Source organism: Nilaparvata lugens, chromosome 5 (genome assembly GCF_014356525.2).
Source record: "Nilaparvata lugens isolate BPH chromosome 5, ASM1435652v1, whole genome shotgun sequence".
Lineage (NCBI taxonomy): Eukaryota > Metazoa > Arthropoda > Insecta > Hemiptera > Delphacidae > Nilaparvata > Nilaparvata lugens.
Genome location: NC_052508.1, coordinates 64,465,417 through 64,747,916, shown reverse-complemented (window position 1 = coordinate 64,747,916; position 282,500 = coordinate 64,465,417). Strand labels below are relative to the sequence as shown.

General features: G+C 34.3%; 5 protein-coding genes and 1 long non-coding RNA gene across 8 annotated transcripts in view; 4 read left to right on the top strand and 2 right to left on the bottom strand.

The window, feature by feature from the left end:
• Window positions 1-80,185, top strand: part of LOC111054651 — a 96,292-nt gene extending 16,107 nt beyond the window's left edge. The window contains exons 2-8 of the mRNA XM_039429028.1: window positions 33,177-33,371; window positions 63,699-63,899; window positions 65,050-65,215; window positions 66,337-66,492; window positions 67,923-68,043; window positions 77,921-78,069; window positions 79,440-80,185. Coding sequence (XP_039284962.1) covers window positions 63,761-63,899; window positions 65,050-65,215; window positions 66,337-66,492; window positions 67,923-68,043; window positions 77,921-78,069; window positions 79,440-79,632 — 924 coding nt within the window. The 5' untranslated portion in view covers window positions 33,177-33,371; window positions 63,699-63,760 and the 3' untranslated portion in view covers window positions 79,633-80,185. The remainder of the gene's footprint in view (window positions 1-33,176; window positions 33,372-63,698; window positions 63,900-65,049; window positions 65,216-66,336; window positions 66,493-67,922; window positions 68,044-77,920; window positions 78,070-79,439) is intronic.
• Window positions 80,186-85,943: 5,758 nt separating this feature from the next.
• Window positions 85,944-98,930, top strand: LOC111054645 (coiled-coil domain-containing protein 22 homolog). Its single transcript, XM_039429578.1, has 10 exons — window positions 85,944-86,156; window positions 86,568-86,742; window positions 88,286-88,418; window positions 89,827-89,991; window positions 91,194-91,444; window positions 92,204-92,401; window positions 93,712-93,948; window positions 95,231-95,373; window positions 97,553-97,718; window positions 98,769-98,930. Exons 1-10 carry the CDS (start codon window positions 86,107-86,109, stop codon window positions 98,928-98,930), a joined length of 1,680 nt encoding a protein of 559 aa, XP_039285512.1. The 5' UTR covers window positions 85,944-86,106.
• A 9,529-nt stretch (window positions 98,931-108,459) lies between these two features.
• On the top strand, window positions 108,460-117,210 carry LOC111054643 (galactose mutarotase). 2 transcript variants are annotated; one of them, XM_022341704.2, is made up of 8 exons: window positions 108,460-108,583; window positions 109,373-109,662; window positions 110,548-110,705; window positions 111,402-111,629; window positions 113,807-113,894; window positions 115,152-115,305; window positions 115,975-116,146; window positions 117,009-117,210. In XM_022341704.2, exons 2-8 carry the CDS (start codon window positions 109,377-109,379, stop codon window positions 117,096-117,098), a joined length of 1,176 nt encoding a protein of 391 aa, XP_022197396.2. In that variant the 5' UTR covers window positions 108,460-108,583; window positions 109,373-109,376; the 3' UTR covers window positions 117,099-117,210. The 2 variants fall into 2 exon arrangements, with proteins under 2 accessions (XP_022197396.2, XP_022197395.2); XM_022341703.2 differs by having other exon boundaries at window positions 108,491-108,664.
• A 29,308-nt stretch (window positions 117,211-146,518) lies between these two features.
• Window positions 146,519-240,817, top strand: LOC111052211 (allatotropins). The gene is made up of 4 exons (XM_039429027.1): window positions 146,519-146,696; window positions 174,402-174,433; window positions 230,056-230,350; window positions 237,550-240,817. Exons 3-4 carry the CDS (start codon window positions 230,145-230,147, stop codon window positions 237,689-237,691), a joined length of 348 nt encoding a protein of 115 aa, XP_039284961.1. The 5' UTR covers window positions 146,519-146,696; window positions 174,402-174,433; window positions 230,056-230,144; the 3' UTR covers window positions 237,692-240,817.
• A 29,100-nt stretch (window positions 240,818-269,917) lies between these two features.
• LOC120351477 lies at window positions 269,918-270,358 on the bottom strand. Its single transcript, XR_005571421.1, has 2 exons — window positions 270,150-270,358; window positions 269,918-270,049 (listed from the first exon to the last, which is right to left on the bottom strand). It is a non-coding gene; the product is annotated as an uncharacterized LOC120351477 (long non-coding RNA).
• Window positions 270,359-276,231: 5,873 nt separating this feature from the next.
• LOC111052285 lies at window positions 276,232-281,340 on the bottom strand. Of its 2 annotated transcripts, none has more exons than XM_022338921.2 (3): window positions 280,974-281,205; window positions 278,228-278,541; window positions 276,232-277,011 (listed from the first exon to the last, which is right to left on the bottom strand). In XM_022338921.2, exons 1-3 carry the CDS (start codon window positions 281,088-281,090, stop codon window positions 276,663-276,665), a joined length of 780 nt encoding a protein of 259 aa, XP_022194613.2. In that variant the 5' UTR covers window positions 281,091-281,205; the 3' UTR covers window positions 276,232-276,662. The 2 variants fall into 2 exon arrangements, with proteins under 2 accessions (XP_022194613.2, XP_022194621.2); XM_022338929.2 differs by having other exon boundaries at window positions 276,233-277,011; window positions 281,185-281,340.
• Between the last annotated feature and the right edge of the window lie 1,160 nt (window positions 281,341-282,500).

Genomic DNA, 282,500 nt, shown 5'->3' with positions numbered 1-282,500 from the left:
AATACATGAATAAGATGATGAAATGAGAAAAATAATGAGAGATAAAAAAAGAGAATTACTCACTTTGTTTGAGTTATCTTCAAGTATTTTTAATTAAGAATGTATAATTCAGATTTAGAATGTCTACTTAAACTTTGAGAAGTGAACTGAAAAGTGGAGATGAACGTTCATTTCGCAATTCAAACTGTAAGTAAGATGTGCAGTATCAAACTGTATAGGAGAATGAGAATCAACTAATTACATTTTTTCAATTCACAGTCATTCAAGGTTGATGTTCCTCAATCATACTTGTATACAGTATTTTACTACATATCATTTCATTAAAAAAATACTATTATTATAATTATTATAACTATAACTCTTATTAATATTATTATAACTGTTGCAGTATAGAAGCGAGGATCTTAGAAATCAAGCCATAAATGAAAAACAAAATAAAATAATCAGTAACTTACCTACCGGTGAAATCTACCTGCAGATTTCTATGGTGAGATTCACTTGTCACTCTCAGCATTATTTATAATAAAAATACTTATAAAAAGTATAAAACTATAATTATATAAAAATCAATGTTTCCTATTAAATCAATGCTGGCAGACCAAAGCGAGTCTGTCTCTAGACACAGAACTAGGTTGGTACTTCTTCTGGAACTACTAGGCTATTTGAAGTCTTCAACCCGTACATGGCGTACATCCATTAACAGTCCTTCTTGGAGAAATTCAATTCAGAATATCTGCAAAACTATAAAAAACCAGATTAGAAATGGATGATATTCATTAGCTGCCGTATTTCTTCTAAAAAAATAATTTACTATCTTCTATGGTGGCATATACTTCAAACTTTGATTAAATGTGAAGCACTTCGAAGATATTTGTAAGGAATGCCGGCGGTTCGGAGTGAATATCACTACATAAAAACCACAGAAAACAGCAGAAGTTTTCTCTGTTAAAACTCTGTTTGCTATTCAGACAGATGGTGGAATGTAGGTCATGATATAGCATAGCCTACGTAACTGACGAATAATTATTGTTGTAGAATTAAATTATATAGATATATCTTAATTAATGTACGAAAATTAATGCTGGCTTCTTTTAATTAACTACTGTCTGCTCTGGGGGGCTCTGCAGTATGCGCTCTTTTTAAAGAATGAGGAAAACCTGTAAAAAGAAAGAAAGAGATAATGTAGTGAAATTCTCATCAACCTGTCAGCATTCCTCATAAATATCATTAATGCTTCCTATTCAAACAATGCTGACAGTTTAAAGTGAATCATACTGTAGATGTGTTCATCAAGCTGAATAATTAAGTAGATTTATGTAACAAATTGAATAACTTCTGTTGAGAGCATATTTCTCGTGGAGTGGATTAGTTGGCCTAAAACAGTACGGTAATTTGGTACCTTCAACGGTATTAATATTCGAATGTATGTTTCATCGTGGAGTAAGATACCGTTCAATAATCTAGATACCTAGATTATTTGTGGTCTCTGGTTTTATGTTCCCATATAAGTTACATCAGAGACAAATAGTCTAGGTATCTTCACTCTATGGTTACATGTTCACATACAATTTACATGTTCCCAAACAAGCTACATATTCTCTTTGAAAATAACATGTTCCCATTCATGCTAGATGTTCCTATAAGTATTCTTTACTACATGTTCTATGTAAAAAAAATCTAAAAAACAAATTAAATATGCTAAGATATTATGTTGATATAGTGGCCATTACGAAAGGTAATATAGTAACACCTATAAACTTTATATGATTCAATCTACGCACTACGCCTAAATTATTGAAAAGAACTAAAAAGTAAATGCTCCCTACTGCTTCCACATATATTTATTTATTCATCTCATTGACAATCATAAATCATTTTCATAACATATTAGTACATTGCTCTCAAGGTAGGCTAAGAGAATAAAAATGTAATATCTTGATCAAATAATGTCTAATATTGAAGAATGGGAGAAATCCCTTCAACTAACGGCACTATAGTACTATCAAAAATATAATGTAAAACGACAAGACTCAGCTAAATTAATAGACGTCATTGTAACCGGGAATTTGTTTCTGAAAAAACTACCTAATGAATCCCAACTCACATTCCTCTCCATAGGTGAATGATTCGAGAAAGAGAACCAGTTATAAAGATGAACGGTAAATTAGGATTCCCATTCCTTACGCATGACATTGACTGCAACAGCTACGCCTATTATTCAATTCAATATCACGAAATCACGATTAGCTGGCAAATTAGCAAGATACGGAGAAGGCTGATCTAAGACACTGATAGATCATCACTCGTTCTATTCGCGCGTTGGAGAACTTAGAACGTGTTTTTGGAGAACTTGAGAATTTCTTCTCTCCTCTTTTTTCCTCGCCTTTTCAACTTCTCACGCCTTTTCTCCATCTCCTATTTTTCTTCTTTAGTTCAAAGATTTTTTTTCTATTTGTCTGTCTCCTCTTTCTTTTCTTTTTCCAATTGGGTGTTGAAACTGTAGTCGGGTGAAACGGTTGAGTGTTAATGCGAAGGTTGTATTACATTATGTCCTTTTACAAGAATGGATGATTACATTTTCTTACTTTATAATTTTAGGTGTGTAAAATAGCCTACAGTAACCTCCACATATAAGTTGAAAAACTACTTACTTTGTTATGTTCCATTGAGTAATTTTTGAGCTAGAACCTGAACTGAAATGTTTTGTAATTCACATGAAGTCTAAATGATCATTACAACAGTGTGATAAATATACAGTAAACTTGATTAAAGTATTCCAAGTTTGGAACATAATTTGAACATATTACATCATATGAATGTAATTATTATTATTCTTGCTGTATATTATTAAATAAATCATCATTTTGAAATCATCTTTCTCACTCACCCTACCTTAAGGTGGGTGGAACATGAGCAATTCACTTTTAATCAGCTGATTATATCTGTATATTTACAGAAACGGTAAGATATAGATATAAAAAGCTTGGCATCATCTGATTAAAAGTGAATTGCTCATGTTCGCGGCGCGTAAATCTGTACGCACCTTTACAAACCTCAATTCAACTCAACATTCCCAGTCTTCGTTCCACTCTACGACGGTTTTTCTGAACCTGTATCTATTCAATTAACCTTGAATGTCCTCCTCTATTCTATTTCTCTAACCTACCATAGGACGATTCTCTTATTGAGAATTCAGTCAACGTAGAGAGAGACCTCTAGCGAGATCGGTACATTTATTCAAACTGTCAGGGTTGTTTACATGGTAAGCGTTGATCCTATTTGTAACAAAACGCTGACAGTTCACAGTGAATCTTCCTCACAGTTTAAAGTGAATCTTTTTCAAAAACTTGAGATTCAGTTCAAACGGTTGACAGTATTCTTCATAAGTAACACCGATACTCCACTATCAACTAATGCTGACAGTTGAAAGTGAATTTTTCTCACAGCTCATAGTGAATCTTTTCCAGAGAACTTGAGATACAGATCAAACGGTTGACAGTATTCTTCATAAGTAACACCGATACTCCACTATCAACTAATGCTGACAGTTGAAAGTGAATTTTTCTCACAGCTCATAGTGAATCTTTTCCAGAGAACTTGAGATTCAGATCAAACGGTTGACAGTATTCCTCATAAGTAACACCAATACTTCACGATTAACTAATTCTGACAGTTTAAAGTGAATCTCAGTGCTTAGAACAGCACAGACAGATATGGAAGTAAGAACAAGAAGCGCAGAGTGCACTTTCCCTTTTATGAAAGACAAAGTTGATGCGGCGGCTGCGGCCGAACTGTGAACCGCTGGACGTGTTAGGTAATACAAAACAAAACGGTCAACTCGTTGCAGACTGTTCTGGTTGCCGGTTGGTGTTAAGAAGCAGGTCTGCAGCTCTGTCTACACACACAAAAATAGAACCGGTCTCCTGAGTTTGATATTTATTTGTTGGAATTAGTTGTCCGACGACAGTTGTTGTCCATAATTGTTTGTAACCGATTTTGTGTCTGCAATCAAGTTGTAAAAAAATTGTCGTTTGTTTGCCTAAGATTTGTTTCCTGTGTTTGATATTTATTTGTTGGAATTAGTTGTCCGACGACAGTTGTTGTCCAAAATTCTTTGTAACCGATTTTGTGTCTGCAATCAAGTTGTAAAAAAAATGTCGTTTGTTTTGCTTAACATTTGTCGTTAGCTCTCATAATATTTCATAAATGTTCCGTTAATATTTATCACCACCTAATCAAATCTTTTTCCTACCAGTCCTTTTTTATGTGCACTATCTCGTACAATATGGTTTTACTAACAATATACCGATATTATTCTCCTTTGTATCTCTTCTCTCATGTACAGGACCTGGAGAAACTTCTTCTTGTAATTACACTTCTCTTGCTTCAGGCAGGGGTGCTCAAAGGATGGAGGAGGGGGTTTGGACGCAGAAAACATCATTAAAATTCTTGTCGGGGGGGGGGGGGGGGTTTACTCACAATCAATTCTTGGGGGGGAGCAGTGTTTAGATTGACTACTGAAGACTTTTTGAAGAAGAAGAAGAAGAAGGAAAAGAAGAAGAGGGAGGAGGAGAAGAAGAAGAAGAGAAGAAAAAGGAGAAAAAGTCTTCAATATCGGTTTTATTCCATCAAAAGTTTATTGTACTCCAAGTCACTATGATATGTGACCAAATTTATGGTACCCACTTACTAATACTAACTTTACTGTTATGATGCATCAATAATTGATTACATGAATAATAATAATTAATGGTTATTGATAATTTCTTCGAAAGGAAATTGGATTTTTCTTACAAATCCAATATTTCTGTTAGTTGAATAAACTAAGGGAGAAGTTCTATTATTATGATTAAATATGAAAATAAATTAGATAAAACATATTTCATTGTTAGATCTTGTGATAAATAGTACTCTGAATTTTGAATATTTTCATTATTTCAAAAAAAATCACCCTCCCAAGAAACATCATGGTACCAAATTTTTGACCCAATTTGCAAATTGATTTCTCTTCAACTTATATTGTTCCACGCCCTCAGGAAAGGAACAAAAATAGCATCTAATCTCTCTCTCGTGGTGACTGGCATGATAATGCCCTACATAGACATAAATGCCTTCACATCTCTCATACCTATACATCCACTGCAGCTATACATAACTTCCATTGTTATGAGTACATTATAACAGACTGACATTCAAGCTTAAATGGAGTGAACCACAGTTATTATTACAGGTCCATTACAGATCCCACAGCCTTGCCATTTCTAACTGTAACAAAATGATCTCACATCGGTTCAAAAAAATATTTGCACCCATTTTTCAACGGTTAATGATTCATAGCTACAGCTTAGCTCCAATCATTCCCCAGTTATATTTACAGTATTTAGCGTCAAACTTAAGTTCCATTTATCCTATCGTAATTGCTTAAATGATTCTTCGGTCTCTGAAAAATGATTTGGCTTCAACCATCTTACAGTTACAGATACAGTGATACAGTCGAATCTCCCTATTACCTTCCTTCACATTCCAAAAATACTTTTGATAACGAATGTCCACCATGTCCCATGACACTTATCACCAATTTTCAATTCTCATTCATTTCTTTGTAAAGAACTTTTGAGTTAACGACAACAAAGAAATTTCCTCTTCTTTGCTACTTAAGAAATTTAGTGCCGTCTGTATGAGAAGCTTACAAAATCATTCCAATCCAAGGAATTCATTATTCTCAGAAAGGTCAATGAAACCAAAAATATCCAGAGAATCAGGTGACTCGCATTTGATGCAGTCCACTGAAATCGGAAAATAATATTTTAAGAACTCGTCATTCATAGAGCATTTTATTTCCAATCCTTGGACTTTCCCATCCTTCCACCATTTGTTTTTTTCACAAATTTCAATATTCTCAAAGCTTGGCATATTATATAGATAACCTACAGATACAATAATATTTATGGTAAAAGCTCCCTACATTATTCCCTACTTATTTAACAGACTTCCTCCAAATATTCGTGACTACTCTAAGAAGGATGTAATGTTGTATCTCAATAATAACAGCACAATCAATTTATAGAACTAATGATATTATAAACGTACACATAATTCAAGAAACGTCAAGTTAAATAAATGACAGCATGCTTACATTATTGGAATTTTTCAATATTTGCTGGCTGAAGCTTTAAAAACATTTCTTTTTATTGTCACTGCCGCCTGCCTCAACGATAAAAATGTATTATTACTGTTTTGTAAAACAATTTTTCCGCTTTCCTTTTTATTTCATTCCTTTCTAATAAATTTTCGTTATTTTCCCTTTTTTTATTAATTCCCTATCAAAATCTGATGTATATTTCATATTTTCTTTTTGCAATTTGTATTCGTTTTCTTTCATCTTATACTTTTTAAATCTTTAAAGTGTAATATTTATTTTGTTCAAGTTTATTTATCTTTGTAACTCTTATTTTTTTGTAACTGGGCACCCGCCGAAAAACCTTCGGGTTTGGCAGGACCCTCAATTGTGAATAGAAAATTTGATTTGATATTGATTTGATTGATACAGTTCTACTTGTCTAAATTGTTAGATTACAAGAGACTATAAGCATCACCACCTTCAGTCTGCTAGCGCTGCCTTGTCGTTGGTTCGAGTCCCGCCCGTTGGCATGGACATTTGATCTCTCATTACCCACGCACAAGCAACAAGCTTATGTAGGAAGAAAGAAACAAGAATTCGCCAAGTTAAGGTGCGTACAGATATACGCGCCGCGAACATCAGCAATTCACTTTTAATCAGCTGATGCCAAGCTTTTTATATCTGTATCTTACCGTTTCTGTAAAAATACAGGTATAGTCAGCTGATTAAAAGTGAATTGCTCATGTTTACGGCGCGTATATCTGTACGCATCTTTAGGTGATCAAGATTAGAGCGTGAGCTTGCCACATGTTCCTTCGTTGTCGGCGGGAGCTTGACCAGTTCGATGCACGCAAACCGACCTCGCGCGACCTGCGATTATCTTGCGTACTGCTCGCGTTTCGTTTGTGTGATGCGCAGCGCGTAAATCTGTACGCAGCTTGACAATAAACTTTGTTACGCAGAGATTCACCTGTAAGCCTGAAGCTTTAAAAAATAAGTCATAACATTAAGAATATTTTAGTTCGAGGTAGATTATTTCGTCTGCTCAGAATCTGTTCAGAAACCTATCATTAGCGCGAATTCGGCATTGTCTTTGTGTTAGATAACCGCGGTCAGTTCCATTCTAATGTGTTGCGAAAAACGATAGTCTGTTAACGACAGCTCCAATGACTGTTTCCTGTCTTTCATAGCATTGCGTGCCTTTTTCTAATCGCTGACTAAAAATAGTGCTCAGGCCATGTCCTGTAATTAGTATTATTTCTTTGGTAGCAACTAAAATTCCATTACTTCACTCGACTGAATTGAACGTGTTCGGGATCACTTTTGCTTTCACTGCTGGGCTGCTGGCTACCGCACCATACTGCTCTCACAACGCATTCACATTCTAAAGGTTGAACCGATAAGGTTGAGATGGTTTTTGTCGTGACATACAGTAGAACAGCTTTCCTAGTCTAGTTCTACTACATAGGTTGACAAGAGTCTGTAAGCTTTGCTTCCAAAGAAGTATGTGATCTGCTGGGCAAAGAAAGAATGCCCAAATTTGAATCTATGGGAATCGTCTTCTTCTTCTTCTTCTTCTTCTTCTTCTTCTTCTTCTCTTCTTCTTCTTTCTTCTTCTTCTTCTTCTCTTCTTCTTCTTCTTCTTCTTCTTCTTTTCTTCTTCTTCTTCTTCTTCTTCTTCTTCTTCTTCTTCTTCTTCTTCTTCTTCTTCTTCTTCTTCTTCTTCTTCTTCTTCTTTTACTTCTTCTCCCCACATTCCACTTTATTGGGCAAAGAAAGAATGCCCAAATTTGAATCTATGGGAATCTTCTTCTTCTTCCTCTTCTTCTCTTCTTCTTCTTCTTCTTCTTCTTCTTCTTCTTCTTCTTCTTCTTCTTCTTCTCCTCCTTCTTCCCCACATTCCACTTTATTTCTGATCTCCCGTTAGACTTCTTCACAGGGTTTCTTATCATTATTAGGTATTACTGTATCCTCATCTCTTCTCCTATCCTCTCTTGATTAATTTGCTCTCTTTTCCTAAATTATTCTCTTCTCAATCTCCTTTGTCTTATTCTTCCTTCTCCTTCCATGACCTCAAGTTTTTCCTCTCTCCTCTTCCATCTTTTTCATCTTCCTCAACTGTCTCATCTTTCATTCTCTTTTTTCTCGCTTTCCATCTCTCCTCATTTTCGCTTTTTTCCTCTTCTCCTCTCCAGGTATACCGCTCCTCCATGTCACGGATCAAAGTATCTGAGAGAATGCCTAGTGATCTGTGACTGCCTGATTATTGCTAGCACTTGTCACAAGCTGTTAGCATTGATTACGAATAGCTCCAACGCTTCCCATTCAACCAAAAAGCTGACAGTTTGCAGTGAATCTCACTGTACCGGTGTCCTCCATTGTTTTCCTCAGTTCCTTCCCAATTATTTGGGTCGAAAGCGTACATTAACCCAGTCGCATTACTGTTTTTAGTCACTTTGTACTGCATTTAGTATCAGTATACTGTTTCAGTTACTAGGAACACGGAATAAGCATAAAGTGTGTTTATGTAGTGTTTCTTTCCTCTGTGCTAGGGTAGTCTTGTATGCTGCTGTTGGTCGTTTTATCTCTCAAGTATACGGTTTTAGGCGTATATCATCTCTAGTATGCTATTGATGTTATACTCTGTACAAATTAACTTCTGACTTGGGAGGGACATGCGCAGCAGAGAAGGGCATACAGAGATAGGGATACAACGGCTGCGTAGTTGCCGTTGTGTATCGGCCAGCATTCCTAAGTATCCAAGCGCTCATGTTAAACTTATGAAGTTTCCTGTTTGGAATCCTTCAGTCGACCGACTCTAATCGACAAATTGGCAACTGCGCTTCTACCTTTGACTGTATTCATCCCTGCAATTGGCTGATCTCCCTCCATTTCTCTGCGCCGCAAATTCATCAAAGTCAGAAGTTAATTTGTACAGAGTTTAGTCGTATAGCATCTTAAATATTTTTTGCTTCTTTCATGATTGTTAATATAATAATATACGTATTAGCTTGGTATCCGCAATACCAGTAATCATTCTATATCCCTCATGTTTACTGCTTTAGTCCCATAACATACCAAGTAACCTTCTTTAAATGAAATCAGAGAATAGCCATAGATTGGTTATTCTATGATAAAATTGTATCACCTGTCCTGCTTTTAATCATGTAATAGGAATAGCCAGCTTTGTAAACCAAAGGTCCCGGGTTCAAATCTCGGCCAGGCAAGATATTTTTCTCCCGTGTTTCGTATGGACACTTCAAGTCGTCTCGGCTGCCTCTGAAGCAGTCTCGTCAGAGGCCCTGAAATTGATAGATCCGACCTGAAAGCTCTGATATCTGAAAAATCTGGTCCATGGAGTTCAAAACCAGGGAGCGCTGGGAAACCCCTCTCTCTGATGGGATGGACTTCAAGTGGTGATCCGTTGTCCAACTTGAAGCTCGAATTAAACTCAACCGAGGATGCCATTGATGTCTGTGTGACAAATGGTCGGAGCTAGTATGTGGTGGAGAAGGAGAAAAATATAAAAGCCAGAGGAAAGTCATATACTGTTAATTTTGCTTGGAGCAAATGCTCTAGGGTTTCAAGCAAGTGAATAATATACCAAACTCTGTATAATATATTCTAGAATAATAAATCATTCTCCAATATAAAATTTATCCTACTTCAATAAAAAACTGTCATATACTAATGTGCGACTAAATTGTTGATATTATTTATGTGGTCATTTTCAAAATACAAATCCAACTGAACTGATACCAGACTTGAGCCAGCCAGGCCACTCGATATTTATCTTAAAGCCAGCTTATACTGTATTTATACCGTATAAGAATAAGATGGTCGATATAGCTATTTAGAATGATAATTATTGTTTTTGTCTAACTGTGACAACTTTGTGTTTTTTTGTGAAATAAATTCAATTGAATTGAAACAATAAATTCCTGATCCTGTACTCGGTGATTTCAGTAGTACAGCACTACAAGATTTCAATTATTCAATTGATGATTTGGATTAAATTTAATTTGGAAGGTCAAAAAGACAAAATCTTGATCGGTTTGACACAAGCCCTTATGATAGATTCAATTTTGAAAACTATTGTTCTGAACTCCTTTGATCTCTAAACTGTAGACTTTCAACGCTGGAGCATGCCTTAGAATACTTTTGAAGTGTAGCCTACCAGACTCAATCTCGCACTACTCAATAAATCGCAAGAATTTCTATTGAAGTGTTCTCCCTCTCTCTCACTCACTCAGCGTAGTAAACCGCCAGAGATGAGTCCATTATAAGAGATAGTACTCAAGTGCCGAAAGCTATTAACATTCTTGCGCCAAATGAAAGGAAGCTCCACAATACAATGGCGAAGGATGAAGGAGAAGAACAAGAAGATGATGAGGAAAATGATGGCGAACAGACAAAAGATGTCTTGGGAGAAAAGAGAAAGAGATAGGAAAGGGTGTGAGGAGGAACGACAAGGGGAAGCGATAGAAGGAATGCAAAAGAAAATTTCGAAGCAACAGGAACAGGAGGTAGAGAAATAAGGATAAGACAGACTTGAATGAAATGTGATGAAAATGAGGTAGGTATTAGAAGTAAAGTAGCTTGAAGACATGAGGGAGGCACAATATCAAGAACATGAAATAGAAGAAAAAGGAAATAAAGTAGGAGAAGAATCAATAAGGAAGAAAAATAATACAGTTGTGAGATAGTGTATCATAAGAAGCAGAAATCGAGGAGGAAGGACGAAGAAGAAATGAAGGAATAAAAAACGAAGAGACAAGAAAAAATAGATAGAAGGTTAGGGAGTAAAGAGGATGGATAAGTATGAAGAAAAATGAATAATGAAGATAGAAGGAAGCATGAAGAGCAAGGAGAGAGATAAGAGTGACATTAAAACAAGAAGAAGAGGAAAAAAGCCTGAAGAAGAGAAGAAAATCCAAAAGAAGAGGAAGAAAACAAGAAGAATATAAAGAAAATCTTGCATCTTGAATTGCAACAGCAGTTATATCCTCCTCTGGTACCACCACAGGATGCATCATTGTCTTCTTCTATCTTCATCTCTCCTTCCTTATTTTCTTCCTTTTCCATTCTCTCTCGTTTAACGTTCAACATGAGGAAAGTGGAATGAGCATCTGAGAGGTCTTTGTTATGATTGCCATAATTTTTGTTTACAGTAAAGTTATTATTCATTGTACTGCCTTCAAAATACGATCAAACGTAAAGAAGTAAGGTGGAGAAAGATAATTGAAAAGGTTATAGAAGATGAAGAGATGGTAAATGAAGGAAATGTACATTGAAATGAATTCTGACAATTTCTAGCTTTTTTTTATGTTATTACATTGATCGATGTCATCATTCCGATATTTTATCCTCAATAAAAGTACAACTGCAAAATTTTCAAGTAATGTGTTTGAGAAGTTGAATTCAGATCCAATTATACATGTAATAGTATATTTTGCACCTAGAGCAGAAAATGAGATTTTTCCGGCTCGAAATCGGTTTTCAAGTCCGAGGCCGTAGGCCGAGGACTAGAAAAGACTGAGAGCTGGAAAAACATTTTTGCCTGTGGTGCAAACTATATTTTTCGCCACACTACAGGTATTACTGACAAAATAAATAGATAATACAAAATAAAGAATATTCGTTATTGTACCTATCTCTTGATTTTAGTGGTAGAAGATTTGCAGTCAGGATTTCTGATTCTTTTATAATTTCACTTGGAATATCACGGGCATCGTCATCTTCAAGCATTTTTGAAAATTCGGAATGTGCTAATCAACAATAAATAATTGAATAAAAATGGTTGCGAAGCGAATGCTGAATTAGTTTGATTCGAAATTCGAACTGAAATAATGGAGACTTCAGATGAAGAAAGTTGACACTCGCCCGATCTAGCGGATGACTTATTATCTACGGACTTCCATGTTAGCGGCGGCTGGAAAGAGTACTCTTTCTGGCCTAGGACGGAAAAGAAACCTTTTTCTTACGTCAGACGAGAGTCGTCTGCAAACAAGGTCTTTCAGATCTACGTAGGGACTGGAAAACAGCTGCTTTCTGTGCAGTGTGGCGAAAAATAATTTTATAATAATTTTGACCAATCAAACATAGCACATTACCACAGAGGAGACCAACTAGCTTCTTTGTATCTTCATATTACTAACCAATATAGTCCAAATAGAATTGTCTAAATTGACTAGTTTTCAATCAAAACTCTGAATTCAATAGGGAATGGAATAAGGGCTATGAGCCTGTTTTTCATTCCTAATCGTTTTATGATTATTATTATTTTCAGGAACATTTTTTATTATCATTATTGTTTTATGTATATTTATCATTGTTGAATAAATAAATAAATAAGATAACTTCTAATCAGCATAGAAATAACATAGTATACTCCAATAATATTTTCTAGAAAGAGAAGCTAATCTTGAATAACAACCGAATAGTTTGATAACATAAAGAAAAATTTGACGACGTCTAATATTTTCTCAGGTATCATCCAACCCATCAGCAAGGCGAGGTTTATGATAACAGAGATTCATTGCAGCGTTGCTTATATATATCATCAATGCTTCCCATTCATTCAATGCTGATAGTTTAAAGTGAATCTCTCTAAAGAGATTGCTAATTTGCCTACTAGTATGCCTGACTGATTGACCTTCAAACAAGAGAAGCCATCCATTTACAAGCCAGCTAGTAGGTGGTCTTGTCAGTGCTCAGTGCTCTCGGTGAATTGCACTGAGCACTGACAAGACCACCTACTAGCTGGCTTGTAAATGGATGGCTTCTCTTGTTTGAAGGTCAAATCAGTCAGGCATACTAGTAGGCAAATTAGCAAATCTCTTTAGAGAGATTCACTTTAAACTATCAGCATTGAATGAATGGGAAGCATTGATGATATATATAAGCAACGCTGCAATGAATCTCTGTTATCATAAACCTCGCCTTGCTGATGGGTTGGATGATACCTGAGAAAATATTAGACGTCGTCAAATTTTTCTTTATGTTATCAAACTATTCGGTTGTTATTCAAGATTAGCTTCTCTTTCTAGAAAATATTATTGGAGTATACTATGTTATTTCTATGCTGATTAGAAGTTATCTTATTTATTTATTTATTCAACAATGATAAATATACATAAAACAATAATGATAATAAAAAATGTTCCTGAAAAATAATAATAATCATAAAACGATTAGGAATGAAAAACAGGCTCATAGCCCTTATTCCATTCCCTATTGAATTCAGAGTTTTGATTGAAAACTAGTCAATTTAGACAATTCTATTTGGACTATATTGGTTAGTAATATGAAGATACAAAGAAGCTAGTTGGTCTCCTCTGTGGTAATGTGCTATGTTTGATTGGTCAAAATTATTATAAAATTATTTTTCGCCACACTGCACAGAAAGCAGCTGTTTTCCAGTCCCTACGTAGATCTGAAAGACCTTGTTTGCAGACGACTCTCGTCTGACGTAAGAAAAAGGTTTCTTTTCCGTCCTAGGCCAGAAAGAGTACTCTTTCCAGCCGCCGCTAACATGGAAGTCCGTAGATAATAAGTCATCCGCTAGATCGGGCGAGTGTCAACTTTCTTCATCTGAAGTCTCCATTATTTCAGTTCGAATTTCGAATCAAACTAATTCAGCATTCGCTTCGCAACCATTTTTATTCAATTATTTATTGTTGATTAGCACATTCCGAATTTTCAAAAATGCTTGAAGATGACGATGCCCGTGATATTCCAAGTGAAATTATAAAAGAATCAGAAATCCTGACTGCAAATCTTCTACCACTAAAATCAAGAGATAGGTACAATAACGAATATTCTTTATTTTGTATTATCTATTTATTTTGTCAGTAATACCTGTAGTGTGGCGAAAAATATAGTTTGCACCACAGGCAAAAATGTTTTTCCAGCTCTCAGTCTTTTCTAGTCCTCGGCCTACGGCCTCGGACTTGAAAACCGATTTCGAGCCGGAAAAATCTCATTTTCTGCTCTAGGTGCAAAATATACTATTACATGTATAATTGGATCTGAATTCAACTTCTCAAACACATTACTTGAAAATTTTGCAGTTGTACTTTTATTGAGGATAAAATATCGGAATGATGACATCGATCAATGTAATAACATAAAAAAAAGCTAGAAATTGTCAGAATTCATTTCTATGTTCATTGTAGACTCCCAAGTATCTTTCTTGAATCTATCTTCTCAGCCATTATTTCAGAAACAAGCAAGTTTAACAACTTCAGGAATATTTTTTGCTTAGGATGATTCCCACATGAGCTCCAGGCTTGTGCATTTGTGATGAAATGATGATGATGATGATGAGAAATGAGTGGAACAACAGCTTTTCAACAAGGGGACATAATATTATTATGATATCATAATTCAAAATCTATATTCGGTTATATTTGGTATGCAAGAAGTGGATATTTAGGGATTTGACATTATTGTTGAACTAGAGATTCGTTTGCTTTTACCACAGAGTAAAGCTACAATAAAACGAACACGCTGATCCCATTTTCTGTGCTTATACTCTCTCTCTCTGATAGAAATCGAGCAGATAATTTATTACATGAAAAATAATTATTGAAGCTCTGTACATTTACACTACCTCTCCAACTACTCTACTAAACAAACTTCTACAACCAAAACTATTCTCCACCTTTTTTCTCAATAAACTATTCACATTCCTTCTACATCTATACAGCCAAACTCCAAACGATAAACGAAGGTCGTATCAAGTCAAATGAGAAGATCTGTGATCTGTAACGGGCACCTTCCAAAGAGAGTGTGAGAGATATATAGAAAGAGAGAGAGAGAGAGTGAGAATGATAGAGAGGATGGGTGAGTTTGAGGGTGCGAGAGAATAATTGGAAGTGTTTGAGAGTGGAATAATAATTTAGTTTGAGTTTTGAGAGTGAGCTTAATAGAGAATATAGCCTAAGAGAGTGTAACCTAGAGTAAAGTTGAGTCTACCCTATAGCTAGTATAGATAGAGTATACTTTAGGCTATATAGTATAATGGAGTGGAGTTAGATTCAAGCTCAAATAAGAGAGACATGATTGAAAAGGAAGATATTCTGTTAATATTTTAAAATAACAAACTATATTATTCCATTTCCAATCTTGCTAGATATTTTGCTGTGAATGATAATACTGATAATCTCAAAGAATATTAAGCCATTGATTCATGAAAAATAAACCAATGAAAGGACAAAAGAGGTTTCCTGATCAACAGATAAGCATTTCTCAGATCTCGAATTATAAAATTTGAAGCTCTATTGATGATCTTTTCTTTCAGCTTATCACATACCATAACCTAAATAGTGCTTCATTTGAATCAGTATTATAATGAGATTCTGTTCAAACTGTTAGCATTTCCGAAATCAATGCTTTTCATTCAAGATATGTTGGCAGTTTGTAGTGAATCTCGCTAAGGTTCAATAGCCAAAGAGGAAAATTGGAAACTCTTGATCACTCAATGTAAGTGAACACCTGTTAATAGTTTATTCATAGTCAGGGAAAATAGGGAATTATTTTCCTGGTTAGTATTGAGGAATATGCTTTCAGTTTCCTGCTTAGTTAAGTTAGATTCAGGATCAAATAAAAGAGAAATTATTAAAAAGGAAGATTCTGTTAGTTAATAGTTGAAGATAGCAAACTAGATTAACCCATTTCCAATCTAGCTTGATGTTTGTTGTGAATGATAGATAATACTGAAAAATCTCAAAAAGCATTAAGTCATTGACACATGACCAATAAACCAATAACTAATGGTGCGAACCGAACGAGTAAGTCGCGGTGAAGATCGATGCCACTAAACAGCTGTGCAATGATAATAGCATTGTGGGTCATTGATATAGATAAAATTGTTATAGATATAGGGGGTCGATAGCGAGCTGAATCTACTCTACATATCAACCTGACCGTTCTGTATGTACCCTTGGTATGAAGATAATGCATTGAAGTGAGAAGGCCCGTTAAATTTAACTGCGATTGAATGATGTCGTCTAACCCATCAAATGCCACGAGAAACAATGAAGAAGCCGAAGACATGATTAATAAGCAGTTGATCACGGTTAAATCTAATAAATGTACAGTTCATAATCGTATGTGTGTTTTGCTGGTTTCTAAGCATCTCAATTATTATGAAATTTTACTACTACATAATGAAAAAAAATCTCGAAGATTAGGATAAATTTGAAATACAATTGATCATTGTTAACAAGAATCGGAAAGTAGCACGGAATAACTGAATAACAGAATAATTTGCACGGAATAATTTGAAACAGAGATATCTAATATGGAAGGCGGTGTAAATGGAAATGTGGCAGCAATGCTTCCCTATCATTCTTAATAGCGTGTATCTCTCTATAGAACCATTTAATCTTCAACCTAGAATCCATTCTTCGAAATTCAACTTATAGGGTATTGCAAATCTCTGGGTCCCGTTGCAAAGTTGCAGTAACCAAGATGAGATCACAACATATTTTTGGTGTGCAGTTAACAGCTCTTTGCTATGCTGCATTATAAAGAACAGGACACGTCATCTCCCTTCTTCAGCATGTGAAAAAACAAAGAACGTGGGTAGAGGAAGTGGAAGATGGTGGGCAGAAGAAGATAAAGCAAAAGGAGAAGCCAGAGAAAGAAAACGTGAGAACAAAGAAGAATATTTAATGATGAGGAGATGTAGTTATGAAGATTGAGATAATGATGAAGATGAAGGAGAAACGAAGGAAGAACGAAAAGGGGAAGGGAAAGCAAATGAAGAGAAAGAGGAGGAAGAAGAAAGGTAAGAGACGGAGAAGAATAAGTAGTGGAACAATGAAACCAATTGTGTTGAGGTGAATTTAAAGAAGAAGAAGGATTGGAAAGAGGAAGAGCAGAGAAAGAATGAAAAAGTGAACAATAAGATGTAGATGAGGAAGAAGAACCGGAATAGAAGAGGAGAAGAAGTAGAAGAAGATGATGAAGAAGAAGAAGATACAGAAGTAAAAAAAGAGAAGGAGAGTGAAGAATAAGTAGGAGAAGAAGTAGACGTTGAACAAGAGGAATGAAAAAACAAGAAGCAGAATACGAACTAGAAGGACACGGAGAAGAAGAGCTCGAAGAAGGAGATTAAGAAGATTGGAAGAAAGAGGGAAGAATAAAAAGGTGAGAACAGTACAAGAAACGTGGGCATTACCTCAAGATTGGTGGGCTGGACCACTTTTATTCTTCTTATTGCATCTTCCACGCCTTTTTATGCATTCGCCAACAATTGAAAGAGACAGTTAACTGAAAAACATAGAGAGAGAAAGGAAGAAAAACTGGGATAGTTCGTGAAGGAAGAAGAGCGACAGAGAGAAAACTGCTGATAGAGCAGAGGAAGTGATTTTTCATGACATCCCACGCATATCTTTGCATTCGGCGATCCGGTTAACGTTTAGAGTTTTTCAATAGAAAACCGCTATAGTGACAACCACTTCCAACTGTCATCATTGGCTGAGTGGGGAGCATTGATGTCATTTATGAGGCATGCTGCCAGTTTAAAGTGAATCTCACTGTAGTTACAGTTTAGGACCCGTCTTATTGTATTCAGGTAACTGAATACATTCACGTAGATTCACGAGTCACTTCTTGTTACATGTCAAAATCTAAAATGTTTCGGAAGATAATTTGATTGATTTCACGCCATCTTCCCGGTACAACTTATATCTAACTAGATTATTTTATTCATGGGATAAATCTTGGTTTACGTACAGTGAAATACTTGGCATAAATAATGTAAACTCACAAACTGATATGTATTATGAACGCTCTCTACCCAAAGCAAAGGATACAGCAGAATAAATTGAAACAACAGTAAGTAGAAAAAAATCTGGTGTGGTACACTCACACAACTTTCCTTGCTCATTGAACTGTAAGCCCCATTCTTAAACGAGAATAATTCAGGGGAATAACATAATGACGATTGGCGGCAACATATTTGAAACTACGATCAGACTTCTGTATATGTGTATATATAATTGTTTTCAGAGTACTTTTTCCTTTGTGTAAATTGTGAAATTCGATGATTTTTTAAAAGTCGTCAAAACAGCTGTTCTACAGATGAAATATCTCGTCTATGTGTTCTTTTTATGAACTGCTCTACCTACCTAGCTCATGCACGAGAAGGAGGTTACAAAGTCCATTTCTCAAGGATGGGGTGGACCCCCCATTAGTTTCCCAGAAAGGAGACTCATGCCAGTTGATAGAGCTGATAAATAGCTGTACAGGGTATGAATTTGAAAAAAAAATCGGTCAAGTCATTTTTGAGAAAATCGTGAAAAACATGTTTTTTAGTAATCATCCGCCATTTTTCTCAAGAATATTACGGAGCTCCTGTAATTTTCCCAGAGTTGAGACTCATGTCAGTTGATAGGGCTTATAAATAGCTGCTATACATGGTATAAATTTGAAGAAAATCGTTAGAGCCGTTTTCGAGAAAACCGTGAAAAACATGGTTTTTTAGTAATTATCCGCCATTTTTTCCGCCATTTTGAATTCAATTTCATTGAATTTCTTATTGTCGAATCCTCATGGTATTAGGACCTTACGTTTAGAATTTCAAGTCAATCGGTTGATTAGGAATGGAGTTATCGTGTTCACAGACATACACACATACACACACACACACACATACATACATACACACACACACACACACACACACACACACACACACACACACACACACACACACACACACACACACACAACACACACACACACACACACACACACACACACCCAAAAACCACTTATTTGGACTCAGGGGACCTTGAAACGTATAGAAAACTTGAAATTAGGGTACCTTAATTTTTTTTTGGAAAGCAATACTTTCCTTACCTATGGTAATAGGGCAAGGAAAGTAATAATAAAGCTGGACTCCCACATATATCAGTACCCGTGTCCGGTTCAGTGAAAATATTCTTTCAATGATAAGCTCTGAAAGGACGATTTCTACTCGCTCAGCCGGGCTGAGTGGCAAGGGTCTCATTAGAACCCATGGGGAGAATATTATTTCACTCTACCGGACATGATCATTGATACTGTTAAGTGGAAATCTTGCTTAATTCTCTAATTATAAACTTCTGCTCATTTTATTCTGCTACTATTGTTATATACTGCTGTATCCTCTGTTTTGGGTCACATAATGCATATCAGATGGTTGGTTTACATTAATTTATACCATGAATCATGTAAGATTCATAAGATTCAAAAAAATGTAATTTCTGAACAAAACGATTCAAAATTTTGATTGAGTGGATGAAAATAATTGGAAAATTTTAATCTTTTTACAGGGAATTATTGAATGGGAACTAAAAATCAATGATACTTTATCAAAAGTATGATTTCACAGCAGAATTGCACAATTTCTAACCTTTCTACCTACATATAGGCCTAATTTGAACCTCTGTAGAAACTTGAAGATACTTTAAGCCTCACAGCTGAAAATCTTTGGCCAATCTATAAATGGATTCTAAGATTTCTAGGATGCAATGATACTCTTCGATTATAATATAAATCATTATAGTCTTTTTTCTTTAGGGCTACTTTTAATATAACTAAAACATAAATCTCAGTACCCTTTTGAATTATTTTATCACAACATGTTTCGGACATCAATGCCATTTTCACCTGAAAATTTTCAATTGTGTAGCTCACCTTCGAAAAATAATTTAAAAGGGTACTGACATTTATGTTTTATTTATAATATTCACTCTTCTTTTATATTCAGTGTTTTAAATCATTGTGATATATAAAACCTTCTATAGCAACAATTCCACTACTGAATAGTGTAACTAAAGCATACTATTGTAACTATAACTACTGTATATTGCACTTAATCCGTGGTTATGTGATGTCTCGCCCATTTCCCATTACCGAAGAATTCACATTTCCAGAGCTATTGCAAAGGTATGCATTGTGTGTTAAGAATAGCCTGTCTTCTCTATTGGCTCTATTGGTTATGTATTCGATGGAAGTCACACTGGCTATCGATTCGATATGTTTGCTTCGGATTTTTTTTATTTCCTACAAATATTCTAGTAGAAGAAGGTTGACAAACTCAGATACTGTCACGATTAAACCACATAGTATAGCTATTTTTAGACTGGGATATAGTATAATATCGTCACAGGGTCTACGCTTGTATGTTTATTTGAAGTATATACATTAGAAGTATAGTTAAAGCCAATAATACACCTGTCAAATTCTTATCTTCTCTTACGTCTTCTCAACTTCTTGTTTGATTTTCCTCTCGTTGATTTTCTCCTTATTATTTTTCTTCTTCTTCTTCTTCTTCTTCTTCACCATCTTCTATTTCTTATTCTTCATTTTTCTTCTTCTTCTTTTCATTCTTCTTCTGTAATTTCTTTTCATTCTCCGCCTCATCCTTCGTATTTTTCTCACGATCCTGACAATGAATTCTGTGTCAATGCATTTCGTGCTTCCAATATTCTTGTCTTTTGAGGCTTTGAGTGCTGAAGATCGACTGAAAAGGAGGCAAAAAATATGTTGAAAGAGACACAATATGTCTGTCATACTTACATGTGTGCTATCTGACAGAGTGTGGCGTTTTTGTCTGACGGATTAATGCGGAAAGAATAGTGTCTGGGAAAAAGGAAGTCTATAAAGTAGTTTGAACCACTATATTCTTCTCCTTTTACTCTCACTTTGACTTTTCAGTCACTCTGACTGACGAGTGACAAAATTACTCCGACTTTAAATGTTGGCATAAGATTCTATATATTTTTCTCAGTATTATACTGTAGCTCTGTGGCTATAATAGGGTGACTTCCATTTCAATTTGATGACGTTTGACTAAAAGATTATGGAATTTCAACGTAGTTCCTTGATTTTCAATGAATGATAGACTTTTCTTTCATTGGGGAATATTTTTGAGAATAATATTGCTGAAAATACAACTATGATTATCATCAATATAATCATAGATGAAGGATAAGCGTAAGCTATCTTCTTGTTCGAACAATTCGAACAATTCGAACAATTATCAACCTGAAAATAACCTGTGATGATTGCAATTGTAGTTCAAATCTGTGTCATTCATTCAAATATAAGCTACCAAAATATAAAAAAGTGGAATAGAAATAAAAATATAGAACAAAAATTATTAGCCTCCGAAAAACCTGTAGTTTATAATCTGTTATAGTTTGAAATCGTGTCATTTATCAACACCAACTATCAAATTTGAAAACGTGGAATAGAAAATTGTAGATCGGTGGAATGTTGAAGACGTGAATAATTTCTCATCTTTGAATTAATGCATAATTTCATTTTGCCATGGAGACTTGACAGCAGCGTGCTTTTTTGATAAGATAAGCTATACTTCTTGTCTGTGATATAATGTTGTAAAATAACGTTAATCACAAAATAGGCATTATTCAGGAAGTTTGTTGTAGAATTTGGAACTATATAAATATTATTTAATTTAATTGATGATGTAGAGATGATCTAGTGAACGATCTCACGAAACCTATCTCAATAGATATATTAAGTTGATAGATTGATGGATATAGAATAAATCGAATAGATAATAATTATTATTAATAAATAATACATTACAAGAAAGCCAGAACTATAATCCAAAACACTGATTACTAGTGTAACGTAGGGAATATCGTGTAACGTTTTATCTATTTTATTTGTATAGTTCATAGTTCTTTCTCGACAATGATTTTCGAGAAAATAACATCACTTTAGGCTAGCGTGTAACTTCACATGTCCAGAAATCAAATGCTGAAAGCTATCAATGAAAATTACATACTACAAGACAGTACAAGGACTGGCTCACTTTACTATTGTAGGTTACAAATACTAAACTCAGTCAAGTGGAATGGGGGATTCAGATTTCGTCATTCTACAATGACATCATTCTCAATGAGTAATCATCGAGTTACTATCAAACATCATTGGTATTTAGGTACTTCTTCAATCCTCTACTCGGTTGATCAAAATGATTCGAATTGTTACAAACATTCATTAAAAAATTGAGAAAAATATCTCTTCACTATCTGATTAGTTGAAATCAATTCCATTATTCCAAGGTAAAATTAAAAAAAAAAAGACAATTAGAGTATCTGGAATCCCCTTAGTCGTCTGTGTAGATCTCTTGTACTCATTATATCTTTAGTAAAAATTTGAATAAAATTTGCTTTTGAAGAATTAAAATACACTCTTACTGCTAGTTAACTATGCTGAGCTAAATTAGTGAAAATATTTATAAAATTTGGTTATGAAGAATAAAATACACTCTTCCTGATAGTTAACTATGCTAAGCTCAATTTCTTGAACTCTTTAACTCACTCTCGCTCTGTCTCTGTGAAGTTATTTCTTCGACAAAACCATCCATGAATTCAATTCTGAATTCAATTTCGATTGCAGTACAATACTTATCAACTTATTTCCCATTCAAATCACTTGCCGTCTATGCAACCCCACGTTTCTGCTTCGATCTCAAGCCTGGGAAAAACAAGATTCTTCCAACTTGATTTCTATTGATTCGGTTACATCGATTGTTGCATAACACAGATTATATTTCCTTGGACTGCGAAAAAAACGCTAGATAATGTTTCATAAGTCACAGTTTATCATTATTTCAAAAAAAATTGTGCGCAGATTTCATAAGGCTCACTGTTTTGATTTCTTTGAAGACCCCTCAGGAGAAAATGGATTGTGATGTTGTTGCTAGTTTACCTGATCCTGAGGAAGCTATTGCGATTGTAAAACATCATTTTTCTCTCCTTTCTTTTTGTTTCCTTCCTTGTCTACCCTATGTTCGCAGCTCGTAAAAATCCTCGTCCATTCAGCTTCGTTATCTTTTTATCTCTCTCTCTCTCTTTTTTGTCTGTTGTTGTTTCCTTCCTTGTTTGCAGTTCATAAACATTTTCGATCATTCCGTTTCGTCACTCTGCCAATTGCCAAGAATTATAGTTATTTCATCGCCACTAAAGCAGCTACTAACAAAAGCTATGCTTTATCGTAGCAACATCGACAGGCTGGGTTCAAAGTTCAAAATATTCTCGTAAACGTTTTCGCTGAAGCACGTTTCCAAGTATTTTTTTTTCGTCATAGTCGGTTTTGTTCCGAAGCAAACTACTATAATTATCAGCGAAATTTGGGCATGAACTCGCACTGGTGAACTACTGAAATAACTATTTTCAAGGATAGTTTCACTTTCGAAAAAGTTCAACTGCCTACTTTTCTGACTGAGCGAAATACCGTATGTACTTGTTTCTATAAGTTAATACAAATAAGAATAACTGATTGACTGATTGATAAAGAATTTATTTTTCCATAGAAATCTAGATTCATGTAGAATTCGAAATTATCTCAAACCAAATAATATATACTTCCGGTAGTTTTGATAATCATAAAGGTCCCTGTACTATGCAAAGCATCTCATACAACACACAATACAGTGGAATATCATTCAATGATTTCCATACTCTTATGGATCTGACACCTGAATTCAATAAAAATGTCCTATCTCCGTAAAAAAATATTTACATAACCTAAGTCCTCACGAATATGTTCCGGTATTTGATATAAAATACGTACTTCAAGTACAAACTGTTGGATTTTCCCAGTAAGATTCTAGTCAATTCAATGAGGGACCAATATCTGATTAATGATGATGATTAATAATGATTCATGGAATGGACGGAGTTGCATCAAATCAATGTTTACAGAATGAAAACAATCAGTTGAACGAAATTCGAACTGAATTCTATTGAATCCTCTGGAGACCTCTGTATCTAGCAAGTATTAAACATCAGAGGAAAATCAATCCCATTATCATTAATCAAAGAACGATGAATGAAAAACCTGCCGCAAGCTGCACCATTCATAAACCTAGAAACGTATCGAATGAGGTAGTATTGGAAACAGCATGAATCGAAGAAACGTGATCGCGGACCGACGAATGAAACTGAATTATTAGCCACGAGTTGCTTGTTTCTGTGGCCGAAGAACAAATCAAACTACAAAATTTATGGAATGATGTCATATCATAGTGCTTGTTTTCATTGTTGCGGCCTCCAGGTCTTATTGCTACCCACTCACTACTATAGTACGATTCAAGTTTAACTGTCAGCATTAATTGGATGAGAAACATTGGTTTTATCCATAAGGTATGCTGACAGTCCACTATGGGCTACCTCTACTAAAGTTGTGTCTAGTAGGCTATATAGGTATAATAGTATGATACTAGACTCAACTCCACCAAGGATTGTCTCAAGTATACAGGTATAGTTGGACGATAAAGTATTTGTAGAGTCCTAATATCAAGTACCTGTTACCGAAATGACCTTCGCAAATGAAATACTTGAGAATGTTGGAGAAGGAAAGGTAGCACTTGTACTGAGGGTGTGTTCCGATAATGCGAGAAAACCTGTGAAGACAGATTTACTTAAACGTTGCACCATCGGCTGGATGAGAAGCATTGATAAAAATGCTAAGAGTTTGAAATGATCATCATTCACACACTAAGGCCTGGTAGCACAAAAGCCGGTTAAATTTTAACCATGATTAATTTCACGTGATCCGTGGTCTAGTGGATAGAGTGCTTGCACAGCAGCATAGAGATCCCGGGTTCAAACCCTCTACCAAAAGTTTTTTAACCAGATCACTCCCGTGTTATCGGATGGGCATGTTAAACTGTCGGCCCCGGCTGAACTATGACAGTCGTAAGGCACATTGACGGCTTAAATTATATATTCAGGCGGTGGGACCTTCCCGCAAGGGACTCACAACCAACAAAAGCCGTACGAATTTACTTTTATTTTATTTCACGAGAAGCAATCAGAGAAGGCCTTTTTGATAAGAGCTTCTCTGATTGGTTCTCGTGGAATTAATCACGATTAAAATTTAACTGCCTTTTATGCAACCGACACTAAGTGCCGTTTGCACAGTGCCAGTTTAAACTAAATTTCATTTTAACCTTCCGGGACGCGCGCCTATTTTTGTAACACGAGGACGCGCGCGTTTTACTTTATACATCACTTGGTTCCTTCATTAAAATAGCTACTATATCAATCTATATGTGCAACTTTTACCATTATTTTCATTACAAGACTATTTTTGAATGTTAGTATGATATTTTTAGTATGTTTTAGATTTTTAATAACTATTAGAGGGAACTAAAAAAATAATGGTTATGTTAAAAAACGTTGAATACACATAGTAAAAACTCCGTACAGAAACATACTATTCATTCAATGTTTGAAGCTCTTTTTCATTTCTCAATTTTTGTTTGTTCAGGCCACTTTAGTTCCATTCGATTGTGAACAATCTCGCTCTCTTTTGAATTGAGGTGCTAAAGATACAATATGCTGGTTAGTGCGATATAAAATCTCATCAATCATATCAAGGCTGATAACTGATAAAAATGCTTCAACTTCAATTTTTATAATATTTTTATTCTTAGTCTTGCTGGTTGTTGCTACTTCAGACATACACCAGATCGTTCCACCATCCTTCCCAAGAATAAACTGAATATCATCATGGTCGGGAGAATTTTCATCAACGAAATTACTGGTTTCTCATTCACTTCCAATGCCACCATCTACTTCACTATCATCCGAAAATTCGTTGTATTCTATCACTTTCTTACTGTCATCTGAAAAGTCAATGTTTTGCTCATCTTCTGAACTACTTTCATTGAGGAGTCGGTCTATTTCACTTGTTCTTAGAACATCTGACATCATGAAAGTTGTCAAAACTGTTTATAATTGAAAAAAAAAATAATAACCCATCTGAACCTAACGGTACAATCACACTCACTTTCGAAAAATGGACCACTAGACTTCAAACTTTACACTAAGCTAGGACGCGCGCGATGTAAAAAGTACAACATTTCTGACACCTGTCTCTTCAACACTGAATAGGGTATGACCAGTGATTGATAGTAATGCAATATCTTGTCTATGGGCGGAGCTAGATGTCGCGGAGGAATACTTAAAGGTTACCAACCTCACGGATGTGAATTTCTCAATTAAAACAAAAAACTTTCTGACTGTTGTACTTCTTACAAAGGCGCGCGTCCCGGAAGGTTAAACTGGATCAAATCCATATTAAGTCTCATTTGTTATAATGTGGTTCATTCTAGTTTAAAAGCCACCAGCTGGTTCTATTCAGTTTGAGCTTAGTGGGTGGCCATTAGAAAAGTGAACATTGGCGTAGAAAGCACCTAAGCTTTGGGGGGACAGCTTGTGGTGTGTGAGGGGTATGGACCATGGAATACTCCTCAGTGATGGTGGGAGGGGGGGGGGGAAGAAAGCTCTCCTGAGGCTCCCTTTTTTACGTGGATTGTATTTACATATGAATAAATAAATTGAAAGGCTCAGCCCTGGAACATTTTGATAAAATACCTCTTATTTGATTCTACTAGTATTTTAGTCTACTAGACTAAAGTATTCTCAAAATATTGAGATTCATTGAGATTTCACATTACGCTCTTGATACATAAATAGCTATTTACGATGGAACTGTGAAGATAAAACGAATTAGACAAAACTAGGGGAAAGTTGAATGTAGTATGGATTTAAAGCATTCAAATGAGAGTTACCAAATAAACTTGAGAATACTTCTATGATTTATACTAGTATTTTATAGAGTTCAATTTCAACCTCCAGCGAACAACATGCATGGTTTTAGTGAAAAATACATCTAAAATCTATTTCATGCTCGAGAGATCTTCATGAATAATTATCACGTTCAATTATAGTGGCGCAATTAGAGTGCAAAGTAAGTGATGTATGCACTAGTGTTCGATTCACTTGAAACTGTCAGCATTGGTTGAATGAAAATTAGTGATGTTATTCACATGGAATGCTGTTAGTGCAAAGTAAATAATAGAACAACTGAGATAGCAAATCCGCACAACGCTTTCTTCACGCTAATGAGATTCACTTCAAAGTGTCAGCATTAATGGAATGGGAAGCATTGATGTTGCTTATGATAAATGCTGACAGTTTGAAGTGAATCTCACTTTAGAAACAAATTCCAAACAGACTTTCACGTTTGTGACTTATTATTCGTAGATTTATGAGGGAACACTTTCGTTTTTCTGGAAGAGGAAGACAGACGAGACGTTTCTCTTTCACTCGTTCACTGGAGAAGATGATTGCTACATCAAATTATAATCTGCCACATCAGTGATTGCAATCTCCAAAACATTCGTTTGTCAAATAGTTTCTGTCATCCCAGATGGGAAATGATTATTGCTTGGATTGAATCTTCCTCAATAATAGCCTACAGGAACAAGACTGATGCTCAAAATCTAGATTGCCTAACTCTTTTCAAATTTCTGAGACTTGAAAATAAATCTAGTCTGAAAAATCTTGCTTTTTATTGCAAAGTGATTGATGAGAATGGACTTTACTCAAATACAGGAAATTCAATGAGATTGTCAGTTTGGTGTAAGGGTAAGCATTCCTGACTATAGTGAGGTCCACGTTATAATGGCAATGGTATCGCTAACCTTGTCTATCATTCAACAAAGCGGATAGCGTTATCTCTTTCTCGCTTTGCTCTGTTGCCAGTTCGTCTTTTAACAATGTAGAATTTTCAAAATAATTATTATTAAACGAAAGTCCCAACTAAATGCTGTAAATCACCCCGAAACTTAAGAATTTAGTTGGGACTTTCGTTTAATAATAATTATTCATTGATTAGCATTTGAAAAAATGCAACTTCAATTTATTTCCAAATGTAGAATTAATGATTAATTGAAAAAAAATTGTCTTTATTATGTTAATTCATTATGAAATTATTGAAAAATATAATTTCTTGCTTAATAAAATATAATTTAGTATTACATCAATAATCCTGTATCAGCTACCGTCTATAGAAAGAATTTACAAGACAGAGGATCGGCAACATTGCTCTCCTATCTTCCTCCACTGCCATTATAACGAGGACCTCACTATTAATAGGAGGAGGGATTAGGAGGGACCAGGTTCGATTCCCGGGTTGGCAAATAATTTTTGGATAGTAGCTCTCATCAAATTTCCATCCAGCTGTTAACCCTGTTGTCAATATTTGCAGTAGAAGTCTTCGGGGTGATTTAAAGCATTTAATTTGATTTTTCGTTTAATAATTAATAATTCATTAGCATTTGAATGAATGCAATTTCTTATTAATTTCCATCTTTACTCTTATAAAATTTTTGAAATTTCGAAAAGAGTCTTTGTTGTAAAAATTGCTGTTACAGCACTGAGTTCATCACACTCGTAGATTTAACAGCCCTAGTGGTTGAATGCAATTTCTTATTAATTTCCATCACTGTAGCCTACTCTTATAAAATTTTTGAAATTTCGAAAAGAAGTCTCAAGTTGAGAAAAATAAATTTATCTTAGTTGAGAAATCCGCTGTTACAGAACTGAGCTCATCACACTCGTAGATCTGACAGCCCTCGTGGTTGTTGTTAGATATAAAACACGATTTTCTATCCTCTCAAAATGCTCCTCTCATCATGAAAACAATAATGAAAATCGAGACGCATCTCTGTTACCAACTGCTATTACAGCAAATCCAATCCTAAAATAATGTGAAATTACATTCAAACAAACAGGCTGCTAGAGTGGGATTCACTTTAAATTGTCAACATTGATTGAATGGAAAGCTCTGACGTTATTTTATGAGGAATGCTGACAGTTAGTAGATGAGGCAACGCTCAGAGGAAAACCGAAACAAAACCTACGTTAACTTAAACCGACGTTATTATTTAACTTTCGTAATAGTTGTCAGCAACCGCAAACGACAAAATCATCCTTATTTTAACAGTGGTGTTCACTTTAAATTGTCAGCATTAGTCATAGATAACATCACAGCTTCCCATTCGAACAGCGCTGACAGCTTACAGCTGCGATTTGCGTCGTGTCGTGTCGTATTCTGAAGCAACCAATGTTGGTTGACATTTCAACAACGCCGACGCCGCGTTGATAATGATGTATGTCAATGTACGCTGAAAATGAAAACGGTTACCATCATCATTCGCATTTTAAGTTTTTCTTCATTTTTTTCTTTTTATCTTCTTCTTTGTTTCTTTCTTCTATTCTTCTGTTCTTCTCTCCTACTCCTTTTGAACCGCATGATATCTTTTTCTCTACCCCCCTTTCCACTATCATTTGTTCACTATCTTCTTGTTTCTATTATATTCTCTCCTATTAATATCCTTATCTCCCTTCCTTATCAGTCTACTGCTACTCCTTCTCTTCCTCTTTTTCATCGACGTCCTTATCCTTCTCTCACTCCCCCTCCTCCTCTTACCATACTAGTTCAACCTCCCTCTTCTCCTCTTCCTGTCTCCATCCTCTCCATCGCATCCTCGATCTTTTCCTTTTCTTTTTTCATTATTCTTCTACTTTCTCTTATGTTTCTTCTACGTTTTCTTCTCCTTCTTCATCTTCATCTTCTTTTTCTTCTTCTTTGTCTTCTTCCTCTTCTTCTTCTTCTTCTTTGTCTTCTTCCTCTTCTTCTTCTTCTTCTTCTTCTTCTTCTTCTTCTTCTTCTTCTTCTTCTCTTCTTCTTCTTCTTCTCTTCTTCTTCTTCTTCTTCTTCTTCTTCTTCTTCTTCTTCTTCTTCTTCTTCTCTTCTTCTCTTCTTCTTCTTCTCTTCTTCTTCTTCTCTTCTTCTTCTTCTTCTCTCTTCTTCTTCTTCTTCTTCTTCTTCTTCTTCTTCTTCTTCTTCTTCTTCTTCTTCTTCTTCTTCTTCTTTCTTCTCTTCTCTTCTTCTTCTTCTTCTTCTTCTTCTTCTTCTTCTCTTCTTCTTCTTCTTCTTCTTTCTTCTTCTTCTTCTTCTTCTTCTTCTTCTTCTTCTTCTTCTTCTTCTTCTTCTTCTTCTTCTTCTTCTTCTTCTTCTTCTTCTTCTTCTTCTTCTTCTTCTTCTGCAACTTTTTATCATCTTTTCCTCTTTCTTCTCCTTCTCATTCTTCTCCTTCTTCGTCACCTCTTCTCTCACTCTTTTCCCGTCACACTCCTCCTCCCACTCCTACTCAGATTGCACCTCTTCTTCTTTATTTGTGTTTCTTATTTCACCTGTTTCTCTTATTCTATCACTATTTTCACATCTACTCATCTTTTATCCAACTTTTCAACTTCTCTTTTCTATTCCCTGCTTTCTCACCATCCTCCACTCATATTTTCTTTTCTTACACCTGTCTGTACTCCTTCATCGACTCCTAATTCTCATTCCATCCTCTTCCTCCTATTTTCCTCTCTCTACCACTTCCAATACTTTTCTCTCTCTCTCTCATTTTGGTAGAGAGTTAGTGGGGAGGATATTTTTAATATTCTTTCCGAAGAATGGACATTGATATGTCCAAAGCTCCGCCAATTTATGTAGATGCATAACAATATGATTATTATCTATAGTTATTATATTACAAATTGCTTTTTCATATCATATACAGTTCAATAATTATTTTCTTAGTCTATATTATGTAAATTCATCTATAATTTTGCTGTATTGTAAGCTATTGTATATAAGTGTATAAGCCAGTATATATTGTAATCTACATAAATAAAGTACTCAATCAATCAATCAAAATCATCTCCTCCACTCATCATTTTATCACCATCTGGACGACAATAACACTTGATGGTATTAGATATGTTCTCTGCTTGTCTTTGTCTTTTATATATTGTATTTTTATCTTTGTCTACCAGCACACCTATTTATGTATCATAGTTCACTTCAAACTTCCAGCATTCCTTATCATTAACAACACTTTCCACCATTTAATATGAGCTGACAGTATGAAGAGAATCTCATTACAGTGCATATAATATATTTGTATTTTTATGTACTAGTGTCTTGAAAATTATGTTTATGCAGATAATATCATATCTATACAATAATTGTATGTATATACTGTATGTGTTTGTTGTACTGTACAGTATATAGTGTAGTAAAGTATATATAGGCTGTAGGATGGGCCGGCCAGCACTCTTCAATTTCTATGAAGTCATTTCTTGAATAAAATTACTCCATTCGACACCAAGGTTGTTGGTTGGAAGTTTGGAGTGGCTGCACTGAGATTCACTTTAAACTGTCAGCATCGTTTGAACGGGAAGCATTGATGTTATTTAAAAGGAATACTGACTGTCAAAAGTAAATCTCACTATAGAGGTGACACAAGATCACAACTGAGAGCAAGTTACAGGTGGGAGTGGCGCTTCTCTCTCTGTCACTCTCTCCTACTCACCTCTTCTCACTCTATTTTTAGTGTGTTCTCTCTTTGATTTGAGTTGTGTGCAGTAGAGAAAGTGTCTTTACACGTACTGAGATCATTCCATCTGTAGATATACCATTCAAAACTGAATGAGTCCGTACTCACTTTATACTCACGATTCAAATTCTTGAATGTTTCTAAATCCTTGAGTATTTATATGAAAAGACTTTGCAAAATCATAATGCTACTATTATATTGCCCACTGGGACTTCAATATAAGATAACTTTTCAAGCGGTTTGGTCCAAAACGAAGGTTGGCGTTTCTATAAGTGCAGACTTTTTTCAAATGTCGAGATAAAAATTACGTTATTTGTTTTAAATTGTAAAATTTGAAGTGGAGATTTGATTGTTGGTGGACTTTGGTTTGAACTGTTTGAACTGAAGTGCTTAAGACGGCAGATTTCAGTCAAGTTTCTATAAATGCAAACTTTTATTCAAATGTCGTGATAAAAATCACGTTATTTGTTTTGAATTGTGAAATTTGAAGTGGAGATTTGATTGTTGATGGACTTTGGTTTGAACTGTTTGAACTGAAGTGCTTAAGACGGCAGATTTCAGTCAAGTTTCTATAAGTGCAGACTTTTATTCAAATGTGGTGATAAAAATTACGTTATTTGTTTTAAATTGTGAAATTTGAAGTGGAGATTTGATTGTTGATGGACTTTGGTTTGAACTGTTTGAACTGAAGTGCTCAAGACGGCAGATTTCATTCAAGTTTCTATAAGTGCAGACTTTTATTCAAATGTCGTGATAAAAATTACGTTATTTGCTCTAAATTGTGAAATTTGAAGTGGAGATTTGATTGTTGATGGACTTTGGTTTGAACTGAAGTGCTTAAGACGGCAGATTTCAGTCAAGTTTCTATAATTGCAGACTTTTATTCAAATGTCGTGATAAAAATTACGTTATTTGTTTTAAATTTTGAAATTTGAAGTGGAGATTTGATTGTTGATGAACTTTGGTTTGAACTGTTTGAACTGAAGTGCTTAAGACGGCAGATTTCAGTCAAGTTTCTATAAGTGCAGACTTTTATTCAAATGTCGTGATAAAAATTACGTTATTTGTTTTAAATTGTGAAATTTGAAGTGGAGATTTGATTGTTGATGGACTTTGGTTTGAACTGTTTGAACCGAAGTGCTCAAGACGGCAGATTTCAGTCAAGTTTCTATAAGTGCAGACTCTTATTCAAATGTCGTGATAAAAATTACGTTATTTGTTTTCAATTCTGAAAATTGAAGTGGAGATTTGATTGTTGATGGACTTTGGTTTGAACTGTTTGAACTGAAGTGCTTAAGACGGCAGATTTCAGTCAAGTTTCTATAAGTGCAGACTTTTATTCAAATGTCGTGATAAAAATTACGTTATTTGTTTTAAATTGTGAAATTTGAAGTGGATATTTGATTGTTGATGGACTTTGGTTTGAACTGTTTTGACTGAAGTGCTTAAGACGGCCGATTTCAGTCAAAACAATCGACACTGTGGAGTATTCAGAGTGTAGAATATGTAATAACATTCTATATTCTCTGGGAGTATTATTTAATTAGTTCAACCGCATAATGTGTTGGAAATGGAACACTTCAATAATTCAATTTAAGTTATATACAACTGAAACCAATTTGATATTGTACTTGTTACTTTTTTCAACAATATTGAGTCTTTATAAAAGCTATTCATCTCAAGACATTTCTCTCACTCGTCTTCCAATAACATGATTATGTAGCCTGAATACAGTATTTGGGAAATTAAATACATTTTTCTTTTTGTTTGTTACAGGTACATACATTGAAGCCAAATCCTGTTCTGGACATAGTTTAACAAGAAAGCTTTCATTCATGGTGACTTAAAAGTTGACTAGTTTTCATTTCGTAGTGATTAGTAGTGACAGTGGATTAGATTTTACCAGATGATGTCGACAACGAGAAAATTTCTACCGGTTACAACATTGGAAACGGATATTTTCAGTACTGGGTAAGTCAAAATTCAATGTCTCATTTGTTATAAGGTGGTTCATTTTGAGTGGTTCATTCACCAGCTGGATCAATTCAGTTTAAGCTTTCACTGTGCATACGGCCTTTAAAGAATAATAACTTCAGTTACAGTATAAGTTAGCATTAATAAAAAAAAGATTCCATCTAGTATCGTATCCTCCCTGGTAATATTATCAGTGAACAAAAATTTCAAAGTTGTTTCCGGAGTGCAGAAGGTATAGGTTCCAATCTGGCAAGAATTGAAACGGCAAAAGTATTTTGTTGCAGCAAAAGCAAGAAGGCAAGTTAGTAAAGGTTGATTGATTGGCTGACTCTTCTGCCCAAGTCCAAGGTCCCGATCGAGTCACGTTCTGCATCTCATCTCCTCGTAGCCAACCAAGAAGAAGAAGAAGGTGAAGAAGATGGAGGACAACAACAACAAGAGGATGAAGAAGATGGAGAAATACAAGAGGATGAGGTAGAAAAAGAAGAAGGAGAAGAAAAAGAAGAAGAACCAGATGAAGAGGGTTGAAGAGGAAGGAGGAGGAGATGTCGGGGAAAAGGAAGAAGAAGAAGAGGATGAAGAAGAAGAAAAGAAGGAGAAGAAGAAAAACAACAACAACAAGAGGATGAAGAAGATGGAGGAAAACAAGAAGATGAGGAAGAAAAAGAAGAGAAGGAAGAGGAACCTGATGACGAGAGTTGAAGAGGAAGGAGGGGAAGATGTCGGGGAAGAAAAAGAAGAAGTGGAAGAAGAGAAAGAAAAGAGAAAATGAGAAGAGAGAAAGAGGAAAAATCGAAAGAAGAAGAGAAAGAAAAAAAGAGGAACCATATGAAGACGATTGAAGAGGAAAGAGGAGAAGGTGACTGGAGAAGATGACGGGAAGAAGAAGAAAATTAAGGAGAAGAAGAAGAAGACGAAAAGGAGGATGATGATGAAGAAAAAGAATCAGCAAATGTTTCGGGTCAAAGCACACGGCTGGGGTTGAAAAGTGAACAGTTTCAGTGAGCCTGCCTCTTGTAATGCATGATGGATCGACGCCAACTTGGAAATCATTATTTTCACAGTGATTTACTTAATCAGTCATCTCTCTTTTTCCAGTGCCAACACTCTGAAAATAATATTTTTTCTGGCTATAGTTCGTCTTGACCATGAACTAATTCTTGAAGATTATGTTCATCGTAGAACGCTTTTTGCATCACATACGTTTCTTGATAGAAACGTGATGCAGAATACGTTTTAGCATTAATAACTTCAAACTACCAACATTGTATGAATGAGCAGTATTGGAGTTATTTGTAAGGAAATCTTACAGTTCGGAGATCTCACTTGAGTAACATAGAATTTGTACCATCGCGTGGTTATTATGGAGATCCCAAAAAACAAGATAAATTTATCTCTTTTCACCCAAGGTGTAAATAAGTGAAATTTGCTTGTTTATAGTAAAATTTACTTTGAACTGTAAGCATTCTTTCATTAAAGACAACAACGTTTCCAAATCAATAATGTAAGTAATACCAGTGAGTATGGAATACTATAGCCTACTATTTCTATACTCACTGTGTAATACAGTCTGAAGTAATTCTAGATGAAGTTATAACTTGCATTATGGTTTGTGAATAATCATTCTGCTGTACTAACACTTAATTGGAAAACATTTCCTTTAGGCCAGTTTCACACGGCAGAGACCTCGCTCCTGGAATATCATATTACGGAAGATCATATTTCATATTTTGCAGCTCTCCTGTACTTTCACATGGGGATCTTACGAATAGGCCGACAGATCTAACAACTATGCCGACGTTTGCTCAAACCTATGACTCATCACTTTTTCTCAAAGTCTAACTTCCTTAAAAATATAGATAGAAGATTTCTGATTTCGGATTTGGATTCAGCGACCCCAAATTCTTTAAAGCGTAAGTCCCATTTTCAAAAATACCTGAAAACAAGGGAGTTATAGCTGTTTTTAATATAGCTTTCCATTATCATATGATTATATAGTACATACTAAGATAATAATACTCCTGCCTCACAGGGACAGGCAAAGGTTTTAAGAAGTTTTTGAACACCTGAAAAGTTTATACATAAACATTTTTAACTTTTAAAAGTTCTAGTTTTCCAAAAAAATATTGAACTATGGAAAGATGAATCCAAATATGAAATCATAAATCATCTCCACTCATCACCCAATAAAATGGGAAACCCAATAATAGGAGGAAAAGGAATGTTGTACAGTAAAATTCACTGAATTTCAATTGTCATTCAACAATCCAATTTATCAGGTTCAAATCGTTGAATATCACTTTAAATCCCCAGCAATTATTGACTATTTCTTTTTACAATCGGAAAAATCTATTATGAACATACAGTATAAACATTGTGCTGATCTGAATCGATCTATGGTAATAATAGGAATTGAAAGAATAGAAAATGTCATGGCATTCCAAGTAGTGATATCTGTGTATTAGAACTGCTGAGTTGATAATGCATACTGAAAAAAAGTCATGAATAGCTCAGACCAGCCTGGCGACTTTGATGCTTTTGAAACCGGAATCTTGTTTTATTTTTATTAAAGAATGATACGGAATGAAAACCATGTATCATAGTACAAAGCTTTGTATCATGAGTAAGATTGACAATCATGGCTTGTCGATTTTAGTTGCTGACCTAAATCCTCATTCCTCAGTCATAGAACTATGGACCAAGCGCGAGCATTTGCCTTTTATGTGATATACCGTCGACACAAACTTATGAAATTTATGAAAAGCTTGATAGCTTGAATAGTGATCTGATATTTGTTACACGTTTTTATTCTAAGACATAATATGTCTTAGACTAATTTTTAATGTTTCTTCAATCGGCAGGAAAACTTTGGTTTTTCAAAGTTATCTTACTTCCTTATTTTGGGGTATTTTCAGAAATCAAGATAAATAACCTACCAAATTTCCTACACGAATACAGTGTAAGTTGTATTATAATAGCTAGAGTACTTACGTACTGTATAGTACAGTACCTGTTCGTTTTTACCGTATAATTATATGATAATAGAAAGCTTTATTAAAAACAGCCATAACTTCCTTGTTTTCGGATATTTTCGAAAACGGGACTTACGCTTTAAAGAATTTGGGGTCGCTGAATCCAAATCCGAAATCAGAAATCTTCTATCTATATTTTTAAGAAAGTTAGACTTTGAGAAAAAAGTGATGAGTCATACTTTGTGGAACCGTCGGCATAGTTGTTAGATCTTGCCTCTGCTTGCCTCGAGGGGAAAAGACGTGACAAAACGAGGTTCCTGGATAGGAGTCACCATGTGAAAGACACGATTTGACTCAATGTACTTCGACAAAAAAACGAGAACACTGTTCAGTGTTCAAGTTGCACGTCTCCTATCGTGTGAAAGAGGCCTTATAGAAGCTAGTTTCTATCGATCAGTTTCTAGGTGAGGAGTAGTCGATTATTCTACAATATTTGTGTATATTTCTACATTGTTTTCAATAATAATGACTCTTCAGAATACACTTCCATTCATTCATAGCTCAAATTTGAAGTTCAAGGTGTACAATTCCTTCGGTGATATCCTAAATATATTAAAATCCTCTCAAGGAATTATAATGTCAACAAAAACACCAACTTGTCACTTTGTCTCAACCATTAAAGGTCGCTTCTAAACGTTTTCAGAACCTTCACATTCTCAGGAACTTCTGCATTTACATTGAGTTTATCTATTTTACATTTTCGAAATTTGCATTTCAAACGGTAAACGGAATCGTGTTTATCTTGATATTGGTGGTTGGGGCGAACTCCCCAATACACGTCACGTTGAGTCCTACATGTTTTATATCTTCAGTAATTGACATGTATTGAAAATGATGCTTGAAGCTCAATGCATCGTTGTCCAGTTTCAATAATAATTGGATAAAAGACTTGTAGCTTTTGTGAGATTCACTTAAAACTGTCTGCATTTCTCATGAATTATATCAATGCTTCCTATTCAACCAATAATGATGGAAGTTTGAAGTGAGTCTCACTATAGAATCCTGTTAGAACTTCAAGAAAATTCCTCCACTTGTCAATTATTTAGATTGTATCCTCAGATCTCCTACACGTTAACATTACGTTGAAGTTTCAATACATAGGTTATTCATTTTTTATCATTTCTATTGCCCATTTTCCGTTCCTCTTTTAAGTAACTTTCCTTGTTTATTTTATGGTTTGGATGCACCTCCTTCCTTCTGTAATAAGCGTTGAGTGATGCATTTCTATTACAATTTCACGCTTTTTCTCTCTTAAAATGTAGATTTAAGTGAGAAGGTGACCTGTAGGTACTCTGTAGAAAAATAGAACTCTGTGAGAAGTGGGATAATTGGGGAGACACTGTCAGGATGTCAGTGTAATGATGTATAATGTTCGCTGTATAACTAACGGAAATCATACGACATCTCAACTTAAGTTATTATAAAAATTGAATGTTCAATAACTTTTCTTACTGTGAAATCATTCCAAAATAATAAAAAAACAATTAGCTTAACTTTCAGCATTTATTGGATGGGTAGCGTTAGTCTTAATTATATGGAGTATGCAGCCTGTTTAAAATGAAACGCACTGTGTAGTGATCTTATTTAGACATTACTCAATCTTATACTCGAAAACTCTTGTGAACCATTCATTACAAAATTGACGACTAGACAAAATAACAGTATTTTCCAAAGCAAAGTTCAAGACCAGCTTTTCAATGGATTTCTGTCCTGCTGTGAAGAAGGGGAAACCATCGCTTTGTATGAGAGATCACACAAGTAATCTTCATTCTGCCATTGTTTGAACATTCCCATAAAAACCAATAATACTATCTGTTGGTCAGCAGAGCATGAAATCGTTTGAAAGCTGGGCTTGAACGGCACAGGTGCATGTGAGTTCAGGCTCAGGTCCATTTTTAAGTCCAGGTCCAGGTTGAGGTCCAGAACAAGGTTCAGGTTCAAGTTCTGGTTCAGGTCCAGGTTCAGGTTCAGGTTCAGGTCCAAGTCCAAATCCAGGGCTCAGTACCCGGTTCAGGTTTACGTATATGGTGGATTTGAATATACTTATACTTTCAAGGAGAGATTGATTTCTCATTTTTACCAGAATCTCGCGGATTCACATAATTATAATATTGCACCGACGTCGGCCTACTCTCTGCTACCCCAGTTCAAATGTGACGCCATGACTTCTTAAAATTAAGGTCCATCTGTCTCTTGTCATCTACAATGTATAATCTACGCACTTTCTAAGGGCTCAGCAGAGGCAAAGTATCGCTAGATTAGCTGACTATTGTTATAACATTTGACTCTAACAGCCAGTATTAGTTTAATGTGGAGAGATGATATTTAAGATCCACATTAAACTGTCATAATTCCTTATGAATGAAACTCATCATGTCCAAAGCTCCGCCAATTTATGTAGATGCATAACAATATAATTATCTATTGTTATTATATTACAAATTACTTTTTCATATCATATACTTTCAATAATTATTTTCTTAGTCTATATTATGTAAATTCATCTATAATTTTTCTGTATTGTAAGCTATTGTATATAAGTGTATAAGCCAGTATATATTGTAATCTACATAAATAAAGTTCTCAATCAATCAATCAATCAATCAATCACAATGCTTACAGTAAGAAGCTTACAATTTTGGCGCCATTATTCACTAATAAGATCAATGCTTCTCATTCAAACAATGCTGTCAGTTTATAGTGAGCCGCACTGTAGGTGAAAGGAGCCGAACAGAACACAGATTATTTGATGTTTTTTGGCATTTGGGTCGTGAAATGTGGAGCAGTCAATAGATGCTAAGTAAACAGACTGGAATGACTCAGTCATGACTGACTTACCCTGACTGAGTGACTGCCCAATAGTTCATCAATCGGTTCACGGATGAATCCGATGAATTCGTATTTCGAAGACAATGGACCAGTTTCACGCATCATTTATGATACAAGCGGCGTGAAATTTTTATTGTTGTCTTGGCTTTGTTCGGAGAGCTTACATTGTAGAGGATTGTTTGGCAAACGGCAAACTGACGTTCCTCTCCTTCCTGGATTGTTGGAAGAATGCGCAGGGCAGGATAAGAATGTGCTTGAATTTTAACTATGAATTTTGAATATGCATGTCTCAAGAAAAAATATGAAGTGTAGTCCATTTTCTATCTTTAATTTACAGCATAAGAATGTGGAGTTTAATCTATTAATCCTTAATATTGAATTGAATAGAATCTGCATGTTATAAAATGTTGATAAAAATTCATTTGAAATGTATGAATTCAGGGCTACTTTCTTGTATTTATAAAATAGAATTACTAAACAAGAATACAAATTGTAACATTTTTTAATATTTTATTAATTTTAAAGGGTACTATAATTCTATTTTATAAATAAAAAATTCACTTATTTATCGGTTAGAGTAAACAATACACTAGTCGGAAAAGAAAAACAGGCTATTGCCCAAAACTTCTAATTTTGTCTTAAATTGTCCAAATATTATATAGGTTTTTCATAAATTGAATAATTTAATAATGCATATGAGTATACTTGAAGGGGACATTAAACCACTTATCCACTCATCTCTTTACAAATTTGTATTTGAAAATGATCACCTTAATTTCGTCGTCTTCTTCATCTTTCACTATAATCTCCCACAACAGGCCTTGGAAAAATGCTGTTACACCAATAGGAGGAAACACTTATCATTTCCGACATTCCTGCTCTAACTCTGGCGGCTTCCCTAGACAGCCGTTGCAAAACGCTTTTACCGTTCAACTACCGAAATAACTGGAAATAATATCGATATCACTGATAAATCGATACCGTCAACATCGAGATACAGTATTACTGGAAAAATACTATCGAAGATACCAGCGGTTTACGATTTTCACACCTTGTTTTTCGCACTACGCTTCTTCTGAATATTTCTTGACTTTTTCCTTTCCTTTTTTTTCAGACACCTTTTTATTTTCCTCCTTCTCCCACTGTCATCCTGTCCTCTCACTCTTCTTCCTCTGTCTTCCTTCATCATCTTTTCCTCTTGCTCCTTCATTTATTTACTAGTAGCTATGTGAACAGTAGACCTCGCGCAGTTATAAACCACAGCCTCCTCTTATACTGTCCATCAGAGTAAATACTGTCTGTATGTCCTGTTGAGGACATATCGGTGTGAAAACGGCTAATGGCTGATGGGGTTGGTGTATCAAAAATGCAAACATCAAAAGCTAACCTCCTTCAAGACATACTGGTCAGCCCGAGTTCAAAGCAAAGAAAGGTCGAGAGACAATACTATGTTATTTTAGTTATTAATTGCATGCGCTATTGCATGCAATCAATAGTTCATTTAATAGTGCATAAAAATTGCATTCAATGAGGCATGTAATTAATAGTCCACACAGCAGCTGATTTTTACCAAGTTACATTGAGATATTGAATTGCATGCGTCATGGCATGCGATTTATAATTTATTCACTGGACAGCTGATTTATGATGAATGATCTGATTTTTACTCTAATATTGGCGTATGAAGGAGGCTCCTTTTCCTTTTATATTAACCTTGAAATTCAAAATTTCCAAAAACCTTGTATATACGTCGACGCGCAATTTAAAAAGGAGCATAGCCTACCTGTCAAATTTCATGAAAATCTATTGCTGCGTTTCGCCGTAAATGCGGAACATATAAACATTTAAATATAAAGAGAAATGCAAAACCGTTGACTTGAATCTTAGACCTCACTTCGCTCGGTTAATAAGAGCAAACAATACAATAGTAGGAAAAGAAAAAACAGACTATTGCCCAAAACTTCTTCAATTTCCTGATTTTGTCTTAAATTGTTCAAATATTATGTAGGTTATGTTCATTTCAATTTATACACCAAATCATCAATCTGAATATAGAAATCAGAATTAAATAAACAATTTCAAATTTAGATAGATTGATAATGAAACTTCCGTAAAAACATGAAACAAACTACAAAATACTTCTTATAATAAAATATAATTCTATAATAATAAAACAGCACTTTATTTCTCCCTTTTTCATCTTCATTATCAAAGAGTATTGAAGAGCGTAAATTGTATATGAAAAGTGAGAGTGACATAAGCAACTTTTTGATTTGGACAGTATATAGTATAAATTAGAAATGGGAAAGTTTTGGGCATGAGCCTGTTGTGCCTTTCCTCATGTTAAGTATGTGTACACAATGTGATAAATAAATAAATAAATTATTCTTCCATATTTGTAATTTCTCTTCCAATGAATTCTTTTTTATAAATTTCCTAATTTTCTCCAAATTAAACATTACGATACCTGATTTTCAACCGTCTTGATAAGCTGAGAAAAACGTATATCACGAGCTGTGATATTTGATTTGATAATATTAGGTCGCTTTCCAAAATATTTCGGTCTTTTTAGTTTTGACCATTGAGGGGTTCTTTCATGTCCTCCTCCACTTGAGAATATCGAAATTTTTGAGTTAGAAGCTGATCCTTATTGAACACAAAAACTCATAAATCTGTAAGAAATCTCAATGTAAGTTCAGAGATGTTTGACCACGTTAGTGATGGTTGAAGGTAAGAAAATGTTTTTTCCGAAATTTAAGTGAAAAGTGTAAATTTAAAGTATTGTGCTCACTATAACCTTAGTGTCCGTTTTCCCATTAGGGAACTTTGGACTATATACGGCGAGGTGGAACTACCCTTGGGTCTCCCCACCATTCAAAGCCATACGCTAATAATAATATCAAGGAATTTAAGGGAATTTGTAATCAAGTGTATCTGAAAATATATATTGAAATAGAGAGATCTGAGAGCTTCATTTCTGCTTGTAAACGAAAATAAAACTCCCCAGAGGATTTTCCACTAGTAACAGTCGAAGATATAGTTGATCAAAACCTGAAAATCCTCAAAATTTGGGGGAAAAGAAGAGTGCAATGCTGCTGTTAGTACCCAGTCGTCTCTAAGAATTGAATCCGCCCCTGCATCTTCTACTTCATCTCTCTTCTTCTTTCCTCAAGGAGGAATTTCTCTCCTTTGCCAACACCATTCCCGAAGCAGTGGACCGTGTTCCGCTCTCCACTCACTATTGTTGTGCATTTGTACTACAATGCTGTACTAGCACAATGTTGCAGACGTAGTACAGTTGTATTGTTGATTTTACAGTTGATAAACGGTATGAAGTGCTATTTTTACAGCGCGGGAAAGTTCGGCTTCCGGAATCATTTCTGAAGGATTGCAGTATGGAAAAACGTTTCTATTCAAATTAGTCTACGGGAAATGCGTTGGTAGATTTCAGATTTCACCATGAAAAATGTACTGAGAGATTGTATATTATCTGATTTCAATGCAGCACTCCATGAAAAGATGATGTACGTCAAGATAATATCAGCTGTGCTAATAGTGAAGTTGTGTTTCTTCTCTATCAAAATTTTGCAAAATTACTCAAAAATTTCTAATTTTTAGAGATTCGAGTGAAATATTTTTGTTTTTAATCAGTTTTTAAATATCAAAATTTTTAGTTTAGTCATTAGTTTTGAAGTGGAAATTGGACTTTTTGGAGTGAAAGTGAAATCTTAACCTTTCTTTTTTGAAACATTTATTTGTAAAAATTGGGAGAAGACAGTTTTGGGTTATGCCTGTTGTCTTCTCCCAATCATATTATATTTATTATAATTATGATCTGTAGTTGCCAATGAAATAAATAAATAATCTTGTAGAAAACAGACTATCATGTATGGAAAATAATATTTTCCTATTTTCTATTTGCTACCGGAAATACTTTGAAGAATTTCACACTCATACATTGCACTTAATTTCTCAAATAAAGCTTCTCTGATGATCGATTATTTGATTTGACCGGTGTATTTCGAATAAATTGATTGTATGGGAGGACATGATGCGGTATTTCTCCATGATAAAAATACATGATAGTATATAAATGTATATAGTATATACATGATATATATAAAATACATACATCTATATAGTGAATACCACTGTATATATTCTACTTTTTACATGATTAGTAACCAGGTTTCACGGCAAAATCCACCACATGCTCAGGTGCAGGTACGCATTGTTATTGTATTTTTATTGCAAGGCAATAACTATTAGTACATAGTACAGGCAATAACCTGGGTGCTGATCATGTAAAGTGAAATATAGTTGTATTTACAATATTAATGTATTTTTCGTTTAATAATAGTATATTTTAAGCGTTCTAATATTTGATTACTGCTCCAATTTTTCATTTGAATCAGTCCAAAATATGAATTAATTACTACCTCAACAGTCTTGAAGTCACCCATAGCTAACAGCGCGGATTTAACTATTTAAGAGGCCTATTTCGTTGCAGAGACGTTCTGTTAGGTATTGCCCCGCCAATAGATAACAGCGCGCAGTAGTGGGGTTTTGAGAGAGCTGCCTATCCAATAGAAATCGAGGGGTGTGGCCTCCCCCCTCCACCCCCCCAGCCCCAGTCGGCCATTTTGGCCCCGCCCCCAGCCAATAGGAATGAAGGGGCGTGGCCACGCCCCCCTCCACCCCCCCTGCCCTAGTCAGCCATTCCCCCTCCACCCCCCCTGCCCTAGTCAGCCATTTTGGTACTGCCCCCTCCACCCCCCCAGCCCCAGTCGGCCATTTTGGCCCCGCCCCCAGCCAATAGGAAGCAAGGGCGTGTTCAAAATGGCGTCGTGCCCCCACCACCCCAACCAATAGGAAGAGGCCATTGTAGCAGGTGTCCATCTCCCCTACCCCAGCATGGGTGTGTTCAAAATGGCGTCCCCCTTCCATAGTGCCCCCACCAATAGGAAGCAGGTGTCCCCAACGGTTCCCCAGCGGCGGCCATCTTTGTTGTAGCAGGTGTTAACTGACATCTGCTGCCCCAGTTAACACCTGCTTAATTTGCATATTAAAAATATCCCCACATTTAAAATCTTTAAAATCTCTCAAACTATTACTAATCTATTTCCCAGTCATATTTTTTTCTTTTTTTTCCTGCATCACTTGGTCGCCTATCACTGAACATTCTTTTCAAAAACAACTCTTGCACCTGATCAGAATTCAAATTATGTTGTACAGCTTCACTCATGTCAAAGATGTACCTCTTTTTTACATATTGTGCAATCAAATAGTATGAAATGAGGAGAAGGAGGAGAAGGAGGAGAAGTAGGAGAAAAAGGAGAAGGAAGTGAAGGTGAGAGGGAGGAGGAGGATAGAAAGGTTTAAGGAAGTAGAATGAAAGAAAGTAAGATTAGAGGTAAATGATAGATGGAATAAATAAATAAATAGATTTGTAAGCTGAAAGGAACGGTTGCAAAGAGATGCTGTACAGTAGTAGGTGCTGGAGCATAACCTAGCCTAGGTGTTCTTCAGATGCTAGCAGCATGCCTATGCCGGCTCAATAACGGTGCCACTGTCTTTTTACGAGGCAAAACCGTGGCTGCTGACAGAGTTCGTCTCACAACTCGGACTCATTTCATCAGGGCTATGCCCTCCCTCTAAACATGAGATTCACTTCAGACTGTTAGCATTTATTTATTTATTTTTAAATTAGATTTATTCATTTATTGAAGCTTCAATTTCATCTTTAGTGTATAACTTCAGGTACAAAAGTAAGTAAAAAACGGAAGCATTTGCATGATCAAGTCCGGCCTACAGCAGATCAAGTTCAACAGAAAAAGAAATTGGAAGCTTGAGGAACTTAGTTATGTGAATGGGAAGCGTCGCTGTTATTTAAAAGGAATGCTGAAATTTTGAGTTGAATTACATCAAACATCAAAGAAATAATCTTACTTACTTATAATATAAAAATAAATAATAATACAGTCGATCCTCTCTATAACGAACCTCCACTTAACGAAATCCTCTACACAACGAATTTTTTCCTTGTCTCATGACATTTTAGAGTTTTTGCTGCTTATTTACCTCTATTTAACGAATTTCGGACCTCTCAACAACAAAGTTTTCTCTTGACTTCAACATACAAAGTGTAGTGTGTATAGGAGCACATTTATGCAGGCAGACCCCGATCTGCTATGACTGTTGAGTTAGAAGAACAAGTTCTTAATGAAATTTATGAACATCCAGAGAAGAGCACAAGAGAATTGTCAGTGCAGTTTAATGTCCATCAATCTATATTTGGAGGAAACTAAAATAGCAACAATTACATCCATACCACCTCCAGAAAGTTCATACTCTATTGCCACGAGACTGAATTCCCTGTGCTGGTATTTGCCGATGGTTTTTAGTGAAACTTGTTTACCCAAACTTTTTAACAACCGTTTTATTTACCGACGAGGCACACTCTCCAAGAACAGCTATCGTTAACGTCAACAACCAACATATTTGGGCAACTGAGAATCCTCATTCCATCAATCCTAATCTTCCACAACATCAGTTTTCAGTAAACATTTGGGCAGGAATCATAGGAGATCATCTACTTCTGTTCGAGCTTCCTCCCAGGCTTAATGGCATAATCTACTAGTTTTTTGGTATAAGTTTAATGTCATTTAGATATGCTACTTTCATATAAAAAAACTTTTCATAAAAAACCGAATATTCTATTTGCAATCAGCTACAACTTATGAGTTATTAGTTCTCTCCTCATAAAACAGCAAATTTTTGTGGTGTAATGTACTACATAAGAATACATTTTATTCAACTTTCATTTAAATTTAGTTTACACAGCTTACATAATTCTTTTCAGAATTAAATTTTCTACAAGTTTTATTGCGAAAAATTATTTGTTTACTGGTCATTAAAGAAAGTTATTGGGCATCAAACGTAGAAGTCTGTGTTTTTCTACTTAGATTTTTTGCATATTTCAACTTTTTTCTCAAAAACTACTCACACTACAGCTTCCAGACTAGTTTTATTCAATTTTTCAGATATTTTTCCATACGAATCCAGCATAAGTTTTTAAAAAACTACTCCCCAAACAATTCAGCATCGGTGTATTTCACCAGAGGAACTGAATTCCGGGCGAAATCTTTCACCCTGTATAGCTCGCTAATGAAGCGTTTATGGATATATGTTTATATTAACTTTTTTTCTTATTTTTACCTCTACTATCACGTATTGAAATATTTTACCATAATTATGAATCACTCTGTATATAAAAGCGAAATGGCACTCACTCACTGATTGACTCACTCACTGACTCGCAGAACTAAAAATCTACCTGACCAAAAACGTTCAAATTTGGTAGGTATGTTCAGTTGGCCCTTTAGAGGTGCACTAAGAAATCTTTTGGCGATATTTTAACTCTAAGGGTGGTTTTTAAGGGTTTAAAGTTCTTTTTGTATATTCTTTTTATTCCAATACCTTAAAATTATAATTGAAATGTCCATACCATATGTTAATATAGAATTATAATCTAGAGAGAGTACCTCTTCGAAACAGTTGTTCTGGTAACTAAATTAAAAATTTTGTCAAGTTGGCACTAAGTTGAGTTGACTTTGTTAGGTTGGCACCAAGTTGAAGATTGAAATGCATTTATCCAGTACCTCCTAAATACCAATTTATCCAGTTAGCCAAAATTAGCGTTTTCTCAGCTTTTCTGCGTTTCCTCACCTTTTTCAAAAATTGATGGAAATATATTTAAAAAAATTCAGTACACAGGTTTAGCTGAGGTGGAAGAATTTTGTTCGCCAAAGATACGCCGATATAGTAACAGGTGTTTTTCGAGATCAAATTGACATAATACGTTCAAATTCGGTACAGAGGTCCCGCTGAGGTCTACATGCAGGCGAGTGAAGCGAGCCCGCTGATCTCATTTTTGGACAATCTAGTCGGGGGTCCAGAATTCGGTACAGAGGATCCGCTGAGGTCTACATGCAGGCGAACGAAGCGAGCCCGCTGATCTCATTTTTGGACGATCCAGTCGGGGGTCCAGCGAGCGAAGCGAGCCTGACGGCTAGTATAATGTATGTATATTCGCGTGACTCTAAACTTATTCTGCGTGCTGATATCACACATCGTCTTCCAATGAACTCTTGCTTATTCATCACACATGTATCAGCCAGCTCTAGGAATGTCGAACTGCCACCATTCGTTATAGCCTATATATATGCGTCCCATTGCACCAATGTTGACAGAGTTGGGTGGTACTAGCTGTAGGATATTGAAGCTTTTCTCGTATAACCAACTGGTCGTGATCTGCAATCATATTATGCATGCATTGAGAGCTGATGAAGGAGAAAAATTAGAGGAGGAGCAAATCAGGAATGGGAGTTTATGAAGGAATGATGCACGAGAAGAATAAAAGGAGCAGGAGGAGTGGGAATGAGAAGAATAGAAAGAGGCAAAACAGTAGAAGGATGGAAGAAAAAAGGAGACGAAGAAGAAGAAGGAGAAGAAGAGTACAGCGAAGAAGAAGAAGAAGAAGAATAAGAGGTAGAAAAAGATGAAGAAAAAGGAGAAGAAGAAGAAGAAGAAGAAGACAGTGAAAAGGACAACCAGAGGATGAAGAAAAAGAAAGAGGTGAAGAAGAAAAAGGAGGAGGAGAAGAAGAAGATGAAGAAGAAGAAGAAGAAGAAGAAGAAGAAGAAGAAGAAGAAGTAGAAGAAGACAGTGAAAAGGACAACCAGAGGATGAAGAAAAAGAAAGAGGTGAAGAAGAAAAAAGAGGAGGAGGAGGAGAAGAAGAAGAAGAAGAAGAAGAAGAGAAGAAGAAGAAGAAGAAGAAGAAGAGAAGAAGAAGAAGAAGAAGAAGACAGTGAAAAGGACAACCAGAGGATGAATAAAAAGAAAGAGGTGAAGAAGAAAAAGGAGGAGAAGAAGAAGAAGAAGGAGAAGAAGAAGAAGACAGTGAAAAGGACAACCAGAGGATGAAGAAAAAGAAAGAGGTGAAGAAGAAAAAGGAGAAGAAGAAGAAGAAGAAGAAGAAGAAGAAGAAGAAGAAGAAGAAGAAGAAGAAGAAGAAGAAGAGAAGAAGAAGAAGAAGAAGAAGAAGAAGAAGAGAAGAAGAAGAAGAGAAGAAGAAGAAGAAGAAGAATAACATTGGCAACAACAGAAGCAACAAGAATAACAAGAAGAAGAATGAGAAGAAGAAGAAGAGAAGAAGAAGAAGAAGAAGAAGAGAAACACAGACTTGTTGGAGAAAATTGCTGCCCTGAGTCCAACATTACACGATGAAAACCCCAACGGTCATCACGCTCTACGGAGAGTGAAAGAAAATAAAAGAAGAAGAAGATGAAGAAGAAGAAAGAGAAGGTGGTAGGGGAAAAGAACGCTGCAGTTGATAGTGAACACTTAGAATCAAGTGGAGATAGAAAAGGATGTACAAGACGAATGAAATCGAGGAGCAGAGAAAAAGAAATAGTTAGATAGATGAATACCTTTCAGACAAAAACTTGATACGGTAGTAGGATATAAGATTTGCTCGTCTAAATTGGGTGGGTACTCATTTTCCAATGAGAAAAAATATTATTCCAAATAAATACTGTTGTCTTCAGTTATGTCGTGCAGTGATGGATGTGTGGATGAGTAAAACTACTCTAATCAGTGAATAGAAAAGAAATTGAAGACCAAGAAGGATGAAAGGAAATTAAATTATGGTTGTCTAGGTGCAGCAATTTGTGTAGTAGACGGGAAAAATACAGAAAATGGGAATAGGAAAAGAAAAAATAATTCGAAGGAAAAAGACAGAGAAGATGAAGAATACAAGAAGAAGACATGAAAGTGAAGAAGAAGAAGATAAAGCAGGAGAAGACGATGGAGGAGACAAGAAAGTGTAGAAGGAGAAGATGAGACAGAAGAAGGTGAATAATACAAAAAAGTAGAGAAGGAGAGGATAAAGCTGGAGAAGACGGTGAAGAAGACAAGAAAGTCAAGGAGGAGACTATTAGACCGCAGGAGGAGGTGAAGAAGAAGAAGCTAAAGCAAGAAAAGACGATGAAGAAGACAAGAAAGTGTAGAAGGAGAAGATGAGACAGAAGAAGGCGAAGAATACCAAAAAGTGAAGAAGAAGGAGAGGATAAAGCTGCAGAAGACGGTGAAGAAGACAAGAAAGTCAAGTAGGAGAAAATTAGACCGAAGGAGGAGGTGGAGAAGAAGAAGAAGATAAAGCAGGAAAAGACAATGAAGAAGACAAGAATGTGTAGAAGGAGAAGATGAGACAGAATAAGGCGAAGAATACCAAACAGTGAAGAAGAAGGAGAGGATAAAGCTGCAGAAGACGGTGAAGAAGACAAGAAAGTCAAGTAGGAGAAAATAAGACCTAAGGAGGAGGTGAAGAAGAAGATAAAGCAGGAAAACACGATGGAGAGGACAAGAATGTGTGGAAGGAGAAGATGAGACAGAAGAAGACGAATAATACAAAAAAGTAAAGAAGAAGGAGAGGATAAAGCTGCAGAAGACGGTGAAGAAGACAAGAAAGTCAAGTAGGAGAAAATTAGACCGAAGGAGGAGGTGGAGAAGAAGAAGAAGAAGATAAAGCAGGAAAAGACGATGAAGAAGACAAGAATGTGTAGAAGGAGAAGATGAGACAGAATAAGGCGAAGAATACCAAACAGTGAAGAAGAAGGAGAGGATAAAGCTGCAGAAGACGGTGAAGAAGACAAGAAAGTCGAGTAGGAGAAAATTAGACCTAAGGAGAAGGTGAAGAAGAAGAAGATAAAGCAGGAAAACACGATGAAGAAGACAAGAATGTGTTGAAGGAGAAGATGAGACAGAATAAGGCGAAGAATACCAAAAAGTGAAGAAGAAGGAGAGGATAAAGCTGGAGAAGACGGTGAAGAAGACAGGAAAGTCAAGTAGGAGAAAACTAGACCGAAGGAGGAGGTGAAGAAGAAGAAGAAGAAGAAGAAAAAGAAGAAGAAAAAGAGGAGAATAGAAAGATGTCGACGAAGTCAAGTGCAAGAGAATATGAAGTACAAGAATGAAAACACAAGTGATAAGGATAATAAGGATAAAAATGATAAGAAGAAGGGGACAAAGATAGGGGACAGTAAATAGAATAAGAACAATGAGAAATAATGTGAAGTAGAAGAAGAAGAAGAAGAAGAAGAAAAAGAAAAAGAAAAAGAAAAAGAAAAAGAAGAGAATAGAAAGATGTCGACGAAGTCAAGTGCAAGAGAATATGAAGTACAAGAATGAATACACAAGTGATAAGGATAAAAATGATAAGAAGAAGGGGACAAAGATAGGGGACAAAAATAGGGGGCAAAGATAGGGGACAATAAATAAAATAAGAACAATGAGAAATAATTTGAAGAAGAAGAAGAAGAAGGAGAAAAAGAAGAGGAAAAGAATATGTCGACGAGAGAAGGAATGTGAGAGGTAGACGAAGTAAAAGTAAAAGAAGAGAAGAATAAAGGTGAAGAGCAAGAGAATACAAACAAAAATAAAAGTGACAAGGATACAAATAACAAGAACAAGAGGACGAAGATGGATGACAATGAATGAAAATAAGAACAATGAGAAATAATATGAATATAACCAAGATGATCGCAGACTGTACCTAGACCTACCTGCTCCTTAACGATCAATCATTGCATTAGCAGCAACCATCCCACTGTAAGATTCACTTTAAACTATCAGCTTTCCTCATAAATAACAGAACTGCTCCCCATCTAACCAATGCTGACAGTTCAAAGTTCATCTTACAATAATTTCTCATTTGACGAGCGCTTTTTGAGAAGCCGAAACATGTTTTTCATTGTACTCTATTGGGATGCTGCTCAAGTTCAAGCATTTTATGCACTAATGACTACCGCCATCACTCATCCACCAATCACAATGCACTATTTCCGACTGCCTCCTATTTCTAGTGAGACTCATTCCAAACTGTGTGCAGTGGGAAGCAATTATGAGCACAGTGCCGACCGTTTGAAGTAAGTCTCACTTTATAGCAACTCAGCTTACGAACCTCAAATTTAAACTCAATTAAACATGCGGGATATTGTGACGAGCTATGAAATACACAGTAATTGAGCAGCGTCTGTCTCTCTCCGACTATTATTTTAGCACCTATTGTTCTTTGGGAAAGATCATGTCGGATATATCGTTTTGTGGAGAAGATGAAGAGTCAAAAATGAAGAAAAATGTTCAAGTAGAAAGTTTACTTTCTTAATGCTGAATATTTTTGACTTTTATGTTTAGTTCCTGTTCTTCAAAGATGGATTAGATGATTATTTTCAAAAATGAAGAAGAGTGTCGAATAAGATAGCCTACTTTCTTGATTCTGAATATTTTTGACTTTTATTTATGTTTGGTTCCTGTTCTTCAAAGATGGATTAGATGATTATTTTCAAAAATGAAGAAAAATTTCATAGATGATAGCCTACTTTCTTGATGCTAAATATTTTTGACTTCTAGGTTTAGTTCTTGTTCTTCACATGGATTGAATGATTATTTCCAAAAATGAAGAGAAGTGTTAAAGAAAATAGCCCACTTTCTTGATGCTGAATATTTTTGACTTTTATTTATGTTAGGATCTTGTTCATCGAAGATGGATCAGATGATTATCCGAAGATGGATTCCATTAGTGAATTGGTAAATTTTCTTTACATGGACTAGGTGGGAAGTAAGAAGGATGGATGCTGGAACCATGGATTTGTGAAGATTAAAGGAATTTCATTTATTCATCACATTGTATACAGATACTTGACATGAGGAAAGGCTCAACGGGCTCATGCCCAAAACGGTTCCATTTCCAATTTATACTATGTACTTTCCGAACCAAAATGTAGGAAATTTCGATTTTCTTTGAAGGTTAACACTCTCATTGGCTGTTGTTGCTGCTGACATTGGCTGTTATCTCATTGACAAAGGAATTGCTGCTCTCTTATTGGTTTAGCTTGTGATTGGTTAGCTCCAGTTCCACTCAACTCTTATTGGCTAATGCTGTTATTACGATGTAATTGCTTCTCTATTATTGGTTGTACTCTCACTCACTCAACTCCTATTGGCTAGTGACATGACTAAGAAACACTGCTCTTTCTTTCATTGGTTAGCTTGTGATTGGTTACATTCTTTCTTGCTCAACTCTCATTGGCTGTCATTTCAACAGACAGAAATTGATGATTTCTTATTGGTTAGCTTGTGATTGGTTGAATTTTATCTCATTCAACCGATGTTTTATTTCAATTAAACCGCTTGTAAAGTAACACAATATTGCTGCTTCAGTGGCTTTTCAGCCATCAGCTTTTGCAAAAGTATTTAAATACATCGGATTATATAGGTAAAATGAATAAAATCAATTACGACTGTGTGAAAAAACTTTCATGACTATAAAGAAGGCTTTAAATTCAATCCCTCATAGCCAGTAACTGAATTTTCCTTGAGTATTTTTGATTCAAATATAGACCATTATTATTTTGATACAAATAATGAACACTTTCTACAATATCATCATCATCATCATCCATCATGGACTAGTCTTGTAAAGCCTGTTCCGGTGTCCACTGCTTCCTCGGTCTTCCGACATCTCTTTTCCCATTCAACTGCAACTTCCAAGCTTGTAGTGGAAGACGAGTTGGTGGCATACGGCGCAGGTGATTTGTCCACTTCAATCTGTATTTTTTAATGAATTCTGTTAGTGGTTGCACATTGCACTCACTTCGAATTGTTTCATTTCTAACGTGGTCTCGTCTTGAGTATCCTTGAATGCTGCGCAGAAACCTCTTAAAGCAAACCTATTGCTTTCAACAATATTTATGATTTAATTATAGAACATAATTATTATTCTGATACAAATAATGAGTACTCTCTACAGCATTTCTTATTTTAATATATAGAACATCATTATCAAAATACAAAAACACGAATAAGTTAGCGCAAATAATGAATACTTTCCAGCAAATGGGTGGGTGGTGAACATAACAGTCGCATGACCTAGACCAGAGAGATTTCAATTGTTTGGCAGAAATTGTGTCATTGTCGTGACACATCCCAGCCTGACTCATCAGGGGACACTAATGTCGCCTTAATGGCGTCCTCAATGTGACACCATATCTACGGTGCAATTCACTCCATTGTCAGCATTGACATATTCAGTTGCATGAGGAGCATTGTAAGGATTACTGACAGATTAAAGTGAAACTAACTATGGTGGGAAATTGTCAGCATTTCTGGAATGAGAAGCAATAATGTTGTTTATTAGAAATGCTGACATATTGAAGTGAAACAGACAACCGGGTCATCCCGAAATCCGTTTCCATAATGCATCATCTATCTTTGTTGGGGACAATCACAGAATCATCTCAATCTTAATTCATTCACAGTAAAGGCCATGATAGTACATGATCATGAAAACAATGTACGACAGATGCGTATAGCAGTCAGGAGGGGATATTGAGATGTACAATATTATAAAATTTAGTCGAAAACTATTTCATATTGAACGATAATATTATCATAATATTCATACAATCCGGAAGAGGAGGAAAACTTATTTTTGTTTAAATATTCAGAATAGTTTTGAAAATTTATTGAAATTCACCTTAGGCCTATCTACTGTATAATCATAGATAATATATTTTTATAGAGAAAAGATAGCTTAAGGCCACACACACACACACACACATCGATTTTTGTTCGTACGGTATTTTGCCGTCCTTATGAATTCTACTAAATTAAACAGATGATGTTTGTCAAGTTTTGTTTAATCTGTTAGAATTCATAAGGACGGAAAATATCTTACGAACAAAAATCGATGTGTGTATGCGGGGCTAAGGGGCTAGACTACAGTAACATAGCCTACTATTATCTAAAGTAAGCCGTGACAGTAACTATATTTCCCATAGCTACTGTAATATAGCTATATGTAGGTTAGACTATTGTATCAGAACAGAAAGACTACTTGGATCAGTTGTATCTGCTATAACGATTGATGGATTCGTAAGTTAATAAAATATAAGTGCATATTTACTATGTATCACTTGTCATCATGATACCTGAAAGTTTTGAAAGGCGAAATTTGTAGATTGTAAGTACGGTATCTAAGCAGCCAATGGTAGTTAACTTCAGTGCAGCATTGATTTGTTCTAGAGTGTGACACATTCTTGAAATCTTGTCAATCAATCATTAATTTATGGAGGAGTATCTTTCTTCCATAGAAAAGAGTTTAGTAAGTGTTTTTACAGATGTTTACAGTGTTTTGGCATTATTCTAATTCCAATTTATGAGTAATAATTATTATTCATTAAAATCCAAATTGAATGATGTAAATCACCCCGAAATTGTAAGTGATACTCGAAAGTCAATTCATCCTATCACCAGCTAACCGATAAGAATACAGTAGTAATTTGGTCCTCATGCCATATACCAGTAACCAATAAAACCAATATAATAATGTAACCAATATTGCATAATATAACCAATATAACAATAGCCAATGAATGTTGAGTAAGAACGGATAAAATCAATGTCAATTAAACCAAGCTAATGAATCCTCATTTAATAAACAATTATAGTTGAGAGTGAACCCCTTTAAATTTCATGAACTCATCTGTAATAAATTTCCGAAAAATTTCAACTAGAAGCTCTCATTTATCTCAAGAAGTAAAAGACTAATATTGTTAAAAAATTCACAGAAATCTATTCTACTTTTATAACTTGATACTGGGCTATTCAAATCAAACACTTTGAAAAATTTCATTATGGAGGGGATCTCAAAATCCTATTGGACAGCCTCAGCATATGGTGTATCGGAGCTCTTCAATGTTAATATATTATTATACTAGCAGGTAACCCGTGCTCCGCAAGGGTCGAATAAAACACTTCATTAACTGAAAACTTGATCAACCATACTGTAATCTTGAAGAATTGAAATAGGCCTATAACCATCCTCGGTAACAATTATTGCAGAATTTAGTGGTAAAATTTTTGCTAATCAATATGCAAAATTTCAAGTTGATCAGTCCAGTAGTTCAGACGTGTAGATGTGTCATTCGTGAATTCCCTATCTTGTACGTGTATAAGCCAGTTTTCCCTTCATTATATTATAGAAATAATATATTTATTACTTTATTCTATAATATTGTCTCAAATGTTACGATGGTTTTCCGCGAAGGTCCACGAATTGAGATGCTCTGGTCCGCTCGTTCCAATTAATGTTTCATTCCATAACGGTTGCGTCACACCTGCGAGCTGCGATCGGCTTAATTGCATAATACGAGGGCACATTAGTTATTTAATTGAGATGCTTTTACCATATCTAATTGTACGTTTCGGCGTGTTTCATTACGAACAAAGAGATTAGTTCTATGATTAACACACAATAACTATTATTGTGAAGTTAAAAATGAAATATCAATTGTGTTTCATCTGGAGATCAGAAGATAGATTGTTGTTCGCTTTTTGAATTTGAAAGCTATTAATTATTATCATTGGGTATCCGTAATAATTGTTGTCTAATTTTATTTGTTATTTCAAAGTAATTTGTTGAATCTTGATAGTACCCTGTTGCGAGTCTATAGATGAATAGCAAAGTAATTACATATTTTTATCTCATCTTAAAATGATGGTCAAATGAATTATGTCAAAAATTGTTATCTTTCCTTATTATCGAATAAATATTAGTGCCAGTTGCACAAAAGCCGGTTAAGTTTTAATCGTAATTAATTCCATGAGAACCAATCAGAAAAGCCGTCTTATCAAAAAGGCTTTCTCTGATTGGTTCTCGTGAAATTAATCACGGTTAAAATTTAACCGACTTTTGTACAACCGGGCCTCAGTCTTGTTGATCGCAGGATATCAGTTATGACTAGCCTAATATATTTTGGTCTTTCAAATATTTTTGTACGTGATCTACTCTTAGTGTAAATTAGAACAGGCAATGAAACATAATATCTACCAACTTGAAAATTTCAAAAATAATACATTAATATGAGATGCACTGAAAACTATATTCATCAACAATATTGTCATACAGTAGAATGATTGATCAATTCAATAATTTTATTTATTACATTTAGAAGAGGACTAATAATTATATTTATATATATAGCAAGAATTTCATCCAATGAAAAATTTAAATGATCATTTCTTGTTGTGTTTTCTATGTACCTATGTAGTGTTTGAAAGTTTCTAATGTTTTACAAGCAAATTTATGATTTAAGATTACATGAAATTTAACAAAATTTGTGGACAATAATTGATATAAACAAAGAGAGTAATAGTTATAAATTTAGTATCAACAAAGCTCATAGATGAGAAGCGTTTAAAATGAAACTTGAAAATCCAGGTAGGCTAATGTAGTTGAAAAACTTAAATAATTATGTAGGCCTAATCTAGTACTTATCATAGTAATCAGAGTAAATTCTTTGTCAAATCAAATCAAAATCATTTACTTGAAATTCATACAAAATATTCTCAAAAATATGGAACGACAAGTTAGTGAACAAGAAAACCTAATGAGTTTCAACAACTTTTGCTATTTTTTAAGTTAGTGACTTGTTTTTGATGGAGTATTATCTCTCAAATTATTGGGAAAATACAGCAATTCAATTACTTCACCGAGCTTTAGCTTATAGTTGTGCAATAACAATAATTGTTTTTTGAATCTCTCATAAAGCCTACTACACGGGTTGCACGGGACACATAGCCTACATGGACACGATATTGAAAGAATGAACTGATTTCATGATCTAAAATTCATTTCTGAATAGGATCAATTTTATACTAGCAGTATTTCCCATTATTGGAAATTATTATAAGCGTCCGCCATAGAGGGATCTTGCGAAGGACATTAGAGGGATCTAATGTAAGTCTCATCATGTAGATTATATTATGGGAATTGGATGTTGCAATCTAATTTTCATATAATCAGTTATATGATGAGATTCACATTAAACTTTCAGCATTTCTTATAAATAACTCCTACGCTTCTCATTATCAACCAATGCTGACAGGTGACAGTTTGAAGTGGACCCCACTCACTATTAATGCTTATTAATTTTGAATTTGAGGTAAATTTAATTTATCTCAGTATTGGAACTAAATTCGATGTTTTCGATTTGAATAATCGCAATGGGAACAGACTGAACAATATGACATTTAGATGTAATCTGTTGGGAATTTACATCAAATTTTATCACGAATATTATTATTATATTAAATTGAACTCGGAAAAGTGAGATTAGAGCTCATATCTCGGACAAGGTCACATCTCCTCCAGTTTCTAGTGGCTGCCAATAGTGAGATTTACTCCAGCATTTCAAATAAATAGCATCAATTTTTCCCATTTAACCAATGCTGCCCGTTTAAAGAGGATTTGACTTCTAATAGGATGGAAGAAATAATTAAATTCCGGGGAACAGTTATGCATAGCCGACTGTAAAATTACTATTCTTCAAATTCATAATGGAACTATTCCGTAATAAAAGGAAATCACATCTGAGAATGATCTATAATTGAATATATGGGGATTAGATGCAGTCTCTATGCTTTTGATTGGAAGTAAATCTTTCATGAAATGAAGATTTCATATAGATGGATAATGGAAATCTCAGATTGGGCTATTATAATGTAGAGTAGAAATCAGGTCTGAGTATGTATATAGTGAGAGTAGAAAAAGTTATATTTATACACTTTTTTTATGGAGAATTATAATACATAATAGAATCCAATTTACTCTTAGTGAAGTAATTGAGAATTATTCTATTATTTTGCATTCTAAATTAGATCTAGATAAAGCCCATGAAATTATCTTCAATGAAGTTGATGACCAGTCTCAAATCTATTATCATTATCGATAATATCAAGGAAAAGTAACAACGAATAACGAATATCCATGACCGATAATGCAGAATAGTTTCTAAATGTAGCCTACTCTTATGAACTAAATTGTATTAAATGAAGTATAATGGAAATTGTCATTTCATATTCTTATGTAGGTCTAATTGCCTGTCTCTGTTCAATAATTCAATCTGAAGGAAGATTAAGTTCAAAGTAGGCCTATCTGCATTTACGTGATTTGAAGCATTGCTGTGATTTTTAATGCTAACAGTTTTAAGTGAATCTCACGGAATAATACAGTTCATTGCCAGAGCACTCGCTGTGAAGAGTGAGCATGTTTCAAGTATTTTGAGTATCATCCATATAGCCTAGTATATTATCTGGAAAGTTCCTATGTATTGAAGTAAGCTATGTATGATGAGTGAATACCGGTATGCAATATTCAATTATGAGTTTCATTATTGCCAATGAATTTGAAATTGAAAATGAGTTCACGTTTCAAATTCAGTTGGATTGAATAGATTGCTATAGATCCAGAATTGCAAGTAATCAATGAAATTATTGCAATTTCTGTTCATCTCTATTACTATTGTGGGCATTGAATTTATTTCATATCCATGATGAATATAGAAATCTCTCTTACATTTTGAACGATTGGCAACAAATGGGGAGATAAGATAGGCTTTTGAGTAGAATGAAATAATTGACGCGTACGTTTTTCATGTCTGGCAGTAGAATATTTTCACAAGTTGAGTGTTCAAATAGTGAAGTATTATTCAATGAAAATCTATGATAGTATTGGAATATTACGAATTATTTATGAGATACATTTGTATAATATGTTTCACAAAATTTATGTGCATCACATTCTCTATGTATAATTTGAATAGTCATAAAAATCGTAAGCATTCATTTATGATCACTATACTAGACAACGCAGTATATTATTATCAGGGGTGCCCACTCCTCTAAATTTGGAGGAAATTCAGTTTCAGCCCCGCTATTTTCATCAGTAGTCATTTTGAACACTGCTGACCTTTGTAGTGAGTTTCACCTTTTTCAGCAACCCTCCAAGATTTCAAGATTTGATTCTGAGACCTCCCCTCCGCCAAGAGTTTCAAGAACGCAGTCTGCGTCCAACCCCCCCCCTCCCCACTCACCCACTGCGGGCACCTCTGATATAATTGTCTAAAAGACTGTATAATACTCATGTATCAGTGAATTCAATAATATAATAATTGAATTAACGTCTGAGGTCATAGAATAGAAGCCACATACCAATAAGATATTCTAAATAGTTGAATTGACTGGAATTCAGAAATTATAGGTGGGAAATAGTTAATGAGATAGACAACCAGCTACCACCAGACTAATATCTGTCTGTCTGTAGTTTTCTGCTCGTAAGCAGGTCCTTCTATATGGCAGCAGCCCTCCACTCTCTTCTATTCTCTGCCAGTCGCTTCGTTGCATACTAATATCTGATGACAAAAATTTTTAAACATCTGCTTTCAAGGCGATGCGTTAATGACACACATAATGATCCTCTTCTGTCTCACTCCATTCTTCTAAATCTAAAATAACTGGTCAACGATTATCTTACAACTCCTAACCTCTTCTAATATCTTTTTCTGTCTCCTCTAAAGTGAGATTCAATTTGAACTGTCAGGATTTCCTATAGATAAACATAAATGCTTCTCATTCAAACAATGCTGACAATTGTATGGAGTGAATCTCACTATAGCAGACTAACAAACATGTTAGTTATTCAACCATTTTTTTTATCATTAACATTATAGTAATAGTAATCGACTAACATTATTATGAATTTATATCAATCAATCCATCAACTGATAGATGAATTTCTGTGTAAATTGCAACTACTTCAACAACATTTAGTACAACCAGTTTTTGACCTACCAAACTAAAACTATATTGAAATTCACTTCAAAATGTCAGCATCTATGCTTCCGCTTCATCAAATGCTGACTGTGTGGCAGTTTGAAGCGAGTCTCTTTGAAGGCCCCACTTCAATTTTGTTTCCTTCAACCAGTTTTTGAAAACAAGTCTATTGTTTTCTATACAGTTTTCGCAATACAGATCCTGTCTGTATCCTCGCGCCATTAAAAAAACAACAGTTCGATCATTTGCATACAGTGCAGTGTTTTAGTACAATGTACATACGATCTGTATGTACGAGTGACCTCTCTCCTAACTTACATAACATCTTCTGGTGAAATCTCTGTCTTTCTCTCTTATTGTCTTTCTATTGCACTCTTTCTTTCGTGAAAGCTCTATTTCTCTTGCACTTTTTTAGTGAAATGAGGTCACTGGAAACAAGTAGCTGTAATTAGAGCTACTGTGAAGAGGTGTCTCCTGGTATCTCTGTTTTTGACCCATCATTTGCAAAATAATAAAAATCTGTTAATTATTATTAAAACTTGTATATCATGAAAATATTAAACCATATTATTGTATGGGTAAAAGTATATTTCACATTAATACATTGATGAACATAAAAATGTGAGTTTATATAAAAACTGTTGGTCCATTCATCTCTCATTGAACATTATCGCACAAGCCTAAAGCTCATGTGGACATCACTCTCAGCAAAAAAGGCCTCAACTGTCTACATTCATTCAACAAAATACATAATAAAGTACACGGGTATGTTTCAAGAGGAACCTGTCATGCTGATTCCTCTCTGTAAATTGAAGAAAAGGTTTCTCATAAGGTTTCCTTAACTTCATAAGTCATGAATCCACCTAAAAAGGCAGTTCAAACCCTTCGGTCCACAAGCCTGGGAGGCTCCTGAGAGTACTATTATCCGCAAAAAACGTAGATGACAGGAAATAAAACAAGGAGACTGAAGAATAAATTTATTAATTTTTAATTGTTTATTTGTGTATTGTATTATTACAAGAACTATAGTATGAGTTTTTCTGATGAATAAAATCATTATTTCATTGAAGAGGATAGAACATGAAAAAGTGGAATAAAAGAAACTCCGCCAATGAGAGACCTCAGAATAAAGAATAAAGAAATCCCGGAATTAAAGTAGTGTGGAAAATAATATCAATATTGAGAAGGAGTAATATAGATATAATGAATTGATGTGCTATATTAGTGAGTACCATACCGGTACATCAAAATTATTTGTTTGAAAATACCGGAGAGACATGAATAAAGAATATCAATGAGTAAGGAGAAGAGGAAGATGATGGGAGAGGAAAGAAAGAAAAGAAATGGAATGTCCAGAGAAATAGAAAAAGACTGTTAACGCATATAAATGAAGATGATGTGCTGATCAATTGAATTAATAAATTACCAGGAAAGAGATAAAAATTATTGAAGAACAAGAAAGGAACAAGGAGAAAGTTGAAGAAGAGGATGAACAAGTGGAATGCCAATACAACCTTCACAAAATTGAAGTGGGAATCAGGGGAATTAAAAACAATATAGGCATACGTGTTAAAAAGAAGGTTTAGAACTAGAGAAGAGAAGAAAATAAAAAGAACAACGAAGAAAAAACAGAAGAGAAGAGAAATACTACCTAAACGAATCTAGACAGTAGAAGAGAAAATGCAGTGAGAAGCTGTAACGAAGAGGAAATAGAATGACCACAGAGGAATTGCAAAAAAATCAAGTGAAAATCGAACAAATTTTTAATAACGTGTTCAACGAGAACAGGATAAGAAGATTGTTTTGCTTGGCTGAAGGAATGTAGGAATGTTACATCATCTCATTATAACATGGAGCAAGGAAGGAATATAAATTGATCCACTCTGTATTAGCCTTATAACACAGTGAATGCAATGCCAATAGTGTCATGGCCTTGCTAACACTTTAGGCTATAACATAGAAGGAGATTGCCTAGTCTCACGACAGGTATAGCCTAGCCAAGCCTACACTCTTTATTATTATCAGTTTCTTCTTCTTCTTTTTGTTTTTCTTCTTCTTCTTCTTCTTCTTCTTCTTCTTCCTTTTCTTCTTCTTCTTCTTCTTCTTCTTCTTCTTCTTCTTCTTCTTCTTCTTCTTCTTCTTCTTCTTCTTCTCCTCCTCCTCCTCATCCTCCTCCTCCTCCTCCTTCTGTCTTCTTCTTCGTCATGTTTACATTAAAATAAAGTGTTTATGAATTATCACTATAGTATTTGCAAGTAAAAAGAGTCCTTGATAGATCAATGAGAAAGCTTGTTATGTATTAGGCAAAATAATGAATGAAATAGCTACTATGTGGTGAGATTCACTCCAAACTGTTAGCATGCCTTATAAATAGCATCAATGCTACTCATTCAACCGATCTGACATACAGTTTGAATATTGGATCTCACCACTTATAATAATATTATTCAGACCCTGATAAGAGCTATTCCTCATCCAGTGTTACTTGTTGGGGCATTCTTGATCACAAAAAAAAACGTTATTCCCAGATCTGACCCTGATAAGAGCAATAATTTCTCATCTAGTGTTACTTGTTGGGGCTTTCCGGACCACGAAAAAATACGTTATTACAAAAATTTCTTCAGATAAGAGTCGTGATTATATTTAAATTTAATTAATCAAGGTGTTGAACTTGAATTGAGTTTGTGTTACGGTGTTTTAATGAGTTTTAGCGATAATTTTTATGATATTTTCCTCTTATACTATGGCTTAATATGGTCACGAAGTCAACTGAAAACTTCAGTAACAGACAAAAAATAGCCTGAGATTATTTTGGAGGGTAGACCATACCAAACACAACTCCAAAATGGAGGTTACTACAACATATTTGATGAAAACTTTTTTAAATGTATGAATTCAGGGCCACTTTCTTGTATATATATAAAAAATAATTATAGTTATAATTTGTATTTTCATTCTATTATTTTATTAATTTCAGAGGGTACTAAAATTATTATTTATTTATTGATGAAAACTATATTTCATTACGATAACACTTTATTAGATTATTGCCAAATATCACTTTCAATAATAATATTATTTGTTGAAATTATTTACCCCTCATTCGATTCATTTTGAATAATGTGAAGTTATATTATTGAAACTACAATTTTATTAATTGCAGTTTTCCTTAATTTGGTTACCTTTTCGTCTCATTTTATATGATCAAAAAATCCTAGAATTATAAATTCATATTATTTTAATTAAAATATTCAAAGAGTATCTTTTCATGTCTCCCCTCCAACATTCATACCTTTATGTTTTTGTAATAACAATTATGAGATAGTAATTTCTCTTCTATACTTTCTCTTATTATTACTTCACCTTTCAATTCAAATTATTGTGCTCTTTTCGATAATTTCGGTATCATATTGAAAATAGAATTATGAATTTTTACTCTTCAATGTTTGATTTCATTACGAACTGATTAACTGCTTGTTCAAAAGTGATTATGAATTTTTTTCGAAAAACAGGAAAGATAGGATCTTTTTGAATCTCCGTTTGTCATTTTTTTATTGGCTTAAAACCCGTCCTCTCTTACACCTTTTTTGAAGAATTATCTGTTCTTCGATATTTTATATTCATCAAAATATTCAGTTCCTATGTTTTCTTGATATTAAAAAAAAATTGTCCACTCCACTTTTAGTGAATTCTTTTCCATGAAGATAACAATTTCATTTTAATTGCAGGTAACACTTCTACTGAGTGGCAATTGAGAGTAGATTAGAGAGAGATCGAGAGATAGCAGAGCATGGCAAAGAGAGTGAGCAAACACCACTACGTTGCCACTCCTTCCCCCACTTCCCCCTCAACCCCCACAACTCATCACTCTCTCATCGGCATGCCCTCTTCACACCCCTACCGGCACAACCCTGGATATTCCACTGATGGTAAGACAATAATATTATAATACATTCAAGTTAACAATATTCTACAAATTCTCACAAAGAATTTATTAAATTGATGATGGAATGAACATACCGGTACACTATAAAGGTTGTTTTCATGATATTCAATTAGGTTGTTTCATAGCCACCTCTGTATTAGAGGTGGCTATGGTTGTTTCCTATGTGAATATTTTATTGATAAAAAACTAAGTTTCAATACTCAGGGCATCATCATCATCAGTAATTATTTTTTTAAATCTTTTATTTACAAAAATAAAACTAATATTGAATATATAGGTAACTCAAAATACACTACGAAGTAGGCCTAAACAGTGTGTAAATCTTCTATGGGTAGGTGATAATAAATTTCATAGAAACACGGACTTTATGTGTCGCACTAGTGTCCCACTGGTGTTCCAGCCTGGCAGGCTATCACAGTGTAATAATTATTATTTATTCATTCAATCATTCAGAATTACACAACTTATAGAAAAGTACCAAAACCTCACGCCCAAAACGGTTCCAATTATTCGAATCTATACAACAGTCCAAATGTATCTAGGTTATGTGTCATTTCAACATCCTTCAGTTATACACTCAATTCACAATTCAAAACACACAAAACTCATTTTTGAATGAAAAAATACTTCTAAATTGAATTAGATCAATTAAAAAATATTCAGAAAATTCCAAACTTTTAAAAAACTATAACATTTTGAGACTGTAATACGATTAGGCCTATCTACTTACACAGATGGATTCCCACTTATCAGTGTCATAGTCAACCTGCCCGGTACAGTGAGAATATTATTCCTATAAGTTCTAACGGGACTTTTCATACTCGCTCAGCTGGGTTAAGTGAGTGGTAATAGTCCAACTAGAGCTCATGGAAATTAAATTTTCACTGTGCCTGTCACTTCCACTGATACGTAGGAATCCAGCTTAAAGTGTATTCTTCTTCTGCCAAAGTATGAACAAATCCACAATAACTAATATTAGGTATTCTTTTCTTTGCCCAAGTTCACTAGAAAGCAGATGGCTTAATGTCAGCTGAAGAGACTAATGTTTTGTTGGAATGCTTTCTGCGTTAATATATTACTATTGAATCCCTTGATTTGGCAAACTAAAAACTGCCAACTTGCACTTTTTGCAGGCGAAGAAAGCCAGCGCGCCGCCTCCGATCGCACCGTCTCCGAGTACATGGTGACCAATGAGAAGGCGAGGGTGGTGCCGCCCCCGCGCAAGCACCGCTCCGCCTCCGGCACTGCCGCCTCCAAGCAGCGCTCCAAGAGTGATGACCGGCTTGACAGGCGATATGAGTAAGAATTATTTGTACTCACACGTTCTGCAGAAAGGGATATCAAAGATAATCTGCATTTTTTACTTTGTTGTTGTAATGTTTCATTATATCAATTCTCATTTCTTTTTTAAATTAATACAATCCCTGTTAGTTTTTGAGTTGGGAAAATTCAATGAAGTTTACATGGAAAAGTTTTTAGAAAGAAACAGTAGGTACAAATGAAATATTAAATTATTTTGGGAAACGAAGTAGTAACTGAAATTGAAGAGCTTATGTATACATTTCAAATAAAATTTGCTTAAAAATTATCACTGAATAGAGTTTAAAAAACTATTATTGAAGTCGATGTTTTCCATTTTCGCTGGCATTGATCACATAAGGGTGAGAGTGCCTGAGAGTGTATTTTCCAGAGATCAATAAATAAAACGATGAAATCCTGAAAAAGAATTATTCAGAAAATAGGTAGCCTAATTATGTGTTGAAATTATATATTTGAACACAATTTTCAAGTGTTAGTCCACTCTTTAAGAGAAATGTTATGAACCCTGGAAGATCTTTAAATCAGGAGATTTTGGGCAACCATTTTCATATACCAAGGATTCTTGATATTGAACTTAGTCGACTGATTGAATACGATTGATGATGAATACCTACATTTTATACAGGCTTCTTATAGCTATATTCACCCATATATATATATATATATATATATATATATATTATATATATATATATCTATATATATATATATATATATATATATATATATATATATATATATATATTATATATATATATATATATAAATATAAATATAAATACATAAATACATATATATAAATATAAATATAATATATATATATATAAATATAAATACATAAATACATATATATAAATATAAATATATATATATATAATATATATATATATATATATATATATTATATATATATATATATATATATATAAAGGTAATCATCTTTCCCGGTATATGATAAGATAAGATAAATCATCATCTTATGATAATATATGATAAATCATCTAATATTTCTATATAGTGATACTTGACTTGTATTGAATACGGTCTTAAGAATAGTACAGTTTTTTAATGGAGTAAAATATTGAAATTGTATTTTACAGAAACGGTGGCGGCCGGAGGAGCAACCTGAGCAATCACTCACACTCGCACAGACACACGCACCAGCATCCCCCCTCTCCCCACCACCACTACACAGACCACGAGGGCTCCGACATCTATGTGACGAGTGGCGCATACCGGGCACCCTCTGAGATCAGGTGGGCCTTTAATTATCAAAGTGCTAGTGGTTGTAAACTAAACTCGAAATTAAACATAAAATTCTAATTCAAATTAATTATAATTATTATTTAACGAAAATCCTAAATAAATGCTGTAAATCACCCCGAAGCATTTATTTAGGATTTTCGTTAGATAATAATAATTATATATTATTAATTATTAGCATTTGAATAAATGCATTCTCCATTTATTCCATCTGTCAAATTTTATTCATAAAATGTAATTATATAGACATCAATTGGGGATAGAAACAATTTTGGGTTTATCCTGTTGATTCTCTCCCAATCATTAATATGATATTATGATTGTGGAATGAAATAAATAAATTAATTGATGAAACTCGAATGATATTATGATTGGATATTATTTAGATACAGTAACATTGAATCACGTAGTAAAGAACTATATAGTGTTTCCTTTTCCTGTGAATGAAGGTAGATAAGTCACACAAGAATTGAATTGAAATTTATTAGAATGGTTGTATTCTAAACCTTTGCAGTGCAAAGCGGCACTTTCTTTGTAAAATCTCTTGTAAAACAATATGTAAATTTCAATAGGCAAATGTCAGGATTTCTCAATGATTTCATATTTTTGAAAGAGTAATATTTTTTTTTTCAAATCAAATCAAATTTTATTCACAATTTCAAAAAAACAATTTAGGGTCCTGCCAAACCTGTAGGTTTTTCGGCGGGTGCCCAATCACAAAAACAATATTAAGAACATAATTAGGTAAGTTTACTAGGAATTTTTATGACATTCCAAGTTCGAAATAAATAAAGAAAAATACATTATAAGTTTTATTTGAGTTGCAACAGTTTGATTTCAGAATAATCTATCAGCTAACCTGGATGTTTAAAATTTTTCCCGTTCTTTTGAAATTTCAAATCTCAGGAACTGATTTGAATCAAAATCACTCATCTTTGGCTGTTATCTCTAATGACTCTTATATTGTGAGGATTTCTAGCTTCAACCTAATTGGCTTTTAGAATATCGTTCTACTTTTCTGTTGATTGTATTGTTGTGGCTATAAAACATAATTCTTGAAAATTAAACCAAGTCAAATTAAATAAAAAAATTGTTGGTAATTAAAAAATGAATTACAACTATGAATTTTTTCTACTTCCTTTGAATTTAGTAACATTCAGGCCTATGCATCTGAGACCTTTTTTGTGATATTAGTGAAAGGCTATTTGAGTAGATGGGTTGATGGCCCTTGAAAATGAGAATAAAGTTTTGATAAAAATTTGAGAACTCGTTTAGGATTCAATTAAATTCAAATATTCTACAAAATTACAGTGTTTAAAATAAGATGTATCATGTAATGATGTAATGTACCATAATGATCCATGAGATAGAATAAATTGTGGGCTTTTTCCATGAAAAATTTAACAATAAATATTTGTTCTAGTCGAGGATCGAGGTACAGTAGAGGAGCTCGCAGTGTACACTCCAAGGCCCCCAGCCACTACTCGTACAGATCGCCCTCCGAGGTGTCGACCATCAAAACTAAAGTCGATCGAAAACGTGGGGTAAGTTCACAATAAAAAGCTGATTTCCAATCAATCAGGTTATCAATTCATTCAATCGTATTGTTTTGATGCCAATATCAGCATTGTACCCACTTCGATCTCCATCTCACTTTCATGCTATCACGCTCAATAATTTTTGGGTACAATATTAATGAGAATGAAGATGATGTCCACATAATAATGATGTAACTATATTCTATACTATAAGCCCTGTGGGATTGTGCAATGTCACCTACATAGAAAATGTGAGGGATGGTGAAAGATCATCCTCCCCATAGGTAACAACCACCATAACTATGATCGATCGAAAATGTGGGGTAAGTTCACAAAGAACCCAATAAATCATCATTTGAATTAGGTCTAATTAGGATAGTCTAATTTATATTGATGAAGATGATGAACACATGAGCTCAAGGCATTGTACATGGAAAATGTGAGGGATAATGAGAGGAAATTTGACTACCGTACAATAAAATTGATTATTGAGGATATGGATGACACAATCAAGAAGAAATGGCACAAGTGGAAAATATCCAATGTTTATGAACCAAATTTCATTATTATGTCAAGCCGATTATTACTATCTTGGCAGGGTGAGAGCAGTGTATGAACGGCACAGTATGAGAGACTATCTATAGTTTCACGAAAGAGAACTACCGAACGTGGACTATTGGCTTGACATTTAACAGTATAATTTGGAACATAAACGCCCTAATATCATGAGATATATTTTTATGTTATATTTTATCTATGATGATACTCACATGAGCAAGCATGAGTGACAATGGATAATGATGTTATTGCTTTAGTGGTTGTCACGTTATTCTTTATTTAAAAATAACGATTAGCCTCCTGCTTGGCATCAGTCGGTAAAGCATGAGATTTGATATAATTAGGTCGTGGTTTTCTAATAGTATTCAGTCTTAAAGAATCTTGATAGGCCTAGATATGGGCTTCTCCAATAACTCTTGTAATTCAATAATAATAAATATATATATATAAATGATACTTATACTATAGAGATGAGGAATATAAAATAAATTGCACACCATGAAAATTTTACACATATATTACATAAATAATGCAAAGATCAGTCGAGGCAAAAAATATATATAGAGCGATAAAAAATATAATATAAAAATAGAACAATATTTGAAATCAATAAAAATATCACAGGCTAACTTTATATTCTAGATTTATGGCACGAATCATTACCATGTGCCTTTATCTTGAAATCATATGCATTCTTTGGCATGTAGCTGTGACATGTACTTGCTAATACTTGTCTGCTTGGATAATTCAATCATAAATATGTGCTCTAAGATCAGCTTGATAAATTAGCCACTAATAATCCAAATATATCTATATATTAAAATCTCTAGTATTTAGTAGATTTATTTGTATCGAATATATATTTTTTATCTCAGGGTGTAAGATTCGGCACCTGACGGAATAGGTAGAGCCATTCATCTAGTGAATTAGAACTATGATAAATTATCGCAAATTGTATTGCAAAAATTAAATATTGTATGCATACGTTTGATAGCCTAGATTTCGTACTTCTTTGATTAAATAGAAATTTCTAAAATATTGATCTATATACTTTTCTTTCAATTAAATACCTTTGATACTAATTTTTACTTGCGCAAGTATTACTCTTATTAATTTCTTAATTTATAATAACCCTTTCGGCGAGCTAGCTTTGATCATCAGATTATTTCGAAGCACTAGGGCGCCCATCACTAAATTCAAATTTAAATCACTCACGTGTCGAAAATCTTCTTGTAAGCCGCCGATGTCGATCCAACTCCATGTGGTCCGGGAATATGGTAGCCGGAATCGTCTCCTCCAAGGGGTTATAAATTTAATTAAAATGAAAAATGACTTCTGCTTCACAATAGCATCACGAAGTCTTCTTAAGAAATTTAATAATTTACTTTAACTTTAACTTTTACAAAATCATTAGTAAGGTACTTCGCTCTAAAATATTTGGGGTCCTCTTATGGTGGCATCTGGCTGGCGAGTCTGGTTCTTCCTTCTCAAGTTTTACAGATCCTCTTTCCGACTTTCAAATTAGCATAAAATTTAAATATCTCAATCCTCCGCCATTAAATTCAAATAGATCTTACAAAGAATGCCAAAATATTGCTTAGATTATATGATTAATAATTTCTTTGCATTCGAGCCATATTGATAATATAGATTACACAAATTTTTACACAAAATCTACTACAATTATATAAATATATATAAATATTTTTGAATTGGCCTACAATTGCCGCCTATTAACTGCTGTTTTACTATTGGTGCATGCAAATTTTATTAGGTATTCATGCGCCTGGTAACTCTTATTTCCTGAATACATTAAATTATTTTTATTTGGTTTTATATTTATGCTCTTTGCATGCTAGTTAATATTATATATATTAATATTAATTCCATGCTAACTAATAATTAGCCACGTGGACGGGTGTTTTTTCACATTGCACACCGTCTGATTGCAATAAAGCTCTGCCAAGGGGTTTTGGTCAGATTCTACGTTCTTCGGTTTGATCGATCTCTAGGTCACCGACCCGTGAATACTTCTACATAACCTCAATCTTCAAATATTTTATAAATAATATATTTATGAGTAGTAAACTTTCTTCAAATCCTTTTTAAGTTCTTGTACCATTTAGCCAGAACAAGCTGATGCTATCTTATCTTGATTATTATCTGCTTGGCGATATTAGCCAATTACTTTATTTTTAGACCTATTACTATTTCTGTTAGGGCTTTTCATCTACCCAGATTTAAGATGTTACACACGCCCCTGGGTTTGAATTCAAAATATTTGAGAATCACAATGTTTTTAATGAAAACCCACCCTTCAAATACACTGATATACACTATACTTTATTTATAAATTATACTCTCCTACTTCTATCACATTTCGCAGTCATATTTGCTGCATCTCCTTTATACCTTTATCAAAAACAATAACAAATTCTCCTCCTCAACACACATAAAAATATCATAAATATAAACTTCTAAACGTACTCCTCCTGACACCATTTACAACACAGTAATTTTTGAATTCGCCGCTTGCAGGGCCGCCAACTTAACTATACACATTTCATAATTCTCATAAATGATTCCTTTTAGACAATAATTTCGATTCATAAACTTCTGGGCTTATATCTTATAGTATTTCTTAGGTCTTAATATAAATAATTTTCTATACATCAGGTACAATACTTTCTTTTGCTAATGGCTCTTTGGTTTTGGTAACTGGTATTCACTTTAAATCTTTTCAGGTAACAAACGTGGCATAATTAAAAGTAATAAATATAAAACATATAAATAAATATACCGACATTAATAAATATAATAAATAACAATAATAAATAACTCTTTGGGTACAGTACTTCTTTTTATAAACATATGTTCAACAGACATTACATTCATTTGATTTGGGTGGCTTTGGCCAGCTGGTCACTGGTTCTACAGAATTTGCTGTCGAGTTTCATAACTATTAACCTAACTGCTCAATTTTTTCTCTTAAAAAGGTAATTAACAAATTTTAATTTTATTATCCCCGCTTGTGTCCTTTTTTATCTGATGTATATAATTTAATTACATATTTAAAAATTGTTCTTTTCCTTATTGCAGGCTTCTAACGGCTGGAAGGAATTAAAACATTGGATTGTTGCCACGAGGTCCTATACCAATATTAAATTTATTAAGGAAGGTTAGTAATCGGTTTGATAATAATGTTTTCCTTGATTTCTTATCATATTTATTTCAAATTCGATGATATTTCATGTAGAATTGTAGTGGTTTTCCCGTATCTTGGCTTTTTGCTTGTAGCTATACTGCTGTAGGCCGTTCGGTTATCTTCTGTCCGGTTGTTGATTGTTGAGGCTGTCCTAATTGATAATTATTTTCATCATAAATTTAAAGCCCTTGTACCTTGTGTACTTTTTCAAACAATTCCAAGCTTCATTAATTGTAGTTCCTCTCAATCCATTCTTTTTCCAATCAATCTGTACTCTTAACTCATCCTTCCTTTTATTTTCATCTAATACTCTTGATTTCGGCTCATTATAACTCATTAAGCTTGCAACAATAAACATTTTTATAATATTAAATTTCCAATTATCAATCATAGATTCATTTAATAATAACAATACAATATTTTTCATCTTATCCACAACACAGTATTTTATCCATATCACAGCCATAACTATCATTACACACAATATCCAAACATTTATCAACTTTTTAACAATATAATCTCTCATCATATAATAACTATTTACTTCCATTTTATTAATATAACTTTTTACTGCTTCCTTTCTTCTCAAACACCGTTTATCCTTAATTAACCTCCACAAGTAGTCCACTCCATTATTTTCCCGGCATGAATCAATAGTTGCTTTGTTACCAGTTCCATTTCTGTTCCAATTAGGCCTATTTGATTCCTTTTCTCGGTCACATCGCTGATCATAGCCTTTAAAGCGTATGTGCCGCGGATGCAGGTTGTCGGCTTCCTGTCTTCCTCGGTGCCGGTCCGGTGTCCTCTTCGGGCGTTTGAACCGTGCATGCGGCCGGTATGCGCGCGCGTGGTTCCTCCTTCGTCGCTTCTTCCGCCTCCCGGGCCTTGCGATGCATGTTATTACGGTCCTGTATGCTGTCCTCCTCGTCCTGATGCCGGTCGGGTGTCCTCGGGCGCCTCCGTCTCCGGGCCTTGCGGTGGTCGCTCCTCTTATCCGGTAATCCGTCCTCCCTGTTGTCATCCTCTTGGTCCTGGTCCTTGGTCTGCTGTGGGGTCAAATGATGCGCGGGTGTGGTGTGCAGATACATGGTGGCGGTCTCTTGATGTGCGGGCTGCTCTTCCTGCGGTGATGGGTCTTCGGCGGGAAACAATATACTTAAAATGGGTTGTTGCTTGCGGCTGGCTTTAATTGCATGTTTGGCGGCGGTTTTTTGTGGTAGGCTGTCTTGTATTGGCTTTGGTTCTTCTAATATTTTCGGTAAACCGTTCACAAAGGTGGTATATGAGGCTGTAGTATCTTTATTTTCTCTATCTATTTTTTCTGGGCTTGCGTGGGTTGTATCGGGGTTATCATGTATTTGTAATTTTTTAGCTGTAGTCTTCTCTGTGTTTGGTGGTGGGTTATCTTGTGTTTTTTGTTTATTTGATCTGGACGCATGTTCTAATGTGTAGTTTGTACTTATTTGTTGAGGTGGCGGTTTGTAATTTCTATTATAATTATTCTGAGTGTAATCATTATTTCTGTTAAATCGATCATGGCCATAATAATAATTTCTTTCATAGGTTTGCTGTGGATAATGATTTGTTTGACGATTCTGAAAACTTCTATTATTCCAGCTGTTATTTTGATTATGATTATAGCGGCGTTTAAATTGAGGGGTAGATCGTGAGCAATCATGTGGTACTGATTCATAGTTTTGGCTGGTATACTGATTACTTTTTGAGTTATGTTGATTTTGTGTATATCTCTGGTCTGAACGGTGGTTTGATATTGCCATTGCAGACTGTATGCCATATAAATGATTAATCAGCTGCTTACAATCAGTAATGGGTTGTGTGGCGAGTGCCATTCTAACTTGATACGGTAGCTTCTTTAAAATAATATTTGCTAATGCCGATTCGTTAATGGGCTCGCTCAATTGAGAATTTTTAAACTGTAGGGCAGTGACGAAAGTGGTACATGCACCGTCTAAGTTAGGGTTGAAATCGCATGATATAATGTCCGCTAGCACGTCCAACTGTTTACTTCTGCTCCAATACTGTTCCAGGAAGACAGCGACAAACTCATCCAATGATGTAAATTCATGGGCTCTACTCCGAAAAAACATCAGGGGTTCGCCAATCAATAAATTAGTCAAACGGAGACGCCAAAAATTCCAAGAGGTAGGTGCAAGAGTTTGTACTAATTTTATCTGATCAATGAATGGTTGAGGTTGCAAATGGCGATCAGTGTTATCAAATTTTCCTAGTCCTTGTAATATACTATGTACGTTGAGGTTGTCTGTTTGAATTCCTTGAGGTTGTTGTTGAATATGATTTTCCAATGCTATTATTTTTTCCTGTGTGATCTGCCATTGACTATTATGTGTAATTTTATTTGCGTTTATTTCTTGATTTAGTTGAGTCAGAGTGGATTTCTGAATTAGTAGAGTTCCATTTAAAGCTTTACAGGTTTCAGTGTTTTGATTGATGCTACCTTGCAGTTGGTTCATTTTTGTGGACATATTAATCTGTTTGTTTTGTATTTCTTTAATATTGCTAATATTTTTGTCAACTGTAGTTGTTAAGTTTTGATTGGCAACGGTAATTTGTTTGTGGATTTCTTGGTGGCAATCGGCCTTAATGTTATTTGTTATATCCTGAATAGGTGTAGTGATTTGTGTATTTAAGTTGTCTATCCTTTCATTGAGTTCACATGTAACCGTATCTAACCTTTCCGATAATCCTGCCGTAACTTTATCCTGACTTTCTTTTTGCAGGGTTATCATTGCTTTTAACTCTTCCCTATGACTCTCTACTTTAGTTTCAATATTATCCAACCGTTGTTCTACTGATTTTATAGCGCCTGTGGTCTCTCTCATACCCTGTTCCACTGTCTGTTTATTTTCCTCTTTTACTGTAGCAATCTCCTTTTTAATTTCCTGCATCATACTATCCATTGTTTTTTGTAACATAATGTTGAAAGTGCTACTCGTTTGTTCCATTATTACCTTTTGAAGCGGATCTAGTTCTGTGGTTGAAAACATACTCTGTTTGCCCAGGTGTGACTCGGCCTCCGGCGATGCGGGTTCTGCAGACTGCTCTTCGCCCCCTTCAAAGTTGATCTCTACTATCCGTTGATTCAAGGGTGTGTCAGCGGCGTCGATTCGAGTGGAGGATAGAGGTTGCAGACCTGGTGGATCGAAAATTATCGACCCGACGCTTCCTGGTTCCCTTTCTCGTGGCGTATTGGCATCTACCGTGGTGGGGTTTGATGTGCTCGGAGTCGACAAAGTGGGATCTGTGCAACCGCCGTACATATATGAAACTTCAGAGTTTGCGGGAGTGTGATTCATTATGTCAAATGTGATAAATGCTAATTAAACAGTGATAAAAATGATAAGCGAAAATGCTTAAAAAAGAGACACAACCGGGACTTACAGTGAACAGTGATGTGTAAAGTGTTTGGATACTCTTACAACCAGGTATTTATACTTAAGTTTTTTACAATGCTCTAGCGCCCTCAATGTTTTGTTGATTTATTTTTGGCTAGTTTACAGGCTGCGACTTATTTTCCAACCGGCTTAAACACCTAATATATTTTTGACTAGAAAGTAATAGCAGTTTAGGCTTATAAAATATAATCTCTCTCTATAAACATGTAATTTTTCACAGTACTAATAATATAAAATTTTCTTTAAAACATATAATTTCTCTCTATTTAAAGCTCTTGTTTCCCCAAAAAGTAATACAAATATTCCTTCGCCAGTTTTCCTCACAACTCGTATAAGTTAACTATAATTTTCACTATGGTTATTGACCTAATTTCAAGTAATTATTCAATGAGCTTGGCTCTCATCATCAGTCCCACGTTGGTACGACATGTCTTTCTGTCACGTTATTCTTTATTTAAAAATAACGATTAGCCTCCTGCTTGGCATCAGTCGGTAAAGCATGAGATTTGATATAATTAGGTCGTGGTTTTCTAATAGTATTCAGTCTTAAAGAATCTTGATAGGCCTAGATATGGGCTTCTCCAATACTCTTGTAATTCAATAATAATAAATATATATATATAATGATACTTATACTATAGAGATGAGGAATATAAAATAAATTGCACACCATGAAAATTTTACACATATATTACATAAATAATGCAAAGATCAGTCGAGGCAAAAAATATATATAGAGCGATAAAAAATATAATATAAAAATAGAACAATATTTGAAATCAATAAAAATATCACAGGCTAACTTTATATTCTAGATTTATGGCACGAATCATTACCATGTGCCTTTATCTTGAAATCATATGCATTCTTTGGCATGTAGCTGTGACATGTACTTGCTAATACTTGTCTGCTTGGATAATTCAATCATAATATGTGCTCTAAGATCAGCTTGATAAATTAGCCACTAATAATCCAAATATATCTATATATTAAAATCTCTAGTATTTAGTAGATTTATTTGTATCGAATATATATTTTTATCTCAGGGTGCAAGATTCGGCACCTGACGGAATAGGTAGAGCCATTCATCTAGTGAATTAGAACTATGATAAATTATCGCAAATTGTATTGCAAAAATTAAATATTGTATGCATACGTTTGATAGCCTAGATTTCGTACTTCTTTGATTAAATAGAAATTTCTAAAATATTGATCTATATATTTTCTTTCAATTAAATACCTTTAATACTAATTTTTACTTGCGCAAGTATTACTCTTATTAATTTCTTAATTTATAATAACCCTTTCGGCGAGCTAGCTTTGATCATCAGATTATTTCGAAGCACTAGGGCGCCCATCACTAAATTCAAATTTAAATCACTCACGTGTCGAAAATCTTCTTGTAAGCCGCCGATGTCGATCCAACTCCATGTGGTCCGGGAATATGGTAGCCGGAATCGTCTCCTCCAAGGGGTTATAAATTTAATTAAAATGAAAAATGACTTCTGCTTCACAATAGCATCACGAAGTCTTTTAAGAAATTTAATAATTTACTTTAACTTTAACTTTTACAAAATCATTAGTAAGGTACTTCGCTCTAAAATATTTGGGGTCCTCTTATGGTGGCATCTGGCTGGCGAGTGCTGGTTCTTCCTTCTCAAGTTTTACAGATCCTCTTTCCGACTTTCAAATTAGCATAAAATTTAAATATCTCAATCCTCCGCCATTAAATTCAAATAGATCTTACAAAAATGCCAAAATATTGCTTAGATTATATGATTAATAATTTCTTTGCATTCGAGCCATATTGATAACATAGATTACACAAATTTTTACACAAAATCTACTACAATTATATAAATATATATAAATATTTTTGAATTGGCCTACAGTTGCCGCCTATTAACTGCCGTTTTACTATTGGTGCATGCAAATTTTATTAGGTATTCATGCGCCTGGTAACTCTTATTTCCTGAATACATTAAATTATTTTTATTTGGTTTTTATTTATGCTCTTTGCATGCTAGTTAATATTATATATATTAATATTAATTCCATGCTAACTAATAATTAGCCACGTGGACGGGTGTTTTTTCACATTGCACACCGTCTGATTGCAATAAAGCTCTGCCAAGGGGTTTTGGTCAGATTCTACGTTCTTCGGTTTGATCGATCTCTAGGTCACCGATCCGTGAATACTTCTACATAACCTCAATCTTCAAATATTTTATAAATAATATATTTATGAGTAGTAAACTTTCTTCAAATCCTTTTTAAGTTCTTGTACCATTTAGCCAGAACAAGCTGATGCTATCTTATCTTGATTATTATCTGCTTGGCGATATTAGCCAATTACTTTATTTTTAGACCTATTACTATTTCTGTTAGGGCTTTTCATCTACCCAGATTTAAGATGTTACATGGTTTAATAATTTATTCATCTATCATTTTTTTCTTTATTCATTTTAATAAGGCTACTTATTGATGGTTTATTCCATCACCCTGCCAAGATAGTAATAATCTGCTTGACATAATAGTGAAATTTGGTTCATAAACATTGGATATTTTCCACTTATGCTATTTCTTCTTGATTGTGCCATCCATATCCTCAATAATCAATTTTATTGTACGGAAATCAAATTAGGTAAGCCTACTTCTTAGTAAAACTGATTTGTTGTTATTTCAGGTGGTTGTAGAAACGATGTCGGCACCCAACCCTTTCTGCCCGCACACGAAAGGCATGTGCTGCCTCATGCTGCTCCTCAACCTCGGATTAATTCTAGTCACACTTGGATTCGTCATTGTCATACAGTTCTTCGAACCACTCCTCGTTTGGTGAGCTAAACCTCCGAAACTCTCAATACACATATAGATAGATATTCCAGGAGGTCAGTTTCTTGACCAGAGTGTTTTTCTAAAAGTATTTACTTTATCAAATCAAATCTTATTATTTCAAAAAGCATTCCTGATGTGTAAGGTATAATAAAGTGCAGTTCACATTAAGTACAATTCCAAAAGAAAGTACAATTTAAAAATTAACAATAAAGTGAAAAATCTTCAAGATATGTGTCTTTGCTGGATGTGATAATCTCAACCTTGCTCTCTTCTCATATATATTCTCAATTCTCATGTTCCTGAGATGAGCATGTGTTCGAAGCACTTTTTTATGATAGTTCTAGAAGATCAACGAGAATTGTTGCTGAACTTAGATCAGAATTGAATTTAATAGAAAAATGGGTAATGGGTGAAATATAAGCTCATTGAATACGGTACCTTCCGGGACAATATATTCTACAATAAATTGTCTTTGAATTCAGATCCTCCCTGCACACAAACAAATCATCCACACAGGGATTATATTCATTATCTCTTTCTGTGTAGTTATGAAAAAATTGTAAAAACTAAAGATTCTTTTGAAAGTATAAAAAGGCTTGTTTCGGTTGTATCACTATTTATGATCAATCTCTAGTAAACTGAGTTTTAGTTTAAACTGAGTTCACCAGAGATTAATAATGGTTGAGTTTAAACTAAGTTTACCGGATATTGTTAATGGTGTAGCAAACCGAATCCGGTCCGAAACTGACGAGTTTCAGTTTAAACTAAGTTTACCAGAGATTGATAATGGTGTAACAACCGAATTCGGTCTTTCTACTTTTAATAAAAATCTATGGATTTGATAATTTTCCAGTCTTTCCTATTTAATATATTCATTAGGTACGGTGTATATATATTATTCTTCTTCTTCTTTATGTGCCGTCTCCTTTAAGAAGGTTGGCTATCAACATGGCAATTTTGATTTTGGAGGCAACCGCCCTGAACAGATCAATGGAACTACTGTTGTACCACTGTCTCAAGTTATTTAACCAGGAGATCCGTCTTCTTCCTATACTTCTTTTGCCTTGCATCTTTCCTTGTATGATGTTTTGCAAAAGTGTATATCTCTCTCCTCTCATTACATGACCCAGGTATTGCAGTTTCCTGATTTTGATGGTGATCATGATTTCTTTGTCCTTTCCCATTCTTCTTAATACTCCTTGCTGGTTGTTCTGCTAGTCCAGCTTATTCTGAGAATTCTTCTATAAGCCCACATCTCAAATGCTTCTAGCCGGTGTATATTATTGTTACACTATTATTTTGTTAAAATATGCCTTTCCATGAATGAATAGAATTGAATCTTTGAATTTTAACATTACTTTTTTCGTCAGGATCCTGGGCATCGTGTTCCTAGTATTCGGCTTCCTGACCCTGATCGGCAGCCTCATCTACTGCGTGACGGTTTGCCGGGATGTGAAGTCACCATCCCAGGTGGCCATGGAGGACCATTACTGGACCAGGCACTGGCAGAAGGGATTCGGAACTGTTCCTGAAATACACTACACCGCTCAGGACAAATATTAGTTCTTACAAATTATATTAATATAATGTACTAAAACCATAGAGAAAGCATGTAGGCGAGTAAGGTATAGTAAGATTCACTTTTCACACAACCTATTTGATAGCAATAACAGAAGCTTGTTAACAGTGTGAATTATAAGGCTATAGGAAGCATGATGCTATTCATAATTTATTATAATAAATTATTTTTTTATTATAATAAAAATAATTTATTATAATAAATTATGAATGACATCAATACTTCTCATTAAACCATACTTTGACAACCAAAATCGCAAGTGAATCTTACTAATGTATAGCAATAATGATATTGATGTATTAACTGCTGCAGTATGATTGTAACATTGTATAACATTATTGTATTTTAATGACATGATATTATGATAATAATGAACTGCAGTTTAAACAAGTACAATAATTAAAACCACTGTTGTACGATGGTAACATTAAATTTAATTGTATATAATGAGTGACAAAACTGCAGTTTGATAGTAAAATGTAGGTACTGGAATTTACTACACCATTCTGGACAGAAATATTAGTTGATAAAAATAATTTCAATGTACCTACTAGACCACTGTAAATAGAAAGAATAATAAAAATCTTAGTACCCTTTTTTGAAATATTTAATTACAACATGTTTCGGACATTGATGCCATTTTCAAGTGATATGAAATAAATAAATGTCCTTTATTTATTTAATTGAAGCTATTTTCAAGTGATATTAAATAAATAAAGGACATTTATTTATTTCATATCACTTGAAAATGGCATCAATGTCCGAAACATGTTGTAATTAAATATTTCAAAAAAGGGTACTACGATTTTTATTTTTATTTCTATTTCCATGAAAGTAGCCCTATACAGAAAATAGATAAACCGCTGTAGTAGGGTACGATAATAACATGTGTTGAATATAAAATTTTTGTATAGATATAAATGTACTACTGATTTTAACAATCCCAAGTCCCAACCGTAAAATACTTTTTAAATTTGTGTTAGATTGTTCGAATATGATGATGATAAAGTAACTTTAGTGATTACAAGTCTAACCAAAGCCACTATAATACAATAACCATTCTATAGTGTATTTTTTGTTGTTGTATGAATATCGTATAGTGAATAACATTAGTTTTCACATGTTGAAGATAGCTTATTAGAATAAGTTCTACTCCCTACTATCAGAAATATATGCAATATAATCATTGTGCAGTTTGATCAGGCTATTGGTGATCAGTTTGATCTCCTGCTGTCAATTATGATCATTGATCAGGCCCAGTTGAATGGAAGGAGGTAAAAAATTGTCTTCGCAAAAGATTACTAATATTTTATCGTTTGATGATAAGGTGTGGGTTTCACTTTGAAATGTCAGCATCCCTTGTAAATAACATGATGCTGACAGTTAAAAGTGGATCTCATTGGAGGAGATCCCATAAGATTTTAGCTGAGTCATGAAATTGATTTTACAGTTTGACAAATCAAATTAAAATTGCAACAGATAATTGGCAGTCATATTGTTATCTAGCAATATTTATTGTTTTTACCTGCATTGTCTTTGTATATGAATAAATAGATATTAGATATAGTTCAATATCAGATTGTTTAATAATACTTTTATTTTATTTTTTTAATATGAAGACTAGCATCATCAGTATATTATAAAAACCTGCTAATAGTCTTAAATTTATAAAATTTCAAGTGAATTAATAATCGCAGTTTGATGGAATCTGAAATTGATGGATGCGCAATGACAATTGAAAATGAATTATCATGGTTTAATACAAAAGATAAATCGATGTAGTTGTTGATTACTATTCGCTAGATAAATTGGGAAAAGGAGAGCTTGTGCGATCTTGTCCAACATAGGCTATAAGCAACTGGTTTTCAAAACAAGATGGAATGAAAACTTATTACCAAATAAAGTAGATACAACTAGGTTAATTATATACTTGAATTAACTAAATACAAGAAGTTTATTGGTCATCTTTTACATGTTTCCAAAATTTCAAATGTTATAAATATATTTTTCAATGATTTTAAGTACCTAACAAGCGAAATTTCTAACAAGCGAGATTTCTACTTTACTTCTTCATGACTTATCTAGATTCACCTGACCACAATTCATAATCATTTTTATTATACATGTAACTCTATAATAAGAAAATACTTCTTGATATTATTGTGACAGCTAATCTATGTAAATATTATGATCTGACATTATGTATTTATACGCGAGACATGTATTAATAAAAATACTGGACTTGATTTGTTAGATCAATAAGAAGTACCTTAACTGAATTTATTTTGTAATAATGAAAAATAAAACTACATTCGAAGAAGTAGACCTAATTGAAGTCATTCCAATTATTTACATTGAAATTATAGCCAAATCGTGAACTCCCCAAGACAGCTAAAGAAAAATCCTATGTCAGAGAAAACTTGAGATTGTTTTATTTTAGGACTATATAAGTAATCCCTTATACAGAGTGTTTCAGAAGTGGTGTCGAACATTTTAGGGTATTGTTCCTGGATGATAGGATACTACGAATGTCGTATTTTAAGTGTCCAAAACTCAGCGGTTATCCTACTTATAGCTGCCATTTTGTTTTTTCACTTGGGAATTTTTATCTCAAGAACGAAATGATGTATATTGATCTGAAATTAGGCATGAATATTTATGCTATAAACACTCAACTTTAAAAAATAAAATAAAAATCATTTTAAATTTTTGATGGCAAATTTCACGAAAACCGTTCACTTTACAGAAAATTTACAGAAGACAAAAAAATTAGCAAATTTTATCAAGATTTCAAGGATACCTTCACCTTAACTATTAAGATTGGTCAGAGAATAACAGAGAAATCAATTATTTTTGTACTGCATAAAATCAGCTGGATGGAGCCATACCGAGTTTCAAAGCTTCATCTTGAATACAATTGGAATTGAAAATTTAATATTGATGTTTAAATTGAGAAAAGTGGTCATGCATGCAATACGAAAGAAATTAATTTCTCTGTTATTCTCCAACCAATTTTCATGAATAAGGTATTTTTGAAATTTTGATAAAATTTGCTTAATTTTTTGTCCCCTGTAATTTTCTGTAAAGTGAACGGTTTTCGTGAAATTTGCCATCAAAAATTTAAAATGGCCGCCATCATTTTGAAAATTTACATCGAAATTTTTTTATTTTATTTTCTAAAGTTGAGTCTTCATAGCATGCCATTCTTCATTCATGCCAAATTTCAGATCAATACATCATTTCATTCTTGAGATAAAAATTCCCAAGTGAAAAACAAAATGGCAGCTATAAGGATAACCGCTGAGTTTTGGACACCTAAAATACGACATTTGGAGTTTCCTATCATCCAGGAACAATACCCTAAAATGTTCGACACTACTTCTGAAACACTCTGTATAACGCTTCCCATAATGAAAATCGTATATTTCTCTGAACTTCACTGATGAAAATCTAGGTTGAATAGCTCACCATAAATCAACATTTGAAAACATACAGAGAGAAATGGATTTTTTAGATGCATTTATGTGTGAAATGATTTAGAATTTGATTTTTATTGTAGCTTTCATTTGTAGTTCGGAATGAAACATTAATATTAATTATTTCAAACCAGGCTATATAATTAATTACATGATCATAATCCATTCTGAAGTGCCTTTTTGAGAAATACCAGCTCTGAAAGTTCACTGCAGAAAACCAAAGTGGAAATGTTTTCTAGAAATGAGATAAACTGAAAAAATAAGAACTTCAAGTAAGTGTCAAGATTATATTTTGAAAGATATAAATGTTAAAAATGTTCAATTCAAAGTTTTCAATAATTGAAGAGAAATGTATTTCAAAATTGAAAACAAGGGTTAAAATGAAAAACAATTCAAGCTGATGAAAAATGAAAGTATGAAACCAATCTTTTCATAGCAATATTATAGAGATGTATTATTGGAACTATTTAAATAGAATAAAAGGTAAGATTGTCAAGAATAATCAAATGAGAAATATATTGGATTCGCCTGAACAAAATTGAGAGCTTAAAAAACTCTTCATGAAAACTGTTTGTCCTTTATAAGTGGAACCATTGAATGAGGATGGAGATCCTCAGTAGGCATACTTACCGTCTGTTTTTTTCTAGTCTATTCAGAATAAACACATTCTTAAACTCCAGCGCTCATTGGAGTAACACATTGGAAAAGTAGCAGGAGAACTCTTTTGAAAAATATGTTTGGGGTGTGATAAAAGGGATGAAAACTATATATCAGAATAAAACTATATCTAAATCTGTATCAGGTCATTTGTTGAGCTTCTCTGGATCAAGTTTAAACATTTTTCGGTTATTTTTTTGTAAACGCTGAGAAAACGAATTAAGATGCAAGAAAACAATAAGAAATTGAAGTTTGATTTGGAATTACAAAGTTTTTGTAAATAGAAATTTCAAACGTAATTCTTGATTCTTCTTATTCAACTTATTCATTTATTATTATTATTTATTAATTCGTGGACAGAATCACAAATCATATAAATATGATTAGGAAGGAACAACAGGCTTGGCCCAAATCTATTCCATTCCCAATTTTGATAAATTAATAAAATATCCAAAAAATAGGTTATGTTTCTACTGTAAAACGTTCAAGTTCAATTTTCGTCCAAAAATATATAAATATAAGCTAAACATTTTGAATTTAGAGAAATTAAAACACCAAACTATAACACTAACTTCATTCAAATCTTTAGGCTATGTACACATGGTAGCGTCGCACCGCGCGGTTTGAGACGCGCGTCCGACCGCGCGGTGCGATATACAATGGAGATAATGGCAGTGTCCACATGCACAGCTCACTCAAATCTGGACGCGCCGCGCACTGCGCCGCCCAGACTTTCAACCTGAACCGCGCGGCGACAGCGCAGTTCCCAGTACACTACAGACAGTTGGACTGTACACATGAGAGCAGTCGGATGCGAGTTTTGATCTAGTTCACTTGTTTTGTGTAGTGATTTTACAGCAACTCTGTTCAATGTGCAGCCATGGAAATGAACAATTTTGACACAGAATTGTTTATGGAAGAAGTAAAAAGTCGACGTGTCATATGGGATATGGCGAGTCCTGATTACAAGAACAGAACAAGAACTTGATGTCAAGTCGTCTTTTACAATCTCCAACAACTCGTCAAAAGATGAAATCGACATTCGCAAATAGTTAAAAAATTTGGGTTTGTATTTCCTCAAGTTAGGGTAAAGTGTCACAAAAGCACCATGCGTTAATCTATTGGTCAAAATAGGGTGAACGCAATAGTTTCTTTGCCTTCGTTTTCTCGCTTTATATCTACGATACACAAGCCACATATATGTTACCTCTTCAACTTCCATTGCTAAACTGGAGGTGGACGCCGCGTATAAAACGCTTGCATGTGTACAACTGCAGAATTTTGGACGCGCGTCGCACCGCGCGGTACGACGCTACCATGTGTACATAGCCTTACAGTCTAGTCATCGATTCCAAACTGATATTATCTTGTCATCTCACTTGACTTGATAAGTGAAAAATGAACAAGGATGAATTTTTCTATTGTGAGATTTGATCTAACTGCACTCTAGCATGCTTCCCGCCATACATCCAGCATCCAGCAATGCAAGAACAGAAGAACTGATAGTAAGATGACTAGTAGGTGCCTTTTTGATAAATCTGTTTCTCTGATTGGTTCTCCTGGAATTAATTATTGTTAAAATTTAACCTGCTTTTGTACAACCGGGCCTAAAAACTTGGTTTATCCAAGGAAAAAGCGTTAATCCTGAGGAAAAGCGCCTGGAGTTTAATTATTCAGCATTTCAGCAAGTATAAATAACTGCATAGTGGCCTATGCAGTTATAGAAACGAGGGCAATCATTTGTCTAAAGAATAAAATTTATTTTTTAGACAAATGAATTAATATTTATGAAAATAGAATTGAATTTTATTTGCAATATTATCTTACTACGTACCTATATAATTATTATCTAAAAATTATATATTTTAGTTTTATACCGGTAATAAATTCTAGGAATTCTAGCTGTCATTAAGAATTTTTGGACAGCAACAATGGTAGTTTTCATTTTTTAATGTTGTTTTCCGTCAGAAACGGAATGTATAATAGTATTATGTTGTCAAAAACTTTCTGAGGAAAAGCGCTTGGACTTTAATTTATTATTTTTTGTACTACCGCTTTTCCAGTAGTTTTCCAAGAATCGACTTTTGCAACACTTTATCGACTCAGATTGCAAGTCGATTCCCGATAAAAAACCAAAGTCGACTTTAGAGTCGACTCACCCAGATTTGACAATTTACTAAATGAACATAACCTTAAAAAGTTCCGAGAACTGAGGAGAAATTATTGGAAATTATAATAATAGTAAAAAATACCGGTATTACATAATGCTTTGCTCAGTTTTATTATAAAGATAGCCAATACCAGATTCATGTAGAAGTTTTGGGTATGGAGGAAGTAGATAAAATAATTATACATTCACTGAAAGATGTTGGATGGTAAGTTTGATATTATATTTACATTATTTAAGGAATTGTAAGTTTTAAATTGATATACTATTGCTACTAGGCGTTACTCATCAAACTCTATTAAATTTTTGTTGGAAACAAACTTCGAATAAAAACATAATATTATATTTTATACGAAGGTAATCTTTTACTGTAAGTTGGGCTACCGCCTACCGCAGAGTCTGTACCATAATATTTGGTTTGTATAAACTCACGATTTATGATTATTAATGGTTTTATGAATCTTTGGCTGCTCTTATACGTTTATTAAAACACATTTTATGTGTTTATTTGAGTTGTAATTACATTTGGCTAGTTGGTTTTTTAAATCTTATATGTTACTAGGTTACCTGTATTCTAGTTACAGCGCCAAATAATAATATTTTTAAATTGATTTCTCAGTGATATCGACGATGAAATTAAGAGCTTACAACAATTTACAACCGAACTGGTTGTTGAAGCTGCCGTTAAATGTTTGGATGTAATTGTTACACCAAAACTAGGTCTTCCAACATCTCTACCTCAATCCATGTCGGCGAGATTTAGGCTTGGGACAACCATTGCCGAAGCTTGCTTGGTAAGTAGGTTTTTTTATTATTCCCTTATCAATTATACTATTTATACTGTTATATTATAAGTCAAAAGGTAGAATGGAAAAGGTAGAAAGCCGTCTGCCAAATCTGCAGACTATTTTATTCATGCAGAATAGTCAGTGGCCGTTTTCACAGTTACCGAATTTGTGACGACACTTGTTTTAACACTCATCGATTGTCGGACAACATTTATGGTCACGACACATTGTTGGACATAGCTGATCCGTTTTAGAGTATCTTATCGAAATCGACCCACTTTTTTAATGCTGCTTGGGCTCAATTTTGTAACTTTCTTATTGAACCCATAGTACCGTTCAAAATCATGTTCAAAAATATCGAAGACAAAGCGATGTCGGCCGACATGTGTGGGAGCAATGCTTTCAATGACACGACAGTTGATCTGTCGGCCGGTACCTTTGGTGCCTATGAAAGATAAAGATTTCTCATGTCGGTGAGAAATCGGTCAGCATGCCATAGTCAACCGCACGAAAATAGTCCGATGGAAATTGGAACAGATTAGAATGCAATGTTGCCAAGAGTTGATTATAAATGACAATTTATACGACAACGTCTATTGGTGGGGGGAGGAGTGAGGTGGTACTCAGACGTTCCAAGTTAAATCGGACTATTTTCGTGGGGTTGACTGTAGTCACAGTCATAGATCAAGTCTATTGAGAAGTACGTACAATACCTACCCATCAGGAGCCATACGGCTTTTCAACAAATTTCCTAGAGAATTGAGGAACGTGTACCACGTGGAATATACTGATAGCAGTGAAGAAGATACTCTTCGACAGGTGAATCCACTCCATGAACTTAATCACCGTAGAACGACGTTATTGCATTGGTATCACATTTGATCATTGATCGGTTTGTGATTCATTGAATCCGTTCGATGACAAGGTGGTTGAATTTGATTGGATTTTCGTGCAACTAGCCGTCATTATATCAAGGAGTCACTTAAATCTATAGGCTAGTGAGATTCACTTTAAACTCTCAGAATTGGTAGAGAGTTAGTGGGGAGGATATTTTTAATATTCTTTCCAAAGAATGGACATTGATATGTCCGCCAATTTATGTAGATGCATAACAATATCATTATAGTTATTATATTACAAATTGCTTTTTCATATCATATACAGTTCAATAATTATTTTCTTAGTCTCCATTATGTAAATTCATCTATAATTTTGCTGTATTGTAAGCTATTGTATATAAGTGTATAAGCCAGTATATATTGTAATCTACGTAAATAAAGTACTCAATCAATCCCATGAAGTTTTCTTTTTTATCTCTAAAGAGTAATGCCAATATAAGGTTTCAGTTTAGTTGAGACTGTCGGAATGGGAAGCTGTGGTGTCATTTGTAAGGTATGCTTACAGTTTAAAGTAAACCTCACTACATGCTTGTCTCCCTTCTTTATTCAAGATTGTATATTGTTAACGGCATCTTTCTCAATCCAATAATTCAACTTAAAATTGTTCTATTTTAAAAATACATTAATTAAACTGTTTTTTTTTGTTTCAGGAACTTGGCTACAATGGGGAAATGGGATACCAAACGTTTCTTTACCCTAGCGAAGCAGAGCTCCGTAAAATCTTTGTTTTCCTTATAGAGAAATTACCCAAAGATTCTGATAAAGGAACATCTCAAGATGATGGTCAGTATTAATAGGTTCAAATTGATATATTCATCACCCTACCTATCTTTCTTGTCAACTTCAAATAATGTAATGCTTGTCTGTGCCTTCTATAACTCATCAATCATTCATCATAGTTGATTATTCTGAAAGCATATTTTATGAAATTTGTGTGTTTAGATTGATTGCAGATAATATACTTGTGTATTCATGACATACAATGCATCTATGTGGCCATAGATATGAATGTTAACTATGTTTTACGTAGCAATCAGAATATTGGAAGAAATTAGAATGTATCGAGTACCCTTCTATTTACAAGTACAAGATATGAGTTGTGATAAAATGAAAGGGTACGTGATATATTATGTTTCAATATTTTCAGTAGCCCTAAAAATAAAAGTGATTATTCAACCATGAAAATGTAGATTTATGTGACCGTAGATAATAAGATGTATAGTTGTATAATTTATGTAATCATATGAATGTATAGTACTTTAATAGAAGTAATGTACTTCTAAATTTCTTAAACAAACAAGTCAAGTATGGCTGAATTCAGCCATAGATACATTTCGAATTGACGACCAATCAGGTATGGGTAGACGGAGATAGATATGTCACGAGGCGTGTCTAGTCTCTTAACTATATTGTTACCAAAAGTTTTTTAACCAGATCACTCCCGTGTTATCGGATGGGCACGTTAAATTGTCGGTTCCGGCTGAAGTATGACAGTCGTAAGGCCCATTGACGGCTTAAATTATATAACTTTGTTAAAGTTCTGACACTGTGTTACTAGTAAATATTTGAAAAAACACTTACTTTTTTGGAGTCTTGAGGAATGCATTTCACTCCTGAAGAGGAGCTTCATCAGCTTCATCATCAAATGTTTTTTCAAATATTTACTAGTAACACAGTGTCAGAACTTCAACAAAGTTATTATATATAGTGTTTCGTCATGGAAAGCAACTTCAAATTAAATTATATACTCAGGCGTTGGGACTTTCCCGCAATGGAATCCCCACCAACATGAGCCATACGAATTTACTCTTTTACTATATTGTTATTACTTATTTGTTTCTATTCCAAAGATTTCTATGGCGTTTGGGAGAGGATAACTGAAGAGAACAAGTAAAAGAAGTGAGAAGAAGAGGATAAGATTAAAAATGAGCTGAAAGAAGAAGGTTTCAGTGTATTCTTCATCTTCTTCTTCCTCTTCCTTTTCATTCACTGTAATTTATTATTCATTTATTAAAGCAATAACAAATAATATAGCAATGATAAGAGAGATAGGAGAGAGCAACTGGCTCAGCCCAAAACTGCTCTTATCAAAATTTCTTCTCATGTACATGTGCACTATAGAGTTGCAGACATAGTGTATGTACAGTTGTTTTGTTGATAATTTTGTGTGACAATTATTATTTGTCGGCAGACGGAGTGCTAACTCTGCGCCAACAGATCGGCGAATGTCTGAAGGCATCGTTGGCGAGGCCATGGGTGCGAAGTAGGGGCGCCGTCGAATACATTCCATTTCTAGCCGAACCTCTCGAGACGGGAATATCGTTGCCTGGACAGAAACGCGACTGCACTCCACAAGGTAATCTATTTCAACTTGTTCAAAGTGTCATAGAAAGCCAACGTTCTGTCAGATAAATTCATCTTTTATATATTTCCTCTATGGTTCTGTGTTGAAAGTTTACTATAAAGTCTATGTTCTGTCAGATAAATATTTTATATTTTATATATTTTCTCTATGGTTCTGTGTTGAAAGTTAAATATGAAGTAAATAAAAATAGAAATCGAAGTAGGCCTACCCTTTTAAAAATTATTTTTTCACAACATGTTTCGGCTATATATAATGCCATTGTAAAAATAAATTATTATTGTTTGATAATGGCATTATATAGCCTAAACATTATATAGCATTATTTGGCGACTATGTGTCACCCCGATAACTTGACACCCCGTCAACCTGTCCCCTTTTAAAACCAGTTTTGAGGGGACAGGTCGACGTGAGCCGTCCTCGTCAACTTTTCTACTTCCTAAGCAGAATACAACTTGTCGGGGGGTCACTCTGACGCGAGGGTGTGAGGTGTCAGGTTGTCGTTTACGGTTATGACAAGTTGGCACCTCGGTCCAGTAGGTGACAAGCTGTCGGGGTGACAACTTGACGGCAATGTTATATATTTATGAGGGTACAGATTGTCGTCTACAGTCACGACAACCTATCATCTCGACTCCACACCACAAGAAGTCATCCTTCCAGTTGGCTCTTCATTTTAAAGTTGGAAACATGTGACAAAATAATTTTAAAAAGGGTACTTAGATTTATATTTTTATTTATATTCAGAAGCAGCCTTAAAGGAAAAAAAACAATCTAATATAAAGTCTACGTTCTGTCATATATAAATATATCTTTTATATCCGATATATTTTCTTTATGGTTTTGAGTTGAGTATACTAGAGACTGGTGTATCAACCGGAACTAGTATCTGAAAAAATGTTTGATAAACCAGTTGTTTTGATAACGTAAAGTCGTTTTCATCCAATCTATTTATTTATCCATTTGTACTAGCTGTTGTAACTACTACTGTGGTGTTGAATAATAAAATTATATTGATTTGGAAAAAAAAACATTTTAAAATGGCTGGAAAGCTGGAACTAATAATGTAAAAGTTGAAAAAGGGTTCTATGTTGTTATTTCCATATTAATTGAAAATATATATATTAAAATTAATATTATTTATTAAAAAATACATCTATTTAGTTTTTCGTGATAATTGTGTTTAAATGTGGCAGCGTGGAGAGACTACTGTGTGAATGAGCTGCCGTTTGTTCACGAGCAGTTGAAAGTGAGACAACTGCTGGCGCCTTCGCTATTGGTGGAGAACGCCTGTGGCCTGGTGGGTGGAGGAGGGGCAAACAGCCTAGTCAGCACTCCGACTGGCCCCTCAGGGGTGGCGGCCTGCTGGGGTGGCAGGGAGGCCACCAATCACAGGCCCCAGAACATGTCCTGGCTGGCGGTCAGGGAGAAGCTGGTGCATCGCAGTGTGAGTTCAATTATCACTAAGTTAGATTGATTTCTATTCGATGACGTAGTGAAGTTTGGACAGTGATGACCACTCTACCATTTTATTTGTCGTTATTGTCTATAACATGTTGTAATTACTACTGTGGTGTCGAATAATTGTATTTATTTACGCTCTCCTAATAATTTTGTCTGAATATGACTCCACCACAACATATTTGTTTGAATAACTCGACGACATCAATAAATCACCAATGCAGTAGTAAGCTTCCCTTTCAACTGTTAGCTTTGATTATATTCATTATAAATTCTAAAAACGTATATAACACTCTAAAACGTAATTGGTGATATTTTTAACTTTTACTTTTTATTAAATTTTTTTCAAAAGGGTATTATGGTATTATTTTACAAATGAAAAAAAATATAAGAAATTCATTTTTTTATTCAATCTTGTACAATTATGTTGCATTAGTATGTAACACAACGGTTGCATACAATATAAACAATCATATTGCATTAGTATACATATGTTGCAGTGTAATAAATTATTTCTCTTCTTTCTGAATACTTATATGAGAAGGCACAAAAAGCCATCCCAAAAAATGTCTCTTTTCAAATTTATACTACAGTCTAAATCAACTTGTAGGCTATTTCACTTTCTACTTTTTAAAAGGATGCTAACAGTGTGAGGTAACACATAATATCGTGATGAAAATTATAATGCGCATAATACTAGACAAGAGAATGTTTGGTAGAATTTGACTTTCAACTTTTGTTCCAGGAAAATCTAAGAGCGAAAAGTGAACCGCCGAAAAGTGAACAAATGCAAAAATCAATGGACAGCCATGTTGAAGCGGAAGCCGATGCAAAAAGTGAAGAACAAAGAATGGAAGAGGAGAGGGTTGCCATAGAACAATTGAGGGAGAAAATTGATGAACTGAAAACTTTGTCGAAAACTCTCAATGCCAAACTAGTCAATGTAAGCTTTAACATCAATATTCGTTCGTTTAGTGTCGATTACCAAATAACATAAGATTTTATTTATTAGAAAATTCAAATCAACTTATTGAAATGAATACTTGTAGAATTATAAATTGTATTCATGAGATGTTTTTAGTGAGTGTCTACTCGTTTGATAAGTCAAATGGCATGAATTATCCAGATACTGTTGTTGGTGAGATGTTATAACATCTATCCATAATAAAAACACTGGGATGTTGTCAGAAATATTACCAATTTATTGTAAAATTACATACATGTTCCAACACCAATGACGTCATCTTCATGACATTGTTGACATTGGATGAATTCTTATTTCATTAATAATAATAATAATTACTCTGATTGCCAATGAATTGCAACCAGAGGAGTTTATTGACAAGAATATTAGTCAAATAGCATTCATTATTCATGATTTTCTTCTACATCCAATCCACCTTCCTTTATTAGAAGAAATGCCAAAAAGCCAAGTACAGGCATTCATTTTCAACGTAAAGTTACCGCTTTCGCTTGATACGGCGTGGACCTTGCACTACCAAGCTACTCCAGTGAGAACTTTATTCAAATTGTTCATAATAGATTGATAAAAAAATGTTATATTGCTAGAATGGAAAATCTGGCTCTAAACTTTGTAAAATTACGCACATTTTTTATATTGATGATTCGAGTATAAGATTTCTGTTTTTAACCAGTTTTACAACTGTCTAAATTCAAAATTATTAGCTTTTTAGTGTAAATGGACTAAATTACAGAAAAGTGAAATCATAACCCTATTTCGGACTTTTATAACGTTACCTCAATTTGAGAGAGAAATAGGACAAGGAGTATCCTTAGTTTTTCTATCCCGGTTAGTGCTTTCTTGTAAAACTATTTCAATAATAAAATCCCTTGATAAAAATCCTGAATAAAAGGGTAAGCCACATAATCTAAATAAAGAAATGAAAAAACTCGTTTTTCGGGAAAAATGTCACGTTTTTCGGAAAAAAATGTCTATTAATAAATAATGAAGGTAATAATAAAAATCCGAAACCTGATATGATTGATACAATATTTTTGTCTTGATTGTTAATAGGTATATTTCCTCACTGTATTCAATTCAATTTATTACTATTACACACAAAACATTACATCAATATCAGAATCATCACTAAAGTACATCAAACATTACATAATAAAAAGGAGACTAATTCAAAATACGAATGTAGACGAATAATAGGAAATTCAAAACAAAATTTGTTTGATAAAATATTTTTGGCGTGATTGAAAAGATGTATTTTATTGTGATTGCAGATTGGAAAAGAGACAGAGAAAGAAGTGGAAATAGCAAAAGCGCGCAAAAGAGACTCGGAAATGAGACAGAAAACGGTGGATCTGCTGCCGGACAGTGATGCCAACATTGCAAAGTTGGAAGCAATGCTGCAAGCTTCGGTTCAGCGCATGATAACACTGGCTGAGAAGTGGGAGAAGCACAGGGCGCCTCTAATTGAAAGCTATCGGGAGGCTAGGAAACGCATTGCTAGTAGGAATGTGAGTATTATGAATCATTAATTATTTCTATAATCCAAGGCTAAACAAACAAAAACAATATAGAGAACAACAATTTTCCAGTGATCTAGTGAATAAAATAGTCTATAGAGTAATACAAGTTGAGACTTGAGCCTTTCACAACATAATATCAGCGTTGCCAGATTGTATGAAGTTGCGTACGACCTCTTCGAATTTCCAGTCGATCCACAGATCTGTATGCATTCTTTCATCCACCATATTACGGTATTGCAGAATGGGAATTGGTAATTGACTTAACATAAGAAAATTCATTTTTCTCAATAAAACTGCAAAAATGTGTTTCTTCTTTTGAGGATTACGTCTTTCAGAATCATGAAATGTAGTCATAATGTAATAATTCATTTCAAAACGACGGGAATAATGTTCCCTACCATTGGTTTCTGAATATTTTTTCCCGTTCCATAGTACTTCTTCTTCTTTCATTTATGAATAATATGTTAGTCAGACACCCGGTTGCACAAGAATATGTTAAATTTTAATCCCGATTAAGTGCCATGAGAACCAATCAGAGAAGGTTTCTTCTCAGAAAAGCCTTCTCTGATTGGTTCTTGTGGAAATTAATAATGATTAAAATTCAACAGGTCTTTGTGCAACCGGACCAGAGTAATTTTGACAAGAAAAGATGCAATTTGTACATGCTAGAAACGTTTTTGGTAAAGAATAATTGTGGGTGGTGATAGCGAAAAAGTTTTTCAGAAATGATTAAATTATATTTTATACTCTAGAACATGGTACGCCATAGTGGAGTAGGTCAATTTTCACACAGAAAAAACTAAACAAGTAGAGGACACATTATAAGAATTTTTTGTAACTAACTATTGTATGTAATATTGTAATTTATCTAATATTTTGTGTAATTGATGTTGTAGTTTTAGTTTTTTTTTTGGGAAATAAACATTTATTTATTTATTATTTATTTATTCTTCCAATTTTGAAATTAGTCGGAAGAACATGGTTTGGTCTCTGTGAGTCTCAAAGTGAGTGGAGCGGCTGTTTGGCATGCAATCTATACTGAATTGTATGCTAGATAAAAGGCTGGAAATTGAAATATATTTGACTATGTAATGAATGATTGAATATTTATAGAAATTTGATTTACATAATAGAAATAATTGTTTTTTTTAGCTGATTGTTTCATTTTAATGATTTAATATTCATAGAAATTTGATGTAAACAATGTAAGTTTATTGTTTTTGTAGCTGCATTTTTTCGTTTTAATATATTTAAAATTTTTGGGTGCTAGACGGAGAGCGTGAGACAACAAGAGACGACGAGAGAGATGAGAGAGAAGCTGAGAGAGCTCGCCGATCAACTGCGCAACAAAGAAACATTCCAAACAAGACTGCAAGAAGACATTGAAAAATTGCCCAAGGATATCGTAACAAGGTAATATCACAGAGAAAAGATAACTCAATAATAAAAACCGGGTTTAATAGAATAATTTATATACATTACTTTTATTAAATTATATTACTATAGTAAGGTTCACGTTATAATGGCAGTGGATAAAGATAAAAGAATAGCGATGCCGATTCTCTGTATTAATCAATTATATTTCTACACTGTCAAAAACATAATTGGCATCGTTGTGGACCTAGAAAAGGATATTACCACTGGCTTAGTCAAATGATAGACAAGGATAGCAAAACCAAAGTTGATCAAATACTGTCATTATAACGTGGACCTCACTATAGCAAGTTAACTCTTTACTACGTAGACTACTCCACAGATTCAAGACTATTTAGTCTATGATAGTATGTAGGTCTGTCTACTCCAAGGATATATAGCTATTGTATATACTAGAATGTTAATTCAATATTTCTCTCTTCACTGTCCATTCCCATAATAAAATTATAACCATAAAATAATAATTTATTAATTTCTCTGGATGTTGGACGACACATCCAGAAGAGCTTATTCATAAATTCAGGAACATTACATATTATTTTCTCATACATTTTCAATAATATGAGAAAGTGGTAATTGAGTGTAATATTTCTAATCAATTTATTAATTCAAGCCATCTAAATTCAATATTTATAGTTTTCATGTCTATTTTGGACTAGAATTTTGTGAAAATTGTACACGTGAAATTCTAACCTCATCTTGGACTGTGTCACCTACAAATTTGGAAGAAAAATAGCACAAGGACTACCCTATTATTTTATCTACCAATGTTATTACATTAGTCTCATTTGTATTGCAAATAAATGAAATATGATGTTTATAGAAATAATATAGCAATATTCAAAGTTTCAAAATGATACCACACTATACAGGGCCTTTCTAGATGATGGACACATTTTCAAAAATTGGTATTTATTAAAGTAAAAATGCAAAATGGACAACCTTTTTTTTAATACCTTACAAGTGTTTAATGTGGCCTCCGGCTGCTGCATGGCAAACATCTACGCGGTAGCCAAACTCGTGCCACACGCGAGAAAGCGTATCTGGTGTTATTGAGTGCACGGCAGCAGTGATACGGTTCCGCAGATCGTGCAGCAGCCGGAGACTATATTGAACACTTGTAAGGTATTAAAAAAAACTTTGAACCATTCTCTTTCCATTGGTATGAAGGTTGTTCATTTTGCATTTCTACTTTAATAAATACCAATTTTTGAAAATGGGTCCATCATTTAGAAAGACCCTCGCTTTCTCGCGTGTGAGACGAGTTTGGCTACCGCGTAGATGTTTGCCATGCAGTAGCCGGAGGCCACATTGAACACTTGTAATGTATTAAAAAAACTTTGAAACTTTCTTTTTCCATTTTGCATTTTTACTTTAATGAATACCAGTTTTTGAAAATGGGTCCATCTTTTAGAAAGATCCTGTATAATAAAATATATGTGTCGAGGTTATCATCAAATCAATACAAATTTATGCTACAACAGATTAATACAAAAAAAAACAAAAAATCTATAACTATATCTATTACCCAAACTATAATTATATGGTTATAATAATTATACTACTGTAGTATACTATATTATGGTTACCATAGTATATGGTAATATCACAGAGAAAAGATAGCACAATTATAAAAACCGGACTTATGAATATAAATTCAATATTTCTCTCTTCTCTGTCTATTTCCATAATAAAATTACAACCATACAGGAAATATAGCATAAGAAGAAATCTCATGGAATAGGGCGTTTATCTTCCAAATTACACTGTTAACTCAAGCCAATTGTCCAATAATAATAGACATTAGAAAGTAGTTGACAGTAATAGGTTTCATTTAACAAAAAACAGGCTTGAAATTTGAGACATAAATGACCTATGCCATGGGATATCTTTATGCTACCTTTTCTCTATGGTAATATTCATCTAATTACTACACTTGCAACCAATTCCACTTCCACTTTTTCATTTTTTAATAAAGAACTTAATACCTTCATTTTCCAGAATTTGAATACTTAGTCAAGTGCACGTTATCTGCAGGTTAATGTTACTAATATTATGCTACTGGATTCTACTTATAACAGAATGTTAGATTTGAAATAATTGTCATCAGTACAATAGTACAATGTATAGCCTATTAATCGGGTTTCTTACTTTACAGGCCAGCTTATACGAGGCGAATTATGGAAATAATTGGTAATATTAGAAAACAGAAAGAGGATATTGATAAAATTGTAAAAGATACCAAACAGTTACAGAAAGACATCAATAACGAATCCGGGAAACTGGAAAGATCATTCACCGTCGCTGATGATCTTATATTCAGGGTAATACCATATTTCAAATTCACTTATTCTATTTTTCTTTTCTATTTGATTCCACATTTTATTTGAAAATTTGAATATTTTCTTATTCAGATCGGTATGTCAAAAGTTATTTGTAAGTTTTGATCGCTAAGTGACCTTATACGCCCTTCACCTCTTGGACATACTAAAATTGAGTGCATCAAATAATTCTAATGGAACATTATTTTAGGAACCTTTATACTTACGCGGATTCACTATGCGAGGACAATGAAGTAAGCTAGAAATTTGGGTTTTTTCGAAAGTGAAGAAATTTGCTATTTTAAAGTGCATTCAAAGTATATATCAAAATCTGTATCTTATGCTATAGAGGATGAAATTACGCCCAGAGGAATTTTGAGTTATACAGTTAGATGGTAGCAATCAGAAGATATTGTTGATCAAAAACTGAAATTCATCAAAATTTGACTCATTTTTGGAAGATTGTAACTCAGTACTTATTGAAGATAGACAGGTGTAAATGATTTAATTTTATTGAAAATTTTATCAGCTCAAATTCAAGTTTTTTGAGACACTCCTTATTCAGCACAAGGAAATTCAGCATGCGAAAATTGGTTCTAGTAAGTTATATGTATCCAAACAACATACTAAACAATCAGAACTACAGTATATTTTGCAAGCATCAATGAATATAGTGACTGAACTGCTTAGAGAAAACATACACATATTCCTTATTCACATAATATGCTTAATGTAATAATTAGCTTCCATAACAGACTCACTAGAACATCATTTTATTCAATCTAGTGCAAAGCGCATTCAATTACATCTTATGTTAGTATCGATACATACTGTGAATTATCGATAGTAACTATCTATCTTATCTGATAAAGCATAAATGCCACCCATTTTATGATTATATAGTTATTTATATCAGAGATCAATATCTTGTGAAGATTTTTGGGGTTGATGACAGATGTTGAGGGAGAACTTATGTAATAATTTATTGACTGTTTGTTGTAAAAAAACTTGACGTCATTTGGTGATTTGGATTGGAACTCCTTATTTTTGTAGGATGCGAAACGCGATGAGTCGTCTAAAAAGGCGTACATAATGTTGGCAAAACTGCACTCTGAGTTCGGGGAGTTGGTGGCTATGGTGGAGGAAAATGGAGCCATTGTCCGCGAAATAAGAGATCTTGAGGAACAGGTGAGTGATATTATTATCGAATATTAGTTTTTTGCGATTTTTCTTTATTTTATAATATCATCTTTAAAATTCGCATATTACTGGCAATCATTCATATTACGAGGACCGTTCCAGAGTTGAGTTCCACTATTTTTTCCATTCTCTCCAAATTTTGACACACTACACAGCTCTTGATGGATTTCAGTAGCACTTTTATTCTTTCCCGGTAAAAATCGCATTACACAAAAAATTTTTCATTTGTAGAAGTAAGTGGTAGCTCCATACCAGTTACATGGATTTTTCGATAAGTAGTTCTATCCCAAGAATAGTGTGTAGAAGGTTGCCTTGATCCCATAAGAAGCGTGGAGAACGCAGCTGGCTATGGTGTGACGTCATGCTGCGACCTCTCGGCCCGGCTTAACATGTATTCAAACGTAAAAATGACTAACTTTGAGCCCTCATAGCAAATTAACCATCAACACTACAGAGAAGTGAATGACATCAAAATTCTTAAGAATTTTATCCTCTTTGGAACAATATCAAAACAAATTTTCAATAAAAATCCTATGAATGTTACTGGCGAGTCTAAAAGAAATCGTTTGAGTACATGATTCGTTTCAATACATACTATTTCAAATGAGTTTTTTGTACTTTCTCTTACTTTTTCTCGCGTCGTTGTAGTCTTCCTCTTATTTTTATTCTTATTAAGAAATTTCTCCTCATGAAGGTCTTTTGTTTGTGGAAAGATCGAACAACTTCTTCAGGAATTTCAGGATATTTCTCTGATGATATTAACGTAATTCTATCAACAACAACAATGCGAATCCATCAACGGTTTCCTAACATTATCACAAAAATAACCAATCTAAATCTGCCCTAAGAATTTATTAACATCATTCAAGCATCATAGATTTCTATTTATCCTAATTATGATAAAAAAATCACAACTTTCAATGCTGTTATTTCATCAAGAAATAGAGTGCATTTCACTTTATAGTTTTGTAAAATATTACTAGTTTTATTATGTAAACGCCAATATTTACATAAGTTTATCATCTATCAATTAATGCCTTCACTGAAAATTATATCTATATCATTGTATTATTTAAGTGTAGAATCATATTTATATTCTATGAAATTATAAAATTGAAACAGAAGAAAATAATATTGTTTGCTTTTGCATGAATATATTCCTTAAATTCCTTCCCATGTTTGTATTCCTTCCTGAATTCAGTGGCAAATTTCCATTCATATAAAAGAAAAATTGAACTCAATCACTCAGAATAAAACTACTGGACCAAAAACGTTCAAATTTGACAGGCATGTTCAGTTAGAAATCTAGAATTTTGAAAGATACGCCCAAAATCTGCGTTTTTCTTGCTGTAAATGAAAACAAATGTAACGGAATAATTCTATTTTGGTACAAAGGGTCAGTAAGGGTCTAGATATTTTGTGAGAATAGTGCTCCAAAATTTCATTATTGATTGTAACGCAAACAATCGGCATAACATTGAAAGGAGTTGAATACGAAACTTACTTTATTTTTTTATTATATTTTTTGTCTAAAAACAACGAAAAATTTTGTACAAATATATAACGTTTGTAATTATATATATTATATCCATACTACCATACTAATAAAATATGAATGGGAGACCAATTTTATGTAGTTTTATTCAGTATTAGCTTAACCGGCGAACTTCGTACCGCCAAAAAGTCAATGTATCTCATGTCACACTTGACTTTATTTGGTGAATCATGAAATTTATCTGACAATCAATATTTCCATTCACATCTCAATACAAACTTCCTATGTGCTTGAAACTGCCGTTTTAATACCAGTAAACAATTTTATCACAGAGTGACGTGTTTATTACAGCTGGTAAGTTTAGATGCTAAATCATATTATCACAACATGATCTTGAATCATGATGATCTTCCCGTTATACGTTAGTCGCTCGGCCGACAATTTCGAAAACATTGGTCTGTAAAATGGATTAATATATAATTATTGTTAGCCCCCTATTAAAATTTCTGGTCAGAAACCATCCCCAATATTCACACAACATATTCCCAAAGTTACATGCCGGTCTGTCAAGTAGTTTTCGAGTCTATAGGGAACAAACAAACAGACTAACATACAAACAGACATTAATTTATATATATATATATAGAGAGAGAGAGATAAGTGATATTTCAATGATAATATTGTAACCTCTGACCTATCAATTAAAATACTCCCTATGCACTGCTGTATCAACTTCCTCAATGCTATTTCAACGATTTTCTCAAATTCAAATTCTCATGAGTCTGAACGCACCCCGTGCATTCTGTTCGAACCCCGTGGAAACTATATAGTGAGATTCATTCTTTGCTGAATACTGTCAACATTGGTTGAATGGAAAGCAACGATTAATAATGAGACAGTTTGAACTCACTATAACAATTCTCAGTACTGCAAAGCTCAAAGAATTAGAAGAATTTATAGTTATTTGTGCAACTAGTGCACAAAGTAACAGTTTGCTGCACCGAGAAACGTTTACGCACGAGCCGTAGGCGAGTGCGGAATAATGGTTTCTTGAGTGCAGCAAACGAACTTTGCGCACGTATTTCACATTAAATTTTTCCTACAGTTACCATTGAATATGAAAAGTGGTTAATTATAGGTAAAATTCCCTGAAATCTGTCAAATGTTTTTCTGTGTAATTTTATTATCAATAAAAACCTAAATTTATTTAAAATTGAATAATAATAATCAAATTATAGTGATTAGTAATTCAATTGAAAATTTATCTGACTGCTTGAAGAGGGTTAATCTTATGTAAGCATTGAAATGACTATAATCAAGGCACATAATGGCAAGGCAAGGCACCGCTGTTCTCCACTGCCATTATAACGTGGACCACAGTCAGTGTTACCAACTTAATTTTGATTTTCCTGCACTGGTGCTCCATATAATTTACTAACTATTTTGCGTTGTCATGCTGCAAATCTGGAGTACGCAAAGTAATACTTTGCGCACTAGAGCGGAGAAGTGATTCTTTGCGGCCTGCAATCAGTGCACAAATGGTCACTTTTCAAGGTATCTGTAGGAAAAATTTCATATCAGTTATTCTCGAAAATAGCGGAGAATGCTACCTATTTATGTATCCATAGAACGTGTGCAATAGTACACATTAATACTTAATGAATGATAAAATACACGGAATTACAAGGAAAACGTAAGGATTGTTCAGTTTGTAGTTAGATTTAATAAATTTCAATTAACTAATTAGGACATTGATCTGTTTTGATTCACGATTTGGAAAATTAAAATTTTTGAATTGGGGTAGAATTTTAAAGAGATGTCACTCATACATGTGTAACTAGTAGCGTTTTATATGATTTCACAATACAAAATTTATAGTGATTGAACAAGAAGTTTACTGTGAAAAAGGAGTATCTCGGTGACTTAAAAATGTCACTAACTTAGACTATTAATTATCATTTCAGGTCATTCATATGAAGGTACTTGAAGTTTTTTTCTACTGTTCTTAGGTTTTATATAAATGGTCACTATTATTAAGCTGGATTCTCACTTATCAGTATCAGTTTCCGCATTCGGTTCAGTGCAAACATTCTTCACATGTGTTCTAATGGAACTGTTCTCATTCAATGTATGTATGCGAATATATGAATAGTTTTATTTAAAACTCTTGGGGAAAATTCTTTCATTTATGAATCGGACATGTACTCGGAAACTGCTATGTGGGGATCCAGCTTAGTAACAATATTACCTCTACTCCATGTATGCTTACTGAAAAAAAACTAAAAAAGTCTAATACAATTAAATGACTAACAGCTTGTGCATGCATTTCATCAGATGAAATTGAGCATGCAAGTCTTCTAGAAATGTGTTCTGTTCACTTGTTTACCTTCTTGAAGCTTTCAGGCTGATTGACTTTCTTGAAAAAATTAACTCAATTGTTGAAGTAGCTCTACCCGACACATCATGTAAGATTGTATCAGCCTTCAACAATTTACAAGAAAGTGTGATTCATGTAGGATTGTAGAACCCTGGAACTATAAACAAATCCTTCAAATTGTAGAATTTATTCAACATGCAACAATCTGCTTGATTAAATGCTTCGATTAAGCTATCGGAGGGTAAGGTAGTTCGAGGTGTTTGTAGAAAGATCGAGGTAAATCACTAACAAAATTTTTAACCAGAAATAGTGGAAAAAGATTTCATGTCATCAAAAGGGATAAGCATACAGTAATTTGAATTTGTTTATCAGTATACTTTTTATATGTTACCGTAAAATGTTAATAGCAAAGTCATTAATCTTGAACCTTTTCAAGTGGTTGTGGGGTTTCAATTTTTTACTTTCCTCCCCCTACCTTCTAACTACTACAATTGATAGAAACCCTAAGGAAAGATTTGCTTTCCAAAAAATTAAGCTGTCCCAATTTCTATAGTAGGCCTATGCTTCAAGTCCAAAAACATGATTTTTTCAAATTGCAGCTGTAGCTGTCAACTAGAAACTAGGCATTTAGAAATGTTTCATGTATTGAATTTTTTCCAAATATGGAATGAAATCATGGAATTAATTCTTATAGATTTTGCTTCAGGATTTATTTACCGTTTCTCAATCTCCAATAACTACTGTATAAATCATCACAACTTATAATGATGTAACCTACTTAAGCCTATAGAACACTGTAGCATACATATTATTAATAAAGTGATTTAAAATAAAGAATTTTCAGTATTACTTTCAAAAATATTCAACGTTTCCCCATCTCCGACCTAATAAAATTTAGTCATTAAAAAGACAATGCACATCAACAGCTCAAAATTCATTTTTGTGATACTTATATACAGCATTTGTTACAGACTTGCTTTTGCTCTGCAGACGTTACACAGTACCTACTTTATCACTGAGAAGTGACAGAGCAACAGAGCATCTGCTCACAACTTGTTCTTGTTACAGGCTTGATCTGCAGAGGTTACAGTAGTTAGTCGCTGACAGGGACAGAGCAACTAAAAGATAACCAGTTGAAATCACTTATAATACTACTTGTCAGCGTTCCTTATATAGATTGCATCAATGCTCCCCATCTAACTAATGCTGACAGTTTAAAGTGAATCCTACTATATCTATATAGTTCCTGTTTGCAAGTTATACAGAATTAATTAATTAATTTTAGTTTTCTCCCCATTTCTGATACGTTACCGTAATTAATATTGGCTCAGTTCAATATGGAAATGTTTACAATTTAGTCTAAATCATCCATCCCGATTTATATACATTCGCATATAGGCCTACCCTATTTGCTTTCGCTTTATCATGTTTGTGATACACATATAGGTCTATTCAAATAACACAATTATTGTGTTTGAACATTTACTAATGTGTATGGATTGATCTGTTTGTGATTGCTGTACTGTGGTAAAATTCATTTCAAACTGTCACATTAGCTCTGGTTGAATTGGAAACATTGATAAGTCATCAATAAGGAACCCACTCCAATTTATTATTCACTCTCATGAATGAATAGGAGTAGGCCTATGTAGCCTATATCTATTTTACTGTTAAACCTTAGTAAAACACTTATGGGAAAACATAAACCTATATCAAAATATAATTTTTGTCTTCAACAGTAATTTAATTCAACACATTGGTTAATATTGAACATTATTGCGAATATAGGCTTCTCCACATAAGAATTTCTGGATAATATCCAGATAATATATTATACTAGTAGGTAACCCGTGCTTGGCAAGTAGGTTCTATTTTAAAACTGCAAAATGAAAACTTGACGTAATAAAAAATTCTAAATTTGAAAATAGGCCTAGAACCATCCTCGGTTAATGAAGAATCTATAATCTATAATCTATATTTATGCAAAATTTCAAATTAATCAGTTGAGTATATTTCAGACGTGATTATGCGTCAAACAGAATTCCCTATTCCTTACGTGTATAAGCCAGTTCTTTCCTTTATTATAGTATAGAAAACTAAAGAATACATAATACTTGAAAACCTCACAGAATCATATTGATTTTTCCAATACATCAATAAATTTTAGTTCGATTAGGATCCTCCTCAATTTGAATCAGACAGCCTTTTGTTTTCCCAATTCCAAACAAAATACCTAAAATACTCGTTTCACTGGGAATTTGTTCTGATAGTACGGTACATTATAACTGAATAATATAGACTATTACTTATTTTATTGTGATCTATTCATGTTTTTCTTATGAAATTCAATTATAGGCCTACAGCATGAAGACTATGTCCATTTGTCCAATTCATTTGTACTGGTGGCAAAATTTTACATTAAAAATAATTATTTGATAAAATCCAAGTTCAATAGTAATGAAAACAAATTCCTTCAAAAAATAATTGATAATAATACGTTTCGAGGGAAAAAATTAAGAACAAAAAAAAAAAATGGGAAGCATCGGGGATTCGAACCAAGGAAATATCGCTCCGTAAGCATGCGTTTTACCGCTGTGCTACATAGACGTTCGTAAATGGTGGTCTTATAACACCATTATAACCTGCTCATAAAAAAACACACTTTGGGCTATGGAACTTCATGTAGCCTACGGTAGCATAGATGAATTTGAACATTAATTCTGAAAAATCTAGAAGGAGAATTGAAATTTGGGCTTCCAGGTGCACGAGATTGATATTTTTAGAATCTATGTTCAAAATTTGGAGATCTAAATCATTCCCGTTTTTCCGGTATGCAATCCACAAGTTGACATGTTTTGATGCGAACAAACGAACACACGAACACACGAACAAACACAACCCTACTCTCTCTTATTATATAGATTATATGATTAGTTTATTCTCAAAATGAAATCAATTCGATGCTGTACCATAAAGAGTCTCAAATGTCTAAATATTATACACTAGGCTATATATCTTCAATTCTTTGAGATGTTGTGTAGTTTTTGGTTAGGAGAACATAAGTTTGTCTGACCGCCATCATTTGCTAGGTAGTCCATTTAGCGTTACCTAATGTGCACCATGGAGGCGAACTTTGTCACATGGAGGTGACTTTCTAATAATATTATCATACTGAGAGCGGTACTTAGTATCAGGTACTTTATAAATAGATTAATCTATCTATGAATTTGAATATATACCGTATACATTATTGCATTTTGTGATGTACTAACCCAAATATATGTACTCTTGATTCTCACAAATCAATCCTGATTGATGAGAGAACTATATGAACATAGGCTTCTCTGGTGCCTCAACTTGAGAGTTGAGAGTTGTAAGTTGTGTCCAAATTTAACTAACAAACTATGTAATTTTACCTATTGAGAAGAAGTCATTGGGTACAATTTTAGATGCCTGTAATTTGGGATCAATTTTGTTCAACCTTGACAGATTATTAAAGCAGGAATCAGTGCAGTGTGTAGCAAAAGTATTTGGCTTTGAGTGGACTATTGTGCATTTTCCTTCCAACATTAAATGCATAATTAATAATTGATTATGTAAGCTTCACTGGGATGATTTGATGATTCATGGCTCTTGAATATTCATGATTGATGTTTATAATGTTTGTAATAAAGGTATTATTGATGTCAAAGTGAAATTATATTTCAAACTTATATTTTCTTCTTCTAAAAACATGTTGAAACAGAAGATTTGATCCACAACTGATCTTTTACTACTGTATAATGTAGAATAAACTAGCAGAAACAGTGACATTGTGAAGGGGGGTTCAGGTTAAAACCCCTCACATGAGCCCAAAAATGAGAACCAGAAATTCAAGATCCAAGATGCACTATGTAAGTTAAATTACCTCAAATCAATTTTTTCAATTATAATATTGTTTGTTGAACATTGAAAACTGTTAATCTCATTCAAATGGTTCCCAATTGACTACAATAATGACAATATCATTGGCAACATATTGACAGAAACCGGTTCGTTAATGCGTAAATGTGCCAAACTGTGAAAAAGCACATCGAAAACAAAGCTATAATTAAATTTAAGCAAAAACAATTGCCTAGATGATAGGGTATGTTGAAGAGACAAGAAATACCTCTCTAGCTATGGTTTCCACTATGAATCAAACGAGTCACATTCTCAGATGTAGGGCGGAAACAGTTTGGAGAGAAAAGGTTTGTGAAACAGTGGAAGGTTTGTGAAACAGGTTCCAACAGGAGGGGGGAGAGAAAAGGGATGGAAGAGAAAAAAATGGTAACGAGTCCACACGTAACTTAAATCTCATTGACGATATTGAATGGAAAATAGAATTATACGACAAAAATTCTCAAATGAATTTTCAGTTACTGAAAAAAAATCGGAATAGAAATAGGCCTACTCACCGCCCCTCTTTGCTCTTTCTATCACAAAAAATCACCAATCAGTAAATATTGTAACATACATAAATAAAGAACTATAATTTAACATCCCCTCTCTTCTATAAAATTCATGATGACCTATAAAGGGCCCAGCATTGTTGGTCAACCCCATTACAAAATCTTGGTTACGCTAACTTAAACGTTAAATTTTTTCCAAACAGATCATTCCAAATTTGATAAGAGCTCATGGCATTTTTAGGATACATTGTTCGCGGTATTTCCCACGGCTACGGTATAACTATTGCACGCGTACGGTAACTTGAAAGTTGTTATAGAATGACACTGATATAGCGAATATCAAAAAACCTATTGTGAAGTATTCTAGTATTCCAACCATTATCACTTAATAAATATTATAATAAATAAATTTATTATCAATTTGAAAAAAATGACTCAATGTAACTTAAATTGAGCTCTTTCCAAAAATTGACTGAATCACTATATTTACAGAGAAAACACTTTTTCAATCAACAATACCATGAATAATGTAGGTATTCAAAAAATGTCAAGAACTCTTACAATAAATTTGAGATGATCTGTTTCGAAAATTTCAAAGGGCATATATATCTCAAAAAGTAACAGGCTGATTAAAAAAATCCTGAGAATTTTTTCCATTATGATTATATAGATTAGGCCTATAGAATCCAAGCCGAGAAACTTTGAATAAATGTCAACTATAAAACGTTATTAAAACCCTGTTGCACAGCATTCAGTCGAACCTCAGGTAGTAATAAGCTGCATGCCTTGTTACAATATGCATAGATGACTGTTGCAAGTTGAACATGCTGCAAGGCTCGTTGAACGTGCTGCAAAGGTATGTATGTTGGACGTGCTGCAAGGGATGTTGAACGTGTTGCAAGAAAATGTTGAATGCCTTGTTACAAGATGCATACCCTGTTGCAAGGCGCATGTTGAACGTGTTGCAAGGCACATGAACGTGCTGCAAGGCATGTTGAACGTGCTGCATTGAATGTTGAACGTGTTGCAAGGAATGTTGAACTAGTTGCAGGAGAGGCGAGCGCACCGGTTCAATTTGGTGTGAAACCGGCGCTATTTTTGTGTTGGCCGCTACTCATTAAAATATTCGATCTTTGACTTGTTGTTCGCTTCTTTCCAGTCAGTTGACTGCTGGGTCATGGCTGCTACTTTAATGTCCTCGCGAGGTCGAAGAAGAAGAAAAAGAAGAAAGATAATGAGGAGAAGAAGAAGGAGGAAAAGTAAGAATCACAGCAGCAGACAGTTGACTATCTGTGTTGCGAAAGACGTCTCGCGAACCTCTATCTGTTTGCTATTCCTCCCCACTATATTGGAAACTTTCTTCAATGTAAGTACAGCGGATAATTATTACGATACTGTATTTGTGATTACATCAATATTGAGTACACGGTACTTCGTTCAGATACAGGTCAGTATTTAAATGTAATCTATTCATCAAATTCTTATGTGGATTCTCTTAATTCTCATCACATCTTATTTTAATTCTATTGTATGCTTTTAATTTTGGAATTTTAATTCATTTGTTTTATTTTTTCTCCCATTCGAATGCCAATTATGGCAATATATTATACTGCCATTCAAAGCATTACTCTATAATTTAGGTATAATAGGCTACCATAGAAAAACTATAATGAATAATTATATTAAGAATAGTTCTTCTATGCTGATAGTAAAAACAATATATCACATCTTTTAGATAATGATCATTAAATTCTAATCAATTCTTTTACAACTCTTCAGCCCCGCACAAACACATCGATTTATGTCCGTACGATATTTTGCCGTCCTCATGAATTCTATCAGATTAAAAAGAACTTGGCAAACATAATCTATTTGAAATCATCTGTTTAATCCAATGGATCCATATAAGGACTGCGAAATACCATACAAACAAAAATCGATGTTTTAACATTTGAAATATGCTTCTAGAAATAGAAAACTTTTTGGACAATAGCCTGTTTTTTTCTCTTCATAATATTCTATTGTTTGCTCTATCTAATTAGACTATCGTTATTCCAAAAATTAATAAAATAGTTGGATACTGAATAGCTATGAATAGATAGTAAAATATTGACTGTTTTTTCTATAATTTTGTATTATTCGTTGCCTATTCTAGATAGATGACTAGGATTACTCCAATGGGTTACCTGATGTATTCCGTCGCGTGTGTGGCGGCCATTCTTTTCACCAATGGTTGTCATGGAAAAGTGACTGAAGACATATTCGACTACTTTGTTGATCAGGACACGGGTGTCAACCACACTGTTCTTCGATACACCATCGAGAATTCAGAGAAAAAAATTTCGTGTCAACTGATCAATTTCGGAGCTACTGTCACCAGTTTACGTGTGCCAGACAAGGATGGCAACGTTGACGATATACTCCTCGGATTCGATAATGTCCAAAGTGAGTTATCCCATCTAAACAAACACTAATTTTTACAAATTTATCAATGTTATGTCTATTTATGTTCAAGCGAACCTGGAACTCGACAATGTTGAAAGTAAATTACACATCCTATTTCACTTTTATCTACAGGAAAGTATTATTTTATCTACAGGAACTATTCTTTCATCAAATTATTTTCATAACATTTTTATGATATCCTCTTACCTGTAGTAGGCTACATTCAATCATCAACAATATAAACAATTGTTAAATAATGTTTAAAATATTGTTGAATATGAATCAACCTGTTCTTTCTGTTACTCGCCTCTAGAGGGAGTATTTGAATTTATGCATGCTATTTCTAATTAAATTTAAACAATCCTGGAATTCGATAATGTTAAAAGAGATATGGTATTCCTCATACCTGGATTAAGCAACATTCATTCGAATTTAACAATATCAATTATTGTTGATAATTGTTGAATATAAGGATCTACCTGTTCTTTTTGTTATAAGCTTCCACAAGGATTGATACGGTATAACTTCAATTTCCTTGTGACTTTTAGTGGAGTAGCATAGAAAAACAATAGAAACAAGAATTTGTTTTTACTCTAAATTCAACGTGCTATATTTTACGTGCCACTCTTCTTTCTAGGAAACGGCTTCACAATTTATTCCAAATTGATTGGTACTTATATAGATCAGAAACTTCGCTACTACACTACACCAACTTGTTTACAATTCTATGTTTCAACAATCATGAGGTGGCTTGGTTTCGTCCTTTTAATAGAACACAATCCATCGTTTGAAGTTGTAATCTCTTCCAATAATCAATGGAAATTAACTTAGTGATTGTTGATTATTGAATGAACAGATAAATGAATGAATGAATCATTTTTGCAGGTTACAATGATTCGTTAAATCCATACTTTGGTGCGACTGTTGGTCGGGTGGCCAATCGTGTAAGGGGAGGCACTTTCAAACTTGATGGAACGCCCTACAATCTGTTCAAAAACGCGGGCAATGACACCCTGCATGGTGGTAGAAGGGGGTTCAGTCGGGTGAGGTTTCAAATTTATTTTCTTGTAAAATATTTAATCACTTTATGAATAATGAACTTATTTAGATCGATGTACACATATTGTTAAATACTATTTATATCATCAGTAATTCAAGTTTCATTAATCTATAGTATATGAACTGATTTATTGGGATTCCACAAATATTTTGAAAATATTTATTAAAAATTTATTTGTGAACACTGAAACTAGTTGTTATAATTTGTATTCTTAATCTATTATTTAATTAATTCCAAATGGTTCTATAATTCTATTTTATAAATAAAAGAAAGTAGCCCTGAATTCATACTTTTTAAGAAGATTTTGAAACGTATACGTATGTGCTAATCACTTGAAATTACTAGCATCCCTTATTATAAAGTCTCTCAGAGTAAAAGTCTCACGTTTTTTGGCACTTGATTGGCCAAAGCAAGTCGTGTCTAAACCCAGTGCTTCATTTGTAAAATTAAAGGCTTCGAAACGGAGAGGGTTATTCCCTTTATCTTCATTGAATCTTACTCTACCTCATCTATTGTCTCCCTTAAATTTGCTTATTTTCCCTTCATATCATTCACATCAAATATGTTTATTTTTTACTCCCGTCTTTCATCTTTATATTATTTTTAAACACCTTCCTTATTGTATTTCTTTCTCTCCTCCTTTCAAGCCTCTATTCAATTTCTTTCCTTTGATTTGTAGGTGATGTGGCAAGCTGAAATCAAAGGAGATAACCAGGTGAAGATGACATATGTCAGTCCAAGAGACTCTGAAGGTTTTCCGGGCGAAGTGACTGCGGAGGCTACTTTCACGCTATTGGTCAATGAAGTCACTAAGATCCCTCAACTGGTCATCACCTACAAAGCCACAGCCAATCAGCGGACACCAATCAACATAGTCAACCACGCCTACTTCAACCTAGCTGGGCATGTGAGTGAATTCAATCCAAATTGATTTTGATTTTGAAACTTCTTTTGTCCCATAAGTTTACATAACATGAGAAGTTCACAAAATGATTACATATCCTTCAGAAACAATAAAGCCCAAAGGCAAGGCCGTACCCAGAAAAAAAAAAAAAAATCGGTGATGGGGGGGGGGGGGGTTGTGATACTAGGCGGGGTCCGGAGGGCCCAATAAAACCTTTCAAAAATTGTCAAATAACCCTTTTCCAGACCATTATGTTTTTATTGACAAAACGAAGCTTCGATGTGCTTGCCGCTTGGACCATTTCCATACAAAGCCGTTTGAGGTTTTAAGGTGCTCATAGCATTAAGGCTGTTCGGTAAACTTTTTTCATTTAAATTGGATAATCTTTCTCAATATAATTGTTAAGATCATTATAAGAGTGTAAGAGTGAGAAAATTGACAACTGAAATTTTTAAGTGGTCTAATAAGCGAGTTAAGGGTCGTTGAATTGCTGAATCCATTTTCTTTCCAGATCATAAACCGTTTCGACTACCTATATCAACAGAACTTCTCTTAAAAATTCAAAAAAGGTATCTTCTCAAACTAGAACATTTTATTCCCCATATCGTTCATAAATAAAAAAGTAACATTTTTTGTAAATTCGATAACTTGTTAATTTTTGCATAAATCACGAAAATCGCATATTAGAATAAACTCCAACCCCTGTAATCCTCCCCCCTGGGTACGGCCTTGCCCAAAGGTATATTACCTTCTTGTTAAATTCAAATATATTCTCGATGGAAAGATACACATTCAATATCCATTAATTTCACTGTGAATATTCAGTGAATATTATTTCATTGTCACATTTTCAATTATTGAATTAGAATGGAATAATGGCTATATTCATTACATGTACAAGTAGATCAAATACAGTCAAAGCATAGAATATCGTAAGTATAATCTATGAGTAAAATGAAGTATTGTGGGAAGAAATATTCCTCTCTTTTTCTATGGTTCAGGCTCTTATCATAAAATGATCGGGAGAGAATGTGGCTCTGCATTTATTGAAAGTATAGTATAAGTTATAATAATGTGGAAATATACATTGACCCTAATAAGATCCACTTCAACTGTAAACATTGGGTGAATGGGAACGTTGAAGTTATTTTTATGAGGTATGCAGTCAGTTCAAAGAATGAAGTGAATATATTACTATAGATACATTACATTTTTAGTGAGGACTACACGCCTTATTCATCAGGAAATACAAACCTTAGTACCCTTTACTATTGAATACTATATTGTACTCTATACAATATGAATTGTCCCCTCATTTTCAACATCTTCAATTCAAACTTATATAATACAAGCATGTTCAATACTAAATTGCCATTAACATAATATTATACGGTATCTATAGTTACTATAAAATATTTTATTATTAATTTTTCATTTCAGTAATTTTTTTTCCGTGAATGAATCGTTCATTTAACAACATTAACATTATTATATCGCTATGAAATTACTTGTATAATAAAGTTACTCGTTTGTAATAAGAGATTATCATTGTTCTGTTGCTTTATAAAAACCGTAACATTAGTAAATTTATAATTATTAATTTTCTTCATAAATAGTGTAGAGCGTAGCGGTTGTACTACTCTAAAGTCTTTAAATTATTTTTATTTTAAGAGAAGTGCACTCCAATAGGGCTCATGCCTAAGTGTAGGCTACCTATCTTTATTTCGCTTTATGTTTTTGTCCTCTAAAACAAAACAAAAATGTTAAAATAAGTTGTTTTTCAAAGTGGATTTTCATTAGTATTTTTTATTTTTGTATTTTTAGCCGGTACAATGTTTTTTAATAATGTGTTGTGCGAAATAAATTGATATTTGAATTGAAAAAAATGTAATTTAGTATTGGACTTTTATATCGATATATTCTGTCAACATGCTTGTATTATATAAGTTTGAATTGAAGATGCTGCAAATGAGGAGACAATTCAAAAATATAAAAGAGAGTTTTGAACATGAATTTATTCACTATATGGATATTTAATCTCACTACTTGCAACCTTAATGAGATTAACTTTGAGTATTGGTTGAATTGGAAGCATTGATATGTTTTAATAAAGATGCTGACGGATTACAGTGAACCTCGCTTCATTTTTCAACCATTTTACTTTGTTTTTATGTTGATAGAAAGCTGGAAAAGATGGTATTTACCGGCATAAAGTGCAAATCAATGCTGACCAGTACACAAAACTAGATGCCACATTGGTTCCTACTGGTAAGTTGATAATTTTTCTCATAATAAGTCATTCACAGGAAATTGGTCAAATTTGATAAAGTTTAACATCAAATAGAAAATAACTTGTGTAATTGATAGAATTTTGTATTTAATAAGTACCTTTGACATACATGGCATAAATTATGAATTTTTACTTACTACTTTACTTGTTTCGGATGGACACGATAAGTCGTCAGTCCAGACTGCCCAATAACAGTTGTTAGGTCATGTTAGAGACCCTGAAATTGATTGTTCAGGTGTGACTTGAAAACTCAGACACCAGACCTGAGCCAGCCTGAGGTCACTCGATATTATTATTATTATTATTATTATTATTATTATTATTATTTATACGTATTCTCAACTTGACCACTTCCATAAACCACTTGACTCTTACATCATCATCAAAATGTTTTTGTATATTATTTTTGTACTGTTTTAGAATAAGTGAATACTTCAATAATTATTAATTGTTGACCACTCACTTAAACTAGATGGTTGAGAAAGGTTGGCCTAGTCACCGAAAATTTTCGGAAAATAATGTAAGTTTCTAAGTGTGTTTGTCTCTGTAACGTGTTTCCTGTTTAAATTAGTATCAATAATCATCAATATATTCCTTCATGTCTTCTTATCTCCTATTTGATGTTATTGTAAGACTGTCCATTATCAAATTAGGTGGACCCATCCCTCATCTTTGTAAGGCTGAATAGTTATTATTTTATTACCGTAGATCATGTTCATTCAAGTGCTTCTCTCTTTCATTTGATGGATAAGTTCTCTCTTTCTATTCCATCAACGGGAATACATACAATCTCAGGCATCCTTATTATGAGATTCACTCTAAGCTGTCAGCATTCCTTATTCCTTACACCAACACTTCTTATTCAATCAATGATGACTCAGTTCGAAATGAATCACATTGTAGTTCTAATTTCCTATTTTCATTCTTTAGTCGCATAGTGATGTGATAGTTTTTTCATTTTCAATTAATAGTTCTTGATTATAATATTTCGATGATAATATTTCTAGTTGAGACAACTAGAGAAGGATAGAAGGGTTTTTTGAAAATTGAAACTATTCAATTATTAGTTTTTGATTATCATATTTCTATTTATGGTTGAGAAAACTAGAGAAGGATGCAAGGATTCTTTGAGCATTCTAGAGAAGATAATCCATAGCTATTTTCTATTATTTCTTCATATTTTTGTAATATTATTTTCAGTTTCATTAGTTTTTTGAATTCATGTTTTATTTCAGGTGAAATAGTCAATGTAACAGGCACTGCATACGATTTGAGAAACCTGACAGTGGTCAAGGCAGCTATTGACGGAACCGGAAGTGATGGTGTTGACATAAACTTCTGCATAAATGGTGGTCGCGATGAACAGAAAATTCAACGTGATACCGCATAGTGAGTTTCTTTCCCTCTTTCACTGGAATAAATCGATTCATATTGCTTCACAGAACTCCGTCTATCAATAGAATATCCATTGCTTATCCATATCATTTCAGATGGGTTATTAGCATCGTAAATCTATAATATAAAAAGGAAAGAATTGGCTTATACACGTAAGGGATAGGAAGCATTTAAATCTATAGTTAAATCGATAGTTATTAGCATCGTAAATTTATAATATAAAAAAGGAAAGAATTGGCTTATACACGTACGGGATAGGAACGGGTACGCTTTATCAAGACTGACTATAGGTACTGGACTGATTGAAATTTTGCAAATAAATATTCTTGATTTACCGATGATGTCTATAGTCCTATTTTTAATCCTTCAAGATTTCAGTTGGTGAAGTTTTCAGTTTGTCAAGTTTTTAATAAGACCCTTGTGGAGCACGGGTTACCTGCTCCAATAATTCTCTATATCGTATCATAATATTAGTAGTATCTCGTATTATGAGTCACGAGATCACATTAGGCGTTTTTCAGGCGCTTTTAGACGAGTCGGCAGGGTAGGAGTCTCCGATTGGCTGATTATCAAATGGCCCAGTTCAAATTAGCCACGTAATTAACTAGTGGAAGAAGTAAGTGAAACAGATCTATTCAATAATTCAATCTGTTTTCTTTTCAGTATTGTGGACGAGACAAGTGGAAGATATCTGAAGTTGAGTACAGATCAGCCTGGAGTTCAATTCTACACGCATAACAATGATAACAAGTTCACTGGAAAGGAAGGATTCGTGTATGAAAGACATGGAGCATTCTGCCTCGAGACTCAGAATTATCCGGATTCTGTTAATCATGTAATTTTTATTTTATTTATTACATCAATGTGAATTATTTCATTAATTTTCTTCCACTCGGTATTCACGCAATGAGTATAGAATGTAGAATATAGAGTAAATATAATGTAGAATTACATTCTATACTCACTGTATTCACGATGTTGAAAGTCATGAGTATGAAAAATTGCAATAGTTGCCGCCAGAAAAAAGTGATATTAAAAACTGATAGGTCTGTTCTAAATTAATAATGTTAATAAGATCCTGAAATATTAATATTTCTGAATCAAGTAAATTTGATTGTATATTTTAATGACTTGAGCAATAAAGTTCTCCATAATGACGCAGACTCCGTCAGCAGTATTTATTGACGACTTTTTTATGACCATTTTTGCGTATTTTATGACGACCTTTTTTTCGGGGTTTCTAATCTATGGGTGAGAATTTTTCTGAATTTGGGGTGGGGGTTTGTATTATATAAGGTTTTTTTACGCCTTATGCTATCAATAACAGCTATACACAAGTATAATAACCTTATGAAATAAATTTAAATTCAAATTTATCCAGTCCAAAAAGAATTTTACATAGAATTGTGTGAAACATTCCTCGAGCTATATGCCATCTGATGTGATAGTATAGGAGAGTGAAGTGTAGTACCATAGCCACCTCTAATACTAATGTATTACTAATGTATTGGTAATAAATTAAAATTGTATTAGTTATAAATATATTCAATAAATTAGTGATACATTTTTTAATATAATCACTAATGTATTAGAGGTGGCTATGGTAGTACTAATTATGTTTAGTGCCATTTCTGAAGAGAAATAAAGATTAATAATTATCATTACTGTATATGTAACAGTATGTTGCTTTCTTACAGGATAATTTTCCGAACTCCATTTACGGACCAAATGAGCTCTACTCACACACATCAATTTATGAGCTGGGAATTTCAACTCCAACTTCATGATTTATGAATATTTCATCTTGTCAATCTGCTTGAATCCGAAGCTTATGATAATTTCATGACATGTATTTTCAATATGCAACTTATGTGATTTGAATAAATTGTTTTTGCTGTTTGTATTGTTTCTTTTTTGTAAGTCTCGCTGTTTGTTAATGGTAATTGAATCATCACCTATGGTAATAGGTAAGGAAAGTATTACTTTCCAAAAAATTAAGGTACCCTAATTTTTCAAGTTTTCTATACGTTTCAAGGTTCCCTGAGTCAAAAAATATGACTTTTTAAATTATTAAGTGATCATTTCTCTTCCCTTCATTAGATTCCACAGTAGTCTCACTTATTGCTCTAATGACTAAAGTTTGCACTTCCGATCATATTCCCATTCTAATTTTCGTCATTCATTGTGTTGTTCCATGACTTTTCAAAAGTTACCACAATACTTTTGAAGATTTTTATTCTACATGATTATGAAACCATTTCTACTTTTATTGATTTCTTCGACTATATTCAGAGATAAGGGAGTATATCTCTAAGGGAATACTTCTGTTCTCTCTCTTCTATTATAGAGATTGATCCTCACTTCTTCCTTCAATGTTATGAGCTTTATCAATCATTAGGCTACGTTTCTATTACTCTAGTATTTTTTATATATAGGTGATTTTACTATACCCCTCCCTTTTCGTGAATATTTGCTATAAAACGAATATAACTTGAAACGAATTTGGTTAGATTAGAAGCATTATTGCTATTTATATGAAACGCTGACATTTTAAAGTGAATTTCACTATTAATTTCCAAGACAACCCAAGTAAATAACTAATACCGTATTCAAAACAGATCTCCCCCTATTTGATTGTTTCCAGCCCACGGAGGATGTCCAGTCAAAAACAAGTCACGGGAGACGACATTCCTCACTCACTCTCTCTCTCTCATTATCTTTCCCTCTCTAACTCCATCTCTCTCACTCTCTCTCACTTTCTCTCGCACACACTCTCTCTCTCTCTCTTCAGAGAAGAAAAGGGGCGGGGAAAGTGCGACATCCTGACCACGGGGGAAATAATCAAGACTTGGAAATTCATGTCTCAGAAACCATTTTGCATGCAGCACGCGTCTTCAAACAGAAACCGCTACAATTAAGTTCATCAACTATATCTAATTTAATAAACTGCTAAAGTCGGCTCCCCACGAGAAAGTCCCCATAGTTAGGTTCACTACTCTGAACTGTCATTATTGGTTGGATGGGAAGCATTGGTGCTATTTTTATAAGGAATGCTGTCAGTTGAAAGTGAATCAATCCCACGATTGAGGACTATCCAGGGAGCTTCTCGAGGTGCGCCGACCAAAGTCCCCAGAATGTTGCTATTGTATTAATATTATTGATAGAACTGCTGCCTTTAAGAAGTAATAACTTCAACCGAGGTTATACATTGTAGCTGAACATTTGAAAAAATATTCATTCATTCATTTATCAATTCACAATTCATTAGAATGATTGGAGGAGAATCAACAGGAATAGCCCAAAACTAATCCTTCCCTGAATTTTGATCCAAAAAGTAGGTTGTTTCTTCCACTTTCCCAATTTGCAGTGGAAACACTCACAAATATAGCATTTTGAATTTGAATAGATTCAAAACCAACATGAATTACGAAATAACATAATAAGCACTAAAGCCTGTAGAATATTGATCTACTTTGAACAATTTTGATCCAAAAATTAACTCACTTATTAAAATAATTCCAGGAGAGAAGAAACTCGAAAAAAGATCTTCATGTATCCCCAGCAATAAATAATCACGTTATCATACTCTCAAATCCTCTTTTCTGAGAAGCATCATCAGCAGTTTGTTACCAGCTTCAGTAAATTTAAGTGAGATTTTTCTCTATTGTATAGCCTACGCCTTATAATTTTCTTGGAAGACACATTATCTACAAGCTGATTGAAACACTAGATTTTCTTAGAGACCTCAAACATTCTTCACAAGTTTGCAATAAATCATATTTTCCAAGTAAATTCCTCTTCTTCTTTTTCTTCTTGTTCGTCTTCTTATTCTTATCTTCCATCACCTCCACCTCCTACACGCCTTCTAGCTTCTACTCCTCCTTATCCTCTTCCTCTTCCTCCTCTTCCGCTTCTCCCACCTCTTCCTCATCATCCTCCTCATCCTCTTCTTCCTCCTTGCTTTTCCTCTTCTTATTTATCCCTCGCCTTCTTTTCCTCTTCGCCTTTCTCGTCTTCATCCTTCTCCTCCTCCTACTCCTTCTCCTCCTCCTCCTTCTCCTGCTCCTCCTCCTCGTACTTCTCCTCCTCCTCCTCCTTATTCTCTTTCTTCTTCTTACTCCTCCTTTTCCACTTCCACCACCTCTCCCTCCACAACCAAAACCGTCTTTCTCAATTCTCCTTTGCTCTTTCTCCTTCTTATCACTCTTAACCTTTACGTCCAACGCTCTTAATACCACATTTCTGCCTGAAGCCATGTCTCTGAAATGTTTTATAGTGTGATCCACTCTAAACTGTCAGTATTTCTTATTAGTAACATTAAACCTTCACATTCAATCAACCAATCCTAACACAGTCACTTTAAAACTAAAGGATTTCAAGAGCCTCCCACAATATAATTTATTGAGCAATAGCACAACACATTTTATAGATATCCTACGGAGTGAGCTGCCAATTATCTCTAATTGAAACTTATATCTTTCTGCAACTCCAAAACCTTCTTATCCCAAGTTCTCTACTGTTACTCAATATAGTTAAACTTAACAGATAAAAGTTCATATAGAAATTGAGTTTCGCGATAAAAGATTTATCGATATGAGGAAAATTGGAAGAAATTTATCATCATTTATTATCTCACACAACCTTTTCGAAAACAATACTCTTCATATAATTTATGTCTTGTGTATAACTTTTTGTGTAGTTGAGAAGTTGATATTGTGGTAATTATTCATATTGAATTAAAAAGACTGAGAAATTGTCAAAAAACCACTGATTTATTGATAATAAGAAAGACAGGTTTCGGTTATTACACCATTGTCAATCTCTGATAAACTAAATCAGAGATTGACAGAGATTGAAAGAGTTTATCAGAGATTGACAATGGTGTAATAACTGAAACCTGTCTTTCTTATTATCAATAAATCAGTGGTTTTTTGACAATTTCTCAGTCTTTTTAATTCAATATCTTGTGTATAACAGAACACCCTTTTAGATTCTCCATTGAACGCGTCTGACATGCGCAAAACTAAATAATGTACTTCATTAGAAATGAAAATTCAATATTAAGAAGTAGAAGTTTGTACAAGTGCGTGCAAGAGGATATTAATTTTATTTCAGCAAACATAATTAAAATATATCAACATATATTCGTATAGAAACATAGTTAAATTATGTTTAATATCGATTATTTCTTCATTTTAGCACAAATAATAATTCAAATATTACTTCTTTGCATCTTTTTGTGGTATTACTTTCATTTGCAAATGTTTACAAATCTTCATTACAGAACAAGACTCGAAGTTAGCACAAGGACTACCTTATTATTTTATCTATCAATGCTATTACATTAGTGTCATTGTTTAATATTGATTATTTTTTCATTTTATCACAAATGATTCAAATATTACTTCTTTTCATCTTTTTGTGGTATTACATTTGCAAATTTTTTACAAATCTTAATTACAGAACAAGACTCCAAGTTAGCACAAGGACTACCTTATTATTTTATCTACCAATGTTATCACATCAGTGCCATTTGCATCATAAATGAATAAATAAAATAAATAAAACACCTTCCTTCCCTTGAGGGTGTGTGCACAAAGGGTTCCGTGTTTCGCGTTCTTGGAATCTGAAGTTATTTATTGAATTAGTACGATATAGAGTGACGATTTCAATAATATTGATACATTGATACTGAAGCTACAGATACTAGAACTATTTTGTATCACTTGAATTGGAAAATGCAACTAGATCGCTTCTATTTGACCGCCATCATTTTGTCCATAGAAAGTGCGTGGACCCTTGAACTCGGAACGCCTGACCGTTTTTTTTGTGCATACAACACACCCTTACGAAACACAGTTTCCCAGGAAAACCAGAAATTCACCCTTTAAAAAACCAAAATTGAATGCCGCCAAGCAAATAATCACACACATGCCTGCTAGAGGTTACCTTTGACTTGGCAATAGATTGAAGAATGCCACACACCTTTGTGATAACGATTAGCACTTCTCGGGTTAACAAGGCATACACTTGAACTTTCAAGATGCTACATCAGCCTTTCATTACTCACAGAATAATGTGTAGTAATTGAAAACTCGTGTGTGAGCAGAGAGAAGAGAAGAGAAAAGAGAGTAGTGCAGTTCATTTCAAACTGTCAGCATTCCTGATGAATGGCATCAGTGCTTCCCATTCAACAAAAGCTGATAGTAAAACCTCCCAAACTCTCTGTGTAAGAGCTGTGAAAGCTGTACAGTTGTGAGATTTCTTCAAACTGTCAGAATTAGTTAAATAGGGAGCATTTATGCTTTTTTGTAGGGGATTGTGACAAATTGAGATGACTTTCACTAGAACAAATTGCACGTGAACTGTTCAGCATTGTTTGAATCTGAAGCATTGATGGAGCACTGACAACTGTCAGTGAATCTTACCATAGTGGCATCTCATCAAAGAGTTGTGGAATTCTGGGAAGCGTCGGCAAAAAAAAAATGCTGAATATTGCAATCTCTCGGAAAACTCGGAAAATTGATCAGTTATTCGACGCACTTTTTCCGATGATGACAAACAACACAAAATGGAAATGAGAAGTTTGACATTCACGGCTGGAAAAATAAGAGGGCAGTTTTGGTTTGGTTTGCTACCGGAAAAAAACTGAGGGAATTTCGATGAGGAGAGCTGTGTTAGTTGAACATGTATTGTATCAGTTAATTTTCTACAGAATCACTTGATCGTGTATCCTTTCTACTGATATAGTGAAGTTCACATTTTAATGGCAGTGGAGAAAGATAGGAGAAGAACGATGTTGATCCTCTGATTCGTCAATGCCTTCTATAGACGGTAGCTGATACAGGTTTATCGATGTAGTTTTAACTGTTCATTCTCGTTTAAAATAATCAATTATATTAAGCAAGAAATTATATTTTTCAGTAATTTAAAAATTAATTTTCATAATGAAGATTAAATATTTTTTCAATTAATCATTAATTCTACATTGCTAAAGACGATCTGGCAACAGAGCAAAGCGAGAAAGAGATAGTGCTATCCGCTTTGTTAAACGATTGACAATGATAGCAATATTGATATTCCTGTGAAGTGAACAACTACAAGACAACCTATATCGGACTATGTGTGACCTTGTCCAAGTTTGGGAGAGGAATAGCACAAGGTTATCTTATTTTTTCTCTCTCTATCATTTTGATGATGTGATAATTGTATCAATCAATAAAGAATGAAGAAGAATAATAAAGAATATAACGGCCCTTTCACTTAATCATTACTATCATAGTAAATCAAGGGTGATAATATATGTGATGTAACTGAAGCAAGTACAGATAAGTGATTCAATAATAAATGTGGAAATATTGATCAAATACCATTGCTAATCAAACACTGCTATTATAACAGTGGACCTCCCTATAGAATAATCACCACATTACCAAACTATTCGAGAAAACTTGACCAGTGTTACGTTGAGAATTGCGGTGCTGATGGAATATGCTACCCAGATACCATTCCGTTGAATTAAATGGAAAAATCGAAACAATATTCTATTCCTGAGATTCACTTCAAGTTGTCAGGATTCCTTATCTTATAGATAAGACAACGTCTCTCTTTTAATCAATGCTGACAATATTGGCATCTCATGCTGACATCAAGTAAATCTCATTCTAATATCAACAAATTTTCTGAAAAAGGAACCGAACTCATATGAGGCGATAAGTTGATTTAAAAATCGATCTAACTTCGCCTCAAGCTTCAGAGGTGGTCATCCAAATTGTTGCCTCCTCATGCTTCATTTATTGGTTCTCATGTTGGATGGGTTGGACCACGCTTGAAGAGTCTTCTGAAGAGATTCTCTGCTAAATATAATTCATGAGTTTAAAAAAAATCGCTTCCCAGTCATAAAAAAAATGTAGAAGTAGGCAATTATTTTCTTTCGTAAATCTTCTTGATACCATGGCTATAGTGAGGTCCACGTTATAATGGCAGTATTTGATCAACCTTGGTTTTGCTATCCTTGTCTATCATTCGACAAAGCCGGTGGTACTATCCTTTTCTAGGTCCACAACGATGCCAACTATGTTTTTGACAGTGTAGCAATATAATTAATTAATGCAGAGAATCGGCATCGCTATTCTTCTATCTTCATCCACTGCCATTATAACGTGGACCTCACTATAGTACATTGGTTTTTGGACGTAGTTTTAACTGTTCATTCTCGTTTAAAATAATCAATTATATTAAGCAAGAAATTATATTTTTCAGTAATTTAAAAATTAATTTTCATAATGAAGATTAAATATTTTTTCAATTAATCATTAATTCTACATTGCTAAAGACGATCTGGCAACAGAGCAAAGCGAGAAAGAGATAGTGCTATTCGCTTTGTTAAACGATTGACAATGATAGCAGTATTGATATTCCTGTGAAGTGAACAACTACAAGACTTAACCTATTTCGGACTATGTGTGACCTTGGGTTACACAAGGTTATCTTATTTTTTCTCTCTCTATCATTTTGATGATGTAATAATTGTATCAATCAATAAAGAATGAAGAAGAATAATAAAGAATATAACGGCCCTTTCACTTAATCATTACTATTATAGTAAATCAAGGGTGATAATATATGTGATGTAACTGAAGCAAGTACAGATAAGTGATTCAATAATAAGTGTGGAAATATTGATCAAATACCATTGCTAATCAAACACTGCTATTATAACAGTGGACCTCCCTATAGAATAATCACCACATTACCAAACTATTAGAGAAAACTTGACCAGTGTTACGTTGAGAATTGCAGTGCTGATGGAATATGCTACCCAGATACCATTCCGTTGAATTAAATGGAAAAATCGAAACAATATTCTATTCCTGAGATTCACTTCAAGTTGTCAGGATTCCTTATCTTATAGATAAGACAACGTCTCTCTTTTAATCAATGCTGACAATATTGGCATCTCATGCTGACATCAAGTAAAAATCATTCTCATATCAACAAATTTTCTGAAAAAGGAACCGAACTCATATGATGCGGATAAATAGATCCCAAAATCCATCTAAGTTTGCCTGAAGCTTCAGAGGTGGTCATCCAAATTGTTGCCTCCTCATGCTTCATTTATTGGTTCTCATGTTGGATGGATGACCACACTTGACGATATTTAGTGGAGTGAGGTCAACTCCACTATAGATTTGTTGTTACAAAAAATCGCTTCCCGGCGGTAAAAAAGTGTAGAAGTGGGTAATTATTTTTTTTCATTAACCCATTTCTCGATGCCAACGAATAGTTGATTTCAATATTGGATGGGTGACCACGCACTTGAAGAGCCAACTCTGCTATATATCTTCCTCTGTTTTTCATGAAAAGAAATATTAAATTCTTAGTTTTTTATGATGAAAATAAAATGCATTATTCTTTATTCATATCATTCATCAGTATAAAATAAACGTTTCCCTGTGGTAGAAAAGTGTAGAAGTGAGCAATTACCCATGAATCTACTTCTCGATGCTAACGAATAATTATTTTGGAAAGATGCATCCAAACAAAAATCTCAAGCTGTTAAATAATAATATTATTATCCAAGATGAACTTTGGAACCGTAGTAGAGTGAAGATATCACCAGCAGATCTTGGAAACTGTTCACGATTACTGCAGTGAGATTCACTTTAAACTTTCAGCATTGCACAAATGTGTAGCATCAATGCTATTAATAAGGAATACTGACACATTTCAGTTGAATATAGTGAGACCCACCAACTGACAGCATTGTACGAATGGAGAACATAGATGACGCTCTTAAGAAATGCTGAAAAATTGAAGTGAATTGATATTAGGGGTTGCAGGGGTTGGAGTGAGATGGGGGAAGGTCAGGGGGTTTTGGGGGTAGCAGAAAGTTCTAATTCTATTCGTCACGCTTTGTTTTGTCGCCATTAAACTTGAGCAAGGACTGATGAACACGGCGAGCAATGATATTGTTAATTATTATACTCTTGTAAGTTACTTTAGCAGCTAAGTGAGCAGCTACAGTTTAATTCACTTGAGGCTGTCAGAACTGGTTGAATGGGAAGCCTTGATGTTATTTATAAGGAATGCTGACAGTTGAAAGTAGCTGCTCTGTTGTCATGAGTGGGGTGGTGGGAGGGGGGAGGACAGAGCAGTCATGCAAATTAAGCCAACTGGCTGCAACATGTTGTCTCAGGCAAGTAGATGACAAATTCATTCCTTTGCACTACTTATTCATCTCTGTTTTCTTCGGCTTCTTTATCTTCATTCTCTTTCTAAGGATGCTTTCTTCTTCCTTGTTATCTCTTTCCATGTTTCTCCTCCTCTTCTTATTTCCTACTAGCTTCTAATTCTTATCTTTTTGAGGCGTATTTTTCTTGTTATTTATATATTATACAGACTTGTTCTTGTTCTTCTTCTTCTCCTCCTCATTCTTCTTTTTCTTGTTGTTGTTGTTGTTCCTCTTCTTCTTCTTCTTTTTCTTAAATTATTCTTCCTTCTTCTTCTTCTTCTTCTTCTCCTCCTCCTCCTTCTTCTTCTTCTTCTTCTTCTTCTTCTTCTTCTTCTTCTTCTTCTTCTTCTTCTTCTTCTTCTTGTCTATTTTCTTCAGCAATCTTCTTCCACTGTTGTCTTCAAATCCTCAAATAATTCCTTCTCATCTTCCAATTGTTTCTCCAATCTTTCTCCTTTCTTATCTTCTCCTTCTCATCCTTTCTGAGTCTTCTCTCTTCTACCTTCCTCTGTTTCTACTTCTACAGTGAATCATCCTTCCTTTGCTTCTTCTCTTTCTTATATTCTACTCCTCAATGCTCGATCCCTCCTTCTTAATTCTGATTTGTTATTTAATCAATAATTATTACTGCTCCTTCAATTCCAATTCTACTTTCTATTCTTCTTCTTGATGTCGTTCTGTTTCTGTTCTTACTCTGGCTCTTTCTCTCTCTCCTATTTTTTATTCGTATGACGTATCCCTCTCCTTCATCTTGTTGTCTTTCTTCTCCTCATTGTTATTTCTACTACTTCTTTTCCTTCTCTTCGTCGCTTCTGCCTCTTCCCTCTGTACCCGTTTGCAGATGAGTAGAGCTCTACTTCATGAGACCGTTCTGAAACCTAAAGTAACTTCACGCTACATGAATATTCATGACCTTACAATTACAATAATTTCGAGAAAATCCACTTCTGCTTCACGCTCTATCTATGAGTTTTGGTTGGATGGAATGTATATCATTCTTTTAGTATGGTGAGGCGTTTCAAGTTTGATATTACATTATTGAAAAATGATTCCATTCCAAAAAAAAAAAAAAAAAACGGAGGTATTCACTGATATTGTTGCAAGAAGAGTTGTCAGAGTTAATGTTTATTGTTCTTGAATGGAAAATATCGACAAAAAACTTGATTATGAAAACTTGATCAATATCTCAGTATGCAATTACTACAAATCGATAAAGGATAATTATTGCAAAGAAGAGAACGTATAATATATTTGTTCGATTCCTATATATTTTTTATATTTTCATACTATATATTCGTGCTCGTGAATAACATGTAGCAATAATAGATTATTAAACAATGTATCTGAGACAATTTATCGACACTACCTGCTGTTCTATTACTTCAATATATTTTCAAGGTACATTGCCCCCCGCAATTTTGAAATTTAATATGGCATTTAGCGTTGTTCATTTAGGAGGAAATGGCTGCTTGATTACGTCACTCCTACCCTCAAACGATGTTCACAGCCTTCTGTATAATTAATTTCTGTCTCGCGCTAAACTTCAGCTTTTTGCTCTTTCTTCTTCTTTGCCTTTTTCTTCGTGTACTTTTCCTTCTTTTCTTCACTTTTACATTGTTCTTGCCTACTCTCTCCTTTGCTTCAAACGCTACCTATATTCCAATATTGTAATTCCAGGGTGAATGTTAGAACAGTTTTTGAATAAAAAAGCTTGGAGCTATTAAGGTTAAAACAGGTTTTCAATGAGAATTCTTTGAGCTATTATTTATTTATTTACTTATTCATTTACAATGCAAATGACACTAATGTAATAACATTGAAAGGTGAAATAAAAAGGTAGTCCTTGTGCTATTTTTCTTCCAAATTTATAAGTGACAAAGTCCAAGATAAGGTTAGAATTTCACGTGTACATTTTTTATAAAATTTTAGTCCAAAATAAATATTGAAACTATAAATTTTGAATTTAGATGGATTGAAATGATAAATTAATTAGAAATATTTCACTCAATTACCACTTGTAACGAATAATATTGAGTTACTTAAGAAAATTTGGAACCATTCAAGAAACACAAACTTGTAAACACTAAAGCTCAGCTGACATATGAATTACTTGGAGCAATAAATTACTGTAATAACGAGATACTGTGCCGGTTCCAGTTGTAAACTGAAACTGAATTATTACAGAGCAGCATACTGTATATTATTGAACAAGTGATTTGTCTAGTATATTAATTACCACAAGGTGAACGTTTGCCATTGGCTTCCTTAGACCTCAGCAATCAGTGGTTTCAAAGGTTTCAGAAATGTATGGTTTACGATCCCCCTTGCTGTAAAGTTTGATGGATCAGTAAATGTGGGAGAGGCTTGTCTAGACCAATCTCAGGCGTTCACCTTGATATGTCATTCGAGAACTTGCTGGCTAACTGATTATTTCCAGAGAATGGATCTGGTCAGTGCTTCTCAACAGTTCCATCGCCAACCTCTTTCAAAATAACAATCTAGGATGATAGCGATAATAATTTAACATGAAATAATAATCTAGAATACATGTGTTGGCTTGATAGTTATGGCTAGAGATAGATTGCATTACATAGGCCCACTCAAGTTACGGAAACAATAGTCTAAGTTTGAAAAAATCTGTAAAATGTGATCAGTCAATCATCTCAATCAAAATGACATTCAATCGAATAAATGATAAGTCCGTAAGTGATATAGACTTCGACGTCGATAGAGACAATTTTTGCTGTGAAGTTATTAGATGAGTCTTCTTTCATGATCAGATCTCCAAAATCATATACATTCTTGGCATTAGTTGAGGAATATGAAAATTCACGAAATTTAAAATAATCAGGGTCCTGTCGTTCTTTTTCGAATTCCAGTTTTCCAACCAGGAAATTGAATCTAATTTGAGGTTCAATTTCTATACGTTTTTCAGATTACGTAATGTCACGTTCATTTCTGATAAGAAAATTTAATGATTCAGCCTTTTATTTTTTATGTATGGTTCCGTTTTCAATTCTTTTTTTCATCCTATTGAAAACTTCCCATGGTACAAGAAGAAGTTCTCATCATCAAGTCCTTTGTTCTCATCCACTTATTCAATAAATTAATCATATCACATCATTTTAATATATTGAATCTTTCAAATTCACATTGAGTTTAAACAATTAAACCTGCTTTAAAAGTATTAATGCCTTATTCCAGCGATCTATCACACTATTCTTTCATTGATAATCGACAATATAAATAATTAATATTGATGTTCCTTTCACAAACCTATCGCATTGTTCGAAGACTGCAATTCATCGATCCATGCAATTCAGGAGCAGTTCAGTAGAGGTCTGAAAATAATGGCCGCCGTCAATAGTAATGCTCATTGCAGCTTTCACCCAACACCTAACAAATTATTTGCATTATAATCCACACGCACACATACACATGACCTGTGTGCGTGTGTGCCATCTATGATGACGTCACAAAGATATATAGCCTATTCACCACACAAGCACACATATAATAGTTGTATGATAGATAATATGGACCGAACAAAAATAGTTGATCACACACTCAGACAATACTGAGGGTATAATCAATACCTACCGCTATTTAGTACTTAGTAGATTAATGATATCAAGTGATTAATTCGAAGATTCACTTCAAACTGTCATCATTAGTTGAATGGGAATCAGCAGAGTTTCACATGAAGAATGCTGCCAGATTGAAGTGAATCTCACTATAGCCTGAATGTGAGTTTGTGTTGGAGTATGTTGGGTTGGGGTGGTGGAGAAGGGAAGGCTATGTGATGACGTCACAAACATAAATACCTGAAATATACCACACAAATATATTTGATAGATCTATATAGAACGCTATACCAAAAGTATAAATACATACTTACCCCTCGTAAGACGCTAAGGCTGCATGCAATTCCAATGCATTGCAAATTGACCGTATATGACAGCAACAGTGACCCCTCACCAACACACCCACATTAACGATCCCACCCGACAATATTCGACGGAAAATCTTCCACAGGTCTCTCCATCACACGCTTTCTCAGTACCCTCACTATTTTCATTTTCCTCTTCGTCTTCCTCTTATTTTTCTAAAATGCAACGTCTGATCTTCGTTGGTAAAATTTTCGCAACTCATCAGATTTTTACTCTCTTTTTTCTAGTTTTCTTGTATTCTCGACTCATGTCTATTTTCTTCCACTTTAATTCAAGGTATGAACAGTATTCTAGGCTATTTCATCAGTTGAAAATATTCTTCAACTTTCTGTTATCTTCCTATGTCTCCTCTATTTCTTCTTTTCTTCGTTCCCCATTTTGTTTCTTCTCCTCCGTTATCCATTCCTCTCCACTCGTCCATTCTTCTGGATCTAAATTTCAGCTTTTAAACCAATGGTTTTTCTCCATACTTTACTCCTTCAACTCCAACTTGAAACAATTTTCAATTCTTTTCATAAATTGCTTTCTTCTCCCAAACAATCCTGTTCTTATGTAATGTGCATGCCCTCTTCCTTTTCCTCTTTTTTCTATCCTTCTTCTTCTTTTTCTTTTTCATACACTTTTCTCTTCTGAATCTTGCTGCTTCTCTTCTGAGATCATCATCATTATCATCTCAACTCTTCATCATCTTTTTCTTCTTCTACAGTTTTCAGCTGGAAAAAGCTCTCCAACGTCCCTGGTAAAAGGAGCAGCTGAGGTCAAGATTGACAAATCTTATTTTTTCCCCCTTTCCACCTATAAACTGCAGCAAAACATATTGCATTCGAGATTTCGAAACACTTCTTGACTAAAATAACTACTGTTTCAAATGTTTCGTTTCTGCATTACTGCTATAAACATTTCAAATTCATCACTTGAAAACATTTCCATTATTGCTCATATTTTACAAAATCACCAAATAATAGCCGTAAACGATGTATTATCATAACTGCTTCAATCAATTCGTTTGAAGCGATATCATTCCATGTATAAATGTTTATGATACATGTGAAACGTCACATATAAAAACAATTGGAACATAACTTGTACAAGAAACAAAAATCATTGTGAATGTTTCTTTACTGCTGTGTCTTATCAATGAAGAACTTGCAAACATTCAAATAAATTCAAATACAAATAATCTTTATTCATTCTTTACACCGGCTAGAAGCATTTGAGATGTGGGCTTATAGAAGAATTGTCAGAATAAGCTGGACTAGCAGAACAACCAACAAGGAAGTATTAAGAAGAATGGGAAAGGACAGAGAAATCATGATCACCATCAAAATCAGGAAACTGCAATACCTGGGTCATGTAATGAGAGGAGAGAGATATAAACTTTTGCAAAACATCATACAAGGAAAGATACAAGGCAAAAGAAGTGTAGGAAGAAGATGGATCTCCTGGTTTTAAATAACTTGAGATAGTGGTACAACAGTAGTTCCATTGATCTTTTCAGGGCGGTTGCCTCAAAAATCAAAATTGCCATGTTGATAGCCAACCTTCTTAAAGGAGACGGCACATAAAGAAGAAGAAGATTCTTTACAACATAGGTACTTTACAAAAATAGCAAGCGAGATCATCCTTAATTTGATAAAAAACACGAATAGAACTCTAAACATTTTCAAACCAAAACATTCTAGAGCTATTCGTAGTGCATTAAAGAGTATTTCTTAGAGTTTTGAAGCATTCTAGAGTATTTTAGAATATTTTAGAGCATTCTAGAGTATTTTAGAGCATTCTAGAGTATTTTAGAGAATTCTAGAGTCGTTTAGAGCATTCTAGAGTATTTTTGAAAATTCTAGAGTATTTTAGATCATTGTAGAGTATTCAAGATTCATCCTAGAGCTAGTCATGATCAAAATACCTTGCAAAATATGTAACGAAAACAAGGTTCGATTCCGGATGGCCTCTCGTAATGAATAAGCAATCGTAACCAGGGGTAACTCCACCTGCGATCTCTCCAAACTGAAATTCAAGCTGAACAGTCAGCATTCCTGATAACCAATATCAATGCTTGCCATCCAACAAATACTGACAGTTTGATGTGAATCCTACTTGTGTTTCACACCCACGGCCTCCCACGCACTCATAGCACACCGATATCATCATCTAATTTACATCACGACCTTTCCAAAAATATCACCCACCAATTCATTGATCTCGCATCTGTCACTGATTTAGATGTTTTCGGTGAATTTGAAATGAAGTACTAAAATTGATTAGTTACGTTTTGAAGGATGCTTCCAGAGGACAAACGATTGAAAGTTTTCCCTTTGCTTATAATAGCCTTTGTTTCATCGAAGGTTATTGTTTATTGGAGCTATTTTCCCTTCACAGTTTCAAGGATACTAACAGAACAGTCTAATCGATGTTTAGCTTTCAGTTCAGGTCGTGCTCACGATTGACCATCATATAGGTCTAGTTACACACACACATCAATTTTTAGACGTAGGTTTTTTGCCGTACTTATAAATACTAGTAGTTCTGTGAACAGTAGACCTCAAGCTCAGTAAGTTACATTGACCTGTTGTTATGTTCTCTCAAAAATTAATAAATAATTTATCAATTTAAAATGTCTAGAAAAATCCTAAATAAACATAGAGCTTTCTGTCCTATCGTACCGTGACGTGTCGTCCCGGAATGTGAGTGTGAGCGCTGTTATCAGGTCTGGCTGCAACTGTCTACAACGTTGATGGAAAGATACATTTTCAAGATGTTCGATGTTTTTGAACGGGTGGTATTATAGTCAACTGTCTACTAACGTTGATGGAAAGATACATTTTCAAGAAGTTCGATGTTTTTGGAAGGGTAGTATTATAGTCCACTAGACAGCTGATTTATGATGAATAATTCTATAGTCTGATTTTTACTCTAATATTGGCGTATGAAGGAGGCTCCTTTTTCCTTTTATATTATCCTTGAAATGCAAAATTTCCAAAAACCTCCTATGAACGTCGACGCGCAATTTAAAAAGGAACATACCTGTCAAATTTCATGAAAATCTATTACCGCGTTTCGCCGTAAATGCGCAACATATAAACATTTAAACATTCAAACATTAAGAGAAATGCCAACCGTCGACTTGAATCTTAGACCTCACTTCACTCGGTCAACTATTAGATTAAACAAACGATGTCATATAAATGAAGTTTGTAAAGTTCTGTTTAATATGGTAGAATTCATAAGGACGGCAAAAAATCGTACAAACAAAAATCGATGGGTATAACTGGCTTAACTACTGGCTCAAGTCTAGTTACACACTTTAGCCTTGCACACAACACACAACGATTTTTGTTCGTATGATATTTTGCCGTTATTATGAATTCTATCAGATTAAACGGAACTTGACAAACATCATCTGTTTGGAATCATCTGTTTAATCCAATATAATTTGTAAGGACGGTAAAATATCGTACGACCAAAAATCGATGTGTGTGTAGCTAGACTAGCTGGCTTCACAAAACACATCATAAACTAAGGTACCTAGAATGTTCTTACGTCTTTAATTCCTTATTAACTGATCGATTTATCAAATTCATTAGCATTGAGTAATTGAATTACGGAAGAGCCAGGGAAAGCATGTTAATTTTCAAGAAGAGAGCAACAGGTATTCGATGTGCAGGCTCTTACAAAATCGATCATTCTGAAAGATCCAGCCGTCCAAAAGTATTGAATTTCTAAAAAAAAATGAAGATAAATATTGTATAAATCGTAGGGTATGTCGATGGGACTTGAAATTTATGTACATTAAAAAAAAGACTTACAAATTTGCTCAATTTAACATTGAAAAGATAGGTAGAAAAGACTTTAGAGCATCATGACGTCCCACCGACCAGCTGGTTTGGATTTGTTACTGCGCATCTTTTCGAGGCCAGTACATTGTATTCTAGGTATATTGTTATAAACAAAACGGTGGTATGGGGGTGAACAAAACGATCCAGTCTCGGTCGCGTTTCATATTGTTGATATCCGAATGTTGATATCCTTGTCAGCTGATCAGTGATACTGAAAGCTAAACCGCGAGCCACTCGTTCTTTTTGTACCATCACTTTAATCACAACTCATATATTTATTGAGTCATTGCACTTCTATTATAGATCTTGGTATCGATAAATAATAAATGGACAATGTTTTCAATAAATGAGTTACTGTGGTCCTTAGTTGGCCTACACGAAAAAAATGGACAATGGATAAATAAGAGAAATATAGAATAGAGCCGAAGTAAAATGCTGAGAGACTGATGCATCATTAGTGAAATGCATTGCTTCCTCCAATGCCAGAACAAGTGAGTAATTTTGAAATTTACCGAGGAATACACTTTGTAATATCAATCTGCAACAAAATAATAGATCATAATTATTTAGTTTCAAATTTGATATTCTAAAGTTTAATATTAGATGCATTCCTTTCTTCAATGCAAGAACAAATGAGTAATTTTGAAATGTACCGAGGAATACACGTTGTATAATCTTGAAAATATAAATAAATGACTTTTAGCTCTAAATTAAATTATTCTAGTTTATTTATTAATTTAATTTGAGTTCAATATTCTAAATTAAGTTTAGAATAAAAATTCTCTTGTTAAATTTATGGGACGTTCATATCAATTTGAAATCAACTAAACGATTATCGCAGGACTACAAAAGCATGACATTGACATAGGTTATCGATTCTACAGTGATTCAATTAAAGAACAATTCTTGGTACCAATTCGAATGGTCTGGTTGTATTGCGTCAATCTGCCTGCAACGATTCAGCAAACATTGCCATGGTTAGTATATGTCACGTTTGATCATAATATTCACGTACAGGTCTTGAGTGCTTCGTCCGAGGATTAATAATGATTATATTTTATCTATAATGAGATTCACTTGAACTGTCAGCGTTCCTTTCGAATAACACCAATACTTCGCATCCAACCAATGCTGACAGTTGAAAGTGAATCTAACTATATAGAACTGTACATTTCTATAGGTCACCACCCACTGATTTTATCATCGGCGATGCTGAGCGCGAGTGCATTGATCTATGCAATTAAACGGCGATTAGCACATTAACGAAAGCCGAAAGTGATTTGATTGTAATTTGATTGCCTGTTGAATAGCATGTGTGCTGTAAATTATGGGTTATTGACGAATTTGCGGCTGATAATAGCATTCTGATGGATATGCTGAGACATTGTTTTGAGTTAGAACCTGTTGTTTCAGATTGTATCTCTCCAATAATGTTATTGTAATGACATCTAGTGACAGTTGACATTGACTGTTTTGGAAATTTCTTTTTGTGAATTTAAAACTTCTGTTTCCTCGCTAGTTTAAGTTGATGATTATTCTTAGAATTTTGGTCACGTATAAACTATTATCACTCAATCATTACAGAGTTGGTGTAGGTTCCAATTTTGTTTTGTAAACATCTTGTTTATGCAAATTTAGTTGAATTATACAGTTATTTAGATATGGGTACTAAAGAAAATTCATGGTTCCTTATACAGAAACCAAACATCCTTCCTTGTAGTTGTGAGACTTTTTTATTTTCAATTTGATATGCGTAATTTGAGAGCATTTGGAGTACCCTTTCAACATCACTTTCTCACGGAGTTAAATTTGCATGAAAAACGGGAACAGTTTTAGTGGAAATGTCCACGAAAGCCGTTCGAAATGCAAACAATAATAGGATGATGGATAAGGAATAAACGTGAATGAAATAAAATTTACAGATACACCATAAAATTATAATAAATAGCAAATCAATCTAAAAGGGATTCGCACTGGAAGAATGATGCCTCCATTCACTCCTTTAAGCTCCCCACTACTCTCTCATGGTTGGTCATCACTTTATTTTTTATTTTATCCAATACTGATTGGTCAACATTATTAATCAAGGAAACGTAGTTTCGAATTTTACCACTAGATGGTAATAGTTACTGGGTGATATACAACTGCTTAGATCGCAAGACATCAAGGTCCGCCTTCTTCCTCCTGATTGGTCAACATTTATTCAATACCAAGTTCTGAAGTCTGCCGGTAGATGGCAGAAGTACCTGGGTGAAAAAGTTGTTAAAAATTTTTGTTTCAAAATTATTGACCCGACTTGTTTTATAGACCATGACTGGAGTCCTCAGGACGTAATGTAAAAGAAAAATTAGTTTCTCAAAGTGCACAAATTCAACCCTTTCTCTATGTTGCGAATTCTGCCACTAGATAGAAATAGTAGCTGTGTGATGTGATGGGTGGAGTTTTCAATGGCAACTTTTCCAGTATTTGCAAGAAAATGCCTTTAAAATCTCCAAAGAATGCTTGTGAATGCTTTCTATATGGAACGATTCTTTCGAAATCTCCAAAAGCCAGTGAAAGTGTTGGCGATTTAATCTTGTGATGTTTTACTGCCAGACACTGCATTTTATGAGATAACATCCCGACAGCAAACAAAACACGCGTCGCTTGTTTTCACTGTGTCATAGACGTTGGAAAAACGCCATCTAGGAAAAACGGGTTCGGCTAATAAAAAAAATAATTTATTTTGTTTTGGAGAACGCTGTTAAGATATTCATATGCTTGACTAGAAGTAGAAAAAGGAGAAGATGAAGAAGAAGAAGATGACGAAGATGAAGAAGAACCAGGGAAGAAGGAGACGAAGAACACTCGTCTTTTCTCCCTTTGGATGAATGCTAACACAACGTTCCCTCCGTTTTTTATCAGTGGTTGTTTAGAATATTGCCAAGATAGTGTAGCGGGCCCAATCTGAATAGTTGGCAAATTGGCAAAAAATCGAGGAAGTCCTGTAGTGAGATTCACTTTAAACTGTCAAAACTTCTTGAATGGAACAACAGTGCTTCCCATTTGAACAATGCTGAGTGGCTGAGGTGAATCTAACTATAGTAAAGGTGTATGAATGCCAAGAAAACTTCGAGACCTTTTTTTGTGAGAACTGTATGCGGTGATTCACTCACATAACAGTTCAGAGAGATTTTGGATCAAGGAAGCGTCACTAGGCCAAAGACCTTCATACACAGCATCCCCCGTCTACGAAACTAAAGATTGTTCGATAAAGGAGAAACCGTTCGACCAGTTGTTCGATAACTGGTTAACTGATAATGAATTTCGTCGTATTTTTCAACAAACCTTCAATCTCCAAAATTGTAAAATTTATTATTATCATACAAACATATCATTCCAGGTAGTGATAAGTACTTCTATTCAAATTTGTGGAGATATCTTGCGAAGTACGGGTACAGTATACTCGATATAATACAAACATTATTTTTTATCAATTAAGTACTTGTTCGAAAAGAAGAATTCATTCTAGTTACATTCTCAACCAGAACAGATAATCAATTATTATAATGCTATTGTATTGCAAGCTTAGAAATAATTCATTTTTGCAAGTAGGAAATCGGTTAGCTCACTTTCAAGTACTCTGGAGTACGTGCGCAGACTAAGAATATCCTGGCTTTTCTTTCTTTCTTCTTTCCTTTACCTACCGATCCTCAGGCATTCCTTTACGATCTTATTCTTATTATGATTTCAATCCACTCTCGTCTCTTTCGCCTCCCCATCTTTCATTGTATCATCAAATACTCGATTTCACCCATCTTCTCTTCCTTATTGTTTCTCATATTAATCCCCACCCCATCTCATCACTTATCATTACTTATCCTTCCTAATTTTGATGATAAATTATTATTTATTTGTATTTTATTTGCCAAAAACTATATTCCACTAATTTCTAACTTTTTAACTCATTTCTATTCTAATTCCATGTTGTACTATCACCTCTATTTTTCTTCACATCATACTTTTCTCCATTATCACTCATTTATTTTCTTTCCTCTTGTAAATTCTTGTTCTTTATATAAATATTTTTTAAGGTTGCCCCCCTCCCTGACATTGCATTATCATCTTACGTGCAAGGTTTAGTATATTGCATGTTCCGACTTACATACAACTTACTTAAGTTGGGTTCTATAATGAAAAATACGTTTATCTATTACTTTCCAACCCAATTCTTTTCAAACTATTTCTTACTCCTATTATTTTTCCCTCTCTAGCTGTTCTTCTGTACAATAAGAAGTTCTAGAGAGAGTACTATACACTTTGTCATATATATCTCCCCTCTTTATCACTCCATTCTCTCAACCATTACCTCTCGATTTCGTATTCCACTTCTTGTTGAATATTTTTCACTGTAATTTTGCTTCTCCAATTCTTTTTTTTCTTGTTTCCCTTAACCTCTTTACACATACATACCTCCATTATCCTTTCTCTTCTTATTCCATCTTGCAATTATCAATTCATTTCATTGTACACTGTTGAGTGCAGAAATAAGTTCTATTCAATTCCATTCCCCTCCTTCCCTTCCTTCTTCTCTTCTTTTCTCTCTTTCTCTTTCTTTCACTTTAGAATAAGATTTAAGGATGAAGAGAAATAAGAAGTGATTGATTGATTGAGTACTTTATCCATGTAGATTACAATATATACTGGCTTATACACTTGTAAGCTATTTTATATAAGTGTATAAGCCAGTATATATATTGTAATCTACATAAATAAAGTACTCAATCAATCAATCACTTCTTATTTTACATCATCCTTAAATCTTATTCTTGAATCATTATTCTTCTACTAATCTTTATTTTTTCATCCTTCATATCTTTAATTTCTCTATAAATTTCATTTCCTCATCTTCCTTATTCTATTCATCCTCTTCAACCCCCCACCACCATCACCTCTTTCTCGTCACACACTCTTCCCACTGCATTCTGATCCGCCATTCGAATTCAGCTCTGTATCTGTCTATCAAGGGGTGGCTTAGCTAATGGCCAAATAATACACCTCCAGCTCTGCTTCATATGCTACTTAAAGAAGTCAGGTCACGTACAAAGCGCAGAATTCCTGCTTTTTCTTCTCATTCTTCCAAGTGGATAACGATAATTGAACAGTGTGTACAAAACCAACCTGACGGAATCAGTGGATGAATGTTGATGAAACAAGGCTTATGCTCGAATTATACTTCAGAATTGAGCAATATTGGTTACTTCAAAATCACATTCTCCAGAGTAGTTGGCTGTGTATTAGTTGTTTTGGAAGAAATACTTTCAATCATGCTCACAGAAATACTTTAAACAATAATGCTCACTTGGATCCTTGACTTGTGCGAGAGTGAGAGAAATAATGTGATGTTATCAGAGATTATCGTAATAATTATTATTCTCTCAGTAAAGTAATTAATGTAAAGGGAATACATTCTCATGGCATTGATGTATCAGTGATAATGTACCTTATTAAAAATGTGTTAAAAAATTGTTAATCTGGAGACCATTCTTTGAAATCGATGTAACGGAAAATGTTCAAGAAGCCGGAAAACTCTTGAAATGAGAATCTGAGAAGAAAAATTTTGTCAGAACAAAATATGAATATTCAACGCCAAGGTTCACTAATTCTACACATCACACTGTCTAATAAAACTTACAACTAGTGACATTCGACAATCAACAAAAATCTAACTGCGGTAAAATGAAACTCATTTTGGAAATCAGAGCCAACTGGGAACGATACAATCGATATGACATTGGTAGAATGAAAAAAGAACCGAACCGCTTCTCCAGTTATTCAGAGGCTGTAGATCAACCTTGAAAACAGTGAAACCGTTATTACAAGTGGCCCATTTTCAATGAGGGTGTTGAAATATCCGGTCGATTGGAAGATTTCGCGCATCACTGATTTTTAGCCTTAAATGAGTCCTCACTCAAGAGTGGTCTGCTTTATAGTCTCACTGCCTCACTGCTTCACTGTCTCACTGTCTCACTGCCTCACTGCCCTCATCGCTTTCGACTTTGGCTGTGGGTGCCTGTGTCCATGTGCATTTTATATTCATGTAATTTATATGTATAAAATAGGAGTTTGTGATTGTGTCACATTGTGTTGTAATGGTGAACGTCAGTTCAGCTTCATACGACAACATGTAACTGTTTTGGTGAGATTCACCCCAAAATGCCATCATTGATTGAATGGGAAGCATAGGTGTGGTTTGTATTGGATGCTGTCAGTATCAAGTGAATGGGCACTGAACAAATATTGGCTTTATTCATGAGAGGGGTAAACGGCCCCCTTTGCAGGGAAACATCTCAGTTGGTGTGTGCGCGTGAGTCAACGTTTAGAAGCGTGAGTGTGTTTACGTGTGGTTGTGATTCCAGTTGTTATTATTTGCAAACAGTGGCTGAAATTGGCCTAAAGGGATCCCCTTAAATCACAGTGTCACCCCCGTAGATGTGCAAACAAGGTGACAGGCGAAAAATCCTTCGAATTTGAGCCGCTGTGGGTTATGTAGAACGATATTGTTTCTTTCATTCCAGATGCTTATTTCACTTCCTATACGGTATGTATTTGAATTCTTTATTTTGTTGACCTTACAAGAAATAACGTAATTCATACATTTGTATAGAACTATTCACAGAAAAATATACAAAATTGTGTACAAATTAGCTAACGAAATTGACATCTTTGAAATTAATTATTTGTATAAGAAATATATTTATAATTGTATACAATTCATAAAGAAATTCTCTACTCATTTTTCATCTCTAAAACTAAACAAAATTGTGTTATCCATGAAAATTTGAAGCCAAAAATACACCAAATTTACTCACTTCCAGCTATCCTCTTACAATATTATCTTTTTCTCCCTTTCCCCTCATCAATGACTGCTTACTATCTCAAGGGAATGTTAAAATTTGAAGTACTTGAAATGGGATGAAATGATAAAATTCTTTATTTGTCGGAGTTAGCACTTTTAAGTGCTCCCTATCCCTCAACCCCGTCAACCACGAAAGTTTTCCAGTTCTCAATGAGAGTAGATTGAGCATTGACTATTTGAAACTCTTCTTTCCAGTATCACCCACTGACCCTTCCTCCTCCTTCTATTCCTACTCATCCTCCTAGTCCTCCTTTCCACTTTCTTCTTCACAGTTTTCATGCTCCATATCATCATCTATGTTGATCGGCATCATTATTATCTCTTCATAATCTTGTTGATTCACTTCAACACCTTCCTCTTCGTCATTTCCCATTCCATCCCGTTTTATCTATTGATTACTGTATTCAATTTTTCCCATTCGACCAATTCCTCCACCTCCAAATCCCCTGTGTCACGAATTATTATTACCTATTGAAACTATGCAGATACATTATGGAGCTATCAACACCCACTACTTCTAACCCCATTTCTGTCTTTCCGTTCCTCTCGCCCCTACTCATTCCCTTCTCATTCTGATCCTTCTCCATCTCATGTTTCTTCCGCCTTCTTCTTCTTCTCCCCCTATTTCTCCTCCTTCTCCTACTCTTCCTCCTCCACTTGGAGCTATTTCAGCTGTGTTATCCTCAATTGGCACCAAAGTGTGTGGAATTGGCTACCTCATGTATGATGTTCAGAAGAGGGACTCAGAATGTTGAAGTGGAATATTGAAACGGTACTAGCAGAGTACTCGGGCTAATTCACGGTACCTATTTCGGTGTCTATTTTGGATCCTCTCCACTTGCAAATATTCCTGAGTTAACTCGATAATCTTTATCAAGTGAATAGAGAATCTTGGTCAAATTGATGAAACTTGGGAAATTTTCTCTGGATTTCAAATAAAAATGGGAATAAATTCCCAATTTAGGTACCTTTTCTTTACAGTTTTGGGCTGTACCTGTTGTTCTCCTCCAATTTTCCCAATTGCCTTATTATTCGTGCCCGTACCATTGCATGAATAATTTGTTGCTGCACTTTTAAGCTGTGAATATAGAATGGAGACGATGGATAATCATCCTTTGGGTAAGATAATCTGATGGATTCCAGATGTAAACTCAATCATACTTGTAAGAAAAAATTGGACCGAAATTCCACATACCAATACAAGTTATACCGAAGTGACATTCTCAACAAAACCTATCAAGCATCGATCATTATTAATTGATTTATTTGTCTCTTTCATACTCTTGTCAAAACACATTCATTGCTGTATCTCTCGAATGATTCAAAACGATTCACTGGGAATTCGGCAAAATAGAACGCTGTGATTGGCTATTGAAAAGGCGATTAATCAGTCATTGAGTCACCGCTGTCAGCATTTATTACAAATTGACCAAATGCTAACTCTATTCAGTCGATGGTGACAGTTTGAGCTGAATCTCATAATACTAATAATTGGATTGGAAGGTTGAATTGGGGCAGGTAAGCATTGAAAATCAGCTATGGAAAGTGAAATATGATCCGAGTGCAATCGTTTGTAGCGTATGTCATCAATCAACCGATGAGGGCAATTATTGTCATTAGTTTCTAACAGTCGAATATGTGTCCTGACAACCGTTCACCATCGGGTCATATACAAGAACGACTCGATTCTTTTAAGCTCAGTCAGTGGACTTATGGATCTCGAGTTTTTCAAACTCTAAACGAGTAATATCTTTGCTAATTATTTGAAAATTGAAGAGACCTAGTTAATTAACTCTAATCTGTCAAGATTAATTATGACTTCAGTGAGATACTTCGATCTATTAGTATTCTTTTCAAACCAATGCTTCTCATTCACCTAATGTTGAAAGTTTGAAGTAAATCTCACAATTGATGAAACGGCGGGTACATGATAATATACAAAATTATGTAGAAAAATAACTTGAATTAAACACTGATTTAACATACTTCTAAAATACTTAACATACAATCTTAAAATTCAACAATATATCATAAATAGAAAGATAAATGAAGATGAGAGAATGCTGGTCAATTGTATTTTCCCCAACCATGCATGATGGCATTACCTGTGATTGATTGAATGAATGAATAGATGTGAGGGCATAGAAGAGGAAATTTTGAGAAGTCATAAAAAAGTGGTCTAAACGATTTGATCCTAGTAATAATACAACGTATTCCCACTTTCATATAAGGTAGCATATAATAATATCCACATACCGTTTTCATAGAAATAATAGGCTTTTCACGTGCAGTAACAGTACATAAATAAATACATGAGAATGATAGGCTTTCCGTGCAAAGTAACAGCTCCGGATCTTTGTAATTTGCACATGTCAATGTGAATCGAGTAAGAAAAATGTTCAGTCACTTATTTTGATATTAGATGCTTTTTGTTTGGTTCGATGAACTCAGTGTCGAAGTATGATAAATTGTTTAGGATTTTGAAGCAATCTCGCACTATTATAGTATTTTCATTACTGTAAAGGTGGATACAGGAGAATTCATGGACGAAACTTTATAAGAAGAGGAAGTCGAATGAAAGAGATAAAAAGGGACTGAAAGAAAATGCTGTAAAAGAGAGAAGACATGAAAGGATAAAAAACTTGTTTCTATGAGAATAGATCAGATCTCTTCATCTATGTAAATAACAATATATGGTAGTTCGATCAAGTTCACTTTAGATTAACTACAGCTAAAAGGGATTATAAAGGGAAGATGTCACATAGAGGAAGGGAGATTTATGGTAGGAGCATGAAGATGAAGGATGAAGAGAGGAGAGAGAACAGAGTATAGAAGAGGAGACCCGAGCAATAGAAAGGGAATATGATGATAGAAGAGGTCATAACCTAAAGTGGAGAAAACGAGAGAATAGATGTGGTGGAGAAAGGGTGACAGAAAAGAGCAGATGATGGATGGATGAAACTGAGTAGACGAGACAGAGTGAATGAAGGAGGGAATAGGATGTGAGATACAGATAAGAAGGGTGTGAGAAGAAAGGAGGAAAACTGGAGGAGAAGTCACCCCTCGCACAAAGAGAATGGGGATAACAGAGAAAAGTAGAATTGAAGACCTAAAGTAAGTTAGATGACGGAGAGGATGGATGAAAATGAGGACTTAAAAGAGAACTTAAAAGAGATAGTGAGACTATATTTATGTTAATACGTCAGAAACTGCTTTGGAAGAAGACGAGGGAAAATAGATGAAGAGGGGAAGGAAGAGTAGATGATACAGAAGATGAAGGAGAGAAATGTTTTAGAAGAAGAAGATGTAACAGGAATATCAGTGGAGGAGACAGATGAAATAGAACAAAGAGGAAGAGGTGATGAGGAAGAGTAGATGGAGGAAAATAAGGTGAAATGGAAGAGAAAAAAGGATACAGAGTGGGGTGATGGAGGAGAAGGAGGTGGCTAGTCACCCCGCCACGAAGGGAAGTGGAGGAACTATCAAGAGAACTAAGAGTGAGGAAAACTTGATGGAGGAAAAGGGAATGAAGGAGAGAAGTGATGAATAAGGAGAGATGACAAATGAGGAAGGAATGATGAGTAATGAGGAAGAGTTGACAAAGAAGAGGAGGTGGTGGTGAGAAGAGGTGGAAGAGAAAGAGGAGACGTAAAGGAATGATAGAAAAGAGGAGTTGACGTAGGAAGAGTAGGGGATGAACCAGAAGGGGTGAGCACCCCACCTGAGAAGGAGGTGGGGGTGCGGCAACTATAAGAGGCAGGACGCTGGCGCAATAAGTCCCATTTAAGCGCACGCTTTACGCGGCCAAACACACTTACGCGGCACTTTGCACCGACTCGCTCACGCACACGCACCGCACCAAAAAGCCAGTCGAAAACTTAGAATCCAACCCAGCACCGTGGATTTCATCCAACCCCAATAGATCTCTGAACTAACAAGTAAGTACTGCTATGGAAATGTGAAAATTTCGAAAATTATTTTGAAGTTTTGATGGAAACTATGTTGAAAGTATTGAATGGAGGATGGAATGTCGAAGTTATTAGCTCAGATTTTAAGTTTTTAATATAACAATAAAACCAATAGAAAGATCGAACCCCAATCAATCCCTGAACATAAAGTTACACCATGTTAGTATTGACCATGTTACTCATAACATGACTTATTAATCATATCAGATATCGTTATGAGGGTATCTGATATCGAACATGTAAGGATCGTCTATGGGTATTATTTTGTGTTAAATATGTAATAAAATAGTCAAGCTAATAATTAAATACTTTTAATTTATACTAACTTACTTAGCATTGCTCTGATACCATGAACCATATATACTATACCATATATACCATATATACCATATATACCATATATACTATACCTAGGATATGTTGGGGCAACTTAGCTTCCAGAAATGGTTCATATTTTGTAGCGTCTCTCTGAATCATCAATTTGTTGGGGCAACTTAGCTTCCAGAAATGGTTCATATTTTGTAGCGTCTCTCTGAATCATCAATATTGTTTCTCCTATTTTTCACTGATAAGCTTGAAATTCAGACAACCAAAATGTTGTATTGAGAATTTCAAGCTCAACTGAAGGTGATGCCATGAGTATCAAAACCATGGACTTTGTAAAAATGATACATTTGTGAAAAGATATTGTTTTTTCGACTTCCATAATAGAAAAAATCGATATCATCCCTGAATAAAGTGATCAGTTTATTGCTATCTGAGATTTCCATTACAAGAACTACCAAGTTTACATTAGGAAATTCTTTAATATTACGGTTCTCTTATTTAGATTGCTGCAATTTCTCCCAAGTATCTATTTGAATGAATGAACAAATAAAACGAACGGAAAATTTGCGAATATCGAACGACACCCTAATAATTTCGAAATGATTCTCTCATGATGATTATTGGAATAGAATGATATGAATAATCCTGAATTTGGAATATCAGATTTCTAATTTACGGCAGCTTTCAATTTCAAAATTCTGTTAAAGATTAGTTGGTTTCTTCAAAGTTATTTTATGGTGACAAAACACAACGTCATAAGGTATATATAGGAAAATTCATGGACGAAACCTAATGAAAAGAGGAAGTCGAATGAAATAGATAAAAAGGGACTGAAAGAAAATGCTGTGAAAGAGAGAAGACATGAGAGGATAGAAAATTTGTTTCTATGAGAATAGATCAGATTTCTTCATCTATGTAAATAACAAAATATGGTAGTTTGATCAAGTTCACTTTAGATTAACTACAGCTAGAAGGGATTATGAAGGGAAGAGGTCACTTAGAGAAAGGGAGATTTATGGAAGGAGCATGAAGATGAAGGATGAAGAGAGGAGAGAGAACAGAGTATAGAAGAGAAGACTCCGGCAATAGAGGATATAAGAAAGGGAATATGATGAGAGAAGAGGTCATAACCTAAAGTGGAGAAAACGAGAGAATAGATGTGGTGGAAAAAGGGTGACAGAAGAGAGCAGATGATGAATGGATGAAACTGAGTAGACGAGACAGAGTGGATGAAGGAGGGAATAGGATAGATGTGAGATACAGATAAGAAGGGCGTGAGAAGAAAGGTGGAAAACAGGAAGAGAAGTCACCCCTCGCACAAAGAGGATTCGGGATAACAGAGAAAAGTAGAATTGAAGACCTAAAGTAAGTTAGATGACGGAGAGGATGGATGAAAATGAGGACTTGAAAGAGAACTTAAAAGAGATAGTGAGACTATATCCATGTTGATACGTCAGAAACTGCTTTGGAAGAAGACGAGGGAAAATAGATGAAGAGGGGAAGGAAGATGAAGGAGAGAAATGTTTTAGAAGAAGAAGATGTAACAGGAATATCAGTGGAGGAGACAGATGAAATAGAACAAAGAGGAAGAGGTGATGAGGAAGAGTAGATGGAGGAAAATAAGGTGAAATGGAGGAGAAAAAAGGATACAGAGTGGGGTGATGGAGGAGAAGGAGGTGGCTAGTCACCCCGCCACGAAGGGAAGTGGAGGAACTATCAAGAGAACTAATAGTGAGGAAAACTTGATGGAGGAAAAGGGAATGAAGGAGAGAAGTGATGAATAAGGAGAGATGACAAATGAGGAAGGAATGATGAGTAATGAGGAAGAGTTGACAAAGAAGAGGAGGTGGTGGTGAGAAGAGGTGGAAGAGGAAGAGGAGACGTAAAGGAATGATAGAAAAGAGGAGTTGACGTAGGAAGAGTAGGGGATGAACCAGAAGGGGTGAGCACCCCACCTGAGAAGGAGGTGGGGGTGCGGCAGCTATAAGAGGCAGGACGCTGGCGCAATAAGTCCCATTTAAGCGCGCGCTTTACGCGGCCAAACACACTTACGCGGCACTTTGCACCGACTCGCTCACGCACACGCACCGCACCAAAAAGCCAGTCGAAAACTTAGAATCCAACCCAGCACCGTGGATTTCATCCAACCCCAATAGATCTCTGAACTAACAAGTAAGTACTGCTATGGAAATGTGAAAATTTCGAAAATTATTTTGAAGTTTTGATGGAAACTATGTTGAAAGTATTGAATGGAGGATGGAATGTCGAAGTTATTAGCTCAGATTTTAAGTTTTTAATATAACAATAAAACCAATAGAAAGATCGAACCCCAATCAATCCCTGAACATAAAGTTACACCATGTTAGTATTGACCATGTTACTCATAACATGACTTATTAATCATATCAGATATCGTTATGAGGGTATCTGATATCGAACATGTAAGGATCGTCTATGGGTATCATTTTGTGTTAAAGATGTAATAAAATAGTCAAGCTAATAATTAAATACTTTTAATTTATACTAGCTTACTAAGCATTGCTCTGATACCATGAATATTATACTATACCTAGGATATGTTGGGGCAACTTAGCTTCCAGAAATGGTTCATATTTTGTAGCGTCTCTCTGAATCATCAATATTGTTTCTCCTATTTTTCACTGATAAGCTTGAAATTCAGACAACCAAAATGTTGTATTGAGAATTTCAAGCTCAACTGAAGGTGATGCCATGAGTATCAAAACCATGGACTTTGTAAAAATGATACATTTGTGAAAAGATGTTTTTTCGACTTCCATAATAGAAAAAATCGATATCATCCCTGAATAAAGTGATCAGTTTATTGCTATCTGAGATTTCCATTACAAAAACTACCAAGTTTACATTAGGAAATTCTTTAATATAACGGTTCTCTTATTTAGATTGCTGCAATTTCTCCCAAGTATCTATTTGAATGAATGAACAAATAAAACGAACGGAAAATTTGCGAATATCGAACGACACCCTAATAATTTCGAAATGATTCTCCCATGATGATTATTGGAATAGAATGATATGAATAATCCTGAATTTGGAATATCAGATTTCTAAATCAGTATTGATTCCTTTCTTAGCATGAATGTTACAGTATCTTTTGAAGAACTGCTCGAAGCTAAGTTATATATAAGAAAAAAACATGGAGCTTAGTGCCCTATTTTAATTAAGATTTTCTTTACAATACCTTTCACAAAAATTACTATATTAAGCTTTCAACAGGAGCGTTGGCTCTTAACATGAGATAATACTAATGAATTAGATTCAAGATTAGCGAGAGAGACAATGTAATATTCATGAAGGGAGTGTAGCAGCTTCCTGAAAGCTTTTGGAGTACGGCAGCTTTCAATTTCAAAATTCATGTGGGAATTTTAAAGTAATTATTTGTTCTAAAATAAATCCTCTCCAGGCACAACCGCAACAAAATATATTATAGTGAGAGTTTAACGAGTTCATAACAGAATGTGAATGGTTTATTCAGTTTGAGTAGCTACATGGGAACCCAATAAAGTTTGTGAAATGTAAAATGACGACAGTGCATTGCTGTCAGATTTGTCATTGATTCGCGATGCATTGGTTCAGTTAGATGAGGTAATTTTACGGTCGTTAAATGTGATACGGTTTTTGAAAAACTAAAATTCCATCAGCTAACATGAGAAACATGTCAATATATGAAACCCTTGTTTGTTCAACTAGACTCACTGCATTCATGATACGGCAATAAAATGATCCAGTCTCTATTTCAACCGTACATAGTATAATCGTCATCCTTGTCTGATATGAATGATAATAATCAATTCTGACAATATTAAGACTGGTAATGCCTCAAAGAATGCTTTGTCAAGAATATTTCTTTATAATGAAAAAATCCACAAACTTGATCATACTACAACATCCATTTTTTCAACTGATTTGTTCAATAGAAAAAGTGACCTGTAAGGAAGAATACGACTCATTCTTTCATCAGAAATAGAAATGTTTGACTATTTCCAGAATAGAGGATTATCCTTCAGTTTTTTTACTCCATTTCAAACTTAATTTTCTAATTCATACTCAAGAAAAGGGAATTAATAACTTCTAGTAGTCTATTTTCGTATCTTTTCTAGTTTATTATCAAGTTGAACCACACAATAGACAATCTTTGTTTGAGTTTTCTCTGGTGAAACTTATTAGTACGGTAATAAATCGAATTCTGACTGATTCGACTATCCTCACGTAAATATAGGGCACTCAGTTGGGGTCGCATTATTATACAATGGAAATATTATGATTGGAAAGCATTGATTCTAGTATAATAAATACAGGGAAACGCATTCAATTATGTCCAATCATACAAGAACAGTTCTGAAATTTCACAACAAATCGTGTGACATGATTAGTTTATCGATGACAGAAAATACTGAAATTCTACGCAATTCAGTGGAAAAACGTAGAATGGTTGAACTTTGAACAGAATTAGCATAAATTCGCATCGGTGATTAGATTTGCAGGAGAGGATTCAATCAACCCGATTGCTAGAATTCATTATAATTATTAATTTTAGCCCACCGGATGAAACTGTGCTAGGATAATTTCCATGTCCTTTGGGATCCCACTGAAGTTTACGTAGCGAATAACCTGAGGATATCTTCTACTTGTACAAGAACTTGTAATTCCATTTCAGTGAAATCCATTTTAGACTCTAAGCACTGATAGAATGGAATGTTCTAGTGTTATTTATATGAAATGCTACTTTTTATTTTGAAGTGAATTTCATCAGTATTGTTAAGTTATTTTCTGTAGGCCTATATTTAGTCATTCTTATGAAATTGTACATAGTCATGTTGCCAGCATACCCCTGTTGAATTCCTAGTGGAGTGATGAGTATGTCCCATTTCAGTATGATTATGTGGTTCATTTGTGTAAGCATGAATGTATCAATTCATGAATGAATGGAATCTGGAAAAAAATTTCTCTCAATACTGGAGTGAAAGAGAAAATATGACATTAAAACTAGATGTACATGTAGTAAATTTTCTAATTTCCTGACAGATTTTGAAGGTGTTGAATGCATCAGAACAGAACTAGAACTCCAATATTGCATTTTCAAGATTGTACATAGTTTCATGCACGGGTAAATCTCTCTTTCCTTATTACCAACAAGTGAATACTCGTACTCGAGTTTTTCTCAGGAAAATGATTAATCTCGAGTACAGTACTGACGTCCAACCGGCACAATTAAACTGTCTGCAACTCAATCTATCCCAACAGATTTCCTGTGACACTTATTTGGAATTCCATTACGCCTCCGTCACTCTACAAAATGCTTCGTAACCCCAGTTTTGTTCATATTGTTGTTCATCAAGTTGGAAACTGCTTGGAATTTTACCTTAGTTTCAATTTTAAATGTTTCTGGAGAATTCTAATGATTTTGAGATGGGAACAAAGATTTCTACTGTCATGAGGTCAATTGAAATCTGAAATTTCGAATTAAAACCATTATAACGCACAACCAAAGATAACCTTTAAATAAATACGGGTTAATATCTCTTCTCGTTTTTCTGCTGAAGTGAGAGGTAACATGAGTAAGTATATTAACTCACTATATCTGAAATTATGGGAAAGCATCATACCATAGGAGAGCTAAAAGCCTTAAAACTCAAACCAGGGAGAATAAAGAGTTGAGCGAATGCTTGCCGAACTCATCAGAGAATTGACTGTGAAAATGATCAAGTTTTTTTTCAAATTTTTTTCAGAGTACCATGAAAGAATATAGTATTAGCAGTATCAGCAGTGTTATTGATTCACTTATTACAATTCTTATTTTTTGGTTGGGTCTGCAGGTCTACAGTAGGTATTTCTCAGGTTTAGAAACCCTATTTTTCAGGAGCAATTCTTTACATTCTTAATTCGGAATTGAGTAGATTTCATAATACGGGAAACGAAATACAGAAATGTAATATTGAGAATGAGATGTTCTAGTATTTGAATTGAAATAAGTAAAATGAAAAATAGATGAGTTATCAAATGGAAAGAGAAATTGAAATTTTATTGAATAGATCGGAATCAGTCACTTTATATGGGGGGAGAATATGACAAAAGTATTGCAGGAGGAAAGTGTATCGTGATTTTTTCGTTTATTACTCTTTTTTTGTTTTTATCTTCCTCTTCATCTTCCTCCACCTCCTATCTTCATTTTATTTCAATTATACTCTTTCACTGGCGATCTCCTTACTATGATACTTTCATTGCCTTCAATCTTTTCCACGCTTCTGTTAAAGTGGTCTTACACATGTTTCGGAAGATAGTCTCAAGTGATAAGAGAAACATTCTGACACACTCTTCTTATCATGAATAGAATCATTTAAACATATATTTGACTCATCAGGAGAGTTTCTTTGAAGTTGGGATCACTTTCATTGAAGTTGAGGATTGCTAATTATTTATTCACATCTTCCCATTCGTGGTAAGTGGTGGAGTAAAAAAGTCCGAGAGAAAAGAAGAAAATGAAAAGAGAGGGAACATCAGGAGAAGGAGACTGCAAGTGAAGGAGTGAGGTAGAAAAAACTTGGAGATGAAAAGTGAAGGAGTGAGAAACACGAAAAAAGAACAGGAAGACGAAAGAGAACCCATCAAATGGTGATGCAGAAGGGAGGAGAGAAAAAAACTCCTTATCATTCAGCTACTAGTGGAGAGAAACTTCCAAATAAATGACAAATAATAAATGCTGCTATGATGTGTTGCACTTAAAACTGTCAGCGTTGGTCGAATGAGAAGCATTCATGTTATTTATGAGGAATGCTGAAAGTTTGATTTAGAGATTGAACAGAACACGTGCTTAACCCGAAATTTGTGTTTCATGGATGTTTCTTCCAAGTGTAATGAATGTTATCTTTTTCAAACATGTTTCTTTTCCGTGTCATCAAACATGTTTTTTTCAAATGCGTAAAAATGTTGTATGTCTGGAATAGATAAAAAGACAAAAATCTTTTAGAAATAGACAAAAGTCTACTTAATTTTCCAGCTCGATTGAAGTGAAGTTCAAAGTATTACATCAACGTTTCTCAGATCTAAAATCAGATAGGGTTGAAAGGATATTTTCAGAAATTTAGATTGCTGGGCATCATCCAGCAAGAAATTATGAACTTTGTATAGCATCTAGCTGTTCATACTATATATAGCTGAAATGTAAATACCCTGAGGACTCGTGACATATTATTTGTAAACATTTCAATAGCAAAAATCAACGTTGACGTCCCCGATCCACAAACAAGAGACTTCATTACTCGTACAACCCAGAAACAATTCCTTTATCGTCATCGCATGTATTCTGAGCGAGATATATTCATGTTCATTAATCATAATTAATGAACATATCCGAGTTAGAGATCTTCTTTATCTAACGTTGTGCGGCTCTGTATTGATTTTATGAGTACACACAGCATTACTGGGCTGGAAACTAATGATACCTTGATTTACTAGAACAAATTAGAGCACGATATTTGAAAAAATACGATATGATAGTGGAATTATTCTCCAATGCTATTGAATATTCAATTGTATTCATTTCGCGGTATCCTGTGTAGTTAGATCAGGAGCCAATAAAAGAGCCTTGATTCACAACAAATGAGAGTACATTAATGAAAAAGTACAAAATGAAAATACAGTACAAGGTTTATAAAACTAAATACGTAGTTGAGTGAGACGGAAAGCATATTTTCTTTGTTAATTTTCTCCTCTTTACGGTATGAAAATATACAGTGGATCCATAGTCAGATTCTATTCAAACTGTCAGCATTGATTGGGAGGGGAAGAATTGAAGCTATTCATAGGAATCACTGATACTTTGGAGCGAATCTCACTATAGAAAGTTTTGTGAGATAATAAACATTGTAAATAAATTTTCTCTGATTTATTTCATCCTCTTCTGTTTTCATAAAATAGAATATTAATTATGCATATTCAGAATGTTTTTCCAAAGCATATTCACTGTAACTCACGTTTCTCATTCGAGCTTGATGTGATGAACTACCTCAATACCAACAAAACTCTAATTTATTATTTTTATGAAACTACCATGAACTAAACATGAGATTCTCGTGGAGCGAATAATTGATTGCAGTTCGTGACACCACAAAAAAGTTTCTGAGTTATTCAGGTTCAATATTTCACCAAACTTTTTCCATGTATCGTGTCATTAAATTTTTCAAAATGATATTCTATATTAGATACTGTTCTCGAATTATTCTATGATAAAGTTATTTATGTTGTATTTAGAAGTGGATTTTCATTGGTATTTTTTTGTATTTTGTAGTTTGAGCTCTAGTTACAAGTTTTTGTAATAATGTATTATTTTTGCGAAATAAATTAATTTTTGAATTGGATTTGAATTATTCCATATCATGCAATTGTATGAAGTCTAATGCAAATCTTCTATTCCCAGTTATTCGATAACTATTTCTAGGTAATCAATTATCAATACTTGGAACACGATTAGTCATTTACACAAATTTGAATCAATCTCACTATTTAGTTGTTTGATGGAATGACCAATACATGTTCAATTCAGCCAACAGCATAATTCAATCAATACTGATTATTCAAATCATAATAGGATACTAGGGAGTTAATGCTAGAGATTTGAGGTGGTCTATTGCATTTACGCGTGTATAACGTGCAGAATGTTAGGTGATATTTATAATACTCGTACTAATTGGAATAATACTTGTATGTTTTTATACTCTGGAAAACCATATACATGCAAAATCTATGTAGAAAAAAAAACTAAGTAACACAATATTGTACAGTTTAACAGAATCCAAGTGAATTCAACAAAGATATATATGAAATCCAATACGGTAATACAGTATATACAATACATGCAATACAATATAAATAATAAATTATTTGCTTTATTGTGCTCAGTATTTTGTATTATTCATTCTTTATTGATTAATGAAATAAGTGCATCATCAAAATGATAGGGAGAGAAAAAATAAGGTAATCTTGTGCTATTCATCTCCCAAATTTAAATAAGGTTATGACTATAGCTTATTGAAATGACTATAACTTGTTGGAATGACTATAACTTTATTGTTTTTATTAAGTCTTTTTGAGGTAGATTGATTGCTATTGGGTGTGTAATAAATTACAACTATAAAACCGAAATTAAAATTTATTACCTGGAAGAGGGGTTGTTGATTCTATACTCTCAAGACCCCTAAACCTGATTTTCTCAGCGATTAATTTAGGCTGGTCCTAGAATCAACCTCATTTCATTGAAATGTGATGTTATCTGGTAGCTGCATCTAAAGAATTCACTAGATTTTCACCATATTATCGTTTTTCATCATCCGTTTTCCGGAAAATCTTTTTGAAATCCTCCTCAATCGACTGCAATTGCTACGAGCTAGAATGGAAAAGTGCAATTCCGTTGCAGTCGGTACGATTTTCCGACGCTTTTCCGTGTCTATTTTCCTCGATTTTCACGTAGATTCACCTCTAGTGAGATTCACTCACTGTCAGCATTTATTGAATGGGAAACATAGATGCTATTCGTAAGGGATACTGACAGTAAGAAGGGAACCTCATTATAAAAGGCTGAAGCGGCTACTCTATTGCTTGAAAGCTGAGCAATTCTACTAGAAATCAAGGTTTGGATTGAAATGTAAATTCACACCATAGATATCTACATTGAATGGGAATTTCAGATGTGAATGAAAGGTCAATTCAATGCAATGTCCATAAACAGAAATACAAAAACAAGTACAATGTGGATGAATAAATACAGTGAATATACTATACCATAGAATAAACAATCTATATAATATAGTATGGAAGTATAATCGAAATGTCATTGATCCAAATACTCAGTCATCCATAATTATCAGGGCCTATATAATTGAAAATGCATATTACAAGTATTAAAGGCCAATTACCGTAAGATAATTACTATATAATTCAATAAAGAATGAAGAATATTAGTGATTAAGTGTAGCTTGATTAACTAATGGTAGAATGGACATCACTTTCCAAATTTCACCACGTCAAAAAATAAGAAAGCATTAATCTAAATTCTATCCTAGATTTGATTTGTGCACACTGGACATGCTTGGTACTGCCAAGCTCAGTGGAAGAGATTATCTATAGGTGAAATGGCACTCACTTACTCACTGACTGACTTACTGACTCACTCACTCACTCGCAGAACTAAAAATCAACCGGACCAAAAACGTTCAAATTTGGTAGGTATGTTCAGTTGGCCCTTTAGAGGCGCACTAAGAAATCTTTTGGCAATATTTTAACTCTAAGGGTTGTTTTTAAGGGTTTAAAGTTCGTCTTCTAGCATGTATATTCTTCTTCTCCCAATCTCTTAATTATAATAATTGAAATTTCCGTATCATATGTTACTATAGAACTATAATCTAGATAGATTACCTCTTCGAAACAGTTGTTAACTGGCAACTAAATTAATAATTTTGTCAGTTTGGCATTAAGTTGAGTTGACTTTGTTAGGTTGGCACCAAGTTGAAGATTTAAATGCATTTATCGCGGAAAAATTGATTGGGCACTGCTACTTCAATCCTGGGAATATTATATTACTAGCCGTCAGGCTCGCTTCGCTCGCCATATCCATTTGGCCAGACGTTTAGTCTGGACCCCCGACTGGATTGTCCTAACATATGATAAAAATGCTCAAATGAAAAATGCAGGCGAGCGAAGCGAGCCTGCTGATCTCATTCATGGACGATCCAATCGGGGGTCCAGGGGGCGGAGCCCCGTTGCTAGACGGATATGGCGAGCGAAGCGAGCCTTACGGCAAGTTGAATAATATAATCAGAAGAGAGTTGATACAGAAAGAGACCGTGCCTGAAGTCACGCCCCTAAGCTCCCCCTCCTCTTCACCGATTGGTCAACAGTAGCAACGCATTTATTTCTGAATTTCGCCGCTAGGTGGCAGTAAGTACTGGGCCATCTTCAACTCATTTCCTCTATATTATCTAGTTGGCAGTAGTAATTGTGCAACTTTTACTCTAATACAAACATTGTAATACACTTTTTCTCGAAATCTCTAAGATCTTTTTCCTCTAAATTATCAAATTATGTTGTAATTGTGTTAGTTTATAATATTGTATTTGGTATCATTGAAATTCATTTGCCAAATAATTCCACAGACATTTCTACAATCACAATATAATAACAGTAATAAAGTTAACAACACTTATAATTATAACTTAATTTGTACTTTCTTTCAAAACTGTGTATTTATTTGTTTGCTGTATCTTTGAATGGGATGAATATGGGGACATTCTTGTGTACATGAGTAAATAAATTTATTTGACTCAGTGGTCGACTTTGTCGTCAGCCCAGTTTGTCGTCAGCCCACTTTGTCGTCAGCCCAGTTTGTCGTCAGCCCACGTTGTCGTCAGCCCAGTTTGTCATCGTCCCGCGTTGATAAGCTATCTCTTAGATGTTAAGAATCATGCGCCTGCTACTCCCATTGGAAGGATTGCCGCTTGAGCCAACTCCCCTAAATATAATTCATTAGTTGTGAAATCGCTTCCCGGTGGAACCCACCTAAAACTGTATTTACACTCATATCTCATCACCATCCGCCTCATCACCCACGCACAAGCCTAGAGCTCATGTTGGCATCACCCTCAGCAAAAAAAATTCACTCTTGTTTGATTGTTATGAAGGGATTCTCTTAATTTTTTATAACTCGAGACAGGATACATTTCGAAGTAAGTAGAAAATGCGTCATCTGCAATGAGAAATAATTTATTATAAAGTTCTAGGTGGGTACCAAAGAAACAATATTAACCAGAAGATTGAAGATCAAGTTAACCTATCTGTCTTACTTTGTAGCTCAGTCCACAAAAGTAACGCTCTCCCAGTGACCCGTTTGAAAGGTGCAATATTAAGCCAGCTACACTAATAATTAGTTAACAGTTAGGTACCCAGTTAGGTCATCATTCTATTCACGATGCTTTGTAGCTGCAGCTTTCCAATTGTCAATATCTCATTATCATCCCTCTCATAGAAAATACCTAATGCTCATGTGATCATCATACTCCAAGAGTAAAATTTAATAATAAGAGTATAATTTAAGGGAAGCTTCCCTTGCATGAGAGAATTTATTGTCGAGAGAATTAAATGTATATAATATTCATAGTTTTATTATTCATTATTATTATTAGTTTATGCTCTAGATGATTGTGTGTTATTTTGTATTTTTCTCCGATATGAAAAATGGTGAAATTTTTTAAGATTTCTTATTGAGTTATTCGTAGCGAAAAAAATCTCGATTTCCGAATTGAATAATAATAATAATAATCTTTATTGCCAATTGTTTTTGGCAATAAAGTTTATTATTATTATCCAATTCGGAAATCGAGATTTTTTTCGCTACGAATAACTCAATACGAAATCATAAAAAATTTCACCATTTTTCATATCGGAGAAATAATGATGTTTTTGTCGCTGGATGGCAAAGTACAACACAATCAACAATTATTCCACTTATTATTCATCACAAAAAACCAAAACAACCGTTGTTTACAGTACAGTGAACTATGATTGAAGTAACCACAATTCATTCACGGGTAACTGAGATAGAATTGAATTCAATTAGGATGATTGCTCTTGTGCTGTACTCATACGGACATATACGTTTACAACAGAACGCAATGCATATTAGCAAATGAGTTTCAGAATTTGTGAGTGGTTATTATTCCGTCAACAAAAATTGATACCCTATATGAAGAGATTCACGTCACACTGTTGGCATTAATTTAATGGAAAGTGTTGTTTCCTTTTTTATGGAGACCTGACATTGCTGACAGTTTTAAGTGAATCCCACTTTAGAGGTGAGTGAGTTGTGCCCCCTTTTATGAGAGAATTTTGTTTCAACAAAATAATAACTCGATCGATGGTGCATGCTTCAGGGCAAATGAAGGGTAAAGAATAGAGAGAGAGAGATCATTTCTACGCTATTTACTATAAAAACTATGTTTTTCTTGGTGAAAAACTGCTGATAGGTAACTAAATTGTATAACTAATATTCATATCATGGGTATAACTTTTTTCTAACTGTTCCTAACAGTTATTATCTGTAAATTTTTTTTTCTACTTGAATCCGACAACTTTAAAAAATGAAAATATTTTCTTACAGTGACCTGAACTAGTAAGATATCAAAGTTATCTTTTTTAAGATACCGAAATCTATCCTGCAACGGAGAGTATTATGTTTATGATTTATGAATAGAGATGCAAGACTATGTTGTTTCGGTTCATTATACTCACAGTCTATGACACCAATTTTGAATCATTCGAGAATTCAGTTTATGTTTGTTCGATTCATAAAACTCACAATCAATGGAACTGATCTTGAAGCATTCGAGAATTCATGAATCATGGATAGGACTCTAGATAGTTGAAAATATCCGTAATCATCAAAATATATTATGATTTATCTCTTTACCAACTGAACGGATATTTGAGAAGAAAAATTACCGTGAGCTTCTCTCTTCTAAGGAAACAGAGAAACTGTTTATCAGATAGATTCAATGTGACAAAAATTGAGAAAGTACTGCAGTTATTCGAGTGAGGAAATCTTTCAACTCCATTTCTTCAAGAATAGAAACGAATAAAATTGATACGTTGTCACTAGACTGGATGAGTATTGAAATTTTTTCAATCTATACATCGTTGAAACAAGTAGATAAATCTATCGGTACTCGATTGATTTTGAGAGGAAATGCTCAATTGACATTATTTTCCGTGAGTTTGAAAATAAATTTGCAAATTCGACTTGTCATTTGATCAATTGATTTTGAGAAAAAGAATGATTCGAATTGATTGACTGACATTCGATGAGCTGTCATCATTTCCAGACACTAAATTATGCAATTGTCTGTTTGCGGATTTCAAATCAAGCCAGGCGAAATTGAGAAGCTTGTCGTGTGATTCGGCTCTCCACGTTTCAATTACCTTGAATCAACTTGACGCGTTTGGATAGCTCACTTGAAGCTTGAAGCCGCGTGTCACATCGCCTCTGAGCTCTGACACAAGATAGCTAACAGATAACTACAGAGCAACTGAGAGACATCTACAGTATTAGTCAGTGTTCAAATTTGCTATTTTACCATTAAAGGGGACTAATTTTCAGTTTATCAGGTGATTGTCTCTGACAAAAGATAGCTAAAAATAAGGTACCTAGAATACAGGTACATTGGTATTTGGTACATTGGTATTCTAGGTACATTGGCTAAAAGATAACTACAGAGCAACTTTGAGACAGCTATAGCATGGGTATAATTTCCAATTCTGTGATTCTAGCATTGGGAGGAATAATGTTTTATTAGTGCAGTATATTATCACAAGTAGCCTACTATAGAGGCTCCATTAAACACTCATATTATGAAAAATACTACGTAACATACTAACCCGTTTTCATTCATACTAGCAGACTATGCTAGCTCTTCAATTCTTTCATACTGTGACATTTGTATTTTATTGTGAATTGTTTTATTTCAGCAATGAATTTCAATTCGAATATCCCCCACAACATCGAAAGTATCTACATTTCTGTAGGAGTATTTGAACAAAGATGGAATAATTCTAGAAAAACAGTTTTCTTCCAACTCTTCAGCAGTATTTGTTTTTAGATTTGACAAGTAAAACTTGAATTTATAGCAGGACTAGAGTTTTCAACCCCAACTGGAGGCCAAGTATCAAACAAAATCTCAAGCAGGAACACGTGGAAATTACAAAAGTTTTCATAGTTTCTAATTCAGATCTCAAATTCTAATAAGAATGGAACCAACTACTATGGAAGTATGGACGAAAAATGGAATTCGCTCCAAACTTACTTGAAACTATATCGTATTTTGAAATTAGTCAAGAAGACGTTTGCTTCCAAAGAATAGGAAATCTCGAAAAGACATTATGCTGTTAGTGTTGGTTTAAGAAAACAAAAAAATGATCAAGACTCGTTCAAGCAATCCCAGACCCACGATGCTTAATTTTTCAATACCGTAATCCTACTACAGTGCAATGTTTAAGCTTCCAAAACTAGTAAAGTTGATCACTTGTGGGGATTCCCGTTTTGATAAGATCTCTGTCAGCTGTCTTCAAATGGCGACCATTGAAGCTTTGTATAAGAAATGCTGATAGTTTGCAGAGAATCTCACTATTGCAAGTTGCTCACCAGTCGTCTGTCTCACGGAGAACTCGTTAGAGAAAAGTTTTCCAATTCCATTGTAAGCTGCAGTGAGATCACTCCAAACTGCCAGCATCCCTCATAAATAGCGTCACTGCTTCCCATCCAGCCAATGCTGACAGTATCACGTGAATCCTGCCACAGGTAACACAATCAAGAAGTGAAAAGGGTTCATCCAGCTATCTTTTCCAGGGGCTGATGGGAGTTTCGGCGCCGCAAAGTGCAACTTTCGGCTAACTTGTCAAGTGGGTGTCGGCTGTCCACCTATTGTGTGCTGATTAATGTCCGTTCTCGATCATCCTACGTTTCGCACAACATACTAAACCGTCAATGGTTAAGCCAGGAAATTGGCTTTGCCGCCTAGGAAAGATGTTCTCTTCTAGTATATTGTGTTTGGTTTGTTTGTTGGTTGGTGTTGTTAGTATTGTTGTGCCTCGACTAAACCTTCTGATTGTTGCACAAGTGAATGGTTCAAATAATGGTGGATTTGCTAACTGCGTAGTAGTTCAGGGAGAAGAAGGAGGGAACCAGAAGAAGGAGAATTAGACAAAGCAGGCGAAGACAAAAGGAGAAGAAGAAAATTAAAAAAATAAGGAGGAGAAAATGAGAGGAAGAAGAAGGCGAAGAAAAGGAGGAAAAGAAGGAGAATGAGAAAAAGAAAAAGGAGAAGGATTAGTATTAGGAAAAGATTATCGTTGGTGAAAGTGATTGTTTTGTTTATTTAGTTCCTTGTAGCTATATGAACTTTTGTCCAGTCGAAGACACGTCTTACAAAAAAGAGTTCTTTCTTTAGGAAGTTCTGATACTATTGTGCCTAGCTTCTATTGTTCAATCAAGGAATAGTAATAAAGAATCTTCGCTAATATACTTGAATAACTCATTCCACTTGATAAATTGCATAAAAGTTCAAGAAGCATTTAACTCCCGATTATTATAACTTTCCTCTCATTACAATTCAATAATGTTTTATTAAATATATAAATCTTGAGAGTGAAATTAAATGTTATGAACCTCTTGATTATTCTGAAAGTAAATAAATTAGTTTCACTGTAGAAGTAATAATAGTTTCAAATACTTCGAGAATTGGTTTGAGTTTCCTCGAATTAAGTTTTGAGTTATTTTTTACTTTTTTGTTTAAATAATAATAATAGAATGTTTGCCCCAAATTCCACTGTAGGCTCCATCATTATCGAATTGCAGTGGGTGAATTGTGCACAAGTACTCTACACATTCATGAAATACTGCAAGTCTTTCTTCCACTTCCCACAATGATGTCTAGTGATTTTTCAGTAATAATTGAAGATTCTACATGATCTGAACTCCTCTTCTATCATCATCTACTCTGGGTTATGTCGAGTGAGTAAACGTGTGTCAGTTCGGCTCCGTCTTCTAACAGATATTTCGTAGGGTTATACAGTTCAATTCACTTCAAATTATACATCTAGTTATTCAGTTTCTCGAGCTTAATTCAATAGTGAAATTATATTTTTGATTAACTCACACTCTTTTTATTTATCTTGAAAAAACATTCCTAAATCTTCAGTTCACCTTCTCGCCTATAAAAGTGTAAATCCACCTAACGGTACACGATGGTTCGACCGAATAGAGGCACACCGAAGAATGAGGTCAATGCTCCGAAGCCAGCTATTTCTGGAGCATTGTCCGAAGAGACCCTCCTCATTATTCGACAGCAAATCGAAGAGTCTGTCCACAGTGCTGTATCAATGGCTGTGAAATCTATTTTCGAGGAACTTCAGGCATTGAAGGAGGAGAACAAACAGCTGCACGATAGAATTCGTGAGCTGGAGGTGTCTTGTCACCTGAAGGTCGACGACCTCGAGCAATATGGGCGCCGACATTCTATACGTATTTTTGGGATCCCGGAGAGTGACAAAGAAGACACGGACCTGCTGGCGCTCGATGTCTTTAACAAAAAGCTGAACGTGCCCGTGACTTTGGCGGATGTCAACCGCTCGCATCGCGTTGGAAGGCGTCAACCACCTCAACAAGGGCAAGCTAAACCCAAGGACCGACCCATCATAGTTCGACTCTGCAGCTACCGGACCAGGAAGATGATCTTCGACGCTAAGAGGAAGCTGAAGGGTTCCGGCGTCACCATTCGCGAGGATCTGACTGCGGAGCGCCTCAAGATCCTCAACGCTGCGGCCGACCGTCATGGGCATAGGAATGTCTGGTCATCGGACGGGAGGATCAAGATCTCTATCGGCGAGGGAGGATCCAAGAGGGTCCACACAGTCGAGAGGATGACCGACCTTCAAAAAATAAAGGTAAATTAAATCATTTCAGGATTCGATTACTAAGGTGCCCTTCACTACAAAAATAGGAAATTCGTATTAAAACATTTCACAATAGATATACCTTGGCATTTTTCATGAGCTGGCTTTCTGTTCTATAAATGAATCTTTCCACTGCTATTTATGATTATGTATGAGGCAATTATTTCAAACTAAGGAGATCCACATTTGTTAATACTGATTAATAATTTATCTTGATATTAATTCCCAAAACTACGTTCAATGCATCAACTACTATACTCCAGAGGGTACTTAGAGAATCATTATCTCTATTCTTACTAATAATTATTACATCTCTTACCAAAATTATTTCCATAATTAATAATTTTCGAAATGCTGAATTTCAAATAAATTGGATGATTAACATACGTTATAGATATGGATGTAATCTATAGGTAAAGATAGTAATCTCTTCTATATTAGGTGTACATAATGATATCTCCTACTGTTGCCACAGCTCGAGCAATAGAAGCAAATGTGTGAAGAATTATTGATAGAACGGAGGGGTGGGTAGTCTGTTCATATGCTTATATAGGGGCTGTGTTTCATTTAATGTTATCTTAGACATTCATCACTAAAATATTACAGTTCTCAATTTACTACTTTTATTGTTATTGCAACTCCCAATAGTTAATTATACTTCTAATACTATATAATATTTTTCACACTTCACCGTTCAATCCTATTTAAAACTCATCTAAAATAATCTAGCACTTTCTCCATCGTCTCCTCTACTTCTTATTTTTCTTTCTAATTTCTCTTCTTGATCTTATATTTATAATGATTACTTGAATATTGTTGTTTGCGATGATGATTATTATTCTTTTCTATTCTTCTTCTTCTTCTTCTTCTTCGTCTTCTTCGTCTTCTTCTTCTTCTTCTTCTTCTTCTCTTTCTTTTTCTTGTCTTCTTCTTTTCTTCTTCTTCTTCTCTCCTTGATTAATTCAAGATCACAATACGATGTTCTATTTCTTATTCTATAGTTCAGTTTCATAAGTTCTTCTCAATTTGTGCACATTCCTTCTTTCTCTTCTTTTCTTCCCCATTGTTATCATTATTTTCACTGTGATTTTTTCACTAGCTATCCAGCATGTTCAAATGTTTATTTCTCTTTCTATATCTATTTATCTTCCTACCTTTTCTCTTTCTATCTGATTACCTTCTACTAGTATCCATATATTATATTATAATATCCATATATTTATCCATATAATATTCGATTCTTTCTCACATTGAATCATACTATTCCTCTTCAATTTTATGGGGATATTATTCATTATCATTTCGCGCCTCGGGAGGAAGACTGTTCCAGCTCAAAAAAGTCGTTTATTCAGGAGAGCAGTTTTAAAATTTTCATAGGTATTCAAACTTGATTTTCTGCTCTTAGAATTTTCTGCTCAATTTCTCTGATTCCAACTGTTTTAGTTCACTTATTACTTCTTAAAAGTGGCCTGTATTTATGTTTTCATTCATAATATGGCTTAGTCTTCCTGTAAATGATTGCATTGGTGTTCAAAATAGGAATACTGAACATTCTGTGATATATTATAGAAAAATTGGAACGAGTTTTGACTTGGAACAGTCTTCCACCGAATAAAGTGCATAGAAACCAACTAAAATACACAAGATCAAAATTGACAATTTTCGAGTTGGAGCAGTCTTCCTCCCAAGGTGCGAGTTGTATTATGTATCTTTTCTCAATTGATAACTTTCTTCAAAGATTTTTCGTTTTTCTGCTGGCTTTTTCTTCTCTTTTTCAGTTTTTACTGGATCCCATTTCGCTCTATCTCCACCATGAACACGATCTTCCACTACTGGATTCCATCTCTCTCTATCTCCACTTGGACTCGATTTTCCACCACTGGATTCCATCTCTCTCTGTCTCCACTTGGACTCGATCTTCCACTACTGGATTCCTTCTCGCTTACCTCCACTTGGACCCGATTCTTCCACTACTGAATACCTACTCGCTCTATCTCCACTTGGATCAGATCTCCCACTACCAGCTCTTCCTCAATCTTCGTTTTATTCACCATTAGGATTATTCATCACCGGAACTCCACACATCTACATCTTATTGTGTTTAGTGAATTTTGTTTTGAACTAGTGCTTTAAATAGTGAAGGGAGCCGAACTGTCAAGGCATGCTGAATGCACTCGAATCAAGAGACTTTTTCATTTAGGTTAAGTTTTATCAGTTTCATCCCCATTTTCCCCGTCATGTGTTGTTCTGAGGTCGGTTCACGATTGGTCTGCTGCTTCCATGATGCCTCTCACTGACACATCAGCTCGCTCGCCCTCAAGTAGGTATGATTATTTCAATAATAGTAATAATGACGCAGGTATGTTTCTAGCAAATAAGCTCCACTCTTTCAAAAAACTTTTCAAGGCTGCTCACCTTAACGTACAATCCCTCAGTTGCCACATTGATGAACTCAGAGCAATCTTCCGTTCTCAGGACTTCAATATAATCGGAATTTCCGAATCATTTTTGAAGCCTAGTATTTCATCAAATTTTGTTGCATTGCCTGGATATAATCTTTTCCGGAATGATAGATTAAATAAAGCTTGTGGGGGTGTAGCAATTTATGTGAAAGAAGGTATCAAAACAAAAGTTTTAATCACATCTAAACAAGAGTATTGTTCCAGACCAGAGTTTATGCTACTTGAATTATCCTTATCTAGTACTGATAAATTACTCGTTGGTATCTGTTATCGCCCACCAAAAATAGGTCATTTCACAGATTTCGAAAGTGCCTTGCTTTCTCTTATGCCTTGTTATAACCGTATACTAGTTATGGGGGATATGAACACCGACTTGAACATGACAAATCGTAACTTTGACTACTTTCAACTGACTACAATTTTCCAATGCCTAAACATGACTATTTTACCTCTCGATCCAACTCATCATACTAATGAATCAGACACACTCATTGACCTTCTCATTGTTAGTGATCCCAATGAGGTTGTTCAAGCAGGCCAAATCTCAGTCCCAGCTATTTCTAGACATGATTTGATCTACTGTGTACTTTCCCATAAGATACCCAAGCCAGAACAGAAAATTATCACTTATAGAGACTTCAAAAACTTTGATGAAGCCGCCTTCCTGACTGATGTGGCTCAGACTCCATGGCATCAAATTGAAGCATTACCCTCAGTTGATGACATGGTCAAGACTTTCGAGAATTGGACTTTGACTTTGTATGACAAACATGCACCTTATGTGACAAGGAGGATTAATAGAAAACGACGAGTACCGTGGATGACTGAAGACATACTTAAGATGATGGGACGTAGAGACAAAGCACATAGAAAATTTAAAAAGACATTTGACTTGGACAGTTTGATAGAGTATAGGAGCCTTAGAAATAGGGTTAAACAGGAATTACGGAACTCAAAGATTAGGTACTTGAATTCATTCATGACAAACAATAGACAAGACTCTAAATCACTTTGGCAGGGAATAAAAGAATTCGGGCTTGGCAAAGAGAAATCGAATCCACATATTGAATTACCATTGAATAATATAAATGACCATTTCGTTTCACACTCTAACCAACGCGACGAAGTTGTCATTGCTAATCACATTGATGATCTTGAAGAGCAGGTTACAAACTTAGATTTACCAATCACTGATCAATTTCATTTCCATCCAATCTCAGAAGAAGACACTTTCAGAGCAATTCAACGTATTCATAGTAATGCTATGGGTGTAGACAAAATTCCTATTAAATTTATCAAGAAGATGTTATTTGCTGTTTTACCAACCATTACATACATTTTCAACAAGTCACTTGAAGAAGGCATTTTCCCTGAAAACTGGAAGTTTGCTCTGGTTCGCCCTCTAAATAAAGTTCCATCACCCAATAAAGTTGAGGATTTTAGACCAATCAGTATTTTACCTGCATTGTCCAAAGTGCTAGAAAGACTCATTCATGCTCAAGTTGTAAAATTTCTAGACAACAATAGTAAGCTTCATAACTTTCAATCAGGCTTTAGAAAATTCCATTCAACTGAGACAGCTCTGCTTCGTGTCACTGATGATATAAGGTTAGCTATGGACCAAAGAAAATGCACCATCCTCACCCTATTTGATTTTTCTAAAGCATTCGATACTGTTGATCATACAGTCCTTCTGAATAAGTTGGCTATTCTTGGTTTCAGTCACAACTCGTTAGTTTGGTTTAAATCCTATCTATTAGGTAGGAAACAATGTGTATCTGTCGGTGACAAAAAGTCAACTTGGAAAAACGTTATGCATGGAGTACCACAAGGTTCAATTTTAGGCCCTCTCCTCTTCACTTTGTATGCTAATGACCTTTCTTCCATTATCAAATTCTCCAGTTTCCATACTTATGCAGACGACCTTCAAATCTATTTAAGCTGTCCCATAACAGAAATTAATGAAACAGTTGGAATAATGAATCAGGATATCAATTCGATAGTGGAATGGACAAAGAAAAATGGCCTTAAGCTTAATCCCATCAAAACACAACCCATTATAATTGGATATTCTCGTCTTATAAACAATATTGACCTTGAATCGATTCACAAAATTAGTGTAGACGGTAATGACATTCCTTACTGTAGCTCAGTTAAAAATTTAGGCATTATTATGAATAATACTCTTGACTGGTCAGAACAAGTGAACAAAACTTGTAAAAAGGTATTCTCAGCCATGCATGCATTGAAGAAAATGCACGATATCCTCCCTAGAAACATTAAATTATTATTGGTTCAATCTCTCATCTTCCCACATTTAATGTATTGTAATTCTGTTCTTAACGATATGCAAGTCACTCTGAATGATAAACTACAGCGTTGCCAAAATTATTGTCTACGTTTCGTCTACTCTCTCCAACGCCATGATCATATCACCCCAGCCCACATTGCTAGTTCAACATTAAAGCTTCCCGATCAGAGGCTTTTTCGAATAGTCAAGCTTGTTAGAGATATCTTGATATACGGTAATCCGAACTATTTTAAAGATGATTTCAAATTTGTCTCTGAAGGTAGGAGGATAGATGCTTCACATACTAGAACCGGAGAAAGTACTTTAAGGATACCCAATCATCGAACTACTATTTTCACAAAATCCTTCTTAGTCAGTGCCTGTCGTGCATGGAATGCACTTCCTGTTTCTATCAGGTCCATCGAGAGCCGAGCGAGCTTCATCCTAACTTTAAAAAAACATCTTTTGGAACAAATGACTGAAACTGTCCGGCCCTAGAACGATCACATGACATCCATCCCCCACCCATCCCACAAATACAAACCTTTAAACCATGTTATAGAACGAATTGTATATATATATTATATAAACTCATGTTATTTCAATTATCCACTGCATAATGCTGTATATTACTGAAAGTTGATAACCCTGATCTACTTTCAGCCTACTTCATTTTATTAATCAATTATTTGATCTTATCTACCTATATAATTATTTTACTCTATCAATTTTCTGTTTTTTTTTCTCTTTAATATTCATATTGATTAAAACTTTTACAATATTCCATTAATAAATAAATCCTTAGTTTAAATAACGAAATTAACGTTTTGGTAGAGAGTTAGTGGGGAGGATATTTTTAATATTCTTTCCGAAGAATGGACATTGATATGTCCAAAGCTCCGCCAATTTATGTAGATGCATAACAATATGATTATTATCTATAGTTATTATATTACAAACTGCTTTTTCATATACAGTTCAATAATTATTTTCTTAGTCTATATTATGTAAATTCATCTATAATTTTGCTGTATTGTAAGCTATTGTATATAAGTGTATAAGCCAGTATATATTGTAATCTACATAAATAAAGTACTCAATCAATCAATCAATCAATCAATCATCCTTTCAAATGTCTCAAAGTTCAACATTTGATGACAAGTAGGTCACTTCCAATTTTCCCGATTCGAGAAGCACCAATTAGTTATCTCTTACGAATTCAAAGTTTGCCATTTACAAATTCCATGTTTGACATTTACAAATTTCAAGTTTTCCATTTACAAATTCCCAAAAAACTTGTCAATTGTAATACAACTCACAACTCAATAAACTTGCAATTCGAAAGTTACTTACTTCCACTTTGAGATTCCATTAAGAGTTGAGTGTTAAACTTGGAGGTGCCTCTCAATTCTGATCTTCTCACCAAGAGAATGAGCTTAATTGCCATTATATTGCTCGTCCGTGGAACTTTTGAGTATTTTAGCGTGGAATTCAATGTTTCTCATTAGACTGTGCTCAAACTGCATATACGAATATCTATTGAACGTAAACTTACGTCATCGATCGAACAAATTAAGTGTTTACACACGTTGCGTTTTTCTCTATTAAAATAATAGTACTCGTACGAATGTGGAGCTTAATTAGTCAGGTAAACCTTTGAAAAATGGACTTGCTAACAATCACACATAATAGACTAGTAGTTCTGTGAACAGTAGACCTCACGCAGTATTATCATCCACAAGTACCTGATTGAAACTATAGAACTTATGGAAATACAGCAATAGACTGGCTTCTCCACACATCTGTGTAATCACATGTCAGCTGATTTATGATGAATAATTATTCTATAGTCTGATTTTTACTCTAATATTGGCGTATGAAGGAGGCTCCTTTTTCCTTTTATATATTATCCTTGAAATACAAAATTTCCAATAACCTTGTATATACGTCGACGCGCAATTAAAAAAGGAACATACCTGTCAAATTTCATGATAATCTATTACCGCGTTTCGCCGTAAATGCGCAACATATAAACATTTAAACATTCAAACATTTAAACATTTAAACATATTAACATTTAAACATTCAAACACTCAAATATTCAAACATTCAAACATTCAAACATTCAAACATTCAAACATTCAAACATTCAAACATTCAAACATTCAAACATTCAAACATTCACACATTCAAACATTCAAACATTCAAACATTCAAACATTTAAACATTCAAACACTCAAACATTCAAACATTCAAACATTCAAACATTCAAACATTCAAACATTCAAACATTCAAACATTCAAACATTCAAACATTCAAACATTCAAACATTCAAACATTCAAACATTCAAACATTCAAACATTCAACATTCAAACATTCAAACATTCAAACATTCAAACATCAAACATTCAAACATTCAAACATTCAAACATTCAACATTCAAACATTCAAACATTCAAACATTCAAACATTCAAACATTCAAACATTCAAACATTCAAACATTCAAACATTCAAACATTCAAACATTTAAACATTAAGAGAAATGCCAAACCGTTGACTTGAGTCTTAGACCTCATTTCGCTCGGTCAATAATTTATTATAGAAACTCATACAGTCTACTGGCAACGTAGGACGTCAAGTTACTGGTGTTGCTTTTTATCACGTAAAACTCAAAATTTAGAATGATGTTCTTAGACAGATGAAATTTATGTAGAATGTGAACTTCTAGTGTTGTGTTGAAATGGGTAAACCGGCCAGTAGACTTCTATAACTAATGTTCTTGTTTATGAGCTGCTTATTATATTTAAATTTACTTATTTTAGGTTTATATTATAGCCAATAATTTATTGTAGGGTTAATTTCAAGTGGTAAATTCTTTTTACAAGTGACTATGAACAAAATTTAATAAGATTGAATGATAATATGTTGATTTATTCATGACTTTCGAATTCTGGGGGCTCTTAGCCCATCAAATGAATCTATCTGTTCTATCAGTATCACCCTTCTCATAATCAACTCACATGCTTATACATTGGTAAGCAAGCCAACACTTGGCAAAATTATTCTATAATTGTCATAGATGATTGAAAATGACTGAAGTTGAAGTTGATAACGTTGAAAATGTTGAAGTTGATAGATGAAGTCACATTTCTGAGCAGACTACTGGACCTTGCAGGCCTTTGGCCCTAAGCACTTGAGGCTGTATGAAGATTAAACTCACATCGCAAACGGTATGGCACATAAAAATGATATGAATGCTCCTCCTATCCTCTCTTTCGAACTCTATGCCGCTAAAAGTCATTTTATTCACTCACAGTGATCTTTCACTCAGAATTCCACGTCTCACCGATTCTGGTCGCACTAAAAACGCTGAAAAAATAACAGACACGGAAGGCTTATCTGTTGGAGAGCGCCAGACCTAATTGATTACTCTTGTACGTGTATTATTTCACTTTCATCTTTTTACTCCCCACAGAGCGAACTATTGCAGCCCTGGAGATCGAAAATTGAACAATTTAACAGAAAAAAGTAAAATTATTCAATGGTGAATTACTATCTATGTTAAATCAAAAATACATACTTCCACTATGAGAAATATTACTGTTTGTATTATAGCAATCGAGTGCATAAGTAAATGCAATATTATTATTATTAATAAGCGAGCAATTTCTGTATATATTTATATATATATGGTTGTATATATATATATTTATGTCCAACCAATTACTATCAATGTTAAATCCAAAATACATACTTCCACTATGAAAAATATTACTCCTTGCATCGAGATATAGTTCAAAAAGATAAATGACTCAGTAATTCTCATATTCTTATCCACTTTAGAGCCTAATTATGGATACTATAAAAATTATATTGGGAAGATTAGAGATTAAAGCATTAATAGATTTCCAGCATTAACATCTATCGACGATAAACAAAAATTCCTGTATCAAAATATAGTAAGAGGGTGAGCACACCTCCCCAAGCCCACTCTTATGAATATCAAAAATTTAAAATGCCTCCATACAAGGTACCCTCGCAAAAACATTTTTTGGGCCCCTCCCAAGAAATTCAAGGACGCAGTGTGCGCAAAAGGACAACATTGGAATCAAATAATTTACACTTCCACTTTCACTATTTGGTTTCATCCACACCTTATGGGCATTGTTAGTTAATTAATGGGTCTAAGCATTAATATCTATTGAGGATAGAAGAGACTTTTTAAATCAAATTATACGTTATTCAAAGATGCTAAGGACTCGGATGAAAAATTCAAGTAAACTCACGAATACAGTGTTAGTGCCATATTACAAACGCGCTGGATTAACGCAGGAATGACATCTTGGTTGATGAATGGACGAGAGACAAGTCATTTATGAATGGAGCGCGTAAATAAAAGCAATTCAGGAAAGGTATTGGAACGGTTCTGTGTGATCCACTTTGGATTGTCAGCATTGATTGAGTGGGGAGCATTGATGCTATTTATGGTGAATTCTGACAGCTGAAAAGTATAAAATTGGACAGTCAATGATTTACGGGGCACTCTGTATAGCAGCGACATTACTCATCTGTCAGTGTCATTTGAACAGAATGTAGCTTCAAATCTACACTTTGAATATTTCCCAGACTCTGTCTGTCTGGAAGGTGAGTCATAGCCTACTGGGAATTGTTCAATATTGAAATGAACGATTTGTGATTTGCTATGATTAAGCTCAACTATACTCCGTACAAATTAACTTCCGACTTGGGATGGACATGCGCAGCAGAGAAGGCATAAAGCGGCAGGGATACAATGGCGTTCACTAATTTCCAGTGAGTATTCAAGCGCTCATGTTAAACTTAGGAAGTTTCCTCTCTGCAATCACAGACTCGACTGACTCTATTCGTCAAAAATTGACAACTACGTTTCCACCTATGACTCAATCCATCACTGCAATTGGCTGATCTCCCTCCATTTCTCTGCGCCGCAAACTTTTTCTAGTCTGAAGTAAATTTGCACGGAGTATAGTTGTGTAGTGAAACCTCATAGTGTTCCTATGGTCAGAATTACTCTAATTTGAACAGTCAGGATTCCTTGATTATTTCATCAATGCCTCCCATTCAAACAATGCTAAAATGTCACGTTTTTTGGAAAAAATGTCACGTTTTTTGGAAAAAATGATATATTTACTTTTAGTTTAAACTATTTTATTTAATTAAATTAGTTCAATAAAAAATTTCAATTTGTGATATTGAAGATTCATTAGAATTTAATAATGTTATTTGTTTTGAATGTTAATTTTTTTTTCTTATTTCTGTTGTTTTTTTTTAGGTATATATTTTCATATATTAAATTTATCTTTAATCTTAAACAATTTTAAGCTAATTTCAACATGGTAGTTATAGGAAAACTTCACGGAAATTGAAATTCAAATATGACAATAATTATTATTCAGAGTTTACTTGGTAATAATTACAATAAGGTGCATGTGTAATAATGATTTAAACACATATTATTGGTGAAATTCATTTTCAACTGTCATCATTCCTTACAAGATACCATCAATGTTTCCTTATCCAACAATACTGTTTTAGAGAGTGTTTGAATAGAGCCTCACTGTAGTGAAATAATTCATTAATATTCCATCTAAATCTATTACACTGACATTTCCCTAATATTGTGATTAATACCGCTGGACAAATTTTCTACTGCATTATCAATGATTTACTCCGGTCTAATATCTCCGGAGTTGAACGGTGCTCATAAGTTTAGATTAAGTATGATTATTTTGTACGAGCATCTTCAGATTGATTAATCACATATGTCTCCACCGCATATATCACTAGATTACGTTGAGGTTGAGCTACATGGAAATATGACATATTAGTTTGTTGTGACAAAATAGGTGTCATTACGATTAAATCATTTCTCAGTCTTGTAATCAGTAAATGTCTGGGGTAACAGTGATATTTGCAAAGGAATAATAATGGATAGCTAAAGTGGAGGAAATCACATATTGTCATGAATACTAGGTGATTTGGGAAGATTCAGCTGATGTGAAGTGAATGCGTTCCACAAAAGCTCTGTAATAGCTGAACTAGTTTAGCTACAATCACTCTCGACTGCACCAGAGTAATTCGTGAGGAATTTCTGATTAAATTAATACTGACGTGATGTTAATGTAAATGCTGGAATAGTTGAAATTGTATGATGTAATCCTAATAAATTAAAATGATTGCAAATTTGATTTAGATGGTTCATGATGATTCAATTTGAAAGTATATCATGAATTATCTCAAAATGAAACCACAATAATAATTATTGTAAATAGAAATATAGGCTGGAGATACTCACAATACATTTTTTTACAACTTTCAAGTTGATTCGAATTATACAAGTGAATGATTTTGAAATGAGAATTATTATCAAATGTCCACATGTTTATTTCCATTGGAATCAAGTTGGAATAATTGTACATCACCACAGTTAAAGTATAACATCAGCCGTATCATTATTATTGGAATAATATAGTTAGATTCCTAGGCAAAAGCCCACATCTACGAGCGATTCAATTGTGATAGATAGACTGAAAGAATACAACAATAGACTATCTTTTATCTCGTCTTTGGTTATCAATATGACTACTCATATTAGCCAAATAACATGAAGTATCGAATTCATCGTTTCGTGAATCATCGTTTCCACTATTTTGTGAATCCAACTGTCAGAATTTCAGCCAATAAGGTTCCTCGGATTTCGACCAATCACTGAATTGTACTTCCCACACAGCAATTCCCAAATTCCTCCACCAATATATTTTCTGATTCTTATAAAATCTATTGTCATACTAAGTGAAAGTTATGTGTTGATTGATCGCTGAAGATCGCTGACATATTTGAAAAGATAATAACAATCAAAATAAACATGATGGCGATAACAATTAAACACCAACTTTATTATTAGTTATGAGCTCCAAATGCTATTACAATGGTTGGGAACCACCCTCAATCACCATTCTTACCATGATACTCATTCAACATTTTTTATCTATTTGTGAATACAATTACCGATCATACTAATATGATTGAGATAGATCAACAGGCTTGGCCCAAAACTATTGAGTTCAGTCTAGCTTATAATTACATCATCATCGGTAGAATATCGATAAGAAATGTATCGAGGATTTTATGACAATTTTTGAGGGAATTGGACTAATAATTGATATAAACACCTTCCAATTCCATGGATAAGACCTGCATCCTCAATAAATTTTTCAGTCTGAAATTTCATTTGAAGAATCCATTGTTAAATTTTAATGAAAAAGACTAAGAAATTGTCAAAAACCACAGATTTATTGATACTTAGAAAGACCGGTTTCGGTTATTACACCATTGTCAATCTCTGATAAACTGACAATTTCTCAGTATCAATAAATCTGTGGTTTTTGACAATTTCTTAGTCTTTTTCATTTAATATGAATAATCACAACAATATCAACGTCTCAACTAAACAAAAAGCATTGTTAATTTCTCTTGAAAATTATAATACAATGATTATTATGATTTCACTTGCAAACTTTTAATAATGAAATTGTTCTTCTCACTTGCAGGTCGAGCGTAAACCAGTTAATAGAACAGGCTTGTAAGTACTGATTGAATTATATTTATCAATACATTAAATTTTGATTGCATCATTCACTCCTACTGTAGAATATTGACGCAATTATATCGCTCTAGAAATCAAGTGCTCTGTAATGATAAAAAATGTCTCACTATGATTATACAATGGAATATTGTATTTATGAACAGTTTTTCAATGAAACTCGTCACTCATGTGTCATGATAGTATTGAATTATATTTATTAATACATTAAATTTTGATTGCATCATTCACTCCTACTGTAGAATATTGACGCATTTATATCGCTTTAGAAATCAAGTGCTCTGTAATGATAAAAAATGTCTCACTATGATTCTACAATGGAATATTGTATTTATGAACAGTTTTTCAATGAAACTCGTCACTCATGTGTCATGATAGTATTGAATTATATTTATTAATATATTGAATTTTGATTGCATCATTCACTCCTACTGTAGAATATTGACGCATTTATATCGCTTTAGAAATCAAGTGCTCTGTAATGATAAAAAATGTCTCACTATGATTCTACAATGGAATATTGTATTTATGAACAGTTTTTCAATGAAACTCGTCACTCATGTGTCATGATAGTATTCAACTTACAACTAGAACAAGAGAACTTATTGACTAATACTTTCTATCTGTGCTATTTACAATCCCTAATTTATCTTAATACAGTGTTGAATTAGTCACAATTGCAACATGCAGTTGTCTACTACTTGTTTGTTAATTTTATAAAACACCCCTCAAATCTGGAGAGGCACTCCCTGACCACTCCTGTGAATGAGCTGCAGAAAAGATCCGTTTCCTGAACGCCGCTGTGAATACAGTGTGAAGACTTTAGTTTTCGTCTAGTGTGATGTTATCTGAGCGAGGCGCTCTAAGTTGATTGTGGAATCCCTCAGGGAAAAGTATGAATGAAAGAGGAAAATCCGACGGCCATGTTTGATGTCGGTTGGCGAAAGGGTGGTGTAAGGGGTGTGAAGGGTATGATGCCCACGTCCATCCTTTATCGAAATTAATTCCACTTCGAGTAATATCAATGCTATGTACTTTGCAAGCGGCTAATTGAAATCCTACCGAAATTCTGTGTTTGGTAGGCTGTATTTACAATAGCCAGGATTTGTAGGCTTGTAATCTCACACCGAATTAACAGAGTATTTTCAAGAATTGAATAAAAATCTCTGAGATTCAGGGTTATATACATCACATACATTGAACGCTGAGCTGTTGGCATGATAGCATTAATTTAAACCAAGATAGATCAGCAGTTGGTTTAACCCGGAATTAAACACGTTATATTAAATGCGATGATGCCTACATGTGATCTTAGATTATTGTAGAACGTAGGCTACATGTGATGAAGCCTTCAGCGTTGAAAATACCGCTTTTAGTAGGCCTAATGAAAAGTCAAGGGTTTGAAGATTTTCATAATACGAGATGTAATTGAGAATGAAAAACTCACGATTATGATGAACGGAATATAACAGATTATTGTCGATATTTGAGATCGCGGGAAATGTAGATATTTGCAGCTTGCATCTAGAAGACCTGATTGTTTTTAATCTGATTCTGAGCCTCCCGCTCTATAAGATGTTTGATCTACCGATACTGATAGCCTAACCAACCAAGACCTTCTGATTGTTCTGATACGTTCTGCTCCAAAAATAGCAGCCGCTTTCTTTCTTTAGAGATCAGATTATACCACAGACATTCTTGTTTGTTTATACTGGGCCACTATTTCCATCCCTTTTTCAAACGAAAAACATGCTGTTTCTGTCGGGAATTGAATTTGAACAATTTCTGGGCGCAAGAAAGGAAAAAAGAAATATAAGAAAAGTGGCAAATGTCAGAAATACTTTTGTCGGAAAAGAGGAAAAAGGAAGAAAGGTTTGTTTTCATTGTGTCACACACAATGTGAGTAGTGGGAAAGGTGGATTGTATTACCATAGAACGGAGGTTGATGTTTATTGGATGTAGGGTGCAACTCCCGTAAACCAGGAAACGAAACATTCTGTCTCATTGGTTAATGGCCAGGTCACTTTCTACGTAGCATAAACTTTTCAATTCCTTTATCAAAAAATGATTGTGCTTTTTTCATTGCACTTGAATCAATTTTCCACAGAAAATCAATTATTATTCGTATTCTTCAATCAATATTTCAGTTGGAGAGGAATTATGTACAAGTGTTTACAGTCCTTTTTTCAGTATTTCTTCAATGAACAACAAAATGTCATTGAGCATGAAATTCAGACGCATGAGTTGATAAACTACCCTAACTTGTATTAATTTGAACCGAGCAAGGATGAGTTAAATTTTTGAAAGAACTACATTCATTCAGTGGTTGCTTAATAATGACGTGGGTATTATATTGAGTAAAGTGGATCAATTATCATCTCTTAATAAGGAAAATGTGTAAAGCTTTCATAATTTTGAGAAATACTTCATATGCCTCTAGATAATGCTACTAGGAGGTACTTAGAGGTTCAAGGTTCTATAGCAAGTTAATACAGTATCGAAGGAGATTTTTACTTACAATAACGGCCAACTCATATATATAATCGCCTGAAACGTGAAATTTTGAATTTCTAATGTCAGAGTATCCTGTCTTTCCAAACTTCTACCTTCAGCTCCAGCTCTTTCCTCCTGAACTAGTTATAGATTTCGAAGACACTGTTCTTATCATCCATTTTTGAAACGGTATGTCCCCAGCTTTCATGTAATTTTCCCACCTGAACAGTCTTCTCTTCTACTATATAAGTAGAGCAGTCATCCAGAGACCACTAAAACAGTTCTTTCCTTTTCTTACTCAACTTTTCGTCCTTTCGCTTGCTGTCACTCTCTCACCCTCTTTCTCTCTCAATGTCTGTCTCTCTGTGTCTCTATTTCCCTCTTCCTTTCTCAACCTTGCTCTCTCCAGAGCTGGCAATACTCGAATTTCCAGCTAAATCGTATTTCGAATTGTCTCCAACGTCTTATGAATAACAAAGGCGATCTTGAACGAAAATAGTGTCTCTTTCTAATACATTGTTATGAAAAAACGCATGTAGATTGTAAGTTGCACTCTAGGGACAGGGCGCAAGGGAAATGGGGATGAGTAAAGAAGAGAACAATAAAGAAGATAAAAATTAAAGTGAACGAATGAGTTGTTTGGAAAAGAGAGAAGAGTTATTTAGAGGGAAGAAGGAGAGAAGAATTGTTTGTTATGAAAAAACACATGTAGATTGTAAGTTGCACTTTAGGGACAGGGCGCAAGGGAAATGGGGATGAGTAAAGAAGAGAACAATATAGAAGATAAAAATGAAAGTGAACGAATGAGTTGTTTGGAAAAGAGAGAAGAGTTATTAATTTAGAGGGAAGAAGGAGAGAAGAATTGTTTCATTTACAACAGGAAGAGTGGAAAAGGGGAGGTGTTCGTGAGAAAAGAAAGGAAACAGAACTAGGCAGGAAGAAGAGGAAATGATTGGGAGGGAGGAAGGAATAGAAAAGATAGAGGTGGGGGGAGGGAGGAAAGAAAGAGTACAAGAGAATCAGGAGAAACTAACTTAGCAAGAATAAAGAAAATAGGAAATATTATGTAGAGCTCTGAATTCGATAACTCTAAATGTGAGATAGGAGGATAAAAGGTTATGAGATCAGGGAAAATCGAGGAGGGAAGAAAAAAAATGAATAAGGAAGAGATAATTCGGAAGGGAGTGAAGAGGTATGAAAGTTGGAGAACATTTTATATGGATTTTGTACGAAGAGAGATGCTTAAGGAAGGAATAGTGAGATAGAAAGCATGGTGACACTGATAATGGGAAAGAGGCCGAAAATATTTGTAAGAGAGGAAGAAATGGAAAGTGGAGAATGATCAGAATTGAGTAAATAAAGAGCGAATGGATTTTAAGTCACCTGTTTGGCTCATGAAATTGATTGGAAACACTAAACGCCAAGACAAATTTCAAAAGCCCTATAATCAAACACTGGGAACTTATGAAAAACTCTGAAAAATTGCGTATGAATTACAACAAAAATACTGTTCTGCTTTGCCTGATGTGGGACCGGGAGTTTTTCAATAATATTAATAGTTTTTATTCATTTTCAGTGTTTTTTTTGTGGGAATATTCATTTTACTTTCAACAATATTGCATGTACTCTGTTACACAAGTAATATTTTGTCGTATTTGCTGGTTTATGTTGAAAGAGTGAACGCCATCAAATTCAGTCTGCAGTCAATAATCCTAGTGTTAATGTTACAGATTCATTAGTAATGGTGATAAATATTCTAGCCAACAAAATGATATATAGTTTTGAAATAATAGAAGCCCTATAATCTGAAAACCGAAAGCACGATGCAGTTCTCATGATAACAGCATTCTGTTAAATTGATTTATACAATAAGTACATCATCAAAATGATAGGGAGAGAAAAAATAAGTTAACCTTGTGCTATTCAGATAAGGTGACACTTCGTCCGAAATAGGTTAAGTCTTGTAGTTGTTCAGTTCACAAAATTTTCAGTCCTTGATTTACAGTGTAGAGTTTTAAATTTAGGTGCTTCAAAATTCGTACTAACGTTTTAATATTTTAAGTATTCACACACTAACTTTGGTATCTACCAAATGAGTATCTTGTGATGAAACAAAGTTTTTCAGTTATCTAGTCCCTAGTTAAAGGAAGCAGCATGAGTTCGGAGCTTATATCAAAATATACTAGAATTATTAAAGTAACCTTTGTGATGAACACTACAAGAAACTAATAGCCTCATTCGGCTGTTCCAACAGTCGAAAACTTTTATCAACTGGAATATAGTTTTTTACTTTTTTGGCTGAAATATTCCAAATTACTCACACTTCAGAGTTCAGAGCTCATATATAGAAACATACTAGAATTGAAGTAACTTTTATGATAAGCAGCAAAAGAAACTAATAGCCTCATTCGGCTGTCCAACAATCCACCAAAAAAGTCTTATTAACTAGAGTAGGCTATAGTTTTGTACGTTTTTGACTAAAATACTCCAAATTACTCACACTTACACGCTGGTCTCATTGATTGGAGTAAAGTTTCATAAGTTCAGGATCCAAATTAAACTACTTATTACTATCCGTACAGGAGGGGTATGCACGGATTTACGGATAACATTACTGTCCGTATAGAACAATAGGTCAGGATGTTCACCTTGAAGTAGAGGGGTTGTTTAATTTGAAAACAGAGCTGACCATGGTGAGAGAGGTTGAAGTTAGTGGTTAGAGGGAAGTGGGAGGGGTTTTGCTTTGTGTTCTGCGTGATTTTGAGTAAGAGAAGGAAAAGAAGGATGGGGTGTTGTTGATGATGATAAGGAGAGGAAAATGGAAGTGAATGAATAGGAGAAAAGGTGATGGAGGGGGAAGAGGATGAGGAAGTGGAGAAAAGGGATTGGAGGAGTAGGAAAAGGGAAAGTGAGAAGGGGAGAGAAGGACAACAAGAGGAAAGGAGAAAAGGTGGAAAGTAGAAGATGAGAAAAGAAGAAAGGAGGAAAGGAGAGAATGAGAAACTTAGTAAAGGAGAAAAAGAGAAAAAGAGAAAAGGGAAAAAAATGAAAAGGAGAAAAGGAGAAGAGGAGAGAAGGAGATAAGGATAAAAAGAGAAAAGAGGGAAAGGAGAAGAGGAAGATGGACATGGAGAGTGGGGATAGAGAAGGAGAGGACAAAAGGTACATATGTACATAGGACATAGGTAAATCTACTCGTACAATATCCAATAAGGGGTATCGGGAGATGGTGGAGGAGAGGGAGATAAAGGAAAAGAAGGAGTTTTGGATGAGGAAAAGAATGAGGAAAAAAATATGATGGTGGAGGAGAAGATCGTGGAGGACCGTGAGAAGAAGACGTAGAAAGATGTGGGGCACCAGGCATAGGCATAGGAGGATAAGAAGAATAAGGATAAAAAGGAGAACAATTAGGAGAAGGAAACGAACTGAGGAAATGTGAGTAGAAGAAGAAGAAGGATGTGAAGTAGAATGATGAGAAAAAGAGAAGGAGTAGACTCATGAAGAGTAAGATAGGGGATAGAGTAGGATAGCAACATAAACAAAAGCTAGGTGAGTGAAGAAGTATAATATGGTAAAAAAACGAGGACGAGAATATGGATATGGAGGGGGATGAAGAGGAGGAGGTGGAGGTGAATAAGGAAGAGAAATAAAAGGAGAATTGTGATGAGGAGGTGGAGGGTGAGGTTTACAATATCATGATAAGAAGGATGATGGGAAGGAGAAGCAGAAGATACAGGAAGAAGAGACGATGACGGAGAAATATTGGGAGGAGGTGAAGAAGAAGAAGGAGAAGGAGAACGGGATTAACAAGCAGTTTGAAGATTCCACATTGATAACACTCCTCAATGAGCAAGAATTTCATCATCAGCGACTCCTAATAAATGAGTCAGATACAGTTTCATAGCTATGCTATTGACCGTAACGATCTCTTTGCCAATTGTAATACCATAGAGAAACAGGTACAGCAGTAGTGATACTTCGTGATTCCAAAAAAGTCAGAATGTAGAAACAAGCTTGATTGCTTGTTAATAATCATTGAAAATTATCATGGCTACTCTTCTTTGTGTTTTGAAACCGTTGCTTTATGAAGTTTAAACGCTCTCTCGTTTGGAAAATAACGTGGGAATGTGATGCTAATTTTCAAATGAAGGTACTCAAAATAGTCTTTGTCAATCGAATGAGGGAATTTGAAAAATTAATAAAGTATTCTCCAGTTATCAGTGATGATTTAGTGGAATTTTTTTTATCGAATTCGGTTTTCAATTTACCTGCATTCTAAATTCCCAGTTTATTGACCGAGCGAAGTGAGGTCTAAGATTCAAGTCGACGGTTTGGCATTTCTCTTAATGTTTAAATGTTTATATGTTTTTATGTTGCGCATTTACGGCGAAACGCGGTATTAGATTTTCATGAAATTTGACAGGTATGTTCCTTTTTAAATTGCGCGTCGACGTATATACAAGGTTTTGGAAATTTTGCATTTCAAGGATAATATAAAAGGAAAAAGGAGCCTCCTTCATACGCCAATATTACCGTAAAAATCAGACTATAGAATTATTCATCATAAATCAGCTGTCTAGTGGACTATAATACTACCCGTTCAAAAACATCGAACATCTTGAAAATTGTATCTTTTCATCAACGTTGTAGACAGTTGCAGCCAGACCTGATAACAGCGCTCACACTCACATTCCGGGACAACACGTCACGGTACGATATAGGACAGAAAGCTCTTTGTTTATTTAGGATTTTTTCTAGACATTTTTAATTGATAAATTATTTATTAATTTTTGAGAAAGCATAACAACAGGTCAATGTAACTCACTGAGCGCAAGGTCTACTGTTCACAGAATTACTAGTATATATTTTGGACTAAAAATTGGACAAAGCTTATGAAGTGATAAACAACCTATTTTTGGACATTGGACATTTGGGAAAGGAACAGTTTTGGGCTTTAATCCTGTTGCTCCTTTCCCAATCATTCATAGTTGAAAATGATATTGTATCTATCAATATATAAATAAATAAATAGAAAATTTGAAGGAAAATGTTTTTTAGAGAGGGTCGAGTTTTTATTCGTCATGATCCTCTTGTAAGGCAGATGGGAGAGAGCGTGCGTGCTGTGATTTCTGACGTGCTGTCTGGTGATGTTGTGTCATGTATTCTCAACAAGAAGTTAACTCTATTGATTCAATTTAATGAAATTTATTTGTTATTTAGATGATAAAATTAAGAAATGGGAAGACTCATTAAACCCTCACAGTATTATACTGGAAAATGCATCATATACCGATAGTATAATATGCTAACATGTTATGATATTATTATAGTTATTTGTGCAACTAGTGCGCAAAGTGTTAGTTTGCTGCACCGAAAGAAACGTTTACGCCCGAGCCGCAGGCGAGGGCGGAATGGTTTCTTGAGTGCAGCAGAGGAACTTTGCGCACGTATTTCACATTAAGTTTTTCCTACAGTTACCATTGAATATGAAAAGTGGGTAATTATGGGTAAAATTGACTGAAATCCATCAAATGTTTTTCTGTGTAATTTTATTATTGATAAAAACCTTAATCCTAAAATCCTAAAGAACTCGTTGTCCTTGGTTATAATATATAATGAATGATAATTAGCGCGTTGTGCTTTGTTGCACCTCTGCTCACTATAGCAGCCACAGCAGTCACTGTTACCAACTTCATTTTGATTTTGCTGCACTGTTTCTCCATATAACCTACTAAGTATTTTGCGTTGCCATGTTGCAAATCTGGAGTGCAGAAAAATGTTTCCCGCACTAGAGCGGAAAAGTGATTCTTTGCGTTCTGTAATAAGTGCAGCAATGGCCACTTTTCAACATAACTGTAGGAAAATGTAATAAGATTCACCTTTTCGTTTTTCACTCATGAAATAATATTATACAGCAACTAAGAATGTTCAACTCTTCTTGTCATTCCAATGTAGATGTATCCAGAAGCGGCTCGTGATCTTTTAGCTTGGGGGTTCAACCTCATGATCTATTGGGGAGAAAGGTCAAGAGGATATAGAGTGTTGAGCATAATCAAGCCTTAAGGTAATCAATAATAATTTTAAGGAATTACCCCTTAAAGATTAAGCATATTTTCTACAAATATGGATTTTTTTGTCCTGTTCATATTTTTCTTGTTTGATTTTTACTTCGGGAGTTGGTCTACCATCATGTTTTATTTTACACCTATCCTCAATATTAATACGGTAATGTTTGTATTTAACAAATAATACTGAACCTTATTCATATTTCTTCATCAAAATGCTGTTACGGTAACACAATAAATTATAATCACACTCTCACTAAAATAAAATGGACACACTAGAAATACTCACGAATACTCGAAACACACTAGAAATTACTATATTCTACACGCAAAAACAATTTATATAACGAAAAATGCAGTGAAATCTATCACAACTGTATACAATATATACCCGAAATCATATCGTATAACCTCAAAACTGTCACGCTTAGGCTACTCCTTGTTTACCGCTTTTTTTACTGTTTACTGCCACCAAATTTAAATCTATTGGTTATAAGCAAGTTCAAGATGGCACTGTATCCGTATCACGAATACTCACGATTCATTCCGAGGTTTACCGAATGCTTCACTTGCCTCGGCTAGGTTCGGCTATACTCGGATGAACTCGTGCAAACTTGGTTCAGATAGGATTGTGAACCAGATTCATGCTAGCGAACCGATTCCCCTCCTCCGTTCTACTACCTTACCCAGTCCTGTTTTTGGGTTCACATCGGGGAATGAACACTGCTTTCCACCTCCACCCGTCTCGTCCTCTCATTCGGTGCTGTTTCAAGCAAGCCACTCCCGGCCCTCTTTTGGCACCGGCCGTAAAACAGCGACGTTAAGTTTACGAAGATGAAAAATGTTGTAATGTAATTTCATGAGTATAAAATAAAAATATAATTATTTGAGTTGCAAATACATCATTGTATAGGAAGTTGATTCAATTATGGGGGTTCAATGAACCATTGAACACATAGGACGAGCCGCCACTGGATGTATCAATACTTAATATGCTAAAATCTGATACAATGGAAAGTTAACAATGAAACATTGAACTCCTTTGTAAGTTTACAAATACTACTTTACTGATTACAAGAATTGGATTTGTAAATTATACGATAGAATAATTGTAATCAATTGCAAACCAACATGTACCAAACATTATAATATATTATGACCTTCATAAAATCCATCGAAAATTGAAGGAGGCTAATCAATGGGAAGAAGATCGGGTGAATTAATGAGGAAAAGAGTTGCTCCTTCCAATTAAAGTACAATTAAATGGGCGTGGCATACAAGCTTCCTAAACTCTACACTCTATATTCCTCTCTCCCACTTTATTTCTGTCACTTACTAACTCTCTCTCAGTCTCTTTAAAACGGTGATTATGTCCTGTCATTTGTCCCTTTGTGTAACAGCTTCATACTCTCTCGAACAAAATAGCCCACAGGAATGAATAAGAATTAAAATTAAATTTGCATACACACCCCTAATTCTATCCCACATACAATGATAATTGTTCCCAGCTGAGGTGAGCATTTCTCATTTGCAAAGACAAGTCATTTGCAAATATAATTAGTGTGGGATTATAAAATAAAAGTAATTTCTCAGCGAGTGCGGAATCTTTATGAAACCCAATGTTAGTAGACCGTCTACTAACGTTGTATGAATCCCACTCAAATATTTTCTTTTGTGGCTTTGTGAAGTGGATTGGATTGAATCAAGAGCGTTGAACCCGTTATCATACCTCAGAATGTTGTTCATCATTTGTTTATTTTGCAGCTCTCTTGCAAGAAATTCTGGATTGGCCCAATCTTGAAATTTTACTAAGTCTTTCCATTTGAATACAAACAAAATTGCCTATTCGTTCGCAAAATAGGAAGAAAAAACTTAAGAGAAGTCGTCCTATGGACAAGAATAAGTTCATTTTTGACCACACATCTTCTGAAGAAAGCAGGAATATTTCAATAAGGTTTGTAGGTTGTAATATTGTTATTCCAATAACGTATGTAATCTCGATTCTATGACATTCCTGAGATTTTGTCTATTGTGCAGGATAACAAATCAGTTTCATTTTGAAGTCAAAGACTAACAGAAATTTTCAAAACCAAGACTAACAGATTCTCTCTTTCTCCAAATTCCTATGAAAAATGTTTTCCTTCCAATTCTTAATCCAAGACATACTTTGAATTGGAGTGATGTTTTCTAAAACCCTCCAAATTATGAAAATCGTAAAATATCTACTCACAGTTAATTTTACAGTCTATCAAAGTTCAAAGATATTTTTCAAGACTTTTTGGTTTTGTATCTGAATATATCTATGTTCTCCTTACAGATAAATTTGAACTTCCTCAAGCAATGAGTCGACTCTCAAGATTCTATCATAATCTTCATTTTGACATTTGAAGGTTGAACGAAATGATCAGTAGCCATGTCTCATCATCCAAGATTTCTCAGCTTCCAAGACTTCTCAATAACCTCAACAATCGATGCCTCGCATTGTTATAGAAGGAGTTTGAACTGCGAAATGTTCCATCCTATGGTTTGAACAAGATCTACAGACGACCAATCACAGAAGTCCTTTCTGTGGCATACAGTTGCCGGTTGATTGGCTAAGTATTCACTCCTCTTCATCACTCTCTTTTACTCTATCTTCTCCTCACTCAATCACAATCTCTCTCTTACTCTCACTCCTATCTCACTCACTCTCTCAATCGTCTCAGTTCTCTCACTTCATTTTCTCACTTGACATTGTCGCCGCGGGGCCCCAAACTTCAACTCTCGCCGTTACTTTTGTGAGTAACCGATAGAGTGCGTGCAACTAAGTTGCAGAGTTGCTGAGACAAGTTGTAGTTGTTTCAATATGGAACGTGATGGATTCAGAAGGGTCATCCGTCTTGTTCATTTGTAGGTTACGTATGAGCGAGATTATTGGACTTATCATATAATTAGACATCAAATCAGATCAAGTAATTTTTATTGACCAAAAACATAGTATTATGAACAACTCACAATATCCATCCAACATTTCAGGTAGCAATTACATGTTGAATTAAATTAAAGTATGCTTTAAAACTAATAGACTTGAAAAATTCAAGGTTGATGTAGATCAGCACACTTCATAATAATATATGATGACGTCTATATTAATGATAATGCTATTGACGAGGATAGGATCGTAAGAGACACAGCCTCACAAAAACTTAAGGACTGGAGGAATATGATAAGTACAAAGTGCGCCAGAGAAACTTACTTATTTGAAAGGTCAATAAAAACAAAAGTAGGTACTTCAGTTATTGTTTTAATCTTTTTTATATAAGAATACAATTTCTCATTTTTTTTCATCCAGTCTTGAAAATTGACATCAGATCAATGGTGACCCCCATTGCGCATACACTGATGACCTCGATTTTTGAAATGTGTTTACCCTCATTGCAGTATATCAATCGGTATGTTGCCAATGGCGTCGCGAATGTTGTTCTTGAGGTGCACTAAGATCCGTGGTCGATCGACATAAACCAGGGATTTCAAATAACCCTATAAAAAATCACATTCAGGAAAAGCATGTGGAAATGAGCTTCGTCACTGAAAAAATGACTGCTTCTTTAGGCAGGTTGTCAATCATCATATCACGTGCATTTTGACGGGCAACAGGATCGTGTTTGGTCAATTCTTGACAACAGCCAGTTTATAGGAGAACGCATAACTGACTGCCTCACTCTTTCGATATTTTCTGAGCTCTGATGTCTTGTTGAAGTCCATTTCTGGGTTCAGCGACACTTCCACACTCCCGAAATGAGTTAACCCACGACAGAATCGAATTACGGCCAGGAACGAGTCTGTGAGGAGGAATTTCAAATCGAGCGCAGAAGGCACGTTGCATAGCAACAAGTGACTGACCATTAGAAAAAAGCTCTCAACTGCGAAGGCCCGCTGCTCTCTAGACCAGAGCATGATGACTACTTACTTGAGGAAGGATGAATTTGAGAACTTCCCCCCTCCAGATGAGCCCCCTCCTGACCCTCTACGCGACCAACTCACCGCGCAGGATTTTTTTCAAATAAGTAAGTTTCTCTGGTGCACCTTGTATTATGACATATAAGTGATTGGTAAGGATCAGTGTTCACATACAATAATAATTTTGTGTCTAATATTGTCATCAATGTTTTTGGTAGAAGTTTGTACCATGTGGTATAAGGTGAAGATTTTTTGTTGATTGGTCTTGCCAAAAAAAATTGTTAAGCCAACATAGAAAACACAAGACCCATTCTGATGTATAATGTGTATAGTATATTATGAATCATGAAACATGAATAATGAATTGAAATTTCCTAAATACGTAACTAGGTCAGATTACCAGGTCGAAGTTATCAAAATTATCCCATTTGTTCAGCTGGATAATCCTTTTAGTTGCACCAGCACTATGAGGCAGAGTTGTCATGGTTCACGTCGATTCTGGATGTCATTTTAACTGACGTATTTAATTTTTTGACATTATTCACAGATTTATTCACAGAAATATCGTCTTTTTCTTTCAAAAACGGGTAATGTTCCTGACTCTATAACTTGAAAACAATTTACGATCTGGCCGCACCGATCACATAGCGTTTGGTGGAGTTGATAAGCTGTTCAACTCTGTGGTCTTATGCAGGTCATCAACTCTTGCTGATGATTGGAGGTTGAAAAAAAGACCCTCTTAGTAGAGTTTACGAATGGTTTGCATGTAACTGAGTATGTCATTTAATAGAACTTTGAACTTCATAATATAATCTGATGTTTTGCCACAGAGTTGTGGGAGTAAATTTAATGTATTTTATGTCTCAATATTAGATTCACAAAGATCATTGACGTTTGAAATTGAATAAGAAAAGAACAGAAGTTATCAATATTGAAGATGCGAAGTCCTTTGACATTGTTGATTTTCGAAAATTCCCACTCCAAATACTAAAAGTCTTATGGCGTATGAGAAAGTATATAGGGCACACACGTGAATGTAGATGGAATTACAGTTTGGAATAAAATTGAAAACCCGTCTCATGTCTACTGTTTGCATCAAAATATGTTGTTTGCGACAGCAGTCGAAATTGTGTTTTGGAAGAGTAATGATGCGTATGCTCTTCCCTAGAATTGAGGGAAGATTCAGCCTGAGGCTCATACATGCGAAACTAATGAGATGAATAATTCAAAATCCTAGATAAATTAGAATATGAAAGGGAGTCAGGAGCAATCAATACAGTACTTCCCACGCATAAATCTCTGACTAATGTGGGAAGAATAGGTTTCCATGATCGGTATGCATTTTATATGATTTTCCACGACAAAGATGAAACTACAAACTCCTAGTAACAAAGAAGAAAATCATAGGCTACTTACAATAACCTGGTAACAATTTCCTGCTGATATTGAAGGGATCAATTTGGAAGTGTGACAAATTAAAGGAAAGTCTGATTGCAGATACATTGTTGATGGTATATTACGAATGTCAATATCTATCAACGAAGACTATGTGAATAATTATGGAATTTTGATTCATTTATCCAGAAGAAATGATTCATGTAAGCTAAATAATGCGTTCAGTAAGATTTCTTTTTAAAAAGAAATCTCTATTTTTACAAAACACAAAATTTGGAATAAAACAATTTAAACAAGTGAATTTTGATAAAGTGAGTACCTCTCGCCTCGATGTTGTAAGCAGGACTGACGCTCAATGCGTGAGAAAGCTGGCTCCAACAGTTCCAGGAGAGTTCCAAGAAGTTGTATAGAAACTGCTGACTGCTGTAGGTTCTCTTGATGTAACTTGTATGAATAAAAATTGTATTTTGAAGTGAAACCTGTAGCGGTTTTAATTATCATGTTCCCCAAATATCGCGTATAGTTCATTACAGTATAACGTGGAACAGCCTGAGGAGCTCCCCATCAACAGAAGTCATACGATAAATAAGACGAAAATGTGATGGAAATGAAAATTTTGGAGTACATAGAATATAAGATACAAAGCGAAGTCATTGGATAAAATAACAATAGAATAAAGAAAAAATACATTGAATAAATATTGGAGACATAGCAGACAGGCTAACTTCGCATTATCATCTGTGATTGTAAGCTTAACATTCTGAACGTTTCGTGAATTTACATGCACTGTTAGCTCGTATCATTATGGAACCAACTGAGGCGAGGATAATGGAAGATTTAGGCAAAACGTGGCCCCAAATCAGGCAGAAATAACCTCAAATTGACTCAAACCCCTCCCATTCCCCTTACAGCCAACAAGCAAGCAAGTAGACAGCTGTCATGAGCAGTGTTGCAACTTGTATTGTATAGGGGGCACCACTAGCAACTTGCAATAAAGTCGCAACTCTTCCTTTAGATGTCTATAATAACCAAACATGGACGTGATCTGTCTGGACCACAGGTTCTTGAGTAAGAATCAATATAGTAATTTGGTAGAAACTGAAGTTGTAGTTGGACGAAGGTGTAGAGAAAATAAGAAGTGTTACGGGTTTTTATGAGGTGAATTATTGAACTAGTTTCTAGTCCATAACAAATGCACAGCAGTAATTGTTCGATTCTGATGTGGATTGTGATGAAAAAATTGATGCACCTTAAATCTAGATACTGATCATTGCAGTTTGAGGGAGGGGTTCTGGTTCTTAAAAAGTTTAATCATACTCCATCAACATTCTAGAGTATTAACGTATGAAGAATATTAACGTATCAACACTCGATAAATAAAGAAAAAATACATTGAATAAATATTGGAGACAAAGCAGATAGGCTAACTTCGCATTATCTTTGGTTAACAACTTAATATTCTGAACTTTTCAGAATATTCCTTTCTTTTCGTATTAACACTCGATCTCTAGCAAGTTCAAAATGTTAGAATGATTAACTGGGAACATATCAAGCAAACAATTGCGAGAGCCTGTCTATTCTTCGACTTATATACAATCGATATAAAATGAATAGAAGGGATTGTACTGGAATTTATAAGGTTAAAAGTAGTATGAGATATTACAAACTGCAGGCATAACCCATGACAGCTTCGTAGATGCCACTGGTCATCTGTCCCCTTGAATGATGATAATAATAATAATGTGCCATCGCTTGAAAATGTTGAGCACCTCTTATTTGTACTGTGTAATAAACAGAGCATTGAACCATATAAGTCACAGTCATTGTATATATGAGACAGTCAACAAAGTAATATTGATACGAGAGAGCTTCCGTGCACACAATACGTTATTGAGTTTATACTTCTTGTGGAATGTACTCGGCAAGTGTATCTGTCTCCATGGTAGCAAACCTCCGGGAAATCCCTCATTGATTTCTCAGTTTGGAGATATTGTAGGCCTATCATAGAGGAAACAATGCTGCCATTTGTCATATCGGAATAAAAAGTCTATTTGAAGAACGAGGGAGAGCAAAGCAAGTGAGAGATAGAAGAATAGAAAATGGGAGAAAGAAGAAGAGAACCAATGAGAGGAGAGGCAGTAAGAAGGAAAGTATGTAGAAACGATAGAGGATAATGCGGAGAGAGTGAGGAGACATGAATAATGGTGAGGGAATAGAGTAGGAGACGAAATAAGGTCCTGGGGAAAAGAAAATGGAGAAAAGATGGTATTCACCACAATAAATGCTGATTTTTCACACTAGTCATAACAGCTAACAATATTGCTGACTATCTATTCAACGAATTTCTTGAAGAAGTACGAAACGAAGAACTGTTCAAGAACTGAAAATGAATTATTATAATCAAATGATCATAATTTAATCATGATCACATAGTTTTATTAAGATGACATAGATTTTGAAGTGAAGACTTCATAGAAAGAAGGAAAGTTAGAAAATGGTAGAAGAAAATGGAAGAAAAACGAGCACAAGGATGCTCTGCTTATACAAGCAGAGGATTAGTGTAGGCCGAATAAAGGATGGAATATTATCGAGTGAATGAAAATGGAAGAGAGAAGATCGAGAATGATAGAATAATATATTGATGAAGACGAAGATGGAATAAAAAAATGAAAAAGAAAACTGGTTAGAATGAAGACGGGAACAAAAAGATGAGAAAGGAGAATTAAGGAAGAGAAGAGAAGGAAGAGAGGAGAAGTAGGAGAAGCAGAGGAAGTGGGATAAAATGTAAAGGAGGAGAAGGTAAAGAAGTAAGAAGAAGATGAAAAGCGGGCATACACAGAAATGATGTGATGGGGAAGAAGAAAAAACCGGGCGATGAACCAAAGCAAGAAACAGTGATAGCGTATTGAAAAATATAATAGAGACGGATATGAATTTTGAGTTGGTAGTTAGTAATGATTTTTCATTTGAGTCAACGTTATGTTCAAACTTCTTTTGCTTTTTTGAGAAAATAGAATGTCACTAAATTCTTGTTTTCCTGTATGAACGACTATTGACAAGAGAGAAATTTCTTCCGGCAAATGTGCTGCGCTTTGATGAAAAATCGAACTATATCCGCTACAAGTTGTTTTATTGGCGAAAGAACTGTTTTATTTCTAGAGAAATATGTAGGACCAAGAAAAGATTTGTCGATTTTGAAAAAGAATGTGAATATTGAAATATGTTATATGAGGGTGGAAATTGACTGGTTCAGTTGTTATTGACAGATATATATTTCGAATGACTTTTACGATGAATGAGACAATCATAGGGTCATACATGAAACTGTTTTCAATTAAATTGATGGATGACAAGGAATAAATGTACTACTCATACAATCCATTAACCGTTGTTGATGCAAATATTGATCAAGCTGTGTATTTCAATATTGGAAAATGAACTCCCACTCGTCAAAAATGAACAATTTAAGTTGGAGTTGTCACAAGATCTTATGTATTGGGAATGCACTATTCTCGGTTGTTACACCATTTTCAATCTAAAAGCTAGTAATGAACAGTTTGTATCTGACTTGAATAGATCAACTGCACTCGGAGAGGGACAGATAACGGTGACAGGTAACAGATAACTGATAAAGGTAACCGTGATCGTGGGCGAAACATTACAAATAAACCTTGATAAAAATTTGTTAGAATTCAACTGTTGAAAATGAAAAGCAAGAATAAACTTGAATTGAATTCTTCGGAAGAGCGTTAGATTTCAACGATCGATTCACAACTTGATAATCAACGTTGATAGAATTATGCAAAATAGTAATTGAAATTTCTAACGTTGATATGTCAGAGTGTTGAAAGTGCAGAGCTGATTGCACTTATTCATTCTCAATAAATGAATTAAAAAGTAAAATTATTATCAAAATTATAAGTAAATAGAGCAGAAGAAAAAAGAGGGGGATTTAGGACAATTGCAGTGGAGAAAAAACAGAAATATGGGCAGAGAGGATAACAATGAAATCACATCAGTGGATTGCAAAACTCAGTCATCACTAGTTTTGTCAGTGTGGATCGGTGAATATTTTTAGTTAGAAAAATTGAGTCTTGAGATGAGAGATCGATTTGGCTTATCTACAATTATTTCATCTATCAACCGTGAAAACCCACACATAATTTCCAAAATGATCATTATTTAGAATGATAAATAATCCAATGATAATTGCATCTCTAAACCATGTACATGGTAATGAGTTTTGGTGCAATTGATTATGGAATATTTCACTAATCCCACATCAAGAATAATTACAGTTCAGTTCAGACTATAATTTGAATACACAATCGTAACGACAACGCTAATCCTATTTTGATAGATGGAGACAAATTGAATACATTTTGAGGAACATTGATGGTAATATTCTCAACGGAATGCAATTTGAATAACATGAGTTGAGATGAATATTATTCGTGACTGTGAGTTGCACTGTTTGGTCTATTTATAAGAAAAATATCAAAGTGGACAAATAACTGTCTGTCATTCAATGAACGCTATAGACTTAAACATATTGAATAATATAACTCTTGAAATTGTCGCTCACTCACTCATCGAATATTAATATTATGAACTATCTTAGGTTGCTACACCATCAACAATTATTATGAGTCTCCAATATACATGTAAAACATCGAGTCATAGAATTTAAGGAGTAAATAGTACCACGGTATTAAAGAAGAATTCGGTAGGTGTCACGCGCATGATTGTGCTAAATTTCCGTTGTAGCTGACGTCATTTTATATCCAATCATCTGTTTTTAACAAAAATACGTTTCAAAAATTTCTAATATGTGTTAAAAACCTCGGTTGGTGGCGATGACGCAATCTAGCTGGCTGGCCACTGCGCACACATTTCATGACTTCTACCGTTTTCATCTAAATACCGTGAATAGTACCATGTGATTGGTAGTTGATTTACCCAATATACCTAGAATACATGCATTCTAGATACCTTGGATTGAACTATCAAATTACATTCACACCCACAGTGGGATTGTAATGAAATGAAATTTAAAATGCAGTCACAATACTCTCAGTAGTACAGTCAAGTCTGGATAAAACGGTAATAAAAAGGTGGGTTATCGAATAAGTTATCAAATGTCAGAATGAGTATGGTTCCGGAAGTCACTACAAAAGCAGGTGAATAATTTTTTATAATGATTTAGACTTGTTGAATTGTTTCATTGCCGTAGTAGTGATGAAATTGTCACAAGCAGAAAATCTTCTGGTAGCAGTTCCACTGAGAAATAGCTTGCTATTATCGATAAAATGCATGTTATTGCCAATAAAATTCATTCAAGCACAAGTTGGAGTTAGAATAATCCTCAGCAAAACCAATTATCAAATACCGTACTGTAGGGATTGCTGGCAAAATATGATGCAAGCAGAAACCATGCATGATACTAATAAAATAATTATAAAGCATGGAATGACATTTCAATATCAGATTCATACCCACGCACAGATCTAGGGCCTATGTGAACATCATCTCTAGTCAAAAAGGTATCTAATACTGTATAGTAGATAGTAGGGGTGGTTGGAACAAACAGGGAGCCTGCTTATCCTCATCCTCAATTTTCCTCCAGATATCCAACAAATGATTTTTGAAATCTGATATCAAACTCAATCTCAATCCTGTCCAATATAGGATAGGTCAGAAAACTGATACATAGGTAATAAAGCAGTGATAACAGTCGATAAAATCCGTCACCTGGTAGGGAAAAGTGAAATTGCAAGTGGAAATACCGCTATCAAATGTAAATTACGACTGGAACACTTTTATTGGCTGCTATAGCTCACATATCACCTCAATCCTGTTATCGATGAGAATTTGAGTAGCTAAGATTATCAACCAGTATTTGAAACTAGAGAGAGAAGTGGTGAGAAAAGGAAAAGAAAAGACGATGAAAAGTTGAGAAAGAAAATGAAGAGTTGAAAAATAGGAAGAATAAAATGAATAAATTTCAGTTGCTATAGTAGTTTATGGAATGAAATAATTTAGCAGGAGATTATAAATACAGTGCCTAGTACATTCCTTGAATAATATTATGCTATTATAGAATAGAGTAGCCTATCACATCCTTTATTCATTAATACGTATCATCCGTACATAAGCTGAGTATGAAATCACAATAACTGACCGAAGAAATCCTACACACAAACAAATATCATGATCAAAATGCAATAAATTATTAGTAGAGTAAAATCACATTCTTCTCCCCTCTCTATAATCATTTGGAGATAGCAACAGATAAAATACAAGTGAAAACCTTTACAACTTCACTAGCTTCCTATAGACTCCCCAAAAATCCCAAATTTCAACAACTCTGCAACCATATATTTCGATCTCCTTAAGTTCGAGTTTGATGAAATAATAAACACGGATAAGAACCTCCTCCTCATTTATACATCCAAAGGAAGAAATAAAAATTGAGTTCACTCATAGCTTATTATCACTTCACTTCTTTAGTCCTTCCTAGACTTCTCAACAATTTCCAGCAACCGTTTCGAACTATTGAATGATGAATGGTTAGAACATGACATCGATGAAAAGACTCACCACTTCTCAAACCTCAATGAAACTATCATTATTTTATGCAAATCCTTTACAATACTTTGCCTATAATTGGTCAACTGCAACCCACTCACCCCCTCAAAATTGAACCTCCCCAAAGACAAAGTTTGCAACGACGATGGATGAACCACCCCTCCCACGAGACCCCCCACCCCTCCCACCAAAGGACTTGTTCAGCACTGGTTGTCTCGCCTAAGTAACAAGCCAGTTATAGTGGGAGATTCACTTTCAAATGTCAGCATTGTTTCAATTAGAAGCGTTGATGCTATTTAAAAGGAATGCTGTCGAGTTTGAAGTCGATTTTAGTCTAGTCAGCATCGGTTGAAAGGGGGGAGCATTGTTGTTATCCATGGGGAATGATGACAGTTGAATGTGAATTTGTAGTCCCTTTCTGGGGACAAATTATTCATCAACCAGCATGGTCCATTACATTTCAACATTATATTCTGTGTTGGGAAGATGACTGGTGGTCAATTTTCCACAGCCGAGAGCCTGTAGAATGGGTTAGAAGGGTGTAACTTGAGTTTGGAAACTTAGTTCGAGGGAGACAAGTCAAATTGGTACAGAATTGGCCTAGTATGTCATAAATAGGTAGGAAGTGATATAGTAGATTATAGTAGGATAGTAGGAGATTGGATAGTAGGATAGTAGGATAGTGGTATAATATGTAATTATTATTTAACGAAAATCTTAAATAAATCTATGCTACTGCAGACATTGACAACAGGGTTAACAGCTAGATGGAAATTCGATGAGAACTACTATCCAAAAATTAGTCAGTTTGTCAGTTTGGTGTAAGGGTAAGCATTCCTGACTGGCAATTGGGAGGTATCGGGTTCGATTCCCGGGCTGGCAACTAATTTTTGTATAGTAGTTCTCATCGAATTTCCATCTAGCTGTTAACCCTGTTGTCAATGTCTGCAGTAGCAGAGGTCTTCGGGGTGATTTGCAGCGTTTATTTAGGATTTTCGTTAAATAATAATTATATATTAATTGGCATTTGAATAAATGCATATGGAAGGTAATTTAGTAAACTTCAAGGTACATTATATCATATTTCAGTTGTAAGTAAATTGCAAGTACATTGTAATTGATTTTCTATGTACTGTAGATACTGTACCTTCGAATGGTGTTATCGAAACAATGATTTCATTTGTAACGTTCTGAAATATGTTTTTTAGTTTGATGTCCACTACAGCCCAATAATTGTGCATTTGCATGGACAAAGGAACAACTGATTGGCTGCCAGTTTCTGGTGGCTTTCGAACCAACGGAAAGTGATTTTGAAGCTCTGAGCTGATAGTGTAGTTTGCTCTAAGTAGTCAATATTCCCCACGAGAGTTTCAAGAGCTTGTCACTGATCTGATACATTAGCTATCACTCTCTCCGCTGGGTGAATCACTCTCTCAGACTTTGAAGCTAACCAATGATACTCATTACTCGTACCCTGAGAGTGCGAACTGAACAAGTAGGTCGCTGAGTAGATTTTGGTTTCGATCGATGTTACTGGTCAGCTGTTAATGATAGAAATGTCATCGCGCAGAACGTAAATCGAGACTTAACCGTACTGTTAACGGTTGTTAACCACTCCCATGCTTTACAATATTCTTTTGTTACAATCGCGACCTACACTGAAAGCTATATATCGACCTGACCGTTCTGTTCGTTCCCTTACTGAAGCATACTCATTACTCAAATATGCTTTAAATACTATTTTGTAATACTTTACTTTCTATTCCAATAAAATCATTGGATAGTAAACACACTTTTCCTAGAGAAATGAAGATACATTTAATTGGAAGATACTAATATTATTTTCATATCCCTGATATCACTCAACCTGATGTATTCATTGATTCTATGCCATTATATATCTGCATATAGTTTTCACACATCTACAGGTATCATTCTCTATAAGTCTAGTTTTTTATTTTTTAAATACATATTCATAAAGACTGATATACTGAAATAATATATGCGTATACTAATTAGTACTACGTGATTAGGATTGTGTATATACTTTGTATTTGTATCTTTATGTTTTTCTTGTGGAATTGCATTATGTGGAATAAATTTCATCATTCATCAGCCCTTACAGAGTTATAGGGTATTCATATACCCTTATTATAGAGGTGAACTACGTATTCTAAAGTTGGTATTCAGTGTTTTTTATGAATTGTATACTCTTTATAATTACTTAATTTCGTGAAATGCATTTTGTTTCTTCTATTTCATGTCATTCTAGCAGTATATTTGTAATATATGTAACCTGTCGGTCACATCGAATCACCCATCTACGTAGATCTTAACTCTAGTTTTAAGATTTATGCATACCACCTCGCACAGGATAGGGGGAGTATGGGGTGTAAAAACAACATTTTCTTGTTTTATTCAATTTAATTTGAAATATTTTGTTTCATATTATTTCATTTGAAATACTCATGCGATTTTGGTGCATTCAAGTACTTAATGGTGAAGTACGTATCATGAGAAAGAGTAGTTAAGAATGAGTAATGGAGTTATGAGTATGTTGATCATTAGTAAACTCACAAAAGAAGTAGTGAGAAAAGAATGAAATCATATTCTAGGAATGAAGGAGATTGTAGCAGAATAGAGAAGAGCAGGAATTGGTGGAAGAAGAGACGAAGGAGAGATCGAAAAGAATAGAGAGGAATGTGAAGAAGACTGTGCTAAGTGGTAAGGTAAAGTTGCTAGCAAGTGCAGCAACTCTGTTCTGCTCTGCTCTGCTCTGAGGATGCAAATTCTTGATCTAACTCAATTAGCACACGTTCCATTAACAGGCAAACAACTTCATGCTACTTGTTCTTGTATTTTGGTTGTCTTCACCAAACCAACAAATAGGTTTTTACGTAAAACCTGAAAAATATTCTACCTTGATTCAAACATCAATAGAATTATTCGTGCCCAATCAACAAAAAATGTATCGATTTGAAAAGTAGAATCCGATTATGATTACTATTGAGATGAAACTTGCTCATTTGTCGTATGTTTGAATTCAGAAATGTTACAGACTGATGATGTCTTGAGAACCAAAAAATCAAAATTATATCATAAGTTGACCAACATTTATGATTTTCTATCGATACAATTCCATAAATCACAACCAATAATGAAACAAGATTTCAAATTTAAAGATTATAGATTTCGAATACACTTATACGATCCACATTAAAAAATGAAAAATTTACCGATTTCTCTCAAAACATTCCAACGAGCCACAACCAAAAATTAAACAACAGATTCGTATTTTCACTCAAAACAATGCAAAAAACCTCAACAATCCACGACACGAAACAACTGAACCGCAGCTGAAGACCAAGTTCTGCAAATTTAAACTTTCCAAAGTTGCTCTGTCAAGTGATTACTCTTGAGCAGATGTTTGATCCTAATTTCACAACTCTCTTCACTTGTTGTGCGTCTAATCAGTCAAGTACTATGTACCTCTCTAATCATAGTATATTCCACGAATGAACTGTATAAACATGCGAAATATTCTCTCACATACATCATTCATTGAAGGTGTAATGACTTTTCAAGCATGATATTCTCACACATTCCTCATGCTTTGTTATACTTATTACTTGTAGAAATGCTGACTATCTGAATTTACCATATCTCAAGAAATTTTCATGTCAATTTGCATATATAAATTACTAATGCTCGTATACTGGTTTCCCATGTTTTGTATCACTCATAACTTGTCTCACTTGGATCAAACGATGGTTCATAAAATAATTCTCCAACTTTGTGATTCACAAGGTTACATCTCCCAACATCTCTCACCACCGGGCAAAGATTTTTCTTTTTGCTGGTGATGCTTAGAAATTTTATAATTTGTTTTTTCTGCTCTCATGTATATGCATGTATGTGTAATATTGTATTATGAACATTCTATTTATATTATTGCTCGTGTATGTATGTGTATGAGTAAATTATTGTTTGTTTTCTTTTTGGCAAAAAATGAATTTGATTTAATCTTGCAATAGACCCACTGATTCCTTGTGTGGCGGTGTCAGTCTGCGACAAACTTAGTTCATGAAATCATTTACCTCCTTTGTGAATCTAAAACGTTACATAATATTTTGGGAACAATGTCCATTACAATATTCATATTTTGAAAAGCTAAAACTCATCCATTTCTCACACTTCGTGATATTCTTTCCTTATCTCAATGATTTTCGTTAAGGTCTTAATCTATCATAGTTCATTATATGATGCTCCTACTTTGCCAATTCACATTAGTTGAACAAGGTTCAAGGCTCAATTTGTATAGAAAATTAGAAGTGATATGAAACAAGATAATGAAGAAATAAATAGATTCTTGTGTGAATAATATGGAGATGCAGGTACACATGTGCAGAGTTGTACAGAGGGAGGAAAAAATAAAAATATTATGCTTGGAATTGAGAATATTTGATAACACATATCCTTCCATAAAAAACAGTGTAAAGTCGATAATGCTACACTAACATTATACTACACCTACTGTTTCGATACTTCAACAGAACGTTCAATCCATCACCTACGAACATTGAGAACAACATACAATAAATGAGTATATTTTTTACAACTGAAATATTATTCTTCAGGGAATGTCGCTATGAGTAAAGAGTTCAGCACTCAACAGCACGTTTACATGTCGCCATGTGCTTGAAAATGTAGAGAGAGAATATGGAGAAGAGAAAGAGAAAATAATGCTAGAAAGCAAAATGAGAAAAAGAAAGATCAAGAGAAATTGATGCTACAACGTAGGGATAAAAGGGCAAAGAGAAATAAAAATACCTTTTCATATTTCAACGTCAACTACATGAAATCTACTGATATTTCATGAATAGGGGTACCTATGGAAATGATTGTCAACTATTCATATTAGCTTTTCCTTTATATTGTATCCAGTATACTGAGAACCCCTCTCGTTCACAAACTAGATTTCACATTTTTTGTAAAAATCAACTGTAGAACTTCTCTAATAGCTAATGGCTTTGGCGAGTTGAACATTACATATAAATTATTTTTCAAGAGTAGCATGAGCGTCACATGAAATTAATAATTATTTGATATATTCTAGCTTTAAGCTATTAGCTTGCTGCTGTATAGTCAATGCTCACGAGAATAATAAATTATACACTGAAATAAAAGTTGAATAATTCATTCGGAATGCATTTCTTGATAGAGAGATTCAGTTCATATTTGATCAAAGGAATTATTCCATCGGAATGCTAACATGACATCAATATTCTTTGATGAAGCTCTGTATGAAGTTTTTTTTTAGAATTTTGAAGAATGGATTATGTGTTTTATGATCTCATGAACTCATTAACATTTATCACATTTCATTCAAATATTGAGCATTGAATAATGGAAAATTCTCTCTTCCATGGTTGGAAGACGCCTTTGTCAATATTTTTGAAACATGTATAGCAAATAGACTCAAAACACTGGAAGCTTATGAAATATTTCATTGCTCGATTGCTCGAGCTTCACATTGCTCGATATGGAGATAGAATACGATTTGAAATGAGCTTATGTAGTACTGTGTTGTATTAAATGTATCAGTGGAGATAACAGCCCATTCCTGGAGGAGTATATGCAAGGTTAACAGGATCAAACTGGAGAGACAGTTGATATCAAGATGATTCAAAAATCAGTATTGAAAAGCCGATCACACACAACAATATAGAGACAATGATACATGGAAATCTCTCCAACTTTTTGGTCCCATCTTTAGGTCTATGACAGTCCTGAGGTTCATTGACAACTCAAATTATAATATATTTAGGTAAAGTGGGACCTTTTCGCAAGAGACTCCCGACCAGTAAAAGCTATACGAATTTACTTTTCACACCACCATATTAGAGATTATTCATGATATGAAACAAAAATGTTCTTCGAGAGCCGTATAAGATACAAAATTTGAATATTTGAAAATAGTGGAGCAATTAAAAAATAAATAGCAAGTTAACAAGGAGTCTTGATTACTTTAAACGAAAAAACATGTCGTTTACATAATGACAATATTATCTCCACCCATGAGACTTGTCGGTCTGCTACTGGACCTCGTTACTTCAATGATAACAGAATAGCGTGATCAAATAATTGCTGTTAAATTTCCACTACGCCTGAATTTCATGACAAAATGCTTCTCATGGGATGAAATACAGTGTTTTTAGGGTCCCTACGGTATAGGGATAGAGGTCAACTCCAATTATCTAGAGCTAATTTCAGTTATCAAGTGTTAATTCTAGTTATCAAGAGTTAATTCTAGTTTTTGTCTGTTGAACGATTTGAGTACTCATGTTTGATTTGTACAGTGGTCGCAGAGGGTGGCTGAATGATTATTTTTTATTCATGAAAAGTGGAAAATATTCAGTATGCAGGGTTTGGATTTGCTGATTCTCATATTTCAATGATCATTGCTGAGATAGTTTTAAATATATTTTTATTGGCGATTTTGGTTTTTCCATTCAATTCGATTCGAATTGGTAATTTCATAAAAATAGATAATTATTTTAGTTTATCAGACCAAAAATAGTTATGATCAACCATAGTTTTTAATAATGATATTTAAGAACATTCTAGATCATTTCACATTTTAAAATATCAATGGATCAAAGATCAAATGATCAATGACCCGAGATCATTACAGTTGTAGCATAGAGTTAGCATGAGAAGATATCCTATGGTATACGTAGTTCATGTTCCAAAATTCAAGCCGATTTTAACCCGCGTCGATTCCCGCGACTACTGTCTATTATAAGACTGTGTTGTAAAGGTGAGACTACCAGTGTCACATAGTTTCACCAAAAATAACTACTAGGACTATCGGCTTGAGTAAACAGAAAAATTTGAAACATAAACGCCCTATAGCATGGCATATCTTCCTTCTTATGCTATCTTTTACCTATCTACCTACTTTGGTTGTAGTTAGTATATGGTTCTCAAGTTATTACTCACTGATCAGATGAAATTTGTATTTTACCTACATTCTAGTGAAAAGTGTCAAGTTTTGAGTTAATAGAAGGTGGTTTCAGTTGCAGGAGCTGTGAATATTATTCAATTTTCGAGGTGAATTCTCACTGATCAGTAGTCAAAAATCCAATCTTGTTCATAAATCCCCAGTTCCTCACTCTCGTAAATAATGACATGATGCGGTTTTTGTATCTTCACTTCTCAGAGTATGGGTGTATTTCTAAATATTGAGAGAAATTACATTTTCAGTTTCCAATTATCAGGCTTTAACAATCAAATCATCCTCTCGATAACTATTGAACGAATCAATCAAAATCAACTCTCTTCATATTCTAGGAATCAAGTATCTTAGTAACTACATATTGTACGTGCATCAACAAATCCTGGAAACAGGAAAACTGAGTAAGAGAAAGCTCGTTTCCAAGATTTTCCTCTCCCATCAAAACCATTTTCACAAAATCACTAGCAACAATAGTAGTTCTATATTTAGCCGACACGTTCGACAGATGCCAATTGCCGCAGCTTACAAATCATTTCAATGACCTGCAGTTGCCATCCATTAGATTCACTTCAAACGGTCATACCTAGTTGAATGGGAAGCATTAGCGTTATCTATTAGTAATACTGTCAGTATTGGTTAAATGTGAAGCATTTATGCTTTCTATAGGGAATGCTGACAGTGTAAAGTGAATCAAACTGGTGTCGGCTTTACTTCAAACTGTCAGTAACTCTTTGAAATAAGCATCAGTGTTTTCAATGCAACTAATGCTGACAGATCGAAGTGCATCTCAGTAGTGACCGCTACACTTTATACTGTCAGCATTTTATCTAGATAGCATCAATGCTCCCAATTTAACTGATGCTGACAGTTTGAAGTAAATTTCTCAGAGTGGCAAAAGTGACAACAATAAAATTAGCGATAATAACCAGCAATGTTGGGAAGAGGAAGGAAGTACTATTTCTTCTCTTCCTTCTTCCCCCTCTTGTCAGTGAGGGCTGTACAGTAGCGGAGAACAATAACGCGAGCGACAAGTGCAATAAAGGAAACAATAAAGCGAGAGGAAAAGGAAGATGAGAAGTTGGAGAGGAAGAAGAAAATTGACCGAGTACGTGGGTGTGGAGAGAGCGGAAGAAGGAAGCTGGAAATGATGTGCGGGGAGTTTGTGTCAGAGATTTCGTGTTGCTGGAGAAGAGAGGGTGAGAGTAGAAGAAGACGAGGTGGGAGATGGAAGAGAACAAGAAGAAGAGGAAGATGAAGGATGAGAAGAAAGAAATATGAAAAAACTGAGTGAAAATAGTAATGGGAAGAAAATTTAAAAAATTGTATTTCAAAGGTGAGATTCAAGAAGTGAGGCTAATTAGAAAAAAGATTGGGAAATAATAAGGGAATCAGTCAGGTGATAAAACAAGGATAGTGACCAAGATTCATGTTGAGAAAGGAAAAGAGTTGATTCGGTTAACGAGCTTCATGAGCGAAATTAATATGGAATAAAGTGGATAAAAGTGGCTAGAAAAAGAGAAGTGTACATGAAACAATCTGTGGTAGAAGCCGAAATACTCATCTTAATAAACTAAGAAAGAATTTACTGAAAATATACGGAAGATTGGAATTCATATTCATATTATGAAAAATATATTTATTAGAATATATAAATAAATTGAGTATATTAATGTGATATTATGATACATATAAAGAATTGAATACAGTGTAGTAAAGAATGTATTGATTGATATGAATTATGATTATAGATAATTTGAGTTGACATTTTATTTGAAATAGATTAGATGAGTAGGAATAATGTAGATAACTATTCGTAGAGCGATACAGGAAGGATTGCTAGAAATAAAATACACAACCGGAGATGCAATGTGTAATGAAAAAACATTTGTAAAAAGTAGAAGGGAAACTATGGATAAGAATGGGAAACAAGTGAGATAACTACCATAGCAACGAAACATCTTCACGAAAACAAAGTACTACGGGTCCCTATGTCAACCACAATGCAGTATATCTCAGATAGAGAGGGTTGTTTGGTGGTATAGTGGGAGATCTGTTGTATTCCCATCCCCACTGGCCAAGATATCATCAAGAAAGAGATGCTGTATGTCCACCACCCCTAACATGAGATTCATTTCATACTGTCAGCACATCAAATGCCTCCTATTCAAGGATGAAAATGTTTACTGCAATTCAATTTCAATGTCCGGTGTGATACGTCAACAAATAATAGACCTATGTCATTTTGTTGAAGTGAACTCTATGATTTCTCATGATGGCACATCATTGGTCGAGGCAAACATCAGAACAGAAGTGTCATTGACGCCATTTCGTGGTATTGAGAAATTTCAACCAATAGGAGATTACTTCATTAGTTCTGTAATAAACAAACTGCTAGCTTCTGATTGGTTGTAATTTCAAAATGGAGGCATAATCGATTGAACCAATTGCACTGCAAGTTGGATTTCAGGATATGATCTATTAGATCAGCATCGTGGATCTACAAAATAGATGAGATATTATTGAATAATGATAGTACAAACCATGAATATTATTCTTGACTTTCTCAAAAATATTCTAGGAAGTACCTTCCTAAAGCCGTGTCCACACTGAACAAATGTTCGACAAACATGTTTGTTGGAAAAGTTTGGGCAAATTTTATTATGATGTTTGACAAACAATGTTTTCCCGTAGCCAGTGTGGACGCGTCACCAAACAAAATATTTTGTAAGTGGGAAGAACAGGTTTTATGCTTTACAGCTGTTTACAGCTGTCAACCCTGAAAATGTTTGGAAAAACAGTAATTTTTTTTTTGACAAACTATGATTGTCCAAACTTCTTAAAATGTTTGTCCCCGAGCTCCTCAACAAACATGTTTGTCGAACATTTGTTCAGTGTGGACACGGCTTTATGATTACTCTTTCTACCATTGTAATTCTAATCAATACAACTCTCATAAATTCAACCATATACTTCTTATCATCATTGATATCATAAAAATCATCATAAGAAGAAATATTACATTTAAAATGCTAGAGTGAATGGATCCCGACCCATACACTGTTCAAAAATAGTTGCTGAGAGATACTTCAATGGAACAGGCTGTTCTCTCATAATAATACTCTGACAAGCCCATATCAAGTTCTTCAGCCATATTACGAATCACACGCATGTGACAGATAACACTCGCAACATTGTTGAACACGTGATTAAATCCGTTCAATGAATCTATTCTGGTATAGTGGGATCCTCTTCAAACTGCCGTTATTCCTCATAGATAACACCAATGAATGCTCCCTGTTCAACCTATGTTGGTAGTTTGAAATGAATAGCTAAAATAGGAGCAGCTGACCGATTAAATGCCGCTCGACTAATATTCCAACAGAAGGCATAATATTGTACAGAGGTATTCTCATGCCATGAAATGAAATTGATACTGTTGGGAGATTGTATCTTGCAAAGTAACACGATATAGCTGCACAGAGTGAGCTAGCCCTATTTGATAGCTCATCGGAGAAGATTAATAAGAAATAGCAGAAGGAGAAGGAAAACAAGAAGAAGACGACAACGATGAAGAGATGAATAGGAAGGGGAAAAGGAGGTTGAGGTGGAGGAGGGGAAGGAGAAGAAGGAGGAGAAGGAGGAGAAGGTGGAGAAGGAGGAGAAGGAGGAGAAGGAGGAGAAGGAGGAGAAGGAGGAGAAGGAGGAGAAGGAGGAGAAGGAGGAGAAGGAGGAGAAGGAGGAGAAGGAGGAGAAGGAGGAGAAGGAGGAAGGAGGAGAAGGAGGAGAAGGAGGAGAAGGAGGAGAAGGAGAGAAGGAGGAGAAGGAGGAGAAGGAGGAGAGGAGGAGAAGGAGGAGAAGGAGGAGAAGGAGGAGAAGGAGGAGAAGGAGGAGAAGGAGGAGAAGGAGGAGAAGGAGGAGAAGGAGGAGAAGGAGGAGAAGGAGGAGAAGGAGGAGAAGGAGGAGAAGGAGGAGAAGGAGGAGGAGGAGGAGGAGAAGGAGGAGAAGGAGGAGAAGGAGGAGAAGGAGAAGAAGAGTAGAAGGAATAGAAGGATGAGGAGGAGGTGGCGGTGAAAGAGAAAGAGGAGAAGGGGGAGGAGGATAGTAGCTGAAAATCCACGATAAATATTACTCGTATGAGATTCGTTGAAATTTCTGAGGAGTATTATGTTGAGCGTTTAATAGTTTCGACGGAATCTCTGACGTTGAAATGGAATACAACTTCACAGCAGATACTTCAGGTAGTAGAGGGTACTCCTCATGATACGATAAGCGTAAACTGTACCACGATCTACGATACAATGAATTTATCAGAACATTTTGTACAACAGAGCAGAGAGGAGAGAGATAAGCTGCTTTGTCAGCTTTACGAAATATTCGCTATTTACGGAAATATTCTCTATTTACAGAATTATTCAGCTCTACAAAGTCTCAATTTGAACTGAAATAGTTTCAAGGGAAATAGGGAGGGAGGTGAAGGGGATGTGCGATGGTAGAGAAATAGAATAGATATCACCGAATTTGAAAAGGAGGAGAGATCGGAAGACGATGAGCAATGAGTGAGGATCTCAATGGAAATTGGAAGAAAAAATGAAAAGGCGATAAAGAGGATTAAACAGGATTGAATAAAATATTCGGAATTGAATGCGAGATTGATGGGGATTATACAACATGAAAGAATGGAAAATTCATGCTGAAAATAGAAAGACAAGACTCACTAAGAGTTGGTAACAGGGTCTCTGAAATGGTGGAAATTCAATTAAACATATTATTAAATTCTTCTGTTATAGATTACTTTACAGTATTCAAATACACCTCTTTAAGTAATGAATCTTGGAGCAGTAACAGATATATACAGTAGTAAAGAGACAGTATAATTCATGTATAGAAAAAATGTACGTGGGTAACGTGAAATTGAATATAGTAGGTATAGAAAGGTTCCGGATGTACGATGTATAGTAATATATAGTAATGAATATAATTTAGAGAACATGGCTATGGAGAAACTGGAAGCCAAGTTGTAACAATTTCCATCTATAGCAACATTCTGACAAAGCAGAACTCGTAGTAACAAATTCCATCTTGCCGCTTCCATCTCTTGACGTAAGATTGCCATCAACTTCTCAGAATACCCTTCCTGAAACAGCTTGATAACGTTCCAAGTGAAACGTTAACATTAACGTTGAAACAAATATCCTCTCAAGATCCCTTTCTTGAAATATGATATCGTTCCGAGTAAAACATTAACGCTGAATAACTTCAACGTTAAAGTTGCATCAAAATAAACTCTCCAACTTCCCATGATCCACCTACTGGAATAGTATGATAATATTAGAGTTGAGAAGAGAACGTTAACGATGGATAACGTCAACTTCTCAGGATCCCTCTTCTGAAATATCAGAATATGTATTCTTCGTTAACGATAAATCAACGTTGAATAATGTTTCAACGCTAACGTTGTAACGAATACAAACTGTTGAATAGGGTGCTGCTCATCTGTAATGGAAGACGTTTGCGTTTATTGGCGCAGATATTCAATAAACTACGACATATTCACGGAACCACATAATATCATACAAGAGCTACTTGCCGTATCTTTCACAAAGTGACTTCATCACAGATATGCTTCCAGAATCACATGCCATCTTATGTTGAGAGATGTGAATGGCGGAGGATTCTCATCCATGTAAATTACATGTCCTTCACTGTGTTCTCCTTATATATCTCTTCCGGATTTGTATTTTCTCTTCTCTATTATTATTCTGATCTTGTAAGAATGTCTTCTCTTCTCCCACTTTCTAGACGTTCAAATTATTTTCTTCAATTTGTTCTCTGTTTTTATTATTTTCTCCACATTGTGTTGTTGAATTGTAATTTTATTCGTATCTTATCTTCACGACCTCTCTTTATCTGTTCTCGATCCGTTTTCTTCACGATCAATGGAACTCTACATTCTCATTTATTTCATTTCTTGTGATTTCCTTGTTCAATCTTACATTATTTCTCTCATTCCCAAACAAAATTTCAATTTCCAGTGTCTTCATCACTCAGCTTCTTGTTCTCTTCTATTACCACTTCTAACAGCGACATATCTATGATATTTCTCTCTGCAATCATTCTTTCATAATTTATACTCCTTTTTTACTCTTCTTATTCCTCTTCCTCTCTCCTATCCTCTACTCTCACTTCTTCATTGCCCCATCTTCTTTTGCCCACTGAACCTATTCTTCTTCAGTCAATTAATTCTCTCTTCTTTCATCTCTGTTTACTCTTCCCCTTCATCAATTTCCAACCCTATGATAGTTGGACAAGCTCATGCGTCCACATCGTCAAAAACTTCGTCTGATAGCACTAGCAAACTATGAAAATGACTCGAGTGAAAAATTCTTCCCACCATTCATCACATATTAACATCATGTTCTGTTCCATATAATACTATATTCAATCAGAGAAAAGTTCCAGATAATACAGTAGATACGATATGTACTTTTATAAAATATAGAAACGAAGAATGGTTACATGAATTAGTACATGCAGGCAGATTTTGCTTCAGCAATATGATGTACTTGTTGGAAGAATAATATCAAAGATTATTGCAAACTATGTTGTAAGATCCATCTCAAAATGTCAGCATTGGCTGAATGTCATTTATTGGCGATGCTGACAGATTGAAGTGAATCTTCTTTACAATATTATCATTCTTTTGTATTTCTATGGTAATAGCAAGCCTTGTTACATCCTATTCTTGTTAGTTTTATATACTGCATAACAGCGAAAAACATCGCAATTGAATCAAAATTGGAGTTGGTAGGTATCATGAATCAAACAAAAAGAGCTTTCCGCTCTTATCTTATCTTATATCAGAAGCTGCAGCTTATCCTATATTTTGCTGGAAGAGAATCGGGAAAAATATTTCTGGTTTATATTTTGATAGAAGAGAATTGGAATACTATTTCTGGATACACTATTTTTCGAGTACTATATTACTGTTGGATGCAATACAAGCTGTCATCATTCCTTATAGATACACATCAATGTTTCTCATTCAACCAATGCTGACAGCAATAAATAAATCAATAGCAATGTTTATCAATTATTACAAAATGCTGTAGCTTCATTCTATTTAAAGGTAGGCGCACACAGATCGTCATCGGACGGACGGCACGCATCGGACTATTAGATTTGATGCATTGTTTTCAATTGGAGTACGCATACCTACCCGCATCGTATAGGTATGCGCACTCCAATTGAAAACAATGCATCAAATCTAATCGTCCGATGCGTGCAGTCCGTCCGATGACGATCTGTGTGCGCCTACCTTTACTAGGATATAATAATTGGTCTAGGCATCCAACCTATCACAATCTAACTAATGAAAGAGCATTTAGTTGTTTTTTCAATTCTCAATGGGAGAAAGAATAAGGAAGAGAGACTATAGCCGAAAATCAGCTAACAAATGAAAGAGAGGCAGTTTTATCGTCATATTAGCGACAGCTAATGAAAATCAAGTAAAATTGAACTTCACCAGTACAAATGAGAAAGTAGCAATTTTGTGATAGGGACGCAGCCGTCAAAATGCAATGGAAGAGAATTTGAACAATCAAAAGCTCAAGCATTCTCTTCTCCATTCATAGACAGTTCATCGATTCTAAATGCATAGATGAAATCTTGAAGTGAGTATAAAATGTGTTGACTTATGATGAAAAAACTGACCGTTGTCAGTCAATAACAACTAACTGCCTTGGGCTTATAATAATAACAAACCTACGCCGGCTGTGAAAACAAAATTGTCCATTCTAACCGTTCAAATTTAAAAATTCCAGGAATTGAGCATGAAAAAAGTAAATAGCAGAAGAATATTTTGCAATGTCCTATGTGGAAGTTAACTTTGGTCACTGAAAAAATCAGCAGCAATCAGCACTGGTCACTGCAAGCTACCTTCTTTCACACAGAATTTTTTGGACTTGTATTTTATATTCCATTGTATTCCAATCAGAGCTGACATTCTGATCCAACGCATAAAGGAAGAACACGTGGTTTTTCACAACAATTAATGTCTACTCACAAAGGACTGGAGTCTCTGTATTCCATAAGTTCTCAAATAATTATTTTAGGATACCTTGATACAGTGTGAAAGGCTATACCCACTTTTCATCCCACATAGTATTTATCATATATAATTGCTAATGTGCTAATGCTTTTAACGATTTTTTCATCTCTATAGGAGAGAAAATGGTACAAAATATTCCTAGTGAGCCTGGTGACGATTTGCAACCAGACAATCCCCACAATCCGCAAGATTATTTTACTTTTCAATATGTATCAGAGACTGAGGTTGTGGAGGCGATCGAGAGTCTTAGAGGTGCATCTGGGCCTGGTCATGATGGCATTACTGTATCTGTTTTAAAATCTGTTAAAAGTATTGTTGCCTCTCCACTCAAACACATTATTAATGTAAGTTTTGAACAAGGTATTTTTCCAGATTCTTTTAAAACAACTGTAGTAAAACCAATATTCAAATCACAAGACAAAAGGAAAATTACCAACTATAGACCTATAAGTTTACTTTCGAATTTGGCTAAAATAATTGAAAAATGTGTAAAGAGACAGCTACATAAATTTTTGGAAGTGAATAATATTCTGTCAAAAAATCAATTTGGTTTTAGAGAGGGGATGGGAACACAGGAAGCAATTGCTGCTTTTGTTCAAGAAACAATCTTAAACTTGGATGTAGGTAGGAGACAAATAGCTATTTTTCTTGATCTTGCAAAAGCCTTTGATACAGTTTGCCATGATCGTCTACTTGATTGTCTCCGTAGCCTTGGTCTTGAGGATGTGGCACTGGGATGGTTTTGCAGTTATTTAAAGAATAGGCAACAATGTGTTAGAGTCAATAACACTGTTAGTGAATATAAATCTGTTAAAATGGGAATCCCGCAGGGAACAGTGATTGGACCTTGCCTCTTCCTGATCTATATTAATGACTTTTGTAACCTTAATTTAATCAATGGGAAAATATTGTCATTTGCAGACGATGCAGTTTTAATTTTTCATGAAGAAAACTGGGCTAGCACACATGACTCAGCTGCTAGGGGACTGGGAGAAGTAAAAAAATGGCTTGATAGAAGAAAACTGACTCTGAATTTGTCCAAAACAAAATACATCTCTTTTTCCTTGAATATACAGAATCAGCCAGTTAATATGTCACTTGTTTTGCATTCTCCAAATTGTCTTAGTCATGTAGATTTAGGGTGTTCAGTTAATTGTAATGAAATAGAGAAGGTTAGCAGTATCAGATATCTTGGAGTAATGGTTGATCAGCATTTAAAGTGGGATGTACATTTGTCGCAGCTTACTACACGATCTAGAAAACTTATTTATTTATTTGTGAAATTACGTTCTGTTTTGCCTATGAAAGTCATGAAGATAGTGTATTATGCACTGGCACAGTCATTGCTCCAATATGGTATTGTGGGTTGGGGTGGTGCATATACAAATGTTCTAAAACCAGTAAAAACAATACAAAATTTAATATTAAAAATTATTCTGAAAAAGAATAGAATGTATTCAACAAGATTGGCTTTTTTGGAATTTTCAGTTCTACCGATTAGACAGATATACCTGAAACACATCATATTATATTATAAGAAGCTATCACTTTTTCATTTCATTAATAGAACGGATTGTGCTATTACAAGACGGGAGGAGTCAGGTCTGGTTACTGTTCCTAGATTATTGACTACTGCTGGTCAGCGTAGCTTCATATATTTATCTCCATTATTTTTTAATATTCTTCCAAGTAATTTGAGAGGTTTACTCGCCCAAAAAAACTTTGGACTACATTTGAAAAAGTATCTGGTTAGCTCTCATGGCTGGGATAGTGCCGAGAATTTCTGGATTACATTAGTATAGTAATTATTCCAATTGAATAGATTTCATTTTGTACCACATCTTATATCATGTTATACACTGGGCTAGGCAATATCAGGTCATTATTATAATTTATTATAATTTACAAATTTTGTTGCATTCTAACACATATTGTATGTAATATATTGATCTATTATAGCATCACTGATTTATCTTGTTTATTGAAAGGATTTGATTTTAGTTGTTAATGATACTGTAATGTTAATTAATAATAAGTAAGTAGTCAAAGTACGGCTGCTCCTTCCCCAAGCTCGAGCTTGCTCTTTTGGGGAAGTAGTTCCTTATGTTTATTTGTATTTCCTATTGATTCATTTTGTTGTTATATTTCTTAATTGTGAATTATTGTAATGCTTTTTCAAGGAATAAATAAATAAATAAAAAAAAAAAATAAAAATAAAATAAATTGAATATGTGTCATGTCAAATTCCAATGTGTGGGCATTATTTCATGAAAAAATGTGGGCAGTAGTAATTTACTCAAATTTGAAATCTGATTCCACAGAAAGCTCATACAAGCTTTTGGAAAATACTTTGAAAAACACTAATTCTAACTCAGTTTTGAACTGTGATCCCTCTGAAAGGTGAAAATCACGAAGAAGTTCTCTAATGACGCATTCAAACACACATTTCAAGATTTTAACGCTGGATTTGTATGGAAACACGTTCAAAGGAAAAAATCTAGTTAAGACTCTTAAATATATTGTTCACTCACTCGGGGATGTGGGAATTTCTGATATATTGTGTGATAACATCAATTCTAATTCATCTGTTCTAGAATACTATCCGAGTTTACAAATTCCATCTTAAAAAGTTTGAGTTAAATTAAATACATTCAGCCTCATGTCAAACTCAAGGATGTAGGAATCTTCGAGATATTGTGTGATAGGATGAATTCTCATTTACCTGATCTGAAATATCTTGGCTGAAGTATAATGCAAGGCTTATTCATGAAAACCATTTTCCAACCTATGTATGATGTCCTATGATTTTACTCACAGGGATAGAACGAGATCAATATAAAACAAATCTCTCACTTGAGAATCTTTATGAGAAATGGAAATTCTCAAGATTTTCTGAATTTGAAGCACAACCAATCTAGAATAATATAGATAACAAAATTATACTTATATTTCAAATTGAGTCATTAATAATGGAAAAATAAGCAATATTTTGTTTGTGTATACAAGTGGTTACACAAACACTCCACTCACATGGGCTACTTTTTGTAAAACTTACATCGAAACTAGTTGTTAAACTATTTTGAAGTTTTTTTTTTAAATAAAGGGCGCTATAAAATTTTATATTGTTTTATTAAGTAGTTACACATTTCTACTAAGCTCCATTGAATGGAAATTTCCATGGCCACATCATTTCAGCGACTAAATATTCACATTGGGATAGAAACTGATCAATATGAAACAAATCTCAAAATATTGAGAAATAATGCTCTTTCAGCACTATCCATTCAGAAGTCGTTCAATCGCAATATGGGATTAGATTCAAAGGTTGACTAAGCAATGCAGTTTTTATTACGTAATTTTCTGGAATCGATTTGGAATCTATTCAACCCTCAACGTTTTCCTCTTTGAGACTGAGAAACTGAATTTGTTTATTTGAAAAAAAGACTAAATAGTCTGGTAGTATAATAGATTTTCTTGGCTGCATTAAACTTCAAAAGATTCATAATCGGATGGAGTTTTAAGATGCTCAACATGTATTTCATTTTGTGTATAAACCACGATGGAATTCTGAATACATTATTATTTAACCTCTTTCAACCGTTATACCTCCAACAGCCTCCTATCCATTCTTATCATTACTGTTGTGTCTGTTATCCGACTCGTAAAAATTATAAATGCAATGTTGGAATTCTAAAAATCAACTTATTTCCAACAGTAGAATATAATAATGATTCTGCACACAGTTTGAAATTGATGTGAAGTATTTCTTTAAATATATTTCAGATTCATTAAAATTATCACCTGTACTGAAACTATTCACAGTAGGTCTATATTGAGTATATATCTCCCAATCTATCCTAGTTTCAGAGGTGATATAGATCAATATAAATTAGATTAATCGATATTTTACAGTTATATTAATAGGAGATAGATATTTAATTATTGATAGTAATTCTGTAAAGAGAGTACATCAACTATATTACCAAAATATTCATATTTCTCAAAATATTGAAAAAAATAAAAAAATGGAAACAGCTCGAAACATTGGAAGCTATAGAATGGTTACAAAGCACTCATTCAACGTAAGGAGTGCCCGTAGTCGAGTGGATCAGATGTTGGCTTTATGATTCAGAGGCCCGGGTTCAAATCCAGGCCCGGGCAAGATATTTATCTCGGGCCACTGCCTTGTTTCGGATGGACACCTAGAAAGCAGTCGTTAGGTCATGTCAGAGGCCCTGAAATTGATTAGTTGCGACCTGAAAACTCTGACATCAGACCTGAGCCAGCCAGGTCACACAATATTATTATTTATTATACTCATTCAACGTAAATACCGGAACTGTAGAGTGATATAATAACATAAAGAAACAGCATAAAGCCTTCTATCAAAGTAATTTCACAAATAGCTTAGATATTACGATAGAAAGAGAGTAGGTGCTCATGGATAGAGCAAGATCCATTTGTACATTATCGCTAAAGAGAAAAATCTCTCTAGATATCCAAAAATCTTTTCTCCCCCGCAAAGTAAAGGACCTCCCTAAATGAAAAATATCTTTGTTAGTCCTTTCTGAAACGAAAGGTCTCCTGAAAGATTAAGTAGCATTTCAGAGTAATGGAGGAGCTTGTTAAATCTATGCAGAGAGACGGCTACGTTGTAAACGCAGAACGCAGTGCGTGAAATGATTTACAAAGTACATAAAAACACACACAAAACAAAATAACACCCACGCACGCGCTAGCAAACATTTTATTTTTAGTAGTGTGTGTAATGTGAATGAAAAATCTCTCCCAGTTTTCCCTTTTTGGAAAATGGCAAGCGCCAAGTCTACTTCAATTTGTTATGAGGACATGTAATTCCACAAGATATGTCAGCACTATTTTCACAATTTTTCTTGATCTAAAGAGTCGGCTTATTTTTCTTCCTTAGCAAGAGTTAGTTCTGAATAATATCTTTCTATATTTGAAAGTTTGGAGCTGCTTATCTCGGAAGAACCTGCTCTTGGGAATTCGGGAAATAATAGTAGGGATAAGTGACTTGAATAATACAACATGGAATAACTTGTAGAAATTTAGTAAAAAATACACATCACACTGTAGCAACACACAGGTCTCGCACAAATCCAAATAAAATAAATAATAAATGTTTTATTCAACCAATAAAAATAAATAAATTACATTACAATCACATTCAAGAACACAAACACATTTCACAATCGTTAAACATTCAATAATAAAATAATAAATAAACAGAACCTATAAAATAAATAAAATAATACAATATATTAAAAAAACCAAAAAAAATAGGATATAATAATGAATGATAATAATAATGAAAGGTAAGTGCCCTTGAAGAAATATTTATGGTTCATCCCTCTTTAAGCATAATGCTTGTGCTGAGGGATGAGTCACCCATAAACCAGACCAGAAAGATTAATTGGATAATAAATAGATTTCCAATTGATCTTCATCTATACTAGAGTACTCCTATATCTTATATCCCACATCTCACATCATAGCAAGAGGTTAGTTCAAAAACAGAACATTCTGCTACCGAATCACTGCAACAAGACATTTGGTTCAGTTTAGTGACCGAATTCATCCATTTTCAGTGACCTCCAATTATTGGTCGCCACCACAAAGGTCAAACCCATCCATACACCAAAGGTCAGCACCACGTGACACCACAAACTAGAATATTCCAATGATCGTACATCAAAAGTACAGCATGCTAATGTCGTCCAAGTGCGATACAAAACTTGTTAATGTTGCAAATCACGATACACAACTTGGCAACGTTGGTTGTAATAATAACGTCATTATATCTGAAGTTACAACTATTGTGGGAGTGTAGCAGTGTCGCAGAACTAGCAGGAGATTGTGAGAGACTAGCAGAAGCAGAAGCAGAAGTTGTAAGGTCGTGTTAATGGGCCATGAATTGGGAAGCTGAGTTATGATTGGTCGGTCGCCGATGGCCAATAGTGCACGATTTGGGTAACCGAGTACTGGCGCCAACTTATGAATAAATCGGTGCCATTTACGCAACCTTGAAACTCGAACAGCTGTAATCAAATAGTGTCCTGGAGAAGAGAACTGGATGAGATTAACTTCACACTGTCAGCAATCTTCACAGATAATGTCAACGCTTCTCATTCAACTAATGCTGACAGTTTGAAGTGAATGCCACATTACAGCGTTTAGTTGAAGAGCAGATTTGCAGATCTGTTGTGAGGAAGTGAGTACAGGTGATTTTGGAAACTAAACGTCAAACCTCTTGAGGAGAATATGAGGGGGTTTTCAGGACCAGTAGAAATTGAGATTCCATAATATGGCAGTTGAGAGAGCCTTCTCTTTTAACTAGAGAACCCAGAGATCTCGAATGGTATGGAAAGATTATTGTTGAGGAGAATATGAGGAGTTTTTAAGGACCAGTACCCAGTACAAATCGAGATTCCTTAAGATGGCAGTTGAGAGAGCCTTCTCTTTCAACTAGAGAAGCTAAGAGATAATATGGAGAATAAAAATGGTTTATAGTTCATTTATCGTACCGGTATAACTTAATGCAGAGATAACAGGTGTGATAGATTTTCAATTGCACTATTTATTTCAAACATTTATTGACTCACCTTGAAAATGGATTTCAGCTATGAAATGAGTCAATAGATAAGCATAAGACTGTGTTCTATCATAGACTAAATACGTTGGCAAATACTTTGTCAATGACTCAACAGAAATCACCAGGCCAGGTGATATTAACTGGAGCAACTCCAATAGCTCAAAGTATTTTCGTTCAAATTCAACGTGGTACTTATGGAGTAACTTTAGTTGCTTTCACAGTTCTTTTCTGTATGAATGAAGTTATCAATTCCTCTAAAGAAGCTCAATCGATGAATTAATAAAAAGATTTGTATTTTACAATATGTATAAATTCCGTAATTAAAGAATTTCAACAGCGTCATATATTCGTCTATTATTAATGTAATTTATTATTGTAATACCTTGAATGGTTATTTGAATATAACAAGTAGAATATTATAGAAAACAGTTCGTATAGTTGATAATGATGATACTGATTTGAAGCGATTAGATAATACCGTGACATTTGTCACAAATTGAAACCATATCGATTCAACTGACGACTGACCCACAACTCGAATTGGTTTAACTTGAAACAACAGTTTGAGTTACATACAAGTCAAACATTTGTAGTTCAAAGTAATCAAGTAAGTTCAAAGTATGTGTCACTGTTTGAGTGAGTTATGTAAGTGTGTTAGTGTTTGTAAGCTTGTGTAAGTTGTATAAGTTCAAAGTTGTGGGGTAGCTATTACCTCAACAACTTGCTATTTGTATTCCGTTGATGTTGACAATCAAAACTGTCGTTTAAGGGATGGAGCATTGATAATTTTGATAATTGATGCGAAATTCAAGATAACCATCCAATCCATCCATACAATCTGTCAACAATTGTTGAACTGATAGTTCAGAATTACTATTAAAGTTTGAACTCCATATTCTATTGAGAGAAGAATGATATTTGAGTTTTGATTACATGAAGTATACTATATTTGACTATCTAAAAAGTAAAATACGTTCCAAGATATATTGTTCTCTGATCTAATATGTCAAGTTTGAGGAGAGATATTTTGAATTCTAATCTTGTCTTGATGGATGTATTATGAATTATTTGATTGTTATTTTTCACTACCTAGACTGGTAGATATTATAATGCTTCAAGTTTTTCAAGAGCTGAGAGTCTCTTAGGGTTGACCTTCCATATGTATCAATGACCTAAAATGTTATTATTATCATTGCACAGTTGTTTAGTGGCATCGATCTACACCGCGACTTACTTGTTCTGTTTAAACCTTTCGAGAGGGTAAAATCTGAGAGAAGAGAAGTGTAGAGTGAAGAAGTAGTATAATACTTCAAATAATAAACTACTAATTATGTATTTACTATTAAAAATAGAAGAACGATATTCTCGAATTCTCATTGGTTACCATTGGTACAGTCATAAAATGAGTGGTATCCTTAGAATGTTGATAATCATGATTGAATATAAAATAAATAAATAAATAAATAAAATGTTTATTTCCCAAAAAAACTAAAACTACAACATCAATTACACAAAATATTAGATAAATTACAATATTACATACAATAGTTAGTTACAAAAAAATTCTTATAATGTGTCCTCTACTTGTTTAGTTTTTTGTGTGTGGAAATTGACCTACTCCACTATGGCGTACCATGTTCTAGAGTAGGTTTTGTTGTTTTTTTGTGCGTATTATTAATTAGTTAGTGTTTAGTAAGTCATTAGGTGGTTAGTTGTTATTTGAAATAATGTTTTCTATGTTCTGTCTTCCTTTGCTCATCAACCAATTGTGTACTATTGTTTTGAACTTTCTAGGATGATTAATCTGCTTAAAGTTTGCAGGAAGTAGATTATATAATTTTGGTGCTAAATGATTGAAATGTCTCTGGTATAGTGCCTTCCTTGCAACACTAGTGATGAGAAGATTCCTGTATCTGGTGTTGTGGTTGTGGTTTCTGGTTTGAAATGTTGTTGGGTTCTTGTGTAATCTGCATAGTATCTCCTTGGAGTAAAGCTGTCTTGGATCCATCACATCAAACTCATTGAATAGCTGGTCTGATGAATAGCGTGGAGGCTTCTGGTTGATGACCCTCATGATCAGCTTCTGTACCCTGAGGAGCGGTTCGATGTGCAAGAAGCTTGCACCTCCCCATCCCACAATCCCATACAGCATGAGGGACTGAGCTAGAGAGAAGTAGATAACTCTTAGACATCCCTTGTCGACCAGTGTCCTCAGAATCCTGAATCTGCAGATAGTCTTCCTTAGTCTCCCGCATAATTCATTGAGATGATGATCCCAGCGCAGAAAAGAGTCCATTGTAACTCCCAGGTATTTCTGTGACTGTTTCCTGCGAACTGTGTATGAAGTGTTATTCCGTTGATTCTTGATTACTATCTCATCTCCTGTTGGCTGTCCATGTTGAGTCGCCGAAAAGGTCAGAAAGAAGGTTTTCTCATGGTTCAATGTTAGCAGATTTTCACTCAACCAGCGAGACACCCTCTGAAGTCCAGTCTCGGTTTCTCTCCAGGTCATCTCCCAGGTCGGTTCAGAGAACAGTAGAACAGTATCATCTGCAAAGGTGGTGATTGATCCATTAATTTCCATGTTGCATATGGGTTTATGTAGAGAAGAAAAGAATTGGTCCTAGTACTGTTCCTTGTGGCACTCCAAACTTTACAGTCAGCTTGTTGCTTATACATCCATTGACTTTGACACATTGTGTTCGGTTTGATAGGTAGCTCCTGAAAAGATTCCATGCGACTCCTCTTATTCCATAGTTATCAAGCCTTGAAAGAAGAATGTCATGTGACACCGTATCAAAAGCCTTCTTTAAATCTAAGAATACTGCCAATGGTTTCTCTTCAGTGTTTATTTTATCGGCAATCTGAGTGGTTGACCTTCATATATACCATAACATTCATCAAGACATGATACATGATCAATGATTTGAAATAACACTTTTCTCAGTCTGGGATAGGACTAAACCAGCATAGAGCTAGAGCACAAATTCTGGAGCATAAGACACATAGTAACAACCCCAAATAAACTATGAGAAAAATGAAGAATCATGCTATTAAAAATGTATTCTTTCACTGTTAGTTTCCATGACTCAAGAGCTTTCAAACTGGCTTTATACAGATTCTTTTTTGACCGAGCGAAGTGAGGTCCAAGATTCAAGTCGATGGTTTGGCATTTCTCTTAATGTTTATATGTTTTTATGTTGCGCATTTACAGCGAAACGCGGTAAAAGATTTTCATGAAATTTGACAGGTATGTTCCTTTTTTAATTGCGCGTCGACGTATATACAAGGGTTTTGGAAATTTCGCATTTCAAGGATAATATAAAAGGAAAAAGGAGCTTCCTTCATACGCCAATATTACCGTAAAAATCAGACTATAGAATAATTCATCATAAATCAGCTGACAAGTGATTACACAGATGTGTGGAGAAGCCAGTCTATTGCTGTATTTCCATAAGGTCTATAGTTTTAATCAGGAACTTGTGGATGAGAATACTGCGTGAGATCTACTGTTCACAGAACTACTAGTATTAATCTTAAAAAGATCACTCGTTTGGTCCAACTCCAGCCTCAAACTCAACATTGATGATTAGCAAACAACTTCTCTTGGAATGTATCTTACCAATAGCATATGATTATGTGATCTAGACTCGAATAAATTATTCATCCATTAATAGAATATGGAAAATGAATATTAAGATATCCTGATATTATTCCATGGAAATTAGAAATAAACCAACAACTATCCCAACTGGTAATAACATTTTGTAATACACGTTTTACCTGTAATTTCATTTCAAATTGGAATAGGCTACATGCATGAATGCAGAATTATTTCTACATTATTTTGAATGAAATCATAACTATCAAGACCTGTATCCAGAAATAACAGATGTGCTCGATCAAATAGTTGAGCTATCAACTAATTAGTAGGACATGTAGCTACTCCATTCCGTACTTCCATCCTGGCAAGTTTGAATATTCAAATCGTAACCGTCAATTAGTGCATGGATGAAAGTTCAGAACTTTCGCTCGGCTCCAGAGTTACGGCAATTGATGCTTCAATTGTTATCATTGTTGTACTCATGTGTGATGAAATGTGGGAAGTATGTTACACAATACAGATACGGATTTGAGATACTACAGCGGAATCCACTTCATAAAACTGTCAGCATTCCTTGAAACATAATATCAATGCTAATTGTTTAAAGTGAATCTCACCATGAGAAAAGATCTTCTTCTTCTACTTCCTCCTTCTCGTCTTCATTATTATTATTTTTCTTCTTCTTTTTCTTCTACTTCTTTTTCTTCTTCTTCTTCTTCTTCTTCTCCTTCTACTCCTTCTTCTTTTTCTTCTTTTTCTTCTTCTTCTTCTTCTTCTTCTTCTTCTTCTTCTTCTTCTTCTTCTTCTTCTTCTTCTTCTTCTTCTTCTTCTTCTCTGATTCTTCTCTCTCTCTTCTTCTTCTTCTTCTCTTATTCTTCTTTCTTCTTCTTTTCTCTTCTTCGTTCTTATTCTTCTTCTTCTCTTCTTCTTCCTCTTCTTCTTCTCTCTTCTTCTTCCTTTTCTTCTTCTTCTTCTTCTTCTTCTTCTTCTTCTTCTTCTCTTCTTCTTCTTCTCTTCTTCTTCTTCTTCTTCTTCTTCTTCTTCGTCTTCTTCTTCTTCTTCTTCTTCTTCTTCTTCTTCTTCTTCTTCTTCTTCTTCTTCTTCTTCTTCTTCTTCTTCTCCTTCTTCTTCTTCTTCTTCTTCTTCTTCTTCTTCTTCTTCTTCTTCTCTTCTTCTTCTTCTCTCTCTTCTTCTTCTTCTTCTTCTCTTCTTCTTCTTCTTCTTCTTCTTCTTCTTCTGTCACGTTATTCTTTATATTTAAATAACGATTAGCCTCCTGCTTGGCATCAGTCGGAGAGCATGAAAATTTGATATAATTATATAATAGGTCGTGGTTTTTTAATAGGATTCAGTCTCATAAAATCTTCCTAGGCCCAGGTATGAGCTTCCCCTATAACTCTTGTAATTCATTAAAAATAAATATATATAAATATGATACTTATACTATAGTGTTGAGGAATTAAAATAAATGCAACCACTAAACATTTTGATACATATATTAAACAAATAATGCAAAAAATAGATCGAGGCAAAAAATATATAAAGAGCGATAAAAAATATAATATAAAAATAAAAATAGAACAATAATTGAAATCAGTAAAATATCACAGGCTAAACTTTATACTGTAGATTTATGGCACGAATCATTACCATGTGCCTTTATCTTAAAATCATATGCACCTTTTGCATGTAGCTGCGATATGCGCTTGCTAATACTTGTCGACTTGGACAATTCAATTAGAAATAGGTTCTTTAAGATCAACTTGATAAATTGTCAATAATAATCCAAATATATATATATTCTCTAGTACTTAGTAGATTTCTTGTATTGAATATTATTTTATCTCAGAGTGCAAGATTCGGCACCTGATGGAATAGGTAGAGCAATTCATCTAGTGAATTAGAGCTATAACAAACTATCGCAAATTATATCGCAATATTAAATATCATACGAATATGTTTTAATAGCCTAGATTTTATACTTCTTTGATTCAATGGAATTTTCTGAAATGTATGATCTATATTTTCCTTCAATAAACATATTTAATACTAATTTTACTTGCGCAAGTATTTTTCTTATTAAATTCTTAATTTATAATAAAACCCCTTCGACGAGCTAGCTTGATCATTAGATAGATTCGAAGCACTAGGGCGCCCATCACTAATTCAATATTTATCACTCACGTGTCGAAAATCTTCATAAGCCGCCGATGTCGATCCAACTCCTGGTGGTCCTGGGATATGGTAGCCGAATCGTCTCTTCCAAGGGGTTATAAATTTATTTGAAATTGAAAATGACTTCTGCTTTACAAGAGCATCACAAAGTCTTTTAAGAAATTTAATAATTTGATCTAACTTTAACTTTTACAATTTATTAGCAAGGTATTACGCTCTAAAATATTTAGGGTCCTCTCATGGTGGCATTTGGCTGGCGAGTGATGTTCTCCTTTCTCAATTTTACAAATCTTATTTCCGACTTTCAAATTAACATAAAATTTGAATATCTTAGTCCTCCGCCATTTAGGTTCAAATAGATCGTACAAAAAATATCAAATTATTACTTAGGTTGTGCGTTTAATAATTTCTTTGCCTTCGGGCCATATCTATAACATAGACTATACAATAATTTAACATAAATCCAGAACATTTATATAAATATATAGAAATATTTTTGAATTGGCATACTATTGCCGCCTATTAACTGCTATTGTGCTATTGGTGCATGCAAATTTGATTCAGTATTCATGCGCCTGGTACCTCCTATTTCCTGAATACACTTAATTATTTTTATTTGATTTTTACTTATGCTCTCTACATGCTAGCTAATATTCTATATACTAATATTTGTTTCATGCTACCTAATAGTTATCCACGTGATCATGTGTTCTTTCACATTGCATACTGTTTTGTTGCAATAGAGCTCTGCCAAGGGGTTTGGTCAGATTCTACGTTGCTCGATTTGGTCGATCTTTAGGTCGCGATCCCTGAATGCATATACCTAACCTCAATCTTCAAAATATTTTATATAATAATATATTATTAGCAACAAATTCTTTCAAATCCTTTTTAGGTTTTTGTACCGTTTAGCCAGAACAAGCGATGCTATCTAATCTTAATTATTATCTATTTGGCGATATTAGCCAGTTACTTATTTCAGACCTATTAATATTTCGGTTAGGGATTTTTATCTACCCAAATTCCGATATTTTACACTTCTTAAGTAGTATCATCTCATTCACAAGTAGTATTCATGTGTTCCTCTTCATCCTCAGTATTAAATGCTCATTTCCTCCAAATTATTCATAATATTTTTTCTCTCTTCCTCGTCCCTTCCACAACGTTTCTTCACTGTCTATTCATCATTTTCGTTTCCCTCTTCTTCTATGAATTTCCCTTTTCTTTCTCTTCACCTATAAATTTGGAAGAAAAATAGCACAAGGACTACCTTATCATTTTATCTACCAATATTATCACATTAGTAGAGAGTTAGTGGGGAGGATATTTTTAATATTCTTCCCAAAGAATGGACATTGATATGTCCAAAGCTCCGCCAATTTATTTAGATGCATAACAATATGATTATTATCCATAGTTATTATATTACAAATTGCTTTTTCATATCATATACAGTTCAATAGTTATTTTCTTAGTCTATATTATGTAAATTCATCTATAACTTTGCTGTATTGTAAGCTATTGTATATAAGTGTATAAGCCAGTATATATTGTAATCTACATAAATAAAGTACTCAATCAATCAATCAATCAATCAATTAGTGTCATTTGCATTTTGAATAAAAAAATAAATAAAGAATACATAATAATTCTTGAACGCCCTTATTCCACGTTATTCTTTCTTCAAATCAAATATTCTTCTACTTCTTTCTGCTATTTTCTGTTGGTTTTTCTCATTATTGAGTCAATCTTCTTCCTTATCTCATCCAATCATTTTCGTACATTCTATCAGTCCAATCCACCTTTTCCTGCTCATTACCAATAGCAATTTATCTTCAAATAGGACAGTTCTCCCTAGCATTCTTCTTACTTATTCTCTAATACTTCTTCTTTCAATCTTCTCGTTCAATCCAGTAATAATATTCCCTATTAATAATATTCCAGAAATAATATTCTCGTTCTTCCCTATTAATATTCTCATTTTTCTTCAATGATTTTCTCCAACATTTCATTTTAATTTTCTCTCTTCTATTTTACTCCAATGTTTTCTCCGACAGTTCATTTTGTCTCTTCTATTTTACTTCAATGTTTTTTCCGAAAATTCATTTTCACTTTTCTATTTTACTTCAATGTTTTTCCGGCAACTCATTCCTCTCTTCTTTTTAGTTCGATGTTTTTTCCAACATTTCATTCTCTCTCTTATACAAATCAATTCTCCTTGTCCATCTTCTTCTCCTCCCTTCACACATTCTTATGAGGCAGCCACAATCATCCTAGACACTTACCTCAACCTACACACGCACGCTCCTTATGAATAGCAAATTGGAGGCGAGAATACCAAATTGAAATTGAGTAACAATGTATAGTGAGTGCTTGCTGCGCTGCGCTGCGCTGCGATGAGATGGTGTGATATGTTGAGTGAGGTGATTGGGACTAGTGAGATCCACCTCGAATTGTCAACATCCCTCATAAGATAACATCAATGCTCCCCATGCAACTGATGCTGACTGTGAGAGGTGAATCGGACAATAGTCGAGTGAATTGAGAAGGTGCAGTTTCTGAATCCCGAGGGTGATTCTGTTGAGTATGGGAACAGAGATATCCATCCCACTCCGCGACACTCTTGATCTCCTGATATTCGGTTCCCACACAACCAAAAGTACAGACAATTTCCTCTCAGTTTTCTCTCACACTCTCTTTCTCACTCTTTTTGTAGCTCCCCTATCCCTTCTTGTCAAAATCACGCACTCTCTCTAACTCTCTCACTGTCTCTATCTCTCTCTAACACCTTCTATAACTTTACATATATCTTTTTCGTCATAAGTCTCTCACTGACTAACTCTTCATCCGTGAATTAATTCGAAAAATGGAATATGAATGGAAAGAATGCAAGACAAGTAAGTTGTGGAGTAGACTATAATGATGAAGAAAAGAGATATCACTCGTTTGCTCAATTCCTCCTCTGGTTTCGTAGCAAAATGATCACAAATAGAGCAACTGGTTCATTCCACCTCTAAAATGTGTACATCTCAATAAAATGATATTCTATAGGTACCACTTTTATCACCACACATTTTTCGAATCACTCTATACCAATAAAAATATTATTGTCTTCATGAATAAGTTTGGAAGGGTGAATGGTACCTTGATTGCGAAAAGATGATACACCCTATGAATAAAATCGAAAATTATTCAAATTGCAGAAATAACAATTTCCTGAAACGCTAGTCGATGGAAGAAATAGAAAATTCGAGTACAAGAAAACTATTGTATTGAATTTTTGCATTGTTGAGATAAGAGGATGGTATTGGGTGATTCTGCTTGAATGATTCAGGTAAATGGGATCTGACCTGACAGCTGATAACTAGTCCTTTCGAATTCAGATACTAGAATTACTTTATGAATCGATAACACCTCACTTCATATTGATTTATTCGATAAGATATTCGTTAAATGTGATTGCTATGAAGATGAGATAGATGGAGAGATGGGATAGTTAGTTTTATTCTTTATAAACATATCAAGTGTTGTGGGCGAAGTTGAGACGATAAGACGCAATAACCTCGGATCTCATAAGCGGGTTAACCGGTTGTCCCATAAGTGAAGTGTTGTAAAGGAGAAGATCACCGTACACTTTAGTGAGATTCGCGTTTAAATATCATCATCTGAATAGCTTTGGTTTGTGATCCTTGTCTATTATACAACAGAGCTGATAGCTCTATCCTTTCACGATTCGACACCGCTGGCAAAATTTTTATAGGCTATGAAAAATATAAAATAGACTACCGGAATATTTATTCTCAATAACTATTATGGAAATTTATTTTGCATCTTGAGAAGATATATATTCATTTGAGATATTTTATAATTGATCATAGTCAACAATAATCAACAATTTGTATTATATCAGATATACCGGGTTGACTTGAATCACAGCTATATTATGAAAAACGACGAAAAATTGAACATGCAATTATGCCATCCTATCAATGATTTCACTGGAGATTGGTTGTTTCTAAAGAAATTTTGTAACTCAGTTTAAAATATCAGCACTCCTTATGAATAACATAAACATTCCCAATTCAATTAATGCTGAACGTTTGATGTAAATTTCGTTATGAATGATAAATGGCAGAATTCATTACTTATCAATATTCAATAAACTACAAGGCAAATTGATCAAAAAGCTGATTACGGAACACCCTCAGTAAAATCAACCATTTTCATTGGTGAATGACAGTGGTCAGCCGCTTTCTACGCCACACAATTTCAACCAATCACATGCCAGCAATGGCGTCGTACTCTCTTAAAGCTCTGCCATTGGTTGCCATGCAAATCTAAACGGTAGTCATTTGGTGTACTGTAATAAGTGTAATATCCGTGAAATTATTCATTTAAGATAATATTCTCATGAACTCTCTAGATTAGCATGTGATCAATATTTTCTGACTTGATTTGTTTGCTTTGATAATTGGATTTTGTAAATAATTCCAACCTGCTATAGGATAATTTCCTAAAAAACAACTGTATTAAATAATAAATAAAAAAATAGAACGGTAGCCATTTGGTTGAACGATTCTGAATCGATTGATTGGTGAATTTGGTTTTTAACGTGAGAGATATTGACATCCCGAGGGATATTAATTATGCGTATTACATGGACATGTAGTATCATTAAGTATAAATCAAAACGTTAAAGGGTGAGCTCAATATTGTCTAACTTGAAATAAGATTGCTTATTGAGTAGAACATAGAGAGATTGTATTAGATCAATTAGTTGATAAGGAATACTTTGTCAGTTAAAATCTTGACCTGTTACTGGATCCTCAGCTTGATTTCTCTGTGGTATTGGTGTTACACTTATCAGGTTATTATATATTTAACTGGGCTATTCAAAACTAGAGAGAAGATCAGGAGAAAAGAATAGAGAGGTATCCAAATCATGAATAGAAAATGAGCTTAGAAGATGCGTAGCAGAAAAATTTTATTCTCTATGGATTTTTGATTCGGCGAGAATATCAGTAATTTATTCAGACTAGTGAATTAATAGTACTGTACTTTATAGGATTCCTTCCCCTTATTATCCCCCTATGGACTATGGAATCTTTATCTTCTCCTGGAACAGTTCGTCAGTATGCCCTCTTAAATAATTCAAGAATACTCTGCATTTTTCGAAATACTTCACTGAAAAATCATAGTCAAAAAATGTTACTCTGTATCTCGAAAAATACTATTGAGAGTAGGAGTCCACTTCTACAATATGAAGTAAACATTTTGTGAAGTCATGTTGTGAGCAAGTGAGCATGTTATGACAGGATTTCCATTTCTTCAAAGAGACAGTCTTCTTGCAGACATTCTCTTCACATTCATGAAGACATCATAAATAATAACATGTACAAAGGGATGAATCATTTCGCACCAATAAACAACAAGAATGTATGGGGAGAAAAAGTAGAAGGGGTGGAGAAATACGGTAGGATGAATCTGAGGAAGGGGGAGAAGAAAGAGAAGAGAACAAGGAGAAAAAGAAGGAAAAGTAAAAGGAGAAGAAGAAAAAAGTGGGCGTTTGAAACTTTTCGGCGCTAACATCCGGTCTTTTCTTTGACAGTGGAAAGGGTGAAAGCTAGACGCCGAAATTCATTAACTTCCTTCTGGAAAAGTTGAATTTCTTATCTCACTTTGCTCGAACTTCATGTTTACAAGACAAATAAATAATGATCCATGATCGTAATAGCTTGATCTATTCAATTCATTTTATTCATCTTCATCGCCACCACATAACTTTCTCTACTTTCTTTCTAGTAGCAATAAGGTTGATAATTGTTTGAAAACCTTTATGTATGATTCAACACAAGATGTAGAAAATTGATAAATCATTCATTTCTTGGGAAATTACTACACATTGCGTAATCTGAACAAAGAAAACTCGAAGCGATCAAATTTGTAGAATATCATTGAGGATTCTCAATCTTTTTTGATAGCTTTTTACTTTCCTAATATCGGTGTTGCCATCTTCACGTATGAAATTAGGTGTCAGTGTACTGATAACTATTGGTAACAGTTCTAAAAGAGGAAGTACGGTACTGTTGTTCTCTCGCAGTCAAATATATAATTTATCTAATCATGTAAAATTATATCATACCTACTCGTAACAAAAGCACAATAGGCTAATACCCAAAACTGTCCTTTTTCAAATGTCATCATTCAAAGTGAACATCCGGTTGGATATGATCAGTAGCCTAATTTTGCTCAGGAATGTGCACTAGAAACTCGCTGATTCATCGGCAACTAAACTGCTATTCAAAACTACTTTGTTATAACTAGAAATGAATCGTTCAATTTGAGCTTCACAGAATAAGAGAAAATGCAAGGAAACTACAAACTTTGAAATACACAGGACAATACCACTTAACACAACTATAGATACATATGGAACTGATGTTATACAGTTATATTATAAATGAACTAAACTTCTACAAACTGAACTGGATGCTGAAAATCCAGAATGGTCTGACGGAATAGACTATTCAAACTATTCCGACAATCGATTACACAGAAATATTGTTTGCCTTTCACCCCCTTCATTTGATATAATTTCGAAACAATGTTGAAGTGATTTGGAACCTACCTCTTTTAATGTCCTTGAATGTATGAGTTGTTGATTTGCATGAGTTATAAAAAGGTATACAAATCATATCATGTTCTGTGTTAGTGTTATTACAATACAGTAACCTGAATGATCAGGTGTCATATCTAAGAGCTACCAACAACTCAACCCACAAGTACAGAATACACATGATATATTTTTATTGTAGTTTTCTCTGCTACAAGCTGGAAGCTATTACTGATGATGATTTCTTGAATATTCTATTTGAGTTTTGTGTCAATAGAATTATTCAAGACAGACTGACGTCTGTATGCATTACAATATTCCAACACTGGATAGCGAAACGTTTGTCTTTTTCTGTGTAGTACCATAGACTAAGTGAACAGCCTAGTAAATCGACAGGCTAGATCTGTGGTAGTATGTTCGCCTGGTTTTACAAATAGTATCTTACGTAACATGGACGGGAAGGGGCCCTTTGCAGGCGAGAATGATGTTTCTAGTCGAGGCGTTAGCCGAGACTAGAATTTCATTCCAGCACTGTGAAAGACATTCACGTCCAAGTAACGTACACTATTTTTTGTCATAATGATATAAAGAAGAATAATTTGAGAAATAGAAAACATTACCTGCTTGTTACCACATGCATTCTATAAACATAACCTAGTTTAAAAATTCCGAATCAGGAATTTTGTGGAATTTGACAAAACTTCCTCCTGGAGCGCTGAAGGTGTTTTTTTTTTGTATCAGTTTTGCTGTCCCTATTCCGGAACTACTCGAAACTACTCGGAACATATTCGACTGTAAAGAAAACATATGGTTTCATTACAGTAGTATGCTGTAATGAGAATCATATGTTCATTAAATTTGTTCTGCAAACAGCTGTTTACCGGCTTGATTTCATGCATGGAAAACAGCTGTGATTGAATGACTATGACAAAAAAAAAACATAAAGCTAAAACACCTGTGAAATAAAATTTGTTTGTTATTCTGATTTCAGACACTAGGCGCAACCAGGAGCACTGAGAAGCAACTACCAGGAGCAGCCAACAGGAGTAACTACCAGGAGCATAGGAGGTAGCAACAGCGATGCGACTGTATCTGTGGCTTGCGTGGAGCCTGTGGTTGGTTTGCGGCGTGCTGGGAGGCTACCAGGGAGGCAGCAGCAGGGGAGATCGCCCGCGCACGATACGTGGCTTCAAGAATGGCATCTCGTTGTCAACGGCCAGGGGATTCGGCAAGCGTAGCGGGCTCGCCGATTCTGAACAGTGGTTGTTCAGTGCTGACAAGGAGAGGTGGGTGAAGGCTGGAAGGAAAGTTGAATAAATTGACTCAGGAGTCAGTATCCTTGAAAAGAAATCTACTTCAATATAATAATTTCTTGACGGTAGAATAAAATATAATTTTTGGGATTAGCCATTTGAAAAAAATAGAAATGAAATTTCAAGTACTTTCTTGATTGACTTTTGAACTATTTTCCACGACACTACATTCAAGTTTTTACAGTCAGCGTTGAAAATGGATTTACAAATCAGAAAGCGCTCCACACTTAGGCTAGGCGTACACCAGTTAGTCAAGACAAGACATGATCAGACACGTTTACTCACAATACTTCACATTGCTGCTTGTGACGCGACGCAACTCACACTGATTAGTCATTGAAATTAGACATGTCTTCATTAGCAACTATGTGAAGTACTGTGACCAAACATGACTAGTCTTTTTCTTGACTAACCGGTGTACGTCAGACTAGTGGGTACTAGTTTTAATAACTTTTATTTAAAAAACTTTACTGTAGTCAAAATAGTTCAAAAACGAGTTATTTACTAGCAGTTCGTCATGGAATGTGTAATTGATGATTACTTTCTTGAGTGTAACAATTGTTTGAGAGTTTGATAATTTGAAGAATATTTGTAGAACTGGATGAATAGTTATTGTGTTGTAGTGGAAGTCAAAGAGCGATGGATACTGGGTTTGAGGATTGGTTCGATATAGCAGAGAATCGGATAGGAAGAGGTTCTCTTGTTTCATTATTTGGTGTTGTTCCAAGAAACCAACTCGCTTCTTTCTTATATTGTAGATGAAATTATTATTGACAAGTAGAATTATTCTTGCACAGTGTACTGGCTGTACAAGGGAAGGTGTTTGAGAGGCAGGTGATGATTGGTAAAAGTAGCTCTCAGGAACTGGTATTATCATGTAGACCAAGATGATTTGAGCAATCCAGTCGCATAGCTTTCATGAATATCAATTGATTGAAAAGTTCTGTTGCAATATTAATCTTCAATAAAATGTATTGGTGGAATCAGCACCAACATTGATGCTATCTGCTATCCACATGATATTTGCCGTTGAAAATTCAATCTGACAGTCAACATTATTTGCGAACCATTATGAATACGAAAAAAGGAATATGAGTTGAAAGGTGGAAGGTTAATAAAAATAATCATTAAATTGACGAAAAAGTGGATCCTTCTTAGGATAGTCCAGGTCGAACAATCTAATCTTTCAGCCTGGATAAAAACAGTTGATGATGTGTGAAATTTGTAAAGGCGATGAAGAAGTTTTTGAAATTGAAAATATTTTGATATTGTTTAACTCAAATTGAAAGCCATTATCTCATCTCAAATAATAGTGGCTATTGGTTTGTGGTTAAACGATCACAAGCAGGCTCTTGTGAATTTTTAATGTTTATTTGCTTTTATATTTTGTATTAAGAATTTTCGTAGCACAATAAAAGATGAATCCAACCAAAGTGATTTCACGGACATTTCATATTATTACTGACCTTCAAAATTTAATAACTTACAATAAATGTTTACAATGAATAAGTCAAGTCTATTATTTGCATCAACAGCTCCATTCCCTACCAATAATGATGAAGGAAAGGGAAAGTACTCCAAACTTTCATAATTAACTGTTACTCAGCCGTCATTAGCTGCTTTCTAATTTGAAAATTAACGCGAAGTCCCTCATGAAAACTGAGTAGACATTCTCTCATCAAACAAACAGAATATTTCCAGGAATATTTCATCAGCAGATAGTAAACATTATTTGCGAACCATCATGAATACGAAAAAAGGAATATGAGTTGAAAGGTGGAAGGTTAATAAAAATAATCATTAAATTGACGAAAAAGTGGATCCTTCTTAGGATAGTCCAGGTCGAACAATCTAATCTTTCAGCCTGGATAAAAACAGTTGATGATGTGTGAAATTTGTAAAGGCGATGAAGAAGTTTTTGAAATTGAAAATATTTTGATATTGTTTAACTCAAATTGAAAGCCCATTATCTCATCTCAAATAATAGTGGCTATTGGTTTTGTGGTAAAACGATCACAAGCAGGCTCTTGTGAATTTTTAATGTTTATTTGCTTTTATATTTTGTTATTGAGAATTTTCGTAGCACAATAAAAGATGAATCCAACCAAAGTGATTTCACGGACAATTTCATATTATTACTGACCTTCAAAATTTAATAACTTACAATCAATGTTTACAATAAATAAGTCAAGTCTATTATTTGCATCAACAGCTCCATTCCCTATCAATAATGATGAAGGAAAGGGCAAGTACTCCAAACTTTCATAATTAACTGTTACTCAGCCGTCATTAGCTGCTTTCTAATTTGAAATTAACGCCTTTCCCTCATGAAAACTGAGTAGACATTCTCTCATCAAACAAACAGAATATTTCCAGGAATATTTCATCAGCAGATAGTAAACACCTCCAAGTTTGATGATCGGGAATGGAGGAAGAGGAAGGGTAGAGAATGGAAACAGAGAGGGAACTAGTGATAGGGTGGGGAAATGAAAATACTCTCTTTATTACTCTTTATTAGGCGGAGTTAGGACTAGAAAGTCCTTTCTACCACTCAACCTTAAAACTGAAGCTGGGGAAGTAGGATGGAAGAGGGGAAGTAGGAAGGTTCATCAATGTTACGAAATTTCAAGACAAGTTCATCAACTCAAGAAGTTTCTCGTTCTTTCTGGACTTGTGATGTTCAGTATACATCCGCTATAATTCCGATAAGGATTGAGCCAGAATAAACTATAAATTGTTCGTTCATTGAATTCAATGGTCTAGTCCAGTTTATTGTAGGGGTCAACAGCTGACCGTCAGCTGCATGAACATCCAATAATCAAATTTAACCGACGCAGAATGATTTCATTGCATTGACGTCACACTCGTTTATTGGCTCCATCATCATTTCAGAACGGTTAAAAATGTCATTGAATTTTTGTAGAATCTTTTTTGTCTTATGAGCTCGAAATTAATGATTGATCCATATATACAAATCCAGTGACATTGTTTTTCAACTTGAGTTTAGCACTTGCTTCACTATAACTCTAGAATAATGTAATAATGTGATATGATATTGGGTTCGGTGTAATGAAATGGAATTGGTTCACTCACACTATTATTCATAATTTGTGATTTGAAAATTGAATATTGAATTTGAAGCCAATTAAATATTTCTCATCCATCTCAGGCCTCTCCCGAGTTTTGGATGAACACGTTAAGTTGTCGGTCCCGGCTGCGAAATAGCAGTCATAAGGTCATGTCAGAGGTCATGAAATTGATCAGGTGCGACTTCTAACACCAGACCTGAGCCAGCCAGGTCACTAGATTTTATTATTATATTTCTCATCTATGATGGTCAATTTTAAGTAGGGTTTCATGCTATATATAGGACGACCTGAGACTAGCTCATCTTCTTATTCATTTGGAACAATAATTCATGGAAAATACTGTATTCAAAATTATAAAGAACCTGAAATTTATCAGATGTGAGCTGGAGATCTTTGATATCAAATTTTAACAGTTAAGTTTCACTTCATCTAAGATAGTAAGTTATGTATACTATCATGCAAAATGAAAATGAACTTATCAGAGTGTGAGATATTCTACCACCTATAGATATACTGTGCAAATGTAGTTTTAGTTGAAGTGTATTCAGATCATAGAGAAACAATAGCATAAGTAGATATCCCATGGTATAGGGAATTTATGTCGCAACTTTTACTGTTATATCAAGCCCATTACTGTCGACTATTGTCAATTTTTACTGTTTTGTTGGGGTGATAGTGTATGAACGGCACAATTTGAGAGACTACCAGCGTTACACATATGCATAGGAAAGAACTACGTGAACTATCGGCTTGGGATAACAGTAAAAGTTGCGACATAAACGCCCTATACCATGGGATATCTACTTATGCTATCGTTTCTCTATGATTCAGATTCACTTCTACGTCACCTGTGGTTCAAGTCTTAATATAACCTTTGCAATGATGATTGGACAGATAAAAACCTTTGAAAGCAATATGGGATCCTGTTTATTTTTCCAACAGCTTTGATGATGAGCTTTTGAATTATATATATCATGCAATCTAGGGTTTTCTGCTGTATTCACAGCGGCTATGCCTGTATGCAGAGGAATGGTTGCTTTTTCTCAGAAATCCGAATGAAAGTGGGCCTCATCTGCTGTTTTACAATATCTTATCCCATTTTTTACTTTTAATTCATTTGTCTGAAGTATGTAACTGATTGTGACCTCATAATTCCAAGAGATTCAAAACATTCAGCTTCAATGATTCTCGCAAATTTGTGAAATGTTTCAATCATCCCTCATGTAATTCATACAAATTTGTTATTCCTTTTTAGAAGCAATATATTAGAAGGTGATATCCCACAGAAGGATAATATCGTCTACAATCATTATAATATCTCCAGCTATGATATTTCACAATATTCAGCAGTTTTGGGCAAATGCCTGTTGTTTTTACCTGGATTGTATTTGCATATGAATAAATCAATAAATGAATGAATATTTCATTAGTATAAAGTTATTTGATTACAATAGAATACTATTATTCAATCATAATAGAATATTAATAGGGGGTTCAATGTTATAAACACTGGAATTTCTTTGAACAATGCAATCATCCTCTTTCCAATTCTTAAAGCTTCCCGCTCTAATTTTAAGAGAAAAATCGAAATAAATCATTTCAATCAATATTAATGATAGCCTGGATCAAAACGAGATTATCTTATTCAAATGTGATAACTGAAGTGAATATTCCAAGTAAATACTGTACTGTACAGCTATAAATCATTGATCAAATGCATTAAATCACCCAAGGCAATGTCTGGAGTATTGTAGATGGAGGACACCTCTGTATATACATATACAGTATGCATAATATGTATACCCTCTCAACCAAACTCAAACTAGGACAAAACTATACTATATATATGTAGTTATCACAAATCCTCATAATCAATTATTATTATAGTCGATTATAACCATTATCAACTGATTAAAACAAGATTCAATTCCGTAGAATTGGATTACTTGATAAATCTTGAATTCTTGGAAGTAGAGACTATTTCAAGATCCTAATCAATGCTTGATTGGTATAATCTTCAAGATCTCAGTTCAAAGTCGTCCAAACATTGATACACGCACTGTTCTACTTTCCAAATTTCAAGAGAATCGCTACAATGCAGAATATAACCGAGTGTGAATTGTTGTAACGATATGTCAAGAGAATAAGAGAGGACAGCATACCAAAGTTGACGATCAATAAATTGATGGAGATGATAAAAAGGAACATAGGAAGAAGAAGAAGAAAAAGAAAAACATAGAGAGAAAGGTGGAAGCATAAAACATAGAGAGAAAGAATTGTGGAAGAAGGAGAAGAAAAAAATGAAGAAGAGGTAGCAGAGAAACCTTTAGAAATTGTAAAATGTCACTATAAGACCTATCAAGATTAATGCTATGAACAGGAACTCTGTTTTCTTTCAAAACGTATGTGATAAAAATAATGTATCTGTGGAAAACAATGTAAAGTGTTAGCGTGAACCAGTCCAGTATTACTGAAATTCACTGGATTTTTTGATTGACCGTTCCGGATATTGGATTCTCTTATGACGACTCATACAAATTGATTCCATGAAAATCAACTGAGTAGAAAAGAAGCTGGATGAAGAATTTGCAGACATTCAAAATGGTTCTGAAGTAGAAATACGAGAACGACAAAATAATTGCGTTAAAAAAATAATTGCATTAGATCGTCTCCAAAGCACTTAGAAGCCAAAGTAAGAAGAACCATTTTTCCTCATTGGAGTTAGCAGGTAGACTTTCAGCCCTCAGAGCTTGAAACAGAGCTTAGAAAATAGGATTACACTGTAGTAGCTTGTTAGGATAGAAAGTTACATTTGTAGTTTTTGTATGATTGTCCGATGTTGATAAAAATATAGCTTCCAAGTCAAGCTCTGATGCTTTTTGATCGTATAGACTTGGAAAATATTCCACCATATTGGATAGTTCTTCACATGACTTCAAGGATTCAAGATCGTCAATAATGTGAAGAACTATTGACGGTATAACTACTCATATCTGTGGTCAATGTGAAACGAGTTTAAAGTATTTTAATTTTACTGACTGCCAATATAATGTAAGATTGAGGCATGCATACTTTCAAATTGCCTATTTCAAAAAGCTATTGATATATGATTATATAAGATTTCATTATAATGCAATAAACTTGACGTCTGCTGCGTTTATTGTACTGTGTCAGATATGTTTATTGTTCCAGTTGAGTTGAATGTTCCATTAAATTGACACACAGTTACACATCTTTGGCACACAAGTAATTAAACATAATACTCTGAATGGAGTCATATGATTGGTATTTGTCTGACTAATCAAGTTGGAATGCTGTCATTGACTGAGACAAGACACGCCCACGGATGATTTGCCTTGTCGTGTCTTGTCTAGACCAATGACAGCCTTACACTTTGATTACTAAACCAATAATACGGCTCCACTAACTGTCCAATAAGTTATGGTTTCATTCTTTAGATCCAAGATATTAGTTTCTAGAGATTGATGATGCTACAACCAAAATAGTATTTCTTTTGTTTCATGCTCTAGATATTATTTTTTAAAGATTAATGATATCACAAATAGAAATTGTGTTTCTCAGTTTCATTTTCAAAGTATCAAAAAAAATACTGTAGATTCATAATTTAGAACTCTATTGTCCTCTAAAGGTTACGGTCTGACAATGTTACAGACATTAGCCAAGACATAAAGTCAATTGAATAAAAGCTAGCAATTTTTATTTTGGGATTCTTTTGCAATGATTGTACCATATAATAGTTCAAAATCCTTTTACAAAACTCAATCTCACTTTTTCGCAATATTTTGTATTCTACAATAATTGAACAATGTTCATTCATTTATTTATTTATCAGGTTAGCACAAACAATACAATGATTGGGAAAGAAAAAACATGCTCTTGCCCAAAATGTTTTCAATTTCCTAATTTAGTTCCGAATTGTTCAAATATAATAGGTTATGTCCATTTCAATTTTCTACACCTGAGAAAATTTTCTACACTTGGGATTTTTTTTCATGTTGTTTCCCTCAATATTTTTCCTTCTTCAATTTTATCCATAGTCTAATCTGTACATCTTTGTTGCAGTTTCCCTGCTGACTGGTTCGCTGATGAGATGAGCAAAAATCCGGAATTGGCGAAAGTGATCGTGCAGAAGTTCATCGATTCGAACCAAGATGGCCGACTATCGTCCGACGAACTCCTTCGACCCCTCTACTCAGAAAACTGAAACCATTTCTCATCTTAATTCTGTTGAAACACAAAATATTCCATACTGTACCTCTTACAAGATTCAACTGTTATTGATCTTTGATTTCCATTATTATCATCAAGAGAAATACGATAGTTTTATGTGAAAATGGTGTAAAATAACAAGAAAATTCACACTTCTGGCGGAGATAAAAATTGAATTTCGCCCTCTTTCCCTAATAGTATTCAGGAAATACAAGCATTCCAGGTCAAAATACTGTGAAATAATCGCACATATTACACTGCTGTTAGATCGATTTCAATCAATCATCTTCCTCTATTATCATCAAGAGAAATAGATGAATAATTTCAGTACACTAACTTGAAAACACTGTAAATTCTTCCGAAAAAATAGATTCTTTCAATCCCCAAAACTCCCACCTATCTATTGTTTCTCTCCTTATTATTTTCCTCTTCGTCTTTTCCTTTAGTTACCAGAAAACTTAATCTCCACCTTCACATCTCTATTTTCACCTTTGTAGAAATCCAGTATAAGACATAAAATTACACATAATTTTTATTTCTGGAACAAATCAGCCAGTTCTCAATCATCAAAGTATTTCTCCTTCTTCTCTATAGGTCTCTTTGTTATTTTGCACCTCATCCTTTTTTATTCCCTCTCCCATACTTTTTCAATATTCTTTTTTTTGCAGGCTCTATTAGGCTGGGAGTTGAGAGAGAATTTCTCTATTTATTCTTGTCTATGGAGCTTCCTATTCCATCCTAATCCTCCCTCTCTCTTCCACCACAGACAAACAAAATAACTCTCCCTTCTTTCCTCCCTCATTTTATTCTGCCAATCACCCCAATCGCCACTCCCACCCACATAAACCCAGCGAAAAATCCAGCAGTCATTCTGGCATCGTCCTTCATTCCTATTATTTTGCTGACAGAATTGAGACGAATCATCCCGCAAGTCATCTCAAAATTCCCTGTTATAATAATTACTGATCTTGAAAAAATGGAAAGATGAATGGATTTGAGTAGATAGATTAATGTTAGGGAAGTTTCAAGCTCATTATGATCTCATTAGTTCATAGCAAAGTGCTCTCAGTTCTTATTGAATTATGATTATCATAATGCAGAACTAGTATCTAAAATATCCAATATTCATTTGCTATCTCATTCACATTTGCTTAAAATACATTGCTTAAAATATATTAGTTTGGGGTCTTTTGTGATCAGAAGATGACTAATGATAAATTCTTACCACAAAAATGTATATTATTATTTTAAACAAACATTAATAACTATTGACAGTTGCTGTATATACAAATTAATTTCTTAGTAAACTAGTTATTGTATTCTCCTTACACGTTTCAATTAAAATTCCATAGCTTGATAAGTAACACGTTTTTATAGGAACTAACTCATATAATATTATTTTTAAGTTAATTTTTTGTATGTATAATAATTATTATCAATGTCAATGGATATCAATGGAGCTGAAATACTAATTGTTTATTGTACTGTATGATCATTGCGTTTCAGAAGTTCATATTTGATACTAACTATACTATCAGGGGGATCATGATAGTCCTATATTATGATTGCTTACTTTTCACTCTACTCATAATCTGTCAAACTTTAGAATTTATCATTTCTCTGGTGGAATTTGGATGTATTCTCTGAAAAGATATCACCTAGATTTTTATAAAGTGATAGGCTATTCTGTAACTTATTTATTGGAATACCAAGCGAAGTATCGATTAATGTAGTACCGTATTGAAAATTCAACAACTAAGCCATGCAGTTTGGTTGTGATTAGATGAAACCCAGTTTACTCTGTTCCCAATGCATCAAATTGAATACATGTATTCATGAATCAAAGATGAAATTATGAAGTTTATAAATTTAGATTAGTTGTAGTTCTCATAAAAACCATATTATAGGCTATAGATTTTCAGAATTTTGAACCAATTTCGTTTGATATTTTTTTAAAGTAACTATATTTGATATAATCAGATATCCATTAATATTACAGATATGTTACCATCTTCACTCAAATTCTATGAAAATCACAGAAGCAATATACGCTTTCTAGTATATAAGTCTCAGGTAATTTACACACTAGTTCAGCTTCAGATGAATTTTTCGTCTGAATTTGACAATTTTCTCATCTAAAAGGTTAAACCAGTGTGTGAGGAACTTGAATTTTATTCATCTACTGTCAGTTCTGTTGTAGAATATGGTATTTCTGAATCTGGTAAGTAAAGGTAAAGGAAAAGGTTATCTCCAATATGAAAAGTCGATTTACAGGAACTGAAAAATTTGAAGAGTTCAGTTTCCATTTGCAATATCAAATTATTCGATCAAAGAAATTATTTTTCAGTCTTCGACCATCGTTTGATGACATCATAAATCTATTTTGAAAGTGCAACATTAATTTCGAAAGCAGAAATACAGTATTCTCATATTCTATTGATTCATAATTTAAGACTACTTCAATCTGTAGATGAATCTATCAATCATGTTTGTAAGTTACTCATGGATGAAAATTTGAAATAAATATCACAAAATTCCATACCCCATTCACTATAACTACTATAACTTCTAATTATATCTACTATTATCGTATTTGTTTTGTTAGGGATACTATTATCGTAATTGGATATTTATTCATTTTATTAATTTAATCATTCAGAATTACACAACTTACAGAAAAGTACCACAGGCTTATAAGCCCAAAACGGTTCCAATTCTAATTTATACAACAGAATATAGTGATTCTATACTAATTGAATATGTTGTATATGGAATTTTCAGAATCATATAACCGTGTAATCTGTATTCAATCTTCATAATCATGTTGATGAGTTACAGTTCATAATTATTTATCCATATATGCTATCATTATAAAATGATGTGATATTGCATTATCTACTAGTATTGTATTAATTTTAAAAAATTGCCCTATCTATGATACTGAGCTTGAAACTCCCACAAATGATATAATTATTGTTCGAAATATATATTATATTCTTTAAAAAGTTTTTTGAATGATATTCGGGGTGCAAATAATAGGTTTCATACTTCCATACTGCATGTTATATTATTGTCAATGTCGTCTTATTCAATAAATTCCTGAATATATTTTTATTATTTATTGTTGTATCAATGATAACCTGGAAATCATAAACCTGCTACTTCCCTAATCCTGAATTCTTCTAACCCTATTCCAAAAGAGAATTTTCTGTAATATCGGAAATATATTATTCGAAATGAAAGTTACCTCTCATGAAACAAACTTATATGTACGTGTACTAAATCTAACCGCCGTAAAATATCATCATCTAACGATAGAAATGACATGTGAATCAATGAATGAATCAGATGTTGATCCGATTAACTATTTTTACGGCGGTTAAAATCGATTCTTTTCACGGGCCATTTTCCGTAATTGATTGACTAGAACTTAGAAGTATGGAATTTTTAGCAAATAGACAGTAGACAGTAGTAGCAAATCGACTCACTTCAAACAACCAGTATTCCTTAGAAAAAATCAATGGTCCCCCTTCATCCTGATAGTTTAAAGTGGATCTCAATATATGACTGTAACGATTTTTAACTGAAGTATAAAAAAATATATCAAATTGCCTGAAATCTCTAGAAACTGAGTTGAATGAGTCAAAATGAGAGTACTTAGCTGAATTAGCCTCAAAAGTCCTGTTCTCTTTGAACTTAAATGAGCTTCGAAATAATTCTGGGAAATAATCCATCACTAGTTTACTTAGGAGGTCGGTTTATTTGAATGCCTAAAACCGTTAGACATTCACATCAAAATATCGGCATTCCTATCAATGCTTCTTATTCAACAAATGCTGACAGATTTCAGTGAATCTTACCATTGCAGAAATTGGCGGTCTAAGAGGCGTTCCCGAAAAAATGTTGACACTGCGAATTTGGAACGCTTGGCAAAGTCAAAAAGGGAAAACTTCAAGGAATTCTATGTTGGAGTGAACCTGCAGTGATTGCTCCAATCTGAATTTTGTGAATGTTTGGATTTATAAATGAAGTAAAAAAAAAACTAAATGGCGTCGTAATGAGGGAAGATGTCATAACGGAACCAACAATTTTGAGTTTTATTTCTGCCATAGCCTATAGTTCGCGTTGACAAAAACAATGTTTGAAATGATCATTAATAAATGATATTAGAATCGTCCTCACAATCATCAACTGTTCTGTTGTACGGGTTTTCATCATCATCATCATCATCATCATCATCATCATCATCATGGAATGTACTATTTAGGGATGGGTATCGATACATCGATGTTTCAACATCAATGTTTTTAACATCGATGTTTACTGTTCGATGTTTTTCACTTATCGATGGTTTTACCTAGACATCGGTCATCCGATGTTTTTCCCAACTAAAAAGTAAAAACAAATCTAATTTTTTAATTTGATACAAGTTTTTTTTTTTTTTTTGTTTGAAGAGGATTATCTTGAGAGCAATAAGCAATAGTAACAGAATTACAATCATTATCTCTAACATATTTAGTGTAGTATTCTGTTTAGTGTTTTTTGTGAATATAGATCACTCTTGTTAAAGATCTCGCATAAGTTTTGATTTCCTGCAGATTGCTATTTTTATTTTTCAATCAGACTCTCTGTATTTTTATGTGAGACTGTTGAATACTCTTGAAGATTTACATTACTTCTGTGGCCCGTGTCAAGGTTAGATAGTTAGTTATTTAGAATTGAATAAGAGGTCGGATTCTTTGTTTCTTAGGAAGAAAGAGTTTTTTCTTACTACAATAATTATTTCCTCAACATGTGTTTAACACTAATTAATCTAGCTCTGGAAAAGAGGTCCTCGTATTGTAAGGAGTGCAGATATCCATATAAAAAAACTTAATCCATTTTCATTTCCTAAAAAATCTATCAGGTATTGAATAAATACGATATGAGTATCAATGATTGCTAAAATTAGCTTAGGGTGCTATTTCAAGACCGAATCCTCAAGGATATCCCGAGAGGTTTCAGACTAAACCATGAAGATGACAAATCTTGTGAACTAGAGTTGATGTATCTTTCTAGTCACAATCTGATTTCAATTATTCGAAAGACTGTTACTTGAATACCACAAGTCCAAAATTGCTGTGATTCCAGTTAGTAACTGTTGAAATATTGGAACAATAGCTCCAGATAAAATTGTAATCACTTTAGAAGCTCTTTTTGTGCTCTACAATCTGAGATCAGGTATAGCGATCTATCTCATATTCCAGGTACACCTGACAACAATGCTCCTTGTATTGTGAAAAACACCTAATTTTCAGCTTCAAGCATCATCACCAACTGCATTGTCCTCACATTGATATTTCGCACAACGACATAAGTTCTTGAGATTATGTTCTATGAGAATCACCCATAAGATACACTTCATTTCAGTATTCCCTAGTGGAGAGGCGCGCTTAAAAACACCTCAAGGATCAAAATTTCAAACACATAACTTTTGACACAATGCTCAGATTCAATCGTACTACACTTCATCCTTCTCGGTTCGTCACGACGGTTCAAAATCATGCATAATAAGTCAAATTCGGTCGAAAAATGGAAAATTTATTGTTGAGTGTACTTAAGCCCATAATCCAATACACAGAAACTGACCAATTTCTATATTCAAAGTTGCATGTCTTGTGAAATACTTCTGATAAAATTCCCAAATCTAGTGAGAATGTGAAAATTGTCCCCCTCTACCCACTCCAATAACTAACCAACTTTCGATTCCAAAACAATTTGGAAGTTAAGATTTTAAAAATGGTGATTTCAGTTTTTACATTTTTTTCGTAATTTTACTGTTGATCAAGAGTTTCTAAAACGAGTCTGATACATCATAGAAACTTACGGTTGATTACAAATTGTAGATAAATTCATCCTGTACGAGCTCAGTTGCCTAAAATCCATCTTGAATCACTTTTAGCTATCATAGAACTGCCAAAACCGTTAATATGAGAAAAATATCTACAATTTCCGGATTTTTTTCAACAATCAAATCTCACTTTACGAACATATTTTTTCATGAATTGTTTACAGCAGATGAAATAGAAAATTCTATTGTACATTTCAAGATCATGTAATAATTTTTATAATAAGGAGTTACCGAGATACATAGCTTTGAATATAGAAATTGGCCATTTCTTATGTATTGAATATGAATAAGTACCTACAATCAACAATAAATTTTCTATTTTTTGACCGAATTTGACTGTTGATGCATGATTTTGAACCGCCTTGGCGAGCCGAGAAGAATGAAGTTTAGTACGATGAAATCTAAGCATTGTGTCAAAAGTAAATTATAAGTGTTTGAAATTTTGATCCTTGAGGTGTCCTTAAGCGTGCCTCTACTAGGAAATACTGAAATTGAGTGCATCTAATGGGTGATTCTTACCCATGAACTTATGTCATTGAGCGAAATATCAATGTGAGGACAAAGTAGATGGTGATGATTGTTGAAGCTGAAAATTAGGTGTTTTCCACAATACAAGGAGCATTGTTGTCAGGTGTACTTGGAAATCTATATGACATAGAGCGCTCTACCTGATCTCAAATTTTATAGCACAAAAATACGCCTAGAGGGATTTTGAAATATACATCTAAATTGTAACAATCGGAAGATATTGTTGATTAAAAACTAAAATTCATCAAAATTGATTTTTTCTTCAAATTTTACTCATTTTTGAAAAATTATAACAAAGTACTCATTGGAGATAGAGAGTTCCGAGTGATCTAATTTTTTTCAGAATTATATAATCTTTGAGAGATTTGGCAGTAATAGCTGAAAACTGGAAAATGAGCCGAAAATACGAGGTTTTTGGGCTATCTTGTATCTGGCACAAGGAAATCTTGCATGAAGAAATTGGTTCTGGACTTCTCTTATGTACCCAAATAATATATTAAAAATCAGAACTACAATATAAATTGCAAGCACACACCCTTTTTTATGTCTATATTCACTGGACTAATAGTATCATCCATAAAAACGTAGGGCGATAAACGATGTTTAAAAACATCGATGTTTGAAAACATCGATGTTTTTCACTTATCGATGTTAGGATGAAAAAAACATCGATGTTCAAAACATCGATGTTTTGTCTTTCGATACGCATCCCTGGTACTATTGTTATCATCATCGTCGTCATTGTCATCATCAAAATTTTTATAATTTTGCAATGACTTTTCACTGGTACACAGTTCATGCTGATGAAAACCTGTACAATAATAATAATAAGTTATTATTCAAATGATTGAATAACCTCTAGACTGTGTATTCCAAATTAAGGTTTAAAGCAGTTTTGGGCGAATGCCTGTTGTTTTTACCTGCATTGTATCTATATTGTCTATGAATAAATGAAATATAATTATGAAGAAAATATCCATTATATCCATAGTAGCCTAATATCAAGAGTTCAAGGAAGAATTTTTGCGCAATCCGCGAGAAATAAGGAAAAATTTTTGCGCAAATCCCCCTCCCCCTCCCCCTCCCCCTCTGCGCATGCGCCCCCCTCTCCTCCCCCCTCTCCTCCCCCCTCTCCTTCTCCCTCTCCCTCTCCTTCTCCCTCTCCCTCTCCCTCTCCTTCTCCCTCTCCTCTCCCTCTCCTTCTCCCTCTCCCTCTCCCTCTCCTTCTCCCTCTCCCTCTCCCTCTCCCTCTCCCTCTCCCAGTGAGGACGAGGGGGAGGGAAAAAAAAATTTCCCTTTTTCCCTTTTCTACTGTCAAATTAAAGTGAATCCATCTTTCTACTGACAAATTAAAGTGACTCCATCTAATGCTATACTGACAGTGAGAGTCAACCTTGGAAGATATGCTCAAATTATTCTCTCAGTCAGATCTTAAGTCAGCATCATGAAGCTCTAAGAACCCAATTCAACTTATACTGACAGATTAAATCCCAGTCTAGTATAGATAAGAAACTTTTGTAGATGTGCTAAAACCCTATTACTCTTTAAGTTTCTCGTTCTAGAGTTAGTTGCAAGGATCTTTTCAAGGATCTTTTCAAATATTCTTTCCAAATTCATGTTAATGCATAACAATATTAGCTACAACTATTGACAACTGCTTTTTTCATATCATATGCACTTCAAAAAATATTTTCTCAGTCTATATTATGTAAATTCATTTATAATTGTATATAAGTGTAAAAAACCAGTATATATTGTAATCTACACGAATAAAGCATTCTCTCATTAGCTTAACATGAATTTGGAAAGAATATTTGAAAAGATCCTTGCAACTAACTCTAGAACGAGAAACTTAAAGAGTAATAGGGTTAGTCAGTAATTCTCTCAGTCAGATCTTACTTCAGCATCATGAATCTCTAAGAACCCAATTCAACTTATACTGACAGATTAAATTCCAGTCTAGTATAGATAAGAAACTCTTTTGTAGATGTGCTAAATACTGACAGTGAGAGTCAACCTTGGAAGATATGCTCAAATTATTCTCTCAGTCAGATCTTACTTCAGCATCATGAATCTGTAAGAACCCAATTCAACTTATACTGACAGATTAAATCCCAGTCTAGTATAGATAAGAAACTCTTTTGTAGATGTGCTAAAACCCTATTACTCTTTAAGTTTCTCGTTCTAGAGTTAGTTGCAAGGATCTTTAAATGCAAGGATATTACTTTAAATGCAACCCTAAAATCTTTAAATGCAAAGTGAATCCATCTTTATACTGAGTGAATACATCTTTATACTGTCAAATTAAAGTGAATGCTAAATGAGTGAATCTGTATAATGTCCCTTTGAGGGAAAAATTCTCTACTGTCAAATTAAAGTGAATGCTAGATGAGTGAATCCATCTTTATACTGTAAAAAGTGATTGGTTTGCTTTCCACCCGACAGTTAAGAAAAATTTCACAAATTCTAAAATTTTCTATGTGCTGTACAAACCGCAGGCGTTGCTTTTTAAGTGTGCTCTCCGAGAATATCTATAGTAAATTTAGTACGAACAAGCATTCCAAAAATGGCTATAGATATCCTCAGACCTATATCACTTGGGGTATCAGCTCTATTGATGTCTTAACAGAATGATCTAAGTTGATCTTTTACATTTTTTATCTGCAATGTCATACAAGCATTTCCAAAGTTCATCGGTATTTGTAACAATAGTTGAGAAATCATTTGCACTACAATAATGTAGATGACCTGTATCTAGTATGTTCAATAATTCGAAAATCTCAGATAAAATTGGAAAATGTACATTTTCTGTTTTTGTTAACGGTAAATCATCGCCTTGGAATCCTGTTGAAAATTTAATATTTTTTGCAATAGAATCAAATTCATTGAATGAAATTGACATCAAGAGGCGAGATAATTTTTTGAATTTAGCAAAGCTAAAACACTGCATGACCTCGATTATGTTATGAACAATAATGTGCACTTAGCTGTAACAGAGTTGGCTCTGAGGGGGCGTATCTCTTGATAAGGTCAAGCTGTAACAGTTGTGTCTGAGGGGGCGTTTCTCGCGTGCTCACTCAATCAAGTCTACACTGATACTAAACCAAAATGTTCGAGGAAATATCTGAATTAAAAAATTTCACTACAACAATACATCATAACTTCATCTTCAATTTTAATCAATTTATCTACAGACAAATTGTATGGACGGTAATAGCACAAATAGTCTTTTATATCGTTCAAATTAACTGTGCTTAGAAAAATAGCCTTTAATTGTTTCGCCAAACTATAATTTTCACTAGATGATTTCTGAATTGCACTTTCACACTCATCATACCAGTCTATGCAGTTTTTTAACCTCACTTCCAATTCGTTGTCAGCAGATAACCACTTTGCCGGATCCATCGTTGTTGAGTAGTAAAACTATGTGTAGGCTGGCACTATTATAGAATAATTAAACGGTCATTCTTTGTCTGTAGACAGACAACACGTGCGAGCTTTATGCAGTCTCAGTGCATGCAAGCAATAAACACACTGTAATTCCTTTCCGTTGTAGAAGAATCCATAACGTGCAAAGTTTCTTTTCTGAGCATTCGTATACATAGGCGCCAATTTCATACTTTTCATACGTGTATTCTCACACAAGAAATTATTTGTTTGATACATATTTTTAAACAGCAGAGAATTATAATGTTGGGCAGAGAATAAAGCACACCTTCCATCGGGTCTATACTTATGTATCTTACATGCATCATAACACCACGAAGTGGTGAAAAAGCTGAAATCGGGCTTGAGAAAGTCCTCCGGTATGCATTGTACGTTAGAATGCAATCTTCTCAAAAACTTTGCTTTCTCAGTTCCTTTTGTAAAAATTTTTTCATAACCTGCGAGGTATTCACGGATAATTGTCTCATTCCATTCCAAATCTCCATCGCTCCATTTTATTTTATGATAGTTACGTTCCAGCCATGTTACGTCGTTAAACAATTTTGTAGTCAATTCCATCTTTGGAAATGGTGATTTGAAATGAAATACAACATAATTATTGCTCTCATCGACAATAGCAAGTTCCTTTACAATAATTTGATTACAAGTTTGTTTAAACCAGTGAAGATCAACCGTAGCAATTTTCGTAGGTGTCTGCTTTTGCACTCCTTTCTGTTCCTCTTCACGTTTCTGTTCCTCCACCTCTGGCGCCCCCTCCCCCTCCTCCTCTCCCGACTTCTGGATTGGTGTACTGCTTCTCCTTGGTTCATAATAGAAATTTGTTGATTCAATATCGTAAAGTAGCGACGACTGAGCTTTGTCCAAAATATCAGAATCAAGATCACACTGGATAGAGCGAGTTTGTGGCTTGTCCACCAAAATATCAGAACACAAAGAATAGGACATGATTCCTGTTCAAAGGTAAAACTGATAATGGCTTACATTTGGTGCAGTACACACCTTATATAACCTGCAGTGATGCACTCTATCAACAAATTACTGAACTTCTTTCACCATGCTCGTGAGTGGCGTGTACTCCATCACACGATCGCTAATTAAAACGCAATATGCGGAAGTATTTGCAGGTACTGCACTATTAAATTCCATTTCAATACGAACATCTGTCGATGATTTCAAATGACTTGGTTGGTGTGAACAATCTACAACAATCAGCGGTGTTGATTCACAAAACGTTTTAAAATCGATTTCTGTTCCGAGTTCGCTATTGATTGAATGATTATAATACGAGGGTGCAAAATCCAGGAACATCCGGTATAAAACTTCCTTCTTACCTAGCAGATTTTCGTATGGATAATACTCACTATTCAAATATACTTTAACATTGTAAATATTACAGCTGTCAAAATTAGATATTGATTTTTCAATTTTATTCTTTCGATCAGTTTGAAATGCAATTATAATATATTTTGGAGTATCAAAATTTGATGTTGTGCGTACTGACCAAGAATGAACAAGTGAATTTTGCAAATTTGGTAATTCACAAATTTCCCAATGGCGGAAACTTAATTTCAGTGGAGTGTCGGCATCGAGCAGTCTCAAAAATTTCAATCGCACATGATCTTCTAAAGTAATGTAGGGCATCCGCCATTGGAGCTTAGTAATTTTTACACTAACCTCTGTACCGGTTGCAGACTCGACGCAATTGAGGTCTGAGGGCGACCTCAATAATACAAGCTCTTGTTTCAAGTTTAAAATTATTCTTTGAAAATCTTCAAAAAATGGAAGGATTAATTTCAACGGCACACAGAAAGTGAATTTATTATCTGTTAGCTCATATCCTGCTCTATCAAAACCAGCTAAATGATATGTGTTTTTATCAGATGCGTTCTTCACAAGAATAGCTTTAATTGTAGAAGTTAAACCAATTAATCTTGATTTGGAAATTTGTTGACCTGCTAATTCGTATCGTATTTCATCAAAAAGGTTGCCCACTATGTTAATGCTTAATTTATAGTCTGCCGCAATGGGCGCACCAGCCGGTTGAGTTGCCTCCCCTGCTACTGTAATCGCAGGCGCTGCCGGTTTTGTACAGCTCACCGTTCCCTCAATTAATATAAATGATTTGCAAGGTAAAGTGTACACATCCAATGAATTTATTCCAATTCGAGCTTCATCAGAGTTTTTTATTTCTTGTCCTGAATAAACTGTATGTGTATGAAACTGGAATTTGGTTATGTCATTATAAAACTGAAGCTCTGTCTCCACATCCAGAATATCACTAATTGCGGCGCCTCCTGACATGTCGCCAATTAACTATAAAACCTAATCTTTCCAAAGTTCTCGCACTTTTAGCTGATAACGCCCTATTGCTTTTACTAGATGTTGTCGCTATCGCGACCTTTTCTCTAATGACTTGATTATGCATATACGTACTACGCGTACGCGGGTTGAAAATAAGATATCCCATTACTTTTGTTTTTCACGTATGTGCAGTCTAATTGTAATTGTATCTCCGCGGTGTACCAAAAATTTATTAATTACTTAATTTTATTTTATTTATTTTATTTTCTCCTTATTTGGACATAACTTTGAATATCCATTTATTAAAATTTCTAGTTAATAATTTTGATTTGTTGGATTGGTACAACTGGACGAAGGCTTGTCGGTTGGCCAGCCAGCGATTTCCTTTTCTTCTTGTTCTAAAAGGCCTAGCTGTGGCATCTCAAAATGTAGCATGTGATTTGAATTATGAAATATCTAAATTTTTTACTACAAAATTTTTCTTTTAAATTATGCTAAAGTAGCATAAATGTAAATCTACAATGCCTGATTGAATTTTATATTTGAATAACCCCAGTTGGGTTTTTTTTTATTTTACCATTAATTTTGAATGACCGGACAAATATAATACCAGGATAAATACAGGATGAAGGAGACTACACATTTTCCATAAACTCAAGCAAATTCAACCAAATATTTTGGAATTCCAGTACAGTATGAAAGTTAAAGTTCAATTTACAATTCGAAGTGGGGTAAGCAGAACACTTGTTTTACAATTCGGCTTCTAATTCAACCAAGTCCATCGAATTTTATGAGTTTCAAACTTCGTTAATCGTCGCTTATCTACGATTCCACATCACACTGAAGCTTCAGTTGTAGGCCTACCGGGTTACTAACATAGATTTAATAATCAAAAATTGTAAACTTGTTATTTTGTAACTTCAGAAATGAAATTGATTTTAATGTTGAAAATATAAGATTCAATCGGACTTGGCTTAAATTTTATTTCAACCAGGATTGCCAAAATATTCACTGGCCCTCATGACCAGCATTGCTTCCTACTTGTTAGGCAGTCTTATTTGAGATTACTCAAATAGGGTTGGTTACAATTGGTAGCGGACCGTGGTTCTAATGTGGTTCTGCCTTTTAATTTATATGGAAATCTTGGTTGAAATTGAAGTATAATTTATTTAGTATGGTTACTGAGAGAGAGCTTAGTACTGAGCAATTATTTTCATGATTTGTATTTTGTACCGTATTGAATTGTTTCACTTGCTATAACCATCGATTTTGTAATCATGGAAAAACTAAATCAGACTATTTCTGATGAAATTGATCTGAGTAAATTTTTAACTCAGAAAATTATTCCTGATTATCTTGTGAAACCTAACCTTGTTTTTGAACTCATGACCTTGGGAGAAGACTTGTCAAGTCTTGAGTCATGCAATGTGAGTAATCTTAGATCTAGCTATCGTTCATTAGCAGGTAATAGTACCAATCAAATTATTCATAATTTGTCAAGTTATAATGAGTCAGTCAATTGTCTTAGAGAAAAACTTCCAAAAGTAATGGAACTTATTGACACTGTACAAAATGGTGTGCAAACTGGATATTACAGAACTGTAATCAGAGCTAATGTAGTAAAAATTGAGTCAATATTTATGCATTATTTAAATAGGATGAAACAAATTATTGTATTCTTACAAACTGAGAGTGAAGAAACTCTTGTCTTAACTGAAAATTTGGATGAGCTTTTGAATTTTGCAAAACATTTTATTGATTGTTATAATAGAATTATTGAACTACAAAGCTTGATTGCTCCATCTAGACCACCATCACCGAATCCAGCTGCTTTACTGGAACCTTTTCCTAGTCAATCTAAAGTTGTAATTAATAAAAATTTAGGAACTAGTTCAAAGGATACTTGTGCTGTTACATTGTGTGAACCTGGTACAAGTGGTGAGTCTACAACTGAATTTGAAAATATTGGTCCATCAAAACTCAATCATGGTTATCAAGTTAATAATTTGATCCCTAGATCAACTTTGGAAATTGATTCAAGTTTCTACAATAAATTGAGAAATCCTGTAGAAAGCTTCTTGAAAAATCTTCAGCCTTGTGATGGATTAAATATTGATAGCTTATTGAAATTCTTGGAAGCTGCTATAAAAATTCATGATTTATCAGTTATGTCTGACACAAGCCTATTGCAAATTCTTGTTCCTTATACAACTGGACCTCTAGGTGATAAAATATTGTACTCTTTGAATTCTAATGCTAGCTTCAAACAATTTCACCTTGGCTTGTTGAAATATTTTATCCCTCAGCGTCTTCTCTCAACAATTAAGAGAGATAAATTTGATAGATTGCAAGGACCTTGTGAAGCCCTATCATCATACGTGACAAGTATCAAAGAAGCAGCGAAATTATTATTATTGGATGAGAGTGAAGCTGAAATTGTAAGTACAATCATATCTGGTCTTAATCCTCAAGAGAGAAGTAGGTTAGTATTCATGAAAAAACCTGAATCATTCAATGACCTAAATATGCTTGCAGTTCATTCTCAAAATATTGCCTTCATTGATAATGAAAGAATGCATTTGTACAATAATACTTCTGTTCAAAATCATGCTTTTGGCAATTCTAATAATAAAAATCCCAATAAAAATAATTTCAACCGTAGGAATGATAGTGTATGCTACACATGCAATCAGAAAGGTCACATCTCTCGTAATTGTTATTCAAAAAACGAGCGGCGCGGTTTTCCAAAAGACAATAACCTGATTTCTAATGCAAGTCTAAAAATAAAAAAGAATTATACTCACAAAAACCAATTAGGAAAGATTAAAAAAGGACTTTGTGGCGTTATCAATTCTAATAATAATCTGCCTTTTATTCCTGTTAGCTTTGGAAATAGCAAAATAACTCAGTCTGCTTTGATTGATACTGGTTCCTCTTACTCCTTTCTTTCATACAACTTATTTCATGAGTTGACTAAAAGTAATGAGGTGGATATCAATGTATTCAATAAAAACCTGATTTGTTCTGCTGCTAATTCTTCTGATATGACTATAAAAAAGGCTTGTATTATGAAAATCAGATTGCAACATATGACTTGGAAGTTTGAATTCCTTTTGAGTAGTGATTTGCCAGTCAAGATAATACTTGGTGCTAATTTTATAAAAATGTCAGATATGATTATTGATTTACCTAATAATCGATACTTCTTTTGCTTCAACCCTAGTACTACATTTCCTTTAATTCGTGATGCAAACAACAATGCTAATAAAAGAAATTTCTCGGTTAGTAATGTTATTCAAAAAATTATTCCTGGAGATGTTTCTCATCTTTCTGATTTTGAATTAAAAAGGGTGAACAAAATCATTGCTGACTTTCCTGATGTATTGACCAGTAGAGTAGGGAGTACTGATTTAGTACAGTATGATATCAAACTGACTTCAAATAAAATTGTTAGATGTCAACCTTTCCCTCTTACTCCTTTCAAAACTCAGGTTATGAGAAGTAAAATTCAGAAATTATTGGATGATGGAGTTATTGAAAACTCTGACTCTCAGTATAGCAGCCCTTGTTTTCTTGTACCAAAAACTGAAAATCCCACTGAAGAGAAAGATTTCAGACTGGTAGTAGATTATAGGCGTCTAAATCAAAATATTGAATTAATTTCTGCACCAATTGGAAATCTAAATACATCCTTTCATCATTTTTCGAAAGCCAAGTACTTCTCTACTCTTGATTTGAATAATGCTTATGGACAGATTGCTCTTACCGAACGTTCTAAAAAGTTAACTGCTTTCATTACTCCTTTTGCACTTTACCAATATAAAAGAATTCCAAATGGAATTTCTTCTGGAGCTCAAGTACTTTCCAGCCTAATGGAGAAAATATTTTGTGACCTTAGATTTAAAAACGTTTATTTCTATCTTGATGATTTAATTGTATACACTGAAACTCTTGAATCCCACTTAGAAGTACTGAGAGAGGTATTCAACCGTCTTCGTAGTGCAGGTCTAACTGTTAATCCTACCAAAGTCTCATTTTGTGTTCCAAAAATATCTTTTCTTGGACACATTGTCTCTCACAACTCTATTAGCATCGACCCTGATAGAACTAAGGCCATTGTAAACAGTCCTGTACCGAAAAGGGTGAAAGACATTCAGAGATTCATTGGTTTGTTAAATTTTTACCATAAATTCATTCCCGACCTGGCAACCATTGCAGCCCCATTAAATGCACTTCGAAAGAAAGATGTAAAATTCATTTGGAGTACTGAATGCCAGCAAGCATTTGACAAATTGAAAATGATAATTACCCAGCCTCCTGTTTTAAAAATTGCCGATTTTAATCGTAGATTTGTTCTGGAAACAGATGCATCTAGTGTAGGTATTGGCTGTGTCTTGAGTCAGGATTATGACGGTACTCTTGCCCCAATAGCATTTGCATCCAGAACATTATCCACTTTAGAAAGGAAATATTCGGCGTATGAAAAAGAGGCACTTGCTGTGTTATTTGGTATTGAAAAGTTCAGATATTTCTTAGAGCATACGAAATTTACTTTACATACTGACAATAGTGCTCTGCAATGGGTACTTAAGAATCCCAAGCCATTAGGAAGGATAGGCCGGTGGATTCTTAGAATAAGTTCTTTCCAGTTCGATGTCAAACATATCAAGGGTACTGATAATGTGATTGCTGATTATCTAAGTAGGATGTTTGATGAAAATCCTGATAAGGAATCATCTGATAATGTTTCTCCTAATGAATTTGAAAGTCTTGATTCTCCTGCTTTGTGTAACGTTGCTCTATCTGACTTTCCACTATGTTTTACTGAGATTTCTGATTATCAAAAAAAGGATCCGTTCATAATAGAGATAATGAATAAGAAGGAATCTGGAGAAGATATTTTTCCATATTCTATTTCTAAAGGGGTACTTCTTTATAATAGCAGAAATAATCAGGAACCCAAGATTGTTCTTCCTAGTATTTTGAAGCCCATGATTTTCAAATATTATCATGAAACTACTTATGGCGGTCACTCTGGTTTTCTGAAAACACTAAACAAAATAAAACAAAAATTTATTTGGAAGGGTATTTCTAAAGATCTAGTTGCTTTCATCAAGTCCTGCAAGTTATGTTCATTGAGTAAGCCAGCACAAAAAACTAATTATGGTTATCTTTGTTCATCTATTGCTTCACAACCAATGGAAAAAATGTTCTTGGACTTTGTAGGGCCATTACCAAGGACAACAAGTGGTAACACCATGATATTCTCCTGTATGGATGCTTTCACTAAGTATTCATGGCTACTTCCATTACGAAAAGCAACCTCTGAGTCTTTATGTAAGGAGCTTCAGAAAATATTTGTAAACTTTGGTGTCCCTAAATATGTAGTTTCTGATAACGGTCCTCAATTTAAATCAAATTTCTTTAAAAACTTTTGTTTCCAAAAGGGAATTTTGCATATAACTCAAACAGAATATAATCCTAAACCTAACCAAGTAGAAAGAATACATCGTAATTTAAAATCTTGTCTTATTAGCTTTAATCATGACAAACAGAATAAATGGGATTTAACTCTACAGTGGCTTCCCTTAGCATTCAATAGTGCTTTCCATGAGAGTAGCAAGTTTTCTCCTCATGAACTGATGTTTCGTCATAAGGTTAATAATCCTATAAACAATATTTGGAAAATTGATGATATACTACCAACGAAGTTTGTTAAAGATACTAACAAAATATGGAAAGATGCTTATCATAACTTATTGAAGTCTCATAATTCCAGTAAAAAGAGGTATGATATGTATAGAAATCCAATTCCATATAAGATAGGTGATATTGTTTTCCTAAAATCAAATCCTGTTAGTAAAGCATGTAATCAGATTACTGCTAAATTACTTCCCAGGTATTCTGGACCTTATTTGATAAGAGAATGGATTAGTCCAGTCAGTGTGAAATTATTTTCAACCGATGGACAAACATTTGTGCGACGAGCACATGTGAGTCAACTTAAAATGGGAAATAATCCTTAAGTAGACTTTTCTCATAATGAGATTTTTATTGTAATACACATATGTGGTGGACGCACCCATATGTTTGTGGTAGTTACTCTTGTAACTATTCTATTTGTGTAAAATTTTGTTGTGTTCTTTGGAAACTTGTGATTCTGCACAATTATTGTGTCACTTGATTTCTTGTAACATGCATGGTATGATGAATAATGTACTGTATATTTAAGAATTGTAATTATTATTGCTTCGTAACTAAGTAAGTTACAGTGTATCAATTTAGTTGTATATGTTATTTTGATAATGTGTTATTTGCTCACTAAACTCATTGCTCAGTTTTCTCTCGGTAACTCATGCTAACTCTTGCTTTTCTCTTTGGTAATTTGGATTTTTGAAGTTTTGTCCAATGCTTGTAGATTTTATTTTCTTCTTTGAACCTTGTCGACCTGATCAATTGACAATGATCTCTCTTCTTTCCCTATCTCTTCCCTCTACTTTTCATTTTCTTTGGGCGGCCGACCAATTACTCTCCTTTTCTATTTATTTAACTTCTATCTTGAATAAATTTCTGGTACAATTTGGTTCCTAAATTAAATACCCCCAGTTGTGGAGGTTTGTACCAAAAATTTATTAATTACTTAATTTTATTTTATTTATTTTATTTTCTCCTTATTTGGACATAACTTTGAATATCCATTTATTAAAATTTCTAGTTAATAATTTTGATTTGTTGGATTGGTACAACTGGACGAAGGCTTGTCGGTTGGCCAGCCAGCGATTTCCTTTTCTTCTTGTTCTAAAAGGCCTAGCTGTGGCATCTCAAAATGTAGCATGTGATTTGAATTATGAAATATCTAAATTTTTTACTACAAAATTTTTCTTTTAAATTATGCTAAAGTAGCATAAATGTAAATCTACAATGCCTGATTGAATTTTATATTTGAATAACCCCAGTTGGGTTTTTTTTTATTTTACCATTAATTTTGAATGACCGGACAAATATAATACCAGGATAAATACAGGATGAAGGAGACTACACATTTTCCATAAACTCAAGCAAATTCAACCAAATATTTTGGAATTCCAGTACAGTATGAAAGTTAAAGTTCAATTTACAATTCGAAGTGGGGTAAGCAGAACACTTGTTTTACAATTCGGCTTCTAATTCAACCAAGTCCATCGAATTTTATGAGTTTCAAACTTCGTTAATCGTCGCTTATCTACGATTCCACATCACACTGAAGCTTCAGTTGTAGGCCTACCGGGTTACTAACATAGATTTAATAATCAAAAATTGTAAACTTGTTATTTTGTAACTTCAGAAATGAAATTGATTTTAATGTTGAAAATATAAGATTCAATCGGACTTGGCTTAAATTTTATTTCAACCAGGATTGCCAAAATATTCACTGGCCCTCATGACCAGCATTGCTTCCTACTTGTTAGGCAGTCTTATTTGAGATTACTCAAATAGGGTTGGTTACAGCGGAAATCAATAAACGATCCGTTCTGGTCTGTTACCTTTACATTAATAGTTTGAATTCGACGTGTATTCAAAGGTACATAAATAATTGGAGAGGGTACTTCATTTATTAAATAACCGCTAGGAACCTTTGGCAAAAATTCGTAGATTATATGTTTTTCTTTTCCGTTAAAGTAACTGCCACATGCTAAATTACATTCAACAAGAATACCATCAATGCTCGATATGTTAACCAGATGTTTGGAATAATGCCATTTATTTGCTTGTAAAACTACATTATCAAAACCTAGTATCTTAGCAATCGAATCAGAACGTGTTAAATCAATAGGCTTATCAGAATAAATTTCAATCTTCATAGTATTTGCATTTGCACGTATAATAAGTCTATTCTTCTTCTCATCATAGTTCAATTTATGCTTTATAGACTTTATAATATCCTCAAGCTCATATGCACCGGTATCCAACAAGATTAACTTATCACCATATTTGAAGCTAGAATTTGTTCCTTTGTTTACATTTGCTATACTATTGTAACTACAAAAATTAATCAGACCAATTTCCCATTCACTATTTTTGTCCAATTCTATAATTTCTTGTAAATGTTCGTAAAGGTTACTTGACTTTGATCTTAACGTTATAACGACCATCTTGTGTGTTCAACACAAACACTTAATTACAACTGATTTGCAAGAAACAATAACGTGAGATGGCCACAAATATCACTATCTAATGGTTGCAAGTGATCCAAATTATAAAATATATTTACTCCATTTTCTTTTTTCCAATATTTGTCCAATTCGTATGGAGGTTGTAAATTTCCAATTGGATCAAAATACCATACATTAGAGCCAACTTTCTTATATGCAATCCAGTGTGTCCCCGGTTGGCTGTGCTTGTCCAAATTCACGATCGCATTTTCGTTTTTTAGAGAATTTGTAATAAGCTAGCCCAATCCATTAAATCATAGTTACTCAATTCTCCTTCAATATTCATGGTTTTTTCTTGCTCTTCTTTGACCTCTTCTTTGTTGTTCTACGTTTCTTAACTTGAGGGAATAAACTCACACCATATGATGATGATGATGGTGGGGGTGGGGGTGGAATTAAAAGTCGCCCACCACTAAGCGGGGGGTACGGCTTCAAATAATACCCTTTACCTGCTATATGTTGTTTCAACTGAGCTATAGCCTTGCGTCTAATATCATTACTATAACTTCTCCTCTCATTCTTCTTCTTCTTCTTCTTCTTTCTCAAAGAACCACCAAAGTAATTTTTAGCTTTCATTACATTCGTAACAAGGTAACTGAGACCTCTCTCAGCTAGGGGAGTTTTCGGATTTTTAAAAATTTCCCACGCTGCGTTCGCTAGAATTCTGTCAGCTTTGGCTCGATTAGAATTATCACTATTTAGTGAATATGCTATATCGTGGGCCTTACAAGCCTGGTCAAGTTTGTTTATTCCAGGATCTCCACGTGCTAATCGCTTTTCAAGTTTCGTTCCTGGTCCGCAATACTGGTAGCCAGGTGCTATTGGGATTTCAAAGGGTGTTACATCGATCAATTTATTTAAAATAGTTGAAGTAATACCTGTAGCAGTCCCTGCCGCCCCCTTAAGTACTTTCGCTGCCGAGCTTAAGAAGCCTCTCCCCCGTTTTCTTCCACTTTGCTTTCTCTTACATACCACCATTGTCATTACCTTTCAACTCAATGGTTGAACATTAACTAAAGTTAATTAATCATTACACTATCTAAAAGAAAAATGGAAATTTTCTATTAATTTGGAATAATACTTTGAATTCATCTATTCAGATTGCATTTCAAAAACAGATGGCCCCATGCGTTATCTCCTATTCTCGTTACTGCTTTTTCCTCTATTACGAAAGAGAAATCCAAAGTTCCTTTTTAATCCAGCCTTCCTATACTGCCAGTTGAAGTGAATCCATTCTGCTCCTCGGGACGGCCTTGTGAAGGTCGGGAGGGCGTTGCCCGGCCTTGAGTGAGTGAGCGACCGAGTGATGGGTATGCACCCAATTCGGACCTCCTCGCCAGCTCTGCTTTCCCTCGCCAGCTATGCTTACCGCTCGTTATAGATTTTCTTTTGGGGCTAATACAAACCCAGCATATTGACCAAGACCCATTTTCGATGTAATCAAATCTCCCACCTGTTCCTCAGTCAAATTATGTTGTTTAGCTTCTATCCAATTCATATTAAAACTAACTTTTGTGTAATTCCTTACAATATCGTAGGCCATTTTGTGAATGAATAATTTTAAATAATCTATAAAAGCGGGTGAACATTGCAGTCTCATCACAGTATCTTTTTCAGAATTTGTAATCAAGGTTGTTAGTTCATCATTAACCTTTTTAACAGCAAGATCCAATTCATCTTTCTTAATAAAATCTTTCAAATCAGTTTTTTGTGCATATTGCTCAGTAATTTGTTTAATCAGACCATTAACAGCATCCTTTGTAACGAATTGTTTAATCCCATCAAAAATAGTAGCTTTTATTGCATCTGCCATTCCAGATAATCTTTTTTCAAATTCTTCCTTAGTTATATTTTTACTAGTCAATTTCTCCAAAACAGTATCTAAATATTTATTATCAATTACTGACGGTTGTGTTTCATTCACTTTAGTAAAAATTTCTGTACTAAGCTGTTTCAGTTTAGTGTTAAGATAGTTTCTGTCCAAGATCTCTAAATTTTTAATTTTATCAGAAATGGCTTTCAATTTTTCGTCCAAATAAGATTTATCAACCTTATTTTTGTCAATACTAACCAACTGGGTTGAAAAGGTATCTGATAAATTTTTCACTTCTCCTAATGCACTCTGTAGAGTTTGTGTTCTCTCTATGATAACTTTATCAATATTTGCACTAAAAGTCTGTAATGAACTTTTAACAGCTTCACTGATTCCCTGCTGATTTATTGAATCAATTATAGTCTGTGTTATGACATCAATATTACAGGAAACCTCAGCAGTTGAAGCGGTAGCAGTAGGTGTTTCAATCCGTCTGAATCGATGCAAGGTCATCGTGACACTAAATAATTAGTTTTGCTTCTCTGAGCTCTTCTAGTATAGATGAAATCTCAACATCATGAGCAGAATTCCCAGAAGCTTTTGAGGAATAGAGTAAATTTAATCTTTCCACTAGTTCATCAAAACTATCAAAGTATTGGTAATTTCTTTCATGAGAAATATTTTTTGCAAAATTCAACAAACCTTGTCCCTTCTTTTTAACAAGTTTTTTACTAGGAAATAATTTCTGAATCAATTGCGATTTAATTCCATGATTATGTTTAACATAGCCTCTTCGATCTAAATGTACACCAGTAAGTAATAAGATACGTTTGTACTTGTCAAGGTCATCATTATTATAAAGATTTCTGTTTGGTCTCGCTTTGAATAATAATTCGAGTAATCCGCGAGTTAATTGAATTCTTTCTTTATCAACATCTATATATCCATTATCAAATATTACCTGTATATCACCGATATAATACTTTCCACTTTGATCTTTGTATGAAACTCCATAAGTAATTGAATTATTCAACTTTTCCTTATGAAACACTGTTAGGTATTTGCTCAACAAATCATTGATTCTGCTAGCACCAACATCATCATCATCATCATCACCATCCTCCTCTCCTCTTCCTCATCTTCATACTCATCATCATCATCTTCATTATCAATTTCCATACTCTCTTGTTCCTCTTTTACTTCTTCCTTTTTTACATCATGATTAGAATGTAATGTAGATTTGGTTTTTCCCAATTCAATTATAGGTTCAATTAATGGCGAAAGAGATTTCCTATTGAATTCATCCGTTCGTTTTTCAAAATTAATAAGGCTTTTATGCTTGTCACTAATCACCTTTCGTAATGTCTTAATCGTTTCTATTAAATTCTCCTTCCTGTTATTTACTAAGCTATTTCCTCTCCTCTTCCTCCCCCTCCTCCTCCTCCTACTCTTATGTGTTTTAGACAACATGACTGTACAAAGAATTAATCTCTACTGAGGGGAAAGTATCGTGTCCAGTGAATCCCGATATTTTCCTTCCTTTATAGTACATTCTTTTAAAATTGTAAGAAAGTTATGTGGTTTACGATTCCAAACTGTATGACAAAGTTTACTGAAATCTTTATAAGACATATCTCCTCCAACATGATCTCTGTGAATTAATTTGAGACTCAATAAATCCATCTTAAAAATAATAATCATATTTGCGTTATCTCTAGTGAAATGTTTCTGTGTGGCACCATAACTCTGAATTAAATATGCAGTATCAATATTACGATGACGACCCATTGTAAAATATTCTCTAATCTGTGGCACATTACTCAGTTGCAAGTCATCAAAAATTACCAAGCTATATTCAGGGATTCGGTTTGGATGGGGAATTTGACTCACATCATCTTTCATGTGAAATCCGATATTTTTCAAACCTGCAAATACCTGTTTTAAAAAGACATATTTTGGTTGATATAAACTTTTACTAAATAAGTAAATGTGCTTAAATTTTAAACCATTTTCAGCAAATACTAAATTAAATAAGAGATTTGTTTTTCCTCCAGCACTAGGAGAAATTATTAACATTCGCGCATTGTGAGGTAGCAGATTCCCATTTTTACAAAATGTAGGCTTTTCTTTATTTGTAATTAAGGTATCAAAGTTAACAATTGGTAATTGGCTCATGATTACAAACGTACAGAGCGTGATCTGATAAGCCACTGAACAATGACCGAGGTCATGATGATGTATAGAGAGGCGTTTCCCAGAGATTGGAATGCAGAGCAACACTCTCCACATCATCAGACAGATTATGGATTCTTATATTACGAAATGAGAACCAATGTTAAATAATACTTCTAATATATTTTCAACAAATGTACATCATGATATTTACAATAGATTATTTACAATTGATTATTTTTCATCTAATAATTGATCTTTACTAATATAGCTAGGTTTAGAAAATCCAATCCATTGAATAAATGAATAAATGAATAAATGAATTTATTTCCTTCTTGAGAGACATAGTAAAAACACAAACAGAATCTTGGAAATTAACTGATCACGTTATCCAGTTATTGTGATCAGTGTGTAATACATAATATTAAATTTATAAAACAACAATAGTTTGAGTCTAGTCTAGCATAATAAACTTGAATAGTCGTCAGTACTACCTGCAGCGTGTAAACATCTTGTCTAATACCCCACGGATAATATGATCATTATTAGGATTTGCAATATTATAATCAGTTAATATCAACAAAGTAAACAAAGTAGGTAATATATAAACATAAGATAATAGAACAGAATAGGCATATAAAAGGATAAGTTATCTCAATACAGTTCTCAAGGTCGATGTATCATTCAATTCAAATAGCCAATGTATGAGTTTTTTACAATATTTAGTGTAAGAAGCACATATTTTAATATTAAGTGGTAATTTATTAATAAATAGGGCCCTATAAACAAACAAGAATTTCTAAAAATACATTTTTTAACTTTAGGGGTACGGTACAGAATCCTATCATTACTTCTCATATTGTAATACAGGTTTTCAATTCCACAATTTCCACTTATTAAATAAAACATTTTTAGAACCTTAAAAATATAAAGATTTTGAATAGGCATGATTTTCAAATTGCAATATAAGGGGAAAGAGCTTTCTCTTTTTCTTTTATGTAATATTAATCTAATAATATGATTCTGTGATATTCGCAATCTATTTATGAAAGTTTTGAATGTTCCACCCCAACATATCAAACCGTACTGGAGCCGAGAATGAATCAAACATTTCACTAACAATCCTTTTTTATCATGTTTTAATATTTTTTCAATCAAATACACTTGTCTCTCCGTTTCGTTTAATTGCGTTTTTTTAATTTCTTCTGCATAAAACCGCCCACTAATTACTTCACCGTTTAGATCTCTCAGTGAGTAGGTTATAGGTTTGGAAGGAAATATAGAATGAATCACAAAATACTCTGCGCTCCAGTTTATGTTATAAGATTTATCGAAAAATAATCGTTTCTTCGAGATTCGCACGATATCGCCTAGCTTAAATTTTGGTTTTGAATTTTTCAATTTATATCGTCTATTGAATGCAGAATTCAATGACGATAAAACATGTGTACGATCTTTTTTCCCCACATCTTTAGGTTTCATTCTAATTGAACTGTGCACTGTAGCATTATAATTTTTAACTAAACTGTCTAGATTGGTTAACCAGTTTTTTGTTCCATGCTCAGTTAAATATCTATAAATTTTTGCTTTAAGTGTTCTATTAAACCTTTCAACTATGGAGGCTTTCTTATCGGTAAAAACATGGTAATGTTTAATACTATATTTATCTAATAATGCTTTAACTCTTGAATTGAAGAATTCTGTTCCCTGATCTGTTTGGAACAGCTTAATGCCCTTATTTTTAGAAATAATTGGTTGGAGAGCGTTAAATACAGATTGACTTGTCTTGTCTTTTAATGGTACACAATATGCAAATTTTGTAAAACAATTAATAACAACTAAGATATATTTATAACCCTTATTAAAACGTGATAAACTTATCATTTCAATGAGGTCTGCTTAAAGGAGATCTTTTTCACTTTTCAGTTCATACTTGCGAGTGGGATAGTTCACACGCGGCACGCTATGAAGCTCTAAAGCTAGCTTAGATCTAATAATATTCATGATATTTACAACAGACAAATCAAATTAGTGGTGTTGGATGATTGTCACGACACATACTGATCAATCAGTTGAAGTGTTGAGACTATAATGACCGAAAGGGAGAGTATTCAGACCATCTTCTGCAATGTATCTCTTATCGTCATAAGGACTCAACAAATTTTTGCACATTCGACCTGAAACATACTATGGTTATAGGATCTTAACATACTAAATTTTTCTACATGTACACTACGTTCAAACAATGATTTCTTATACAAATTAAAATTAAGTTTTCTACATTTAACCGATGACTTTACTCCTTTTGCTACGCATTTATTTACAACCTCGTCATCATTCTCATTACAAACTAAAAAGCTGTAAAGTTTCGATCTAAGACCTATAAATTTAGAGATCGGCCTTGAGCCCGTTTCATCCTTAAACTTACCTACAACTTTATTTCTCTCCATGGAAAAGCAAGGGTGGGCAGGTGGATAGTTAGAAGTATCGAAAAGGGTCAAATTATCTTTGATCAACTGATACACATCTTCGACTTTTAGGTTTAGAAGAAAACTGTCGGTATCGGTCATACAGAGTTCTACGCGGTTCCAGGGTACGATTTTTTGTAATTTGCAATAGAAAAAATCGTACATATGGAATTTACTCAACTCCAGTACGGAAAAGCCGGAATAGACAGGTTTGTTCATTTTAAGTTCCAATTTACGAGAGAAAACCGCGATCACGTCCGGACTAATTATTTGCCAGCGTTTGCATAACGGATTTGAAATGTACTTGTCTAATCGTTTTTCGTCTGTAATAATTTTAACATTAATGTGTTTCCGAACTGATTGTATAGTCTTACCAAAACAAAGATTGCAACAGGCCTTAAAGAAAGATACCTCAAATTTATTTTTCGCGTTCTGTCTATTCCGGATATTGAAGTCGATGTAGCTTTTCAGCCAGGGAGATTGGGAGAAGCTTATTACGCGATGCACTTTCAATAATTTCAAACCGAGCTGAAGGTAGAGTTTCAAATTGACATAGTGTACAATGTACTTTTCACGGTTAAAAAGTGTGTTCATGAGTTTTCTGGTCACTCCCTGACCGTTCTCATTTGTCTGATACTCGGAGAACAAGTCCCGCGGGGGAGTTAAGTGTAGCGGCACGAGAGGGAAGCTGGCATGTTTATCGTGTAAATCTTTCGGGTACTCGAGATCGCATTCAATTATGTAACCAGTTCCTGAATTGCTGTCCAAATTCGCGAAATCAAGTTTGGAAATTTCTTCCTCTGTGAGGAATTTGAAATTCCCAAAAGGGAGGGGTCTGCTCATAGCATCCGCGTAAAGAGAATTGGCATCCACGTAAAGGAGATAATTAGATGGTTTTGAGGGATCGTATGTCTCAGGTAGATGTTTATTATTCGCCTCACAATAACGTTTACCGATAAATGAGACCCCGCCTCTCATTCCCGCTTCGAACATGAGATGCATGTCCGGATCTGTAAGTAATTGCAATTCGACTTTAGTGTGTTTCAGCATGCAATTCCAGGTGAAGTGCGCGAGAGAAAGAAAATGAGTAACATCAAGCCCGTATGAGGAAAAAAGCGTAGACCTCATAGATTCAAAAACTACCGCTAATAACATAACGTCCAAACATAAATAAAAATCGTGATATTCACCCAGATTTTTCAGCTTGAATGTTGAGAACACTCTTTGCGCATGCTCATATTCTTCGCGAGACAGAGGTGTATCAGTTAAGTCGTTATGAAAACATTCAATGGGAGGGAGCGATGTTTCCGCGAATTTTTCGGGACAGCTCATGTACGAGTATGGGTATACTCCTTTTTTCAACAAGAGCTGTCTGTGTTCGCGAGGTGGATCATGAAACACCGAAAATAATCGTTCGAACTTCTTTTCCATGTCTGTACTTTCTACCAAATTACGCACCAATACTTCCAAGGATTCAGACATAAACTTGTAGGAATCTAGAAATTTAATTTTGCCTACCGAAAGTGTCAAAAATCTTTCTGACGTATTTGCGATGCAGGAAATTTCTTTTTTACATTTACCGAGCGCTTTCAGGATAAAATGCGAATCAAAACCAGAGAAATTATGGAAATAACACGAAATGTAATCTGGAGTACGCGCTGTTAAATTGCAAGAAACGTGTGCTGCACATAGGTAATTACCGGTTTCATGTGCATGGTGACGACATTTAATATCGGTTTCTGAGAACGGTTCAGCACAAAGCCCGAAGTTTACTGAATTTTGAAATTCGCGCTCTTCACTTTCGGACAAATGTTGCATCGGAATTTCACGTTTCATATCCTCATACAAAATTTCGCCAAGATCTGTAATTTCCTGAAGAAATTTCTCCATGATTTTTTCGTCTAAACTACTCGATCTATGGAGTACAGGTCCGTACGCGATTTCTCCGTTTACATCTATAACAACGAAACAATACCCGCAAGGAATATGCCGCGCCGTTTTCTTGGTGTAACTACGAGTAATTTCATCAGAATCGGAATCATCATCATCATCATCATTATCAATATTCACAACGTATGTTTCTAAATCCGCGTAAATAGTGTACTTTTTCTTCAACGTCGCGCCTAGTTTCTTGAATTTAATTGTCTCTCCGCGTTTAGGATATGAAACGCGCTGAGATTCAAACTTGGAACAAAGTTCCACATGTTTCAACAAATTTGCTTTCCCGTCTACATTTATAGATTTCTTCGATGTGAACCGGTGAAAACAAAAATTGCATACATGTACTTGACCGTTGCATTTTGAAAGGTGGGAGAGAAGACGCGATAGCCCGTTTTTCCCGTTCGCGGTGTTGATTAAACAATAATGTGTTTTTCCTGCATCGCCTTTCAACATTAAAAGATTAATTTGATGTTTACGCGTGCGGAAAATGCTTGTACGGTAGGGGAAAAACTTTTTGTTGTCATACGCGATGACGTGAATTGCAATGTCCGGATTGAGTATTTCGAATTTCTTAATATCGCGTGTCGTCACCGGGAAATTTACACCTCGCATATTGAGTCTGTGAGCAAACTTGCTCAAATACTTTACAGTTAAGTGTGAGTCCTTTGGTTTCTGATGAAAATATGCGAGGACCGACCACAAAAAACATTTTTCGTCAGAAAGATTTTTGACATTTATAATACATTTTTTGTTTTTCAAAAACTGGGGTGTTTGAATGAAACTGGATGTGTATATAGGATTATATTTGATTACATTTACATCCAGTGATTCAATTTTTTTCAACACCCATCCAGACCCATATCTTATGAAATTTTCGAAAGACATGATGATTTTTCTCACAGCCAAGAAAAAATGCTCATTAAAATCTTCATAGTTCTCAAGCACGTTCAGCGCTATGTTGGAGTAACTATGTAGATTTATTAGAGATGAAACAGACTCATCAACCTTGTCATCCAGCACCACTAATTTATACAATAAAACGTTAAGCACTATGTACCACTTAACATTTGCATCATACCGTGCCGCATGCTCCCTAATTATCTCGAACACTCGAGTTTTCGTCCTCTCAAGCACACTCTCAATGTCAATATCCTCGTCCTCAAAACTGATGCGATGGCGAACTGCGCTTGAATTGATCCCACGAAGTCTGCGTTCCCTCGGCATGATACTGAAAAAACAAAATGATCAGGATGACATAGCCAATAGTATGTGTAAAGGAATGTAATTCACAATCAGTTGTGAATTGACATTCACGATGTTATCACAAGGACAGATAATGTTACATGAAAGATTGAGATTATTAACATTCGATAAAAAATGGACAAAAACTAGTCAGAATTTGTCGGCAGAAAATATGGCGAAAGACGGTTTTGTATTCGCAAGTGAACCGGATATTGTGCGCTGCGTATTTTGTTCAGTTTGTATAGGAGATTGGGAGCAAAATGATGTTGTAGCCAACGAACATGCAAAGTTTAGCCCAAATTGTAGAAGGAAAGGAAATATAACAATTGAAGATGAGAATTACGATAATAATATTCTACGATTATATGAAGAAAGATATTTATCATTTACTAATATGCCAGAAGATTTATCTGTACAAGGAGAGTACTTTGAAAAACTAGCTCCACACCATCTACATTGTTACATTTGCAAACCATTAACTGATAGAGCAGACTATTTTGCAAGAAATGGTTATTTCTTACATAACTATCACTATCTACAATGTGTGTTTTGTAAATATATTATCGTTGAACCATTTGAAAAAGTAATGCATTTACCGTTTTGTATATATTAGCAAGCTAATCTGTTAGTAGTGATCTTGTCTTTGCTGATACAACATCAAGCTACTGTACTGAGATGGATCAGTGGAGTCTTCAGATTTGTGCGTTCAATTCATTATAGATAGACATTTTAATCAATTAAGTGAATACCATTCTGTTCCTTTAGAAAAAATGTTCGGACATTTCATCTAAAGGAACAGAATAGTTTTGGACTGTGCCTGTTGTTCTACCCGATCATATTCATATGATTTGTAATTATATCAACGAATAAATAAATGAATAAAATCGTAGGCAGACAATTGAAAAATTACAAGCTTTGAGTAAACTGGAAAATTACATGCTGGTAAACCTCATGATCACAAACAGAGAGGTATGCATAGAATTCAATGTAATAACAAAAATGAGCCTTGAAAAACATTCAAAATTGTTATGTATTTTTTAATGCTGTTTGTAAAAAAATGTTTATTTGTGGTCTAGATTCCATCATAATAGGTGAGTGACGATCGCATTGATAGCCCAATCTTTGTAAGTATAGTATCTCATTAATTAAACTGAATTACAAAATATACATAATATATTGAATTATATCAAAGATCTTCATTTATTTACTTTATAGATTATACCCTGTACGTGGTTTATGAGAGGGATTATAGTGAGAAATTAATTATGCTGGTTTGCTTCTCATAAATCTAATTATAACAAAAGTTTTGCATAACTCTCTGGTGAACCTTAATTGATTATCATTTTTTAATTGATCTTAATCGGCTTTATTCATTAGTTTTATGAGGAACAATACAGTAATTAATATTTATTTTACAGTTTTTAGTGCTAAGTAGAATGAATTTTGTTTTTTGTCAATTCGGATCTTAATCTTTCTAAATTCAAAATCAATTGTTTCATGTGTTGTATTCTGTTTCAACGTGGAAATTAGTGAAGAATTGAAAAGTCGCATGTGCATAACCTTTATTTGAACAATTTATTTTATGAAATTGGGATGAAAAGAAGTTTTGGACTGTAGTCTGACAATAATTACACAGTCTATCAATAGAATTAAGAAGGTTATAATAGAAAACAATGCTCATTTAACAAAAGAACAATTAAATAAACTTATCTGGAATTTTTTACGAGATTCTTCAGATGAGACAGGCTTAGAACAAGATTGATAGCATATTCTGTTTAATTTCAGATTGGAGATGGATTCAATTTCATTTGATAAGAACTATTTTTCGAATAAAATCGATAAAAAATATAGATGTTGTTATTTCGAACTTATTGACAAAACAATATTAGAATTGAATAATTTCGGAGAAGAAGGACTAACGTTTGAGGAATATTTAACATTTATAAAACCTGGTAAAAGTGAAGAACAGAAGTCAGAACATATAAGCGTATGTTATATTATAAATAAGAATATAGTTGATAGACATCGAAGATGCGAATTAAAGGAAATTCCTGAATTTTGCTATTGTAATTCATTAGGTTGGTTGAATATTAAAATGTCTCATTGATGATAGAAAACACTGTCAAGATTCATGTTTGAAAAAATGATCCTTCCTTGTTGAAGGATCTAACATGGAGAACAATATTGTCCTCGGAGAAGAGGAAAATTAAAGTAAAAATGAACTTACATGTGTTGATTTGACGAAATGAAATAATCGGATAGGCTTCTCTCAGCTAGCACCTCGGCTATGATTTTCTCGATGCAGGTAAGGTTCCTTCACGAGAGCACAACTGCTTATGAGTAGTGAGGTGAGAAAATGCTGTGGAAAAACAATGTAACCAAACTGTAACACTAAATATATATTATAAAAATCAACACTTTCACAAAAATATGAGAATGTAACAAAAAGTTTTACTTACAATCAATAATGTTAGCGGTGACCTCTGTGGAGTATGCAGTCCAATTGTGATAGCCCTCCTCGGCAGCTAGTACGTGTAGTGCACTCAATCACTCTCCAAGTTGCATTAAGTGATAAGAAATGTGTTTTTATATATAGCTTGATGTACGCACAAGCTGACATCGCTCGGTCGCTCACTCACTCAAGGCCGGGCAACGCCCTCCCGACCTTCACAAGGCCGTTCCCGAGGAGCAGAATGGATTCACTTCAACTGGCAGTATATGAAGGCTGGATTAAAAAGGAACTTTGGATTTCTCTTTCGTAATAGAGGAAAAAGCAGTAGCGAGAATAGAAGATAACGCATGGGGCCATCTGTTTTTGAAATGCATTTCAAATAGATGAATTTTTTGCACAATCTTTAAGCTTATGCGAGAGACAGAGAAACGATGGGTGTATCACACTCTCTTGTACCCTCCGAATTATTCAATTTGCAATCACTTTATAATTTTACAGTATAAAGATGTAACAGATTCACTCAGTATAAAGATGGATTCACTTTGCATTTAAAGATTTTAGGGTTGCATTTAAAGTAATATCCTTGCATTTAAAGATCCTTGCAACTAACTCTAGAACGAGAAACTTAAAGAGTAATAGGGTTTTAGCACATCTACAAAAGAGTTTCTTATCTATACTAGACTGGGATTTAATCTGTCAGTATAAGTTGAATTGGGTTCTTAGAGATTCATGATGCTGAAGTAAGATCTGACTGAGAGAATAATTTGAGCATATCTTCCAAGGTTGACTCTCACTGTCAGTATTTAGCACATCTACAAAAGAGTTTCTTATCTATACTTTCTTATCTATACTAGACTGGGATTTAATCTGTCAGTATAAGTTGAATTGGGTTCTTAGAGCTTCATGATGCTGACTTAAGATCTGACTGAGAGAATAATTTGAGCATATCTTCCAAGGTTGACTCTCACTGTCAGTATAGCATTAGATGGAGTCACTTTAATTTGACAGTAGAAATATGGATTCACTTTAATTTGACAGTAGAAAGATGGATTCACTTTAATTTGACAGTAGAAAAGGGAAAAAGGGAAATTATTTTTTCCCTCCCCCTCGTCCTCACTGGGAGAGGGAGAGGGAGAGGGAGAGGGAGAGGGAGAGGGAGAGGGAGAAGGAGAGGGAGAGGGAGAGGGAGAAGGAGAGGGAGAGGGAGAGGGAGAGGGAGAAGGAGAGGGAGAGGGAGAAGGAGAAGGAGAGGGAGAGGGAGAGGGAGAGGGAGAAGGAGAGGGTGAGGGGGAGGAGAGGGGGGAGGATAGGGGGTGGAGAGGGGGGCGCATGCGCAGAGGGGGAGGGGGAGGGGGAGGGGGATTTGCGCAAAAATTTTTCCTTATTTCTCGCGGATTGCGCAAAAATTCTTCCTTGAACTCTTGATATTAGGCTACTATCCATTGAATAGTATTTGAATGCACATTTAGAGAATCTTCAATCGATATTGTCAGTAAGAAATTACTGAGAGTTCCATTATGATAATTATTTCAGAAATCAAGAAAATCTCTCATTCTTGATAAAATGAATGGATACTAGTTGTTCATAAAGCTTAACAACCAAAAAATGGATAAACTTACTATAAAATACAGCAGCTTCAAATCCAAAATGAAGAACACATTTAACGATCAACTATTTTACAAAAATAATGATGATTTTCGATCAAATTTTATCGGAGATTGACTCCTTATAAACCTGTATCGAATATTCCATAAGAATTTACCTACTCGAGAATGGAATGTGTTTGATCCTTTGATCATGCAATAGGTCCCCAAAGACCTAAATTTCAAAATGTGACATCTTGATGAAAAGGTACTCATGAACTTGTGTCTTTGTGAAAACTGAAAACCTCAATTCATTTGCTGAGTATGTTCCTCTTGAACTCCACTCATGTATATTGGAGATTTCAGACTCATCAAACATGAATCATCTTCATAAACATGGAAAAGTAAAAGTATAGAAGTGAAACATGAATGGAATACGAGCTTCTTTTGAAATAGGATGGAAACAATGAAGTCTCAATATAATCAATGCTGAGTATCAAGGTGATGATAATCCACTATTCTATTTAATATATAACAGTTCAGTAGCCCAGTAGGCTATATAGATAGCTAAAGGTAGGCCTATATTATATAGACAGGGACGAACTGTGCAGGTATTGTTCTATATACATTAGTGCAAGCTGAGCAAATACAGACAATAGAGAAGACGGCGAGAACAAACATATCAGAATGAAAAAAGGGAGAAAATAAAGAATAAAGAGAAAGCTTACTTGACGAAAGAGAGGGCATAAGAATATGGTGAGGAACAAGAAGATGTTGAAGGGGAAAAACTTTACTGCACATTGGGTTCGGTTTGTAGAAAGAAGATGGATCTCTAGATGAGATGATTTTCAGTAGCTGATTGTAAAACTGAAGAGAGCATTTTCCGTATTATTGGTGTAGTAGAATAATACATGATATCCAGTCATTTGTGACAAAAAAGACATCCCACGTATTACATCAGGGCTCTCCAACCTACGCCCCGCGGACCACATCCGGCCCGCTTATGGATTTTGTCCGGCCCGCCGAGAGTTATTGCAACAGATTTTTAAAAATATATATTTATACACATTTTTGACAACAACTGTGAGTTCAGCAGTCTTCTCTTACTAGCCACTCCATTTCTTAATAAATGTAAAATCAGCTGTAAACAAGCAGCGATCAACCATTGTGAATTATTAGCAAATGGTCTGCACGGACTGTACATGTCCCTGTTTGAACGCTACAAAGAAGGTAACCAACTTCCATTTTACAGTTCTCTCCCAGAAAAAGACATTAAAAATATAAAAAACCATGCTCGAGCTAAGTTTTCTCTTTTTTGGATCTACCTACAAGTGTGAGCAGACATTTTCAAAAATGAAGTTTGATAGATCCAAATACTAATGTCAGATGAACATTTGAAATCAATTTTAATGATCGGAACCACAAAGTTTGATCCTAAATGTGCCGACAATTCAAGTGGAAAACAAATTCTCACTAAAAATGAGTACCTATTCTCTTTTAGCATGGTAACTTTTTACAAATTCATGCATTGTCAAGTTTTCTTATGTGCTTTTTACACTCAATAAATTGGCCTTTGTATTAAAATGAAATTAATTGGTTTGTTTCTTCCAACTTAAACATACTTAAAACTCCTCATATTATAAAATAATTGTACACCCTCCAAATCCCCCGTCGTGTGTGTCCCCACAAGTCAAATTCCACGTACATCCTTGTTATTGGCCCTCTTAGCCTCCGAAGAATTAACAATGTGGCCCTTGGATAAAAAAAGTTGGAGACCCCTGTATTACATCATGCTCGTACAATCGTTACATAACTTTGAATTATTTGAAGAATATAAAAGATATTATTTGCCTGTTATGTTCAAGAGAATAATTATTTTTTATTAATCATGTTATTCATGCGAATAAGAACAGAATTATTTCCACACCAACTAAAAGGTCAGATCGAATAATATTGGTTATTATCATGAGTGTGGAATGTAATCATATTCTCAATGGTTATTATGAATGGACAAACTAAGCTCAATAAACCTCCAATGAGACTCACTGTCAACTCTCAGCATTTGTTGAATGGGAAAGCATTGATTTTATCTTCATAAGTAATGCTGAAAATTTTTAATGAATCTCGAAGTAATTCATCTCAACTATCAGAGGTTTTCCCTAATGTCGAATACATTGTATAACTGATTGTGTGTTATGCATGCAGCTATTATCAAACTGTTGTCTCATAACTGCGTTATTCATTTTATCATGATTCGAATTAATAATTAAACCTTTCAGCTGTTGGAAGCCAGTTCATAGAGATAACAATGGATATTCAAATCTCATTGCAAAAAGAATTAGGCAATAGCATAGAGTAAATATATTTAATCAGATTATTTGTCTCTGACAAAAGCCGGCCTCGGATGAGATGAATAAATTATATCGCCAATTCATTCATATTGAGTTTGTGTTTCAATCATAAAAGAGACACAGATAATATTATTTACAATGTTCGAATGGGGACTACAGGCTAAGCTAACAAAACTGTCCTCTCCCAATTTTTATAATCATGAATAAAATATTCTGTAATGGATGGGGTTGAGTTTTCACTTTTATAGAAATATTAGTTCAATTTCCTCTACAAAATCATTGAAACGAATTCACTTCTAGCTAATATTATATCGTCAGCTCTACAAGAAAATTGTCTTGTAAATATAATTGCTCAATATAGTGGGATTGATGAATAAAAAGTACAAACTAGATGTTGTTTTCCACTATTTAATTTCCATCACAATTTTTATATGTTGAAAATATTTTCATTGTGGAGAAATACCTCGACCTCAGTCACAGTATAACTATTATAGGGGATGTAATGATAATATGTGTTCTTATTATGGAGAGACTCCACATCATCAACATATTATAGTATATTCAGATCTAAAAATTCTGAGGAATTCATTGATGTGAAATGATTAGAAGAGAACGTAATCCAGACCCATCTTCCTTCATTCATTCATTCAATATCGGGGCACCGAGCTTCGCTCGTTATTTATATTCATTTATTGACTTTTGATAAAGTCACAATTCTTAAAAATGATTGGAGAAGGACTAACAGGCACAGCCCAAAACTGTTTCTTCCCGAATTTTGATTTATACACTATAATAGTCCAGAAAGTAGGTTATGTTCCATACACTTGAATTCAGGTTCAATTTTCTGTTCAAACATTTGAAAACAAAAACCTTATAATTTAGATTATTCACAAACCAAATTGAATAACAAAATAACACTCACTAGTCACTTAAAATTGTCAAATAATGATCAACTCTGAAAATTATGATATACTCTAGTTTAGGAGGATTATCATGTCATGTCAACAAATCAGATTATGTAGATCAAGTCGATTAAATTGTCTAGCTCGATAACATTTTCTCGCTGATTGATTATGATTACACAGCTGGAAAAATTTATATCTCTCTCCCACACAGGCACACGCATCTTCTGTTATCGAGAGACGAAGAAATTATCATCTGTTTTTCCAAGGATGAATTATTATCCTTTTCATGTCCTTCGGCGAGTTTTCCCAGGGATGAGACCTAAGCGCAATCGAATTTTAATATCATGAACATACTATATTACAATTTCGTCAAAATCGTTAGAGCGTTAGACGACTGGATCGTCCAAGAATGAGATCAGCAGGCTCGCTTCGCTCGCCTGCATTTTCCTTTTGAGCATTTTTATCATTTATGTTAGGACGATCCAGTCGGTGGTCCAGACTTAACGTCTGGCTAAACGGATATGGCGAGCGAAGCGAGCCTGACGGTTAGTAATATAATATTCCCAGGAATAGCTCTGATTGAAGTAGCAGTGCCCAATAAATTTTTCCGCAATAAATGCATTTCAATCTTCAACTTGGTGCCAACCTAACAAAGTCAACTCAACTTAATGCCAACCTGACAATATGATTAATTTAGTTACAAGTTAACAACTGTTCTATATTAACATATAGTATAGAAATTTTTCAATTATAATTACGAGAATAAGAAGAATATACATGCTAAAAGACGAACTTTAAACCCTTAAAAACCACCCTTAGAGTAAAAATATTGCCAAAAGATTTCTTAGTGCGCCTCTAAAGGGCCAACAGAACATACCTACCAAATTTGAACGTTTTCGGTCCGGTAGATTTTAGTTCTGCGAGTGAGTGAGTGAGTGAGTGCCATTTCGCTTTTATATATATAGATAGATATAAAAATATAAACAGATGAACAGAAATTGCTCGCTTAATATAATAGGATTATTTATGAACGAATCCAATTCGAAAGTGCGTGATTCATTATGAAGTCAGCATCTGATTAACGCATTTGTTTACTATTGTTGTATGTCATTGTATGTCAGGGGAAACTTTAGACAAAGCAGAAACTTCATTCTTTTCCAAGTCCACATAGTTTGTTTGTAGACTATGAAGACATAATGAGTACTACGGAAAATTATCATTAAATCATGGAAAATATTGACGAATGAAATGTGTTTCAAATGGAATCTATTTTCATTAACAATAATCAACAAAAGATATGTACCCAGATATACTTGGAATTTGAATCACAGCTATCTGCTGTATAAGGCGGTAAAAAGTAGAAGTGGTAAAAATTTCTTCCTTTAATTTGCAATGACTTACGTGATTACGTGAGTCTCACTATAGTCACTTATACTACTATTGTACAACTGTACTATTATTCAGTCAGAATAGTACTCTATAGTACTGTAGTTGTGATCGAACTACAGTATTACGATTATACTTGATCAGTTACTGAGCATTCACTAATTTCACAATATACCAATCTCCTAGAACATTAACTTTAATAATTACTTCAAAATAAAAAATTCAAAATTTTAAGATTAATATATATTCATAAATATAAAAATTTATTAATTTGAAGATTTAGAATTTTTCAAATTCAATGATAATACTCGCTGACACGATTAAGAAAATGGTAGGCCCGTTGCAAGTTCGTGGTACTGGCGACCTTATTGACGAGATGCGGCAGACACCAGGGAGGGGGTTCCGGGAAATCGGCCACCATGCGATACTTCAAATTCAAGATGGCGCAGGAAACGGTGTACCTCTCCAACATGGCGGCGACCGCGGTGCTGTTTTCCAGCTGCTCGGCGTTGTGAATTTGTATTTTATGCCGATTGATGGCGGTGTCTTTTCGGAAAATGATGACGTCAGCTTCGATAACCGCTTGCGACTGCGGCTCGCCTGCTATGTTCAGCAGGGTCGTGTTCGAGATGCGGGCTTCCCATCTGCATTAACAAATTGTGGGATTTGAAAAATGTGTTTGTTATAGTTGCTGGGTTATAAGAATATTGTTTCATAGGAATAAGTAGAATAGAATAGAGAATATCTGGCTCTATTTTGACCTAAGAGGGCCAAAGAAGGGCACAGTCAACACACTCTCTCTCACACTCATCGACTTGAACGATTATTTTAAAAGTTGAATGATTATTGAAAGTGGTGAATGAAATTTGAAGAAGGTTAATGAAATAGATATATTGTTGAGTGAAATTTGTGAAAGAGGAATAAGTTAATGAGAAGAGAAGAAAGGAAAATAATTGTGATATTAGTTCAAATTCTACAGGAGAGGGAAGATGTAGATTTATTGAAAAAAATCTCTCATGATATCACATCTGATTCAAATCTGATGAGAATATGTATTTTTAAAATATAGTTTGAGAAATTATAAGAGAAAGATAAATAGGTAGTGTACGTGAAGAATAAGTGAGAGGAAAGAATCGCTGAGACACGATTTCTAAGGAAAGAAAAGGAAAAGGGTGAAAGAAGTGCTTATTCAGTGAAAAGCTATAGGAAGATAGAGTAGGTATACAGTAATATGTATTTCTGTACTATGTTCTTGTCTAGACGTTCTATAGACCCATTGCTTCAATTTTCTTTCACTACTGCTTAATGTGAACAAAAAAACATGTTTTGACATGTTCATGGGTAGGCTACCATCTTTTCTTTAAATGAGTGCGATGATGAAAATATACAATTCAAACCAATAGACTAATTGAACGTTGTTTTAGTCTGGACACTGTCTCTTTCAATGTGGAAACACACTGTTTGAACCACAGAGAACTTATTTGAGAGTGTTTCGTCATAGGAAACAACATCAATTTCAATAATTGAAACATTGAGATTACAGATTACTGTTGAGTCAGTAAGGCTAGCTCAACACACAAAAAATTAGGATGTTGAAAAGATCTGAAGTCTATTCAAACAGCAAGTTGGATTAGATGTGTAACTGGAATTAAATTTCTGAAGCATGAAGATTCCGGAAGATATCATTCCATTTACAAAATCCTAAAATTAAAGCGGAGGAGATTATCATCAACTCACTTAAGAGTGAGTTTTGATTGGATTTCTGGCAGATTTAAGATCTTAAAAAATGGAGTATAGAAGAAATATATTCCTCATTCTTCATTCAAGAAATCGCAAAACAAACAATTATAACAAACTCACTTCTTCAAGTCCGGAAAGTACTTGTCGAAAATCATAGTGAACGGCTGCCCCGTATCTGTTACATTGCTACTTTGATCACCGTTACTGTTATCCGTTACTCCCCGAGTACAGTTGGCCTGTTCCGGCCAGGTACACAGTTTCCATTGCTCGTTGAATTCAAAGTCCTTGGGACACCGGGTGAGGATGGCAGATCCTCTGACGCATTTGTAGAACGTGGAGCAGTCGACTGGATTTGCTGACATGGAATTTTCTTCATCGCATGAGGTTTCCGATGAAGAGTTGTCAGGTAGAGAAGCTGCTTCAGAGAATTGAATCTGGGAAATGAAAAAGAATAGTTTCTTTATAGTACTAAAAACTGAAGGTTATTTTGTAGTAGATATCCAGAATAAGTGATATTCACTAAGTTATCAAAAATTTGAATCATCAGAATAATTCTCTGGTGAACTATAATATTATAATATTGGATTGTCCACACATCTTATCGCCTTAAACATACAGAAATAAACAATTATGATTGTATATCATTCGAATATATCACTATTCCATTAGGAAAATTTAGAAAAATATATGATTATTCCATCAATCAATAATTCAGTTGTTGAATTAAAAATTAGACCACTATCAAACTGAACAGAACCCAAAACTGTTAAGTTTGAACGATCAGGGAAAATATAAAACTAACTGAATCTGGTTCCTTATTATTTTGATAACTATTCAAAAATCTCCAGTTCACGAAATCTGAAACATATTGAGCAACAGACTATGAATAAAGTCATTTGACTGGCTGATGACCTACGAGGGTAGGCTGATAACTAATGCACACATGCTTGTGGGGCACAAACTAAATAAACTTCAGAAGCGCGCCTGGTGACATGTAGAAGTACTATTTCTCCTCTACACGGCTGCGCAGTTTGAAGGCGTTGTGCTCATCCAGTTTTGTTTGGTTAGTGACAGTATGGCGTCATGTTTTGTTGTTATGTCAACGCGAATTAAACAACGCGCTGTTATCGAATTTTTAACTCCTGAGAAAGTGAATCCTAGTGAGATTCATCGTCGTTTAAAGGCTGTTTATTGTGACAATACTGTTGATAGGTCTACCGTGAATCGATGGGTTATAAAACTTCGAGATTGCCAACCTGGAAAAGCCTCAATTGTTGATGAAACACCCAGCGTACGTCCAATCACTGCCACAGACGATAATCATCATAAACTCGTCGAAGACTTGATTCAAAATGATCGGCGAATCACTCAACAGCATATCGCAAACCAAGTTGGAATATCCAAGTAACATGTCGGCCTCATTATTGAACAATTGGGATACCATAAAATCTGTGCACGATGGGTACCACGCCGTCTGACAGACGAGAATAAACAGCATTGATTGGAATGCTGGGAACAATTTGAAGTGCTACCGTTAGGAAGGAGACGACTTCATAGATCATTATTGAGAAGAATCAAGAATTAAATAACCTTTAAACGACGATGAATTTCACCGGGATTCACTTTCTCAGCAGTCACAAATTCGATAACAGCGCATTGTTTGATTCGCGTTCACATAACACCAGAACACGACACCATTCTTTCACTAACCAAACCAAACTGGATGAACACACCTTCAAACTACGCAGCCGTGTAGAGGATAAATAGAACCTCCACATGCCACCAGGCTCGCTTCTGGGGGTTATTTGGTTTGTGCTCTACAAGCATGTGTGCATTACTTATCAGCCTACCCTCGTATAAAGATGAAAGGCTCATGAACAAGACACGCTAATCGTGATTGCGGCATTTAGAGGCGTGTCTTGCCTGACCAATCACAGCCAACTGCCATCAATATAGCTCAATATTTATCCTGCTCTTCCATGTTTCGTATCTTAGTTGTTGAGGAGAGATTCCATTGTTAACAGGAATATTGAAATTCAAAAGCTTGAATTGGAAGAGCAATCCAATTAATGTGAAATTATACCTTCCCAAAACACTTGAATGAGAGCAATACGTGAGATTCATGTTATAAAGTCAGCACTTAATTATCATTGGTTTGATATCCTTGTCTCTCATTATACAATTCATATAACTCTATTCTTTTCCAAATTCGTACAGTTGCCAAATCGTTCATAGGCTATGAAGGAATAAATAGAGTAACAGAATATAATTTGATCCCAATAATTATGATTTTCTTGTTATCATAAACAAATTATAATATTTTTTTGATCAACATAATTTTTATCATATTCTAGGGATATAATTGATCATCATTAACAAGAATCAACAAATTATGTCGGACGGATTCACCGGAAACTTGAATCACAGCTATAATATAGAAGGCGGTGAAAAAACAACCTGGCAACTTTGTTGTGTCCCATCGTTCCCATTAAATGCTATTATGTGGATCTCATTGCATAGGATCTTGAATTTGACAAATTGAATAATGAAATGGATCAGAAGTTTATGGAAACAATTCAATGAGCTTCATAACATAAAGCTCATAACAAAATAACAATTATGAATAGCAAAATTGGTTCAATTTGATTCAAAACTGATGTTTTACATCGATAATGATCCGAAACACTTCTAAAAAAGTGAAATCATAACCCTGTTTCGTACTTTTGAAATCTTATACAAATTTGAGAGAGAAACAAAAATTAGTACTAGTATTTTTACTCTCCCGATCAGTGCTTCCTTGTAAATATTATAAAGTAATTGATTAAATAAATAAATAATAAAGAACACTGGATTTATGGATGTATACCTCTGTATCAGTTGAGATTATTAAATCGTACCAAAACAAAGATATCATACATGATATCAAGAAGCAAACGAATATCAATCTATGGTTGAGAACCCTCAAGGGAAGTGGCTTATACATTCAACTAAACTGAATCCTATACAAACTGAAACAAAAATGTTATTCAACTTTTTCAAAAGAACTTCAAAAGTAAATTACTTAGTTCAATACTCACCAGAAAACAGACGGATATGATGTAGAAACAACATTTCACTGAACTAAATACGAGCTTCATCTCAAAAGCGAAGTCACTGGCAATAATTAAATCAAGCCATTGTATTCAACTTTATATTGAACAATAATGGGACAATATAGCTCTCAAAAGATTGTATTTACAGAAAAATGTCAACAGGTGCTCAGTCTGAGTTGAACAATAGCTTGCATCATGTTTGTCTTTAAGTATTGATTTTTGATACTGAGGATATTTTCTCAGTATCTAAAGAATATGCAACAGTGCGTTCAATACCGTACATTTATGAAAGAGAAAGCTTCAACAACTTTATTTGGAGAGTTCTAGTCCAGGGGCCTGAACGTTCCATTTCATATTCAATGGATGATATGATTAGTATTTCTGACTAGCTGGCCCGACGAACTTCGTACCGCCAAATAGTTAATGCATCTCATGACAAACTTCAGCTGGATGCACACCCGAGGAGGCGCGATGCAGAATTTTCCATCCAGGTGTTTCTTGCCTGTTGGTTTGGATGGAAGAACTCACGCAAACTGAATCGGGCATGGCGTGGAACGATGTGATGAGGCAATCTCATCACAACATAAGATCAACACTTTCTATCACCAAGCCGTGCCTCCTCAGGTGTGCTTAGCCTTAGCTTAATCTGATGCACTATATTTTTATGAAAATTTACCAACAGTCAGTACATACATTTATATCTCAATATGAAGTTCCTATGTGCTTAGTCAGTTGTGCAGCAGTTTGTATTTTTAGATATAGTTGAATGCTGCTTCCTGGAAATTGAATGATATATCTCCTTGCTGCTGATTTTCCCGTGCATATTTTAAATTTACAGCATTTCCAGTTCTCGACCTGAGTTTGGACGTCGGTGTTACATTATTGAGAATTAAAATTCTGTAAATCAATAGAAAGAAAATTGAAAAACAGATCTATCCAATGTACCTAGAATACTCTATTCTAGGTACCTTGGATCTATCGACGTCTGTTGGATGACGCAATGATTATAACAGCTGATTTTTATTTCTGTGTGTGGCCAGCTCACAAATCTTCTCCCATAAGGATAACATGTAAATTTTGAAGAACTGTAGGAAAGAGTCCTGAAGTCGGATTATTAATTTGATAGGCCATAAACCTGGTCCTCAACCTAACGAACACAGCTAAAAAAAATCATCAAATTCGGTGCACACATGGAAAAATTATTGAATATCAAAATTTTAGGCTCGATTTTTATTTATATAGACTAGCTGAGCCGGCGAACATCGTACCGCCGAATAGTTTCTCATGTAATCTCATGACAA

Bases quoted from the DNA above. Each gene is read 5' to 3' on its own strand.
- LOC111054645 (XM_039429578.1), top strand. From the start codon at position 86,107: ATGGAGGAAGTAGATAAAATAATTATACATTCACTGAAAGATGTTGGA. The intron at 86,157-86,567 runs GTAAGTTTGATA...TTGATTTCTCAG, and splicing joins TCACTGAAAGATGTTGGATG to TGATATCGACGATGAAATTA. The intron at 93,949-95,230 runs GTGAGTATTATG...TTTGGGTGCTAG, and splicing joins AACGCATTGCTAGTAGGAAT to ACGGAGAGCGTGAGACAACA.
- LOC111054643 (XM_022341704.2), top strand. From the start codon at position 109,377: ATGACTAGGATTACTCCAATGGGTTACCTGATGTATTCCGTCGCGTGT. The intron at 109,663-110,547 runs GTGAGTTATCCC...TCATTTTTGCAG, and splicing joins CGGATTCGATAATGTCCAAA to GTTACAATGATTCGTTAAAT. The intron at 111,630-113,806 runs GTGAGTGAATTC...TTATGTTGATAG, and splicing joins ACTTCAACCTAGCTGGGCAT to AAAGCTGGAAAAGATGGTAT.
- LOC111052211 (XM_039429027.1), top strand. From the start codon at position 230,145: ATGCGACTGTATCTGTGGCTTGCGTGGAGCCTGTGGTTGGTTTGCGGC. The intron at 230,351-237,549 runs GTGGGTGAAGGC...TCTTTGTTGCAG, and splicing joins TTCAGTGCTGACAAGGAGAG to TTTCCCTGCTGACTGGTTCG.
- LOC111052285 (XM_022338921.2), bottom strand. From the start codon at position 281,090: ATGTATAAGCCACTTCCCTTGAGGGTTCTCAACCATAGATTGATATTC. The intron at 278,542-280,973 runs GTATACATCCAT...TTCATTTCCCAG, and splicing joins TAATCTCAACTGATACAGAG to ATTCAATTCTCTGAAGCAGC. The intron at 277,012-278,227 runs GTGAGTTTGTTA...TTGTTAATGCAG, and splicing joins TACTTTCCGGACTTGAAGAA to ATGGGAAGCCCGCATCTCGA.